The sequence below is a fragment of the Pseudorca crassidens genome, chromosome 7, assembly GCF_039906515.1.
Source record: "Pseudorca crassidens isolate mPseCra1 chromosome 7, mPseCra1.hap1, whole genome shotgun sequence".
In the NCBI taxonomy this organism is placed as follows: domain Eukaryota; kingdom Metazoa; phylum Chordata; class Mammalia; order Artiodactyla; family Delphinidae; genus Pseudorca; species Pseudorca crassidens.
In genome coordinates this window covers 95,770,708-96,059,065 of record NC_090302.1, presented here as the reverse complement: position 1 = coordinate 96,059,065, position 288,358 = coordinate 95,770,708, and the positions used below count along the sequence as shown (strand labels likewise).

Below are 288,358 nucleotides of genomic sequence, written 5' to 3'. Positions count from 1 at the left end.
ATCTTTTTAACAATATCTAGGATATTCATGCACATTTATGGCTTCATATGAATTTTAAAATCAGATAGTTAATTTCCATGAAATGTATTAGTTAAGAACTTGATTGTTATTCATTGAATTTAGAAATGAAGTTTGGGAATATTTCCCTATTTATTAAATTTTCTTCTAATCATCCAGTAATATTTTACAGATTTCCCTGTATAGCTCTTCCACTTATTGCATTAGATTTATTCTTACAGATATTAAAATTCTGCTGTTGTTTATAATTTTTTCTGTTACAGTTCTGTAATCGGTTATGGTCATCTAAGAATGTTATTGCTTTTTGAGATTCATCTTGTGTCTGGCGGTCTGATTGAATTACCTTATTGGCACTGATAGCATGTTAGTTGACATTCCTAGATTTTTTAGATAGAAGTCACGTCATTTGAAAAAAATACCGTTATTTCTTCCTTCCTGATGTTTATACATCTTTTTGTTTGTTATTACTTTAACTAAAACCTTCAGCATAATGTTAAATAGGACTAGTAACAGGCCACCGTTTTGTTTCTGATTTTAACCAGAGTGTTCTGATATCTGCTGTAAACTTTTATTAGGTACCAGGTTTAGGCAGTTTTCTGCTATGACTAATTTTTCCAAACTATGCTTTTTTTTTTTATCATAGTGTTAATTGAAAATAATATGGAATCTGACTTTTAATATTATACTGTATTGAAAAATTTGACAGGTATTTTTTCTGTTTTTGAAACATTCTCCATTCCTTGCATACATATTTTATTTTAAAAACTTAAGAATTTTCCATCTATACTCATAGGTAAGCAATATTGACATATAAATTAATATTTCTGATGTTCTTTTCCTGTTTTGATAACATATTTATGCTGTTGGCATAAAATCAGATATTTAATTTTTATCTTTGTTCTGGACTGAATTGTATTCTCCCCTCAAATTCATACGTTGAATCTCTAACCCCCATGTGATTGTATTTGTAGATAAAGACGTTAAGGATCTAACTAGGGTTACAATTCATAAGAGTGGGGTCTAATATTATAGAACCAGTGTCTTTATAGGAAAAGAAAGAGATACCAGAGCTCTTTCTCTCTGTTTCTGTGTACATGCACAGAGAAAAGTCCACGTGAGGACACAGCAAGAAAGTGGACAACTGCAAGCCAGGAAGACATGTCTCACAGGAAACTGAATTTATTAAGACCTTGATCTTGGACTTCTAGCCTCCAGAATTGTGAGGCTATAAATGGCTGTTTTTAAGCCAGCCAACATGTGATATTTTGTTATGGCAGCTCAAGCAAACTAACACGATCTTTTTTCCTCACCCCCCACCCCCTCCTTCCCCTCCCACCCCCTCCTCCTCCTCCTTCTTCTTCTCCTTCTTCTTCTTCTTCTCCTTCTCCTTCTCCTTCTCCTTCTCCTTCTCCTTCTCCTTCTCCTTCTCCTTCTCCTTCTCCTTCTCCTTCTCCTTCTTCTTCTTCTTCTTCTTCTTCTTCTTCTTCTTCTTCTTCTTCTTCTTCTTCTTCTTCTTCTTCTCCTTCTTCTCCTTCTTCTCCTTCTTCTCCTTCTTCTCCTTCTTCTTCTTCTTCTTCTTCTCTCCTCTTTTAGAATATAGGATAATATTTTTCTATTCCTTGAAAGTTTGATAGCGTTCATCTATAAAACCATTTGAGTAATATCTATTTTAGAAGATATTTGACTTATTTCAAATTCTCTTTTGATTCATGATCTATTTGGTTATGCCTTTTGGAGCCAAGTTAAAAGCAAATTAGAGCATTTTAGAAAATTGTTAATTTTACTTGTTTTTAAATGTATTGTTATAAAGCTGTATGTTTCATTATCCTGCAATTTTAAATCTCCTCTGTTTCTGTTACCATGCTACCTATCATACCATTCCTTTGCTGTGTCTTCTCTTTTTTTCTTGATCAGAGTTATACAGGATGTGTCTATTTTATTACTTTTTTCAAAGAATTACTATACTGGGTTGAATGGTGACCCCCCCCCCCCAGAAAATATGTTCATATCTTAATCTCCAGAACATGAGTGTTACTTTATTTGGAAAAAGAGTCCTTGCAGATGTAATTAAGAATGTTGAGATGAGGAGATCATCCTGGATTATCTGAGTGGACCCTAAACCCAATGAAAAGTGTCTTTATAAGAGAAAGACAGAAAGATTTGAGGCGAAAGAGGAGAAGACTCCAACACAGAGGAGAAAGTGATATGAAGACAGAGGCAGACATTGGAGGGATGTGAACACAAGCCAAGGAAGCTGAGAATTGCCCATAGCCACCAGAAGCTGGAAGAGTCATGGAAGTATCCTCCCCTACAGCCTGCAGAGGGAGTGCAGCCCTGTCCACACCTTGATTTCAGACTCCTGGCCTCCAAAACTGTGAGAAAATAAATTTCTTACAATGTTCTAAGCCACCAGTTTAATTGTAATTTGTTACAGGAGCCCTAGTAAACTAACACAATTATCTTTTGATTTTTAATATCAACTCAATTTTTCTTCCAGTTTTATTACTTTCTGCCTTTTGTTTTACTTGTTTTGAATTTTTATCAGTATTTCGTTCTAAGTTTAAAAAGCTCAAAAGGTCAAACTTAACCTCATTTTCCTAAGGGTATGTATTTTTATTCTGTATATCAATTGGAAGATGTAAAACTGTGGAGCTGACAAAAGAATCGAATTCCTTTATTTCTCTAAACACAATGTAGCTTAACAAGTTCTCCATATTCATGGCTGAGTAAATCTTTCACAAATCAATGACCAGGGATAAGATTTCACCCAGGAAACATGAGAAACTACAAACATAACATAGATTACATACTTGGAGGGCACTGAATGTAGAAGTTCCCAGGCATGAAAATGATGAAAGCAGTTTATCATTGCTCTTAGAGTTACACAGAAGGAATTGGATTGCAATGTAATGTTTAATTTCTATTCTAAATCTTTCTATATTGCCCATATGCTTAAGATGGATGAGGCATTTTTGCAGCTTTCAGGATATAAGAAAAATAGTACTATTGGATTTATGACGCTTTTCAGAGGGTGCCCAATGCACTCACACCATATGCCATGCATAATGAGCCAGATGCTCATTTTTATTTCCTTGTTTAATAGCTACAGAGTCAAGTTCTGTTTGCTGGGCTCTGGCACATACATAGTTCAGAATATTGAGTAATTTCTCCAGGGAAAACCCTTGAACATGAGGAAATAAGATCTAGTGAGTAGGTATTCCCACGTCCTGTCCTTCAAGTGGACAATTCTGGTTTCATGAGATGTCTGTTAATAAACAAGCCCCATTCCCCAAGGCAGTAACCTCAAAAAAGCACCTTAAGTTGAAGTTACTTTCTTCCCTGTATCACTCACCTCTTTCCCTCATTTTTGTTCCTGGGATTACTTCTCAAACTACCTACATATAAATCCATGCCTCAGACTCCACTCAGAGTCCTCCTGGCTCAGATGTGGTTTCTCAAAAATGTTTCATGAATGGAGTATACAAAATCCCAGTCTCTCTACCCTTCTCCCCTACCCTTCCCAAGATCTTCCAGTTCACACAAAAACCTATATAATAAGAATGTTCATATCAGCTTGTCTGTAATAAGCAAAAACAGGAAACAACAAACGTTCATCAACAGAGAAATGGAATAGAAGTAACACTGTGATATATCCATGCAGTAGAATACTACTTATCAATAAAAGGAAATGAACTATTGATATACACAACATGGAAGATCTCAAAATAATTATACTGATAAAAGAAGCCAGAAAGAAATTTGTGTGATTTCCTTTATATAGATTTTATAAAATATGAAGAATCTACAGTGACATATTTTTTTACCTCAAAAAATCTTTTTTTAAAAGCAATAAATCAGTTTTTTAAAGGCCAAAAAATTGCTGTGCAAAATAAAGCCATAAAGCCGCCCCTGGTAGATGATAGGTTCAGAATGAATCTTGAAAAAGATTTATAAGAAAAAGTGATGAGACTTATCAAAATGACACAGGAACCACCCTGAAGGATCTCCTAAGGGCCCCAGTTAGAGCAATTTAAGCCACAAAATAAATAATAGTATTGAATAGAATAAAATAAATATCCATACATTCATACTGATTTCATTAATTAAATAAATAAAATCAGGAGAAGAAACAGCACTTCCTTATAGAAACTTAAATGCCATGTTTGCCTCTGAATCTCCTAGCAATTAGCATGATGCTTTGTACATCGAGGACGTTTAATCAATATGTGTTGAATGACCAAATGGAGTAGAAGAAAGAGTTCCACTTACTGAGAATTATGATGCTTTTTTTTCTTTTTTTTCTTGAATTATAATTAACATGCAATATTGTATTAGTTTCAGGTATACAACCTACAACACTTTTATGCATTATGAAAAGATCACCACAATAAGACCAGTTCCATCCACCACCATACAAAGTGTTACAATATTATTGATGCTATTCCTTAGGTGTACATTCACATGACATTTATTTTATCTGGAAGTTTATACCTCTTCAACCCCTTCACCTATTTCATCTATCCCTCCACTCCTCTCCTCTGGCACCCACCATTTTGTACTCTGTATTTATGAGTCTTTTTCAGTTTTTGTTTTGTTTCCTTATTAGTTTTATTTTTTAGATCACACATATAAGTGAAATCATATGGTATTTGCTTTTCTCTGTTTGACTTATTTTGCTTAACATAATACTTTCCAGGTCCATCCATGTTCCTATAAACGACAAGATTCCATATTTTTTATGGCTGAGGAATATTCCATTTTATATATATTATATATATATATATACACATATATATTATATATATAATATATATATACACACACACCACATCTTCTTTATCCATTCATCTATCGATGGACACATAGATTGTTTCCATGTTTAGGCTATTGTAAATAATGCTGCTATGAATATTGTGGTACCTGTATCTTTTTCAATCAGTGTTTTCATTTCTTCAGATACATATCCAGGAGTGGAATTGCTGGATCATAAGGTAGTTCTACTTGTAATTTTTTGAGGAATCTCCATACTGTCTTCCATAGTGACTGCACCAATTTCCATTTCCAATAACAGTGCACCAGGTTTCCCTATTTTGCACATCCTCACCTACAGTTATTGTTTCTTGTCTTTTTGATAATAGCCATTTTGACAGGTATGAGGTTATACCTCATTGTGGTTTTGACTTGCATTTCCCTGATGGTTAATAATTTCAAGTGTCTGTTGTTCATCTGTATGTCTTCTTTAGAAAAATGTCTATTCAGGTCCTCTGTCCATTTTTAAATCAGGTTGTTTCTTTGATATTGAGTTGTATGAGTTCTTTGCATATTTTGGATATCAATATCTTATCAGATATATCATTTGCAAATCTCCTTTCCCATGCAGTAGGTTGTGTTTTCATTTTGTTGGTGGTTTCCTTTGCTGTCCAAAAGATTTTTAGTTTGATGTAGTCACATTTGTTTATTTTTGCTTTTGTTTCTTTTGCCTTAGGAGACATATACAAAAAAGTATTGCTAAGATTGATGTGAAAGAGGTTACTGCCTATGTTTTCTTCTAGAGGTTTTATGGTCTCAGGTCTTATATTTAATCCATTTTGAGTTTATTTTTGTATGTGGTGTAAGAAAGTGGTCCAGTTTGATTCTTTTGCCTGTAGCTATTTAGTTTCCCCAACACCATTTATTGAAGAGACTGTATTTTCCCCATTGTATACTCTTACCTCCTTTGTCATAGATTAATTAAAAGTATGAGAGTGGCTTTACTTCTGGGCTCTCTATTCTGTCCCATTGATCTATATATCTGTTTTTGTACCAGTCCCATACTGTTTTAATTACTATAGGTTTCTAGTATAGTTTCAAGTCTGAGAGCAAGACAGCTCTAGCTTTGTTCTTCTTTCTCAAGATTGCTTTGGCAATTTGGGATCTTTTGTGGTTCCATACAAATTTTAGAATTGTTTGTACTATTTCTGTGAAAAATGCCATTGGTATTTTGATAGGAATTGCATTGAATCTGTAGATTTCTTGGGATAACATAGACATTTTAAAATAATAATTTTTCCAATCTGTGAACATAGTTCATCTTCCCATTTATTTGTGCTGTTCTTCAATTTCCTTCCTCAATATCTTATACTTTTCAGAGTACAGGTCTTTCACTTCCTTAGTTAAATTTACAGTAAGTCCCCTACATACGAACAAGTTTCATTCCAAGAGAATGTTCATGAGTCCAAATTGTCGTGAGTCCAGCAAATTTAGCCTAGGTCTCCAATCAACACAGTTGACCATATAGTACTGTACTGTGATAGGTTTATAATACTTTTCATACAAATAATACATAAAAAAGAAAACACAAAACTAAAGAAAAGATTTTTAATCTTACAGTACAGTACCTTGAAAAGTACAGTAGTACAGTACAACAGCTGGCATACAGGGGCTGACACTGAGTGAAGAGGCAAGAAGAGTTACTGACTGGAGGAGGGAGAGGAGGTGGGAGATGGTAGAGCTGAACAACGAGCAGCAGTAGGAGATAGAGGGCAAACTGCTATTTCACTCACACCTAACATCAATGCCCAGATTCTGGTTCCTTGCTGGATTCAATTCTATCTACCATCTTGAAAAAACGATCCAGTGATGTCTGGGTAGTAGTTCTTCTTTTCTCATCATAGATGACATGGTAACACTGGATTGCATTCTGAACAGCTGCTGTAACTTTCATGTACCATTCTACATTCAGGTCTTGCCCCTCAAAAACTAACAGTGCTTCCTCAAATAAAGAAAATCCCTTTGCCATTTCCAGCATTGTGAATCTCTTTGGTTTTTCAGTTATTTCTTTTTCCTCTTGTCTCTCTTCGTCCTTTCTCTGGGCACATACACATCTTTGAAATTTGCTACTTGAAGGTTCCTCTGTAGGGGACCTACTGTATTCCTAGGTATTTTACTATTTTATGATGTGATTGTAAACAGGATTATTTCCTTAATTTCTCTTTCTGATAGTTCATTGTTAGTGTATAGAAGTGCAACAGATTTCTGTATATTAATTTTGTATCCTTCCACAACTTTATTGAATTCATTTATTAGTTCTAATAGTTTTGGGGTAAAATCTTTGGTTTTTTTGTTTGTTTTTTGTTTTTTTTACATATAGGATCATGTCATCCACAAATAGTGACAGTTTTACCATTTCATTTCCAATTTGGATGGCTTTTATTTCTTTTTCTTGCCTAATTGTTATGGCTAGGACTTCCAATACTATGTTGAATAAAAATGGCAAGAATGGGCATCCTTGTCTTGCTCCTTACCTTAGAGGAAAAGCTTTTAGCTTTTAACCATTAGGTAAGTTGTTAGCTGTGGGTTTGTCATACATGGCCTTTATTATGTTGAGTTATGTTCCTTCTATACTCACTTTGTTGAGAATTTTTATCATAAGTGGATGTTGAATTTTGTCAAATGTTTTCTCTACATTTATTGAGAAGATCACATGATTTTATTCTTCATTTTATTACTGTGGTGTATCACATTTATTGACTTATGGCTGTTAAACCATTCTTGCATCCCTGGAATTAATTCCACTTGATCATGGTGTATTTTTTTTAATGTATGGTTGAATTCTGTTTGCTAATATTTTGTTGAGGATCCTTCATATATTTGCATCAGGAATTTTGGACCATAATTTTCTTTTTTTTTTTTTTCCTTTGGAGTTTTGTTTTATATAACGGTAATACTAGCCTCATAAAATGTGTTTGGATGTGTTCCTTCCACTTCAGTTTTTGGGAATAATTTTACAATGATAGGTATTAACTCTTCTTGAAATGTTTTGTAGAATTCACCTGTAAAGCCATCCAGACCTGAACTTTTATTTTGGGGAAGTTTTTTGATTACTGATTCAATTTCATTTCAAGTCATTGGTCTATTCAGATTTTCTATTTCTTCATGATTCTGTCTTGAAAGATTGCTTATTTCTAGTTTATCTATTTCTTCTAGGTTGTCTAATTTGTTGACATATATTTGTTCATAGTATATTTTTATGATTCTTTGTGTTTCTGTGGTGTTGGTTGTAATTTCTCCTCTTTCATTTCTGATTTTGTTTATTTGGACTCTCATTTTTTTCTTGATGATTCTGATTAAAGGCTTGTTGATTTGTTTGTTTATTTTTTTCAAAGAACCAACATAGTTTCATTGATTTTTCTTTGTTTTTTTGCTTATATCTTTATTTCATTTATTTCCTCTCTGATCCTTATCATTTTCTTCCTTCTACTAACTTTGGACTTTGCTTGTTCTTCTTTCTCTAGCTCCTTTAAATATAAATTTAGATTGTTTATTTGAGGTTTTTCTTGTTTCTTGAAGTAAGCTCATATCACTATGAATTTCCCTCTTAGAACTGTCTTTGCTTCACCTCGTAGATTTTGGACAGTTGTTTTCCATTTTCACTTGTCTCAAGGTATTTTTTGATTTCTTCTTTGATTTCTTTGTTGGCTCATTGATTGGTTAGTAGCACGTTTTTTAGTCTTCATGTGTTTGTAGTTTTTCCCATTTTCTTCTTATAGTTTATTTTAGTTTCATACCATTGTGGTAGTAAAGATGATTAATATGATTTTAATCTTCTTAAATTTATTGAGTCTTGTTTTGTGTCCTAACATGTATTTTACCCTCAAGAATGTTCCATGTACACTTGAAAAGAACATACAGGGCCATGTTAAGGTGTGTGTTTTGAGGTAGCTGGGAGCTCAGAATGACTTTAGGCAGCCTGTCTTCTGATGGGTGAGGCTGTGTTCCTATCATGTTGGTTGTTTGGCCTGAGACTTTCCATCACTGGAGCCTGTAGGTTGATGGGTGGAGCTGGGTTTTTGTGCTGAAGTGTGGACCTCAAGGAGAGCTCACTCCAATCAGTAGTCCCTGGGGCTTCTGCTACCAGTGTCCTTGTCCCCACAATGAGCTATAGTCAAGCTTCACATCCCCAGGAGGCCCTCCAAGACCCCTAGGTAGGTGTAGTCCAGGTTCATATGGAGGTACTATTTTGTGCTTGGTCCCAGTGCACATGAAACCTTGTGTGTGCCCTTCAAGACTGGAGTCTCTGTTCCCCCAACACTGTGGAGCTCCTGAACTGAAGCCCCACTCTCCTTCAAGGCTAAATTCTCTGGGGGTTCTTCCTCCTGATGCCAGACCCTCAGACTGTCTTGAAGGGTTATTTTTATGTGAGAACATCCCTGTGTAGCCTGCGTGGGTTTAATATTTTTTGATGTGAGGGCTATTTTTAGTATACATGTCTGCCACCTCTTTCCTCAGTGTACGCTGCCCCTTATCCCCTTGATAGGTGGTGTGACTGACGTTGTGGTGACCAGAGCCTGCACTGGGTGTTGAGCAGGGCCTCCCCTTGGCACTGTAGTTGTCACTGCCCTGTCAGAGGTGGGGTCTGCTCCCTAGTTGTTGGAGTAGAGGCTCTCAGATCTGTTTCTTAGCTGTGTTTCTGATCTGTGGTACAAGGAAGGCAGGACTGGCACACTCCCACTGGGAGGGAAGCTACGGAATAATCCTCCTCTGGAGCTGTTCACCTGTGGGTGTGCTCTGTTGTGTCATCTTTCACCCATTGTGTGAGTTCTCAGATTACACTGTTGTTGGCATTGCTCTCAGCCCCACCTTAACCTTGGGTATGCTGACAATTTGCCTTGGTGTCTCTCAGACATTTCTTTCACCAGGTCACCAGCATAGACCCACTGAAGTCAGGTCCCAGAATTGCAGTAATCATGGATCTGGATCCACTGTGGGTGCTATAGGGGACAACTTAGACTATGACATGGTCCAACCCCCACATGCATGTACCCACAAAGTCTACAGCTGCTAAAGCTAGACCTATCTCAGCTGTAGGAGCACTCATTGTTCATTCAGATGTTCTGTAGGTGCTGAGTTTACAAAGCTAGTCACAGGGGTGTAGATTTGCAGTTTGCACAGGTGCTAGAAGAGATTTCATCTTTTCTTCCTTAGTTGCACAGTCCCTGGAGCTCAGCTGTGTTTTCAGCTCCACCTCTGTGTGTGGGCCACCCACAGGGCAAAAGACCTGAACTCAGATACTCAGAAAACTATAAGATACTGATGAAAGAAATCAAAGATGGCACAAACAGATGGAGAGATATACCATGTTCTTGGATTGGAAGAATCAATACTGTCAAAATGACTATACTACCCAAAGTGATCTATACATTCAATGGAATCCCTATCAAATTACCAATAGCATTTTTCACAGAATAAGAACAAAAAAATTTACAATCAGTATGGAAACACTAAAGACCCCAGTAGTCAAAGCAATCTTGAGAAAGAAAAACAGAGCTGGAACAATCAGGCTCCCTGACTTCAGACTATAATACCAAGCTACAGTAATCAAGACAATATGGTACTGGCACAAAAAAAGATATATAGATAAATGGAACAGGATAGAAAGCCCAGAAATAAACCCATGCACATATGAGCACCTTATTTTTGATAAAGGAGGCAAGAATATACAATGAAGAAAAGACAGACTCTTCAATAAGTGATGCTGGGAAAAATGGACAGCTACATGTAAAAGAATGAAATTAGAACACTCCCTAACACCATACACAAAAATAAACTCAAAATGGATGAAAGACCTACATGTAAGGCAGACACCATCAAACTCTTAGACAAAAACCTAGATAAAACACTCCATGACATAAATCACAGCAAGATCCTTTTTGACCCACCTCCTAGAGAAATGGAAATAAAAACAAAAATAGACAAATGGGACCTAATGAAACTTCAAAGCTTTTGCACAGCAAAGGAACCATAAACAAGACAAAAAGACAACCCCCAGAATGGGAGAAAATATTTGCAAATGAAGCAACTGACAAAGGATTAATCTCCAAAATATACAAGCAACTCATGCAACTGAATATCAAAAAAACAAACAACCCAAACCAAAAATGGGCAGAAGACCTAAACAGACATTTCTCCAAAGAAGGCATACAGATGGCCAAAAAGCACAGGAGAAGATGTTGAACATCACTAATTATTAGAGAAATGCAAATCAAAACTGCAATGAGGTATCACCTCACACCAGCCAGAATGGCCAGCATCAAAAAAAATCTACAAACACTAAATGCTGGAGAGGGTGTGGAGAAAAGGGAACCCTCCCATGTTGGTGGGAATGTAAATTGGTACAGCCACTATGGAGAACAGTATGGAGATTCCTTAAAAAACTAAAAATAGAGATACCATGTGATCCAACAATCCCAATCTTTGGCCTATATCCAGAGAAAACCATAATTAGAAAAGATATATGCACCCCAATGTTCATTGCTACACTATTTACAATAGCCAGGACATGGAAGCAACTTAAATGTCCATAGACAGATGAATTGATAAAGTAGGTGTGGTACATATATACACTGGAATATTACTCAGCCATAAAAAAGAATGAAATAAAGTGTATATTGGCTCTGGTCCACTAACTAACAAGAAATTCCTGAAAGCCAATCTTCTCAATTTGCATCGATGAACACTCTCTTTCAGTTGTGGGAAACAAAGGTAGCAAATTAAAAAAAAAAAAAAGAATGAAATAATGCCATTTGCAGCAACATGAATGGACCTAGGGATTGTCATACTGAGTGAAGTAAGTCAGACAGAGAAAAACAAATATCATATGATATTGCTTACATGTGGAACCTTAAAAAATGGTACAAATGAACCTATTTATAAAACAGAAATAGAGTCACAGATGTAGAAAACAAACTTATAGTTACGAGGGGGTAAGGGTGGGGGAAGAATAAATTGGAAGATTGGGATTAACATATACACACTAGTATATATAAGATAGATAGCTATAAGAACCTACTGTATAGCACAGGGAACTCTACTCAATACTCTGTAATGACCTATATGGGAAAAGAATCTAAAAAAGAGTGGATATATGTATATGTATAACTGATTCACTTTGCTGTACTGCAGAAACTAACACAACACTGTAAATCAACTATACTCCAATAAAAATTAATTTTAAAAAGTTAAAGAAAAATGAAAGAATGTGTATTCTACTGCTTTTGGATGGAATGCTCTATATATACTTATTAAGTTCATATGCTGTAATGTGTCATTTAAGTCCAGTGTTTCCTTATTGATCATCTGTCTGGATGATCTATCCATTGATGTAAAAGAGGTATTACCATCCCCTACTATTACTGTACTGCTGTCTATTTCTTCTGTTAGTTCTATTAATATTTGCTTTATATTAGGTGTTCCTCTGTTGTTCCTCTGTTGGGTGCATAACTGTTAAAAATGTTATATCCTCTTGTTGGATTGACCCCTTTATCATTATGTAATGCTCTTCTTTGTCTTTTGTTACAGTCTGTGTTTACAAGTCTATTGTGGTTGATATGAGAATTGTTACCCCAGGTTTCTTTCCTTTTCCATCCCTTCACCCTCAGTCTATGTGTGTCTTTAGATCTGAGCTGAGTTTCTTATAAACAGCATATATATGGGTCTTGATTTTTTTAATCCATTCAGCTGTGTTACATCTTTTGATTGCAGCATTTAGTACACTTACATTTAAAGTAATTATTGGGGCGCCTTCAAGATGGCAGAGGAGTAAGACATGGAGATCACCTTCCTCCCCACAAATACATCAAAACTACATGTACAAGTGGAACAACTCCTACAGAACACCTACTGAATGATGGCAGAAGACCACAGACTTCCCAAAAGGCAAGAAACTCCCCACGTACCTGGGTAGGGAAAAAGGAAAAAGGAAAAACAGAGACAAAAGAATAGGGACGAGACCTGCACCTGGGGGAGGGAACTGTGAAAGAGGAAAAGTTTCCACACACTAGGAAGCCCCTTCACTGGTGCAGACGGGAGGTGGGCAGGGGGAAGCTTCGGAGCCATGAAGGAGAGCGCAGCAGCAGGGGCGCAGAGGGCAAAGCAGAGAGATTCCTGCACAGAGGATCGGTGCCTACCAGCACTCAAGAGCCTGAGAGGCTTGTCTGCTCACCCGCTAGGGTGGGTGGGGGCTGGGAGCTGAGGCTACGGTTTTGAACGTCAGATCCCAGGGAGAGGACTGAGGTTGGCTGCATGAACACAGCCTGAAGGGGGCTAGTGCACCACAGCTAGCCGGGAGGGAGTCCAGGAAAAACTCTGGACCTGCCTAACAGGAAAGAGACCATTGCTTCAGGGTGTGCAAGGAGAGGGGATTCAGAGCACCGCCTAAATTAGCTCCAGAGATGGGCGTGAGCCGCAGCTACCAGTGCGGACCTCATAGACAAGCATGAAATGCTAAGGCTGCTGCTACAGCCACCAAGAAGCCTGTGTGCAAGCACAGGTCACCATCCACACCTCCCCTCCCGGGAGCCTGTGCAGCCCACCACTGCCAGGGTCCTGGGATCCAGGGACAACTTCTCCGGGAGAACACACAGCATGCCTCAGGCTGTTGCAATGTCATGCCAGCCTCTGCCGCCTGCAGGCTCACCCTGCAATCCGTACCCCTCCGACCCCTGGCCTGAGTGAGCGAGAGTCCCCTGATCAGGTGCTACTTTAACCCTGTCTTGTCTGAGCAAAGAACAGATTCCCTCAGGCAACCTTCACACAGAGGTAGGGCCAAATCCAAAGCTGAACCCCAGGAGTTATGTGAACAAAGAAGAGAAAGGGAAATTTCTCCGAACAGCCTCAGGAGCAGCAGATTAAATCTCCACAATCAACTGGATTTACCCTGCATCTGTGGAATACCTGAATAGTCAATGAATCATCCCAAACATGAGGCAGTGGACTTTAAGAGCAACTGTAGACTTGGGGTTTGCTCTCTGCATCTAAATTGTTTCTGGTTTTATTTTTATCTTGGTTTAGTATTTAGATCTTATTATCATTGGTAGATTTGTTTATTGATTTGGTTGCTCTCTTCCTATTTTAATTTTATATATATATATATATATATTCCTTTTTTTCCTTTTTCTCTTTTTGTGAGTGTGTATGTGTATGCCTGTTTGTGTGATTTTGTCTCTATAGCTTTGGCTTTGCTATTTATCCTAGGGTATGACTGTCCGGTTTTTTTTGTTTTGTTTTGTTCTTAAGTATAGTTTTTAGCACTTGTTATCACTAGAGGATTTGGTTTTTGTTTTATTGCTTTCTTCTTTATTTGTCTCTTTCATGTGTTTTTTTTTTACTTTTTTTATTTTTAAAAATATTTTTCTGTATTAATAACTTTATTTGATTTTATTTATTATTATTTTTTCTTTCTCTCCCTTTTCTTTTTTTTTTTGATTTTAAACATTCATTCATTCATTTATTTTCAGATTTGAGATATAGTTGATTATATAATACTGCATACATTTAAGATGTACAGTGTGATAATTTGATTCACAGATACATTGCAAATGATTACCATAATAGGGTTAGTTAACACCTCCACCACCTCACATAATTACCTATTTTTTTGTTTTTGTGGTGAGAATATTTAAGATTTACTATCTTAGTAACTTTTGAGTATACAGTACAGTATTTTTTTTTAAGATTTATTATTTATTTTTGGCTTCATTGGATCTTAGTTGCGGCATGCGGGATCTTTGTTGAGGCATGCGGAATTTTTCATTGCAGTGCGTGGGCTTCTCTCTAGTTGTGGCTTGTGGGTTTTCTCTTCTCTAGTTGTGGCATGCAGGCTCCAGGGCACGTGGACTCTGTAGTTTTGGCATGTGGGCTCTGTACTTGGCGGCATTCAGGCTCTCTAGTTGAGGTGCATGAGCTCAGTAGTTGTGGCGTGTGGGCTTAGTTGTCCTGTGGCATGTGGCATCTTAGTTCTCTGACCAAGGATCAGACCCGTGTCCCCTTCATTGGAAGGCAGATTCTTTACCAGTGGACCACCAGGAAGTCCATCAGTGTTGTGCTTCCATGTTGCTTCCATGTTGCTTGGGAGGTGAGCAACTTGATTCTTTCCCTGTAGAGCTGGGCGGTGCCTGCTGTAGATTTGTGAGTCCTCCTCCCATGGATGGCAGTTGCAACCGTGGGTATGGATGGAGTCACCTGTGTAGAGCAGTGCTGTCCAATAGAAATAAACTTACATATGTGGCTGGTATTCTACATTTTCTAGTGGCTTTTCCAGCTTCTGCATTCCTCGGCTTGTGGCCCTTTAGTCCATCTTCAAAGCTAGCAAAGGCAAACCGCACACTTCTCACACGACATCACTCTGAACTTCTATCCCTTTTCTTCTGAGGCGTGTGGCTGACAAGGTCTTGGTCCTCTGGCCAGGTGTCAGGCCTCAGCCTCTGAAGTGGGAGAGCCGAGTTCAGGACATTGCTCCACCAGAAACCTCCCAGCCCCTCATAATATCAAAAAGCAAAAGTTCTCCCAGACATCTCCATCTCAATGCTAACACTCAGTTCCACTCAATGACCAGCAAGATACAGTGCTGTGCTGGACATCCTATGCTAAACAACTAGCAAGACAGGAAGACCAACCCACCTATTAGCAGAGAGGCTTCCTAAAAACATAATAAGTTCACAGACACCTCAAAACACACCACCAGACGTGGTCCTGCCCACCAGAAATAGAAGATACAGCCTCATCCAGCAGAACACAGGCACCAGTCCCCTCCACCAGGAAGCCTACAAAGCCCACTGAACCAACTTTACCCACTGGGAGCAGACACCAAAAACAACAGGAACTATGAACCTGCAGTCTAAAAAGGGAGACCCCAAACACAGTAAGTTAAGCAAAATGAGAAGACAGAGAAATACACAGTTGATGAAGGGGCAAGGTAAAAACCCACCAGATCAAACAAATGAAGAGGAAACATGCAGTCTACCTGAAAAAGAATTCAGAGTAATGATAGTAAAGATGATCCAAAAATCTTGGAAATAGAATGGAGAAAATGCAAGAAATGTTGAACAAGGACCTAGAAGAACTAAAGAGGAAACAAACAGTGATGAACAATGCAATAAATGAAGCTTAAAATTCTCTAGAAAGAATCAGTAGCAGAATAACTGAGGCAGAAGAATGGATAAGTGACCTGGAAGATAAACTAGTGGAAATAACTACAACAGAGCAGAATAAAGAAAAAAGAATGAAAAGAATTGAGGACAGTCTCAGAGACCTCTGGGACAACATTAAATGCACCAACATTCAAATTATGGGGTCGCAGAAGAAGAGAAAAAGAAAGGGGCTGAGAGAATATTTGAAGAGACTGTAGTTGAAAACTTCACTAATATGGGTAAGGAAATAGTCAATAATGTCCAGGAAGTACAGAGAGTCCCATAGAGCATAAATCCAAGGAGAAACATGTCAAGACATATGTTAATCAAACTATCAAATATTAAATACAAAGGAAAAAAATTAAAAGCAGCAAGAGAAAAACAACAAATAACATACAAAGGAATCCCCATAAGGTTACAGCTGATTGTTCAGCAGAAACTCTGAAAGCCAGAAGGGAGTGGTAACACATATTTAAAGTGATGAAAGAGAAAAACCTACAACCAAGATTACTCTACCCAGCAAGGATCTCGTTCAGATTCAACAGATAAATTAAAACCTTTACAGACAAGCAAAAGTTAAGAGAATTCAGCACCATCAAACCAGCTCTACAACAAATGTTAAAGGAACTTATCTAGGCAGGAAACACAAGACAAGGGAAACACCTCCAAAAACAAACCCAAAACAATTAAGAATATGGTAATAAGAATTTACATATTGGGCTTCCCTGGTGGCACAGCGGTTGAGAGTCCGCCTGCCAATGCAGGGGACACGGGTTCGTGCCCCAGTCTGGGAAGATCCCACATGCCGCCGAACGGCTGGGCCCGCGAGCCATGGCCATTGAGCCTGCGTGTCTGGAGCCTGTGCTCCACAACGGGAGAGGCCACAACAGTGAGAGGCCTGCGTATAGCAAAAAAAAAAAAAAAAAAAAAAAAAGTTATACATATTGATAATAACCTTAAATTTAAATGGATTAAATGCTCCAACCAAAAGACATAGACTGGCTGAATGGGTACAAAAACAAGACCTGTATATATTCTGCCTACAAGAGACCCATTTCAGACCTAGGGGCACATACAGACTGAAAGTGAGGGAATGGAAAAAGATATTCCATTCAAATGGAAATCAAAAGAAAGCTGGAGCAACAATTCTCATATCAGACAAAATAGACTTTAAAATAAATACTATTACAAGAGACAAAGAAGGACACTACATAATGATCAAGGGATCAATCCAAGAAGAAGATATAACAATTGTAAATATTTATGCACCCAACGTAGGAGCATCTCAATACATAAGAGAATTGGTAACAGCCATAAAAGGGGAAATTCGACAGTAACACAATAATATTATGGGACTTTAACACTCCACTTTCACCACTGGACAGATCATCCAAAATGAAAATAAATAAGAAACACAAGCTTTAAATGATACATTAAACAAGATGGACTTAATTGATATTTATAGGACATTCCATCCAAAACAACAGAATACACTTTCACCTCAGGTGCTCATGGAACATTATCCAGGATAGATTATATCTTGGGTCACAAATCAAGCCTTGGTAAATTTAAGAAAATTGAAATCATATCAAGTGTGCATTCTGACCACAACGCTTTGGGACTAGATATCAATTACAGGAAAAAATCTGTAAAAAGTACAAACACATGGAGGGTAAACAATACACTACTGAATAACCAAGAGATCACTGAGAAAATCAAAGAGGAAGTCAAAAATTACCTAGAAACAAAAGACAATGAGAACATGATGACCCAAAACCTATGGGATGCAGCAAAAGCAGTTCTAAGAGGGAAATATATAGAAATACAATCCTACCTCAAGAAACAAGAAACATCTCTAAAAAACAACCTAACCTTACACCTAAAGCAATTAGAGAAAGAAGAAGAACAAACAACAACAACAACAACAAAAAACCCAAACATACAAAATAACAAAGAGAAGGAAAGAAATGATAAAGATCAGATCAGAAATAAATGAAAAAGAAATGAAGGAAATGATAGCAAAGATCAATAAAACTAAAGGCTGATTCTCTGAGAAAATAAAATTGATAAACCATTACCTGGACTCATCAAGAAAAAAAGGGAGAAGACTAAATCAATAGAATTAGAAATGAAAAAGAAGTAACAACTGACACTGTAGAAATACAAAGGACCATAAGAGGTTACTACAAGCAACTATATGCCAATAAAATGGGCAACCTGTAAGAAATGGACAAATTTTTAGAAAAGCACAACATTCAATTCTAAACCAAGAAGAAATAGTAAATATAAACAGACCAATCACTAGCACTGAAATTGAGACTGTGATTAAAAATCTTCCAACAGAGGGCTTCCATGGTGGCGCAGTGGTTGAGAGTCTGCCTGCCAATGCAGGGGATGCAGGTTCGTGCCTCGGTCCAGGAAGATCCCACATGTCGCGGAGCGGCTGGGCCCGTGAGCCATGGCCACTGAGCCTGCGCATCCAGAGCCTGTGCTCCGCAGTGGGAGAGGCCACAATAATGAGAGGTCTGCATACCGCAAAAAAAAAATCTTCCAACAAGCAAAGCCCAGGACCAGATGGCTTCACAGGAGAATTCTATTAAACATTTAGAGAAGAACTAACACCTATCTTTCTCAAACTCTTCCAAAACATAGCAGAGGGAGGAGCACTCCCAAACACATTCTACGAGGCCACCATCACCTGGACACCAAAACCAGACAAAGATGTCACAAAGAAAGAAAACTACAGGCCAGTATCACTGATGAACATAGATACAAAAATTCTCAACAAAATACTAGCAAACAGGATCCAAAAGCACATTAAAAGGATCATACACCATGATCAAGTGGGGTTTATCCCAGGAATGCAAGGATTCTTCAATAAATGCAAATCAATCAATGTGATAAACCATATTAAAAACTGAAGGAGAAAAACCAAATGATCATCTCAATAGTTGCAGAAAAAGCTTTTGATAAAGTTCAACACCCATTTATGATAAAAATCCTCCAGAAAGTAGGCATAGAGGGAACTTACCTGAACATAATAAAGGCATTTATGACAAAACCACAGCCAACATCATTCTCAATGCTAAAAGATTGAAACCATTTCCACTAATATCAGGAACAAGACAAGGTTGCCCACTCTCACCAATATTCAACATACTTTTGGAAGTTTTAGCCACAGAAATCAGAGAAGAAAAAGAAATAAAGGAATCCAAATCAGAAAAGAATAAGTAAAGCTGTCACTGTTTGCAGATTACATGATACTATACATAGAGAATCCCAAGATGCTACCAGAAAACTACTAGAGCTAATCAATGAACTTGGTAAAGTAGCAGGATACAAAATTAATGCACAGGAAAATCTTGCATTCCTATATACTAATGATGAAACATCTGCAAGTGAAATTAAGAAAACACTCCCATTTACCATTGCAACATAAAGAATAAAATATCTAGGAATAAACCTACCCAAAGAGAAAAAACACCTGTATGCAGAAAACTATAAGACACTGATGAAAGAAATTAAAGATGATACAAACAGATGGAGAGATATACCATGTTCTTGGATTGCAAGAAGCAACATTGTGAAAATGACTATACTACACAAAGCAATCTACAGCTTCAATGCAATCCCTACCAAACTACCAATGGCATTTTTTACAGAACTAGAACACAAAACTTCACAATTTGTATGGAAACACAAAACATCTCGAACAGCAAAAGCAACCTTGAGAAAGAAAAATGGAGCTGGAGGAATCAGACATCCTGACTTCAGACTATACTATAACACTACAGTTATCTAGTCAGTATGGTACTGGCACAAAAAAAGATATATAGATCAATGGAACACAATAGAAAGCCCAGAAATAAACCCATGCACATATGGGCACCTTACTTTTGATAAAGGAGGCAAGAATGTACAAAGAAGAAAAGACAGCCTCTTCAATAAGTGGTGCTGGGAAAACTGGACAGCTACATGTAAAAGAATGAAATTAGATCACTCCCTAACACCATACACAAAAATAAGCTCAAAATGTTTGAAAGACCTAAATGTAAGGCCAGACACTATCAAACTCTTAGAGGAAAACCTAGATAAAACACTCTATGACATAAATCACAGCAAGATCCTTTTTGACCCACCTCCTAGATAAATGGAAATAAAAACAAAAATAAGCCAGTGTGACCTAATGAAACTTAAAAGCTTTTGCACAGCAAAGGAAACCATAAACAAAACGAAAAGAAAACCCTCAGAATGGGAGAAAATATCTGCAAATGAAGCAACAGACAAAAGATTAATCTCCAAAATTTACAAGCAGCTCATGCAGCTTAATATCCAAAAAATAAACAACTCAAACCAAAAATAGGCAGAAGACCTAAATAGACATTTCTCCAAAGAAGATATACAGATTGCCAACAAACACATGAAAGGATGCTCAACATCGCGACTCATTAGAGAAATGCAAGTCAAAACTACAGTGAGGTATCACTTCACACCAGTCAGAATGGCCATCATTAAAAATTCTACGGACAATAAATGCTGGAGAGAGTGTGGAGAAAAGCGAACCCTCTTGCACTGTTGGTGGGAATGTAGATTGATACAGCCACTATGGAGAACAGTATGGAGGTTCCTTAAAAAACTAAACATAGAACTACCATACGACCCAGCAATCCCACTACTGGGCATATACCCTGAGAAAACCATAATTCAAAAAGAGTCATGTACCACAATATTCATTGCAGCACTATTTAGAATAGCCAGGACATGGAAGCAACATAAATGTCCATCGACTGATGAATGGATAAAGAAGATGTGGCGCATATATACAATGGAATATTACTCAGCCTTAAAATGAAATGAAATTGAGTTAGTTGTAGCGAGGTGGATGGACCTAGAGACTGTCATACAGAGTGAAGTAATTCAGAAAGAGAAAAATAAATACTGTATGCTAACACATATATGTGAAATCTAAAAAAAAAAAAAAGTTCTATAGAACCTAGGGGCAGGACAGGAATAAAGGCGCAGATGTAGAGAATGGACTTGAGGACTTGGGGAGGGGGAAGGGTAATCTGGGACGAAGTGAGAGAGTGGCATGTGCATATATACACTACCAAATGTAAAATAGATAGCTAGTGGGATGCAGCCGCATAGCACAGGGAGGTCAGCTCCGTGCTTTGTGACCACCTAGAGGGGTGGGATAGGGAGGATGGGAGGGAGACGCAAGACGGAGGAGATATGGAGATGTATGTATATGTATAGCTGATTCACTTTGTTATACAGCAGAAAGTAACACACCATTGTAAAGCAATTATACTCCAATAAAGAAGTTAAAAATAAATAAATAAGTAAATAAAGTAATTATTGATAGGTATATACTTATTGCAATTTTGTTAATTGTTTGTTGGTTGTTTTTATAGTTCTCTGTTTCTTTGTTTTTCTCTTGGACCCTTCCTTTGTGGTTTCATGGATTCCTTTAGTGTTATGTTAAGATTCCTCTTTATTTTTTGTGTGTCCATTATAGGTGTTTGATTTGTGGTTGTCATGAGTTTTATGTACATATTGACCCATATATATATCCATCTATTTTTAAAAATTTATTTATTCATTTAATTTTGTCTGCATTGGGTCTTCACTGCTACCCACAGGCTTTTGTCTAACTGTAGTGAGCGGGGCTACTGTTCATTACAGTGCTCGGGCTTATCATTGCAGTGGCTTCTCTTTTTGTGGAGCATGGGCTCTATGATGCACAGGCTTCAGTAGTTGTGGCTCATGGGCTCTAGAGCTCAGGCTCCGTAGTTGTGGTGCATGGGCTTTGTTGCTCCGCAGCATGTGGGATCTTCCCGGACCAGTGCTTGAACCAATGTCCCCTGCATTGTCAGGAGGATTCTCAACCACTGTGCCACCAAGGAAGCCCTAGCCATCTTTATTAAGTTGATAGTCACTTAAGTTCAAAGGCATTCTAAGAGCACTACATTTTTACTCCACCCCCCACATTTTATGTTTTTGATGCCATATTTTTATTCTGTGTATACAAAGTTACAGTTGATTGTACCCTTTTACATTTTAACCTTCATACTAGCTTTTTAAATGACTGATCCACTGCCATTACCATATATTTGCCTTTACCAGCAAGATTTTTCTTTTATATATTTCCTTATTTCTAAGTGTGGACTTTTTTGCTTAAAGAAGACATTTTAATATTTCTTGTAAGGCCAGTTTAGTGGTGATGATCTCCTTTAGTTCCTGCTTGGCTAGAAGACTCATCTCTCCCTCAATTCTGAATGATAACATTTCCAGGTAGAATATTCCAGTTTGTAAGTTTTTTTCCTTTAGCACTTTAAATATATTCTGCCACTTCCTTCTGGCCTGTAAAATTTCTGCTGAAAAATCAGCTGATAATCTTATAGGGTTTCCCTTGTATGCGATTAGTTGTCTTTCTCTTGCTGCCTTTACGATTCTCTCTTTATTTTTAACTTTCCCCATTTTAATTACAATATATCTTGGTGTGGCTCTTTTTAGGCTCATCTTGTTTAGGACTCTCTGTGCTTCCTGTTCCTGATGTCTATTTCCTTTCATGGGTTAGGGAAGCTTTCAGTCATTAATTCTTCAAATAAGTTTTCTGTCTCTCTATTCTCTTTCTGGGACCCTTATAATATGAATGTTAGTATGCTTGATGTTGTCCCAGAGACTCCTTAAATTCTCAGTTTAAAAATGTCGTTCTTTCTATCCTTCTGATAGAATGATTTTTACTACTCTATCTTCCAGATCACATATCTCTTCTTCTCTATCATCTTATCTGCTGCTTATCCCCTCTAGTATATTTTTTATTTCAGTGATTGTATACTTCAGTTCTGGTTGATTCTTTCTTATTTTCTCAATCTTCGTTGACGTTCTCACTTGGCTGCCAGCAGAAGGCATTCTTCTCCTGAGTTTAGTGAGCATTCTTATGACCATTTCTTTGAATTCTTCATCAGGTAAATAAATTCCGTTATCACTAGGGATTTTTTCTTGATTTTTTTTTTTTGTTGTTCTTTCATTTGAAACATATTCCCCCATTTTTCTTGACTTTCCATTTTTGTTTCTATGAATTAGGTGAAACAGCTACATCTCCTGATCTTGAAGGAGTGGACTTGTGTGGAACATCCCCTGTGTAGACTACCTGCACCTGGCAACTCTGTCAGACTGGCTGGGCTGGCATTGGCATGGGCCAGGAGCAATCCCTGAGGAGCACTGCACCAAAGGCCACCTTGGCAGGGTGGCTGGAGCTGGAGTGGGTCCTAGCCAGGGGCAGTCCCTGCATAGTGCCACACTGAGGCTGCCTTGGAGGGGTAGCTGGAGTTAGAGTGGACTCAGTCTGGGGGAACTCAAACAATGGCACTCACCAGTGCCTCCAACTCCAAAGAAGGCTCTAGCAATTTCCTGCCTGTTTGGCAGAAGTTCTAAGGTTAGTAAATGGATTTCCTTCCTGTAGAGTCAAGATGCCCTATAAACTGCTGGGGTTTTTTTTTTTTTTGCTGTGACCCCAGGCAGGCAAGTGTGTGCTAGGACCTCTGAGCTATAACCCTCTCTCCTGCAGGTTGCTGCATCAGGGGTTGTGTTCCTGTGGAAACTGTGTTTCTCTTTTTCCTACCCATTTCTATGTGGACCTTCTGAGTACAGTAGGTCCTTCAGTTAGCCCTCAGGTCTTCTTCAGGGAAAATTGCTTATATATAGGTATAGATTTATTGTGACTATGGGAGGAGATGAGCTCAGGTTCTTCCTACTTGCCAATTATCTTGGACCCCTCTTGAATTCTGATGTTTCTTATGGAAGTTTTTAGAAAGTAACATTTGATTATTATTTTGGAGGTAACTGAATTATGGTCCTCTGTAGAAAATGTATGGATCTTCTATAAAACCAAGACACCATGGTTCTATCATAGTATTTCTTCAGAGAAAAAGACCCTGTGCTTTGTAAACAAACAAACAAAACAAAACAAAACAAAACAAAAAACAGAAAATGCTGTTGGGATAAAAAGACTTCCTAAAATATATTGCTCATTGAATAGAAATAATGTTTCTTTTCCAACTGTCTTGTTTGCTTGTACTTAAAAAGCATAAGTTATGAGTTATTTTAATTATTCTACTCTTTAATTGTATTCCTCAAGGCTCATTTACTTGAGATCTCTTTTCCACAGCTAAAGCTAATGTTTAATTCTACTGAATAAACAAAACAAGCGATGAGATACTACAATCTATAAAGATAAATCTCAAGTCAATATAGACTGTCCTCATTTTATAACTACTTATAATGGTTTAATTCTATCAGTTTTCTTAATTAGACATCTACCAATGCAAAATTCACTCTATTCCTATGTTTTAATTTCATAGAAAAATTTAGATTAATATGTGTAATTGATTGCTTTAGTGTACTGTCAGAAATGTCCCTGCTTTAAAACATAGTTTCAAATAGTCAAAAAGATTTATTTGTATGACCACATGAGAAAAATGCCAAGTTGCAAGGATTTAAGAACAATTTTTGAAGTATCTAGGCAAAAATCAAGTTTGTATCTCTCCAAAATTATTTTTTGTTAATAATTCATTATATATAAAAAGGGGTGCTAGGCTATAAAACCTGATGAATGCATTATGATTTGTTTATGGTGCTGTTATGGGAAGAATTGTATTATTCTCTAAATTCATATGTTGCAATCCAGCACCTCAGAATGTGACCATATTTGGAGATAAGGGCTTTACAGAGGTGATTAAGTTGTATGCAGTCATTAGGGTGAGCCCTAATCCAATATGACTGATGTCCTACTAAGGGGAAGTTTGGACACAGACATGTACAGAGAGAACACAATGTGAAAACACAAGAAGATAGCCATCTACAAGCTAAGGAGGGAGGCTTGGAGCAGATCCTCCTTCACAGCCCTCAGAAGAAATTAAAATTTCCAACTCTTTGATCACAGATGTCTAGCCTCATAGAACTGTGAGAAAATAAATTTCTGTTGTGTATGCCATCTAGTATCTACTTCTTTGTTAAGGCAGCCCTAGTAAACTAATACAGGTGTTAATTCCAGTTCTTGTTCTTATAACTAATAAATATCTCTTGAGCTTGTCAAAGACTGTGAATAGTCTAGGATTTACTCTACTTGCAAGCTAACAAGCTAGCCTTTTAGTGTTTCTTGGCTGCCAGCAGAAGGCATGAGATTCCTGGGTCAGAGACAAGGACTTCATTACCAATGGCAAAATCAGTGGGTGTACATGGGTTCCTTATTCCCTCCACATCACACAGGGCCAACACAAAGGGTCCATGATGAATGCCTGTAAGTACAATGAGTTGTGTTATAGGACAGGAGCACACAGAGCTTAGGTGAGTCATCACTCTTACAGTAAGTGGAAAGAGACCTCCTCTTTGTCTGGGAAGAGATACTACCTCACATCTCAGGATTACTCACTGCAAACAACTCAGAAGTGGCCCACATAAAGAGTGGTCAAGGCCTTATATCCTTGGCATACTCGGAAAGAACATGCAAAGATACTCAGGGTCAATTGTGGCTTGCCTCTCCAACAGAGTTATTATGTGTCAGGCACAATGCTGGAGGCTCTAGTTGTGGAGACAAACAAGGTAAAAGATAAGTCCAATATGGAATATTAGGTGCTATGATAAGTGTCAAAGTACGTGGAAATGTGGAATTCTTTAAAAGTTGGGTGGGAGATTACCTGGTTTTATATAAGGTAGTCAGAGTGTGTTTCCTAGAGAATTTGATAGCTTAACTGACTCTTAGAGGATCAATAAGAATTCTGTATTTGAAGAGATAGAGAAGAAGAATGAGAGGCAGTTCTAAGCAGCATAAAAAATTAAAGTCCAGGAGGTGAGAAAAGGATTGGTGCAATTGGAAATATGAAACATTTAATATATCTGGAAGGTAATAAGTGAGGGGCTGTGCCATTAGATGCAAGGACTGATCTAAATTATCAAGGGAAAAGAAGGACAGTGTTAAATATGGGAGGAAGGTAGAGAGTATGGATGGACTCGAGGGATTTTCTGGGGATGCCTGATAACTCCTGATTTTTCTTTTCCAATGGTATAGAAAAGAAAGTCTAAAAGTCTGTAAAAGCAGGATCACCAAAGGCTCAGATCTTTCAGAGATGACTGTTTGCATCCACCCACAGGATTAACTGAGAGATGACAAGAGAAAGGGTATAAGAATTTTAGGAATCGCTTACTAGATTTGCTTATTAGAACTTTAGAATGGTTGCAAAAACAATGACCATAAAAGTTTCCTGTATTTTCTTCCTTATGTTTCAAGCATAAATAAAATTGTTTTAGATAATTTTTCTATTTTTTTCTTTTAAACCATTAAGAAGAGGCTTTTTTTCTTTTATTGAGATATAATTGACAATGTATAAGTTTAAGGTATAATGACTTGACTTACATATATTGTGGTATTGTTTTCTTTTTCAATCTTCTTTCTCCAACTTAAAAATGACATATTGGTGCTCCATTTAGTCCTTAGATTACAGAAAACAGAGACGTGGTCGTTTTAGAAATAGGGCAGAAATGGTCATTACCTAGAGATCCTGTATTTGGAGCTGCATGCAGAAAAAGATTAGACTTTGGAGAGACAACAGGTGTGTGTGTGTGTGTGTGTGTGTGTGTGTGTGTGTGTGTATTTAATGAGGGAGAACTGCACTATATTAGGAAGAAGCATTTTTTAAGAAGCATTTTGTAAAAATGTAAGGAGGGCATATTGAGAAGTCAAGGGATGGACCATGGATATATAGATAATTTGTCCATTCTTTTTGGCCACCTGGTATCTGAAAGTTTCTTATGTTTGGGGAATCTACCATCTTTTGATACAGACCATTACTTTCACTCCTAAAGCCAAAAGTGCCAGACAGTTACTTCCCAACTCTCCTTGTGGTATAGGTCACTTGCATGTGATCTATACTCTGTTAGTCAAATGTACTGTTTTCTCCCCACCCCACCCAAATTTCTCGGTTGTAAACTAGCAGTAAAAATTATTGGGTACTACGCAGACTCTGTTCTCGTGAAGGTGTTAACAGTGGCATAGGTTGTGATTTTATCAGTGGCATCCATGTTCGAGGATCAGAAATGTTAGTGATGCAAACAGAGGTATCTGTGCCCAGATTCAATGACAATTCTAGTCGTTGACTGGGTTGATTGATTCTGGCTCTGTGGCTGCTAAAATGCACTGTTGTTTTCCAATCTTGCTGTAGAACCTGTGAGATACTGAAAGTCTTTTCACTAAAATCCTTCCGACCCAGATTAACCAGAGTTGGTTTCCCTGGCCAGCAGCTCAGAACCCTCATTGACATAGTAGGTGAGGGAAGAGTCAGGGCTGAGAGTTAGATACCCAGTGGCTCATGCAAGCTGGTAGATGGTGGGCCCGTATTTGAGATGGGTACATAGGAATTGCTGCAGATTTAAGTAGGGGTGCGATGAGATTAATTTTGGACAAGTTGAGTATGAGTTGTCTTAGAGACATCCAAATGGATATGTCCAGTAGGCATTGGATATGCCAATCTCATCCATGGGAGAGAGATTTGAACTGGCCAAAGATTTGGATTCACCATCATATAAAGGGCAAAGTGGAGCCTGGAAAGTGTATGAGCTCTCCAGGGTAAGTGTATAGAATGAGGAGAGGGCCTAGGAATTCTATGATTAGATAATGGACCCTGCAAGAAAGGTGCAAAGGTCAATGAACACTAAGATTGTGTGAGGGCACAAAAGCCAAGGCTCACCTGTGTTGAGCATCACCGACTGGACATCCAGCGGGAAGATGATGAGATGTGTGCCTGGATATGTATTGCTAACCCTGCCAGGAACAGTCTCAGAGAAATGGTGAGGCTGAAGGTAGCAGTCAGTGGAATGGGGAGAAAGGAATTCCACCCCTAGCACTGCAGGACATCAGGGCAACCTACAGCAAGGATGGCAGGTAGATTCCTGAAGCTGCTTTTTCAGTCACGTGATTCTGTTCCTTTTTTATTGAAGTGAGTAGGAGGTGAGAAACCTACCCAGATTATAATCACCTGTTTCAAGAAGCTTGCGTGAAGGTAGGAGAGATATAGGAAAGGGTATGAAGAGAGAGTGTACGGTTGAGGGAGGATTTGTTCAAAACATGGGAGAAAATAGGGTGACAAATTCATTCTGGTTTTCACACGGAGAGTCCCATGAGCCCAGGAAACCCTCCATTCTGCAGTAAACAGGATGGTTGGCCATTCTAAATTCAGATGCTAGTGACATCTGGTTAATATTGAATGCTGGAGACAGGAGCACCCAGTTACCAAGCAAGGTCCTGGGGGGATGAGGGGGATTGAGACAGAGCTCAAGAGGACAGCTTAGACAGGAGAAGCACCTCTTCCTTGGTGATGGAGAAACAGAAAGGAGTGTGTGTATTTGGGTAACCCAGCAGCGCTGGAAAGTGGTAGAAAATGGAGGGAGTTTATTCATCTTTTCTCTGTGAAATTGCAAGACATGAGGTCATTTCCTGGATCTGAGCAGGGAGGTGATGAGGAAGGAGGTCTGAGGAAAGCAGAAAAGGTTTGCAGTCATCTCCTGACAGGAGAGAATAAGAACTTTTAGGGACCCACCTGAAGTTGGATTTGATGATATATGGTCATTCTCCTTAAGTTTTCTTTTCTCCTTCCCCAGACTCCAGGAAAATGGTGAGAGGTGGATAAGTTTCTAAAGGTGTTAACCCTCCAAGACAAAGGAGATGGGAGCAGAATCATCCAAGGATGAAATATTTCAGCAAACTTAGTGGCAAGAGGAAATGTGCTTGCAGAGTGGAGTTGGCTACCCCACAGGTGTCCAGAGAAGGGAGTTCAGTGAAAAGGGACTCAGTTTCCCTTTGCAGATGCCAGGAGACTCGGGATCAACAATAGGCATGTGGGGGTGAAGTAGGGAGCTATTGGCTGACAGTATTGGTTGCAAGTCTGGATATAAAGTCATTTTTATTCTTCAGGCTTCTCCCTGCCCCATCACCAGGATGCCTGCAGGATTCTTCTCTGGAGAAACTAAAAGAAAGACTTTCATATCTTCATATTTGCTGTACCTTGTATGTCTCACCAGGTTAAGCCCCATGGAGCGTCTAGGAGGGACATTTCTACAAAGGAAATTTGGTGTGCTACTACACAAAAAAGTAGAAATAGGAATGGGATCTGGGCAGAAAACACCCATCTGTCACTGGGCGGGGTGGGGGGGGTGATATTTAAGCTAAACCTAAAGAAAGAGAAGGAGAAAGCCATACAAAGCATTGGGTAGAATGTTCCAGGCAGAGGGAACAGCATATGCAAAGGCCCTAGGGTGGGAAAGATATTAAAATATTTTAAAAACTGAAGGAAGACAAGTGCTACTGGTGCCTGAGGACCAAGAAGAAAAGTGTGAGATGAATTTGAGAGACAGAGGGACCAGGGTTTTGTTTTTGTTTTTTTGGCGAGCCTCTCACTATTGTGGCCTCTCCTGTTATGGAGCACAGGCTCCGGACGCGCAGGCTCAGCGGCCATGGCTCACGGGCCTAGCCGCTCCGCGGCATGTGGGATCTTCCCGGACTGGGGCACGAACCCATGTCCCCTGCGTCGGCAGGCGGACTCTCAACCACTGCATCACCAGGGAAGCCTGGGACCAGGGTTTTGTAGACCCTTGTGGGTCATAGTTAGAGTGTGGTTTCTTTCCTGAATATGAAGAGAAGCCACTGAAGCAGGACTGACCAGAGCCTATTTTTATTCTGTATGGAGTTAGGTTGTTGTGAAGATGAAGGTGGCTTGGACCAAGGTGATGGCAGTGAGGACAGAAGGACATGGCTAGATACAAGATGCGTTTTGGAGGTCCTCCTGCTATACTTTGGTTCCTCTAGAATCTGTCATTACCCAATAGCCACGAGGATCTCCTTAAACTGTTAATCAGGTAATGTTTGTTGAATGAATGACGGTCTGATTTACAGGTGCCTTACTGATCAGAAAATTAAGCAAAAATACCATAATACGTTTTATTTAATGTCATAAGCACTCAATACAGAACTTATATATGAGGTAACTGAAGCCCAGAGAGGTCAAGTGATTTGTCTGAGGCCACACAGCTGGTAAGTGACACAGCGTTTCCAGATGCATGCTCTTAATCAATACTCTGCTGCCTCTCTTCAGATACTGGGTTCAGCCATTTTGACAAATTTAAAATAAATGATTTATTTATATAAACAGCTCATACAACTCAATAACAAAAACCAAACAACCCAACTGAAAAATGGGCAGAAGACCTAAATAAACATTTCTCCAAAGAAGACATACAGATGGCCAACAGGCACATGAAAAGATGCAAAACATTGATTATTATTAGAGAAATGCAAATCAAAACTACAGTGAGGTACCACCCCTCACTGGTCAGAATGTCCATCATTAAAATGTCTACAAATAACAAATGCTGGAGAGAGTGTGGAGAAAAGGGAACCCCCTTGCCCTGTTGGTGGGAATGTAAGTTGGCACAGCCACTATGGAGAACAGTATGGAGGGTCCTCAAAATACTAAAACTAGAGTTGCCATATGATCCAGCAATCCCACTCCTGGGCATATCCAGACAAAATCATAATTCAAAAAGATACATGCAGTCCAATGTAAATACCAGCACTATTTACAATAGCCAAGACATAGAAAAAAACTAAATGTACATTGATAAATGGATGAATGGATAAAGAAGATGTGGTACATATATACAATGGAATACTACTCAGCCATAAAAAGAATGAAATAATGCCGTTTGCAGCAACATGGATGGACCTAGAGATTATTACACTAAGTGAAATAAGTCAGAAAGAGAAAGACAAATACCATATGATATCTCTTATAGGTGGAATCTAAAATATGACACAAATGAACTTATCTATGAAACAGAAACAGACTCACAGACATAGAGAATGGACTTGTGGTTGCCAAGAGGGAGAGGGATGAGCGAGGGATGGATTGGGAGTTTAGGATTAGCAGATGAAAACTGTTACATAGAGAATGGATAAACAGCAAGGTCCTATTGTATAGCACAGGGAACTATATTCAATATCCTGTGATAAACCAAATTGGAAAAGAATATGAAAAAGAATGTATATATATATATGTATAACTTAATCACTTTGTTGTACAGCAGAAATTAACACGTTGTAAATCAGCTATACTTCAATAAAATAAATTTAAAAATAAAATAAAACGATTTTTTATAAAACAGAAACATATTGGATATTGAATCATTTGTAAGAAAGAACCAAAGAATAGGTTTATAGAAGAGGCTGGGTTGAGAACAAAGGTTCAAGTACAAAATTTCAAAGGAAATTATTTTTTTTTTTGGCTTCAAACAATACAAATTTATTCTCTGACAGTTCTGGAGGTCAGAAATCTCACTGGGCTAAAACCCAAGTATCAGCAGAGTAGGGTCCTTCTAGAAGCTCTAAGGGAGAATTTGTTTCCTTGCTTTATCCAGTTTCTAGAAGCCTCCTGTATCCCTTGGCTCATGGCCTTTTCCTCCACCTTCAAAATCAGCCACATAGCATTTTCAAATCTGTATGACTTTGACCATCCGGCCTAACTCTTATAAGGACCATAGTGATTAGGTTGGGCCCACCCAGATACTCCAGAAGAATCTTTCCATCTCAAGATGATTAACTTAATCACACGTGTACATGCAAAGTCCCTTTGGCCATGTAACTTCACATATTCACAGGTTTGGGGAAATAGGTCATGAAAATTTTAAGGAGGGGGACCTTTATTTTGCCTATCACGTGTCATTTCTTGTTCATTTTTTTAACACAAATAATCCATGTTCATTATAGAAAAGTTAGAAAATACAGAAAATTTTTAAATTAGAATATAAACTTTTAAAATATCTCCATTTTGTTCTTTAAAAAAAGCAAACAAACCTGACTAAGTATTCTCTAACACACTTTCTCATTTTACCATATAATGTAATTATCCTCCCATAACGACAGATGTAACTCTATATACCAGCATTTTATTGACTGTACAATGTTCTATTATGATATTGATATAGTACTATAATTTTTGAACATGTACGTTGTTTCCAGGTCTCTGTACATACTAATAATGATGTTATAATGTCCTCGTCAGTGCATATCTGTATATTTGCCTGATATTTTCTGAGGGTGAGTTCCAAGCAACATAATTGCTAGGCCCACGGCTGCAGCTGCTTTGTTTTGTTTTTTTAACATTTTTATTGGAGTATAATTTCTTAACAATGGTGTGTTAGTTTCTGCTTTATAACAAAGTGAATCAGTTATACATATACATATGTTCCCATATCTCTTCCCTCTTGTGTCTCCCTCCCTCCCACCCTCCCTATCCCACGTCTCTAGGTGGTCACAAACCACCGAGCTGATCTCCCTGTGCTATGCAGCTGCTTTCCACTAGCTAGCTATTTTACGTTTGGTAGTGTATATATGTCCATGCCACTCTCTCACTTTGTCACAGCTTACCCTTCCCCCTCCCCATATCCTCAAGTCCATTCTCTACTAGGTCTGTGTGTTTATTCCTGTTTTACCCCTAGGTTCTTCATAAACATTTTTTTTCCCTTAGATTCCATATCTATTATATAATCTATATAATCTATATATAGATTCCATATATATGTGTTATATATATAATCTATATATAGATTCCATATATATGTGTTAGCATACTGTATTTGTATTTTTATCTTTCTGACTTACTTCACGCTGTATGACAGACTCTAGGTCCATCCACCTCACTACAAATAACTCAATTTCTTTTCCTTTTATGGCTGAGTAATATTCCATTGTATATATATGCCACATCTTCTTTATCCATTCATCTGTTGATGGACACTTAGGTTGCTTCCATCTCCTGGCTATTGTAAATAGAGCTGCAATGAACATTTTGGTACATGACTCTTTGAATTATGGTTTTCTCAGGGTATATGCCCAGTAGTGGGATTGCTGGGTCGTATGGTAGTTCTGTTTTTAATTTTTTAAGGAACTTCCATACTATTCTCCATAGTGGCTGTATCAATTTACATTCCCACCAACAGTGCAAGAGTGTTACCTTTTCTCCACATCCTCTCCAGCATTTATTGTTTCTATATTTTTTGATGATGGCCATTCTGACTGGTGTGAGATGATATCTCATTGTAGTTTTGATTTGCATTTCTCTAATGATTAATGATGTTGAGCATTCTTTCATGTGTTTGCTGGCAATCTGTGTATCTTCTTTGGAGAAATGTCTATTTAAGTCTTCTGCCCATTTTTGGATTGGGTTCTTTGTTTTTTTGTTATTGAGCTGCATGAGCTGCTTGTAATTTTGGGGATTAATCCTTTGTCAGTTGCTTCATTTGCAAATATTTTCTCCCATTCTGAGGGTGGTCCTTTTGTCTTGTTTATGGTTTCCTTTGCTGTGCAAAAGATTTTAAGTTTCACTAGGTTCTACTTTTCGTTTTTATTTCCATTTCTCTAGGAGGTGGGTCAAAAAGGATCTTGCTGTGATTTATGTCATAGAGTATTCTGCCTATGTTTTCCTCTAAGAGATTGATAGTGTCTGGTCTTACATTTAGGTCTTTAATCCATTTTGGGGTTATTTTTCTGTATGGTGTTAGGGAGTGTTCTAAATTCATACTTTTAAATGTACCTGTCTGGTTTCCCCAGCACCACTTATTGAAGAGGCTGTCTTTTCTCCACTGTATATTCTTGCCTCCTTTATCAAAGATAAGGTGACCATATGTGCATGGGTTTATCTCTGGGCTTTCTATCCTGTTCCATTGATCTATATTTTGTTTTTTGTGCCAGTACCATACTGTCTTGGTTACTGTAGCTTTGTATTATAGCCTGAAGTCAGGAAGCCTGATTCCTCCAGCTCCGTTTTTCGTTCTCAAGATTGCTTTGGCTAGTCGGAGTCTTTTGTGTTTCCATACAAATTGTGAATTTTTTTGTTCTAGTTCTGTGAAAAATGCCAGTGGTAGTTTGATAGGGATTGCATTGAATCTGTAGATTGCTTTGGGTAGTAGAGTCATTTTCACAATGTTGATTCTTCCAATCCAAGAACATGGCATATCTCTCCATCTATTTGTATCATCTTTAATTTCTTTCATCAGTGTCTTATAATTTTCTGCATACAGGTCATTTGTCTCTTTGGGTAGGTTTATTCCTAGATATTATATTCTTTTTGTTTCAGTGGTAAATGGGAGTGTTTTCTCAATTTCACTTGCAGATTTTTCATCATTAGTGTATAGGAATGCAAGAGATTTCTGGGCATTAATTTTGTATCCTGCTACTTTACCAAATTCATTGATTAGCTCTAGTAGTTTTCTGGTAGCATCTTTAGGATTCTCTATGTATAGTATCATGTCATCTACAAACAGTGACAGCTTTACTTCTTCTTTTCTGATTTGGATTCCTTTTATTTCCTTTTCTTCTCTGATTGCTGTGGCTAAAACTTCCAGAACTATGTTGAATAATAGTGGTGAGAGTGGGCAACCTTGTCTTGTTCCTGATCTTAGTGGAAATGCTTTCAGTTTTTCACCATTGAGAATGATGTTGGCTGTGGGTTTGTCATATGTGGCCTTTATTATGTTGAGGAAAGTTCCCTCTATGCCTACTTTCTGCAGGGTTTTTATCATAAATGGGTGTTGAATTTTGTAAACAGCTTTCTCTGCATCTATTGAGATGCCCATATGGTTTTTCTCCTTCAGTTTGTTAATATGGTGTATGATGTTGATCGATTTGCATATATTGAAGAATCCTTGCATTCCTGGAATAAACCCCACTTGATCATGGTGTATGATCCTTTTAATGTGCTGTTGGATTCTGTTTGCTAGTATTTTGTTGAGGATTTTTGCATCTACGTTCATCAGTTATATTGGCCTGTAGTTTTCTTTCTTTGTGACATCCTTGTCTGGTTTTGGTATCAGGTGATGGTGGCCTCGTAGAATGAGTTTGGGAGTGCTACTCCCTCTGTTATATTTTGGAAGAGTTTGAGAAGGATAGGTGTTAGATCTTCTCTAACTGTTTGATATAACTCGCCTGTGAAGCCATCTGGTCCTGGGCTTTTGTTTGTTGGAAGATTTTTAATCACAGTTTCAATTTCAGTGCTTGTGGTTGGTCTGTTCATATTTTCTATTTCTTCCTGGTTCAGTCTCACAAGGGTGTTCATTTCTACAAATTTGTCCATTTCTTCCAGGTTGTCCATTTTATTGGCATAGAGTTGCTTGTAGTAATCTCTCATGATCTTTTGTATTTCTGCAGTGTCAGTTGTTACTTCTCGTTTTTCATTTCTACTTCTATTGATTTGAGTCTTCTTTTTTTCTTGATGAGTCTGGCTAATGGTTTATCAATTTTGTTTATCTTCTCAAAGAAACAGCTTTTAGTTTTATTGATGTTTGGTATCATTTCCTTCATTTCTTTTTCATTTATTTCTGATTTGATCTTCATGATTTCTTTCCTTCTGCTAACTTTGGGGTTTTTTTGTTCTTCTTTCTCTAATTGCTTTAGCTGCAAGGTTACATTGTTTATTTGAGATGTTTCCTCTTTCTTAAGGTAGGATTCTATAAACTTCCCTCTTAGAACTGCTTTTGCTGCATCCCATAGGTTTTGCATCATCGTGTCTCCATTGCCATTTGTTTCTAGGTATTTTGTTGATTTCCCCTTTGATTACTTTAGTGATCACTTGGTTATTAAGTACTGTATTGTTTAGCCTCCATGTGTTTATATATTTTACAGATCTTTTCCTATAATTGATATCTAGTCTCATAGCATTGTGGTCAGAAAGGATACTTGATAGGATTTCAATTTTCTTAAATTTACCAAGGCTTGATTTGTGACCCAAGGTATGATGTATCCTGGAGAATGTTCCATGAGCACTTGAGAAAAATGTGTATTTTGTTGTTTTGGGGTGGAATGTCCTATAAAGATCAATTAAGTCCATCTTGTTTAATGTATCATTTAAAGCTTGTGTTTCCTTATTTATTTTCAGTTTGGATGATCTGTCCATTGGTGAAAGTGGGGTGTTAAAGTCCCCTACTCTGATTGTGTTACTTTTGATTTCCTCTTTTATGGCTGTTAGTATTTGCCTTATGTATTGAGGTGCTCCTATGCTGGGTGCATAAATATTTACAATTGTTATATCTTCTTCTTGGATTGATCCCTTGATCATTATGTGGTGTCCTTCTTTGTCTCTTTAATAGTCTTTATTTTAAAGTCTAGTCTGATATGAGAATTGTACTCCAGCTTTCTTTTGGCTTCCATTTGCATGGAATATCTTTTTCCATCCCCTCACTTTCAGTCTGTATGTGTCCCTAGGTCTGAAGTGGGTCTCTTGTAGACAGCATATATATGGGTCTTGTTTTTGTATCCATTCAGCCAGTCTGTATCTTTTGGTGGGAGCATTTAATCCATTTACATTTAAGGTAATTATTGATATGTATGTTCCCATTCCCATTTTCTTAATTGTTTTGGGTTTGTTATTTTAGGTGTTTTCCTTCTCTTGTGTTTCTTGCCTAGAGAATTTCCTTTAGCAGTTGTTGTAAAGCTGGTTTGGTGGTGCTGAATTCTCTTAGCTTTTGCTTGTCTGTTAAGGTTTTAATTTCTCCATCATATCTGAATGAGATCCTTGCTGAGTAGAGTAATCTTGGTTGTAGATTTTTCTCCTTCATCAATGTAAATATGTCCTGCCACTCCTTTCTGGCTTGCAGAGTTTCTGCTGAAAGATCAGCTGTTAACCTTATGGGGATTACCTTGTGTGTTATTTGTTGTTTTTCCTTTGCTGCTTTTAATATGTTTTCTTTATATTTAATTTTTGATAGTTTGATTAATATGTATCTTGGTGTGTTTCTCCTTGGATTTATCCTGTATGGGATCCTCTGTCCTTCCAGGACTTGATTAACTATTTTCTTTCCCATATTATGGAAGTTTTCAACTATAATGTCTTCAAATATTTTCTCAGTCCCTTTCTTTTTTTCTTCTTCTTCTGGGACCCCTATAATTCAAATGTTTGTGCATTTAATGTTGTCCCAGAGGTCTCTGAGACTGTCCTCAGTTCTTTACATTCTTTTTTCTTTATTCTGCTCTGTAGTAGTTATTTCCACTATTTTATCTTCCAGGTCACTTATCCGTTCTTCTGCCTCAGTTATTCTGCTATTGATCCCTTCTAGAGTATTTTTAACTTCATTTATTGTGTTGTTCATCATTGCTTGTTTCCTCTTTAGTTCTTCTAGGTCCTTGTTAAACGTTTTTTCCATTTTCTTCATTCTATTTCTAAGATTTGGGATCATCTTTACTATCATTATTCTGAATTCTTTTTCAGGTAGACTGCCTATTTCCTCTTCATTTGTTAGGTTTGGTGGGTTTTTACCTTGCTCCTTCATCTGCTGTGTGTTTTTCTGTCTTCTCATTTTGCTTATCTTATTGTGTTTGGGGTCTCCTTTTCATAGGCTGTAGGTTCATAGTTCCCGTTGTATTTGGTGTGTGTCCCCAGTGGCTAAGGTTGGTTCAGTGGGTTTTGTAGGCTTCCTGGTGGAGGGGACTGGTGCCTGTGTTCTGGTGGATGAGGCTGGATCTTGTCTTTCTGGTGGGCAGGTCCACGTCTGGTGGTGTGTTTTGGGGTGTCTGTGGCCTTATTATGATTTTAGGCAGCCTCTCTGCTAATGGATGGGGCTGTGTTCTTGTCTTAGCAGTTGTTTGGCATAGGGTGTCCAGCACTGTAGCTTGCTGGTTGTTGAGTGAAGCTGGGTCTTGGCATTGAGATGGAGATCTCTGGGAGATTTTTGCCATTTGATATTATGTGGAGCTGGGAGGTCTCTTGTGGACCAGTGTCCTGAATTTGGCTCTCCCACCTCAGAGGCTCAGCCCTGATGTCTGGCTGGAGCACCAAGAGCCTTTCATCCACACGGCTCAGAATAAAAGGGAGAGAAAAAAAGAAAGAAAGAAAGAAAGAAAGAAAGAAAGAAAGAAAGAAAGAAAGAAAGAAAGAAAGAAAGAAAGAAAGAAAGAAAGAAAGAAAGAAAGAAGAAACAAAGAGAGAAGAAAGAAGATAAAATAAAGATAAAATAAAGTTATTAAAATAAAAAATAATTATTAAGAAAAAAAATTTTAAGTTAAAAAAAAAGAAAAAAAGAACAGATGGACAGAATCCTTGGACAGATGGTGAAAGCAAAGCTCTACAGACAAAATCTCACACAGAAGCATACACATACACACTCACAAAAAGAGGAAAAGGGGAAAAATAATATATCTTGCTCCCAAAGTCCACCTCCTCAATTTGGGATGATTCGTTGTCTATTCATGTATTCCACAGATGCAGGGTACATCAAGCTGATTGTGGAGCTTTAATCCACTGCTCCTGAGGCTGCTGGAAGAAATTTGTCTTTCTCTTCTTTGTTTGCACAGCTTCCAGGGTTCAGCTTTGGATTTGGACCTGCCTCTCCGTGTAGGTCGCTGGAGGGTGTCTGTTCTTCGCTCAGATAGGACGGGGTTAAAGGAGCAGCTGATTCGGGGGCTCTGGCTCACTCAGGCCGGGGGGAGGGAGGGGCACAGAGTGCGGGGTGAGCCTGCGGCGGCAGAGGCCGGCGTGACGTTGCACCAACCTGAGGCACGCTGTGCGTTCTCCCAGGGAAGTTGTCCCTGGATCACGGGACCCTGGCAGTGGCGGGCTGCACAGCCTCCTGGAAGGGGAGGTGGGGATAGTGACCTGTGCTCGCACACAGGCTTCTTGGTGGCTGCAGCAGCAGCCTTAGCGTCTCATGCCTGTTTCTGGGGTCCGCGCTTTTAGCCGCAGCTCGCGCCCGTCTCTGGAGCTCCTTTAAGCAGCGCTCTTAATCCCCTCTCCTCGCGCACCAGGACACAAAGAGGGAAGAAAAAGCCTCTTGCCTCTTCAGCAGGTCCAGACGTTTCCCCGGACTCCCTCTCGGCTAGCCGTGGCTCACTAACCCCCTGCAGGCTGTGTTCACGCAGCCAACCCCAGTCCTCTCCCTGTGCTCCGACTGAAGCCCGAGCCTCAGCTCCCTGCCCCTGCCCGCCCCGGCGGGTGAGCATAGAAGCCTCTCCTGCTGGTGAGTTCCAGTCGGCCCTGATCCTCTGTGCAGGAATCTCCCCGCTTTGCTCTCCGCACCCCTGTTGCTGTGCTCTCCTCCGCGGTCCCGAATCTTACCCCCTCCGCCACCCACAGTCTCCACCCACGAAGGGCCTTCCTAGTGTGTGGAAACCTTTCCTCCTTCACAGCTCCCTCCCACTGGTGCAGGTCCCGTCCCTATTCTTTTGTCTCTGTTTTTGTTTTTTCTTTTTTCTTTTGCCCTACCCAGGTACGTGGGGAGTTTCTTGCCTTTTGGGAGGTCTGAGGTCTTCTGCCAGCGTTCAGTAGGTGTTCTGTAGCAGTTGTTCCACGTGTAGATGTATTTCTGGTGTATCTGTGGGGAGGAAGGTGATCTCCGCTCTTACTCTTCTGTCATCTCAGTATCTCTGTCAAAGGAAACTTTTAAGCAATGTAACATCTATGATTATATTCAGGAAATTACAGCAATAGGCCAATTGCAACAGCTTGCAGGGGCAAGCAACAAGCCAAGATAAGGCGACTAAGTTTAAGCCAAAAAAAATATATATATATATATATATATATATATCAAGCAAGAGGCAGACAGTAAGTGCCAGAGGCAGTAACTACAGGTGTTAATCAGGAGAGAAATCCTGCACACAGCCTGCCTCAAGGTTGCCTGGCAGATGCTGGTCTTACAGACAAGACAACCTTGGCAAGGAAAGTTAATCACCCTAAGCCAGGAGCAGCAGCTTCTCTGGGGGAAGGTGCAAAGGTGTAATGCAACTTTAAAATGCCAAAGCAGTCTTTCATTCTAGTTTTAGAATTCAGAAATATGGCCTTAGGAAATAATGCTACTCCTTCCATTCAGACTCAGGACCAATGAGGCATGAGCCCCAGTTTCCACATCTGTCAACAAGTGGGCTCTAAGCTCCTTTTGGCTTTAATGGGGATAAGTCACCTTGCTGCCCTGCTTATATGTCAAATGACTGAATTGGGAGTTTGCTTGTTTACAGATCTTCACTTTTAAAAAACACAGGTCTTTTTGTGATATATATCTTTTGTCAAATGATGTTAAATCTTGAAGTACATATAATAAAAAGTGAAAGTTTTGCCCACATTTGTAGCCCAGAAATGACCACCATAAACAACTCCCTCAAGGTTTCTGCATACATAATACACGTGTTTTATCTTTAGAAACAAGTGGGATCATGTTACCTATACAGATCTATTTGACTTACTACAGTATTGCCATCTTTCAATATCAATATAAATAGAGCTACTTCTTTTTAATAGCTGCTAGTAGCCCGTTGTATGAATGTATCATCATTTGTTTAACTAATGACCTGCTTTTGGGCATTAAAAATTGTTTCCAATTTTTCCTTGTATGAAAATCGCTACAGTCAATATCCTTGCATCGTGTGTCTTTGCTCACGATGTGATTATGTGATTATTTCTGTGGGACAGATTCTGAGAAGTGTGTTGCTAGTTCTGTGAGACAAATTCTAGGAAGTGTATTGTAGGTTAAAAGGTGGGGACCTTCTAATAGCTGATACATACTGCCAAAATTCCCTTTTACAGTTTATATCCATTTGTGCTAGATTCTCCTAACACTCCTCCCAACAATGGATATTATTGCACTCCATCGTTGCCAGTAGATAAGTATAAAATTTTCATTTTAATGTTATTTTCTTCATTATTAATGAAGTTACTCATGTTTCCACATGCTTCAAAGTTATTTGCCTTTGATGTTTTCAAAAATGAGTTATTCATATCTTTTGCCTGTTTTGCTGTTGGATGTTGATCTTATCTTTGACTGTATAAGAACTCAACATATTAAAAATATTAACCCTTTAAATAGAATAAGAGCTATAAATATTTCCCCAATTTTTTACTTTTAACTTTGTTTAGGGTGTCCTTTATCAAACAAAACTGCTTGATTTTCACTTAATTAAATATGTGTATCTTTTGGGTTTCATGTGTGCCCTACCATAAGATTATAAACCTTTTCTCCTATATTTTGTTTTAGTAATCTTATGTGTAATTCTAACACTTAAATCTTCAATCACATGACAATATTTTTATGTTTGGAACAAGGTGAGGGAATGACCAGTTGATCCCAATATGATGCATTTTCCCATTATGAGTAGATACTTTGAATCAATTCTCTCAACCACCATTTATCTGGCTTCTATTTGGGGAGATTGGAATGCTAAAGAAAACAGTTCCTAGACTCCCTTGAAACTGAGGTTCTGGAAGCAAACTCTTTTCCATCATTTAGATGAACTCATAAGAGATTTTGGAAGGCAGAAGAGAGTCATCTTCCTACCGCTCTTGAATGTTTCCATTATCAAGGGAGCTCAGGAAATGTGAGGCTTTCTTGCATCAGTGCTCCAGGGTCTATCTACCAGCTTCCTGGGAATCAAAAAGCAATGTGATAAGGACAGCTTCTTAATGTGACTTCTTATTCCCAAACCAAGCTTTGGACACCATGGTCCAGTTTCCTGAATGTGAGAGGCAGTTGCAAAGGTAAGGCTTCCTGTCTCTGGCACAGCTTCAGTGGCAATGTCTATGTTAGCTCCAATGGCTCCCATTGAGTCAGTCCTGTTTCTGCTGAGTCATTCCAGCCTTAAAAATACTCCTGTAGCCCTCCCAACAGTGTTGTAAATATCTAATGTCGTATATTAAGTCACCTTCTGTCCAAAATACCAAGAGCAACTTCTATTTCCTGAACTCAACCCTGACTGGTATGGTCTTTGATTTAAATGATCTTATTTATCATATATGGTTTTACATTTAGATGTGAATCTATTTCTTAAATTTCAGTTGCATTTCATTGATCAATTTGTCTTCCAATTATGCCACATTGTTTTAATTAGTACAGCTCTAATATCTGGTTTAATAAATCAAATAAGTTCACCGTATTTCTTCTTCTTTTTCCAAGTCTATTCAGTTATTTTGGAATATTTATCCATCCAATGGAAAATGAGAATAAACTTTTCAAGTTTCTCAAAATATCCACTGGAATTTTGATTAAGTGGGGTTAGTTTAACTGGCTAATTTGGAGATAATTGTCATCATTATAATACTGACTCTTTTAATCCAGAAATGTGTTCAGTCTCTTCACTTATATGTCTTCTATCACACCATTATTCAGTACTTAGTTTTCTTTATATAGATCAATGATCCCAATATGATGCACTTTCCCATTATGAGTAGATACTTTGTACCTTTTTGTTAGATGTAGTATTAATTATTTAATTGCTTTTTATTATGAATAAGACACTTTTCCCAATTATATTTTTAATATATTTAAATATAATATTTTAAAATATAATAAAAAGAGTAACATTTATTAAATACTTTCTAGGCACCAGAAATGTTACTTGTTACGCTTTACATGTCATTCAGATACAAAGGAAAAAATCTGTAGTTCACAAAATAGTCACCCATTAGCTTAAACAAATCCAGATTTGTTTTTCTCATGCTCAGGAAGCCCAGATGTGGGTAAACAGTTGCTGACATTGACCTTTTCCCTCGTGGTCAAATGAGTGCCACAGTTCCAGCGTTTCATCCATTTTTAAAAAGGCAGGAGGGAAGGAAAATAGGAGGCACCTGTGGCTTCTTCCATCTCTTTGACCAGAATGGTGTCAAATAGCCACCCTACCTCCAAGGAAGTCTGTGAAAGTATGTGACACTTGCAAATCCCAAGGTAGACAAGGACTAGATGGATGAGCTTGGAATTGCGTGTTGAGTGAGGAAAAAAAACTCCCACTCACGATATCCTCACCAAAACCTCTGAGAGCAGCAGGATCATTATCCCATGTTTACCGCTGAGGAAACCAAAGCAAAAAGAGTCTTAGCAATTTGCCCGGAATCATGCAGCAGTGAGTGGCAGAGTGCATGCTTTTAGCCACTCTATTATAAATGTCCCCTAATATAGGAAAGCCATTGTTTTTAAATACTAATATTTTGTCCAGCTACCTTGCTGAACTCTCCTTTTATTTCTCCAAAGTTTAGTTTTCCTACCTACTTTAGGTAAACGGACATATTGAATCATAGCTTTCTCGTAATTGTGAGAATACTTTTTCTTCCTGTTTCATTGCTCATTGTTGTTGTCAAATAATAATGGTTATTCTTGTTTATTATTCTATTTAAAGGGAAGGTTTTATTGTTTCACTGTTAAGTAAGTGATTAAAGTTGTCCTGAAAAAGAATACTCTTCAAATAATCAATAGTAAAAATAGATATTTTTTCAGTGACAAGAAATCTTTTCTAGTCGATGCTTTAAAATGTTTTCCTTTTATTACAAACATCCATATTTCTGACTAGTCTCCAGTAAACAAATGCATATCATACCCACAAAGAGTGCTGGAGAGGACTTGTCGGACACTTTCCAGGCAAATCTCATGCTTTTTTTTTTTTTTTTTAGCTCTGCTTACTTACAGCAGCATTACCTCCTGACAAGAAACGAAACAACATTGCTGGGGTATATAGGAGAGGACACTTCTAGTCCTGTAAGAGGTAGGAAAACTGGTTACCAATTTCTCTGCAAGACTTAAATCATTGTTTTTCTCTGTTACTTTCAGTGAGGTATATATTATCAGGAAACCTATCTTTGAGAATATTACTGCATTTTATATCTTCTACCGTCTCTGGAAGAGAGAAAAAACGGGCTGTCTGGGTCTGGGTTTCTGAGAAATTGGAGCCTGAAGACTTTCTTGGGAGGTACAACCCTAGTACTGCAAGACTGGGAGAAGGGGAGGAAAGGGACGCAGAGAAGCAGGGAAAGTAATAGGCGGTGATGTGTTACCAAGCTGGCTAGAGTCTCCCCAAGGTGCCGCTAAGCGTTGTGGGTTCCATGCCACCTCCTGCCTCTCACCGCTCAGAATTCACCATACGGTGCACCAACTCCCCTGCACTTTGGGGCTGTGTTATCTGCCCCACAGGCAGCCTCTGGGAAGAGCAGGTTTCGGCTTCTATGTTTGTCTGAGTTCCTAAGTGATGGAGCCCAAGCGCCTTTAGGATCTGCGGACCTGGTGCATGGAAGAAGCCAGGATGAAGCCAGCCACGCCCCCACGGGGGGCGGAGACAGCTAGTGGGTGGGAGAGGGGAAGGTCCCCCAGACAGGGCTTCTCCACGTGGCAAGCAGCCAAGGCTGGGGTAGCTGAGGCGGAGGTAATCCAGAAGGAGCCCACACGGGGACTTGTATGGCGGCTGTTTTTCTAAGGGGAGTGAATATCTTCTTGCACTTTAGGTGAAAAGTCCTATGTGGCTCAAGTCATGGGGCAGCATGAGTCCTTTGGGAACCACCCACAGATGGCCAGAAGCAAACAGGTCAAGGTACAGCACATCCCAAGTAAGAACACTGCCTGGAGGCAGAAGCCAGGTGGGCCTCGGCTTTGGTTAACACTTTCAAGTCCAGTTCCGCACCGTACAGTCTCAGGCTCGGCTGTGTCCCCACGTGGGGTGAAATCATATATTGTGTAACTGCACAGGATGGCAGGTTTCCCACATGACACTGAGCTCTTGGGCAGTCCAGCAGGGGCAGCCTGAGTCAGACTCCTGGTCCCAACACCTCTCACCTCTGCACAGGTGAAATACCTTAAAACGGGTGACACCTGCCAAGCAGTGTGGGCACACTGTGTTGCCTTAGGGGAATCTGTTATTATTGTGGCCTTGAGAGGGACAGAAGAACTTGTATGACATTCACAAAGCATGGCACTGGGTGGCTGGCATCTTGTAATGCACCATACACGTTAGTTCCTGCCTAGGTTTGGGACCTCTCTGAAGAATTTTCAGCTCTGGGACAGTAAACCAACTCATGCACCAAGATTTCACCCTCACAAGGACAAACCTCTTGATGAATTCAGGAAGCTCTGGGGAGGCGTAAATCCCCAGGGGGACCTCCTCCCTGCCCGAATGGTGGTGTCTGCACTTGCCCTCCAGAAACCACACAGCTTCCTTCCCTGGAGCAAAACAGGAGCATCTCAGGGGAGACCCCATGTAGGAGGGAAGCCCACAGCTCAAAACCCCAGGGTTTCTGACATCTGGCACTCCCTGGTTGTCGGGGATGAGCACGCTCACCTGGCCCCAATCCATGGGTCTCTGCTCCCCTGCCCCCTTCCTGATGCAGGCAATGACTTGGGGAGGCCTGTCTTCACCAGGTCCACTATGTCATCTTCCTTGTCCTCATTTTTCCATGCCTTGCCACCTCAGCTCTCTATACCTGAATGAAGAACCCGTTTCTAGATTTCTCCCATCCGAGTTGACCCTGCTTGCCACTCCCAGCTGGTCCCGCCTAGTGCACAGCTCCAGCTCTAAGCAAACACCCATCCCTTTGTTTCCTTCAGAACTGCAGGTCTGGATGTCTGAGAGCTGAGAGGGGCTATCCAGGGAGCAGTGAGGCCTGAGCGTTCTCTGCCACATTTGGGTAAGAAAGCCAGGGTGTAAACCAGAGCCCTGTGGCTTGGCATCCTAAGACACAACTTTACATATGTGCGCGTGTCTGAAGTTACTTCTATCCTGACCAATGCTAGTGGCCTGTATGCCAGGCGCTGCACTCAGGGTTTTCCATCAATCCCCTCACTTTCTCCTGTCAACAACGTTACGATCAAGTACAATGTCACTATCGTACTACTTTCTAGATGAGAAAACTGAGGCACTGGGGTTTCACATGACTTATTCAGGATTGCTCAGCATGAGGCAGAGCCTTGTGGAACCCAGGGCTGTCGAGCTCTGGAAACTAGGCTTTCAACCACTTCCCCACACTGATTCTTCATGTGTGACATTTTGCACAAAAATGTGTGTAAAACATTGTGCCACTTTTGTATAGACCTTGTTTCCCGAGCCGTCTATGCTCCTGCCTGCCTGAATAATGCAGAAACCTTGTTGGTGTGACCACTTGGGGTTCCCTGGGCCCGGGACTGGTCTGCCTTCCTCTCCTGCTCTCCTGCTGCCAGACTTCACACAACCCATGCTCCCATCACGTTCTTCCTTGGCCTCGCAGCTCCCCTGGCCTCCCTGGATCACCAACCTCTGGTCCTTTGATAGACAGGTCCTTCCATTCAGTAATCTGACCTTTCTGTCAAACGCCCACCCATCTTTACAAACTTTGGTCATATTCCTCCTCTCTCAGGAAGCATTACCATCTCCCTTCAGTGGGATGTGGGCTTCTCTCCTTGCAACTGCCTTGGCACGTGGTCTGGACTTTCAAATGACAGTTATATGTTGTGATGCTTTTGCTATGATGCTTCTAACCTTCCCACTGACCTCTAAGCCTCAGTTCCTGGCCCCTGGTCAGGTAATATGCATTAAGTAGAGGAGTGCATTGTTGATAGTAGTGAGAATTTATCGTTCTTGAGAAGTGTATAATCAGTCGAGATAAAACCTAAAGATTTGAGGGCACTGTGTTATTAACTATGGCTACAGTAAAGTTGTGTTACAACCCCTCCGCCAAAAAATAAAATAAGTGGAAGAATGAGTGAATGAGCTCATAGTCTAAGACAGGCACGGGACCTCACTCACCTTTTCCAGGAATGCCTCAATAAATGATGTTTAATTAATGGAAGAACTAATGAACTTCTGTCCCTATCCACCTCTGGTGTGCTCTCTTCAAGAGGTAGGCAATCACTTGTTCAATTGAATGAAATGAAGGACTGACTGTCCCTCAGAATTCATTGTCCACATTCAATTAATAGGAACCCACACTCTGCACACACACACTCAACAGTCACGGAGTCCCACATGTACATACACATCTTTGGTTGATGATGCCGTTTCCCTGATGCAGGCTGATTTTGACTGGGTTAATAATAATCATACCTAATATGTATCACTACCTCATATTGGACACTTTCCTAAGCAGTTAGCAGATCTTAGCTCAGTTTATCTTCAGAACAACTTGTTGAGATCGATACTATTATTATCAATGGTTACCAGAAGGAGAAACTGAGGCAGAATGCAGTTAAGGAAAGTATCTTGCCCCAGCCATACAGCTTGTGAGTGGTGGAGCTGGGACTCAGACACACCCCTGTCTGCTCCTTACCACTGGGCTGGCTCGTCTGGGTGACTGTGTGACTGGCTGAGAGCCTGCTTTCCTGTCGTCCTGACAGGTCACTGACACAGCAAAACCCTCCACAAATGTGTGTGCACTGCTTGAGAAGATTATCACACTGCAGGCGCTGAGCTATCATCTGAAGCACTTCTTCTCGGAGTCTATTAAACTGGAACTTTCTCAGAAGACCAGAAATGTGGTCAAGCACCCAATTTCCAGGCTTCTAGTGCATTTACCACAATGATAACATTCATTTTAACCTCTTGCTGAAAGAAACCTCACCTGCAGAAGACAATTTTTGCCTCAAAATCCATCACTGTGTACATTTCACAGTGTAATTTCCTCTGGTGCATGTTACAGTTAGGCAAAGTGAAGGTTATGGTTGGGCCAGCATTAACCTGGGACTGCTTCTCTGTAAATGCCAAATTTGCAGGTAAATGCCAAATTTGCAGGTTTCCCTTTCTGCACCGCATGTCTGTGGCCTGTGCTGAAGAATCACCCCATTGCAATGCCAGAAGGAATGCTATAGAGAATCTGTTTCAACTCCCTTGGGTCTCAGATGAAGGAACAAGGTTCATAGAGATGGAATGATTCCCTTAGTGAGTCTGGGGTAAGGAATTCACTAGAACCCCATCCTCCTGAATTGCAGCCTTGGTTCTTCCCAGTGAACTACCCTGTGCATGACTTTGCAGAAATGTTTAGATAAGGTTTGCCTCCGTAGCTGAAGCTGCATTGCAATGTGGACGTGTCATCTCTTATTCTTAGTAAAATGACTTTTGTTAGAACACATTTCACAATTTTATATTTCACACTCTTGTAACTCTGCTAACTGTGTCCCAGTCGCCAGCTAACTGCTGCCACATGCTTGCTCCATCACTGGAGGTTTTGCAATGAACACAATTAGCTGCTTCCCAAGTCTTGACCACTTTTAGTATACTCCCCTGCCTATCATCCACTTTTTTGTTAGTTTCCTTTATTTTGACACCTTTACTCACATATACCATTTAATCTGAATGAACAAAAATGTTAATTGAAATGTGTGCCATCTGTGGTGGCTGAATTTAAAGACATGTTTCAATTTTTGTAATGGTGTACTTGCAACATTCTCTCTTCATTTGCAAAATCACTTCTTTCTGGTCTTTTTCCTGAGTCTTTTTGGAAATGCTTTGAAATGTATTCAGACCATCCGCTGCTTTTGTCTGGGGAAATCACATAGTCGGTGTAGAGATCTAATTTCTTTCTTAGCTTGAGCAAGCGCCATTTAATAGGACACATTTCAACTTGCCATACGATAAAGTCTGTACTTTTGGGGGAGTGTTATTTCACCATTTTCTGTTACCCAACTTCCCACAAAAACTAGTTTTTGAAAAATAAGGCCAAGCATACTAATGGAACCATGTGGCAGAAGCTGGGGGACTCTTGCTGAGACTGGAAGACAGAGTGGAAATTTTGATCACTCACAATATCTGGGTTGTGGCTGGGCCAGGTAGGGGGTGAGAGAAAACAGGGGGTGGAAATTTGGTAGAGGAAAGAATCCAAAGGAGTAATGAGGATTTGATGATTGAGGAAAGGTCAAAGGGAAAAAATAAGAATGAATCAAATAAATCAAAAGAGAAAATGCAAAAAGAAAAAAATGCAGAAAGAATAAAGTTCAACAACAGTGGGCAGATTAAAAGGGAAGGAGTAGACAAGGCTAAGGACTAGAAATAACATGAAGTGTAGAAATAAAACAAACTACATGAGGGAAAGAAAGAAATACCATTCCAGGAAGTTTCTGCCCAAACACTCAATGACTCATTAGGTCAAAGCCAAAACACCAGCATAAATCACATACTGATGGGTGGGGGCAGGCCTCCCATGGGTGACCAGCCCTGACAATTGCTGCCACACTCACATTTTAAAGCTTTAGTGCAAAAAGAAAACAGAGAGACCTTCAAGATGGTGGAGAAGTAAGATATGGAGATCATCCTCCTCCCCACAAATACATCAGAAATGCATCTACATGTGGAACAACTCCTACAGAACACCTACTGAACGCTGGCAGAAGACCTCGGACTTCCCAAAAGGCAAGAAACTCCCCATGTACCTGGGTAGCCCAAAAGAGAAAAGAAAAAAACAGAGACAAAAGAATAGGGATGGGGCCTGCACTTATGGGAGGGAGCTGTGAAGGAGGAAATGTTTCCACACACTAGGAAGCCCCTTCTCAGGCGGAGACTGCGGGTGGCGGAGGGGGGAAGCTTCGGAGCTGCGGAGGAGAGCGCAGCAACAGGGGTGCGGAGGGCAAAGCGGAGAGATTCCCGCACAGAGGATCAGTGCCGACCAGCAGTCACCAGCCTGAGATGCTTGTCTGCTCATCTGCCGAGGTGGGCGGGAGCTGGGAGCTGAGGCTCGGGCTTCGGAGTTTAGATCGCAGGGAGAGGACAGGGGTTGACTGCATGAACACAGCCTGCAGGGAGCTAGTGTGCCACGACTAGCCAGGAAGGAGTCCGGGAAAAAGTCTGGAACTGCTGAAGAGGCAAGAGACCATTGTTTTCAGGTGTGCGAGGAGAGGGGCTTCAGGGCACCACCTAAACAAGCTTCAAGAGGGGCGTGAGCTGCGGCTATCAGCACAGACACCAGAGATGGGCATGAAATGCTAAGGCTGCTACTGCAGCCACCAAGAAGCCTGTGTGCAAGCACAGGTCACTATCCACACCTCCCCTCCTGGGAGCCTGTGCAGCCCGCCACTGCCAGGGTCCCGTGATCCAGGGACAACTTCCCCGGATGAACGCATGGGGCGCCTCAGGCTGTTGCAATGTCACACCGGCCTCTGCCTCCCCAGGCTTGCCCTGCATTCCGTACCCCTCCCTACCCCCAGCCTGAGTGAACCAGAGCCCCCAATCAGCTGCTACTTTAACGCCATCCTGTCTGAGAGAAAAACAGACGCCCTCTGGTGACCGACACTCAGAGGCGGGGCCAAATCCAAAGCTGAACCCCAGGAGCTGTACGAACAAAGAGAAAGGGAAATTTCTTCCAGCAGCCTCAGGAGCAGTGGATTAAATCTACACAATCAACTTGATGTACCCTGCATATCTGGAATATCTGAATAGAAAATGAATCATCCCAAAATTGAGGCAGTGGACTTTGGGAACAATTGTAGACTTAGAGTTTGATTTCTGAATCTAATTTGCTTCTGGTTTTATGTTTATTTTAGTTTAGTACTTAGAGTTTATTATCACTGGTAGATTTGTTTCTTGATTTGGTTTCTCTCTTCCTTTTTTTTTTTTTGTTATATATATATATATATTTTCCTTTTTCTCTTTTTCTGAGTGTGTATGTGTATGCTTCTTTGTGTGATTTTGTCTGTATATCTTTGCTTTTACCATTTGTCCTAGAGTTCTGTCTGTCCATTTATTTATTTTCTTTGTATAGTTTTTAGCTCTTGTTATCACTGGTGGATTTGATTTTTGGTTTGGTTGCTCTTGTCTCTTTCTTTCTTTCATTCTTTTTTATTACTTTAAAATTTTCTTATTTTTAATAATTTAAAATTTTAATAACTTTTAAATTTTATTTTACTTTATGTTCTTCTTTCTTTCTTTCTTTCTCTTTTTCTTTCTTTTTCTCTCCCTTTTCTTCAGCCATATGGCTGACTGGGTCTTGGTGCTCCGGCTGGGTGTCAAGCCTCTGCCTCTGAGGTGGGAGAGCTGAGTTCAGGACATAGGTCCACCAGTGACCTCCCGGCTCCACATAATATCAAACGGTGAACACTCTCCCAGAGAGCTCCATCGCAACACTAAGACCCAGCTCCACTCCATGACCAACAAGCTACAGTGCTGGACACCCTATGCCAAACAATTAGCAAGACAGGAACACAACCCCACCCATTAGCAGAGAGGCTGCCTAAAATCATAATAAGGTCAAGGGCACTCCAAAACACACCACCGGATGCAGTCCTGCTGACCAGAGAGACAAGATCCAGACTCATCCACCACAACACAGGCATTAGTCCCCTCCACCAGGAAGCCTACAAAACCCACTGAACCAACCCTAGCCACTGGGGACACACACCAAATACAACGGGAACTATGAACCTGCAGTCTGTGACAAGGAGACCCCAAACAGAGTAAGGTAAACAAAATGAAAAGACAGAGAAACACACAGCAGATGAAGGAGCAAGATAAAAACCCACCAGACCAAACAAATGAAGAGGAAATAGGCAGTCTACCTGAAAAATAATTCAGAGTAATGATAGTAAAGATGATCCAAAATCTTGGAAATAGAATGAAGAAAATGGAAAAAACGTTTAACAAGGACCTAGAAGAACTAAAGAGCAAACAAACAGTGATGAACAACACAATAAATGAAATTAAAAATTCTCTAGAAGGAATCAATAGCAGAATAACTGAGGCAGAAGAATGGATAAGTGACCTTGAATATAAAATAGTGGAAATAACTACCGTAGAGCAGAATAAAGAAAAAAGAATGAAAAGAATTGAGGACAGTCTCAGAGACCTCTGGGACAACATTAAATGCACCAACATTCAAATTATAGGAGTCCCAGAAGAAGAAGAGAAAAAAAGAGAGACTAAGAAAATATTTGAAAAGATTATAGTTGAAAGCATCCCTAATATGGGAAAGGAAATAGTCAATCAAGTCCAGGAAGCGCAGAGAATCCCATACAGGATAAATCCAAGGAGAAACACACAATGACACATATTAATTAAACTATCAAAAAATAAATACAAGGAAAATATATTAAAAGCAGCAAGGGAAAAACAACAAATAACATACATAAGGTTACAGCTGATCTTTCAGCAGAAACTCTGAAAGAGAGAAGGGAGTGGCAGGACATATTTAAAGTGATGAAAGGGTAAAAACCAACAACGAATATTACTCTACCAGCAAGGATCTGATTCAGATTTGATGGAGAAATTACAAGCTTTATAGACAAGCAAAAGCTAAGAGAATTGAGCATCACCAAACCAGTTTTACAACAAATGCTAAAGGAATTTGTCTAGGCAGGAAACACAAGAGAAGGTAAAGACCTACAATAACAAACCCAAAACAATTAAGAAAATGGTAATAGGAACATACATATTGATAACTACCTTAAATGTAAATGGATTAAATGCTCTAACCAAAAGACATAGACTGGCTGAATGGAAACAAAAAAAGACCCGTACATATGCTGTCTATAAGAGACCCACTTCTGACCTAGGGACACATACAGACTGAAAGTGAAGGGATGGAAAAAGATACTCCATGCAAATGGAAATCAAAAGAAAGCTGGAGTAGAAATTCTCATATCAAACAAAATAGACTTTAAAATAAAGACTCTTACAAGAGACAAAGAAGGACACTACATAATGATCAAGGGATCAATCCAAGAAGAAGATATAACAATTGTAAATATTTATGCACCCAACATAGGAGCACCTCAATACATGAGGCAAATACTAACAGCCATAAAAGGGGAAATTGACAGTAACACATTCATAGTAGGGGACTTTAACATCACACTTTCACCAATGGACAGATCATCCAAACTGAAAATAAATAAGGAAACACAAGCTTTAAATGATACATGAAACAAGATGGACTTAATTGATATTTATAGGACACTTCATCCAAAAATAACAGAATACACATTTTTCTCAAGTGCTCATGGAACATTCTCCAGGATAGATCATATCTTGGGTCACAAATCAAGCCTTGGCAAAATTAAGAAAATTGAAATTGTATCAAGTATCTTTTCCGACCACAACGCCATAAGACTAGATATCAATTACAGGAAAAGACCTGTAAAAAATACAAAACACATGGAAGCTAAACAATACACTACCAAATAACCAAGAGATCACTGAATAAATCAAAGATGAAGTAAAAAATACGTAGAAACAAATGACAGTGAAAACATGACAAGCCAAAACCTATGGGATGCAGCAAAAGCAGTTCAAAGAGGGAAGTTTATAGCAATACAATCCTACCTCAAGAAACAAGAAACATTTCAAATAAACAAACTAACCTTAAACCTAAAGCAATTAGAGAAAGAACAAAAACCCCCCAAAGTTAGCAGAAGGAAGGAAATCATAAAGATCAGAGCAGAAATAAATGGAAAAGAAATGTTGGAAACAATAACAAAGATTGATAAGACTAAAAACTGGATCTTTGAGAAGACAAACAAAATTAATAAACCATTAGCCACTCATCAAGAAAAAAAGGGAGAAGACTCAGATCAATAGACTCAGAAATTTCAAAAGGAGGAGTAACAACTGACACTACAGAAATACAAAGGATTATGAGAGATTAGTACAAGGAACTCTATGCCAATAAAATGGACAACCTGGAAGAAATGGAAAAATTCTTAGAAAAGCACAACCTTCTGACACCGAACCAGGAAGAAATAGAAAATATAAACAGGCCAATCAAAAGCACTGTAGGACTTCCCTGGTGGCGCAGTGGTTGAGAGTCCACCTGCCGATGCAGGGGACGCGGGTTCGTGCCCCGGTCTGGGAAGATCCCACATGCCGCGGAGCGGCTGGGCCCGTGAGCCATGGCCGCTGAGCCTGATGTCCGGAGCCTGTGCTCCGCAATGGGAGAGGCCGCAACAGTGAGAGGCCCACATACCACAAAAACAAACAAACAAAACAAAAGAAAGCAAAACAAAAAAACCCAAAAGCACTGTAAATGAGACTGTGATTAAAAATCTTTCAACAAACCAAAGCCTAAGACCAGATGGGTTCACAGGTGAATTCTTTCAAACAGGGAAGAGCTAACACCTATCCTTCTCAAACTCTTCCAAAATATAGCAGAGGGAGGAACACTCCCAAACTCATTCTATGAGGCCACCATCACCCTGATACCAAAATCAGACAAAGATGTCACCAAAGAAGAAAACTACAGGCCAATATCACTGATGAACATAGATGCAAAAATCCTCAACAAAATACTAGCAAACAGAATCCAACAGCACATTAGAAGGATCATACACCATGACCAAGTGGGATTTATCCCAGGAATGCAAGGATTCTTCCATATACGTAAATCAATCAATGTGATAACCCATATTAACAAACTGAAGGAGAAAAACCATATGAGCATCTCAATAGATGCAGAAAAAGGTTTTGACAAAATTCAACCCCATTTTTGATTTAAAAAAAAACTCCCGAAAGTAGGCATAGAGGGAACTTTCATCAACATAATAAAGGCCATATATGACAAACCCACAGCCAACATCATTCTCAGTGGTGGAAAACTGAAACCATTCCTTTAAGATCAGGAACAAGACAAAATTTTCCACTCTCACCACTATTATTCAACATAGTTTTGGAAGTTTTAGCCACAGCAATCAGAGAAGAAAAAGAAATAAAAGGAATCCAAATCAGAAAAGAAGAAGTAAAACAGTCACTCTTTGCAGATGATATGGTACTATACATACAGAATCCTAAAGACGCTACCAGAAAACTACTAGAGCAAATCAATGAATTTTGTAAAGTAGCAGGATACAATATTAATGCACAGAAATCTCTTGCATACCTATACACTGATGATGAAAAATTTGAAAGAGAAATTAAGGAAACACTCCCATTTACCATTGCAACAGAAAGAATAAAATACCTAGGAATAAACCTACCTAAGGAAACAAAAGATCTGTATGAAGAAAACTATAAGACACTCATGACAGAAATTAAAGATGATACAAACAGTTGGAGAGATATGCCATGTTTTTGGATTGGAAGAATCAACATTGTGAAAAGGTCTATACTACCGAAAGTAATCTATAGATTCAGTGCAATCCCTTTCAAACTACCAATGGCAATTTTCACAGAAGCAGAACAAAAAATTTCACAATTTGTATGGAAACACAAAAGACCCCGAATAGCCAAAGCAATCTTGAGAACAAAAAACGGAGCTGGAGGAATCAGGCTCCCTGACTTCAGACTATACTACAAAGCTACAGTAATCAAGACAGTATGGTACTGGCACAAAAACAGAAATATAGATCAATGGAACAGGATAGAAATCCCAGAGATAAACCCACACACATATGGTCACCTTATCTTTTATAAAGGAGGCAAGAATATACAATGGAAAAAAGACAGCCTCTTCAGTAAGTGGTGCTGGGAAAACTGGACAGCTACATGTAAAAGAATGAAATTAGAACACTCCCTAACACCACACACAAAATATAGACTCAAAATGGATTAAAGACCTAAATGTAAGGCCAGGCACTATATAACTCTTAGAGGAACACATAGGCAGAACACTCTATGACATAAATCACAGCAATATCATTTTTGACCCACCTCCTAGAGAAATGGAAATAAAAACAAAAATAAACAAATGGAACCTAATGAAACTTAAAACATTTAGCACAGCAAAGGAAAACATAAACAAGACAAAAATACAGCCCTCAGAATGGGAGAAAATATTTGCAAATGAATCAACTGACAAAGGATTAATCTCCAAAATTCATAAGCATCTCATGCAGCTCAATATCCAAAAAAACAAACAACCCCATCCAAAAATGGGCAGAAGACCTAAATAGACATTTCTCCAAAGAAGATATACAGACTGCCAACAAATACATGAATGGATGTTCAACAGCACTAATCATTAGAGAAATGTATATCAAAAATACAATGAGGAATCACCTCACACCAGTCAGAACAGCCATCATCAAAAAATCTATAAACAATAAACGCTGGAGAGGGTGTGGAGAAAAGGGGACCCTCTTGCACTGTTGGTGGGAAAGTAAATTGATACAGCCACTATGGAGAACAGAATGGAGGTTCCTTAAAAAACTAAAAATAGAATTACCATAGGACCCAGCAATCCCACTACTGGGCATATACCCTGAGGAAACCATAATTCAAAAAGAGTCATGTACCACAATGTTCATTGCAGCTCTGTTTACAATAGCCAAGACATGGAAGCAACCTATGTGTCCATCAACAGATGAATGGATAAAGAAGATGTGGCACATATATACAATGGAATATTACTCAGCCATAAAAAGAAACCAAATTGAGTTACGTGTAGTGAGGTGGATGGACCTACAGACTCATACAGAGTGAAGTAAGTCAGAAAGAGAAAAACAAATACCGTATGCTGAGACATATATGGAATCTAAAAAAATGGTTCTGAAGAACCTAGGGGCAGGACAGGAATAAAGACATAGATGTAGAGCATAGATTGGAGGCGATGCGGTTGGGGAAGGGTAAGCTGGGACGAAGTGAGAGAGTGGCATGGACATATATACACTACCAAGTGTAAAATAGATAGCTAGTGGGATGCAGCCGCATAGCACAGGGAGGTCAGCTCCGTGCTTTGTGACCACCTAGAGGGGTGGGATAGGAAGGCTGGGAGGGAGACGCAAGAGGGAGGAGATATGAGGATATATGTATATGTATAACTGATTCACTTTGTTATAAAGCAGAAACTAACACACCATTGTGAAGCAATTATACTCCAATAAAGATGTAAAAATAAATAAATAAATAAATGAAACCTATGGGTTCCTAGAATTTTTTCACCTTCTGTCCATGAAATTTAATAAAAGGACAGAAGAGCTTCAAAAACCACAGTGCAGTGGAAAGACAAGGGTCATAGACATAGGGGCCCCGATGCTGCCCCTGGTGCCCCAGGGGTCACCAAAGGACTTTCAGTTGTGGAAAGTGTTCTGCAAAGAAATCCAGAAGCCACTATCTAGAACCCATGAGGTGGAGTTGTCCAATCTGGATCACTAGGTAGGGAGCCTGACTTTCAGCCTCCAATGCCTCTCTTCCCAGGGGCATTGCTGCCGAACTCGTCCATCAGAGGGCAGACTGAGGGCAGACTCCATTTCCCTTAGATGGGGCATTTTCTCTCTCTCTCTGCCACAGTTCACATTCAGCGAACCTGAATTCTCATTAGATATCCCAGTTTGCAGCTACCCCTGCCTGAAGAGGCCCAGGGTAAAAACTTCTGAATACATATGTCCTCTTAGGTATTTTCTCCCTTGAAACATCTGCAGTCGTAGGGTGCTTCCCATCTCAAGAAGGAGAGGCCACATTCTTAGTCATTCCTCTCTCAAGTTATTGGTGTTATATTCGCTTAATCAGAAAGTGTGTTCGTAGTGTAGTCAGATAAGGCTGAATGTGGTTGACTGTCTTCTGCCAGAAGTTCTCATCACGGTCCTGATCTTCTCTTCCCTCATCCCTCCCCCACAGCACTGAAAGGAGCTGAGGGTAAGGAAGTTTTGACTTCATCACTTCAACCAGAACCCTCTTCCTCCTCCTCCCAGGGACGTGGTGGCAACCCTGCTCTACGCTCAGGCCCATGCTGCTGTCTTACTGGAAGCCTCCCCAACCTGAATAATTTGTTTCCTATGTTTCAGGTTTTATGCTCCATTTACTCGTATTAATCTGCAAGTGCTTGCCTAGTCTGTGAATGTTCTAGGATATAACATTGGACACATCACCTCGAGTCATGCAGACAGATCCATCGTCATATTGTTTGGTGGTTTCCTAATCACCAGGAGGAGCTAAAGAGTTATTTTCTAAGTTGGTATCACAGATGTCTTTTACACCTCACCTGATTTCCAAGTAAGATGGCAGTTTAAAATGATGCACAAATATGATACAGGCACAATCTAGAATATCCTCAAGTAATTAGAGGAGCATCAGGTTTCAAAATTCAGCATAAAGAACCAGTTTCCAGATTCAGAGAATTCCTCCACTATCACCAACTGGGGTGACTCCAAGCATGTTACCTACCTTTCTTGAATTTCTAAGTTGTTTTCTGTAAAGCCATTTACTACTCATTCTACAACAGCTCTGGAATTCTATGAAATTATTTAAAAAGCAGAACAATGTGGAGAATATCTTTTGGGGGGGTATGCTCTGGGTGGCTCTGGATTTCTAGGAACTAGCTGCATTTCTAACCCTGAAAAGGTAACGGACATGCATATGGTTTTAATTTCATCTAAGAGAGATTTTCAAAGCTATAATGGGCATTGTGAGGATTTGGAAAAAAGGAAATGTATTAGTAAAAGTGAGAAAAGTGGAAAATATAAACCAAAATCAGGATTCATTTTCATCAAAGGAGTCAACTCTTTGGAATAAATGTCTAACAGAGGTGACTGACTCAAAAGCCATACAGAGATGTGCTTCTTGAATTGGCAAGCATCTGGAAAGGTGGATTTGGGAAAGACGCTAAAACTCATATTGCATGTCTACGTTTTCAGAGCCCTGTTGATAAACCTACACTTTATCAGATGAATTGTGAACATGGGTGTGTTCTGAACCACAACATTGTCCTTGGAGAACAGTTTGAAATGTGAAGGCTTCCAGAAACCTGATACGTGATAAGCATGTTTAAGCATCAGTCTTTGGATACTTATAATTCTGTAATATGAGAATGGGGAAGATAGAAAAGAGACAAATTAGCAAGCATATTTTCTATTGATGATGGACGTCGGTGATGGTAACTGGGGGAGGGGGGTGTTCACTCTACTTTGGTGTTTAGTTCAAATTTTTCTTTTTTAAAAAAGTGTATTTTTATCATAGGAGAAAGAAGTGGAAAGTCATGGAAGGCATTCAGACCAGCTCCCGCATAGTCCAAGCAGACAGGAGGTCCTTCTGCACCTGCCACATTCTCTCTTTGGGCAAGTCGGTGCGTCACTGTCAGGAATATGGCTCCCTTAGCAAAGGCAGGCACTGCCGCTTTATTTGTAAATGCGCCATGTGTGTGCCACGTGCCTTTACAGTCTTTAGCTCTATGACTTAAGTCGCCGCGAGGTGCCCTTTCTCCCATTTCTTTAGGTCTCTTACGTAGCCCGGGAATTTGGGGGAGAAGACAACCACATCCAGTTAGAGGCAGAAATGACAGACTTGCTCCTAGCTTCGAGATTAAGAAAAGAGATCCTGAGCGGCCGTCTCAAACCCCAGCAGCAAACGCCAGCGGGCGTACCAGCTGGTTGAACCCCGCGGACCCGCACCCCGGGCAGCCACACTCGGCACGGCCGAGGGACGAGGCGGGTGGGTGCCGATGGGCCTCGGCCAGCTTGGTTTGCCAGTCGTCTTACGCAACAACTTTGCAGCCAACATCTTCGTCCTAATAGTAGAGGGGGCGGTGTTCATGCGTTGCGCTTTCTCCCCTCCATCCGCCCCCTCTCTCCGGGCAGTCGCGCTCTCAGGGGAGACGCGCCGGGCTTTGTAATCTCTGCTTACGCAGCACCGCGGGGCTCGGAACGGCCGCCCGGCCCCCTCTCCTCTGCTGCTCGTCCCGGCTTCTGGCCGTTCGCCAGCCCCCCGCCTCCCCTCTCGCCCACCCCAAGGAGGAGGGGTCCTCCCAGAGTGTGAGGGGAGGGGGAAGGCGGAGGTCCCTGCCACGCCCGGGCCGCGGCAGCCTGCGGCCCTCGGCCCGGCACTCGGTCGGCAACAGGTAGCTTGGCCGGCTGCGCGCTCGGGGAGACGAAACGCGCGCCTCTGCGAGTGAGCGAGGGTCTCTGGGCTCAGAGACGCACCTCGGTGACCGAGAGGGCGAAGGAGGCGGTGAGGGGAGCGGGACGGTGAGGCAGGGGTCTCGGGCCCCTCCCCATGCTCGCTCCGGTCGAGACGGCCGCGCCGGCCGTTGCGCAACCCTGGAGCGTGGCGCGGGGCCCCAGGCGCTGGGCGTCCCGGCAGTCGGGCGGCGGCGGTGGCCGCGGCCGGGAAGGGACGCGGGCTGCCGGTGGCGCTGCCGGGAGGGGGAGGGGGCGGGGGCGTGGCGAGGGCGGGGCACCGGAGAGCCTGCCTCCGCTGGCCGCGGCCATTGGAGGCGGGCTGGGGGCGGGTGCGGACTCGGCGATTGGGGCCGGGGCCGCCCGTCACGGCGGGCTGGCGGTCGGCGACGTAGCGCCGCGCTCGGAACTGACCTACTAACACACATCTCCCGGCGCGGCCACGGCGCCCGCGGATCCGGCGCGCCGCCCGTCTCCCGCGCCGCGCCCTCGCCTCCGCCTGCCGACCCGGAGGCCCAGCCGGACCCCGATCCCCGAACGCCACCGGCTTCGCTCACGGCCCCCGTTCTTTCTCCCCGCCACCCCAGCTCGCCGCCCTGAGAGCAGGAACACGGTAAGCGCTCCGCCCACCGCCGGCCCGGGCCCGGTGCCCCGCTCCCCGCCCGCTCCCGGGGCGCGCGGCCGGCTGGCGCGGGGCGCGGGCCAGGCTGTGCGCGGGGTTCGGCTGTGCGCGGAGCTGGCCGGCGGCTGCGAGTGTGCGCGGGGCATTCATTACATAAACTTTTGCTGCCTTGTCAGGAGGGGGACTCGCCACCTTAAGGTGGCTGCTTTGATTGCAGCGCCGTCGCTCCGGCACGTAGTCCGGGCTGGCTTGCGCTCCCCCTGCTGCTGTTGCATAATGTCTCCTGATTTCAGGAAAATTGATGTTTTGATAGAGAAGAGCGCCGCCGGGGAGGCTGAGCCGAGGCTGAGCCTTCTCGTGGGGAAGGGCAGCGCTCTTTTCTTTCTCGTCCCTTCTGCGGGGCTGGCGGCGGTGGAGAGGAGGGGAGCTGAGTAATGGGGAAGAGTCTTGATTTTCTCGTTGAGAAAGAGCGTTGGTAGCGTGAATGGTGACGGCATTCGGAGAATGCCTGCGCTGCGTTTGTTTGTGTCCGGGGCTGAGTCTGCACAGACGTTTTCCACCCTGTTTGTCGTCAGCGTGTTTTACCAGCGCTCGGGGAGGTTGTGGGATTTGTACTTGCATACATTGCATAATCTGCCCACAGTGAAATATTGGCAAGGATTACGGGCTGATGTGGGAATGTGCGCGTACGTGTGCAATGATTTGGTAATTTTAGCACCGCGTTGGATACTGGATCATTACCTGTATACTACGTCCCAAATAAAAAAGATGTATTTTTAAACACTCCTACAAAACATGAAAGGAAGAATTCCTCGGTTTGTATTCTGATCTTGGATACTACCCGAGCTCGTCCCTTAGGTGTTCTGAGCTATTATTTTTAAACCTGGGACGAACCATTGTGACGTTCACCTCCCCACCTTCCTAATTTTAATGCATTCCATTCGATCAGCCCTTTTTCTCACCTTATTGTCATTGCTTTTTCAGACACAAGACAGATCACATAATAGTTTCCTGGAAATGTTGTATTATGTAACAGACGAATTTGCTGGCAGTGAGCACAGGAAGAGGGAGCTAATTACGTGATTTTATAATCTTGCTACAAAGAAAGTAGGACGATCTCAGCCTTTAAAATGTCACTGTAACAGTTTTTTTTTTTTTAAGGATATTTTAAACAGGAAAGTAGACAACTGGGTAAGCATTGAGTTTGCTCATGCAGCCGAATGTGTGTCTTTTGCCCTAAATGAAATGTGCGTTCTTCTAAATTTAGCCCTATCACATTTTAACAATTGTGGCCTCACAGCGCTATTTCTGGCGTTTTCTCCAGGGCTGTGTGCAAATACAAGTTCAAGGCCATTTGCTGTAGTTTTAACTCCACGCCTTCGGAGACCTTTGATAAGATTGTATTTTTAGGAAGGCATTTCGCAGAGCCCGTTGACTTGCTGAATGCTGACTCCCATTTATCTTTTTAAAGGACACTTTAGGAAAGTGCTGTTCCCTGAGAACAGCAGGGGATGGCCGAGTGTCATCTTCTGGTCTTGGCTTTTGTAAATAACAACAGCGAATGGGGTCACAGTATTTGTTTCACATCGTATTTTTATTTTCTCCAGACCAGATATGATTTATGGGAAACAGATATAGGTTAGTAGATTGTATTTTTTTGGTGGATGTCCTAGTTTTATTCGTGTGAGGATTATATGAATATATAATATACCCAGATTTTAAATTTGTCCCTGGACTCTTACGTAGTGTGTATGTGAATATATGTATATGGTGGCGTGTGTATGTCAGATTTGTTTTCCCCTAATGTACTATTAAAATAACTAAAAAGCAGGGTTGTGGACAGTTTTTAGGTGGGAGGGGGGCGGAGGAGGGGACGTATTACAGAGATTCACCTCTGGAACAAATTTATTACCCCAAGTAATTGAAGCCGCTTTCCAAGAAGCTAATATTGCTCCAGGCCCCGAATGTCAGACCCCGACCTACTTTGGAGCGCAGGCCGGGAGCCCCGGGCCTGCAGGGGGCCGCGTAGCGCCACCTTCCGATCGCGACCTCAGGGGTGCTCCCTTGCCTCCCGGCCCACCCCTCCCTCCTGCGGGCCCTTGGGGTCTGGGGGCGATGTGGGGGTGGCGGGCGCGGACCTCGGTTAGCAGCAGGGAGCGCCCTTGGGCGGCGCTTGGATGGGGGCTGCAGGGCGGCCTGTGCTGCTCCTCCTCGCCCCCTCCTCACATTCCTTTGTTCTGGCGCGGGGGTCCTGGCGGCGCCAAGGCCCCGCTGCGCCGCCCACCCGGCGGGGGCGGGTCCTGGGGAGGCGCGTGGGGGGGCGCCGAGGGACCGCCCGGGACCCGAGAGTGCGATGCGCTCTGGGTTGGCTTGGGCAGGAGGAGGGAGGGGGAGGATGCAAGGGCAGCCGGAGCGGCGGGAGGGGAGCCAGGAGAGCGGGAGGGACAGGAGGGACCCAGGGCGAGGCCGCTCCGCAGTTCCAGGGGCCTGCCGTATTGCTTTTTGCGCGCTGAGCTTCTGAGCACCGCAGGAACCTTTGTTCGGGGAGGCTTCATTGTATGTCGGAGCCGAGGGCTTCTGATTTTCGTGAAGTGAAAAAGACCTAAGGAAACCTCCAAATGTCAACAGACCACAAAAATTGCGGGGAGGGGAGGTCCACTATTGGTGGTGGTGACGAGGAGAGCCCCATCTTGACTGTAGCCAGTCGAGTCGATGTATTTTTTTTTTTTGAACCTTTAGTCTATGTGGTCAAAGGCTAGAGTAGAGAGAACTCAAATCCCCCGAGTTCAGAATTTTAAAAAATCAAAACACTTGTGTGGATGCCGCTGTCCTGCTATATAAGAGTATATAGTAGTACTTTCATCCTGGCAATAAGTCTTCTGAGGCTGTGCTCCTGCAATAAATCGCAGTGAATTCAGGGCAGCGTCACAGATGTTCTCTGAAAGGGCATCAGCGCAGTGCTTTGTTGAAAAGTTGGCTTCTGTGGGATCAAATCCTACACCCCATCCCTAATGGTTTCTCTCTTGAGTTTCAGGCCAGTCAGTAGTTAGGAAACAGTGAAGTGCTAAAAAAGAACACAGGCTGTGGGCTCACAAGAGCTGGGTCCCAGGCCCCAGCCTGTGATCTTGGGCACTGCCCTGATTTCCATAGGCCTCCAGGGTAAACTGAGGGAATAAAACCTGTTTAGCTGGGCAGTTGTGGGGAGCTCAGTAAATGTTTCCTGTAAAAGTGACCAGGAACTATATATATATATATATATTTTAATAAAGGTATTCACCTTCATTTTTCACTGCCTAAGTCTCTGTGCAATAAGGAATAAAGTTTGCACTAAGCCTATAGTTAATGATTCTTCTTGGGACTTCCGTGGTAGTCCAGTGGTTAAGACTTCACCTTCTAATGCAGGGGGTGCAGGTTCCATCCCTGGCCAGGGAGCTAAGATCCCACGTGCCTGGGGCCAAAAAACCAAAACATAAAACAGAAGCAATATTGTAACAAATTCAATAAAGACTTTAAAAATGGTCCATGTCAAAAAAATCTTTAAAAAAAAAGATTCTTCTTGGAATACTGTACTTTTCTGTTCTAATAATGATTAATTTCTTTCTCAAAACTATTTGCTATTACGTTTGATGGTAATTTTAGTTTGAAGGGAATTCTTGACAGGATTGCAGAACCTCAGACTACCCAAGTCATTGGGTTAATGTTTGGGGGAACTGTTTAAAGGAACAGGGAGAGGTGAGTTGATGGTTGCAGGAATGGTGTAAAAAGTGCCAAACAGCTGCCCTTTTTCAGTTCCCTTTACCTCTCTGTGATGGTTTTCCTGGTCCTGGATAATCTCTCTATCTAAAATTCTAGTCTGAGATCAGAGGCTGGTTAGACCTCACAGATGAGCTCTGTTGGGAGGGAGTGTGTGCAGCCTGTATGGTTAAAACGGTAGGACATGCCCCAACTGCTGATGGTTGGCCCTTTTGACTAACACAGAAGTAAATTTTGTTTGGTTTACCCTTACACTTGCAACATAGGGCAGTGCTTCACTACGAATTACGAGAGGCAAAAATTAGGCCTAGAACTAATCATCATCATCGTTTCCTTGATGCTGCTCATTCTTCAGAAATGAGGTGAAGAGCTAATATTTGCTAAACATGTACCCTTCCTGTGCCAGGCACTGTGTTGACTGTTCTATTATCGTCCCCATTTTAGACATGAGGAAGTGGAGGCTAAGAGAAATTGATTAGCAGCCCAGGCCAGGAGCCTGAAAAGGGGATTGGGGGGGTGGGGTGACCCTCTGTCTCTGTCCCTTCCCTGAGTGTGAGTGCAAGCTCACTGGAGTTTTTGAAACAATTTCCTTTTCTGTGTTAAAGACTTATCTTTGCGCAGTGCAATTATAACATCACTATGATGCAACAAGCTGAAAATTAAAACCCTTTGTTCAGGCCCTTTCCCATGTTGAGCAATGGGCCTGACTCACCAGCTGAGTGGATATTTCTAGTTGACCTTGCTTTGGTCCATAGAGTCAGTTCTGAGACGTGAATGTGATTGCAGCATGGAATGGAAAAGGTGCAGTCATATTGCCGAGGCTTTATTTTTACCCTAGTAAAATCACACATACTTCATTATTTCCATTGTAATCCAGATGGCATTGATGCTGTTCAAAGTTGTTTATTTTTAATTTGTATTAAGGAATGAGAGCACACTTGGGATTCAGTTCAAAATATGACAGAAACAATGTAATTGAAGTTTCCTTTAATATTCATTTCTTGTTTTTGTAAGGTATGCCTGTATTTCACAGGGTTAACACATTGTTTGATATCCTGTTATTTTTCTAAATTATATTTGAGTTGATTTTTATCCAGATTGGACTTGTATAAGAATGTCGAAAGACATTGACCTTTGATCACAGACATTACATAAGAGTTTTCCAGTTTCAAAATGAGCTTGTATTGCCACCACCCCCAATTATCTCTCAAATTTCATTACAAATACCTTTCTTGTAGTTAAAAAATTACTGTTTCTCATCTGGTTTTAATTAGAGTATGCTAGCTTGTTTTTATGGTAAGAAAGTTTAGTAGGGATTTACTAGATGCCTTTCGTAATAATCTGTGCTTTGAGGACTCATTTTCATTGGAAGCAGAATGATGTTTATAAGCCTTTTAGTTATCAGAACACGGTGTCTTTTATTAATTAACTTTCTAGGGATCTAAAGCTGGAGTTAAGTAGCCTTCAAATAAACACTAAAAATAAACATTTAAAATAATTTCTTCTATTCATGAGGCACATAATAAATGACATTTGTAATCGTTTGCTCACTGGGAAGGAAACTGAACAAGAAATTAAAAAGTCAAGCTGAGGAAAATTGGAATGATCCTTCAGTATAATTAGGGACATTCAAAACCTTGCCCTACCATACCATTTCCTCAGCCAACTCTGCATGCACCCCATTTTCCCCATCATTATCCCATGTTGCATGTAGTCTGGTATTACTTACCTGTTGCAGAATTTCTTATAACTGGGTAACTTCATAATTACCCATGTCCCTTAAGATTTCAAATTAGTTGCTAGACTGATAAATTATCTTTTTGAAACTTTCAAGAAAACAAATGGTCCCCATTTTGAAGTGAATGCAGAATTTTTCATAAGGCATTAGTATTTCATCACCCCCATCCTCCCAGTTCCCCTCCCTCAAGCCTTGAAGTTGTTTGGATGTGTTAGCATCTACGCATTTGCCCTGAGCAGTCTTCAGAATATTTTCATTGAGAGTTAGATTACAAACAGTAGCCTCTTTTTGTAAAAGAACGTCAGGTCATACTATTTCATATTTCAATCCCTTAAATTATATCAATGCTATAATAAAATGCAGTGTTGTCATCATATTTATTAAGTTTAAATCTAATTTTCAAGTGGTCCTTTGTTGAGGATGAAAGGGCAAGAAACTTGAAATATTTTCATTTATCATAAACTTGCTCTGGTTTTGACACATTCATTTACAGAAGTACCCGAATAGAAAAAGTAGGCCAGTTTGTTGCTATGATAGGATAAATTTTGGAAAAGTGTGAAAGTCTGTTTATGTGTGTGTTCATAGCTTGATCAAGTATACATTTCTCTCTGACTTCAGAGTCTGTGTTACTAGATACAGAATTATATTATTAATGGGAGGCACTTCACTGGTACTTAAAGAGGTTTAACATAGTTTTCTTAATTTAAAAAGCATTTTTTCAGCCTGATTAGAAAATCCTCATGCAACTTCAGTGTTTCCTTAGTTTTTTCATCCCCCACTCCCCCCTAGATTTTATTTTCATCCATGAAAAGAAGTAAAGCATTTTATTGAAACAATCATGTCATGGATTTTACCCACAGGAAGAAAATGTAGGTTAACATTTGCTAGTATTACTAGTTTAAAGAGCTGTGAATTGATTCATTAACTTTATTTTTTCACTAAAATGGCACTTATCTCAAAAATAAGCCACTGCCTCTTAGTAGAGAGATGGTTTGTAGTTTAACATAAAAGAATTTTTTTCTTTAATGGTATCTATACTATACCTCTGAGGGTGTAAACAGTACATTCAGAGAGTAGAGGTAAAATGAGGTAGTTCTATCAAAATATTTCCAAATCATTGGGCACATCAAATAGTATTTCATCTTGTATTGACAGAACGTTAAAATCAAAGTATCAAATAGAAGCAATTTGCAATCTCTTTAAAGAAATAATAATGATTTTTTCTCATAGTAGATTTTAACATCTAAGCTATTAGTAAGGTTTTAGATGCTTGAAACAAAACGTTTCTTCTCTTCTTGTTTTGTAACAAGTTTGAATTGTCCACCAATATTTCTCTGAGAGATGTGTTGGCGGCCAGAGAAGATACAGGTCTGTCATTGTAAACATAAGTCATAAGGTCCCTCCTCAAAAAGAAATTTGGGCTAGAATTTGTGCTTTATTCTTTTAGAGAATTTTCTAAACCAAATTTATCTTAATTAAAAACAATATTTAGGTCATCTGACTTAAATAGACTTTAAAATCTGGGTTTATGAAACATAACTCCTGCCTGTAGAAATAGTGTGATGTACTACAAAAAAGCATTAATTAGCAATGGTACATCCGAGTTAGGTGTGGGAAAATACGTCATTAGAATGTGATGACTCCTGCTCTTAAATTTCTCCTTTTATTTGTGTTTTTAAGAAGCACCCGTATTATCTAATGCGTGTAATGAAGCTGATCGTGCCGAATACCCCAGCATCATAGAATTGTCATTTAGTGTCAATTATTCACCAGAAAGGAAACCAGTGGTGACTGATGTAACACAGCATTAGTGGTGATCTGAAAACATGAGGCAGAGGTGAAATGACTGTTCAATTAATCATAAGGGAAAACACTGGAACTGAAATCAAGTCATTAGTTAGTTGAGCATAAAAACTGATGTCTTTAGAAGGCGTTGTAAACCACCTTTCCATTCACTTTAATTTAAATTTATTGTTGAAGGGCACAAATAGATTCTTTGCCCTCAACACCTCTGCCCTCTAGTGCTGCATGGCCTTGGGAAAGTCATTCAGTCTTTCTGTGTTTTAACTGCCCTCTCCCACCATGTTGAAAATGGATACATTTTGATTGTGTACCAAAAAATCACAGGTGACAATGCTAATAGCTTTAATTTTTTCCTTCTATTTATTTTAGCATGTAGGTTTGCCCGGAGATTAAAATTTTAGCAGAGATATGAAAATTTAGAATGTTTTCTCAATTCATTAAATACTTGCAGGCTATACAACTCTGTGGAAGCTGGAGAAAAGTTCCAGATGGTACCTTTGTTGTCTTAAAGAAGTTCTGGCAGCATCTAATAGTGCTTTACTGCCCCCAAAGTCACTTAGTAAGTGGGCATATATTACCCAGAAATGAGAGTAACACAGAAAGGAACTGTATGTAAATGAGATGCATTGCAGGGATATACACCAGAACAACCCTCTGGGAGTACAGGAATGGGTACTGTTAGAGGAATTGGATTGGAGTCAGGGCTGTCCTGGAATCTTAGCTGTGCCCCTTAACTAGCTGTGTGACACTGGGCAAGTTGCTTAACTTCTCTGAGCCTTAGTTTTCTCATCTGAAAGTGGTTATTATGAGGGCAGTGAAATAATGACAGGCCAGGCTCACAGTGTCTGTTGCATAGTCAGTGTTGAGTAAATGGCACCTGTTATAATTGTTTTTATTATCACCATACAAAGAAAAAGGCAGTGCAGCTAGAAACAATGTGATATGTGCACCAACACCCCTTGTTGGCGGTGCTCCTAGCACACCCCTGGATGAGCGCTGTATTCACAAGCCTGTCTCCCACCAAAGACTAAGGGGTTCCTTGACTCTTGGGAGTTTGATTCTTCCTTCACTCTTTATGTGCCCCCAGTCTGGCTCAGTGCCAGGTATACAGTAGGTGGTCCATATGTGTTGAATAAGTCAAGGAATGAATAAGAGAAGCTCTCTGTTACTAAGCTAAATATCTTTTTTAGAATTTATGTAATAATCAGATTTAAAAGAATGTATCAACAAAGTGTTTTTGGCACAAAGCTCTCTTATATAAGGCAAGTGAGTGACTGTCAATCAGATGTTGAGCACCTAATAGGTTCAGTTTGTTGCTAGGATACAAATATATTAATTTGAGCCCTGAACTAATTTGCAGTCTAGCTGGACATACAAAACAAACATGTAGGAAGATACACATTGTACAAAATCAGCACCTCTCTCTACAGTATCTCACACTGCTGATAAACTCTTTTCAACACTGCAAGGTTATTTGATAAATAATATTACAGAAAATATCCTAATGTCGTTATGGCCTGATTTGCTGGTGGAATCATAGAGGCAGTTAATATGTGTGGATGAAGGAAGAACCAGATTCTAGTACACATAGTGAAATTCAAATAGGAAGAATATTAACTGAAAAGAAATGAGATTTTTCTGCAGGTTTTGAATGTACCAACAAAGTTGTAGAGACGACAAAGTGGACATAAAGTACTTAGACACCCAGAAGAACTGGGTTAAGAGATTTTAGGACAAGTGGGATATTTTTGTTAAATGGAAGTAGTGTTATTTTCTCTATGCAGTGTGGCAAGGGCTGCCTGCCCGCCCTCACTCACACTGGACTCAGCGCGATTCTTTGGACCAGGAGATTGCAGAGAGTCCCAACTCACTCAATGTAGGTTTGAAATGATGAAACAATATGAAATGATGAAAGAATGAAAAGTTTAGGAAGAGTAACTAACACAGAATTGTGGGGCATTTCAAAAGCATAACTGTAAAAACTCATAGGTGAGGTGAAATGTAAAAGGAATGTAATTTTTTTTCCCCAAGGAAGGGACAAATTAAAAAATGCATGGAAGAGAAAGAGTCTCAAGTGGAGAAAATACTCAGAATAATAGTGTGCAAGGAACTGCATAATGTTTTAAAAAACAGTAGTATCTGGGGATACAGTGGAGATTTAAAAAGCATCTTGGAAAAGTTCAATGTAATTATCTTCCTGGAACTGGAATTTTTACTCTTTGCTTCAACATTCATTTGATTTCAGGGGGGAAGACTTAACTGAATTAGGGAATACAAATTCTTGACAGGAGGGAAGAATCCATTCAGTATATTGAAGGAAAAGGGGTTTTCATGTCAGAACAAGAAACCTAACTGGAAATATAGGAAGCAGGGTTGTTTACTAAGTGATAACTAGGAAGCTCCCCTTTCTACACCATCACGGCCTGCTGTGGCAGACTCATTGCCTTCATTTCCCATTAAAGCTATATTTTCAAAAACAAACGGAAGCTTGGTATTTGTAATCACAAGTTTTGCTAAGTTGCAACTCACTGTTTCCATTGGCTCAATTTGATGGACAGAAACATGGCATTAAACCTTATTCTTGATGATCCTGAAATTATTACATCATTCCTTCTGTTCCTTCTGGAAAAGACACAGGAAGCTGGCAGTCTTTTCCGCTGATAAAATTAAACGTCATTAGTCATTATAAAACTATGCACAAGAAAGAAAGAGAGACCTAAAACAAAAACATTAAATCTTTTTAATAGGGCAGGAAGAGTGCCATATACAGATAGTGCCGAATGAACAGTTGTCTTACCATATCTCCTTTATGAAAGTATTACCTACTGGAAAATTAGAGAAGCCCTGTCCAGGAAGACAGATCCAAAATGACCACGAGAAGATTGTTATTGGAACTTAATATGGATTTATTATCTCCTGTCAGGCCAAGTTCAGATTATAAATATGTCATCAGTGGAAAAGGAAGCTAGTTGATGGTTCTATTTTTGAGTTCTTATATTTTGTTTGAAACTAATTAGTAAAATGGAAAGAAATTCTTTCCATAATTACATTCTCTTGGTTTAAAATAATTTTAAGTTTCAAGAAGGCACTGTACTTAAAAAAAAAAAATCCCTTTGAATAATAAGCGTTTATTTTAGTCTGAAGCTACTTTATCAATGAAATCTATTATGACAGAATTGTCAGGACCAAAAAAAGCACTGTGGATGCTTCAATCTTAAGTGAATGTTTGATAAATCAATTTGAAGGAACCGGAAAAAAAAAAAAAAAAGAACATTTCTAACCTCATAGCACAAATGTGTCAAAAGAGATGGCTTTATTGAAAAGAGTCCTTTTCAGGTATGCTGAGTCACTTGGCAGAATGACCATGACATCAGCCACATAAGAGATTAAACAACTACAACTCAGTTGTTTGTGTGGCTTTTATTTTTGTGGCAATAAAAATTTAGCTCCCTTTATATTTGATTCCATGTAATTACAGAATTTGTTTACTGATATTAAAGGGGTTTACTTGGAAAAGTTCCTTTTATGAGGTGAGCTTGTTTGCTTGGCAGTGATATAAGTGCTATCTAAAAGTATTCAGAAGCCCCACAAGATGCAAGTACTATTTAAAAACTTACCAACCAGAGGCGATCTGTCATTTCCTTCCTGTAATGTCCTATCCCCACATGCCCCACCCCACCATTTTTTCTCCTGAAACACAGTCTTCCTCTGTTTTTCCCTGGGGCAGATGTGTTTTTTTCTCTCACTGTCCTGGACCACAGGTCTCACTGTGGACTTGTCCTTTACAACTTTACCGTATAGGTATTTGGGTACTTATTTTCCTTACAAGATTGTAAACTCTTTGAAGGGCAGAAATATTGACCCTCAATGCTTCGTGTACTTTCTTGTACATAATTGGTAATAAATATTTACCAAATGGATAACTGTTTCTCTTCATGTATTGCAGGTGACCTAGAAGACCCCTACTCCGTTTGGTGAGAGAAGCCGAAGAGATTTATCCTGGACGGTGGAACAAAAAGAAGAATATTGATGGATTTTAAACCGCAGTTTTTAAAGCATTTGAGATTACTGAGGAAATAACTTCTTCTCCTGCACCGCATATATAGGTTAAGGTTGTTTCTGATGCAGCTGAGAAAAATGCAGAGCATCAAGAAGGAGCAGGCATCTCTTGATGCTGGTAGCAGCGTGGACAAGATGATGGTGCTTAATTCTGCCTTATCCGAAGTCTCCGAAGACTTGACGACAGGGGAAGAGCTCCTTCTCAATGAAGGAAGTGTGGGGAAAAACAAATCTTCAGCATGTCGGAGGAAACGGGAATTCATTCCCGATGAGAAGAAAGATGCCATGTATTGGGAAAAGAGGCGGAAAAATAACGAAGCTGCCAAGAGGTCTCGGGAGAAGCGTCGACTGAATGACCTGGTTTTGGAGAACAAACTCATTGCACTGGGAGAAGAAAACGCCACTTTAAAAGCTGAACTGCTTTCCCTAAAATTAAAGTTTGGTTTAATTAGCTCGACAGCCTATGCCCAGGAGATTCAGAAACTCAATAATTCTACAGCTGTGTATTTTCAAGACTACCAGACTTCCAAATCCACCGTGAGCGCCTTTGTGGATGAGCACGAGCCCTCGATGGTGGCCAGCAGTTGCATTTCTGTCATCAAGCACTCTCCACAGAGCTCTCTGTCTGATGTTTCGGAAGTGTCCTCGCTAGAACATTCGCAGGAGGGCCCTGGGCAGAGTGGCTGCAGAAGCCCAGAAAGCAAGTTCCAGGTCATCAAGCAAGAGCCGATGGAACTGGAGAGCTATGCCAGGGAGCCCAGAGATGACCCGGGCACCTACCGAGCGGCCGTGTACCAGAACTATATGGGGAATTCTTTTCCTGGCTACTCACACTCTCCCCCTCTGCTGCAGGTCAACCGATCCTCCAGTAACTCTCCAAGGACATCAGAAACCGATGAAGGTGCAGTAGGAAAGTCATCCGATGGAGAAGACGAGCAGCAGGTTCCCAAGGGCCCAATCCACTCTCCCGTCGAACTTCAGCGTGTCCACGCCACAGTGGTTAAAGTTCCAGAAGTGAACTCCTCTGCCTTGCCGCACAAGCTTCGGATTAAAGCCAAAGCCATGCAGATAAAAGTGGAAGCCTTCGATCATGAATTTGATGGCACACAAAAACTTTCTTCGCCTGTTGACATGACGTCTAAGAGACATTTCGAACTTGAGAAGCATAATGCCCCCAATCTGGTACATTCTTCTCTCACTCCCTTTTCAGTGCAAGTGACTAACATTCAAGATTGGTCTCTCAAATCTGAACACTGGCCTCAAAAAGAACTTAATGGCAAAACTCAGAGTAGTTACAAAACTGGAGTGGTCGAAGTGAAAGACAATGGTTACAAAGTCTCTGACCCAGAGAATTTGTTTTTGAAGCAGGGGATAGCCAACTTGTCTGCAGAGGTGGTCTCACTTAAAAGACTTATAGCCACACACCAAATCTCTGCTTCGGACTCTGGGTAAAATTACTACTGAACAAGCTCTGGGCATTTAGAGATGTCATTTGCAATAGATAGTACATTTTGTATTAGGCTGAATTTTCACTGGACTTGTGATGTCATTTCACTGTAATGTTCACATGTTGACTGTTGGGTGTCTTTCTGTGCACAAATTATTATGAAGATTAGACTGTGTTATCACTCTGCCTTGTGTATAGTCAAATAGACCATTGCAAAGGCTGTATATATTGAACATTATTTTTGTTGTTCTATTATAAAGTGTGTAAGTTACCAGTTTCAATAAAGGATTGGTGACAAACACAGAACTTCTGCTCCATTGCACTTAATTTTATGGGAAAGAAAGAGCAATTTAAGTTACAAAAGTAGATACTGTATTAAGATATTCTGCATTTTACTTATTTGGGGGAGTTTTCTCCCATCTGTAAGGGAAAACCAAAACATAAGTTCAACACATAATATTTCCTTTTCTAATTTGGCCCAGGCTATGATAAGTTTGAAAACCTTCCAAAGAGGGAGAGTAGGGAAGAGGGGGTGGGGAATGCATTTTCTTGCATTTGAGACTAGTAATTTACTAAATTACTCCCCATTATCTATTTTTCTTTAAGGTTACGTTTTCTCTATCCTTTTTTTTTTTAAGTAGAAAAATCCAACTTGTTTAGCATCATTGTCTCTTTAGTCATCTCTCTTTAAAGTATGACACATGGATGTGGATAGTTGAATCACTGACCCAGTTTATTATTTAGAGGTTCATTAAAAGAGTGGATAAAAGACTAAGGATGAAGTCATTTTTATGTTATTGTAAATCTTAACAGTTCTCGAATATAAGTCTAGGGAATTAAGCTAGTGAAATATTGTTTTATTTAGTTTCCAAAATTTCAAGGAACACATCAATGATCCCATTCCACCACATTCAGTCTATGTAATGACTTTTTTTTTTTTTACTATTTGTTAAAGATGAATATAAATAATAGCTCCAGTTTGGAAACTCTTTATAATATAGAAGTCCAGAAGAAAGCATCATTCTAAGTAAACCGATGATATGATCATGACTGATCATTTGTCCAGGATCCTCAGTTGCCCCATAGAAGTAAGTGTCCTCAAATACAGACCAAATGTGTCTTCTGTTGCAAGGCGGGACTGGCTTCTGAGTGGGGTGGAAGGAATGGGTAGATGTTGATCAAGCACAGCTTTCCCCATAGCTCTTCTCCTCACCAAAGCCCTCTCCAGAACTGTTTCTTCTCACACTGACCTCTTCTGTATTCTAGAAGTAAGGGGGAGGACTTGGAGGCTTCATAAAACATGTGCAGGGGCTTCCCTGGTGGCACATTTGTTAAGAATCCACCTGCCAATGCAGGGGATATGGGTTCATGCCCTGGTCTGGGAAGATCCCACATGCCGTGGCAACTAAGCCCGTGCGCCACAACTACTGAGCCTGCGCTCTAGAGCCTGCGTGCCACAACTACTCTAGCCTGCGTGCCACAACTACTGAAGCCCGCACACCTAGAGCCCGTGCTCCGCAACAAGAGAAACCACCACAATGAGAAGCCCGCGCACCGCAACTAGAGAAAGCCTGCGCGCAGCAGCAAAGACCCAACACAGCCAAAAATAAATAAATAAATAAAATTTAAAACATGTGCAGGATGACTTAACACTCACTCTGTCACCCGTATCTCATGGTGGCACCTAAGAAGGGCCCAGTTATAACATCCCAGTTTGGGGGTCTCCAGCGTTTTTGACTGCCTGGTTTGAATAAAAGCCTGATTTTTGATATCTTAAACTTCCTGCACTTTTATATTTTAAAAAACGATCCTTGGAGTTAAAGGGAATGCTAGAACACGCACACATGCCATCCACTTTGTCCTTTTGGACACAGTGACCAGTTTTCTCTCTGAAGTCTCCTGACTCAGAGGAATGTGTTACCAGTCTTGGCCCTTGCCCTTTTTTCTTTTTTATTAATGACTGGGTGAGGCCCCGAGGGAAACCCATCTCATTTGCAAATGTTATAAAGCAGAAGAGGGCTAAGATATGGGAGACAGTTGAGATCCAAAAGCATTTCACAGCCTAGAATGGATGGAATGAATCTAACACAATGAATTATAATAGGGATAGAGGGTAAAGTCAGGTTCCTATGCGAAGTGGCAAAACAAGGGGCTGTCCAAGTTCACAACTGGCAAAAAACAATAACTACTTATGGAGGGGAAAAAGCTTTAGTTCCCTCCAGCTTAATGTGAATCAGTGCCCAGTGGAATGCTGGATTGTGTCAACACAGTGTCCAAACACGTGGACAACTGTCCTGCTCTCCTGGGCACACGTGTGCCAAGAGATGCAGTCATAAACATTCCAAAGGAGCCCATCAGAGATGGAAGATTTTGCAACCATGAAATAGGAGCAAATATGAACAAAACTGTTGATAAACTGCCTCGAAAATGGACAAACCTTACACTGTGTGGTACTTACTGTAAGGGTCCAAGTGGATAATAGCAAAAAAGGTAAATCTTGCGTTGTTTCAGGAAGAATTATGCATCCGTCAGAGCAGTGCAGGAGCAAAGCACCCTGCCTATGAGGCCATAGTACCCCCCCTATTAATTGCTAATATTAGCTATTGTGGTGAGTATATTACATTTGGATGCCCTCTTCCTTAGTCATTTTGTCTTATAATTTCAAGGATCTAAGATGTAGCTTGGATGATGTTTAAGATGTTACTCCTTAAAAATAAAGAATGACATAAGCAATTCCAAACTCACTAGGAACCAAAGAAAAAGTCCAGCTATACTGTGACACTTCTGTTTCACGATGTCAACTGAGGAAATGCTATCACCTCACCCTCCCACTCACATCATTCCCCAGAATGATAGAAAATGTGTTTGAAGCCAAATAAATCTATGACTGTACTAAAAAAGTAAGAGGTGGAAGCCTTGGAGCACCATGATTTCGTAGGAATTCCCAGAAAGATGGCTGTCAGGTAGGCTTGGATAGGGAGGAAGCTGCAGCCAGGAAAACACAGAGGCCCACGTGAGTCACTGGACACAAGCAGAGGGAGGGGAGTCTGAATGGTTAGCAGTTGGGCTGGTGGGGAGGCTGCAGCAGAAACAGCTGAATCTCCCCTCTACCAGCCCAGGACAAGGTGAGCCAGAGCAGGGACTGTGGTGGGGCAGATTCAGAGAGGCAGGCTATGTCCCAGGGCCAACACGTAGAATGCAGACAGCACATCCCTCCTGTGTCCAGCAGTATCTCGTTATTCTTCTTATTTTATTATTGTGCCGACTTTAGAAAGGAGAATACTGAGACTCTGAGAGGTTAACTTGCCGAAAACTCTCACAGTGGCCAGAACCCAGGCCCCGTGGGACCAGCACGAGGCAGGCCAGCTAAGTATTGTCTGACACTTTAGCTTTTCCCCTGATATAATCAAGGGAGATGAGACTAGAGAGTTTCTCTAGCCTGCTGGAAAGAAGGGAGCAATCTAAGGAGGTGTCCAAGCTGTAAGTGCCTTTTCTCTGCAAATTAGTGAAAGTGCTATGTAAGCATCTACTCTTGTCTGGCATCATAGCTGTGTAATAACTCTTTTCCATCTTCAAGGGGCAAATATTCCCAAATAAAAACAGCTAACATCTGGGTAGGGCTAAAAAGTTATGCTCGATTTTTTTTTTAAAATGGTAGCTATTGAACTCACTTTTGAAAACTAGAAATTATCTCTCAAAAATGAGAATCATTGGCAGCACCCATTTGATTTTGTGTGTGTGTGTGTGTGCGCGTGTGCACGCTTTGAGGGGCAGGAACTGGGGCTTGTTTAGGAAGTAGTACAAGCATTGGAGTGACATTGTATGGTGTCCACGAACTACTCGCACCAGAAAAATTTAAGAAAAACTTACCAAGGCTGTGAAATTATGCGATACTCAAGATTCCAGTGAAGACAGAAATAAGAAACAATTTAGAATTATGAGCTATAGTTGAATTAGGAACGTGAACTAGGATGTCTTATGGGAAGGTAAGATAGTTTAAAGACTTTGGTGGCATTTTCTGCAGAGCTAGCTCACACTGATTCTAATGGATGTAAGGAAAAAACAGATTCAAGAACTAATGGAGATAAGTGGTAGCAGTCTTGGCAAAGGAGAACAGGTGACATTAGAAGGTGACAAAGAGCATTGCTTAAAAAGTCAGGAGGGCGTGCAGCTATCTCCACTGAGTCATCATGTTGGAGATTGCCAAGGCATCATTGCTGTTGTTGAGTATTGATAATGTTACTGGCAGACGAATAGAAGTACTTCATAAAGTAAACTAAATAAGCGAAGTAACCCAGACAGGTATCACTGCCATTTTTGATATCTCCATTTTGTCAGCCTTATCCACTTGAGAAGGAAAAGATTACTTTGGGGAAAGTGCTTGAATGAAGTCCGAGGTTCTGGAGGTCAAGAATAAGGCCCTTTTGAAAGTGCACAGGAACGAAATCCTGAAGATAGGAAAGTGGGGGGAGAGAGGAGGTCATTCAGTAACAATACGCGGCAATTTAACAAACGGGAAAGGAGGAACAGCAGAAGCCTCAGAATGAATTACTCTTGAAGTGAGCAGATATTTCAATGTAACAAGTTTTTTTAAAAAGTTATTCTAACAGCTGTACCAGATTTCCCAGGAGAGATAGAACTTTCTTCTTGAGAAAATAGCTTTGATGCACTACTGGGGTCACAAGGGAAGCCCTAAAAGCAATGGTGTCAGTAGGTACTGGGCACCAAGAGAAAGAGGTAGGTTGCTTTACAGAGAAAGTGAAAGGAGATGGGGTGGGGAGTGGTTTGCGCTTCTCAGGGAGCTACTTTTGAAAGGATGGAGGTAGAGAGAAAAGAGGAGGGAGGGAGGAGAGAGGAGGCCCAGGTAGGCCAATGATGAATATGTGTGTTAGAAAAAATATTTCTAACATTTCCTTCTCAAATTGTCAGTAAGTCCTACTAGGCTCTCAGATGCTTTTGTGAATGGATTTTTGTTTGTTTGCTGGACTTTGTATCTGGATCAGCATTCTGCAGAGCAAGGCAGCTCACCTGTGAGTAGGGGGATGGGGAAGGTTGATGCCCCCAGGAACCTGCAGAATCTAGAAGGGGACTTGGACCTTGACCACCCACGTAACTGAGGCTGGGAGACCACCTTACTGGGATCTCGGGGGTTATGGAGGCCCTGCTAATTATCAATAAATACGATTTGCCTCTAGACACCCAGTTTTCTGCTGCGTACTATGGAGGAAACATAGCAAAAAGAGACAGTATCTCCTCTTGAAGAGTTTTGAATTTGCTTGTAACAGAAAAACCAAGACACTAAAAGTGGAAACAACTGGTAGACATTACCAAGAGGTAGAATGTGTGGGAAAGAGTATGCCTGTGAGAGAAGGTGGATGGTGGACTGCAGCCACCACGAGGGCCTGAGGGACATCCCAGCAAGAAAAGAACAGGCTGAAGGGGGAATTAGAACTTGGACCACCAGGAAAAGCTGAGAGCAGGGATCATCATCACCGCCATTGGGGGGTGTGTGTGTGTGTGTGTGCAGGTATTCTGCATCCCTGGAGAAGTGGATTCATTTAGAAGATTGGTAAGAAATAAAAGTCTAAGTGTAGAGGGCTTCCCTGGTGGCGCAGTGGTTGAGAGTCCGCCTGCCGATGCAGGGGACACGGGTTCGTGCCCCGGTCCGGGAAGATCCCACATGCCACAGAGCGGCTGGGCCCGTGAGCAATGGCCGCTGAGCCTGCACGTCCGGAGCCTGTGCTCCACAGCGGGAGAGGCCACAACAGTGAGAGGCCCGTGTACCGCAAAAAAAAAAAAAAAGGTAAGTGTAGAACCAGTTGCCTAAGGACTTTGAGTTCCAGTCCTGGAATTACCCCTGATTCACTTAGGAATGGCTGGAGGAAAACGTAATCTCCTAACTGCCCACTGAAAGACAAATTCAAGTGTGAGGTCAGGAGAGCAGGTGGGCGGCGGTGAAGGGAAAGATTTGAGGAAGGCCAGGATGAATCTGGGAGAGGGATTCACGGTTGGTGTGTAAAGGGTGAGCAGGAAAGGATGCTGTGGATAGGCACGAGCAGAGGTCTCCGAAGCTCCCAGGTTGGGGCCTGGGCTGAAGTCCTGCAGAGCTGGGATGTGGGCTCCCAGAGGTCCACTGGGCAGGTGAGAGTGGACAGTGTGAGCCCTCCCCGCTCCTGAGCAGTTGCCGAGGTCACTGACCTCACCTGCCGCTCTGAGCCGCCCTTGTGCCCAGCCTGGGCAGGGATTGAAAGTGACAGAGCATTTTCACGCATCTGTGTCGCCAGGTTGGAAATGTCCTAAGGGCGCTGCGGAGCCTCCAACTTCCACTCACTCTTGAAGTATGGACTCATAGCTTCTCCCCGCAGATCCCCTAGTCCTGCCCAGGTGTGCACTGAATTCTCTGGAGAAAAAGGATGGGAGAAAGTTTAGAAAACCTGACAGTGCTGGGAGGAAAAGTAGTGCAGGACAGACAGAGACCCGAGAAAAGCAGGAGGTTCTCTGTGAGGCAATTGGTCCGGACCTGCCAAGAAGAAATGGACCAGGCAGCTCCTGGTAGGAGAAGGGGGCTATGGTCCTGCACTCCAGGAGGTAGTGGCAGTTGCGTGCGACACCAGGCAGCTCAGCAGGGATGGAGTCGGTGAGGTCAGTGACAGCAGATTTCCTCCTTAGAACTTATCCAGAACAGCTACATGTAAAAGAATGAAGTTAGACCACTCCCTAACACCATACACAAAAATAAACTCAAAATGGATTAAAGACCTAAATGTAAGACTGGACACTATAAAACTCCAGAGGAAAACATAGAAAGAACACTCCTTGATATAAATCACAGCAAGATCCTTTTTGACCCATCTCCTAGAGAAACGAAAATAAAAACAAACAAATGGGACCTAATGAAACTCAAAAGCTTTTGCACAGCAAAGGAAACCATAAACAAGACGAAAAGACAACCCTCAGAATGGGAGAAAATATTTGCAAACGAAGTAACTGACAAAGGAGTAATCTCCAAAATATACAAGCAGCTTATGCAGCTCAATATCAAAAAAACAAACAACGCAATCAAAAAATGGGCAGAAAACCTAAATAGACATTTCTCCAAAGAAGACATACAGATTGGCAACAAACACAGGAAAGGATGCTCAACATTGCTAATGATTAGAGAAATGCAAATCAAAACTACAATGAGGTATCACCTCACACTGGTCAGAATGGCCATCATCAAAAAAATTTACAAACAATAAATACTGGAGAGGGTTTGGAGAAAGGGGAACACTCTTGCACTGTTGGTGGGAATGTAAATTGATACAGCCACTATGGAGAACAATATGGAGGTTCCTTAAAAAACTAAAAATGGAATTATCATATGACCCAGCAATCCCACTACTGGGCATACACCCAGAGAAAAGCATAATTCAAAAATCACATGCACCCCAATGTTCATTGCAGCATTATTTACAATAGCCAGGTCATGGAAGCAACCTAAACACCCAGGGATAGACGAATGGATAAAGAAGATATGGTACAGATATACAATGGAATATTACTCAGCCATATAAAGGAACGAAATTGGGTCATTTGTAGAGATGTGGATGGACCTAGAGACTGTCATACAGAGAGGTAAGTCAGAAAGAGAAAAACAAATATCGTATATTAACACATATATGTGGAATCTAGAAAAATGGTACAGATGAACCAGTTTGCAAGGCAGAAATAGAGACACAGATGTAGAGAACAAACGTATGGACACCAAGGAGAGAAAGTGGGGGAGGGGTGGGATAAATTGGGAGACTGGGATTGACATTTATACACTAATATGTATAAAATAGATAACTAATATTTTTTTTTTAAAAAAAGAACTTACCCAGAACTCCTAAGCTGCCACACCACCAGCCTTTTCCAGCAGGCAGTCATTAAATCGCTTCTTTTTTCTCCTACAATCTTAAAATCACATCACCAAACAATAGGACACATACAAGTCAGAAATTTAGCTGAAAAGCTCTGACATGACCACATATATCATCAGCATTTTCTGGATGCCTCACCAGTAATGAATTGACCCAACCAGGGTTACTGAGAAGGTGGATTGCAATGAATCTAGTCTTGGTCTTCTATAAAGTAGGATAAATGTCACAATAAATTATGTTTTGCTTCTTTGATTTGTAGTTGCTTTTGTATTGTAGGCCAAGTGGCATCTGGGATCACATCTACATCACTGCTGAGAGAAATTGTGATAATTATTTAGATAATTCAAGTGAAAGGATTCTGAATTTTTTGTTATTGTAAATGAATGTCTTCTTCAAAAATCAAGATAATTGCCTTGCCATGAATATGCAAATTAGGCCTAAAGCTTGCAAAACACACAGAAAATTCATTTTCCTCAGGGAGGAGGAATCATTTTAGCACCTCCTTAGAGTCATGCAATAAAGCAGAAAGGAGGACAGTGTCACTCTTGTGTTCACTGAGTTTGAAAGTAAATTAACCTCAGGCCAGAATGTTCTGTGATGGAGAAAAATGTAATATAATAACCGATGAAAGAAATAAACAATGGCTAAGTAGAAGGAAATACAAGCAATTACTAGAACCTACTACTTTTTGTTTGTCACTGCCTACCATTTTTGCCAAGTTCTCTGATGCCTAAGTAACATGAATAGGGTGCCAAAATTGAACTCTGCCTTAAAAATACAGTAATATGTATTTATTATGAAAGCATAATAGAGAACTAATAATAGGTCATTTTCCTGAGTATGCCTTTATAAGAACTCAGGGTGTACTTTAAACATATAAAATTATGGTGTGTGCCAAGCTAAGAGCACAAGCAGAATTTCCTCTGCACCCTCCTTTCTCATCCCTACCTCATCCTTCCTCACTCCCAGCAAGACTGGAGAACAAGGTGATGCGGAAACCAGGGTTCAGTGACAGCAGATGCCAAAGCTCCATTCAGAGGCATTTTCTGCCTGTACTGACAGGAGTTGTTTTGCCTCAGGAAATGTGGCTGGCCAGAGTAAGGATATGGGTGCGCTGGGCTTCCACACAACGCCATTAGTATTATGTATCTATCTATCTATCCAGAGAGATTGATTGAGATTTATTATGAGGAATTGGCTCATGAAATTATGGGGCCTGAGAAGTCCCACAGGTGCCCTGTGAATTTCAAACTGTAGGTTGCAACCATAATAGATTGTACCATTAATTTAATAGAAACTAGTCAACGTTTCAAAGGAAGGAATAGACAACATAACATCAATACATCATATGTATAAGAGTAGCCCTGGTTTTGTGAAACAGATATCCTTATATGTTTCCATTCATGCTGTAAAACAGATCTCATTATAGGTCAGCACTATTCAAAATAAATTCTGATACAAGGAAATCAGAATTAAGTTTTCAAGACAATCACTTTGTAAATTAGATAATATCTATGATGTACTATCACTGCTGTTACTGATTTTTCCATCTAAAAATTAGGTCTCATGTTGTACACTTAAAACTAATATAATATGTCAATTATATCAATATCGCAATAAAAAATAAATTTTATTTTAAAAAAGATAAAAATTAATTATTTGATATTGTACCCCTTAAGGAAAACTTGAGTAAATTAAGTAAACCGATCAGGCTCTGAAAATGCAAAACAAAACTGTTCTAGTATTGGGCTGGCCAAAAGGTTCATTCAGGTTTTTCCAGACTAAGGAAAACCCTGAACGAACTTTTTGGCCAATCCAATATTTTAGACCAGAGATTTCTGTTTATCTCACAGTCCTAGCTTTAAAAAAATGTACATCCATCCATCCATTTATCTATCAGTCTATCCATCCGTCCATCGATCCAATTCCGAGACATACACAAGCACACACACACACACACACACACACACACACTCAGAATGCATGTACTAGAGTCAGTTAAAACATTAAATGATAGTGAAGCTTAATGTAACTCATTTTGGACAAATAAAAGTAAAAAGAAATTCCAATATTTTCCCTGCATCACAGAGGATAATCTTGTAACATCCTGAGCATTATGATCCCACTTAAAGACCAGTGCTCTGCGTGAGGGGGCACAGAGGTAGAGGGATAATAATAGCCCTTCATTTACTTGGTGAACCAATTGGGAGTTTCTTTTTAATTTTGTTTAATGTATATGTTAGGACCTCAGTTCAAACTCTTCGATGTTCTGAATTTTAAAGATATACACACATCCCTATTTATTCTTCCCTCTATTTCTTCTCACTAGCTGGGATTTTAGGAGGTAATATAGCCTTATAAATATTTTAAAAGTTTGAACTCTTTTGGTTGCCTATACTATATCTTGGAATTGAGGCTGAGTTTCATAAGGTGCCTAAGACTGGTCTGTTACTAAAGTGAGCAGGAGAGTCATGGGCCTGCCTGAGTCTCTCCCAGGGGTCAGGGAAAGGCTGAATCACTGAGAGAAATTTAATGAGGCAGTGGGAACTACATAAAGTTGGGCTTTGAATTCATCAGGAGTCGTGTTTATTCAAGGTACTGGACACCCAATTATGGAATAAAAGGCCAAAGAATATAAGAACCCCTTTAAAAGCTGTAAGTCCTCTGAGGGCTGGTGCTCAAATAGGCTTTGGGAAAATAATCACCTATTAAAGATTTTTGTGGGGAGCATCTCTGAATTAATCTCTTAAAGAATACCATCTGGTCTCTGAACTTAGAGCTTCTGTAAAATGACAACTGACCCCAAAGTCATTCTCCTTTGCTATTTTCTGCCTTGGATTCCAGCAGCCTTCCCAATAATTATAAGATATTTGTAAGATTCACCATCTGTTACTGTTCACTATACGTTAGGCTTCTGATGTCATAAAAATACTAGTTACTTTAAATAGTACATTTTTAAACTTCCTATCCCCATTTGTGACTGTTTACTAAGGAAGCCTTATTAAGCCATTAAGGTAAGTATGATAATTTATTATTACATATTTGTTTTTCTATAAAATGAGAGCAGCTTGTCTATAATGGTAACAGAATCTTCAGGAACATCTGCTTTGGAGTTAACTTCTAATAGGCCTCACATGTAACAATCTGTTCTTCATGTACGGGACTCAATCACTGCTTGAGTCTCTGAGAAAAGATGGCACCAAATCAACTACTGCTGCTTCAATTTATACAATTTTTAAGTCACTTTATTTTTGGCTACAGATATTCTCTTCTTGAAACATACAGCTTATAAGAATCCCACAAAATTTCATTTCTATAGTAAGGCTAAGCTATTAAATTAGGGTAGACATATATAGTAAATTCAAAGGATGCATTTTTTGTGACTATTTGAGGTAATCTTGCCTCCTTGAGGAATTCCCACAATGAATCAGCGGACCAGAAATCTAAGTTAAAGTTATCTTTTATAACATACAGGACAAATATCTGCAGAACTTTTGTTGTGTGATTAACTGAAGTAGCAATTCATTTGCAACCAATTTTACACACGGTTTAACTTCTGGTTTAACTTCTTAAAATACAAGTGCGATCAAGCCAATATTCTGGTTTCTTGCTGTGTAGACTAAGCTTTGCTACTCAAAGTGTGGTTGAGGCTCCAGCAGCAAGGACCTGACATAGAAGCTTCTAGAGCCAGAGACTCTCAGGCCCCACCCAGGATTAGAATCTGCATTCTAACAAGATCCTCAGGTGATTCATGTATCCCCATTAAAGTTTGAGAAGTGTGATCTGTAGGGTGCCCCCCCAAATTCTGTCTTAGTGAAATTAGTGAAAAATGGAGAATACAGTTTTTCATAAAGCTAAATGTATTCAACATTTTTTTTTAGTAGAAATATGACTCGCCTACATTCTTGGTGTTGCTCCTTGTATAAAATGATGTTGAATTTCAGATGATAGAAGCTTGGTTTTTACTTAGTAAAATAAAAATTCAACAATCTTATGACAGATTTCCATTAATTCTTTACCTCATAAGAGACGTGCAACAATCTTGAGAACCTCTGCTATATGGGTTGAAGGCCAAACTCCCTCACATGCATAGAAGGCTCTTAGAATTGTCACCCCTCCCCGACCACCCCCCAACCCCTCACCACTGTCCTTCAGTCTATTCTCCAGCCACCATGTTCTGGGCTCCACATCACACAACTCTCAACTCCCCAAGTGAAGTTTCTTCTGGAAACCTGACCTCCATCTAACAAGCTCCTTCACTTTCTTTAAGCACAGAACAAATTCCACCACACCTGTGAAGTCCTCCTCAATGGTGTTGCTACAATGCTTTACTCACACTGTTACTGTAGTACTTTTCACACTGTGTAAAATATTGCTCATTTAGGGCTTCCCTGGTGGCGCAGTGGTTGAGAGTCCGCTGGCTGATGTACGAGACACGGGTTCGTGCCCCGGTCTGGGAAGATCCCACATGCCGCGGAGCGGCTGAGCCCGTGAGCCATGGCCGCTGAGCCTGCGCGTCCGGAGCCTGTGCTCCGCAACGGGAGAGGCCACAACAGTGAGAGGCCCGCGTACCGCAAAAACAAAAACAAAAAGAATATTGCTCATTTAGGGGTCTGTCAACACATCTAGACTGCGTGCTTCTCAAAAGCAGACACCATGTTCTCTCCATCACTGTCCCCTCAGCTCCTAAGAAAGACTGACACACACACGTGCTCAATATGCATTTGCTGGGTGGCTTTGACGTACTTGGAAATAAGCCCCATTTGAGACAGTTATCATTAAATATTCCATTCGATAAGAAGAAAATGTTTAATGGAAAGGCTACTGGTCCAGGAGAACAAGCCTCCAAATCTGGTCTCTGTTTGACCCTCACTTGTTACGTGACTTTGGTTGAATCATTTAATCCCTTTGTGCCTCAGTTTTCTTATTTGTAAGGCAAGAATACCTGCTTTAACTCGCTTCACTGAATTATTCTGACAGGGAAAAGCAAAGAATTATGAAAGAGTTTTTAAAAGTTAAAAGCTAATTCATCCCAATTCATCTTGGGATTGACATATATACACTATTGATACTATGTATAAAATAGATAACTAATGAGAACCTACTGTATAGCACAGGGAACTCTACTCACTGTTCTGTGGTGACCATTAAATGGGAAGGAAATCCAAAAAAGAGGGGATATATGTATACATATTGATGATTCCCTTTGCTATACAGTAGAAACTAACACAATATTGTAAAGCAACTATACACCAATAAATTTTTTTTTTAAGTTAAAACCTAAAACATTAGGGGGCTTCCCTGGTGGCGCAGTGGTTGAGCATCCGCCTGCCAATGCAGGGGACACAGGTTTGTGCCCTGGACCGGGAAGATCCCACATGCCGTAGAGTGGCTGGGCCCATGAGCCATGGTCGCTGAGCCTGTGCGTCCAGAGCCTGTGCTCCCCAACGGGAGAGGCCACAGCGGTGAGAGGCCCGCGTACCGCAAAAAAAAAAAAAAAAAAAAAAAGCTAAAACATTAAACACATAGTTAGATGTAAGTATTAAGCAGTACTCTTTCTTTTATCATCCCACTAGGATGAAGACGTACCAAAGTTGAACTCACAGAAACAGAGAGTAGAAAAGTGGTTGCCTGGGCTGGAGGTTTGGGGGAAATAGAGAAAGGCTGGGAAAAGGGAACATACTTTCAGTTATAAGATGAATAAGTTCTGAGGATCTAATGAGTAATGTGGCAACTATAGTTAACAATACTGTATTGTATAATTTTTTAATTTGCTAAGAGAGTAGAACTTAAGTGTTCTCACCAAAAAGAAAAAAAATAAAAAGGTACATATGAAAGGTGATGGATGTGTTAATTAACTCAATGGTGGGAGTCCTTTCACAATGTATATGAATATCAAATTATCATATTGTATACTTTAAATATATTACTATTTTATTTATCAATTATACCTCAATAAAGCTGGGAAAAAAAGAATAGAAATATACTACATACGCATATTAAGTAACTGTACTAGTTTGCTAGGGCAGGCTGCACAACAAACACCACAGACTGAGTGGCCTAAACAACAGAAATTTATTCTCTCACAGTTTTGGGGGCTGGAAGTCTGAGTCAAGGTGCAGACAAGGTTGGTTTCTTCTGAGGCCCTTCTCCTGGGCTTGTGGATGGCGTCTTCTCCCTGTGTCTTTACATGATCCTTTCTGTACATGTCTGTGTCCTAATTTCCTTTTCAGGTAAGGAAACCAGTCATATTGTATTAGGACCCACCCTAATAACCTCATTTTTACTTTATTACCTCTGTAAAGGCCCTATCTCCAAGCACAGTCACATTCTCAGGTACTGGGAGTTAGAACTTCAACATATGCATTTTGAGACCATTCAGCCCATAAATGACATATTTAACTTTGCATAGTAAGAACTTGGTGGAGTTTTAATAAAGCTAAGGTATCTCCTATGTGGTTTATCCACTCCACAAATCCAGCCAATTGTTGAAGCTTCTAATTTTTTTCCAACAGTAGGTCATTTCAGAAATACAGGCAATGTTAAATTAACAATGGTGAGCCAAGGCAGTTCATCCTTGGTAAACGGGATTTGATTTTAACATGACTCAAATGTATGGGTTTTCACAATGTTTTTAAAGTTATAAAAATATAAATTAGGGCTTCCCTGGTGGCGCAGTGCTTGAGAGTCTGCCTGCCAATGCAGGGGACACAGGTTCGTGCCCCGGTCCGGGAGGATCCCACATGCCGCGGAGCGGCTGGGCCCGTGAGCCATGGCCGCTGAGCCTGCGCATCCGGAGCCTGTGCTCCGTGACGGAAGAGGCCACAGCAGTGAGAGGTCCGCGTACGGCAAAAAAAAAAAAAATATATATATATATAAATTAAATATAGTATAGAAGTATAGAAAGAAAATGTTAAGGCTTCCCTCCACTAATATGATCCTCCTAAGATGACCAATGTTAAGTTTGTATTTTTTCATATTAAAAATGCTTCTATATGAAAATTTACACTAAAAGAGATGCATATATGGAGATTCCATATGGAGGTATTTTCACACCCATTTCACTTTCATCAGTAACCCATCATAGTATCCCAGTTTCATGATGTAATTTCAGTGGAATTCATTGAATGGCTCAACATTACAGACAATCAACATTTTTCAGTGTGGGGGGGAGGGGCAAATAATGTGCCTTCCACTTGCCAGTAACAGCAGGAAGTCCCAGCACTCAATTCCTTTCTTGTGTAGACTTTGCCCATTGGCCTCCCAATGCCTATTTCCAGTCCCTTCCCTCTTGCCATCCTCAGAATATAGAGTCAGTAACATAAGAGATTCTCACTTTTCTAGACTCCCTTGCAGCTAGGGGTGGAGATGTGACCTGATTTGTCAGTGAAATGTAAGGGAAGTCACTTATACTGCTGAGAGTGATCTGTTTCTCCTCCTGATAAAAGGGAAGGTGTCCACAAATGCTCTTCCCTGTCATTAGATAAAGTCTTGTGAGGCTATCAGGCCCAGAGAGAGGGCCAGGAAAACCACAGTCATGCTCTGACATCCAAAAGAAGAGTTCCCCAGCAATTGCACTATGTTGAAATTAGGAATGTCTGTTCATTAAAATACATCAAGTGAATGTACTGTCAATCCACGGGGGGGGGGGGGGGGAAGATTTCTTTCAGCACATACAACCAACAAGACTGTCATAGAATATATTAAAAACTTCTACAAATCTGTAAGAAAAAGGACAGGCTTCACAAAAGAGGATATCCAATTGGCTCAAGTTCTTAGTTATCTGATAAATGCAAATTAAAACCACAATGAGACACACTATACACCCACCAGAGTGGCTAAAATTTTAAAGCTGAAAATACCAAGTATGGACAAAGATATGGAGCGAGCGAAACGTTCATATATTGTTGGTAGGACTGTAAATTGGTACAATCACTTTGAAAATGACTTGTCAGTAGCTGCTAAAGATGGGCATATACATACCTTATGACCAGCAATTGTGCTCCTAGATACATCCCCAATAGAAATGAAGACATCACCCACAGAAAAAAACCTGTACATGAATGTTGATAGCAACACAACTCACATCACCTAAAAACTGAAAATAACCCAAATATCCCTCAACAGTGGAACAGATCAATTAATCCTAACATATTCATACAATGAAGACACATGAATGACCTGGGTGAAACTTACAAACATACTATTGCACAAAAGAAGCCAGACTTAAAAAAATACATCCTGTGTATTTCCATTTACATACAGTTTCTTTTGAAAGGGGCAAAACTACTCTATGGTGTTAGAAGTCAGGAGAGTGGTGGTGGACTTTGGGGAGGAAGGAGAGGTAGCACCTGGGAGAAGAAATGAGGAGGGCTTCTGGGATGTTGGCAAAGCTCTGTTTCCTGACCTGGGTAGGTTCACTTTGTGAAGACTGATAGACTGTGCACTTATTACTCTGCACTTTCCTATACACTTGTTATACTTCAACTAACAAAGTTTACTGATAAAGACACTACACTGAAAAACAGAGGTGGGAAAGTTTGTGCCCCAAGAAAATATTTGAACTTGCCCTGTAAGAAATGAGGAGCTGGTAAAGATTTTTCAGCAGAAGAGTGATGTGATTAGGCTGTAAGAGCCCATAGGATAAACCAGAGTGGTGGTGAAGGGGAAGAGATTGGTAGGGAGATCCGTGAGAAGCACTATTGTAGGAAAGAGAAAAAGGATGCTGTGCCTGGCAGGAGGTGTCAAGCACAGTCTCCTCTGGGTGAAGCTGGATTTGCTGTCTTTGCTTCTTGATGTTACCACTCTCTTGTTCTCTTTACATCCCAGCTTTTTAACAACCAGAAATGTTTACGCTTCTATCAAAGGAATGCCAATCTAGCAACACAACAAAAAGCAAATATAAACCTCCCATAGTCAAGTGGTCAAACAGCAGCAGCAGAGTGAGGCAGGGTGAAATTATGAGCCTCCTAATGCGACCCAAAAGCAAGTACCCAGATGACAGCACTGCCGTAGGATGCTTGCCTAAATACGCAGCCTGAACTTCACCCTCAGAAAATAACCAGTGAAAACTGAAATCCAGACATTCTACAGGACAACTGGCCTGCTGGACTCCTTAAAAAAAGTCAACGTTCTAAATTAAAAGAGACTAAAGAGGTGTCACCAAGTGCAATGTGTGAATTTTAAATAGGAAAAAGCTATGGATGACATGCTCAGAAATTCTAAGTATATATGATCTTTTGGAATAGTTATTAGGTTTGACATGTGATATTGGATACATATATGGAGACAGAAGAATTTCCTCATTCTTAAGGAATGCATGTTTAAACATTTAGCAGTGAAGTGTCATAATGTCTATAATTTACTTTGAAAAACAAATTCGAACAACTGGTGAATATACCTTTTCCCAGTTAACAAACTGGGAAAAGGTATATTCAGGTGTTTGTTGTACTTTTCTTTCAACTTTATTCAGGTGTTTGTTGTACTCTTCTTTCAACTTTTCTGTAGATTTTAAATTTTTCAAAACAGAATTAGAAGAATCTCAAAGCACCATATGATTAAAAATAAAACTTAGTTTAAAAAATAAATATGGTTTAGAAACAATATGGGCCATAACACCCTATTTGAGAAATATTTCACAGGGCCAAATATATGACTGAGTTCCATGTTCTGATCAAATGAAGCAAAATGTAGAGAAATGGGGTATAAAACCAGAGAAGGAACAAGATGGCAAGTAAATGGATAAAGGCAGAGGAGAGAAGGTGAGAACAGATCCCAAATGCATGTACAGAGGCACAGGGCTCTCACGCTAAGCGAGAAGGAGACAGTACCGTACTCTGGAAAACTACCACTGAAAATGTTTAGTGATCAGAAGCAGCACAGTTCAGGAGCTCAGGCACCAGCTCTGGGATTCACTGGCCATAGAACTGTGGGCACGTTTCTTCCCTTTAATTTTTCCAGTTTCCTTTTCTCTATCAAAAAAGAGGATTAAAATACAAATATCCATAGGTTGCTGAGAGAGGTACATCAAACACTTAACAAAGTACCCTGAATCATAAGTGTGTAACAGTCACTGCTGTTATGATCACAGATACATTTTACAAAGTTAGGCAGAAATGGGTTCTCTGGAGTTACAGCTCCATGCAAGCTATATCAAATGAAGGTAATAACCTGCCTGGTGGGAGAGACAGCCTGGAGAAATCGTAATCGAAAGGTGGGTATTCGAGGAAAGTACAACCTTGGTAATCAAACAGGTCTGGGATACAATTCTAGCTCCATCACTTTTTACTTATGTGTCTTTGGGTAACTTATTTCATCTTTCCAAGTCTCGGTTTTCTTGTGGGGTGCCTAAGAAGTTAAAATAATGAATGCCCTGAATAAATGGTAGCAACTTTTATTAAAATCTGAACAAATACGTATAAAACATTCTTCATGATGTTATATCGTTTTAAAAAAGATTGATTGAATTAAGTAAGAATGTTTACCTTCATATATAAACAGCAAAGATGTTTTATTTGTGGGGGAAAAGACACAGATAAGATAGATGACCTCTGTCTCAAAATTTTTTATTTAAAACAAAAACTGACCAGCTCTCCATTAAATTTTAGATAGGAAAGATGCTGAGAAGATAAAAAAATGCATCTGCAAGTTACCATACCCCTTTGACATGCTGATCACCTTTCTCTTCAGTTTGGGGTTTTTTTTAGCCTTCTCTTCAGTTTGTTATATTTTAGATGAAGTGAGGTAACACGTAGTCATCCAGGTATGGCTGCTCCATGGCATGATTACGTTCTATCTTGTGCCTGATACCTTCTTTTTTTCCAAGAAGGAACTTAGGAGGTCAACAAGGGCACCCACATAAAGCACCATAGAGAAGGCCAGCCAGTTTCTGGAAGAGAACACCACTCCAAACACCAGGAGGGACTGAGGACTACCAAGGCCAACCTCAGCGCTTTCCTCTGCCATGACTTCTGGAGATCTCTCCCCACACTGGATGCCATGTTGGCAGAAAGGAGGAGATGGTAATCCAAGAGGCTAAGAAGGGCTGTTCAAATTATTGGGTTGGGCTAATTTTTTTTCTAGTTTTTAAAAATAGACTATTTTTTAGAGCAGATTTTTAGAGCAGCTACATCACAGCAAAATTTAGCAGAAAGTACAGAGAGTTTTCCCATATACCCTCTGACCACACACAGCACAGGTTCCCATACTAGCAACATTCCCAATCAGAGTGGTACATTTGTTACAATGAGTGAACCTATATGAACACATCATAATCACCCAAAGTCCATAGTTTACCTTAGGGCTCATTCTTGGTTTTGTACATTCTATGGGTTTGAACTAATGTCTAATGACATGTATCCGCCATTATAGTACCGTACAAAATAGTTTCAATGCCCTAAAAATCCTCTGTGCTCTACCTATTCATTGCTCCCTATCCCCTAACCCCTGAAAACCACTGATCTTTTTACTGATTGCCCTCCCCAATGCAGGTGGGCCTCAGCCAATCCATTGAGGGCCTGAATAGAGAACAAAAAGGAGGAGGAAGGGAGAATCTGCTCTCTGCCTGACTACCTGAGCTGGGGTTGTTCTACTGTCTTCAGAATGGGAATTATACCATCAGCTTCTCTGATTCTCAGGCCTTTGGACTCAGACTGGAATTTATACCACTAGCTTTCCTGGGTCTCCAACTTGCAGACAGCCTATCTTGGGACTTCTCAGCCTCCATAATTTTGTGGGTCAATTCTTATAATATATCCCTATCTCCCTCCATATGTGTGTGTATATTTGTGTGTATATATATACATACATATACTTCCTATTGGTTCTGTTTCTGTTTCTCCAGAGAATCCTGACTAATACACTGAAATGTGTGACTTAGCAGTGCAAAGGCTGCAGTTAAAGCCATGGATGTGGATAATATCTTCCCAAGAGGGTATGTCAGGAACAAAGAGACAGCACCTAGGGCAGCACCCTGAGGTGCCCACTCAGCATCAGCAGGAAGTCTGTAAATAATACTAGAAGGAGAGGCCAGAGAGGGAGGAGCAAAGCCAAGAGGCCCGGGTGTCACAAAAGCCAGGGCACAACCACATGAGAACACTGGACAGAGAGGCATTTTAAACAGAATTTAGATCTTTCCCCTTGCTGACTTGAGACTTTCAAACAGCAAGTTCTCTACTTTGACTTGCCTAATTTTCAGCAAATAAATAAATACAGCTTCTCTGTATTTCTTTGAAATGTCACTCCCTGGGAGAGTTGGAAATGGAAATGAATATTGCATCTTAAAATGTTTTCCTGTGAGGCTTAGTGGGGAACGGACATGGTGCCAAAACATCGCTGTGCAGATTTCTTTTTGGAAAGGGCGCAATGCAACACTCAATGGAAGGACCTGGCTGTGATCTGTGTTAGCATCGCTGAGAGTGAGCAGCCAGACAGTGGCTCCTCCTTTGGTGGAACAATATGAACTTTATGCTATTACTTGGGAGGTGTCCTTGTCCAAAATGGTTAACCTGAGTTTAATGAAGCCTTTCTACTTACCATCTGGTTTATGGATAAATACAGGTAAAGGAGAAAGGGAAGTGACTCCACAGGAAACAAACAGATGAAATCAGGAGGTGGGACCTTCTACAGTACAACTGTATTCAGTACACAGAACACAGTATAACTGTCCCTTCAAAAAGTTAAAGTTGTATGAAAAGGGGTTGGGGTGGGCACAGGAGGGGTCTATGTTTTATTAAGAGGGATTATTCTAGACATAATAATGTAATGTACAGTCCTTAATTGTATCCTAGTGTGTACCCAAAAAGGCAGGTTTTGAGATAATTGGAAAACTTAACTATGAATTGATATTGGAGATACTGGGGAGTTATTAATTTTGTTAGGTATGATAATAATTATGTGATTATAAAGTGAAAGCTTAATTTAAAAAAAATGCATACTGAAGTATTTAGAGGTGACTTGCCATAATGACTATAATTCACATTGTAATACTGTAAAAAAAATGGGGAGATGTCCTTATTCTGTAGAATATTTAGGGGTAAATTCTATGTCTATAGCTTACATTAAAATATTCCAACCTGCTCCCAACAAATTAGTAAAGCAAATAGAGCATAATCAGACAGCACTAATGTTCACCAATATCTGGTTGCCCCTACTTTCTAATGCCTGGAGAATTACACTCCCCCACGTTCTTGAAGCTAATATATTAGTGGCCAAGTTATTAGATCTGGCAGATGGAAAGTGTGCAGAAGTAATGAGGTACTTCAGGGACAAACATTTAATCACCTGTATCGACTCTCAGACTGCTCTTAGCCTGTGTCAGAGCAAACCCAGAAGCCTCTTATTTTAATGCTGGTATCACAACATTATGGAGCCTCTGTCAACCTGGACCCCCAAGTGATGCCTAAATGAAGTACAAAGCCCTGATCTTCCCACCAACCTATGTTAAACATATAGCAAAATGTGCTTTAAAGGCCACTGTAAACCCACTGTGGTTGTTTGTTACTAAAGTATAAGGTAGCCTTTTCTGACTGTTACAGTTAACAAGTATTAAAACTAAGTGATGGGTGTATTATATTACTCTCTCTACTTTTCTGAAATTTTTTACAATAAAAAGTCTAAATAATAACTTTCTTTGAAAATGAGTGTCTATATCACTAGCATTAATTCTTTTGAGATTTTTGCTTATTCACGCCTTGTTTTGTGATGCTGGAGCCAACTCCATATTGTCAGAGTAAATATTTTGGTAAATTAGAAAGAGTCAGGACCACATACTGCTTCTCAAATTTATTCTGATTGACAAGAATCAGATTCTTTAGATTTCAGTTTCCTTCCTTATAAACTGAAGGACTTAGGCAATTCCTTGATGGTCCAGCAGTTAGGACTCCGTGCTTCCACTTCAGGTGGCACAGGTTCGATCCCTCGTCAGGGGAACTGAAATCCTGCAAGCAGCGAGGTACAGCAAAAAAAAAAAAAAAAAAAAAAGAATGAAGAGTTTAGACAAGACAGCCCCTAAGGTACTTTCCATTTACAAAATGGTATGACTAAACAATTTATGTACTTAATACCAATTATTTTTAAGTGAATATACACATATACACATGTATTATTCACAGTTGATTTTAAATGTTTCCTTCTCCTTGAACTTAAATTTCATTCTTGATTGTATTAACTTTATTTCTTGCGTAGATGCACTGCTTAAGGAACAAATTTTTAAGAAACTTAGGGGGAGAAGAGCAAGTAAATTCTGTTTTACCATCTCAAGACATTAGCCAGAAATAATATGCCATAGGAAGAACCAGTGCCTACAAACACTCGAAGAGGCACAGAGCCAGAGGGGAGAACTCAGTACATGGTACACTTAGAAAGATAAGGCTATTTAAAGCTCTTATTCTTTTTTATTTTTTAAACATCTTTATTGGAGTATAGTTGCTTAACAATGGTGTGTTAGTTTCTGCTTTATATCACAGTGAATCAGCTATACATATATACACATCCCCATATGTCCTCCCTCTTGCATCTCCCTCCCACCCTCCCTATCCCACCCCTCTAGGTGGTCACAAAGTACCGAGCTGATCTCCTTGTGCTATGCGGCTGCTTCCCACTAGCTATCTATTTTACATTTGGTAGTGTATATATGTCCATGCCACTCTCTCACTTTGGCCCAGCTTACCCTTCCCCCTCCCCGGGTCCTCAAGTCCTTTCTCTACATCAGCATCTTTATTGCTGTCCTGCCCCTAGGTTCTTCAGAATCTTTTTTTTTTTTTTAGATTCCATATATATGTGTTAGCATACGGTATTTGTTTTTCTCTTTCTGACTTACTTCACTCTGTATGACAGACTCTAGGTCCATCCACCTCACTACAAATAGCTCAATTTTGTTTCTTTTTATGGTGGAGTAATATTCCCTTGTATGTATGTGACACACCTTCTTTATCCATTCATCTGTCGATGGACACTTAGGTTGCTTCCATGTCCTGGCTATTGTAAATAGAACTGCAATGAAAAATGTGGTACATGACTCTTTTTGAATTATGGTTTTCTCAGGGTATATGCCCAGTAGTGGGATTGCTGTGTCGTATGGTAGTTCTATTTTTAGTTTTTTGAGGAAACTCCATGCTGTTCTCCATAGTGCCTGTATCAATTTACATTCCCACCAACAGTGCAAGAGGGTTCCCTTTTCTCCACACCCTCTCCAGGATTTATTGTTTGTAGATTTTTTTTTCTTTTTTTTTTTTTTTGCGGTACGCGGGCCTCTCACTGTTGTGGCCTCTCCTGTTGTGGAGCACAGGCTCCGGACGCGCAGGCTCAGCGGCCATGGCTCACGGGCCCAGCCGCTCTGCAGCATGTGGGATCTTCCCGGACCAGGGCACGAGCCCGTGTCCCCTGCATCGGCAGGCGGACTCTCAACAACTGCGCCACCAGGGAAGCTCTGTTTGTAGATTTTTTAATGATGGCCATTCTGACTGGTGTGAGGTGATACCTCATTGTAGTTTTGATTTGCATTTCTCTAATGATTAGTGATGTTGAAAGCTCTTATTCTTAAGAAGAAAGCTGGAGCTATTTTAAATGTCAAAATAGGACTTGAATGCTATTTTAAGGCAATAAATGAAATACTTGAACATAAATAGCAATCAATAAAATACCTCAGTGGAATAATATGATTTGATAAGACTCTGTGGTGACTAAGGGCCAGAAGTTGGAAGCAAACACTTCCCATCATCATTCCTCTGGTCTCTGTGGAGGGAGCTCACTGGGATGACACACCCGGCCTCTCTCACCTCCCCACTCTTTCCTTTGCCCCAGGGAAGAGGAGGAAAGTCATCTGATGGTCATTTGGGGAGAAGAAACTAAGGGTTTGTGGCTTAGCCCCTTCCTTTTCTGTCTCTCTTTAGGACCTACCTATCTGAGAAGTGTGCTTTCTCTGCTTCTCAGTTCCTTGAGTGTTAGGGGACCAGGTCCCCCCAAAGATGGGGAGGCAAATAGTTATAACAGCCAACCAGTTGTCCAGTACTGACAGGTAAGTAGGTCTCATTCTGGAGCCCAGCACTGGCAAGCCTATTGGGCTGCAGATGGAAAGCCATATTTGTACAGAATACTGTAACAGAGGAAAACCCGAGATAACACGAACATGGACGTTGACTCCCTAACCCCTGCCCCATGTCTCAACATGTGGGGCTGGAGGTAATGTAGTGCAATGTGCACTTTTGTATTGTTTGTTAATATTCAATGATGCTATAGAAGACAAGAAAGTAAATGGAGAGGAGGAAAGCTGTAAGATAGACAAGTAGGTATAGATGTAAGACATAAGTATAGTTAAGTAGGTAGTAAGCAAGTAGAGTGGAAGATATTGGCAAACGTCCTAGGATATGTAGATAACGAGAAGAAGTTCCCAAGCAGAGTCTGTGTGTGCTAAACACAGATAGAGAAGGAATGGAAAAACTCAGAGAAACCTAAAATTCATGACTATAAATATCCATGAGGCCCTGAGGCATGAAAGATTCATGAGGTTTTACAGCTTTATAGCTCTATGTGTCCTCAGTCTAAGAAATGCAGCTAAAACCTGTAGCTGCTCAGCAAACTAACTGGCAAACAGTAATGGGGCCAAACATCCTTGTCCCACTGGCCACAGCCACCCTCTCTGATTGCACCTCCTTGCTCAACTCTCGATTCCAGTCCTCTAGCATCACAACAGGGACACTGACACCACAGAGACAGGCAACATGAACACTGTGTCAGCAGGATTCAGAGTGTGGCCTTCCCAACTTGTTTGCTCCTTACCCCGAGTCCGTTAACTAACCCTCTATCTTCCCCCTTGCTTCTCCCTGTGTGTTTTAAACTGACTCAATAAATGAAGTGCTTGGAGTAGTTACATTTGGCACCGCCTGTGCTGGAACCTCTGGGACAACTTGGCTGGTAGTATCCAGTTGGCAATGAATATGGGATGACTCTCCATGAAGTTAACCAGCTCACACTGGAGAAATGTTCTCTGAAATTAAAGCAATACTTAAGAGGAAAACCTCCAACCTAAGGGGACTATGAAAAACTGACTCATGGTCTAGTGTAGAAAAGGCATTACACAAGAGATTAGAAATAAATCCAGGTCAAAACTCAATGGAGGCCTGGTCAAATCTGTAAGGAAAAATACAAAAAACAAAAAAACTCAAATCCCAAATCAAAGGACATGGTTTCGGTGTTAGTGGGAGCTGTGACTAATGTGGATAAGCAGAGGTGCGTGGCAGAAATCAAGCTGAGGCTGCAACTGCCCACCCCTGGGAGCCGACCCTGGAGGACTCTTACACCCAACCTCCCAGCTCCCCAGAACACACAAGGAGGAACATTATGATCGAGCAAAATAGCTTCTGCAAAACCTGAAAATACTGCTCATGACCCGTCACTCATCAGAAAAATGAGGAACTTATACCAGATCAGAATTAAATGCATAAAGAATTTAGTCAAATCTTAAGCAACATGCTGAGTTAGCAGAGTGAAAGAAACAAATTCTACTCCAAGTCAAGCCATCACTATAGTTTTTGTCTTTTCAAGGATGTCTTACAAGTGGAATCACACCATAGTTAACCTCTTGAGACAGGCTACCTTCACTCAGCGTAATGCCTTTGAGATTGATCCCAGTCCTGTGTGTATCAGTCATGTGTTTCTTCTCATCGCTGAGCACAATTCCATGGTATGTTTGTACCACAGTCTGTTTATCCATTCACTTACTGAAAGACACTTGGGTTGTTTCCAGTTTTTGACTATTACAGGTAAAGCTCTGTGAAAGTTCTGGTGTGAAAAGAAGTGTTTATTTTTCTAGGGTAAAAAACCAGGATTGAGGTTGCCAGCCAGGAGTGGGAAGTATGTGTTTAACTATACGAGAAACTGTCAAACCCTTTTCCATAGCAGCTGCACCATTCTGCATCCCTAGCAATGTCTGAGGGTTCCAGTTGCTCTGTATACTCACCAGCACTTAGTGGTGTCAGTATTTTTTATTTCAATCATTCTAATAGGTATATAGTAGTTCCTTCTTATTCATTTTCTCTCTTTCTTGGGAAACTCTGGAGATCCACTGGTCATCAAAAAAAAAACAAAAACAAAAAAACTCTTTCACTTATTACATACCTGGAAGAAAAAGAATGGAAAGGGACTGAAGGAAAAAAATCCAAACAAGTGGGACTTACCTGGTGGTCCAGTGGTAAAGAATCTGCTTTCCAATGCAGGGGACACAGGTTCAATCTCTGATCAGGGAACTAAGATCCCACATGCTGCGGGGCAATAAGTTTGCACGCCGCAATTACTGAGCCTGTGGGCCTCAACTAGAGAGAGGCCCTCGAGCTGGAACAAAGAGGGCCTGCACTGCAACGAAAGATCCTGCATGCTGCAATGAAGATCCCGAGTGCCGCAACTAAGATCTGACACACCCCTAAAAAAAACTTCAAACAACCAAAACAGAAATAAAAATTTCAGACATCATCAGAAGAAGGGGTTTGTTACCAGATGTTATACAATAAAAATAAAAATGAGGGCTCTTCCGCTCTGACAAGAAGAAAGCCAACAGTACATTCAGATGTTGGAGATATATATCTAACCTCTGGCCACCCCTCTGTTATGGGAAGATCCAGGAAACTTGAACCTCACAACGGCAAGATGGCCTTTGAATGATCTAAGCAAGCCCTTCACCCCCACCAGTCCCTTCCCTTGAGCTGGAAGACACTATGCTTGATAACCATGTTTTCTTGTCTCGGTTTCACATCAACAAATAGGCTTTAGGACTAAAAATCTGTCCTGCTCTGAATCTAAATAGACACCAATTTCTTACATGTGCGCACATTTGCTCTGACAACATATTGGGTGTTAGAACAACCTGAGACGATAACTTGAAACTATCCAAAACACTGACAAATGCTAGTGCAATGGGCTAGATATACCCCAGTCCAGACTTGGTGGGAGCCAGGCTCTTTACTCATACAAAATTAAGAGGTACCTCATAGAGCAGGCCAAACCAGAACCTGGGCCACTGCATTCCTGTGTGAAGCCACATCCTCCCTGAAAGGGGCCTTGCTGCTGTCTCACAGAGCTCACAGAGGGAGAGGGGAGGGCCCACTGGGCACCTGGGCCCTTTCTGGCCTGGCTTATTGATGGAAGTGCTGGGCTGATACCCCACGGGGTTGTCTGGAAGGCGCCTGCTCTCCACCCACCATTGAGACCACAGTCAGCCAAAGGTTGGGGAAATGTATCAAGTTTGCTCAATTACAAGCTATAATTGAAGATGTGATTGGCAACATATTTACACTTATTCCTAAACAATACCAAACTCTGTCACTATTTGGTCTGCAACTGGCGGACTATAAACTGAGAAGCTGATGGCAATAGGGTAGAGAAGTATAACTAAAAATCGCAACAGTTCCAAGTAATGGTAGGGTAGTCCAATTAACACCTTAAAGGAAATATCTGGAGCCATATAACAGGAAGTAATGGTCAAAGTAACTCAGAAAGTAAGTACACTAATCAGATAAAAACACATTATCTCCAAGAAAATAACAAATTGAATTCCCAAAGCCTTAGGAAACTCAGGAACAAATTCTTTGATAACAAGAGCAGAACACAGACACATTCCTTTAAATAAAGAAGCTGGTCTAGGGCTGCACCATCCTGAACACACCCCATCTTGTCTAAACACAGAAGCTGTATTAACAGCTCTCTAAGGAAGTAAGCCCTTCATCCATCAAGGGAGAAATGAAATTATCAGAGGAGGTAAACTGAGCCAGAAACAGCAGACAGATTACAGACAGATACCATACAGAGTGAAGGAATACCGTCTCACCATGGTGGTTATAAACTCAGGGTTAGCAATTGCTGTCCCACTAGGTCTGCAATGTCAAGGCCACTTCTGCAGGTGTCCAGCCATCTCTCTCCAGTAATGGGACCCACTGACACACAGAAAATGACAGAGACACACTGGACAGTTAAGCTGTCAAGTGCAGGAAGGGACAGAGAACCTGGCTCATGCACTCAGATGAGGCGTCTCCCTCCCCTCCTTTCCAGGCAAGAGGTACATGAAGTTCCTTTGACTCATTTGTCTATGGAGATTTCTTTTTCTTAGAAATTGCTGGTTTTAAATTGAAGTATAGTTGATATACAATATTATATAAGGTACAGGTATATAATGTAGTGATTCACAATTTTTAAGGTTATACTCCATTAATCGTTATAAAATATTGGGTATATCCCCTGTATTGTACAATATATCTTGTAGCTTATTTTATACATAATAGTTTGTACTTCTTATTCTGCTCCCCCTATGTTGCCCCTCCCCCTTTCCCTTTCCGAACCCAACCTCTAATTTGTTCTCCATGTCTGTATGTTTCCTTTTTTTGTTTTGTTTTTGTTTTTTGTTTTTTTGCGGTACGTGGGCCTCTCACTGTTGTGGCCTCTCCCGTTGTGGAGCACAGGCTCCGGACGTGCAGACTCAGTGGCCATGGCTCACAGGCCCAGCCGCTCCGCGGCATGTGGCACCTTCCTGGACTGGGGCACGAACGCGTGTCCCCTGCATGGGCAGGTGGACTCTCAACCACTGCGCCACCAGGGAAGCCCTGTTTACTTTTTTTTATATTCACTAGTTTGTTGTATTTTGGGCCAATATAAATTTAAGAAGCACCAATTAAAAATAGGTCAGAGTACAAAAATGAAAAACAAAAATAAAAAGTAAGGTGTGTAACAAAATAAACTTCCAAGGTTTGAAGAGTGCTGGTGTTTCAAGATAAGCCTTTCTCTAACAAAAGTGGCCAAGAGAGAGCCCATAACAATGACAAATTCATTCCATAACTAGATAAATCAAAAAGCAGAGAAAAAACTTTTAAAAGTTAGTACTGTTAAACATAGGTTAAATCGGCTCTAAAATTTGGTCTGTAAATGCAGAAGTTCATAAATTGTACTGAAAATTGCATGAATAATACTCCTATTTTACATGAATCCTTGGACAAATTTATTAGTTTGGCAAATTTGGGTTCAAAATTGCTGCATATCATATCTCTAATCTTATTATTTTAAACTTTCTAAATTTCCTCTGTTGGTCTTATGGGTCAGATAAATTATTGTTTACAAAAAATATTTTACGACATGAAAATATAAACATACATATTTAACTAAATTAAAGAATAATTGTTGTTTTATAAAAGAATTCGTTCTTATAAACTTCAAATAATAGTGCCAATCATTTTAACTTGGCTATTTCACTTCCACTATCTGTATATGATTTTTAAACGTCATCCTTTTGATTTTTAAAATCAACAATGATTATATTTATACTTTAGATGTAATTTTTAAGATCTTTTTAAAATTGAAGTATAATTGATTTATAATATTATATCAGTTTCAGGTGTACCACATAGTGATTCAAAATTTTATAGATTATACTCCATTTATAGTTATTATAAAATATTGACTATATTCACTGTACTGTGAATATATTATATATCCTTGTATCTTATTTATTTTATATGTAGTAGTTTGTACCTCTTGAACTCCTATCCCTTCCTTGTCCCTCCCCACTTCCCTCTCATGACTGGTAACCACTAGTTTGTTCTCTATATCTGTAAGCTAGATTCTTTTTTGTCATACTCCCTATTTTGTTTAATTTTTTTTGGTACCGTATATAAGTGATAACATACAGTATTTGTCTTTCTCTGTCTGACATATTTTATGAAGTATAAAATAAGTCTATCCATGTTGTTGCAAATGGTAAAATTTCATTCATTTTTATGGCCGAGTAGTATTCCATTGTATATATATACCACACCTTCTATATCCATTCATCTGTTGATGGACACTAGGGTTGCTTCCATATCTTTGCTATTGTAAATAATGCTGCTATGAACATTGGGGTTCATGTATCTTTTCAAAATAGTGTGTTCATTTTCTTCAAATATGTACCCAGGAGTGGAATTGCTGAATCATATGATAGTTCTATGTTTAGTTTCTTTGAGGAAACTTTATATTGTTTTCCACAGTGGCTGCACAAATTTACATTTCCATCAGCAGTGTATAGGGACTCCCTCTTCTCCACATTCTTGCAAGCATTAGTTATTTGTGTTTTGTTTTGTTTTGTTTTTTGATGACAACCATTTTGACAGGTGTGAGGTGATATCTCATTGTGGTTTTGATTTGCATTGCTCTGATGATTTGCAATGTCGAGCACCTTTTCATGTGCCTGTTGGCCATCTATATGTCTTCTTTGGATAAATGTTATTCAGGTCTTCTGCTCATTTTTTAATTAGATTGTTTGCTTGTTTGATATTGAGTTGTATGAGCTGTTAATATATTTATGTATGTTAATATAGTTTGGATAATAATCTCTTATCGGTCATATCATTTGCAAATATTTTCCCTCATTCAGTAGGTTATCTTTTCATGTTATCAATGGTTGCCTTTGCTGTGCATAACTTTTAAGTTTAATTAGGTCCAATTTGTTTACTTTTGCTTTTGTTTCCTTTGCCTTAGGAGACAGATCAAAAAAAAAAATGCTACAGTTTATGTCAAAGAGGGTTCTGCCTTTGTTTCCCTCTAGGAGTTTTATGGTTTCAGGTTTTACATATAGGTCATTAATCCATTTTGAGTTTATTTTTGTATATGGTGTGACTAATTTCATTCTTTTACATTATCTGTCCAATTTCCCCAGCACCACTTATTGAAAAGACTGCCTTTTCTCCATTGTATATTCTTTCCTCCTTTATCATAGATTAATTGACCATAAGTACATGGGTTTATTTCTGGGCTCTCTATTCTGCTTCATTGATCTATATATCTCTTTTTGTGCCAGTACCATGCTGTTTTGATTACTATAGCTTTGTAGTGTAGCCTGAAGTCAGAGAACATGATACTCCAACTTTGTTCTTTTTTCTCAAGATTACTTTGGAAAGTTGGGGTCTTTTGTGGTTCCATATAAATTTTAGGATTATTTGTTCTAGTTCTATGAAAAATGACACTGGTATTTTGATCTAAAATCTGTAGATTGCCTTGGGGAGTAAGTTCATTTAAATAATATTAATTCTTCAAATTCATGAACTGGTATATCTTTTCATCTGTTTGTGTCATCTTCAATCTCTTTCATCAGTATTTTATGGTTTTCCCAGTACAGGTATTTTGATGTGATTGTATATGGGATTGTTTCCTTAATTTCTCTTTCTTACAGTTCATTGTTAGTGTACAGAAATACAACAGATTTCTGTATATTAATTTTGTATCCTACAACTTCACTGAATTCATTGATAAACTCCAGTAGTTTTTGGTAGCATCTTTAGGATTTACTATATGTAGTATCATGTCATCTGCAAACAGTGAGAGTTTTACTTCTTCCTTTCCAATTTGGATTCCTTTTATTTCTTTTTCTTGTCTGACTGCTGTGGCTAGGACTTTTAATACTATGTTGAATAAATGTGGTGAGAGTGGGCATCCTTGTCTTGTTCCTGATCTTAGAAGAAATGCTTTCAGCTTTTTCACCATTGAGTATGATGTTAGCTGGGTTTATTATATATGGCCTGTATTATATTGAGGTATGTTCCTTCTATGGCCACTTACTGAAGAGTTTTTATCATAAATGGATGTTGAATTTTATCAAAAGCTTTTTCTGCCTTTATTGAGATGATCATATGGTTTTTATTCTTCAGTGTGTTTATGTGGTGTATTACATTGATTGATTTGCAGATATTGAATCATTCTTGCATCCCTGGGAAAAATCCCAGTTGATCGTGGTGCATGATCCTTTTTCTTTTTTTCTTTAAATTATTTTGCATCCCTCATGACTTTTAAAGAGGGCTCTTTTTTAAAAAAATTTATTTATTTTTGGCTGCGTTTGGTCTTCATTGCGGTGCGCAGGCTTCTCATTGTGGTGGCTTCTCTTGTTGCGGAGCATGGCCTCTAGGCACATGGGCTTCAGTAGTTGTGGCTCACAGGCTCTAGAGCACAGGCTCTGTAGTTGTGGCGCACGGGCTTAGTTGCTCCATGACATGTGGGATCTTCCTGGACCAGGGCTCGAACCAGTGTCCCCTGTATCGGCAGGCGGATTCTTAACTACTGTGCCACCGGGGAAGCCTGCATGATCCTTTTAATGTGTTGTTGGATTCTATTTGCTAATATTTTGTTGAGGATTTTGGCATCTGTGTTCATCAGTGATGTTGGCCTGAAATTTCCTTTTTCATGTGATATTTTTGTCTGATTTTGGTATTAGGGTGATGCCGGCTTCATAGAATGAGTTCAGAAGTGTTCCTTCCTCTGCAATTTTTTAGAATAGTATGAGGACAGGTGTTAACTCTTCTCTAAATATTTGGTAAAATTCACCTGTAAAGCCATCTGGTCTTGGACTTTTGTTTACTGGGGGGTTTTTTGTTTGTTTTTGTTTTATTGCTGATACAATTTCATTACTGGTAATTGGTCTATTTATATTTTCTGCTTCTTCCTGGTTTAGTCTTGGGCAAGTGCACATTTCTAGGAATTTGTCCATTTCTTGTAGGCTGTCCATTTTACTGACATATAGTTGTTTGTAGTAATCACTCATGATCCTTTGTATTTCTGTGGTGTTAGTTGTAACTTCTACTTTTTCATTTCTGATTTGGGCCCTCTCTCTTCTTTTCTTGATGAGTCTGGCTAAAGTTTTATAAATTTTGTTTATCTTTTTAAAGAATTTAGCTCTTAATTTCATTGATCTTTTCTATTTTTGTTTTGTACTTATTTCATTTATTTCTGCTCGGATCTTTATAATTTTTTCCTCCTATTAACTTTGGGTTTTGTTTGTTCTTTTTCTAATTCATGTAGGGTAAGCTTAGGTTGTTTGAGATTTTTCTTGTTTCCCCAGGTAAGCTTGTATAGCTATAAACTTCCTTCTTAGCACTGCTTTTGCTGCATCCCACAGATTTTGGATCATTGTGTTTTTGTTTTCATTTGTCTCCAGATATTTTTTTTTTTATTTCTTCTTTGATTTCTTCAGTGACCCATTGGTTGTTTAGTAGCATAATTTTTAGTGTCCACATATTTGTGGTTTTAAATATAGCAATCTTTACATGTGTGTGTATATATATATATATATATATATATATATGATTAGATTAAGTTGCTAATCTCTTAATTCAAACACATTTTAACAACCCTGTTTTAGTACTCTCCTGCCTTCATGATTACTGTTTTTGACATCACATTTTATATCTATTTGTTTTGTGAATCCTTAACTGCTTATTGTGGATATAGATGATTTTACTACTTTTGTCTTTTAACCTTCCTACTAGCTTTGTATGTGGTTGATTTATTACCATTACTGTATATATGCCTTTACTGATGAGCTTTTTTCCTTTCCTAATTTCCATGTTTCTGGTTGTGGCCTTTTCTTTTTTGTTTAGAGAAGTCCCTTCAACATTTCTTGTAAAGCTGGTTTGGTGGTGCTGAACTCTCTTAACTTCTGTTCACCTGTAAAACTTTTGATCTCTCCATCAAATCTGAATAAGAGCCTTGTTGGGTAAAGTAGTCTTGGTTAGGCTTTTCCCTTTCAATATTTTAAATATATCATGCTACTCCCTTCTGGCCTGCAGAGTTTCTGCTGAGAAGTCAGCGATAGCATTATGGGAGTTCCTTAGCTTGTAACTTGTTGCTTTCCATTGCTGCCTTTAATATTCTCTTTTTTATCTTTAATTTTTTGCCATTTTCATTACAATATGTCTTGGTGTGGTCCTTTTTGCATTGATCCTGTTTGGAACTCTCTGTGCTTCCTGAACTTGGATGTCTGTTCCCTTTCCCAGGTTAGGGAAGTTTTCAGCTATTATGTCATCAAATATGTTCTCTACCTCTTTCTCTCTTCTCCTTCTTGGATCCCTATAATGTGAATGTTAGTACAGTTGATGTTGTCCCAGTGATCTCTGAAATTGTCCTCACTTCTTTTTAGTCTCTGGCCCTCTCACCTGTCTCGCTATGGTTCCTTCTTTATATCTTTAGTTGTAGATTTTTCAGGTAGGTTACAGTCTTTTTCATCAATAGCTGTTCTGTAAATAGTTGTAATTTTGGTGTGCCAGTGAGTAGAGATGAGCTCAGGGTCTTTCTACTCTGCCATCTGAGGAACTCTCCCAATTTTTGAGATCTTTAACTGACTTTAAGATGTCTGAGTAATATTAAATTAAGTTAATGAATAACATTGTCACCCAAAATCTTTGGTGATTAGAGTGTATAAATATAGATGGATTATAAAAGTGATCAATCACTCTATAATGCATATTTGCTTTCTGCAAAGCTCCAATTAAGATGGTAAATTTATGTGTAATATATTACCTTTTATACTACATTCATAAAGTTAATTTATCTTAAAAAACTGAAGTTAAAATTTAAAATTTTTAACTAACTACATATATGTATTTGTGTGTATTTCAACAAGAATGCATACAAAATGTTTTAAACTGAAAAAGTTTATGAATAATAAAGAGAAGAGCAAATAGTTCAGATTAAAAATTATTTTGATCTTTGAATATACAGTCTACTCTTTAAGGAAAAAGGAAACAATTTTGTTCTTTGTGTTCTGTGGAGGACACAAACCCACAGCTAACTCTTATCTTCCAAAAAGTCAACCTTCCAAGAAAGTGTTCTCTATTGGTAGCTTTGCACTAAATTTCTTGAATCTTTTTAAACAAAAATCTCTCATTTCTAAAACCTTGGTTTTCTGGCTTAATAATTTCCTGTCTTTAAAAAATATGACATGTATTCATATCCTACTGTAATTAAATATTTGACAACTTTCTTTTGATATTTCCTTTCCTTAATCTAAGTCCACAGTTAAAACAAAACTCTCAGATCCAAAGAGAGAAGTCTGATTAATTATGTGGTGATAAAATGTTATCAATATGTTTTAGTAATTGTTTACTTTTCAGGTTGAATAGAACATACTTGGATTCATGTATAATGATTGAGGCAAAATTGTTCAAAAATTGATGCTTTTATTTAGACACAAAATCGTTGTAATTTGGTAACAACTATAATACGTACTTCATGAAAAAATTAAAGGTCCTGGACATTTGTCAGTATCCTCATTGATTGCAAGTTTCTTCTCTCTGGATCATTATTGGCTAGATATACCCCAATAGAGGCTTCCACTCTTCTACATTCTGATTTAAATACCATCAACTAATCAGAGCTATTCAGTATTATCACCCACAGGTGGTTTCATAAACTATAGATCAAAAAATGAGTTTTCTAGAACTGGCAAAAAGAAAAAAAAACTCAATAGAAAATGGTACCAGGTAACAAACAGACTTCCTAAGGGACAGTTAGGATTTCTAGGACTCTTTCTATCTAGAAAGAGATGTCATGTGTCTTATGCTTTTTTTTTTCTTTTAAAGCTTCCTAGGTAATTATTATGTTCAACTATGGCTGAGAATTACTGACATAAGGTGTGAATTGCCCATCAGTTTTGCAAAGTCACCCAATTTTGAGAGTAGAAAGACATTCTTAATATTAATAAGTGGTGTTTTGATCTGCTTTGAGCTCTTGAATGTGGGGCCCATCTGTACCTGGGTACTGGAGCCCCGTGTTCTGCTTGCATACATAATGTTGAGATGGTTAGTTGTTGCATTTTCTAGCAACAAAGTTTTAGCAGAACTTTCTGAGCAATTCAATTTTATTATGAGAGATCACATTATTAAATTACTTTTAGAAGAATATACTGACCATAGAATTTAGGTTGTCAGACATACTTATAGGTAAACAAATCTGTGATATTAAAACTAAATTATTTTTTTAACTTAAAAATACCTTAAAATGAGAAGTTTGCCCATGCTTGCCTGCTTGAAATGGTGGTTTTCAGTTTATTTAAATGAGACCCAGAGACGTTCTTTAACTTGAAATATTGTCATTTAATTCATGGATCCCATTGAAGAATGAAGTATTTAAAATATATAACTAAAGAAATGATGACATAATTATTTATTCTATAAGGATTAGTACAGCAGTAACAGATTAATATTATCTGCTCTACAATTCTAATTGAAAAATCAAATGCTGAATCTTGAGATACTTCTAAAATTAATTAGTAATTTTGGGGGGTTTGATCCTAGTTCTAAGTAACTTCATGGAAAGCTATAGACCTTATTTTTATTTGTTCAACAAGAAGAACAAATATTATCAAGAATCTAATTTGTATTAGGCATTGTAGTGGACCTTTGGATACCACGGCCAATAAAATGTACAAGGCGCTGTTCTCCTGGATCTTACAATGTAGCAGTAATTTGGTGTTGATCCTGGGAGAATACATAAAGGCCACAGACAGTCTTCAAAGTAATTGAGAATTCAGTCCTGGCCTACACACTTGAAAAAGAAGAGCGCTCAGCCCCAACTATCGAAATTTGACATGTGGCTCTGGATTACATTTTCTGTAATTAAACATCTGCACCAGTAGCATAACCTCAGTGGTGTGCTTGTTAAAAACACATGTTCTTACTCTCATACTTACTATGAAACAAGTCAGCTTTCTCTTTGGAGCTGAAAATGCCTTTTGACTCCAAGGGCCAGAAGATTCCAGGGTATTTGCTGGGTTCTGGTAGATTGACTATCACAGAACTGATGTCAGTCACAAGGGATTCCAGACTCTCCACCCCCTTCCTTAGGATCCACACCCCAAAGCACCTAATACTTGAAGGGAACATCTCTATTGTCTCAAAAAATAATGTGTGTAATATGTATGATATTCTTGGGTTTTGCTCCTTCTCTTTCCCTTTCAATGTGATTAATTTATTATTTCCAGCAAAACTTTGATGATATCTTCCTTTTCTCCTAAACAACAGGCAGTGCCATTTTCTTAGAAAAAAGTCAGAGGCTCCACCACGGTGGGTACTCTGGGGCAGCCTCTTGAGTGGTAGCCTTTCACAAATGTAACACATGACAAACTTGTGGACAAACACAGAAAGTCCCGCACTGTTGCTGCTTATCAGGGATTGAAAGTCAAGAGTTCTTTTTTTCATGTCTCCCAAGGCCCAATTTAATTTAACTGGGTTTTCTATATTGGAGGTACATAATTATCAAATGACTTCAGATGAGATGACATGTACGGTTTTTCTACAGGACACATTTAGAGTAAAATTGCTGATCAAAACAAAGTCTGTCTCATTTTCTGATAAATTGATAAATTCAGTTGCTTAACATAAACTAAGCATCCCAGGCAACACACTGCCCTTGGTGTGGTGGTTAGAAACAGGAACTTGCATTGAGTGTTGGGGTTGCAGATAAATGTAGCATGCTGACTTCTGTGGCCTTGGTCCAAAATGGGAATATTCTCATCTCACCCACTACAGGGTGACAAACTTTATATAATTAACAAATGATTTGAAAATGTTTTGTGGTCTGCATGAAAGAAACTTTGTTTTGAAAATGAAAATGCTGTAAATATATGCTTCTGTGTTTTGGTTAAATCTCTGAGCCAATAGTTTCCAATTTTTAAAAGATCACACATACCATTAGGAATAGGGTAAAAATTTTAAACATGTAATTTTTGTGTGTATGTACATACATACATATATATATATACATGTGTGTATGCATACATGTAAACATACACAAATAAAAGTTATAGGAAGAGGTAAAAATATAAGCAGAGGTCCTAATGTTTTTTTTCCTACCACAATATATATTCTCTTAGACATCATTGTTCAATGCTAAAGTTATTGTATCTTAAAAGTGATAATAACAGCTAAGGTTTATAGAATTTTTATAATATGCTCTTTCATAATGTGCTTTAAGTGCTTTACATATATTATCTCATTTAATCTTCAAACAACTGTAGAGAGCAAATAATATTATTTCCTCCCATTTTACATATGAAACACCATTTCTCAAGGACACACTGCTAAGAGGCATCACTGAGACTGAAATGTATTTAGTTTGAGTCCAGAGACCATACTTTTAATCAATGACCATGCTGCTACCTGCAAACGTGACCTTAGTTTCTGCAACATCTTTTAAATTTCACTTTATTTTTTTCTTCCCTTACATCTAAAAATTATCAAATAATAAATTAATATGATTTTTTAAAACCCTAAGGGTAGAGTATATACAAAAGGAACAGAAAAAGTTTTCCCTCCCTCCTAACTCTATTTTCTAAGTGACTTGCTAAAAGATCTTAGGTGTTCTGATATGAAACATAGGAAGCATTTTTTTTCTCAGAAGTACAATTGAGTCTTTTTTGCCTCTTGTTTGGAATTCTGTTTCTGTTAATGGCAGAATAGCTCATATTGGACCAAATTTCTTGCAGATAATAATTGTAACCTCTGGACAAAAACAAACAAACAACTACAACAACAATGACAAAACCCACAGAAAAAAACTAACTGAAAGCACTGGAGAGGTAAGAACAGAAAGAAACTGGAGGGGAATTGACACTTAGAAGAAAGGTACAGTACTGGGTTATTCTTCTGCTTTTATGGGTTTCTGCCTAGGGCAAGCCTCAGTTTGTATGGTGGATAAGACTCAGAAACCTGCACCTGTACTGGCTGAGGAAGCAGAGGAGAAAGTTTGGGCCAAACACAAAAGCTAAAAGTTAAGGGGAGAAATCTCAGAAAGGAGAGAATTACAGAGCAGATGCCCCAAATTACCTGTGTAAACACTGCCCAAATCTCTGGCTGGCCTCTGAATGGTGCATGAGCTTGGCAGACTCCAAGCAACACAGATCGGGCTAAAAGAGCTAACGGGAGATCTCAGCTACCGCCCACGGCAGGAGAGGCAGAGTTTGTGTTCAGACAAGTTAATCGCCTGCTATAACAAAATAATCAGTGCTATTCAGAGAAACAGTAGAATCCAGAGTCTCTATAATATATCACCACATTGTCCAGAATACAATCCAGAATTATTAGATGTGTGAAGAAACAGAGATACATGACCCATACTAAAAGCAGTGCTTCTCAAACATTTTGGTCTGAGGATCTCTTTGTACTTTTTAAAATTATTGAGGACCTCAACAGGGTTTTACTATGCATATTATACCTATTGATATTACCTTATTAAAAATCAAAGCTGACATTTTATAAAATTTATTAATTATTTTAAAATTGGATGTGTTAGTTAATAAATCCAATACATGTCAACATAAGTAACATATTTTCATGAAAAATAACTATGTTTTCCAAAATAAAAGCAATTAATGAAAAGAGTGGCATTGTTTATAGTTTTTCAAATCTCTTTAATGTCTGATGATAGAAAAATAGCAAGATTCTCATGTTTGCTTCTGTATCCAACCTATTGCAATATTATAGTTTGGTTTACATTATGAAGATAATCTGGCCTCACATAGTTGGAGAGATAGAAATATTTTAATAGCCTTCACAGATAATTGTGGATATTCTTCACTACTATTCTAAAATTTGATAAATGATAGTTTCTCAAAGGTTTGTTGCACTGTGGAATCTGAAACTATACCATAGTCTGTTAAATTTCATGTTCTATTATATTAAAATCCATTGTTCTATATTGTATTTTTATTGGATCTTTAATCCATGCATGATTTTACAACATTAGCTTTGGTCATTTATAAAATCCTGGTTCATTAAGTTATGCAGACCTTTCAAATGTTGACTCATTTCATTGTTCAATACTAAAAATCACAGTCATTAATGTCATTACTGATCTCATTAGGCAAGTCTTTAGATATCAGGAAACTCTTACGCTCATAATGGTAGACACAAGTTTTTTAAAATTCCAATTTTCACTTGAAATTTCAAATTTTACTGTGGGCAATAAATATTGTCAATTTTCTTGAAGTGACAAACTCTCATTCATTTTTTAGAAAATACTGAATTCTGAATAACCAGTGTGTCTACTCATTGTGCTTTCCATTAAAAATGGTGTTTCATGAAAGAATCAGCTAGTTCTGCTCACAACTCAACCAACCACACAAGTACTTTTTCGATCTGCTTCATTATGCAGCAAAAGTGATTTATGCATGATTCACATCTTGTTAAAGAGAATATTAAAAAGACATGTATTTGGGCTTCCCTGGTGGTGCAGTGGTTGAGAGTCCGCCTGCCGATGCAGGGGACACGGGTTCGTGCCCCGGTCTGGGAAGATCCCACATGCCATGTAGCAGCTGGGCCTGTGAGCCATGGCCGCTGAGCCTGCGCGTCCGGAGCCTGTGCTCCGCAACGGGAGAGGCCACAGCAGTGAGAGGCCCGCGTACCGCAAAAAAAAAAAAAAGACATGTATTTAAAGGTTGAGATTTGAAGAAAGTCATAGTTTATCTGGCTTCATCAAGGCAATTCTTAAATAACTAGCCACTAGTACAGCTTGGGGCCACTACCTGGATTCATTCTAAAATGTTAGGAGTTTTACTGACAACTGCTTTTGTACCATTTGCTTTTGCAAATGTTGACATATTGAAGAAGGCAAATAACATGTTAGTATCATTAGGAAAATAGTTTTGACCTTTCAAACCCCTGGAAAGCATCTTAGGAACCTTAGGAGTCTGCTAACTATACTTTGAGTACTGCCACAGAAGAGAAAATATAAACAATGAAGACTGACCTCAAGACCACCCAGATGTTCTGATTAGCAGACCATGAGTTTAAAGCAGCTATCAAAAGAATGCTCAAATTTTAAAATGGAAATATGTTCAAAATGAATGATCAAATAAGAAATCTCAGCAATAGAAACTACTCAAAAGAACCAAATGGAAAATTATGGAACTGAAAAATACAATTCTGAAATTTAAAAAAATCACTGGATGGGCTTAATAGCAGATTGGAAAGGAAAGAAGAAAAAGTCTGTAATTGGAAGGTAAATCCATAGAAACTATCAAATCTAAAACACAGAGAAAAAAAGATTAAAGAAAAAGAACAGAGGCACAAGACTTTAAAACTAGGAGACAACATCAAAATGTTTAACAAACTTGTAGCTAGAATCCAAGAAAAAGAGAATGAGGCAGAGAGAAGTATATAAGTAAATATGGCCCAATATTCAAAGATTATGGAAAGACATAAATTTATAGATTCAAGTTGCTCAGAGAACCCCAAGTATAAATACAAAGAAAGCCATACCTAGGTGCATGATAGTCAAACTGCTAAAAGCAAAAGATAAAGAGAAAATCTTAAAAGCAGTCAGAGAAATAACACACTATGTACAGGGAACAATAACAAAAGAAAATGGGTTTCTCATCAGAAACATGAAAACCAGAAGATAGAAGAACTACATTTTTAAAATGCTGAAGGAAAAAGAAAATTCTCAACCCAGAATTTTATATCCAGTGAAAATGTCCTTGAAAAATGAAGCTGAAATAAAGACATTTTCAGATAAAGGAAAGCTGAACGTATTCATGACTAGCAAATGTACAGTTTAAGAATTGCCAAATAAGTTCTTTAGGTCAAAGGGAAATGATACTAGGTAGAAATTCTGATTTGCAGGATGGAATGAAGAGTACCAGAAATAATAAATATGGGGGAAAATATAAAAAACTATTTTCCTCTTGATTTCTTTAAAATACATATTGCTGTATAAAGCAAAAATTGAAACAAGTATTGTGTGTTTGTTATGGATGTAATATGTATGACAACTATAGCATAAAAGATAAGTAAAGATATAAAGAGACCTACATAGTTGCAATTTTTTTAAACATTTTATTTGAAACAGTACAAAATTAATTCTAAATAGACTATATGAAGAAAGTATATTGTAATCCGTAGGTAACTGTTTAGGGGGAAAAAGAAGTACAGTTAAAAAGCCAATAGGGAAATTTAAATGGAATTCTAAAAAATTCAATTAGCCAAAAGAAGGCAGGAAAACAAGACCAGAGGAGTAAAATCAGATGCAACAAACAGAAAACAAGTAGCAATATGGGAGGCCTAAATCAAACCATATCAATAGTTACAATAAATATAAATGGAGCGGCTTCCCTGGTGACGCAGTGGTTAAGAATCCACCTGCCAATGCAGGCGACATGGTTTCGAGCCCTGGTACGGGAAGATCCCATATGCCGAGGAGCAACTAAGTCCATGTGCCACAACTACTGAGCCTGCGCTCTAGGGCCCATGAGCCACAACTACTGAGCCCACGTGCTGCAACTACTGAAGCCCGTGCGTCTAGAGCCCACGCTCTGCAATAAGAGAAGTCACCTCAATGAGAAGCCCATGCATCGCAACTAAGAGTAGCCCCCACTCGCCACAACTAGAGAAAGACCACACGCAGCAACAAAGCCCCAACACAGTCAAAAATAAATAAATAAAATAAATTAATTTAAAAAATATATAAATGGAGCAAACATTCTACTTGATGTCAGAGATTGTTACAGTAGATTTTAAGAAAGCAAAACTCAACTATTTGCTGTCTACAAGAGACACATCTTAAGTATCTCTCTTTTGTTTACAACATTTGAAGGTATAATTTACCTTCTTACATGGGCAGGAGAATAATAAACCCTATAGATTCCTTGCTCTGCAGCAAAATCCTGACAACCAGCAGAACTGGCTATAGTTAAAAATTAAGACAAAAGTGTGCTTTGCTTGTGGCATCTGTCCACCCCTGTTTGAGTGCTCCCCCAATCCCCACCCAACCAAAAGCCCACTTCCTGTGTTTTGCCTTCTAACTTAAATCAGGCTATGCTCTGTGCTTCTGCTGGGTGTAGCTTTGTTCCATTTCAGTATCTCCAAGTCCAGGTGTCTGTGAATTACTTAATTTCATAAAATAATTCAAGCTAATGTGTTATTCACTAATAATATATTACTGTTCCATGGCACAGCTGTAACAAGGGCAGCCAGTGTCTTAATCATAATAACTAATATTTATTTAGTAATTAGAGAAGGACCATGCTCAGTGCTAAGCACCTCACGGGTGCCATCCCATTTAGTCCTCCCCAAGAACTTTATGAGGCAGACGTTGTAACTGTTAACATTTCCCAATCAGGAAAAATAAGGTGTGTCCCCCCTGCCACATATGCACTGAGTTACATGTTTACAGTTAAAGTGTTAAAAACAGGATTTAAACTCAGTGTATCCAATTCTAATATCCAGTCCCTTAAATCTAAGGAATAGTGCTGGCATAATGACAGGCATGAGAAAAGAGACATGGGAGCAAAGTAGCCTTTTCATCCTTCAAAACTGCTTAACTAGCCCCCGCCCCTATTTACATATTGACCATGTAACCAGCATCTTTGTGGGGGAAGTGAAAAGGCACTTTGAATGCCGATGATGCAGGTCTTTTATGTAAGTTATCTCATTTATTCTTTGTCACCTGGAAAGGCGGGCTCTTCTTACCCCAATATGGCAGATGAAAAAATATAAATGTTTTAAAAGTTATAAAATAAGGTGTAGTGATCCTTGGTTTCAGTCAAGAGAGTAACAGATTAAAAAAAAAAAAAACATATATCAGTTGTGAGTTCATTACTACAAACCTCTGTTTGCTTTGATCACTTCTTACAGAAAGCTTGTATTCAGATATCATTAGCATAATGAAAATAACAAGAACAAAGGTGATTCAAAAACACTTTCTGAGGGTAGAAAAATCTTCTTCTAACATACTGGAGACTTGGCCTCTGAAAAGCTTGATGGCTATCCTCACAAATGTTGGGACACTCAGAGGCACTACACAGTGCTCTGAATATATATTACTTGCCTTACGGCCTCTCTGTCCACGAAGAAACCCTTATGACCCTGATACGACAGTGCAAAAAGAGCAGCACCACAAAGTCTTGAGAAGTAGTATCTGTTTGGTTGCTTTTAAATTTTTTTTTTGTTTCTGGATAGCCACTAATCAAAAAGATAGATGAACTGCACTGTCATCCGTTGTTTTCCTCTGAAGCTGTTGAAAGCCCTAATAGCCAGGGCTTAGCTAATACCTATTCTTTGAAAGTATTAAGCTATCAGCGCCTCCACTATCACTGCCACCTGCCTAAATATAACAAGGACATTAATGAGGATAGCTAGGTGTCCTGGGGAAAGAAGAGAACTTGAAGAGAGAGGTAGGACATTATGACAAAATTCCTTGTGCTGATTTGCACAGGACTCTGCAGCTTACTAGTTTTTTGACCTTCGACAAATTGGTTTACAAGCCAGAGTCCTCCTCTGAGAGTGTCAGTGTCCTCCTCTTGCGCTTGCTCTGAGAACAAGAAGGGAGAGCTGGTGGCACTGTTTGAGAAGAAAAACTTGCCCCCTATCCTCTTACTTTAGTGCCTGGGGCCCTGAAAATTAAACTGGCAAAAGACATATCAATAGGAGAAAAAAGGTTTATTTCTATGTGTGTGCATACGGGAACTAACAAAAGAAGTAGCTAGCTCCCTAAATGGTTAAAGTTAGAGGCTTTAGACCTAACTTAGAAGGGGAAAGGGAGGGGACTTCTATGAGAAGAACAAAAAAATTTCACTAAGAAGCACAAATGGGTTTTAAGGAGAACAAACCAAAGATAAGAACATTTTTGATAATGTTTGTTTAAGCAGGTGTGAGTGGTTTTTTCTTCTTCATGGCTGTGAAACTTCCCAAGGAAGGGATTTACAGTATGTTTATCTTGGTCTCTCTCCTGGGAGTAGACCCGCCTCCAAAAGGGGATTTATGACAGCCTCATTTCTCAGCAGCTCCTGCTTAGTCAGATAAAGGAAGTTCTTAGAAGGCTTCTTTCTGCATCTGTTGAATCTCAAATTATCTTCAGCTTAAAATCAGGAGGCTGGTGAGGAGCTGGGTTAAGGGGACGTAGGTCAGCAGAGCTGGTTACAGGGAACTGAGGAAGAAGAGTCTCTGTTATAGACCCTATTGTGCCTCCCCAAATTCATATGTTGAAGCCATAACCTCTAATGAAACTGTACTTGGATATATGGCCTTTAAAGGGGTAATTAAGATTAATAACATAATAAAAGTGGGGCCCTAATTCAATAGGACTGCTGTTCTTAGGAGAAGAGACAGAGACGCCAAGGAAGCATACACACAAAGGTGAGGCTGTATGAGGACATAGCTAGAAAATGATCATCTGTAAGCCAAGGAGTGAGGCCTCAGGAGAGACCAAACCTGCTGACACCTTGATCTCGGACTTCGAGCCCAGTTTGTGGTATTTGCTATGTCAGCCCAAGCTGACTTATAAAACTTCTTTAGACTCCTTTACTGATGTAGAGGACAGAATAAACTCCTACCTACTTAAAAAGTGTGTAAGGAACAAGGCACAAGAACCCCAAGACCTGAAGAGGATGGGCTAAATCACAGCTTTCCAGTTACACTCTGACAGAGTGGGGACCCTTTTTACCTGGCTGAGAGACACTATAACTTTAAGGGCTAAAAGAGGTAAAGAGCAATGGTGTTGGCCTTCAAATCTTAGAATTTTATGGCCAATTCTCATCCTAGACATGCTCATAGCCAAGCAGAGATTTAGGGCTCAGTGGGGAAGGCACCATTATTCAAACGTTCCCTGGGTTTGTCTGGGGGAACTTGATAGAGGAAGGGAACTTCAAAGGATCTGAGGGGCAGGGTAAGGCAAACGGGTGGCTTAGAAGAGAAGGCTGGCTGAGAGGCATGGAGTTCTTCCAGAAGCATCAATGCCCAGTTGACCAAGGCAGGTTTCCAGCTCAGTCCAGGGCAGCACAGGCTCATTGGCTTTGAATTAGGGTCCAGGTGGACTGTGGCATCTATCTTTTATTTTGTTTTAATAATTTTTTTAAAATTCTGTAACTGTTCTAGACTTACAGAAAAATTGAGAACATAGGACAGAAAGTTCCCATATACTCTACCCCCAGTTTCTCCTATTATTCACATCCTACATTAGTATGGTACATTTGTTACAACCAATGAACCTGCATTGACATGTTATTGTTAATTAAAGTCTATACTTTATTTGGATTCCCTTAATTTTAAACTCATGTTCATTTTCTGTTGCAGGATCCAGCCAGGATCCCACACTACATTTAGCTGTCATGTCTCCTTAGGTTCCTCTTGGCTGTGACAGTTTCTCAGACTTATTTTTGATGATCTTGACAGTTTTAAGAAATATTGGTTAGGTATTTACTAGAATGTCCCTCAATTGGGATTTGTCTGATATTTTTTTACCATGATTAGAATGTGGTTATGGATTTTGGGAGGAAGACCATGGAGGGAAGATGCCATTTTCATCATATCATATCAAGAATGCGTACTATCGGGCTTCCCTGGTGACGCAGTGGTTGAGAGTCCACCTGCCGATACAGGGGACGCACGTTTGTGCCCCGGTCCGGGAAGATCCCACATGCCGCGGAGCGGCTGGGCCCGTGAGCCATGGATGCTGAGCCTGCGCTCCGCGATGGGAGAGGCCACAACAGTGAGAGGCCCGCGTACCGCAAAAAAAAAAAAAAAAAAAAAAAAAAAAAAGAAAGAAAGAAAAAAATAAAAGAATGCATACTATCAACATGGCTTATCGCTGTTGACGTTAATCTTGATCACTTGGCTGTGGTGGTGTTTGTCAGGTTTCTCCACTGCAAGGTTAGTCTTTCTATTCCCCTTTCCGTACTGTACTTTTTGGAAGGAAGTTACTACATGCAGCCAACACTTAAGTAGTGGAGAGTAATGTTCTCCCTCCTCGAGGGCAGAGTATGTACATAAATTATTTGAAATTCTTTTGTTTGGGTGATATGTCTCTTCTCTCCTTATTTATTTATTTATATCAGTGAGTATTCATGGATATTGAGTTATAGTCCTATACCCCTTTCTTCCTTCCTTCCCTCCCTCCTTCCTTCCTTCCTTCCTTCCTTTCTCTCTCTCTCTCTCTTTCTCGCTCGCTCTCTTTCTTTCTATCCAGATTTGGCTATTGGCAACATCCTTCAGGCTTATCTTGTATATTTCCTATGCTATCCCAGTCCTAGAATCAGCCATTTCAACAGGGACCACTTTTACTGAAGAATGGTATTAGAAACCAAGATCTGGGCACTAAGTGTGCTCATTGCTACTGGGATGTCATTGCTTCTAAGTCACTCAGCTGAGAGAGCAAGGAAATATATGTGTGTATACTAACCCATGTACATAAACTTTTCTAAATATTTCTATATGTAACCATCTGTATCTATACTAAGCTAAATATGAGTTTATACTGATGTCTCCAACTCTATTTCCTTATCACATACATCTTTCTAGCACCTCCCCTGGCTTATCTGTATTCTCCCATTCCAAGAGTGAGAAACTGGCAGCCACCATCTGCCATCCATTTACTTAGATTTTCATTGGCTTAAAAAAAATTTGAAATGTTAGTATCGTTACTGGCATTATTCCCTTTGATGCTGTAGTTGTCTCAGATTTGGCCAGTGGGATTCCTTTCAAGCCGTGTCCTTTCACTGATGGAGATCCACCAATCTTTGAGCAACTCATTGTTGGCACAAGAAGATATTCTGGACTCTCCTTGTATTTTCTCTGTCTCAGATATAGAACCAGCCATGTCTTCAAGGAGTCCTAATCTACCCAGGCTTTTACTGAGATATAATTCACATACAATTCACCCATTCAAAATGTACAATTCAATGGTTTTTAGTATATTCTCAGAGTTGTGCTACCATCACCACTATTTTAGAACATATTCATCACCCCCAAAAGGAGCCACATATTCTTTATCTATCATCCCCCAATGTCCCCATCTCTCCCATCCCTAGACAACAATGGCATGTATCCTCAGAGTCTGGTGTGTATGTCTGTTTGTGTGTATGAGTGCATATGCCATTGATTATGGGGTTGGCAGGGGAAAGAGGCAATATCTGGGAAATCATGATCACACAGGATCTAATGCAGAGGGTGAAGTTTCCAAATGACAGGATCAGAAGGGATTGGCTAAATTCCTCACAGATGGGAGTAGGGGTAGGTATGGGTAGAGTAAGGCCCTGATGATTATTTGGGAAAAGTAGATAATACAAGGTAATAATTAAGAACTCAGTTTCTGGAGTCAGGTGTTTGAGTCTCAGCTGTGTAACATATAGCTATGTAACTCTCAGTGATTTAAACCCTCAGTTTCCATGTCTATGCAACACCCACTCTCTGTCTCATAGGTCTCAGGAACTCACAGGCACACATGGTTGTAGTTGGCACCTATAAATGTGACCTACATAATCTTGGTGGGGGATAGAGTGTGGTGTCTGGTCAAGGAGACCTCTTCAGGGCAGAATGAAAGAGGCTGTCCTCTGCCATACTTTTTCTCTGGGGACAATGTCCTTGGGAGAGGTTCACTAAAAACCTCCAAGAGTCTGGGGATTAAAAAGTGACCCAAAGAAATTCAGGGGGCTGTTGTTTTAATTTTTATTTTGGGACTAACCATGAGTAAAACTTTGCATCCTTCTTGAAATGTACCCTGTCCATTCTCTGTACCTTAAAGTTACAAGTATTTAAAATGCCTATTTAATACTTAAAAAGCTTTATAGAAAATTACACAGACAACTGTCTTACCATGAATATAATTATATGTATATATTTCTATCATTTTCTGATCATTGTCAATGTGCACAGTTTCTCATAGTTTTATATCATAGAACACATAGATTACAATTGTTCCCATGTGTCACTGTATACGTAGATCCTCATAGATTTAACATGACTGTAATTGTATACACAATTTCATACACTTGTCTTTTATATTATCATTCAATTCTGAAACATATAATTAGCAATTGCTCCTAGATAGCTTATGTGGAAAGACAGTCTTCAGTTTGTAGTTCCAGCTTTCTTGTGAAACCTATCATACTTTAGGGCTTTGAATCTTAGGATTCATGAAAGTTTTGGTTTAAAAGTGAAAAATGAAAAGACTCTGTAGCAGGGACTTCCCTGGTGGCGCAGGGTTTGATCCCCGCCTGCCGGGGTTCGATCCCTGGTCCGGGAAGATCCCACATGCTGTGGAACAACTAAGCCTGTGTGTCACAACTATTGAGCCTGCTCTCTAGAGCCTGCAAGCCACGATTGCTGAGCCTATGCACCACAACTACTGAAGTCCGCACGCCTAGAGCCTGTGCTCCGCAACAAGAGAAGCCACTGCAATGAGAAGCCCACGCACCACAATGAAGAGTAGCCCTCGCTTGCCACAACTAGAGGAAGCCCACACACAGCAACAATGACACAATGCAGCCAAAAAAAAAAAAAAAAAAGAAAAGAAAAGAAAAAAGACTCTGTAGCAGATTGTGCTCCCGAATATCTGTAATCCCCCTTTTATATAGTAATAGAATTGTAGTTGGGTATATGGCTGCCTAGCATAAGGTTATATTTTTGGGCCCCCTTTGCTGTGGAGACTGTGTGGTTGCAGGAAGTGTGTAGAAGGAACAGATGCCTTGATAGAATTGGGTGCTCCCTTCATATTTTCTGTCTTGCTGGTGGCAGGGAGCAGCTACTCTAGACCCAGAGCCAGAAGTGAAGTCCCATGTCGAAGATGGCAGAGCCATCTTACCATGTCTGGACGGTTAACATTCTCTCTTATTTAAGCCATTTTATTCATGGGTGGTCCAGCCTTTATTCTGATATACCACTTTCCCATTGATTGTTTCAGGTAAGACAGTTTTAAAATATACCCTCATTCTGAAAATGCCCAAAAGTTTTGCTTTGTTCCTCACATAGTGTTTGCTAAGCTATTTTTGTCTCTCCACTTGTGGTTGGTCACATGTTGGTAAGTGTTTCATTTTACTGGTGACACCTATGCCCTCCTATGTGTTCTGTGCACAGGGCTGTATTCCAGGAGGAATGGCTCCTGCCACTGGGGGTTGGCTGTATTCCAGGAGCTCAGTGTTGGTCATCCTGTATTGCACACGTTTAATATTACATAGAAGTAAGCATTAGAAAAATGTCAGGATGTGGCAGAATAAAAAGACTGTTAGCTGAGAGCTAGCTGGAGGCAAGATCCCAAATCCTGTAAACCAATGGTAGTAATTGTAGTAGTAACAGAATTCTGCAAACACCAGCCCTACCTTCCTCTCCCAACTGATACTCATTGTTCCCAGATCACATCTTTTACTGAAAAGTAGAAGGAACCAAAGGAAAGTAAATTTTATTGGACACCTTAAGATTTATTGAGAGGTTGTGCAAAACAGTGATTAAGAACTTGAGGACTGAGGTCAGATATATCAGGGTTCAAATTCCAGCTTCATGACTTATTAGCTGTAGGGTTCGGTAAGTAACTTAATCTCAGTGTCCTCATCTGCAAAACTGAGATAATAAACCAACTTTGAAGTTTTCTGGACATTAAATAACATATCTAAAGTCTGGAATGGATTAAAAAGGAAGTTGATAAATGGTCATTAACATTATCTGTTCTGTTCCCATTTCTTGATGTCAAGTGCTTTACATACTTATGCCATCAACCCTATAAAATGGGCATAACGTATTAAAAAACAAAATTTAACTGAGTAAATTTGAAGATCTAATTGGCTTTATGAAATCTAGCAAACCAAGAGCTACTTGGAGAGGTTACACAACAAAGAAGGCTTTTATAGTAAGGAGGGTGGGACAAGGAAAAGAAGTTATTAGCAAAGAAAAAATAAAATTTCATTGCAGTAAAGTAAAAGGTCAGGTGACACTGGCTCCTCATTGGCTGAGCTATGGTGTTTTCTATTGGCTGGGCTTGTTGCTGGGCAAGAAGGAAGTTTTCCTTCCTCCCCTGTGGTAGTAAGTAGTAGTACTTCCTGTTTGGGAGTGCATGTTACTTCCTGGGGTAAATAACTGACCAGCTTCCTGTTGGGGTAATTGTCCTCTTCCTGCTTGGGGTAATTGACAATGAATGGTAGGATGTGAGAGTTCCCTCCATAGGCCTTCCAGACTCCTGTTTTAGTTGCGGTTTCCTTTTATTAATTTTCACGCATACTTATGCTGTCAACCCTATAAAATGGGCATAATCCTTCCCATTCTAAAGATGAAGAAATTGAAGTTAAAGAATTTCTGAGGTGAAATAGATATCATATTAGTTATTTTGCAGATGAAGACATGGAAGCATGGAGTGTTTAAATAACTCATGGATGTCTCAAAGCAAAGCAATTGCGGAGAGACGATCCAAAGCCATGTCCGACCTGATATTTGGCAATTCTCTATTAGTTGTCACCCCTGACAGGTTGTCACAGTCATGGTGATATTTGTTATTTGCACTAACTTTCAAGAATCAATTTTCTTCACAGATGGGCATATCCACATGACTCCTTTCAATAAAGACCAGAGTCACAACTCTTAGGGAAGAAGCAAGTGTCCCTAAGTGGTGTTTTCTCAGCTGGCTCTGTGCTCGTCAAAACCATTGGCCATCCTTCTTACTCCGATTTCTAATATAACATAAACAATCTATGATTAGCCTTCTGCAGTTGTCCTAATCAATCACAAGTATTTTCTGAGGTTATATTATTTCAAACAGTACTGTGTCAAGTGTTCTGTAACTCCTTTATTTGAATTTACAATCTATTGATGAGCCAACATAAAGATATCAAAACAATTAGCAACTAATACAAGGGAACAATAATTAAATATTTAATTAAATAGCTATTGATTAAATAATAAAATATTAAATTAATATTTAAATATTTAAACAGTAAATAAATATTGCAATTATTGCAGTAGTTGAACTGTAAATAGAATTCTGAGTTTCTTAGGAGAAAAAGTGAACATGATTATAAGAAAAGGGGAAAGATACAAGAGGAAGCAAAGTTTTTCCTTGTCTTCAACTTCAAGAGATTTCACAAGTGGCACTTTACAGAAGATAGAATAAAAGATGCCCTCAACAACGTTCTCACAGGAGACACAGAAATGGAACCCAATTGCCTTTTTCTTTTCATTTTGGATAAAGCTGAGGGTCTAACATTGGAGGAAGTTTTGCTTAATACTCAAAAATGTAATCAGTGCACAACAGCAGAAATTTGTGTGGCAGTGGGAATATTCTCATAGCAGCATGCTTTTCAAACAATATTCCCAAACACGCCTTTTCTCCGTTGAGATTTGATAAAAGCTAGGTAGGACAGTGTGCTTTGATGGCCACCTACACTCTGAGTTGATATTCTGCGTTTCTGGTTGAGGGAAGGACCTCTGTGCTCTAAATCCCACCTCAGCATAAGGTTTGGCTGAGCCTCTTTGTTAAGATGCTGGTTCCTGATTAGGATTAGACTCCGGGACGGGCCGTGCCACCTGCTTGAGTTGGTGGGCTGAGGACCCTTGTTTTTATTGGCTGTTCTCACTACTTTCCTGTACTCTGTATGGTAAGCCTCATGTATGTTTATAGGCATGTTTAACCGATAACCCTTGGCCCTTATATATATGAGTAAACCGGAGTCCCACGCAGAGCTGCTACCCTGTCAGCCAAACCTGAGACCAAACATTTTAGTTCACCTTTGCCGCTAACTTATGACCCCAGGGCATGGCCCAGGGAGTGTAGGGAGGCGACCCTCTCCGGGGAGTTCTTATAGAATATGTTCCCCCTAAAATATTCCACAGCCTTGGAGAATTACTTTCTCCCTTCCTTTGCTGTACAAGCCATTACACCTCCTGTCAGGCAAGGGAGGCCTGAGAAAGTGGAACCTGGAACGCTCTGTCATCGGTGTTGGGCGGGGCGAGGGTTCGGGGGCGGAGCCTGGCGCGAGAGGGAGGCTTTAGGGGCGTGGCCGGGCGGGGCGAGCTGGGGGCGGGGCCTGGGCATGCCCTGCGGCGTGCGGGGGGCTGGCCTGCGCGCGGCGGGGGCGGGGCAGCAGCCGCAGGCTCACGCCGTAAACAGTCAACATGGCGGCGGCGGCGGCAACGGCACCCGGGGCCTTGGGTATCTTGCAGGCCGGCCGCGCTCGCTTGGTGGCCGCTTGCTGTGCGCGGCTTGGCCCTGGGTGGAGGCTGTCCGGCTCCTGGACGGTCCCGCGGGCCGACCCGGCGACCTGGGCTCGGGGCTGGACACCCGCGGCCGGGGGGGCGGCCTGGCGGAGGGGCTACAGCTCTGAGGTGAAGACGGAGGACGAACTGCGGGTGCGGTATCTGGAGGAGGAGAACCGAGGTGAGGGGCGCGACGCGGGCGGCCGCCGGTCCTAGGAAGGGGTTGCAAGGTCGAGTGTCCGGGCTGACGTCAGTGTCCGCCGAGAGGCTTGGGGGCCCTTCCCCTCCCCCTCCCAAGCGTTGCAGCTGTATAGTGCTCTCCTTGCCTAAAGGTGTCCTTCGGAGCAGCTTACCTGTAAAAGTGGCCCTACTCGGCGCCGAAGACAGAAATGCGGCTTACGTCCTCATCTCTAGACGAGGCAAGGTCAATAAACCGGGTGTGTGATATTTGCTTCCAGATTTTGTTCTTGCTCTGTGATTCCTTTCTGTCAACTCAGCTATCAGGCGGAGAGTTTTGGAAGCTGCCTTGACAATGCACCTTATTATTCTGAGTCTTCTTCAATTTAAAGCGGTGCATCTGGAACAATTTTTCCCCTTGCCCATTTTATCTTAGAAGGTTAGTTTTGTGGACTATTTCAGTTCAGTTAGACAATTTTGAGCATTTTCTTGGTCTTCCAATTCCCTTGCTGAGCTCTGGGGGACACAGTTGTGGATGATGTTGATCTTGCCCTTGAGCTACCTCCTTGGGTGGATGGAGATAGATGCATTAGCAGTACAATGCAGTGGGAGGAAGGGTTGTGATAGAGGATGTGTGCCAGTCGGTGGGATTGCTGTTAAAGCTTAATTCCTTTCACTTGCCTTGTTGGGAGAAGTTAAATGGATCAAGAAAGGTGGAAATAGCAGTTTGCCAGAAGAGTAGTCATTGAATTTTGACACGCAGTTATTGAGCACCTATAATCGGTTAAGCAGAAGTGCGAAACGAGTTAAGTCATGATTGCTATCTTTAAGCAGCACCCAGTATAGCGAGGAAGATAGTGGTGATTAAAAGGTTATGCTAACTTTAAAGGCTTGGCGACAGCAAAGGGCTGTAGTACCCCCAAGGTTCATATGATAGCTATATCTGGGGAGATTGGAAGACTCCAGAAGGGGATTCTGAGGGTTAAGTTAGGGTTTTGCCAGATGAAAAGGGATCCAAGGCATTCTTTGCAATGGAATGTGACATTAGTGAGGGTTCCTAGGCAAACTTCTCTGTGCTTCAATTTTCTTCCGTGCAAAAATAGGAAAAATAATACCAACTTTGTATGCCTACTGTGGAGATTAGACGAGAGGGTAATATAAATTGCTCTCTGAGTATCGATCTAGCTCATAGGGGGTCTTCTGTAGTATGATGAGTTATTTCTTTTATTTGTTTATTATTTCATACAGACAAGAGCATGGTGAAAGGCATGGCATGGGAACATGTGTGGTGTTTTGGGGAAATGGCATAAGGCAAGTGTGGTTGTAGTGGCATGACAGGCAGAATTTTGAGAAATTCAGCTGGAAAGTAGATTGGCACTGGAGTGATTAGAGCCATGAACGCTACCATCTTTTGGGTAAGCTTAGTCTTGCCAGCATTTCAGTTACATTAGGTGAACCAGCAGTACATTAGATTCAAATGCATTGCAGGTACAGCTAGTAATGTGCACCATATTCTGTATTTTTTTGACCTAAATGAATGCATATTGAACGTAACTTTTTATAAAATGTATGGAAAGTCCTTCAGTTAGGTTTCAAATGGGTCAAGGAGAAGAAATCAGAATATAAGTCAATTTGATAAATTCAGAATGTTTTGTCACTTGAAATGTAAAAATCAGCTATTGGGGAGTACGGGTTCTAAAGAAAATTGACCTGCTTCCTTTCAGGATTGGAAAGGTGACAACTCAGTTTTGTTTAACATTATATATGCTTTACTTTGCTTTGCTTTACTGTCAAACCAGCAATAAGCAGTGCAAAGAAAAACATGAGTTCAAGGCTGGTGCAGGTGAAGGAATCTCCCTGGTGCCTTTGCTTATCAGAGGCGAGTCCAAAATTTGGTGCTCTTAGCAGCCTGCAGGGAATATGACAACTCTACTGGGTCAGAGGAGCCCCAGACTGCTCTCTGCCCTGTAGGCCTCTTTAGGCTGGTGGAGGTGGGTAAATGCAGAATACATCCGTACTCATAGGTTGCTTGGGTTCCATATTTGTAATTTGTTGTGGAAGCACAGTTAGACAACCAACTTTCTTTAGTCGTTATTTCTTGCATTGTTGTCCAGCCTCCTCAGGGTTTTAGAGCAGCAGTCCTGGTCATGGTTTACAGAGGTCTCTCCTGGTTTCCTGCAGTGGCTGCCTTTATAGGTCAACTGGTCTCCAGTCATTCTCCTTCCCAGTTTGTTCTTTGCACTGGTGCTGGGGTTATTTTTTCAAGGCCAAGCAAGAATCACATCTCTGTTCAGTTAAAAACCTCTAGTGGTCTCTAATGCCTACAAGCCCTCACAGCTGCAGGCCTTTCCAGACCATCCATCTCCCTTCTGCTGCACCTAAGCTTTACCTTTTCTTGCTCTTATGTGTCTGTGCTTTTGCACACATCTTCTGGAATGACCTCTCCCTTCTCCATACCAACCTTCTCCCAGTCTTGCAGGCTTCTACTCATAATTGTGACCCATTTTAAAGACCATTTTTGTGAACCTTATACCAACTTCTGGTAGAAGTAGAGCAAACAAGCAAATGAATAATTCAAGTTATTCTTAATGCCCGCTCCTACCTCATCATTCACATCTGGCTTATCATCAGGTCTTCCCAAGTGCCTTTGTAGTCTTTCCATTTTTATCCATGTTCTTCTTTACCAACACTGCTCTTGTCCAAGCCTGTATCATGTCTCAGGTGGCCTGTTGAAGAGGTCAGCTAGCTCATCTTCCTACTACATCCTTTTTTTTTAAAAAAAAACAGGTTGATTCCTTTCACATTTTTCTCATGTTTTAAAGAATACATTCTTTAATTCCATATATTTTATGGCATGTGAATTCTATCTCAATAAAGCTATATATTTAGATAGATGTATATATTTTAAAATTTTATTGAGATTAATTCACATATAAAATTAAAAATGTACAATTATTTTTAGCATATTTACAGAGTTGTGCAACCATCACCACAATCCAATTTTAGAACATTTTTATCAATCTAGAAAGAAACCCTGTTCTTTTTGGCAGTGTCTCCCCATTCTCAATACTCCCTCTCCCCCCAGACTAAGACCCATTTATCATCTACTTTCTGTCTCAATAGATTTTTCTACTTTGGACATTTCACATAAAGAAATCATATGTGGTTATTTATGGCTTCTTTCACTTAGCATTTGGTTTTTAAGATTCTGTTATGTTGTGGCATGTATCAGTACTTCATTTGTTTTTATGACTGAGTAGTATTCCATTGTTTGGATTTTTTTGTCTGTTCATTATTGATGTACATTTGGATCATTTCCACTTTCTGGATCTTGTGAACAATGCTGCTTAGAACATTCATGTATAAATTTTTATGGGCATCCTTTTTTATTTCCACTTAGGAGTGCAATTGCTGGATCATATGGTAATTGTACTTCTATGATTAACATTTTGAGGAACTGCCAAAGTTTTCCAAAGTGGCTGCAGCATTTTACATTCCCACCAGCAAAGTATAAGGGCTCTAATTTCTTCACATCATGAACAGTAATTGTTTGGTTTTTGATTATAGCCATCGGGTGTGTTGGGAAGTGATATCTCATTGTGGCTTTGATTTGGACTTCCCTAATATTTAAGGATGTTGAGTATCTTTTCATGTGCTTATTGGCCGTGTGTATTTCTTCTTAAGAGAAATGTCTTCTCAAATCCTTTTTAATTGGGTTGTTTGTCTTTTTGTTGTTGAATTGTAAGAGTTCTTTATATATTCTGGATGCAAGTCTCTAATCAGATACATGACTTGAATATATTTTCTCCTGTGGGTTCTTTTTATTCTTGTTAATTTTGAAGACCCTAGGTTTTTAATTGTGATGTAGTACAATTTATTTGTTTCTTTTGTTGCTGAGCTTTTGGATCATATCTAAGAAACTGTTGCCTAACCCAGGATCACAAAGATTTATAACTGTTTCCTTCCAACAGTTTTATGGTTTTAGCTCTTCACGTTTGTGTCTGTGATCGATTGTGAGTTAGTTTTTGTGTATGGTGTGAGGTAAGAGGTCACCTTCATTCTTTTGCTTTGGATATCCAGTGTACCAGTGCTATTGATGAGACTTATTGTTCACCACAGAATTGTGTTGGCACGCTTGTTGAAAATTAATTGACTGTAAACATAGAGTTTGTTTCTGTACTTTCAGTTGTATTCCATTTATCTACATGTCTATCTTTATGTCAGTACCATTTCTGAAGAATTTATACCAGAATCTCTAAAGAATTCTCAGTTTATTCAAGGAAGTCAAGTCAACTGGTATTTTGATAGGAATTGCATTGAATAGGTAGATCAATTTGGGGAATATTGCCTTTTTAACAATGTAAAACTTAACATTCCATGAACATGGAATATCTTTTCATTCAGCAGTATTTTGTAGTTTTCATTGTATAAGTCTTACACTATTTTTGTTAAATTTATTTCTAGCTAGTTCATTCTTTTTGGATACTATTGTAAATGGAATTGTTTTCTTAGTTTTGTTTTCAGATTGTTCATTGCTAGCGTACAGTAATACAATTGTTTTTGTATGTTGATCTTGTATCATGAAACTTTCCTGAACTTGATGATTTTTTCTCATAGGTTTTTAGTGGGTTTCTTAATATTTTCTATATACAGGATCCATGTCATCTGCACACAGAAGAAATTTTACTTATTCTTTTCCAATCTGGATGCCTTTTATTTCTTTCTCTTCTGTAATCTCCCCCTTTGGACCCTCTGTTACAGTGTAGACTAAAAGTATCAACAGACATCCTAGTCTTTTTCCTGATCTGAGGGGAAGGCATTCAGTCTTTCACCATTAAGTATGATGTTAGCTATGGGTTTTTTGGTAGATGTCCTTTATCAGGTTGAAGAAGCCTCTGTTTATTCATAGTTCAAGTGTTTTTATCTGGTTGAATTTTGTCAGATTCTTTTTCTGCATCTATTGAGATGATTGTATGCCTTTTCGTGTTGAGCCTATTGATATGATGTATTACATTAATTGATTTTCAAATATTGAACCAGTCTTTCACACCTGAAATAAATCCCACTTGATTTTGGGGTGTAATTATTTTTATACATTGCTGGATTTAATTTGCTAACATTTTGTTGAGGATTTTTGCATTTATGTTTATGAGAAATAGTGACCTTTAGTTTTCCGTTCCTGTGATGTCTTTGTCTGGTTTTGGTATACGGGTAATGCTGACTTCATAAAATGAGCTAGGAAGTGCCCCGTCTGCTTCTGTTTTCTGGAAGAGATTGTAGAGAAATTGCATCATTTTTTTTCTTTGAATGTTTTAGTAGAATTCACTGGTGAAACCATCTGCATCTGATGCTTTCTGATTTAGAAGCTTATTAATTACTGATTCAGTTTCTTTAATATCAATAGATTTAGCCTATTCAGCTTATCTATTTCTTGTCCTGTTAGCTTGTGCCTTTCAAGGAATTGGTTTATTTCATGTAAGTTAGCAAATTTGTTGGCATATAGTTGTTCATAATATTTCTTTATTATGCTTGTGGTATCAGTGGGATTCAGTAGTGATGAATTTCTGATGTTAGTAATTGATACTCTCTTTCATTTCTGATATTAGTAATTTGTTTTCTCTCTTTTTTTTCACGGCTAGCCTGGCTAGAGGCTTATCAATTTACTGATATTTTTAATAAAGAACTAACTTTTGATTTGATTGATTTTTCTTTACTGATTTTCTACTTTCAATTTCATAGATTTCTGCTGATTTTTACTTTTCTTCCCACTTATTTTAATTTAATTTGTTGTTTGTTTTCTAGTTTCTTAAGGTGGAAGCTTAGATTACCAATTGTAGACGTTTCTTAATATGTGCATTCAGTGCTGTAAGTTTTCCCCAAGCATTGCTTTTGCTGCATCACATGTATTTTGATAAGTTGTATTTTCAATTTCATATAGTTAGAAGTATTTTAAATTTCTCTTGAGATTTCTTCATTTACTTATATTTTACTTAAGTACCTTATTTAATCTCTAAGTATTTTGAGGTTTTCCAGCTGTTTTTCTGTTATTGATTTCTAGGTTTATTTCCATTGTCATCTAGGAGGATACTTCAGTATGATTTCTTTTTTTTTTTTTTTAATTTATTTATTTTATTTACTTTTGGCGGTGTTGGGTCTTCCTTGCTGCGTGCGTGCTTTCTCTGGTTGCGGAGAGCAAGGGCTACTCTTCATTGCGATGCATGGGCTTCTCATTGCGTTGGCTTCTCTTGTTGCGGAGCACAGGCTCTAGGCACACGGGCGTCCGTAGTTGTGGCTCGCGGGCTCTAGAGCACAGGCTCAGTAGTTGTGGCGCACGGGCTTCGTTGCTCCGCGGCATGTGGGAACTTCCCAGCCCAGGGCTTGAACCCTTGTCCTCTGCGTTGGCAGGCGGATTCTTAACCACTGCGCCACCAGGGAAGCCCTGATTTCTATTTTAAATTTGTTAAGGTGTGTTTTTGGCCCAGAATGTGGTCTGTCATGGTGAATATCAGTATGACCTTGAGAAGAATGAGTAGTCTGCTATTGTTGGATGCAGTGTTCTATATTCAAGTAGATCTAGTATTCAGTTAGATTTAGTTGATTTTTTGGTTTGTGTTCAGTTCAGCTATACCCTTAATTGATTTTCTGTCTGATGGATCTATAAGTGATAGAGGTGAGTTGAAATTTGCAACTATGCTAGGGGATTTGTTTATTTCTCCTTGTAATTCTATCAGTTTTTAAATCATGCAATTTGATGCTCTATTGTTAGGTGGATATGCATGGGTTATTATGTTGCAGAAATGACCCCTCCAGCATTATGTAATGCCCCTTTTTCTCCCTGAGACTGTTCTTTGTTCTGAGATCTGTTGTCTCTGAAATTAATGTAGCTACTCCAGGTTTTATTAGTGTTAGCATGGTTTATCTTTCTTCATCTCTTCATTTTTAATCAGTCTGTGTCTTTATGTTTAAAGTGGATTTTTTGTACACAACATATAGTTGGGTCTTGTTTTTTTTTTTTTTTTTGTGGTACGCGGGCCTCTCACTGTTGTGGCCTCTGCTGTTGCGGAGCAAAGGCTCTGGACGCACAGGATCAGGGGCCATGGCTCATGGGCCTAGCCGCTACGCGGCCTGTGGGATCCTCCCGGACCGGGGGGACCAGGGCACGAACCCGCGTCCCCTGCATCGGCAGGCAGACTCTCAAGCACTGCGCCACCAGGGAAGCCCTGGGTCTTGTTTTTAATCCACTCTGACAGTATCTGTCTTTTAATGTATTTTAGACCATTCATACTTAAAGTGATTATTTAAATAGTTGGATTATTACGTATTTGTAACTGTTATCAGTTACCCTGTTGTTTGCAATATATATTTACAACTAATCCACGCCTGCTTTTTAATAACACTATACTGTTTCATGGTGGTAATGGTATAAATGCATATTCCTATTTCTTTCCTCCCATTCCTTATAACATTACTGTCATTTATTACCCTTTTCTGTAAGTTACAGTCACCCCATACATGGTTGGCATTATTGTTTTGAATAAGTTGTTATCATTGACATCAATTAGTTTTGAGTCAAAAAGAATCTTGAAATTTACTTAGTAGTCTGTTGTTAGCAGTAGTTGGTCTTAATAATTCTGAATATGTTTTCTTTTTATTATAGGATAGAGTAAATGAAAAAAATGTTGTTCTTGGGAAACAGACTTTTCACTGTGGTAGGAGAGAGAAAGTACAAATATGGGATGGGGGAAGGTGAGGAAGAAACCTGTTACCTTGGATTTGAATTAGAGTTATCAGGACAAACTTACAAAAACCATAAGTATATTGTATACAAACATGTTTATATTTATTTCCTATTCTGACCATTGAAACAGTCTAAAAGGAATGATACCACAGTAGCAGTGAACATATCTAATGTCCAGATTTTGGTTTCTAAAGACCGTTCCCCCACTGAAAGAAGCCAGAGCTCTTTGGAGAAATGTCTGATTTCAGGTCTGGAGCAGGGAAAGTGAAAGGTGAGCCTGGAATATCTTTGTGAGTCAAAAAGCAAGGAAATGTTCAAATACTAAAAGGAACATGTCAGAAGGACATAGAAACATGTTAAATACTAAAAGGAACATGTCAGGATATAAGCTTACAAGGGCTTTGAACATTAAAAAATACGGTGATAATGGATTATAGCACCTTGAGTAAAGAATCCGTGAAGCCATGGTGATTATTCAAGATGGTGGGGTAGGGAAGAAGATGTTTTTATAGAAGAATGGTAGGAATGATAGAAAATAACCACTTTTGAAACCACCAATGTAAAAATAAAGGAATTATCATGGCAGTGTGAGATACAGACCCTTTATCTTTTTCCAAATGGGTATCCAGTTGTCCCAACACCACTTATTCATCTTTACCCCACTGATTTGAAGGGCCATTTTTATCACGAGCTAAATTTGGTCTTTCTGTTCTGTTTTATGGTCTCTGTAGATGTTGCACTTCTACATTATTTTATGATTAAAGCTGTGTTGTGTTTCAGTGTATGGTAGGGCTAGGTATTCCCTCCTTCACCTTTGCTGTTTCTTTCTTTTTTTTTCTTGGCTCTTCCTGCCTGGTTATTTTTCCACATGAGTTTTGGAATATCCATGTATAGTTTCAGAAAAAGGCTTGTTGGTATTTTTATTGACATTGTGTTGGATTTAAAATTAGGGAAATATTTATGATACTGCTTTCTTTTCTACCTAAAAACACAGAATGTGTTTCCATTTTTGCAATTCTATTTTGTTTTTTTTTAAGGGGAGTTTTAGAAGTGCCCACCAGTAGGGTTTGCACATTTATGTTAAGTGTACCCCAGGTCATCCTGCCTCCTGTCTGGTTGTTCATAAAAATGAGATGATTTCTTTCAGTATATCTTCTGTGTGTTTGCCTTTCTTCCTCCCTCCCCCCGCCTCCTCCCTCCCTCCCTCTCTCTCCTTCCTTCCTTCTATATGAAGGCTATTTTATCTGGATATTTAATTTCATGTCTTTTAAATAATGCTCTTTTGTTGCAGTAGTTTTTCATTTGATTGTTTTGGGTTTTCTAGGTTTACAGTCATCATCTGTTAATGATTTTCCACATTGTTTCTAAAATTTGGGTATTATAAAAATTGCATATCTCCTTTTGTTCATGTGAAGGAGTTCTGGGTTCATTATGTTTTTATTGTAGGTTCTTATTACTTCTGTAGTATTTTAAGGAGACTGAATTATATATGGTTTATCAAAAGTATTCTGTCAGTGCTTTTCAGTTCTTTGTGTATTACAAGTGACTTGTTAGTAAAAATAGTTAAATTATTGAGGTCTACAAAATTCTAAAGTAACAATATATGCTCATGGTAAAATAAACAAACAAACAAACAAAAACACTATGGAAGGATGTCATCTCTTCACTTTCAAACTGTTTCATCAAAAGTAAAGACCTTAAACTTATATTTTGAGTCTTTGCTGTGAATCATAATTTTATTCACTTTCTGGTTTGTGTTACCTTTATAATTATTTTTATAGACAGTATCTGGACTTTTTTGGTGTAAGTTCAGAAAATGTTTGCTGTTCTATATCCTTATCTTCTAACCATACAATTTCTGTCATTTGTAACTTTATATCATCAAAGTTTATGATAGTTACATTTTGTTCTCTTACAGTTGTCCATTGCTGTATCTATAGATTGAATATAAACAGGGTTTAGAATATTATTGGTAATAGTTACGTTGGTACTGCTTTCAGTATATCTCTAGAAGCAGTCTGCTTTCCATCTCCACTCCACAGCCTGAAGCCTGTGTGCTGTCATCTCTCATCTGGATCTCTGCAGTAGCCTCTTGTTTGGTATCCTCCAGTATACTTTTGTTTTTCTTTTTTGTAACTGTAGGTGAAATTCACATAATACAAAGTTTACCATTTTAATTTTTCAAAGTGTACATTCAGTAGTTTTTGGGTTATTCACCATGTTGTACAGCCATCATCACTGTCTTAGTTCCAGAACACTTTTATTACTTTCAAAACAAGTCCATGCTCTTTAGTCAGTTTCTCCATATTCCCCCTCCCCCCAGTTTCCAGAAACCACTAATTTCCTTTCTGTCTTTACAGGTTTGCCTATACTAGGTATTTCACAGAAGTAGAATCATACGATATGTGGCTTTTTGTGTCTGGGTTCTTTCAGCCTAATGTTTTCAGAGTTCGTCTGTGTTATAGCATGCATCAGCACTTCATTCCTTTTTATGGCTGAATAATATTCCATTGACTGGATATAGGACATGTTGTATTTTTACTTTTTAGATATTATGAGTAATGCTGCTAAATACTTGTGTACGATTATTTGTTTGAACATAGGTTTTCATTCTTTTGGATGGGTATCTAGGAGTAGAATCATTGGGTCATGTGGTAATTTTATGTTTAGTGTTTGGAGGAACCACCAAACTGTATGAGAATATGAGAGTATGGTTGAGAGTTCCTAAGTCTCCACATCGTTGTCAATGCTTATTTGTTTCCTCTTTTAAATTACAGCCATCTTATTGGATATGAAGTGATAGCTCATTGTGGTTTGATTTGCATTTCTCTAATAACATATTATGTTGAGCCTCATTTCATTTATATATCTTCTTTGGAGAAATATCTATTCAACTCCTTCGCCTGTTTTTCAGTTGGGTTGTCTTTTTGTTGTAAATAGTAAGAATTCTGTATATAATCTAAATATAAACCCCATATCAGATGTATGATTTGCAGATATTTTCTGTGGCTTGTTTTTTTTACTTCCTTAGTAATTTTGATGAAGTCTGGTTTATCTGTTTTTTCTTTTGTTGCTTGTGCTTTTGTTGTCATATTTAGGACACTGTTGCCTAATCCAGGATCATGAAGATTTATACCTTTGCTTCCTTCTAAGAGTGTTACAGTTTTAGCTCTTAGATCCATTTTGAGATAATTTTTGTATGTTGTGTGAGGAAAGGGTCCAACTCCATTCCTTTGTGGGTGAGTATCTAGTTGTCCCACCACTATATGTTGAAAAGTCTTGCACCATTGAATGGTCTTGGTATTCTTGTCAAAAACCAATTGATCATAAATTTTTATTTACTTAGGTCTTTTTAAATTTCTTTCAGTGGTGTTTTATAGTTTTCAGTGTACAGTCTTGAACTTTCTTCAGTTTATTCCTAAGTATTGTATTTTTTTGATGTTATTACAAATTGAATTGTTTTCCTAATCTCATTTTTGGAGTGTTTATTCATAGTGTATAGAAATTTAACTGATTTTTATATATTGATGTTGTATCATGCAACTTTATTGAGTTCATTTATTAGCTCTAATAGTTTTTGGTGGATTCATTGGGATTTTCTGTGTATAAGATCATGTTATTTGTGAATGGAAATTGTTTTACTTCTTTTTTTTTTCCTATTTGGATGCCTTTTATTTCTTTTTTTATGCCTAATTACCCTGGCTAGAATTTCCAGTACAACACTGAATAGAAGTGGTGAAAACAGACATCATTATCTAGTTATTTATCCTAAGGAGAAGACTTTCAGTCTTTTAACATTAAGTATGATGTTAGTTGTGGGTTTTCTATAAATGCCCTTTATTAGGTTGAGGAAGTTTCCTTCTGTTACTAGTTTGTTGAGGTTTTTAAATTATCATTAAAAAAAAATCATTTAAAGCATGTTGGATTTTGTCCAGTGTTTCTTCTGCATCAGTTGAGATGATCATGTAGCTTTCAAATGTTTTCTTTTATTCTGTTCGTGTGGTGTGTAACTTTGATTGATTTTTGTGCTGAACCACCCTTGCATTCCTGGGATAAGTCCCTCTTGGTCATGGCTGCTAGATTTGGCTTGCTAGTATTTTGTTGAGGATTTTTACATTTGTATTCATAAGGGAAATTGGTCTAGTATATTCTAGTATATTCTTGCTTTATTCTAATCTGTTTTCTGCACTGTGGCCTGAGTGATCTTTTTAAAATGCAAGTTTGAGTGTAGAAATAAATTTCCCCAACTTGGAAAAAAGCTATTAGAAATGCATAGCAAACATTATACTAAATGGTGAAATACTTAGAAACATTTTCATTAAAGGCATTGATAAAAAAAGGGAACTTATTATTTTTGCTAATATTATGTTGGACTTGAAGTCCTAGCTAAAGTAAAACAGCAAGAGAAGGAAATGAGAAATTAACATTGGAGCAGAACATGTAACTGCCAATATTTCCAGATAATGATTGATTGTTGTCTTAGAAAATTGAAGAGAACCACTTATTAAGTCTATTAATATTTAATAAATTTGCCAGAAAAAGTTCATATAAAATAACACTAAACTTACCACGTACTCTCAATATGTGATTAGAAAATATAAATGATATAGAAATAAAAGCATTCACAAGGGGCAACAGATAGCCTTTGAAGATGTGCAAGATGAAGTCTCTTAAGTCTTTATTGAGGAAAAAACCAAGACCTGAAAATTTGCAGCATTGTACCATGTTATAAAGGGAAAGAGTTAATACTTTAAATATGTCAGTTTCCTAAATATTAAACAACAAATATCCTAACAGTGTATTTTAAATTTCATTGAAAAGAGTTGTGTTTAAGAATATTTAAGACATTTTGAAAAATAATAGCTGGTAGACGTGGTGCTTACTGTACATTAGATAACAAAACATACAATATTGTTATAATAATTAAAGTAGGAAGAACATTAGAATAGGAGTGGCCCAGGAAATTGACAGTAAAACAGAGTCCAGAGAGTGATTTTTATAGTTATTTAGTATACAGTTGTTTGATTTTTGAAATCAGAAAGAAAATAGGGTACTATTTTATAAATGGTGCTAGCCAAAAATGTTTATGCATTTCAGAGAAAATAAGATACCTGCGGAGTTGAGAACAGCAGAAATGAAAGTAATCAATGTTAGGAGAAAGTATTAGAGAATTGTTTCAAAACATTAGGGTAGAGAGATCCTTTATTTTGTTTTAATTGGTTTAGTTTTACTTTTTCTTAATTATCTATACAGTTAGTATTGTGAGCAATATTTAACATGGTTTGTTTTGAGAACTAGCAGTGCCTTCCTCCACCCCATTTCCTATACTCCAGAAGCAGTTATTTAAAACCCTTTGGCTGATTCTTTGGGGTATATGTTATTTCATATGTTATTTCATTTGAAATAACATACATGTGTTTCTACTGGAATTTTCAAATTTAGGTATTACCTATCTATTGACTTTTTGCAATGGAGGATAAGGGTTTGGCTCCCTTTCACACTCCACCACAAATGTGTACCTTCTCTTTTGCCCTCATCCTCATTCCATGGTTCTCTGGTAATTTCGCTCTATTTCTAGGTCTAAGAGAATGTTGCCATGTTTTTTAAAAAATTTAAAAAAATAGCTTTATTGACATATAATTCATATACCTTAAAATTCTCCTATTAAAATGTAGTTTAATGGCTTTTAGTATTTTTACAGAGTTGTGCATCTATCACCGCAATCAATTATTGAACATTTTCATTGCCCCAAAAAGAAACTTCACACTTTTTAGCTGTCACTGCTCAATCCCTCCATCTCTACTAGTCCTAGGCAACCACCAGTTGACCTTCTTTGTCCCTTCTGATTTGTCTCCTCTCAGCATTTCATATAAATGGAATTATAAGGTATGTGCTCCCTTGTGACTGGCTTCTTTCACTCAGCATGTTTTCAGGGTTCATCCGTGTTGTACGTGTATTGATACTTCGTTGTTTTTTTTAGGCCAAATATACACTGCGTGGATATACTACATTTTGTTTATCCATTCATCAGCTGAGGGATATTTGGGTTGTATCCACGTTTTGAATATTTTGGGTAATGCTGCTGTGATCATTTTGGTGCATTTGTGTGGATGTGTGTTTTCATTGTAAACCCTTTTTAAGGAAGATACTAAGCCCGAAAGTTGCAAAGGCAATAATATTACTATATAAAAAGTTAAAACTATGGTGCCAAAAATTACCATAAACAAGTTGAACTTTAAAAGTGAATGATAGGGAAAAGGTTTGTTTTATAAATAATGAATTAATGTCTGTAATCTAAAAATTTATTAATTGAAATGCAAAAGACAACTCTGATAAGATAGGCAAACAATGAGAACAGTTAATTCAGAAAACAAATGACAAATGATTATTAAACTTAGTTAACTCAACTTTGGTTCATAAGATTAGGTGAAACTTGATACATAATGATGTTATTTTCCCATATATTGTCAGAGATTTATAATATTCAGTGTTGGGTGGTAGACCAGTGATTCACAATGACATGTTTAATGAGGTCCCCTTAGTGACCTGAGATGAAATGTATAGATAATGTAAGCAGCTCACACACATAATTAAAAAAATCTTTAATAAAACAAAAGGAAGGTAATTTATGGCAAAATAACTTATTTCAATATATGATTTTTCTGCTGTGATCATTAAAATATAAATAAGTTAGGATTTAAGAGAAGTAAGACGACTAGAAGCCATTCTACAAAGTAAGTAGCGGAAAATAAAAAACAGGTGGTATAAGGGGATATTAGAATAAAACCTAGTATTGGGTTAGTAATAACAGACCAAACTTATTTGTATATGATAAGAGACTGAGACAATAGCTTTAATTGAAAAAAGGATAATATGCGAAGGTAAATTTTCTACTGAGCGGAAGTGGTATTCTCACAAATGAGCCATGCCTTATTTATTTATTTATTTTGGGTCAAAATAATTCTCTACTGGGATGTGGGAGAGGGTGGTGACAGAGTAAATTGTAAGATTCAGTTCTCATTGACACCAAGTCAAACGGAAGTTCTCTCTTACCAGTAATATACTTGAAAATGAAGTGAATGTAATTAGACTTAACATAACTTTTTTTTTCTCTGTTTGATGGGTACCATGTAAAACAGAATATATTAAAATTCCTCTAATTTTAGGTCAAAAACCTTGTACTCGAAAAGAGTGTATGTACCTTTGTGTAAAGTTATGAATTTTGTGTATTCCAGTGTAATAGATCCTATGCTAGTGTATCTCATGCATCTTGTCTAACAAAGTCTGGTGGTTCCATACAAAGTGGTACACAGAATTGCCACAGAAAGTTCTAAATGGCCTGAAGGAGCTGAGTTCCAGTGTCCTAACTTCTTTATTTCTTTATAAATAAGTTAACGTGTATAATGTAAGACTAATTTGGTGGTACAGTTGTGTCTTAGTACAATGTAGAGGTAGTTTTAAAATATATTAGAAGTGATCTTAATTTCAGATTGATTTTATATATTTTTTGAGAATTAGTGATAATATGAATATTAAAATATGTGGGCAAGGAAGTGTCCTTGTGCAGGTAATACACATAATTGGAGCTCTATTAAGATGTGCTACTGTGAATAAATAGGTACTAGTGATTTGGCTGGACAGTATCTGTATTTTTGAGAGTTATCTGTTAAAATTTAAGAATACACATTCTGTTGGACCTAGAAATTCCACTTATTGATACCTGTCAGAGAGATATTTATTGTACAGAAAAGAAATCTTCAAGAATGTTGATTGCAGCATTGCAGTATTTTAGGAAAATGCTAATGAAAAGGAAACTAAATAATGGAAATTCATTTCAGATAATATTATGAATTAAAAGGAATGTCTTGATATAGAAAGATCTTTAAGGCCAAATTAAGTAAATAAAGGAAATATGTATGAACCTATTTACGTAGAACAGCGCCAACAGAAAATACTCTGTGGTCCCATTTATGTAAAATAGCAACAATAAGCAAAACTATAGTCACAACTCTATTTCTGTATGTAAATATATTTTGTGGAAGGTTACATATCAGCAGATAACTATGGCTACCTCTGGGGAGGAGAATGGAATGGGTCCAGGGAAGGAGGACTTTCACTTGGGGTGTATCACTTCAATTTTGTATGAGTAAAATGTATTCATATATATATATATATTTTAAGTCCCAGCTGAGTCACTTTGTTCATCTTTCAGTTTTGTGAGCTCTGTAGGGCAGGGTTGATGCTGTGATATGAACTTGTTGAAGATTCACCAAGAATTTTATGATATTTTGTCAAAAGACAGGAAAAGTCTGAAACAGGAATTTAATAACCTTAATAACCTAGCAAACTTTTCCTGGCTAGGTTATGTGATGAGGATGCATGATAATTGAGTTATTGAGAAGCTATTAAATGTGAAATAAAGTGGGGCAGTTACAAAATGAAAACAATAGGCCCTGCAGAATAAAGTAAGGTTTTATTCCATTTTAGGGTATCAATAGCTTACTGATACATTTGGTGGGACAGTTGTTAGGCACAGGATGATTCGTTTTAAATTACAGAGCTGATTTCCAACTGTCTGAGGTAGAAGTGCTCAAAACATCAGGCCTCAAACATGGGACCAAAACCACTGGAATCAACTATGGTAGAAGCATTTTGATGGCACTTTACAGTTTAGTAATATTGTCAACAGTATCCTATCTAGCATCTATTCATTATGGTAACACTTTAATTATTGCATCAAAGTGTTTGCAGAAGGGACAATAATAATTAAATGCTTATATTGAAAGCTTTACATATGTCTTGCCATATGATCCTCACAACCGTCCCACGGAGTTTGGACCTATTAGTATCTTCACTTAACAGGGTAAGAAACCGAGGGTCAGAGAGGTTAAGTGACTGTCCAGTGTCACATAGCTAGTGGCAGACTGGGGTTTCAGTTCCAGCAGTCCGACCTCAGAGTCTGCATTCTTAGCCTGTACCCTTAGAGTTGATAACCAGCTTGGGTGTCTCAAAGGCACTTCAGATTCACTTTAATTCAAAACTGAACTCATGAACCTTATCCCCCGGCACCCTCACCTTGGTGTTTTTTATGGTTCTCTGTCTCATTGAATGTCATCTTCTTTTCATCCAATTGCTGAAGCCAAAACTTTATTAGACACTCCTTAATACCTCCTTGCAATGCATTCAGTCCTCAATCCAGTCAATCATTAACTCATTTTACATTTACCTCTTGAATAGCTCTTGAGTCCTTTCACTTCCTTCTACTTTTAACTCAGCTAACCTCAGCCAAACCTATTATCTGTTGACTGGACTGCAGCTTGTGCCTGGAAGTGTCTAGCCCTGTACACTTTGGCATGGTCTCCAAATATAGAAACGAATCCTCCCCACTGGTTGTATATGTGTGTTTATACAATACTTAAAACTCTCTCAATGGTTACTCCTTATTTTTTAACAGGGCCTGTAATGACACTGTCTGGCTGGTGCTGACCTCTCCTCTCATTGGGTACTCTTCTCCTCCTTCTGGCATGACTATTTTATGATTTCTCCTATGTTGTTCCTGTCTGTAATCCAGCACCCCCCTCTCCCCCAATACTCATCTTCCCAATCTCAACTCAGATAGCACTGTCTTGGATAAGCTTTCCCTGACTATCCCTGTTTGCCCCCAGACCATATCAGTTCTGGTTACAAATTACTGTAGCACCGTTCAGAGCATGTAAAGCATTTTGAATTGTATATTTCTATGATTTTTTTAATTGATGTTTGTCTTTCCTTTTTAGACTATAGTTCCTTGAGGGCTGAGCGCCATAATGTGTACTCAGTACAGTTGAATGAATTAATATCTAGTCTTAACCACTTGGTTTTCTTCTGAGGAAACTAAAGCATGAACAGTGTAGCAAGTCTCATTTTTCCTTCAGGTGTGGAGTTAGATTGCTATTTACTAGCTGAAGGTAGTTATTTAACCTCCTCAAGTCCCAATTATTTTATCTGTTCCACAAGGATAAAAACAGTACCTACCTCTTAGGTTGCTTTGGGGATTACGTAAGTCAATAAATGTAAAGCGCTGGGAACAGTGTTCAACACATAATAAAGGACTCAGTTAGTGGTAGCTGTTGTCATTAGTATTGGGACCTACCCAAGGTCATTCAGCTGTTTAATGCAGAGCCTGCCCTAGAAACCAGTTCTCCTTCATGATTTTCTCCTTGCTGAGATCACTGGGAATTCTTGTATATTTATTCTGCTATGAGCCTAAGTTCGTTGAAAAATGGGTTTGAGCAGTTTCTTGCATAGAGAAGGCATGCGCACATTTTGTTGTCTTTCGTTTAACCCAATTACAAATAAGGATTACCCCTTTCCCTCAACCCCCGCCCCTCCCCCACCTCGCCCCACCTGGTGGAAGGCATTTTTGTTATACAAGGAAAATTTGAGTTTCCTTGGGGAACAAGAAGGTCGGGTACAGATTTTAGAGGACTTCGAACATCAAATTAAGGTCTTTGAACTCGGGTATTTTGGAAATAAGAAATAAAGGATTTTAAACGGGGTGAATTCTGCGCATGGAATTGGTTTTAGAAAATTGATCCGACTACAGCAATTGGAATGGGAGGCTGGATTTAGATGATGCTCTCTGATAAGATTAGGGAAGTTAGGAGGGAGAGCTTGGCTTTGTAGGAGAAAGAATGAACTTCCTGTAGATTCAGGTTGAATTGCTTTTTGGAGTTCTAAGTGGAGGTGGCTTCAGGTTAAGTACATGGGACAGAGCCAGGAGAGAAACCTAGGATGAAAATACTGAAAGCTATGTAGTAGGACAAAAAGAGTATTAACACCTGGTGTACTAGCAAAAAAGCTGATCCCACAATGCTTGCCTGTGAGAAGGAGTTGTTAGCTATTGTGTACTTCTGTATATATTGAAGATAAAAAACCATATTTTAAACAGTATTCTGTAACTTAGAATTTTCACCAGTAAGCGTGGCCTTCAACTAGCTAGTCTGATTTAATGATGTAAAATTTAGTAAAATGTGGCAGATTACCTTGGTGGTGTTTAAGGAGAGAGGAGTTGAAGGGAACATGCTGTTATAAAGTTCTTCTTTAAAAGGCTGTAGAAAAGTGGTGAATATTAGGCATCAGATTGATTTTATAAATATATATACCACTTCTTCAAAATTATGCTTGAAAAGGAAGGTAAACATGAAAATTAGGGTAAAGCTCTTGAAGTGAACCTCAAGGTGGTAGTAGATTCCTAAGTCCCAAGTCAACTAGCTGTGTATACGGGAGTCTGTATCCTGAATACGTCACTAACTCAAATGACTTTTTTTTCCCCCTTAACCAGGAATTGTGGTGCTTGGAATAAACAGAGCTTACGCCAAAAATTCATTGAGTACAAATCTTATAAAAATGGTGAGTGTAAAGATTAAACTATTTGCTTCTAATATTAAGATACAGTGTTGATATCAATCTGAAAATGATTTTCCCCCCTTTTCCTTCTTACCCTCCTGTTTCTGTTTAGCTTTCAAAAGCTGTGGATGCTTTAAAATCTGATAAGAAAGTACGGACCATAATAGTCAGAAGTGAAGTCCCAGGGATATTCTGTGCTGGTATGTAAATAGATTAAAATTTTAAAACGAGTCTAATTTTTCCTTAGTAGTAGCCTATTTTCCATTATAAAGTGTTCTGTGGTTTGAATTCCATTACCAACAATTCCTTTTTGGTTTTTTTTTTACTGTTTTACAAGAAAAAAAAATGCTTTGTCAGTATTAGAAAGAAACCTTTGCTGCGTGTGGAAAAAGTTGTTTTGGAAGTTGAAAAATAATTTGAGCCATTAAAATATATGTTTGTAGTACATGAATAATATTTATGAAAGATGAGCTGTGCAGGAAAAATCACATCTCCTACTCACAAGTGTGCTCTGTATTAAAAAATGCTTTAATTGACTAGCAGTAGCTACCCCAGTATGGAATGTTAAATATAGACATATGCTTTCGTGTTTGTAGTAGTGCGCACTGAAGTATGTGTCCACGAATTGTACTTTTAAATTGGTATCTACAGCGGCGAAATGTTTCTTCTGCTTGTACTGTGTTACCAAAAGCCAAAGATTAAGTTGTCTTGCATTTTCCATATTTGTAAATATTTCTAAGTCATGAGATTGAATGAATCTGTTTCAATTTAGTGAAAAATGTAGATGATTAAATGATAAAAGATTAAAAAATGCTGACAATATACCGGATCATTATAATTTACTAATAAGTAAATGAAGGCAGACGTTGACTGAGGCGTAAAAAAATTTTTTTCAGTAAAAATATAAATGGGATAATCCATTTGAGATAATCAGACATTTGAGGGAACAACATACAGTATTTTATTCATTCAACAAGTATTTTTTGAGCATTTAGAGTATACCCAGAGCAATGCTGGGACTTGGAGGAGCATTTCTAGACAGAATGTTTTTCGAGGTGTCTTAGTTGAGGCTGATGTTCTTCAGTTTCATTGTTAAAGGTCCTCAGATTTTCCAAGCTTCGAACTCCATAGCTTCCACCTTAAAATATTGCAAAATTTTATGGTATTTAGGAACATTCAGTGTAAATGAGTTATATTTTAGCTTTTGATATAATGTACCATACGTAAAAGGATTAGTTTTAACTTGTTTGGCAGTCAAAGAGAGTAGGATTATTATGCTCAACTGCCTGGGTGATGACAATTTGCAGTACAGTCTTCTGCTTTTACATCTGTCCAACTCGAGTAACACTATCCTCCTGGTAGGATTGTTGGAGGCTTGATGTGACAATGTACATAAAACACAGTGCAGTAGTCAATAAATTATAGCTGTTAATAGTTTTTATAAGGGCTTTACATATATTTAAACATTTTTTCTTAAACAGTATGAAAAACTTACACTGAGAGAATTAGAATTCTTGTATCTGTGACCTTAGGATCAGGTGACTGGGTGACTGAGTCTAACTTCGTGACCAATGGCTCTGAGGTCACTGTACTCAGGTCCTCTGAGGGCTGGTGAGGGGCTTATTGGGAAGACGATGAGCAGTTTGGGGGCTTTTAAGGAAGGCCCAATTATGTGAATGTTTGAGGAGTGATAGTGATAGTGGCAGAATAACGCTTAAGAAAGAAAGAGTTGATTATAACTAGCATTACTGTCTTTCTGTTGGTAATGGGTTTTGTAATTATAACACTATAATGACTGGTAGAATTCTTCTTGTTTTACCTATTCCTTTGCTGCCCATTGGTTTTGTGTCTCCACATTACCGATGTTCTTTGGAAAAGGCTTTAATGCTTTAGCACAGGTTACAACTATCTTTTATAGGTTGCCTTTTTGGGGACATACTAGGTAATATACCAAATGCTTTATCAGATTAACAAATTAGCATTGAATACTTTTTTCCAAGGGCTTATCAAATCTATTTTCTTTGTTCTGTGTGCTTTTGCATGATCAGGATAATTTTTTCCTATGTTTTAACATAAGATTTTTTGCCGTATTTTGTCCAAAAAAAAGTGTGAATTATAGAAAAATTGGGGCAAATCATTTTAGTAACTTAGAGTATATAAATAAAACCATTCTTTCAAATTTCTCTGAAAGGTTTTCTTACGTATATTTGAAACAGGCAGTTTAGTATGTCTGTCTTTATTAATATTTTATTAATATTATATTTAATATTAATATTTATTAATATGTACACATTAAGTGTATTGTATGTTTAGATACACAGAATCTCTTTACATACTTAAAACAAATATTTAAACTTATTATAGCCTATAAAAATAGTAGTATAAAAATTCTAATTTTTTTCTTTTGACATTTGTTTTCTTTTATCAACACAGACGTCAGTTTCTTTTTTTTTATACAGCAGGTTCTTATTAGTCATCAATTTTATACACATCAGTATATACATGTCAATCCCAATCACCCAATTCGTCACCCGCCCCCTGCCCCCACCGCTTTCTCCCCTTGGTGTCCATACGTTTGTTCTCTACATCTGTGTCTCAATTTCTGCCCTGCAAACTGGTTCATCTGTACCATTTTTCTAGGTTCCATATATATGCGTTAATATACGATATTTGTTTCTCTCTTTCTGAGTTACTTCACTCTGTATGAGAGTCTCTAGATCCATCCACGTCTCTACAGATGACCCAATTTCGTTCCTTTTTATGGCTGAGTAATATTCCATTGTATATATATACCACATCTTCTTTATCCATTCGTCTGTTGATGGGCATTTAGGTTGCTTCCATGACCTGGCTATTGTTAATAGTGCTGCAGTGAACATTGGGGTGCGTGTGTCTTTTTGAATTGTGATTTTCTCTGGGTATATGCACAATAGTGGGATTGCTGGGTCATGAATACCAGTGATTTTTAATCTTTCGGGGTATGAGGTCTCCTTTTTAAGTTCTTAAAATTTCATGCACTTACACATTGTAGTGGTCCTATGTTGATTGAGAAGATGTGTAATGTCAGAATGCCACTTTGGTTACAGTAATGTATTTAAATGAATTTTCTTTTACTAACCACAATGATAATCTAGATACAGAAAAATTTGTATCATAGTTATCATGGCTGTAGACGAAGTTTTCTATACATATATGCTTTCAGATACCATTCCATACCCTAGGCATGACTGCAGGTTGGGAATCGATGTTACGTTTTCTTTCTTGTGGGTTCGAACATTGCTTTTGGGTTTTATAGCTTACCTATACTTCTCTTAGAATGCTGAGAAATATCATTTTGATAGTCAAAGCTCATTGTGAAGCATTGGCTACATAGGTTGTATTAGAGATTGGCCTGAATGTGTGCTGTCTCCCCTGCATACTCTAGAAATTATTCTTTTATTCATTTAAAAATTTTATCTTGTTTTTTACATACACACAAACACATACACACACAAAGAAAAACTGAAATAATTTTGCTATTTCAAAATATTTTGGAGTCAAAATTTTAATATATTACCTATAATGAAATTATGAAAAAGACCTTTTGACTAGGCTATTGCATTGTAAGTAAACATTTAATCCTAGTCATCTGTTTATTTTTGTTCTTTCAGTGTTCTAACACTAAGTAGCAAAGTAGATATGCATTGCTTTTATCATGAAAATTTTATGAGAAATTTCTGAGACGGAGGATTTTTTCTCTTGAAATTCCTGAAATAGAGTATAAACAATTCTTGGTAATTGATTCCTGTGTGTAGAACTCTAAATTGAGTGTTTCACTGAATTATACTAGTGTGGGTTTTTTTAAAAAGTAAAGGTACTTTTGCTTCTGCTTTTGAGTTCTAGTAAATTATGTTCTGACTAAAAACTTCTCACTAAAATGTCAGTGTGCTTTATTGAATGTTGTATTGTTCAAATGGTTGTAGATGTCATGACATGGTTGGATTTATGGAGGCCTCTGACTAACAAAGTTATCTAGTCAGTATTGTTTCAGAATCTTAGGTTAAGTTACATTTGTATATTTGAATGTTAGTCCCTTAGAGAGTTTGATAAGTAAACAGAAAGGATAGATAATCCACAAATTTGTATTAGTTTAACATAGGGTTCTTTTCTTGGAAATTAAAAAAAAATGTGTGTTATAGAGGTCTGAATTACTTGCAGTAAAATGTACCAGTTTTAGTACATATGTAATTGATTAGTTTTGACATGTTTAAACCATGATGACAGTTGTGATATAGAACATGTTCATCCCTTAAAAAGCTTTCTTTTTTCTTTTTTAATTGAAGTATAATTGACCTATAATACTATGTTAGGTCCAGGTGCACAACATAGTGATTCATTCTTTCTATATACAAAATGATCACCATGATAAGTCTAGTTACCATCTGTCACCATATAGTTATTAAATATTATTGACTGTATTCTCCATGGTATACATTTCATCCCTGTGACTCATTTATTTTGTAACTGGAAGTTTATACCTCTTAATCTCCCTCACCTATTTCATTCATCTCCCTACCCTCAGCCCCTTTGGCAACCACTTGTTTGTTCTCTATCTATGACTCTGTTTTTGTTTGGTTATGCTTATTTGCTTTATAGATTCTACATATAAGTGAAATCATGCAGTATTTTTCTTTATCTAACTTATTTCACTTAGCATAATGCCCTCTAGGTCTATCCATGTTCTTGCAAATGGCAAGATTTCATTCTTTTTCATGTCTGAGTAATACTCTGCTGAACATATAGGTATATGTATCACATTTTCTTTATCCATTCATTTATCAGTGGACACTTAGGTTGCTTCCATATCTTGGCTGTTGTAAATAATACTGCAATGAACATATGGGTGCATATATGTTTTTGAATTAGTGTTTTTGTTTTCTTTGGAAGGATACCAAGGAGTGAAATTGCTGGATGGTATGATAGTTCTGTTTTTAGTTTTTTGAGGAACATCCATACTGTTTTTCATAGTGGTTGCATGAATTTATATTCTCACCAACAGCACACAAGGGTTCCCTTTTCTCCACATTCTCACCAACACTTGTTATTTGTTTTCTTTTTTTTTTAAAATAATAGCCATTCTGACAGGTGTGAGGTAATATCTCACTGTGGTTTTGATTTATGTTTCCTTAATCATTAATAATTTCATGGATCTGTTGGCCATCTGTATATCTTTTAGGAAAAATGTCTATTCAGGTTCTCTGCCCATTTTTAATCAGGGTGTTTGTGTTTTTGATGTGAGTTGTATGAATTCTTTGTATATTTTGGATATTAACCCATTATCAGATATATCCTTTGCAAATATATTTTCCCATTCAGTAGGTGCTCTTTTCGTTTTGTTGATATTTCCTTCACTGTGCAAAAGCTTTTTAGTTTGATGTAGTATCATTTGTTTATATTTGCTTTTGTTTCCTTTACCTGAGGAGACATATCCAAAAAAATATTGCTAAGACCAATGTCAAAGAGCATATGTTTTCTTCTAGTTTTATGGTTTCAGGTCTTATATTTAAGTCTTTAATTCATTTTGTGTTTATTTTTATATATTGTGTGAGAATGTAGTCCAGTTTGATACTTTTGCATTAGCTGTCCAGTTTTCCTAACACCATTTATTCCTAAATCTTGTATTCTTTCCTCCTTTGTTGTAGATTAATTGCTAATAAAAGTGTGGGTTCATTTCTGGGCTCTCTGTTCTGTTCCATTAACCTGTGTATGTGTTTTTGTGCAGGTACCATATTGTTTTACTGTAGCTTTGTAATATAGTTTGAAATCAGAGTGTATGATACCTCTAGCTCTGTTCTTCTTTCTCAAGATTGTTTTGGCTATTTGGGGTCTTTTGTATCTCCATACAAATTTTAGAATTATTTGTTCTAGTTCAAATGCCATGAGGATTTTGATAGGGGTTGCACTGTATCTGTAGATTGCCTTCAGTAGTATGGTCATTTTAACAGTATTCTTCAAATCCACTAGCACAGTATATCTTTCCATTTGTTGGTGTTGTCTTCAGCTTCTTACAATTTTCCGAGTATAGGTCTTTTACCTCCTTGTTTAGATTTATTCCTAGATTTTTTTTTTTTTTTTTTTTTTTGCGGTACGCGGGCCTCTCACTGCTGTGGCCTCTCCCATTGCAGAGCACAGGCTCCGGACGTGCAGGCTCAGCGGCCATGGCTCACGGGCCCAGCCGCTCCGCGGCATGTGGGATCCTCCCGGACCAGGGCATGAACCCGTGTCCCCTGCATCGGCAGGCGGACTCTCAACCGCTGCGCCACCAGGGAAGCCCTATTCCTAGATATTTTTCATGCAATTGTACATGGGATTGTTTTCTTAACTTCTCTTTCTGATAGTTTGTTGTCAGTTTATAGAAAGGTAACAGATTTCAGTATATTCATTTTGTACCCTGCAACTTTATTGAATTCACTGATGAGTTCTAATAGTTTTTTGGTGGTGTCTTTAGGACTTTCTATATATAGTATCATGTCATCTGCAAACAGTGACAGTACATTTCTTTACATCTGTTCTCCTTAGTTCACTGAACAGCTTTATGTTCTATCTTGAACTCTATCAGATAGTTTGCTTATCTCCACTTTTCTTAATTCTTCTGGCATTTTAATTTGTTTCTTTGAAACATATTCCTTTGTTGCCTCATTTTTCTCAGTTCTCTATTTTTATTTCTGTGTATTAGGTAGGTTGATTACATTTCCTGATCTTGGATAAGTAGCCTTATGTAGGCAATGTCCTACGGGGTCCAGCAGCACACTCCCCTCTGGTCACCAGAGCTATATGTTCAAGGGATGCTCCCTATGTGGCAGGGCTAACTACTGTGCTGGTAGGTGGTGCTGGCCTCTGGCCTGGTTGGCTGCCAGGCTCTGCCTCATGGGTGGGGTTGGGTTCTGAGGCAGCTGGTTTCAGGGCCAGGTTGTCCTAGGGCTCGCACTAGCCTGCTGGTAGGTAGTGCTGTAAAAATCTTTCTTCTGCCCATTTGTAGTCAGTCTTTTCTGACCCCCTTAAAACACTGATCTCGTTGCTCTTACCATAGTTTTCCCTCTTCTAGAATGTCCCACATATGGAATCATTCTGTAGGTGGCCTTTTGTATCTTGCTTCCTTCACTTAGCATAATGCTTTGAGATTCACCCATGATATATGTTTCAGTAGTTTCACTTTATTGCTGAGTATGATTTTCATTATATTGCTGAGTATTCATTTTATATGCTGAGTAGTCCATTGCATAGATATACCACAATTTGTTTATCTGTTTAGCAGTTAATGGTCATCTGGGTTTTTCCAATATTTTGGCTTTTATAACTACTGCTTCCATGAACAGTGACATATAAGCCACTTTGTGAACATGTTTTCATTTCTCTTGGATAAATACTTAACAGTGGAATTATTGGGTTTTATAATAACTGTACATTTTGTTTTGTAAGAAACTCCTACTGTTTTCTAGCCATTTTGCATTCCTACCAGCAATGTATGAGCCTTCCAGGTGTTCCACATCCTTGTCAACACTTGATATTGTCAGTTTTTAATTTTAAACAACCTAATGGGTACGTAGTTATATTCAATATATAATTATGGTTTTAGATATCATTTCTCTAATGAGTAATGATTTTGAACATCTTTTCTGGTGCTTTTTTGTCACCTGTATATCTTTTTTGGAGAGTGTTTATTCAGATTTTTGCCCATGTTTTAATAGAAATAAAAGTTGTGTTGGTTATAGAGTTTCTAATATATTCTTAATACAAGACCTTTTGCTGATACATGTTTTTAAAGTATTTTTTTCTACTCTTTGGCTTGTCTTTTTCTTAACAGTTTGTTTTGAAGAACAAAAGTTTTTCTTTGAAGTCCAATTTACTCAATTTGTTTTCTTTTATGGTTTGTTCCTCTTTGGTACCTAAGAAATCTTGTCCTACTCCAAAGTCACAAAGACTTTCTCACACTATATTTTCTTTCAGAACGTTTTTAGTTTTTACGTTTTATATTTAAATCTATGATGCATTCTTAGTTAATTTTTGTTGCAAGGTGTGGATTTAGGTAATGTGGTATAATAAAATATGTATTTGATTTTTGCCTTGGGTGTCTGGCACAGAGCTCCTAAAATCCTGGGAATTTCTCTGGCGTAATAGGAGTATCTTTTGCAAGTGAATGAGATGGTTCAAAGCAGGAGCCTTAGATAACTTTCAGATGGGGCTGGTTGACAGAAAAATCAATCATGGGATTAGAGGGTTAGAACTTTCAGCCCCAGTCCTCCAACTTCAAGAAAGTAGAGGGGCCAAAGATTGAGTTCAGTCACCACTGTCCAATGATTTAATCGATTGTGCCTATAGAGTGAAAACTCCATAGAAACCTATAAACAATGGGGTTTGGGGGAATTACCAAGTTGGCGAACGCATGGAAGTGTTGGGAGGGTGAAACCTTTGTGTCCCTCCTGCCCCATACCTTGCACCATGTATCTCTTCCATTTGGCTGTTCCTGAGTTGTATTTTAATAATAAACTGGAAAATGTAAGTAAAGTGATTTCTTAAGTTTTGTGAGTTATTCTAATGAATTATTGAATCTGATGAGGGGTGTGTGGGGAACTCTTGAATTTATAGCTGGTTGGTCAGAAGTATGGGTGATCTCTGGGACTTATAACTGGCATCTAAAGTGAAAGAAGTCTCATGGGACTGAGGCTTTAACCTGTAGGGTCTATGCTAATTTAGGGCATTAGCATTAGAATTGAATTGAATTGTTGGACATCCAGTTGGTGTCAGAGAATTGGTGAATTGGTGTAGGGGACTACCCCCCCCCCCCACACCGCATTTAGTGTCAGGAATAGGATTTGCTAGACTGACTCATAGACCTCAGGGAAGTGCTTTATTTACTATTACTGGTTTATTATAAAGGCTACACCTCAGGAACACCCAAAATGGTAGAATGCATAGGGCAAGATTGGGCTGGAGGGGGTTAAGGAGCTTCCATGCCCTCTTGGACATGACACCCTCCCAAACATGTGTTCAACAGTCTGGAAGCTTCTTGAACCCAATTGTTAATGGGTTTTATGTAGGTTTCATTACATAGCCACAGTTGATTAAGTCATTGGCCATTAGTGATTGAACTCAATCTCTGGTTCCTCTACCCTCCCCAGAGACTGAGGGGTAGGGATAAAAGTTCCAACCTCTAATCATGGCTTGGTCCTTCTGGTGACCAGCCTCCATGGTAAAACTATTAAGGGGCCCTCTAGCAGTTAGCTCATTAACATAAGCTCAGGTGTGGTTGAGAGGGGCTCAGTATGAATAAAAATAGAAAATACTTCTATAACTCAGGAAATTCCAAGGGTTTTAAGAGCTCTGTGCCAGGATCCCATGACAAAGACCAAATATATTTTTATTATATATTATAAAGTATATCCAATTCTTTAAGCACCATTTATTGAAGACTAGCTTTTCATCCACTGAATTATCTTAGGACCTTTCTAAAACAATCAGTTGACCATATATGTTTGAGTTATACCCAGGCTCTCTATGCTCTTCACTATCTCAATTACTGTGTACAGTCTTGAACATGCTTGGCTAAATTTATTCCTAAATATTGTATATTTTTGATGATACTGTAAAATGACCTTTCTTAATTTAGACTCCTGATTTTTATTGCTAGGCTATGGAAATACAATTGATTTTTATATGTTGACTGTATCCTGCAACCATGTTAAACTCACTTTTTAGTTCTAGGAATTTTTTTTGTAGATTCCTTGGGATTTTCTATGTAGATATTCAAGTCATCTGCAAATAAAAAGACAGTTTTACTTCTTCCTTTCCATTATGTTGGCCTTTTGTTTTATTCTTATTACATCAGTTAGGACCTTTATTACAGTGTTGAATAAAAGTGGTGAGACTGGTAGGGGGAGGGCATTTAGTCTTTCACCACTAAGTATAATTTAGCTGTAGTTTTTTCACTTATGTACTTTACTAGGGTGAAAAAGTTTCTGTTCCCAATTTTGTGAGGGTTTTTTGTTTGTTTGTTTTTTAAATCATGAATTGGTGTTGAATTTTATCAAATCTTTTTTTGTTTTGCTTTTATTAAGATGATCATATAGTTTTTCAGTCTTTTAATATGGTGAATTGATTGATCTTCAAATATGAAACAACCTTGTATTCCTGGAATGCACCCTTTTTGATCATGATATATTATTGTTTTTATATATTGCCAGATTTGATTTGCCAAAATTTTGTTGAGGAATTTTTCAACTTTGCTCATGAGGGAAATTTGTTTGTAGCTTTCTTTTCTTGCAATGTTTGTGTCTGTTTTTGGTGTCAAGGTATTGCTGGTCTCATAAAATGAATTGGAAAATGTTGCAATTTTGTTTCTTCTATTTTGCTGGAAGAACTTGTGTAGAATTGATATTATTTCTTTATTTGGTAAAAAGCACCAACAAAACCATCTGGTCTAGGAGTTTTCTTTGTGGGAAGATTTTTAACTATGAATTTAATTTCTTTAGTAGATATAGGACTATTCAAGTGATCCATTTCTTTTTAAGTTTTGATAAATTATGTCTTTTAAGGAAATCATCTATTTTATCTGAGTTTCCAAATTCATTGGCATGAAGTTATTCATAATATTCACTTATTATCCTTTTAATGTCTGTTGAATCTAAATATAATGATGGTTCCTTTTTCATTTTTGATATTGATAATTCGTGTCTTTTTTCTTAAAAGTCTGTCAGAACATTTATTATTTTTCTTGATCCTTTCAAAGAACTGGCTTTGGTTTCATTGATTTTTTTTTTTTTTCTGTTTCCTGTGTCATTAATTTCTTTATTATTTTCTTTCCTCTATTTGCTTTGGGTTAAATTTACTTCTCATTTTATAGTTTTTTAAGGTGGAAGCTTAGATCATTGATTTTAGTTCTTCTTTCCTAATACAAACTTTTAGTATTATTATTTTAATTTCTTCATTTCAGCGTGCCAGAGATGCCATTAAAAATGACTCAGAGTACTCATGGCCTTTTTGTGGAACTAATAATTATTGGTTGTTGCTAATTCATTTCTGACCTTATTTCCATTTTAAAAAATACTACCGAAATAATATTTTATGTTCTGTAGATATTATTTTCTTTTTAAGAAACAGGAAGTATATGTTAGTAATAACCTGCTGACTCATCTCTCTGCTTCCATTCTTGCCCCACTATATATAGTACATTCCCCACAGTGCAGCCCAAGTAATCTAAAAAATAATCACTTCATTCCCCTACTTCAAATAATTCTCAGAAATAAAGTGTGAATCACTTCATTCCCCTACTTCAAATAATTCTCAGAAATAAAGTGTGGATCACTTCATTCCCCTACTTCAAATAATTCTCAGAAATAAAGTATGATGGGCTGAATAGTGACTCCCAAAGATGTCCATGTCCTAATCCCTGAAACCTGTGTATGTGTGATCTTACAATGCAAAAGGGACATCACAGATATGAATAAATAAAAGATCTTGAAATGAAGAGGTTATCCTGGATTATGTAGTGGGGCCAATATAAAGACAAGGTTCTGTTTAAGAGAGAGGCAGGAGGATTAGAATTTGAGAAGAGAAATGAGGATAGGAAGAAGTTTGCAGGGAAGAGGCCCTGAGCCAAGGAATGTGGACAGCTTCTGGAAGCAGGGAAAGGCAAGGAAACTCATTATCTAGAGCCTCAGGAATACAGCCCTGCCAACCCATTTTAGACTTCTGACCTAGAACTGTAGGATAATTCCACTAAGGTTGTAGTTATTTGTAGGGAAACTGATACCAAATGTATAAGGTCTTGCTGCTCTGGCTGCCTCACCTTCTCCTGTTCCATCTCTCACCTTTCTTGCCCTTGTCCATCCCACTTGATCCTGCAGCCCTTGTTCTCTGTTAGACAGTGCTCATTCTCCTCTCAGACTACTCAGTGTTCCCTTTGCTTGGTCTCTGCTCAAATGTCATCTCCTTAGAGAGTTGTTACCTTGTCATTTTAACCAAAACAGGCCTCCTTACTTCTCACCCTCTGTTACTATTTCGTATTTTAGCCTCATCTTTGTACTTCTTAGTTCCTGAATTTATTTTTTACTTGTTTGTCATCAATCTGCTTCTTCTGCAGATAAGCTCATTCCCTGGAATTGGGGCAGGTGCCCATTATCAGAAGAGTGCCTAGTCCATTGACAAATAGTTCATGGGATGAAGAATTGAAAAATTTTGGTTGTTGAGAAAGTAATGTTGGCAAAGATTAAATAAAACAAGCTTATTTTTGGATTCAGTACATATACAGGTGGCTTATAGGATGAAGAGACAGTTGGCCTTGGCTGTTCTCCCTTAGCCCCCCTCTCCAGGCCTGCCCAGTTAGGTCGTGCAGCCTTTGGTGGGGAGGGGGCATTGGAAGGCACTGAAGGCCACAAGAGGTCCTCAGTGTAGAAGGCCCCTCTTCTACAGGGGAGGGGCCAGGGGAGTATAAAATTCGCCCGTGACCCTGGGTCAGGTTCGGTAGAGCACCAGCAGCTAGAAAGGCAGAGCTGGAAATATTAGAAAGAAAACTGAATTTTTATCAGTCTGCTTCTGGCAATTGATATTTAGCAGCACAGTTTGCTTTCTGAGAGGGTCCCTTGGGAGCCAGAGTTAGTCTAGATTAGGGTTAGGGAAACTTTTTCAGTAAAGGGCCAGATATTTTAGGCTTTGTGGACCTCTTACAGTCTTTGTCATACTTTATTTAAAAGAATTAAAAAAAATTTTTTATAGTGCTTTAGAAAAAAGTAGACTGTTTTTAGCTTGAGAGCCAAGCAACAACTGGGTGCAGAGTGGTCTGCAGGCTGTACTATTCTTACCCCTGGTCCAGACTTGATTCCTTTTTCTCCTCTGCTTGGCTGAGTCCATTTCCTGAGACCTGGCCCCTCACCTGTAGCTGGAGAAGCCAGGCTGAGTTCCGTTGAGCTCCACAGGAAGATGTTAAGATGCCTGACCTGTGGAAGCTGTGTTGTGTCTCTTAACGTACTTTAAAAGTACCTTTTTCTCTTGCGCGATTGATGAATGATCCTGCAGACAACTCTGCAACTCACAGTTGTACAAATATTTTGTTCACTGATATCATCATTTAGATGAATGCTAGATTTGAAGGCCACTACCAGTTAGGATTATTTTGAGGTTTAGGGTTCCTGGAAACCTCCTGATTAGAATTTCCATTTGAATAACTTAGGACTTTGGAGGGCAAAATAAGATTTGAGAGATGGAGGTAGTATTTTCGTATTCTCTAAAATAAAAATAAAGCCAACATGATTAACACATTAAGTAACAATATGATTTATTCATTTTAATATCTGTAGTACTATTATAGACTTGTTATCTCTTCCTAACTGTAAACCTCTGGTCATTCTCTTCTTTTGAATTCTATGAAATACTTCTGTAAATTGGTTTTGTTTTTCCACAGATAGGACAGCCTTCACTGGGTGTCTTTCTTAAAGTGTTGTTTTGTTCTAGCAGGCAGTTATTCTCCTGGAGGATCTGCTTGACCCTTTTGAGGCTTGTTTTTAAAGTTTCTGATGTCTTTACTAAATGCCTGGGGTGCTCTGTACATTTTCTTGCTTCTTGCTGGTCATACGTGAACATCAGGAGTTGTTCAGACCACAGCTCCCTGTTGATGTTCTTTCTTTGATAATTACCTATGAAATGATAATTGCCTTAGTTTAAAGCTTAAGGGAACCCCATGCAGATTATTAGCACTCTCTCTGTGAGAGGCTCTCTCCTCTCTGGTTCCCTGTCCTGCAAATTCCAGCCAACCAGCCTCCCCTGCCCTCTCATGTCCGTGTGATACAAGCAAGACCAGTGTTGTTCTGTTTAGATCTCCCTACCTTGCACCGCAGCCTGTAAAGTGCCTTCAGAAAGAAAGCTGGAACAGTCAGTGGGCTCCCAGATCAGTCTGTCACTACCTGTTGATCAACATCTGAAAGATATTTCATATATATTGAATGAAGAAGGGCTAGTAGTCCAGTGCCACTCACTCCCCATAGTCAGAAATGGAAGTATCCAGTTCCTTTAATGGGGAATGGTATTTAAGAACCAACATCTGGGTGCTAAACATGCTCATTGTTCCTTGGGTGTCTGCTTCTTGGCCCTTTTGCTGGGCAGAACTAAGAAATATGTAGATAAATAAATTAGATTTTTTATGTATATACACACATACTTATGTCAAGGTCTGTATTTATATATTGAAAGCCATGAATTCATACTGATAACTCCATTTCCAGTTCACCACAGGATTCATTCTCATTCTTTCCTATTCTCTATATGTATCATATACAGTATATTTACTCAATTGCTCAGTCCTATTGTAATGCAGAAAATAGTTTCAAAATTGCTGATCCATACCACTGTGATAAACACACTTGCTAACTAGAGTTTGTTAGAGTATTTATGTCTTTAGACTGAGGGTATAGAGTAAAAATACTGTGTTGAAAAGTTATTTACGTTATTTCCCCTTCAGTTAATTATGTTTGATTCATATGAAGTAAAATTAGATTTCCTCACTCTTGTTTGAGTATTTGAAGTATCAATACAATTTCAAAAGTCAAAACTATTCATGGAAGTATCACTACTCACTTCCTCCCTCTAATCCCTTCCAATTCCCACCCTTGAGGGTGTTAATGAATCTCATTAGTTTCTAGTTTATCCATTATGTTTCTTTTTGCAAAATTAAGGATGTACTTGTTTACCTGTTTCCATTCTTGTACAAGTAGGATTCTATATGTACTCTTTTGCACTTACTTTTTTTCAGTTAACAGTATATCCTAGAAATCATTCCATATTAGTTCGTAGAAGTGTCATGATAGCTAGAAGTGGGTTAATGAGACTTTCTCAAGATGGAGATACTCTCCCAGTTTGCTTGCTGATGAAACTGATCCTGATCCTGTTGAGAGGGAGAAATGACATGACTTTAGAAGAGAAGCCTTCAAGGACTTCCCTGGTGGTCCAGTGGTTAAGACTCTGTGCTTCCACTGTAGGGGGCGCGGGTTCCATCCCTGGTGGGGGAGGTAAGATCCCACATGCCATGCGGCGCAGCTTTAAAAAAAAAAAAAAGAAGTCTTTAAGCAAGCCAGGGGTCCTGGGATGCCGGGCAGAATGGAGGTTTGGGGTTTTGGTTGATGAAAACCAACCAAATGCTTCACTGTGAGGAAGAATGAAGCCCTGTTTATTAGAGCCTTGAATTCTGATAAAATCCTTTTCTTTAAATGGGGAGTTGCTATAAATGACTTTGAGGAAAGTTTGCTATATAGATTTTAAAAAACTAAATTTTTTTTAGAGCAGTTTTGGGTTCACAGCAAAATTGAGGGGAAAGTACAGAGATTTCCAATATACCCGCTGCCTCCACTTATGAATAGCCTCTCTCATTAGCAACATCCTCCACCTGAGTGGTACATTTGTTACAATTGATTAACCTACATGGTTATAAGTGAGTAACTTTACACAAGGGTTCACTCTTGGTGTTGTGCATTCTATGGGCTTAGACAGATGTAAAATGAAATGTATCCACCATTATATTATTATACTTAGTATTTTCACTGCCCTAAAAGTCCTCTGTGCTCTGCCTATTCATCCCTTTCACCCTCACAACCGCTGATCTCTTTACTGTCTTCATGCTTTTACCTTTTCCAGAGTGTCCTATAGCTGTTATCATACAGTATGCAGCTTTTTCAGATTGTCTTCTTTCACTTAGTACTATTCATTGACATTTTCTTCATGTCGTTTCATGCCTTGATAGCTCATTTCTTTTTATTGCTGAATAATATTCCACTGTATAGACGTATCACAATTTGTTTATCCATTTACCTACTGAAGGACACCTGGTTTGCTTCCAAGTGTTGGTGATTGTGAATAAAGCTACTGTACACAACTGTGTGCAGATTTTTAACTGGACATAGTTTTCAACTCCTTTGGGTAACTGCCAAGGAGCATGATTGCTGGATTGTATGGTAAGAGTCTGTTTAGTTTTATAAGAATTTTCCAAACTGTCTTCCAAAGTGGCTGTACCATTTTGCCTTCCTACTGTCAATGAAAGAATTTCTGTTGCTCTACATCCTCGCCAACATTTGGTGTTGTCAGTATTCCAGATTTTGGCTCTTCTAATGAGTGTGTAGTGGTATCTCTGTTGTTTTAATTTGCATTTCTATGATGACATATATGTGGAGCATCTTGTCATAGGCTTATTTACCATGTACATATCTTCTTTGGTGAGGTGTCAGGTTTTTGGCTCAGTTTTTAAATGAATTTTTTTTTCTTATTGTTGAGTTTTAAGAGTTCTTTGTATATTTTAGATAATATTCCTTTATCAGATGTGTCTTTTGCAAATAGTTTGTCACAGTCTGTTGCTTGTCTTCTCATTCTCTTGACTTTGTTTTTTGCATAGCATAAATTTTTCGTTTTAATGAAGTCCAGCTTATCCATTATTTCTTTCAAGGATTGTGCCTTTGATGTCACATCTGTACATTGAATTTATAGATCAAATTGGGGAGAACTGACATTTTAACCATACTGAGTCATCCTATCCATGAACATGGAATATCTCTCTGCTTATTTAGTTCTTCTTTGATTTTTTTTCATAAGTGTTGTAGTTTTCCTTGTGTGGATCTTGTACATATTTTGTTAGATTTATATCTAAGTGTTTCATTTTTTGAGATGCTGATGTAAGCATTTTTAATTTCAAATTTCACCTGTTTATTGTTGATATATAGAAAAGCAGTTGATTTTTATATATTAACTCTGAATTCTGCAGCCTTGGTATAATTGCTTATTAGTTCCAGGAATTTTTTTGTTGATTATTTTGGATTTTCTATGTAGTAGACAATCGTATCATCTGAACAATGACAGTTTTATGTCTTCCTTCCCAGTCTGTATTACCTTTTACTTCCTTTTCCTGCCTTATTGCATTAATAAGGACTTCCAGTATGACATTGAAAAGGAGTGCCTTTTACCTGATCGTAGTGCAGAAATTTCTAGTGTCTCATCTTTAATTATGATGTTAGCTGTAGGTGTTTAATAAATATTCTTTATCAAGTTGAGGAAGTTCCCTTGTATTCCTAGTTTATTGAGATTGGGTATCATGAATGGGTACTAAATTTTGTCAGATGCTTTTCTTGCATTTATTAATATGATCATGTAATTTTCTTTTAAGCCTGCTGATGTAATGGATTCTTTTAATTGATTTTTGAGTGCTGAGCAGCTTAGTATATCTGGGGTAAATCCCACTTAGTTGTGTTGTTTAATTCTTTTTATACACTGTTGGTTTCAATTTGCTAATGCTTTGTTGAGGATGTTTGCATCTGTGTTCATGAGAGATATGGGTTTGTAGTTTTCTTGTAATGTCCTTCTGGTTTTGGTATTAAGGTGTTGCTGGTCTCATAGAATGAGTTAGGAAGTATTCCTTATGCTTCTGTACTCTGAAAGAGATGTAGAAAATTGGAATACAGTTAACCCTTGAACAACACGGGTTTGAACTGTACAGATCCACTTATACACAGATATTTTTCAGTAGTAAATAGTAAAGCCCTATGTGGTCCGTGGTTGGTTGAATCCATGGATGCATAGGAACTGTGGGTCCAGAGGGCTGACTATAAATTATACACAGATTAACCTCTGTGTTGTTCAAGGGTCAACTGTATTTCTTCCTAAAATTTTTGGTAGAAATTTACCACTGAACCCTTCTGGACCTGGTGCTTTCTGTTTTGGAAGGTTATTTATTGATTCAATTTTTGAAATAGACATAGTCACATTCAGATTATCTGTTTCTTCTTGTGTGAGTTTGGGCAGTTTGCATCTTTAAAGGAATTGGTTCATTTCATATAGGTTATCAAATTTGTGGGCATAGAATTGTTCATAGTATTCTTTTTTTTTCTTTTTTTCTTTTTTTTTTTTGCGGTATGCGGGCCTCTCACTGTTGTGGCCTCTCCCATTGCAGAGCACAGGCTCCGGACACACAGGCTCAGCGGCTATGCGTCACGGGCCTAGCCGCTCCGTGGCATGTGGGAAGAGCATGTGGGATCTTCCCGGACCGGGGCACAAACCCGTGTCCCCTGAATCGGCAGGCGGACTCTCAACCACTGCACCACCAGGGAAGCCCCATAGTATTCTTTTTCGTTATTCTTTTAACATCTGTGGGATCTGTAGCAGTGTCACCTCTTTCATTTCTGATACTAAAAATCATTTGTGTCCTCTTTCCTTTTTCCTTCATAAGTATGGCTAGAAGCTTATTTATTATATTGATCTTAAGGAACCAGCCTTTTTTGTTGTTGATTTTCTCTGTTTTTGTTTTCAATTTCATAATTTCTGTTTTATTATTATTTCTTTCTTCTGCTTACTTTGGATTTGATTTGCACTTTTTCTAGTGTATTGATTTTAGATATTCTTTCATAACATATGCATTCAGTGGTGTATAAATTTTCCTTTAAGCACTGCTTTTTCTGTATACCACAGATTTCGATAAATTGTGTTTTCATTTTCTTCAAAATATTTTAAAATTTCTCTTGAGATTTCTTTTATTTATTCATTTATTTTTATTGAATGAAATGTTTTTTAAAATTCTATAGTGCTTGAGATTTCTTCTTTGACTCGTATTATTTAGAAGTGTGTTGTTTAATCTCTGAGTGTTTTGGGATTTTCCAGTTATTTTTCTGTTCTTGATTCCTTGTTGAATTCTCTTGTGGACTGAGAGTAGACATTGTATGATTTCTTTTCTTTAAAATTTGTTAAGGTGTGCTTTATGGCCCCAAATGGGGCCTATCTTGGTGAATGTTCCATGTGAGCTTCAGAAGAATGTGTATCCTGCTGTTGTTGGATGAAGTAGGCTATAAATGTCAGTTATATCCAGTTGATTGATGGTGTTGTTGAGTTCAGTTACGTCTGTACTGGTTTTCTGCTTACTGGATCTGTCCATTTCTGATAGAGATATATTGAAATTTTAATTATGGTAATGGATTCTTCTGTTTTTCCTTTCAGTTCTATCAGTTTTTGCCTCACGTAGTTTGATGCTTGGCTGTTATATGTGTTAAGGATTGGTATGTGTTCTGGGAGATTTGACCCCTTTATCATTATGTAATGTCCTTCTTTATTGCTGATAGCTTTCTTGGCTTTGAAGTATGTGTATCTGAAATTAATATAGCTATTCTTGCTTTCTTTTGATTAGTGTTAGCATGGTATGTTTTTCTCTATCCATTTACTTTTAATTTATATGTGTGTTTATATTTAAAGTGGATTTCTTGTAGTCATATGTAGTTCAGTGGTTTTTTTTTTTTATCAGCTCTGACAATCTCTGTCTTTTTATTGCTGCATTTAGACATTGATATTCAGAGTGATCATTGATATAGTTGAATTAATATCTACCATATTAGTTACTGTTTTCTATTTGTTGCCCTTGTTCTTTGTTCCTTTTTATTTCTTCTCTTTTTTGCCTTTTGTGGTTTTCAAAAGGCATTGGAGCATTTTATGTAATTCCATTTTCTCTCATTTCTTAGCATGTCAGTTATATTTCCTTTTTTTTTATTGTTGCTCTAGAGTTTGCAATATACATTTATGGTTAATCTAAGTCCACTTTAGAATAATACTGCTTTATGGGTAGTGTGATACATTATAATAACAAAATAATCCTAATTCTTCCCCTCCATCCTTTACAATAGCTATTAATTGTTTCTTTTATATATGTTTATATACATATAGGCACACATACTCATATATATGTAAGATATATCCATAGGTAAACATAATCAAATACTATTATTATTTTGAACACATTGTTACCTGTTAGGTCAATTAAGGATAAGAAAAGTAAAAGTTTTTATTTTACCTTCACTTATTCTTCTTTGATGCACTTTCTTTATGTAGATTCAAGTTTCTGACTATATAATTTTCCTTCCCTCTAAATATTTTTTAAAATATTTCTTGCAAGGCAGGTCTGTTGGCAACACATTTCCTCAGTTTTTGTTTATCTGATAAAGTTGTTTTTTTATAAATGTATTTTTTTATTTTATGTATTATTTTATTAAATGTATTATTTTATTTTATTTTTGGCTGCGTTGGGTCTTTGTTGCTGTGCGTGGGCTTTCTCTAGTTGCAGCAAGTGGGGGCTACTCTTTGTTGTGGTGCGTGGGCTTCTTATTGCAGTGGCTTCTTTTGTTGCGGAGCACTGGCTCTAGGCACGCGAGCTCAGTCGTTGTGGCTCATGGGCTCTAGACAGGCACAGGCTTAGTAGTTGTGGCACATGGGCTTAGTTGCTCCGTGGCATGTGGGATCTTCCTGGACCAGGGCTCGAACCTGTGTCCCCTGCATTGGCAGGCAGATTCTTAACCAGTGCGCCACCAGGGAAGCACCTCTGATAAAGTTTTTATTTCTCCTTCACTTTTGAAGGATAATTTCACAGGTACAGAATTCTAGGTTTGGTATTCTTTTTCTCTCAACACTTGAAATATTTCACTCCACTCCTTGCTTGCATGGTTTCTGAGGAGATTCCAGATGTAATTCTTACCTTTGTTCTTTTATAGGTAAGATGTATTTTTCCTCTGGCTTCTTTCAGAATTTATGTTTGACTTTTGGTAGTTTGAAAATATGCCTAGGTAGTTTCTTTTTTATTTGTTGGTTGCTTGGTTTTTGCATTGGTGTTCTTGGTGTTCTCTGCCTGGTTTTCACTGAGCTTTCTGGATCTGTGGTTTGGCGTCTGACATAAATATGGGGAAATTCTCAGTCATTATTGTTCCAGATGTTTCTTTTGTTTCTTTTTCCCTTTTTTCTCCTTTTGGTATTCCCATTACGCACATATTATACCTTTTGTAGTTGTCTCTCAGTCCTTTGATGTTGGTGTTTTTGTTTTTGTTTTTTGTTTTTCAGTCTTTGTTCCCTTTTTCATCTTTGGAATCTATTGTGACATCCTCAAGCTCAGAGATTGGTTGCTCAGCTCTGTCCTGTCTACTGAGAAGATCATCAAAGCCAGTGTTCATTTCTTTTGCAAAGTTTTTGATCTCTAGCATCTCTTTTCTTTCTTAGGGTTTCCATCTCTGCTTGCATTGCCCATCTGTTCTTGCATGCTGTCTGCTTTATTCATTGGAGCCCTTGCATGCTGTCTGCTTTATTCATTATAGCCCTTAACAATTTGTTTCAGATTCCTGGTTTATAATTCCAACATGTCTGCTACGTCTGGTTCTGGTGCTTGGTCTGTCTCTTTAAATTGTGTTTTTGTGATTTGGTATGCCTTTTAATATTTTCTTGATAGCCTGACATGATGTACTGGGTAAAGGCTGTGAATAGGCCTGTAGTAATGCAGTAAGGTGCTGGGGGGAGGGGAAGTGTTCTATTGTGCTATGATTAGTTTCAGGCTTTTAGTGAGCCTATGCCTCTGTGAACTTCACAAGTGTTTCTCAGGGTTTTTTTTGCCCCCTTAGGTGGGACTGGATGACTAGAGTGGGCTGGAGTTTGGTGTTTCCCTTCCTCCAGGTCAGTTAGGCTTTGGTTTATCAGTTTTCCCTGAAGGCAGGCCTTGTTAAGAATAGAGTGCTCTGGTATTTCAAAATGGTTCATTTGCCCCTTCCTCTGTTAGAAGGAGGAGGGGATTTTTCTCCAGTATTTATTTTGAGAAGCTGGTTAGGCTCTTGGAGGTAAACCTCAGAAAACTGTGGGGTACCCCTAGAGTTTTTAACCCTCAGAGTTGTTCCTACTGAGCCTCCAGCAGTTCATCAATTGCAGTTCAGGTTTTCTGACCCTGGCACTGGTTTCCACTCATCCTGAGTCTCTGCTCTGGTATGTTGTGATTCTCTGTATCTGTCTGTTTGTTTCTTCAGTCTTGGGAGCAGTGGTTTGCCCTGTGTCCTCCTCACCTCTCTTTCAGATCCTAGAAGAGTTGTTGATTCAGTCTATTCAGCTTTTTACTTGTTGTTAGGACAGAGTGACAACTTCTAAGCTCCTTGTATGTGGAACCAGAAACTGTTAAGTCCCTGTAACTTTTTATAGATTGAAATTTTATGTTTAATTGGATAAAAGGTGGTTTCAGATCCAGGATGAAGAAATCTAAGCTAAAAGTACTTGAGAATTTAGTGTTGCTATTAAAGTTTTAGAAGCTATGAAGGTAGTCATAACAAGAAGATTATGTTCCTGAACCTGATTTGGTTCTCTCCCACGCTAAACCTTGGCTAGAAATTCCATGTAATAATTAGGGCTAACCAGTGCCCTCATCAATCAGTCCCATTCCTTGAGAACAGATGTAGAGTGAATCTGACCCATTTGTTATCATTTGTAATATATCATCTAGTAGATAATAAGCATCAGATGGGAATCTCTCAGCTTCAGGTTACAGAAAAATTGATTCAAGTTGACTTAAACTACAAGGTAGTTAGGATTGCTCTAATTCAGTGATTCTGGGCTGTTACGAAATTCCTTTGGCTTCACTGTCTTCTATATGCCACCTTCATCCAGCTTGGTAGCCTGAAGCTTCAGTAGTTCAGGGCCTCCTATCCATGTATGACGATGTTGAAATGAAGAGAAGAGAACACTTTTGCCCAAATCCAAGCTGGAACCCTCAGATTGATCTTGATTTGACCTCTCAGAGGAAGAAACTATGCTGATGTGCTATGGGAATGGATTTAACTTCTTTCAAAGTACATGGAATGTGGGGGGTGGGGACGGTAGAGGCAGACAACAAAAATAAGGCCACCTTTAGGAGGTGGGAGGAGGGCGGTAGATGCTAAGTAGACAGCCAATATTCATGAGTTTTAAAATTCCTACTATAAATTGTCTTCATTAGGGCCAGCTATAAAGAAAACACATGGATTTCTTTCATTTATTCATTTATTTATTCATCATATTTCTTGGAGGAGAGCCTGTCATGGGCTAGGGACTATTCTAGGATCTGGGAATACAGCAGTAAGTAAGACAGCAATCACCTGCTCTTGTGAAGCCTCCATAGGCATGGGGGTAGGGGAGGCAGTGAAAAAAAAATTAACGTAAATGTGTACTGTGTCAGATGAATGCTCTGAATACAAATAAAACTGGGCAAGAAGAATGAGTTCTTGTGGCTGGCATAGAGGGTTGCTGTTTCATATATGGTGAAGAGGGAAAACCTCTCTGAGAAGGAGATAAATAAGTAGAGTCCTGGAAGAAGTGAACTAGTCCTGAAGAAGTTCACTGGAAGAAGTAAACTTTCCTTGTGGATACCTGGGGAAGAGTGTTTTAGGCAGAGAGGTAAGCAAGAACGGAGCCTGCTCTAGTAGGTCTGTGTCTTTATTCCCATCTTACCGCTAGGTTCTTCATGACATTTTTTTTTTCTTAGATTCCATATATATGTATTAGCATACGGTATTCGTTTTTCTCCTGACTTACTTCACTCTATATGACAGACTCTAGGACTATCCACCTCACTACAATAGATAGCTAGTGGGAAGCAGCCGCATAGCACAGGGAGATCAGCTAGGTGGTTTGTGACCACCTAGAGGGGTGGGATAGGGAGGGAGACGCAAGAGGGAAGGGATATGGGAACATATGTATATGTATAACTGATTCACTTTGTTATAAAGCAGAAACTAACACACCATTGTAAAGCAATTATACTCCAATAAAGATGTTAAAAAATAAAAAATAAAATAAAAAAAGAATGGAGCCTGGAGGGAACATCACACTTTGCAAGATAATGGGAGAGCAAGAATGTTAGTATCTCTGGAGCCCAGTGGACAAGATGAGTTCTAGGAGGTGATGTCACAGAAGTAGTAGGAGTCCAAGTGACATAGAATTTTCACTTCTACTTTGAGTGAAAAGAGAATCTGGGGTGTTTTAAGCTGAAAAGACTTAAATTTTAAAAGGCTTGCTCTGGCTGTGTGTCAAGAATAGACTGTTCCAGAACTTCTGTCTTTGATCCCCTGCAGGTAAGATCATACTTGGACCAGTGTAGTAGTGGAGGTGGTGAAAAATTATTGGATTCTACATGTATTTTGAAGGTGGAGACATGGATTTACTGATGAAAAGGAAGGGGTATGAGGGAGAAGAATAAAGGTTGATTCTGTTTTGATCAGAACATTGAAAGGATGGGGTTAGCATTAACTGAGGCGTGGAAGAATGCAAGAGGAGCATATTCTGGGGAGGAAATTTAATGGTTGGGGGAGGGGAGGGTTTATTGTGTTTATAAGATGCATATTAGACGTTCAACTGGATATGTCTAATAGACAGCTGAATTTAGGAGTCTGTAGTTAGTTCAGGGTAGAGGTCTGGGCGTGAGGTAAAAATTTTGACATTGGTATACAGGTGGTATTTAAACTTCTGAGTAAATGAAATAAGAACAAGTAAAACAGTCAATCCAGAAGATGGTTAAAAAATAGGGAGGGAGATGGAGGGAGAAAAAAAAGAACTAATGGGCTAAATATCCTAAAATGTAATTGTAGAAATAAATTCAAATTTATTACCTATCATAGTGAATGTAAGTGTACTAAATTCTTGAATTAGAACACAAGCAACGGCTGGCTTAAGAAAAGTTATCACTAAGCTGCTTGTAAGAAACACCTAAAGCATAAGGACATTGAAAGTTGAAGAGTAGAAAAAGATATACCAGTCTAATACTGACTAAAAGAAAGCTGGTATAACTATATTGATATCAAATGAAATAGACTTTAAAACAAATTTTTATTAGAGATAGTAATTATTAGAGTTAAAGAAGGTCACTACGTAATCATAAAAGATTCAATTTCCCTTGTAGATATGATGATTCTCAACTTTTTTGCTGTTAGAAACAGCCTCAAAATATACAGTGCAAAAATTGGTATCACCCTAAGGAAAAATGGACAAATCCACCACCATAATGGGAATTTTTAGCACTTTTCTTAGTTGATGATAGATTAAACAAGGAAAAAGTAAGTCTATAGGAGATTTGAATATGTCAGTTAGTAAACTTAACCCTTATATCGTCAGAGTCCCCTGGATCCAGATTTAATTTACTAGTTTCTTTTTTGAACAATTTTGCTTGTATGGATTGATGTTTTATGGCTTTCATTCTTTCTTAGAGGTCTTCTGAAGAACAGAAAATTTAAAAAAGAAAATTAAAACTCCTTTTCTCTTGCAGTTACTGTATGGGTTCATTGGAGCTTTTTATGAATCTAAGATGCTGTGGGTTCTTATCTCATATCACTGTATCTTTATATTGGTAATTTCATCATCCTAAGAATGATTTTTATCATTACTCTTTAATTATTCCCAACTATGCTATGAAAAACTAAAATAAGAACATGGAAGAAAGATGGAATTGTCTAGAAAGATGTTGTAGAGGTCAAATCATTGCTATTGCATTATCTTTTTTTTTTTTATTGCATTGCCTCAAGAGTTGCACATATTTTAAGAAAATATAACTGAAGTCTGGAGGTACCATCTTTGTAGTCATTCTTTTAGTTATCACTGAACACAGCTGAGAATTTAGAATTTTTCATTTTCTACACATAATGGTACAAGAGTAGAAAAGTTGACAGAGGAAGACATTTCACAGTTATTAGGTGGGTAAAATAATGGTCAAAAGAGACAGCAGACTGTAGGCCCTAATCATGATGGTGAACTTGATCTTATGAGTGAAATCTTAGACTGTGAGTCATCAGATGACAATATCCTAGATTAATTTTCTTGAACTCAAGAATTGATGAGTGAGCAGTATATTTCTGTGGTTTCTATAAAGGAAGTATGGAATCTGCATCCAGTTAGTCATTAGGTAGGAAGGACTTCACCATGCAGTATTTTGTGACAAGAAGTTGGACTATTCAGTTTTTCCAAAAGGATATGTGACATATTCTTGCATTTCATATGATGATGTACATGAGCATTTACTTGATACAGCTTGTAATTGAAGAGTGTTGAAGGCAGGTGTGTATACAGAGGTGACAGGAGGGGACTCTATGGTTTAGAAAAGAAAACAAATCATTGATCATTCTGATGGATATTTATAAATCTAAAAATGAATATTTACAATCAGGGAACAATGAATATGGCTGTCCTCAACAAGTTTATGGGCCATCCAAATTTTCAAAAGCACAGCATGTCTACAATGCAAGTTCAAGAAGAAGCAGAAGTAATGATCATTTAGTAGAGCTATATTTGAAATCTGGAATCAGATTTTATAAAACTGTGTGTCCCAGGTTCATGTGTGTCAGTTGATGACCAGTTTCATTCAAATGATATAACCCTTTTCATATGTGTTCGTGTGTGTATGTGATATATGTAAGTATGTGAGTGCATATATGCATACACTATGCATTTGTAGGTATGTATATGTGTAATACACATATATGCACATACCAGGAAAATATAAAAATATATGGATTTTATGTATTTAAATTTTGACTGAAATTTCCAACTAATTTGATTTTTTATTATCCTTTTATTTTTCTGTAAATTATTTATAAAATGACCTAAATTTTAAATAAAATATTAATACAAAGAGTCTATCAGCCCAGCTGATAAAGGGTGTTGATTATTTTTCCTGGCCTACTGAGGGTTAATGTAATGTACCTGTGTGGATCATTGCCCTCAGCAGTTGATGACTGTGCATCTCTTTTAAGCACATGTGGAATATTCATGAAAATTAACCATCTGCTTGGCTGTAAAACCTGCACAGATTTCAAAGGCTGAATTCTGTGACTACAGGCAGATAAGATACAAGTCATTTACAAAAGGTAATTAGAAAAAGTCCCCTACGTGGGGAATTTAAAATAACTTCTAAATAACTTACAGCTCAACAAAGGAATCTTAATGGAAATTAGAACATATTCAGAACTAAATTCTAACAAAATACTTTAAAAGTTGTATAATATAGTTTAGATTGTACTTTAAGAAAGAATAAATGCTCAAGATGAATAAACTAAGAATCCAATTTTTAAAAATGATAGAAGTGACTACAGAATAAACCCAGATAGGGTAGAAGGAAAGAACTGAAGATGAACATAAACTTATGACTTGGAAAAATACACAGTAAGTAATAGGATAATAAAGTCCAAAGTTGGTTCCTCAAAAGTCAAATAGCCAAATTTCTGACAAGATTTATCAAGGGTGAGGGAATAACTAAACAATATTCAAATTGAAAAAGGATCTCATAGGTATAAACTTTACAGAGATTAATCTGGTAAGATAATATTAAGAATAACTGATAACAGTGAATTTGAAATTTTAAGTGGAATAGGTAAATTATTAGAAAATAAAACTTAACCAAAACTGACTTAAATAGAAAACCTGACTCGTCCCATAACAATGAAAACACTTGGTCTCCATGACTGCAGAGGAACATTCTATCCAGACATTTCATGGAACAGGTAATTCCAGCACCTGTACTCCGAGGGAAATGACTTAAAGCAATTATCCCCCAGACTGAGGTTGGGTTCTCCTCTAGGCATTCAGGAGATACAGATTGTTTAAAAGGGACCTAGCTGATAACTTATATGTACTTTTTTGTAGAACTTTTCAGGCTGATCTGCAGGTTAAGTTACTCTTTACCATCTTCTCTTTCATAGTTGCTCTTCTTGCACTTTACAGTAGTCAATCCTGATTTTGCCTTTTTTTGCTTCCTTGACCCAGGGATGAAGAAAGGTCTGAATTGCTATAAAAGGGGTATTTTAAAATGCTAATGTTGAGAATTTTAACTAGGATCCTATTCTTATTCTGGCAGTTTCCAATTCATTGCTTTCAGCTTAATTTAAGGACAGTAAAGTTTTTATGGAATTTTTAAATGCTTCTTGATTACTATGTGATTTTTCAAGAGCTGGCTTTAAAGGAGTTGAAAGAATTGGGTGACATTGCTGAAGTATTCTAGCAATAAATGATTTTCATGCATAGATATATGAAATAATGGAAGAAGGGGAGGTCGTCTTATCTATCTCATTGAGATACTTTTCCCAAAAAAGTTTACTTTTAATGTCTAGTTGTTATCAGATTTATAATATATTTAATCAATTTTATGCTAATAATGCTTGTAATTAAAAGTTAGTCCAGAGGAAAACTTCTAAACTTAGTGCTTCATGGTTACAGGGAATTTAGTAAAAATTAATTCAGTTTATACAATATATATGTTTTGTTGCAAAGAAATGTGACAGTGGTCAAAAGAAGAATTTTAAGCATAAAAGCTGATTGCATCAGAAAAAAATTGCAGCAAAGTGTTGTAGAAATACAACACTTCATAAAGTTGTTCATAAAGAAAATAAATGCCATAGTATTTCTTATCGTTAAGCAAGGATTTGTTTCTTGTTTTAGACATGAATGATTTTGAGAGTCAAGTCGCTGGTATGTAGATTCCACTGGATGCATTGACAATGATATATATCAGTTGTATTTTAAGGTGCCAGTGTTTATAGTGCACGGCAATCCTTGCAACTATTTAAGTTATGAAAAATTTTAGATGTCAATATAAAACTGTTCAAGGGAATGCATCATTTTTCAAAATTCTTTTCAGCTGTAATGGGAACAAAAAATGTTGAAGACCACTGACTTGGAGCATTAGCTCTCAAGAGGGATGGTAACACTCATTGGGGAAGATATTAGAATTTAGGGGGACATTTTTGCTTGTCACAATGACTGAGAGGCTTTACTATCATTTGGTTACTGGGGGCCAAGAAAGCTAGGTATCCTGCAGTGTACAACAAAGAATATTATCATTGTTTTACATAACTTTTCTACTCACTGGACTAGTCCGCGACAAACGTAAGTAGGTAGAAATTTACTACATAGTAATCCTAAAGCATATTCAAAAGAAGGAATTTATAAAAAAAGGTCCAAGTATTTTAGGAGAGGACCATTTTAGTGGGCAATATTTAAATGAACTATATTCTCAGAATTGTTAAATGGTATATTAACTCCATGCATTGTCTACTTGGGGTGTTATGTTTCTGATTACTACATATTTAGTTGAAAAGAGTTTGCGGTAGATACTGCAAAAGCAATACAAATAATTAAAAATATGTAACTTAGAACCAAATATTAAATTATCAGGAATATATGGACTACAGAGATCTTACTGAATTTTATTATACTTTCTCAGTAAGACCAGTGTGATCATACTATTTAATATTGTAACGTGGTTCACAACTTTACTTCCCTCTGCACTCTAGAGTCACACTTTCCTGTTATTTTTACTCCCAAACATTTATCACTTTTTATCTTGGTTATTTATTATATTTATTTTTTAGTATCTTTTTGTCCCCCTTGTTTAGAGACATAGTGTAAGAGGAGAGGGTGGGAGACAGAAAGACAGCCCTTTTGAGGAGTTTGGCTTTAAAAAAAGAGGAGAGAAATTGGTGGTAGCTGGAGCAGGTAATGTGTATGAAGTCAGGAATTTTTTTTGTCATTTTTTTCCATTTGTTTTTTGGGCAGGAAAGTTGGATTTATTGGTGGGCATGAGTAAGGAAGGGAAAGCACCACGGCTTTCATGAGTGCAGGGTCTGCCTTTTGTCCAAGGGGCCCACGATTAGGGATGTGTTTGACCCGTAGTCATCCAGGATGATCCACTTTTCTGCCACCATGTCTTCAGATTCATCCACTTGGAGATGTGGATCTTCTGGGGCCCAGAAACTTGAACTTGGCCCTGTGTGGGCCTTAATCACTTGCTCCTTGTTCTGCAGTTCGGTGCGGGTGGACGTGATGACTTGGCCAGTGTGGACCCTGGCCACTGCGTGCTGGGGCTTTCCAAAGGCACCCTGTATACCTGTCTGGAGCCTAGATTGGGCAGAGCATGATGTCAGACATGAATGTCCACTGGTAAGGGCTGTCTCGAAGGTCCTTTAGGGCAACCCATATAAGCAACAGGCTGCATGCACTACCAAGGAAGCAGCTTTTTTTTTTTTTGTTAGTGCCTTAGTTATCTGTTTTTTTTTTTTTAACGTCTTTATTGGAGTATAATTGCTTTACAATGGTGTGTGTGTGGCTGCTTTTTGCAGCCATTGCGCACCAGGCCTCCACAGAGAAAAGAGGCCTGATTAGCTGCAGAAGGAATTTTTTTTAACGTAAATTTTTAAATTGAATTATAATATACATAGGGAAAATTGCACAAACTGTAAGTTAAATTTCTGCAAAATGAACTCACCTGTGCAATCACCACCCAAATTAAGAAATGAACACTACCATTACCAGCACACCATAATTCATCCGTTATGCTTCTTCCTATCATTAACCATCTCTCACCCGAAAGATAGTGGAGGTTTTTCTGATTTTTATTACCAAATACTAATTTTGCCTGTTTTCAAACTTTATGTAACTGGAATTATCCAGCATGTATCTTTTAAGGTTGACTTCTTCTCAACACGTTTGTGGGGTTCAGTATGTACTGTTCGTCTAGGAATAGTTATATTCATATTTGTCGGAATATTTCACAATTTATTCATTTTGCTGTTGATGAATGTTTGGGGTGTTGCTGGTTTCAACTATTCTGAATAATGCTTCTGCGAATATGCTTATACGTGTCCTTTAGTGTACATATCATGTGTTTCTGTTGGATGTGTATACTTGGGATGGTGATTTTTTTTTTTACCAGTTTTACTCCCAGCAGCATTAAATCAAAGTTCTCATTGCTCTATACCTTCACCAACACTTTAGCACTGTACTGCTTATAAAACTATCTGTGGTGTTTTTTTTTTTGTTTTTATTTGCGGTACGCGGGCCTCTCACTGTTGTGGCCTCTCCCGTTGCGGAGCACAGGCTCCGGACACGCAGGCCCAGCGACCATGGCTCACGGGACCAGCCGCTCCGCGGCATGTGGGATCTTCCCAGACCGGGGCACGAACCCGTGTCCCCTGCATCGGCAGGCGGACTCTCAACCACTGCGCCACCAGGGAAGCCCCAACTATCTGTGTTTGTAATCGGTGTTTCCTTGATGATTAGTCATGTTGTATTCCTTTTCATCTCTTTATTAGCCAGTGTTATATTCTCTTTCGTGAATTATCTGTATGAATCTTTTGCCTATATTTTATAGTTGGGTTATTTATATTTTTCTTCCTGATTTATAGTTCTTTACATGCACAGGACACATGTATTTAAGATACCATTTCCCACTCTTTTACTTGCATATTCACTCGCTTAATGATGTCCTTTGATGAACAGAAGTTTTTAATTTTAAAGAACTCTAGTGTTTTCCTTTTAAAAGTGTTGGAAAAACCTTTTAAAAATCTTTGTCTATACCAAAATCTTAAAGATATCTTTGGATATTTTCATTTAGAAGTTATTTGTTTTACCTTTCAGATTTAGGCTGTAATGCACTGATTTGTGTGTGTATATGATATGAAGGGTCAAGAATTGTTTTTCCCCATATGAACCTTCAGTGGTCCCAGCTCCATTTATTGGAATGTTCCAGCAGTGCCATCTTTGTCATAAATCAAGCAGGTCTTTTCTGGACTTGCTATTCTGTTCCATTGCTCTGTTTCTCTATCTTTGAGCCAGTGTCCCATTTTCTTAATTACTGTAGCTTTATAATACATCTTATTTTAATATAAATTCTCCAGCTTTTTCTTCTTCAAGATTATCTTGACTATTATTGGGCTTTTGCATATCCACTTTGTCAATTGCTAAAAAGCATTGGGATTTTGATTGGAACCACACCGAATCTATTAATTTGGAGAGAATTTACATCTTTTAGTATGGAATCTTCTAGCACATGAAATGATATATTCCTCCATTTATTTAGGACTTTAATTTAGATTTTGTAGGTTTTTAGTGTCAAGATTTTGTACATCTTTTATTAGATTTATTCCTTGGCTCTTTGATCTTTGAATGTTAATATAAATGGTATCTTTTTAAAATTTCACAAATTTCTTTTGCTAGTACATAGAAAGTTGATTTTTTAAATATTGAACCTGTATCCAGCAACCTTACTAAATTCACTTATTTTTATGGTTTGTAAATTCTTTTGGATATTCCTCATGTATAATTAAGTCATCTGCTAATTATGCAGTTTTATTTTTTCCTTCTGTTCCTTGTAATTAAAAAAAATTTCTTATTACACAGACTAGTACATCTGTTCCCATCTGTAGAAGTGATAAATAATACCTTTTCTCATTCTTGGTCTCTGAGAGGAAGTAATTGACCATTAAAGGTGGTGTTAGCTATAGGTATTTTGTAATTACTCTTTATAAAATCAAAAAGATTCTTTTCTTTGCTATGAATTTTTAATTAATGAGTGTTAATTAGAGAGGACACCAAAAGTACAAGTAATAAAATACAAAAAATTGATAAATTGGACTTCATTAAAATTAAACTTTGAAAAACCATCAAGAATCATCAAAAGGTAAGCCACAGGGAGAAAATATTGAATCATATTTCTGAAAAAGGACTTGCATGCAAGATATAACTCTTACAACCCAGTAAGAATAAAATAAATTATCCATCAAAAAAATGAGCAAAAGATTTGAATAGACATTTCACTCAAGAAACTGTATGAATGGCTAATAAGCACCTTGAAAAGATGCTAACCTCATTAGTCATTAGGGAAATGCAAATTTAAAACCATAATAAATACCACTTCATGTCCACTAAAATGGCTATGATAAAAGGGCAGACTAGTGTTGGTGACCTTGTAGGACAATAGAGACCCTTAGGCATTACTGATAGGAATGTAAAGTGGTGCAGCCACTACGGAAAACAGTGGCAGGTTTTTTTCCTTCTTTTCTTTTTTAAGTTAAATAGAAATTTACAATATAGCCCAGCAATTTCACTCTATCCAAGACAAGTGAAAAAATTTCTCTACACAAAGACTTGTATGCAGACGTTCATGGTAGTATTTTTCATAATAGCCAAAAAAGTAGAAACAACCCAAATGTCCATCAACCAATGAATGGATAAACAAAATGTCTGTCCCTACAATGAAATACTATTTGGTAATAAAAAGATAAAAAATACTGATTCATCTTTATATCATGGATGAACCTGAAAAACACTACACTGTGTGAAAGAAAGAAACAGAAGACCATATATTATATGAGTTTATTTGTATGAAATGTTCAGAAAAGGCAAAGTTATAGGAAAATATCAGTAGATTAGTTTGGGGCTAGAAGTGAGAACAGGGAGTGACTGCATATGGGTGTGAGGGACCTTTTCTGTGATAATGGAAATGTTCTAAAACTGGGTTGTGGTGATGGTTGTACAACTCTGTAAATTTACTTAAAAAATATTGAATTGTGTATTTTAAATGACTGAATTTTATTTTATGTAAATTATACCTCAGTGAAGATGTTAAAGAATGAGTGTTGAATTTTATCAACTACTTTTCTGACCCTACTGAAAATTTATGTTTTTCACCTTTCTCAATTACATAAATTTAAAAATTTCATAAATTAAAAAAATTAATATTAAAAATGTAAGTCCAGTCATAAATCTTGACTGAGTATAAATTGGTCTTGATATATTTTATTTATGTTACTACTAGGTATGATACACTGATACTTTGTTTAGGATTTTTTGAGACTTTATTTATGAGAAAAATTGGCCCGTCATGTTTTTTTCTTACAATGTTCTGTTCAAGTTTTTGTTTTGCTGTTCTCCATGTCAGCATTTTTAAGATTGATGGTAAATGTTTTTCATTATATGTTTGGAAGAATTTACTATTGGAGCCATATGGGCATGCAGTTTTCTTTGTAGGAAAGTTTTTAATTACATATTCAATTTCTTTAATATGTATTTGTGTTTTCAGATTTTCTATTTCTTTGTCAGTTTTAATAAGTTGTGTTTTCCTAGGAATTTGTTCATTTCCTGTCGTTTTTCAAATCCTTTGGGCCAAAGTTTTTAATAATATTGTTTTATTGTCTGTAAAATCCTTAGTATTACCCTCCTTTTCATTCTCGATTGGGACTTGTGCCTTCTCTGATTATCTATGATGAGTCTTGCTAAAAGGTCTATTATTTATTTTAGTTTGTTTTTCAAAGAACCAACTATTTTGATTTTCTCTCGCACATTTGTTTTCTATTTAAAAGTTTTTTTTTTGCTCCAGTTTCTACTTTGGGATTAATTTTTTCTGATTTTTTATTTCTTGATAGGAATATTTGAAAGGATATTTGACTGCTTGCTTTATCAGTTACTGTGAAAAGTCTGTTAAAATCCACTGTGGTTGTAGACTTGGCAGTTTTTCATTTTAGTTCTGTTAGTTTTTGCTTTATGTATTTTGGGGCTGTCTTTTTTATGTATGCCAATTTAGAATTCTTATGGCTTTTTTAATGGATCATCATATTTATTATTATAAAATAACCCTCTAGTTTGAGTGATGTTTCTTGCCTTACTTCTCTTTTGTCAGAGATGAAGATAACTTTACAAGTTTTCTTTTGCTTAATGTTTGCAAGTTTTTTACCCTTTTAGCCAGTCTGTGCCCTTATATTTTAAGACGTATCACTTGTAAGGAGTATAAAATAAGCTTTAAAACTCTACTCTCATAATCTGCTTGAAGAATTCCCTGTAGCGTTTATTTTCACGTGGGTCTGCTGGTGACAAATTGTTGTTTGTGGGTGTGTGTGTCTGTGAGTGGGTGTGTAAAATGTCTTTATTTCACCATCATTTTGAAGGATAGGTTTGATTTGTTTGGAATTCTAGATTGGCAGTTATTTTCTTTCTTCACTTTAAAGATACTCATTTTCTGTCTCATACCATTGTGTGGATAAAGCTGCATTCCATAAGGAGACACATCTTCTACACTTCTCTGCTGGGACTAGTGTGCAGTTAATGGGCCACACGTGTTAAGAGCAAACCTTGATTCCCTTTAGGTTCTGGCATGGCTTCCAGCAGCCTAGTCTCTTTAACCTGAGTGTGGTTTTCAAAGCCTGCTGTGTGGTCACAGGGGCAGAATGTTGGTGAAAGCCCCCTATTGGAGCTCTAGTTAGAGCTGTGTTAGAGGGTACCCTAATGGTGCCCTGAGGCCAGAGGACGTGATGGATCCCATGATAGAGTTACAGGGGCTCCTTCAGGACCACCTCATCCAGAGTCCCTATGTGTCCCATCAGCTTTCAGTTCCTCATTGCTTTGGCTCCTCTTTCGTCTATTGCCTTCCCCCATACCACACTACATTTAGCTACTTTTATTAACCTATATGTGTTAGCTAACATGCACTAGGCAACATTTTATATTCTCAATTTAAAATTATATTCTTAATGTTAAATGACAGTGAGTTGAAACATTATTTCTTTAACAAATACATCCTACTAGTTTAGAATTCTTTTGACACTACTAACATTTTTCTTCCATGCTAAATTTTAATTCTCCATGGAAAAAATTATGAAGACATGTATCAGACATCCAAAAATCATGACTACCTACCATATTGAGTACCCACCACTTAACTTAAGCAACACAGTATTACAAATAAGATTGAAGTTCTCTGTGTCTATTGCCAATCACATCTCTCTCCCTCCCCCACAGAGGTCACCACCAATTGAATTTGGAATTTATCATTTCCATGTATGTTTTATATCCCTACATAGCATTCTTCTTTTAAAAACTTATTTAAATGGTTATTATCCTGTGTATCTTTCAGTAATTATATATAATGATAAATATATATTGTATTTATTTATATAATTGTAAATCCTGCAACATCATTAGATTTATCCATATTTATACTCTAATTCCTTCATTTTCATGCTGCACATATAACATTTTGTTGTATAAATATGTCCCAGTTTTATTATTAATCCTTTTAGTGGATATTTAGGTTTTTTCCACTTTTCTGCTATTTTTATACATGTTGTATTGAATGTTGTATGTATTTCCTTGGGCATATATTTGAGAGATTTTCTAGGGTATATATACCTAAGAACTGATGGGTTGTAGGATATGTGTTTTGTCAACTGCAGTTGTCACTTCCACAGGAAGTATATGGGCTCAGAATCAGCTGCTACTTGATGTTACATCTAGTCATGATCAATTTATAATGGGCTAATAAGAAAATAAGTAGCTGAGTATATACTATCTATGCTGTAATTTTACTTTGTTTTTTGTTTATTTATTTTAATGGGGATACCTTTTCTCAGTGAGTTTAATTTTATTAAAAAGAACGTCTTTGTTGAGCCACAGAGTAAACAGTTTAATCCCTTAAGGAATTCCTTATGTTTATTTTTATCTGTTCCAAAGTTATGATTCTGTGATAAAGTCATAATTATGAAATTGTCTATTTGCATATACTTTCAAGCCAGTGATTCTCAAATGTGATCTGCAGTCACCAGGGTGGGCATCCATGAAGTCACAATGATTTTCATAGCAGGAAGGTGTGATTTGCCCTTTTCATTGGGTTGGCATTTGCACTGATGGGACAGCAGCAGTGGTGGATAGAACAGCCAGCATCTTTTCAAGAACCAAGAAAGTGGCATCAGTCTGTAATCATTTATGTTAACAGGAATGGGTTTATTTGTATTATTCAATGAAAAAATAAATATTTTAAAAATTTTGTTTCATTTTCTAATAGAATAACTATTGGTAGATATATATAATGTTAACAATGCCTCCTTCTCTAAGAGTATAAAGGGGTTCTGAGACCATGAAGTTTGAGAAGCATTACTTTAAGCACATGGTAGATACATGAACAAACAAATATTATATTCAATCTGGTGCTGGTCTTTGGGAAGGAAAACTTAGATACTGTAATTCCTTTGATAGATAAATCTAGTCTGTCTTCAAGTTATATATAAATCTTAAGTAAATGTTCAGTTTGTTGCCTTAAAGTTTTGTTTATAACTAGATTATATTTGTAAATAAAATACTTTGTAGGTGCTGACCTTAAGGAAAGAGTCAAAATGAATTCCAGTGAAGTTGGTCCTTTTGTCTCCAAAATAAGAGCAGTGATTAATGAAATCGGTAAGCACAATTAAATTCTCCTTTTAGCATGCTGAAGGTGACCTTAAATGTCAGATTTTAAAAGTTGCACATTGTCTTTATGTATAAGCTTTGGCTAAAATATTTATATGGTTAGATAGTCATGACCTATAGCTGGTTGTAAAACAGCATGTAATATATTTAATTTGAAAAGTTGTGAAAATTTTTTTTATAATTAAAGATGCCTCCTATTTATGATGACATGGCATATAGAGGTAATTATTAGAAAACAAAGAATAATTTGGCATAAGCCTTTGACATAAGTATTTATATTTCTTAAATAGTTGCATACACAGACATATTTATAGATTGGGATTTTTTTTGTTTTTTACATAAACGGGATCATACTATCTCCTTAGAATTATAAATTTCTGTGTAGTGTTTATATTTCAGTATATATCAATTTATTATTAATACTCTTTAATACATTACTACATAGTAATCCATAGCATAGTTTATCCAAAATTTGAAACTATTTCTTCATTAATGAACACTTAGGATGTTTTTGTTGTTTTGTTTTTGTGGGGTTTTGCCATTTTTGTTATTTATAATAAAGCAGTGATTATCTTTGTACAAAGTCTTTTAGAACATTAGTATGTATATTTGTAAGATTGCTAAACATGGTATTGCAGTTCTAAGTATCATGTGTTCATTTTACATTTTAATAAATCCTACCAGATTATGTTGCAAAAAGATGGTAATAATTTATATTCCCATCAATCACATGACAGTACCTGTTTCCTTATAGTCTTGTAGCATTTAATGTTGTTATTTTTTAAGTTTGCCAGAGTTGAAGAAAAAAATAATCTTAGCATTTTAATTTTCACTTTCTCAGATGCTAGTATATCTTTTCAGATTAGACTTGCTTTTCCCCTCCTGTAAATTGCCTTTTCACATTCTTTATCCTCTTTTCTATAGCATTATTTAATAACTATTTACCTAAAGCCAATTTTGTATTAATCTTTTGTTGTTAAATTTATTACAGGTATTGCCTCTTAATGTTCCACCCTAATTCACTTCTAGGAGCTTTAATATCTAGAGGGTACAAAGTTCCCGTCATTATTATTTTTCTTTTTTCCTTGAAGATTTTCTTTGCTAATTCTCACACATCAACTCTTCCAAATGAGTTTAGAATTATTAATTTTAAAGTGAAGAAGAAAAATACTCTTATGAGACTTCGATTGGAATTTCTATAAATCTTGTTTATAAAGAATTGACATTTTTATGATACTAAATCTTTCCATCCATGATATGCATGGCTCTTATTTTGAGGGGGTGGTCATTCATGTTTTAATGTTCGTCAAAGAAGTTTTCTTCACATTGGCTTTGTCTTGTATCTTTTTTCCCCCTCAGATTTATCCCTAGCTATTTTATAGCATTTATTCCTTTGAATGGGATCTTTTCACCATACTTCTGATGAAGTCTGGTTATTGTTGTAGGTCCGTAGGAAATTTGGTAAATTTTATGTGCTTGTACTTGTATAAGCCATTGTTTTTTCTCAATTAATTTTCTTGTGTTTTCCAGAAAGCAAAAAAAGTTCATTATATATAAAAAATGCAATTTTAATCTCTTCTGTTTCCAGCATTTTAATCTTAACATATTTTTCATATATTCTCACATTGGCTAAGGTTCTTGGTACAATATTCAGCTGTTGAAGGGATCATGTTCATCCTTACCTTTATTTGAGTTTAATGAATGCTTTTAATATTTTGCCGATAAATATCAAGTTCAGAGAGTTTTCTACTATTTCAACTTCTTTAGGAGTTTGCTACTCTTTTCTAATCGAGAATAAGGGTTAAAGTTTGTCAGCTGCCTTTTTGTTATGTGTCAGGATGGTATATATTAAAATTTGTCTCAGATTTTATTATACTGAATTGTATTAATAGTCTTACTGATGCTGCACTGGCCTTGTATTAGTAGAATAAACACTACCTGGTCATTGTGGTTCGTGGTTATGGTGGTTTTTAATATATACTGCTGGATTTAATTTTATATATTTTGATATAAACATAAACGAGATGGGAATCTTCTAATTTTGTTTTTTGTGTTACCCTTTCTGGTTTGGTATCATGTTTATACAACCTTCATAGAATGAAGTGAAAAGTTTTTCACCTTTTTCTGTACTATACAGGGAAATCATCTGTTATTTGAAAGATTAGAATTTGACCATGTGGCATCTTTTGGGGTCTTGTGTGGTTTTGTTATTGTTGTTTCCTTTTTTTTTAGAGCTAAGTTTTTAAAAAATATATGTGTTTTGGTTTCTAGAATGTTTCTTGTCACCTTCATGACTTTTGTTTATCCTCTGCCAGTGTTATTGAAGACTCTCCTCTGCTTCTCTCTCCAGCTTCAACCATATGGTGAGATAGATGTCTTCTGAGGCAGAGCATGGATTTGGTTTCCATGTTGGTCAGAGAACTTGATCTTGGAAGTAGAAGTTGATGCTATCTGTAACTCTCTATATATGCTGGGATGAATGGCTAAGACTGGTTCAGTTATAAACATTACGTTGATGTTTGTTCCCAGCCTCTTTCTATTTTATTGAATCTGAAATTGGAATTTTTCTGATGCTTTTTAAATGAAGAACTACTTTTTTTGTAGTAGATTTTTCTTTTCACTGGTTGAAGCTGTACTATTTCTGTTCTGGATCCTGATCCAGTACTCTTTTTCCTATTCCATGAGTTCCCTAATATTAGGTAATGATACTTTTCACTACAGCATTACAATGGACATAAAATTTTTAAGATGTCTTTGGTGGTGACTTAGTGAGACTTTGAAGGGCAGGTAAAAACTGTCTTGATCAAATTTGTTCGTTTAGTACATTAAACCAGGGGCTAGGAAACTTTTTCTTAAAGGGACAGATAGCAGATATTTTCGGCTTTGCAGGGGTATTATGGTCTCTATTGCAGTAACTCAACTTTTCTTTTTTTTAAAGACTTTATTTTTCAGGAGTAGTTTTAGGTTCACATCAAAATTTAGGGGTGGGTAAAGAGATTTCTCATATATCCCCTGCCACCACAATATGCATAGTCTCCCCCCCCCTCATTATTAATATCTCACACCAGAGAGGCACATTGGTTACAGCTGATGAACTTATGTTGACACATTATAATTACCCAAGTCCACAGTTTATGTTAGGGTTCACTCTTGGTGTTTTACATTCCATGGGTTTGAACAAATGTAAAATGACATGTACCCATCATTATAGTGTTGTCCAGAGTGTTTTCACTGCCCTAAAAATCCTCTGTGCTTGACTTATCCGTCCCTTCTGCCCTCTCTGGCAACCATGTTTTACTTTCTCCATATTTTTCCATCATATAGTTGGAATCATGTAATATGTAGCTTTTTCAGATTGGCTTCTTTCACTTAGTAACATGCATTAAAGTTTTCTCCATGTCGTTTCATGCCTTGATAGCTCATTTCTTTTTATTGCTGAACAATATTCCACTGTATAGATGTATCACAGTTTCTCCATTTACCTACTGAAGGACACCTTGGTTGCTTCCAGGTGTTTGCGACTATGAATAAAGCTGCTATATACATCTGTGTGCAGATTTTTGAGTGGACGTGTTTTCAACTCCTTTGGGTAACTACCAAGGAGCACGATTGCTGGATCATGTGGTAAGAGTCTGTTTAATTTTATAGGAATTTGCCAAACTGTCTTCCTAAGTGGCTGTACCATTTTGCCTTCCTACCAGCAGTAAATGAGTTTCTGTTCTGTTGCTCTACATCCTTGCCAGCATTTGGCGTTGTCAGTGTTCCAGATTTTGGCTATTCTAATAGGTGTGTAGTGGTAGATCGTAGTTGATTTAATTTGCATTTCCGTGATGACATATGACGTGGAGTGTCTTTTCATAGGCTTATTTACCATCTGTATATATTCTTTGGTGAGGTGTTTATTAAGGTCTTTGGCTCAGTTTTTAATTGGATTGTTTTCTTATTGTTGAGTTTTAAGAGTTCTTTGTATATTTTAGATAATATTCCTTTATCAGGTATGTCTTTTGCAAATACTTTGTCCTAATCTGTTGCTTGTCTTCTCATTCTCTTGACGTTATCTTTCGTAGTGCAGAAGTTTTTTATTTTATTAGGGTCAAACTTATCCATTATTTCTTTCATGGATTGTGCCTTTGGTGTTGTATTTAAAGAGTCATTGTCATACCCAAGGTTTCTAGGTTTTCTCCTATGTTATCTTATAGGGGTTTGATGGTTTTGTGCTTTACAGTTAGATCTGTGATCCATTTTAAGTTAATTGTTGTGGGGTGTAGGTCTGTGTCTAGATTCATGTTTTTGCCTCTGGATGTCCAGTTGTTTCAGCACTATTTGTTGAAAGGACTATCAGTGTTCCATTATATTACCTTTATTCCTTTGTCAAAGATCAGTTGACTGTGTTTATGCAATCTGTTTCTGTGTTCTGTTCCTTTATTTATTTGTCTATTCTTTTGCCAGTAACCGCACTGTCTTCAATTACTGTAGCTTTATAGTGACTCTTGACATTGGTTGCTGTCAGTCCTCCAATTTTGTTCTCTTTCAATATTGTGTTGGTTATTCTGGCTCTTTTGCCTCTCCATATAAATTTTAGAATCAGTTTGTGAATATCCACAAAATAACTTGCTGTGCTTTTGATTGAGAATTGAATTGCATAGATTAAATTGGGAAGAATCTACATCTTGACAATATCGAGTTTTCCTATCCATGAACACAGAATTTCTTCTCTCTGTTTAGTTCTTCCTTGATTTCAAGCATTAGTTTAATTTCCTCATATAGATCTTGTACATATTTTGTTAGATTTATATCTTAAGTATTTCATTATTTGGGGTCTTAGTGTAAGTGATATTGTGTCTTTAATTTCAAATTCCACTTGTTCGTTGTTGGTATATAAAAGAATGATTGACTTATTGTATATTTACCCTGTGTCCTGCAACCTTGGTATAATTGCTTATTTGTTCCAGGAATGTTTTTGTTAATTCTTTCAGGTTTCTGCACATCATGCATGAAAATATATTTTGCAAACAAAGCCAGTTTAATGTCTTCCTTCCCAGTCTGTATTACCTTTTATTTCCTTTTCTTGTCTAATTGCATTAGTAAGGACTTCTACCATGATGTTGAAAAGGACTAGTGACAGGAGACATCCTTGTCTTGTACCAGCTACTCAACTTTGACATACAGTGCTCAAGCAGCCACAATGTGTAAAAAAATGTGTGTTTTTCTGTTACAGTAAAATTTCATGCACAGTGAAATTTGAATTCCATATAATTTTTATAGATTATGAAATAGTATTTTAAATAGATTTTTTTCTACCTATTTAAAGATAGAAAAACCATATTAGCTCACAGGTTGTGCTGAAGCAGACACATGGCCTGATTTCTTTCCTTTCTCCCTCTCACCTGCCCTTTCTCTCTCTCTCTCCCTCCCTCACTGCCATCCATCTATCCATCCATCTCAGATGTCTTCTAGCTTTTTTATTTTTTCTGTTTTTTAGAATTAATTCTAGTCTTCCACTTTTTAAATTTATATATTTAAAAAAATCTACTGACTTTCAGTTCTAATTTGGATACATTGCTTCACGCTTGGCTCAGGGCTTTTCATTGGTTTTTGCTTTTCACAGATGAAAGGTTTTAAGGCCTGTGTATCCTTTGATAGGGGTCCTAAGATATTCTTCATGGAAACAGAGCATAAAGCTTACAGATGAGTTGGAGGGTGAAGGGAGTAGTAAGAAAAACAAAACAAAACAAAAACCAAAAGAAAGTTCATCAGATCCATAAAAAATATAAAAAGAAGCATAATCTTAGGACAAATTAAATAGTAAGATGTTGAAATAAGTAAAGTAATTACCATTAATGTCAGTTGATTAAACTTGCTGTTGACAGAGATGTTTAGATCTAATTAAAAAATGTAAATAGGCTGTGTATTGTTAATAATAGCCACATCTGGTATAGTTCTTTTTATGCCAGGAGATGACTAACCAAAGGAAAGAGGTATATAGATACATACTTTGAGATAAAAAGGATTATTAGTAAGATAGTCACTGCATATGATAAAAGTTTAAATTTCTTAGGAAATGTCATACTGAACTTGTATGCACCTGAAAACAAAGATCTGAAAATGTACAAATAAAGCTATATTGGATGTATATAGGAGAAACTGTCAAATCCTCTGTCATTGTGGATAATTGCAACCCATCTCTCCCAACTTATCAATGAGGTCAAAAGACAAAGCTTAAAAATAAAGATTTGAACAACCTGAGTACCAAGTTTGGTTTAATATACTCTTAACCCCAGATTAGAGTGTATGTATACTTCTCATGAACATGTGAAATATTTATAAAAAGGTATCATGTGCTGGATCCTAAAATCTTCATTAAATTTCATAATGCAGTCTACAGCAACATGGATGGACCTAGGTATTATCATATTAAGTGAAGTAAGTCAGAAAGAGAAAGACAAATATCATATGATATCACTTATATGTGGAATCTAAAATATGATACAAATGAACTTACTTACAAAACAGACTCACAGACATGGAAGAGAAACTTATGGTTATCAAATGGGAAGGGAGTGGGAGGTATAAATTAGGAGGTTGGGATTAGCAGATACAAACTATTGTTTGTAAAATAGATAAACAACAAGGCCCTACTATATAGCACAGGGAGCTATATTCAATACCCTGTAATAAACCATAATGGATAAGAATGTAAAAAAGAATATATATATATATATATATATATATTTACAATGTTGTGTTAGTTTCTGGTGTACAGCCATCCTACACTGGGAAGACAAGACCCCAGAATGTTTGGCTTTGAAGGCCAGCAGTGCTTACTTTTGGGAGAGCCAGAGGGCTGTGGGAAATAGAGACTCCACTCTTAAAGGGTACACACACAATCTTGCATCCTCCAGGACCTAAGGCAGAAGCAGTAGTTTGAGAAGAGTGTGATTCAGATGCAACTGCTGATCTTGGAGATCCTTCTGGAGAGGCAGGAGGCAACTGCAGCTCACTCTGAAGACATAGACACTGGTGGCAGACATTTCTGGGAAGTCATTCTACCATTAGGACACTGATGCTGGCAAGCACCAATTTGGAATTCTCCCTTTAGCTTATTAGCTCCAGGACCTGGCCCCACCCACCAGCCTTTCACAACCAGTACTGGGATGCCTCAGGCAAAGCAACTAGCTGGGCTGGACACAGCCCCACCCACCAGCCTGCCAGCTGCCTTAAGACTCCCTGAGCCCACAGCCATCCTGGGACCTGGCCCTGTCCACCAGAGGGCCCAGGACCAAGCCCTGCACAGTCCCGGCACTAGTCCCTCCACCTGAGGGCCCTGCAGCTAGAGACCCTAGGACTTGGCTGTACACACCAGTTGGCCAGCACTAACCCTAGACCAACATTACCAGCCAGTAGACAGGCACCAGCCCCAGGTCACCTTGGGCCCCATCCCTGCCCACCAGCAGGTTGATACACCAACTCCAGGACCTCCAGGACCCTGCAGCCAGAGACTCTGGGACCTGGCTTTGCCCACTAGTGGGCCGGCACTAGCCCCAGACCGACTTTACCAACTCGTTTGCAGGACCTGCCCTGGTGCACCCCACCCCCCATCCCACCCTAGGCCCTGGTACTGGTCCTGCCCACTAGCAAGCCAACACCAGCTCCAAGACACCTTGGACCCCTCAGCAGGCCTCTCTAGGATCCAGCCCCACTCACCAACAGGACGACACCATCTTTGGGACACCCTGGGCCCTGTAGCCAGGTGTGTCAAGATCTGGCGCCACTCACCAGCAGATCAACATTAGATCCAAGGACCCAAGTCCTGTAACCACCCACCCTGAAACCTGGCTCTGCCCACCAGTGAGCCAACATTAGCCTCGGGACCCCTTGGGGATCCACAGCCAGCTGCCTTGTGACCCAGCCCTACCCAGCAGCAGCTGACAGCCTCTACATAAGGCAGGACCTGGCAACCAACTGAACTGGGGGTCAGCCATGCCTGCCAGACCATTCAAAGTGGTCAGCTTGCTATAACAGAAGGGCCTGTGCAGTCTCCATAACGGGCACCCCTGGAGCATACAGCTCTGGTGACCAGATAGGAAGGAGTGTGCTGCTGGAACAGATAGGCCATCTCCTACTAAAGGGCAGTTCTCCAAGGTCAGGAAATGTAACCGAACTACCAAATATTGATACATAGCAAAGAAATCAGGAGAAGATTGGATGAACAGAGTGAAAACATAGAAGTTTTTAACCAAGAGTATAAAATATAAAATGACTAAACAGAGGTTAAGAATGTAATAACTGAAAGAAAAAATACACTAGAAGGAATCAACAGTAGATTAGATGATACAGAGGAACAAATTAGCTAGAAGATGGAGTAGTGGAAATCAATGAAGCTGAAGAAAAAGAAAAAAAGAATAAAAAGAAATGAGGACAGTTTAAGAGACTTGTAGGACAGCATCAAGCATACTAACATTTGCATTATAGGGGTCCCAGAAGGAGAAGAGAGAAAGGGGAAGAGAACGTATTTGAAGACATAATAGCTGAAAACCTCCCTAACCTGGGATGGGAAACAGACATCCCCAGGCCCAGGAAGCACAGAGAGCCCCAAACAGCATCAACCCAAGAAGGACCACACCAAGATACAATTCATTGTATTATTAAAACGGTAAAAACCAAAACTAAAGAGAGAATACAGAATATTAAAAGCAGCAAGGAAGAGTAACAAGTTACCTAAAAGGGAACTTCCATAAGATTATCAGCTGACTTCAGCAGAAACCCTGCAGAGCAGAAAGTAGTGGCATGATATACTTAAAGTGATGCAAGGGAAAAACCTACAACCTAAAATACCCACAAGGCTTTCATTCAGATTTGATGTAGAGGTCAAAACTTTTACAGACAAGAAAAGCTTTTAGCACTACCAAACCAACTTCACAAGAAACGTTAAAGGGATTTCTGTAAGTGAAAAAGAAAAGGCCATTTTTTTTTAAACATCTTTATTGGAGTATAATTGATTACAAGGATGTGTTAGTTTCTGCTGTATAACAAAGTGAATCAGCTATACATATACATATATCCCCATATCTCCTCCGTCTTGCGTCTCCCTCCCACCCTCCCTATCCCACCCCTCTAGGTGGACACAAAGCACCGAGCTGATCTCCCGGTGCTATGTGGCTGCTTCCCACTAGCTATCTAGTTTTTATCATGATGGATGATGGAATAAAAACAACCATCTAGAGAAATAGCAGTATTTTTGAGAAGGGGAAAAATTGTAACCTGGAGTGATTTTCACTGCAAGAATAAACATTTCAGGCATGATAAAATTTTAATATGATAATGTCAACAGGTAAAAGAATGTTAGAGAATTCAAGATAATTAAGTTATAAGAACGTCATCTGATCTGTATTTCAGAATTCCAAGACCCTTTGCTCAGCTCTCTGCAGCCACCGTCCAAAGGGCAGTTGTTCAACTATCTGTCAGGGCTCATCCTGAAAAGACACTGGGAAAAATGAAAACATGAGGAGAGGGTTTTGGGCAGTACTTTTTTTTTTTTGTCTTTAGATAGATTAGTAAGGGAAAGGGGTTGCTAATTTAGCATTGTCTGGGATTCTAATAATATCCCCGCGATCCTGGAGACCACATTAGCTGGTTTTGGAATTTACCTACAAGAAAGCAAATTTACTTTTCTAAAATAGACCCGACCAGCAGGCCCATATATTCATTGATCCATGAACATTGTCACTCCAGGGAGCCTCCTTAGATCCTTGTTAAATTTCCATATATGACTCGCAGTCTTCCTCTAAAGCCAGCTCTGACCATCCCTCCTTGAATCTTGGTCAGTTGGACGTTCTGCTTACTTGTCCAAAGGGTAATAAACACACCTCAAAATAAATTAAAAAAAAAAGGTCACAACTAGAAATGTGAAAATTATGAAAGAAAAAAATATCATTGGTAAAGGCAACTATATAGTAAAGGTAGTAAATCAACCAAATACAAAACTAGTAGGAAAGTTAACAGATGAAAGTAGTAAAATTACCTATATCCACAATAAGTAGTAAAGGGATACATAAAACAAAAAGATGTAAAATATGATGTCAAAACAGTAAATATTGGGGTGGATGGAAATGCAGGGTTGTTAAAATGCATTTGAACTTAAGAGGGGCGCAGCTTAAAATAAATTACTTAATACATATATAATGGTATACATTAACCTCATGGTAACCACAAACCAAAAATTTATAATAGTTACACACACACAAAACAAGAAAGGAATCCAAGCATAACACTAAAGGTAATCATCAAATCACAAGGGAAGAGAGCAAAAAAAAAGAACAAAAAACAACTACAAAAACAACCCAAACACAATTTAAAAAATGGCAGCAATTACTTACCCATCAATAATCACTTTACATGTAAGTCAAAAGATATAGATAAACAAAATTGATAAACCTTTAGCCAGACTCATCAAGAGAAAAAGAGAGGGGCCAAATCAATAAAGTCAGAAATGAAAAAGGTGAATTTATAACTGACACCACAGAGATGCAAAGGATCATAAGAGATTACTGTGAACAATTTTTCACCAATAAAATGGACAACCTAGAAGAAATGGAAAAATTCCTGTAGATGTACAATCTCCCAACATTGAACCAGGAAGAAATAGAAAATATCAACAGACTAGTTACCAGTAATGATATTGAATCCATAATAAAAAGACTCCCAACAAACTATAGTCTAGGACTAGACAACTTCACAGGTGAATTCTACCAAACATTTAGAAAAGCGCTAGCACCTACTCTTTGTGAACTATTACAAAATATTTGCAAAGGAAGGAATGTTTCTGAACTCATTCTACGAAGCCAGCATCACCTTGATACCAAAACCAGACAAAGATACCACATTAAAGTCATGTGTTTTTCTCAGTAGATTGATAAAAAGAATGAGAGATGTCAAATCTATCATAGATAAAACTAAAGGTAAACTAGGAATAGAAGGGAGCTTTCTTAGCCTGGTGTTTCTTAGTAAAATGTAAAAGTGGTCTCCTAAAATCAGGAAAAAGACAGGAGGCCTGCAATCACCACCTCTATTCAACATTGTTCTGAAAATCCTGGCATTTGTGGAAAGGCAGGAAATAGAAATAAAATAATGACTGAAAAAGAAGAAATGTAACACTATCTTTCTCAAGTGATTGTCTCTATTAAAAATCTAAAAGGATCCACAAATTATTAGAAATAACGAGTATTGCAAGATGGCTGAATATAAGATCCATATTAAAAAATAATCAATTGCCTTTTTTCCAATAGCAACAGACAAAAGATATCAGTCAGAAAAAGATATTATTGACAGTAGGAAGAAAAATGTATCTAGAAACATATGCAGGCTGTATGGAAAAATTATGAAACATTATTGTAAGACATTAAAAAATTAAATAGAGACATTATCTTCTTGAATAGGAAGATTCAGTATCTAAAAGATGATTCTCACAAATGATTCAATGTACAGATTTAACTTAAAAGTACATTAATTTTGTGAGAAACTTGATGAGCATAAAGAGGCCCCAGGGCTTCCCTGGTGGCGCAGTGGTTGAGAGTCCGCCTGCCGATGCAGGGGACACGAGTTCGTGCCCCGGTCCAGGAGGATCCCACGTGCTGTGAAGCGGCTGGGCCCGTGAGCCGTGGCTGCTGAGCCTGCACGTCCGGAGCCTGTACTCCGCAGTGGGAGAGGCCACAACAGTGAGAGGCCCGCGTACCGCAAAAAAAAAATAAAAAGAGGCCCCCAAATAGCCGAACATTTCTAAAGAAGAAGAAAATGAGAGTCCTTGCCTTATTAGTACTCAAGACTTATTTTAAAGATATGGAAGTTAAGATGGTATATTACTGACTTTGGGATAGACAAATTGACCGATGGAGTGGAATATAGAACCCAAAACAGACCCACAGAAGTAGGGGAACTGATAAGGAGAGAGAAGGCATTGAGGACACTGGGGACGGCAAAGATTTGACTACATTTATGAGGTAAAACAAACTTATATGATCTTGATGGAGTGAAAAATTTCTTAAACACAAAATACAAAACAAAAGGAAAGGTTGATAAGTTCTATGAAATTAAGAACATCCGTTCATTAAAAGACACTGTGAAGAAAGGAGAAAGAAAAGCCACAAACTGGGAGAAAAGACTTGAAACACATAGCTGTCAAAGGATTCGTGTATATATACATGCAGACATGGATCAACACGTGCATACATACATGCAGCCAGGAAGTCAATAAGACAGAAAAATGTTTCACACAAGAGGAAAGGGAAATCGGAAGTAAACATATGGAAAGATGATCAACCTCATATGCAATCACAGAAATGCAGATTAATACCACAGTGGGATGCTATTTTGTATTTACCAGATTAACCGAAAATTCTTATGCCTGACATTACCAAAGTTAGCGGGGTAGTGGATCACCAGGAAGTTTTTATACATTTTCCATGGGAGTATAAATTGGTGTAACTGGTTAGGAAAAGTTTGTTGGTGCTATCTTACAAAGTTGGGCATCCACATCCCAAAAGAGTCAATAGTTCACATTTTTATGGGGTATTTACCTAGAAGGGTGACTTTAAGACTGTTTTTACTAGACAGTAACAAATATACTTACAATTTGGTCCAGTAAACACATAGGGGTGGGTGGGTATCAAAGATTCATGAAATAATCACCTTTCTTTGTGCATTGCAGTTTGATACTATCCTATTTTATTTTTAAAACTTCCTGATTTTGGTCTTCTAATGAGTGGTTTGCTACTTAGAGTTTGAAACAGCACTATGCTATAGGCATTTTGCACGTGTCCAGGGAAACTACTTATATTAGGATATAAGAAAAATACTGTTTATAGTAGCAATATTGTTCATAGTAAAAAGCTAAAAACAAACAAATATCAATGACGGGAATGGATAGATGTTTTGGTATATTTGTACAGTTGGACATGGGCAGCCTTGCAAATAAATAACTTACACATGTAGCAGCAAAGATAAATCTTTGAAAAATGTTGAATTAAAACAACATATAATATTTTGTAAAACTAAAAGCAATACAAAACAGTATATAGTTTAGAGATGTGTAAATGCAATGAAATCACATACATATACACGCACACACAGAGGAAAAATATGAGAATGATAAACACAGACTTCGGTGATTAACTTTGGGTTTGAGAAGGCAGGTGGAAGAATAGGTGAAGAACACCTGGGCAGATAGGGTATTAGTTCTGACCTGTTTCTTACTTTGGTGATTTTAAGGGAGTTTGTTATTATTATGCTTCATTATATATACATGCTACATATATTCTTTATATTTGTCAAATTAGATCAGTGTTTTTAGTAGCTTCATATATCTTGAGTTCTGCAAACCTTTCTTACTTTATTTCTTGAATAATTTTCTGCATTTTTTCTTATGTTCTTTTTTTCTTATTTTCAAGAGAAGCCAGAATTCTAGATTTTTAGAAAATATCTCCTAGTTTTAAGGTTTTTCTTGAGAAGAAACCCTTTGAATGTCAAACAAAATTGGTTTATGGACCAGATTTGCACATAGGCCTCCAGCTTTCTTTTTGGTCCTTATGCTATAGTTCTCCTAGAGAAGGGCTTCCTGGGGCTATTTTTCCCATGGGAGGAAATGGTTTGTCTGGTGGATGTTAATGGATGCTGGTGGAGGAGGATCCTGCATTGTACTCTTGGGACTGTTCTATATGTACATGTGCTGGCGCCTGTTCATATGGACTCGAGGATTGTTAAATTTTCAGGAATTTTGTGAGCTGGTTTTCAACAACCATACATATCTTGAAATTGGTCATTGTAGCAGTATCAGTAATAGTACAAATCAGAATATATCCTACCTGTTTGATACCACTTTCCCCTTTTGTTTCATTATATTGTCATTTTCCACATTTAGAGTATCTTTCTCTGTGGTCTGAAGGGTGAATGAACTTTATTCTCGGCCATAGTGACTATTATGCTGTGCTTGTTTTTAATAAAAGAGAGTCTATAAGGAACTTAGAGGTACTAGACTCATTTGAAAGCTATTTTATTAAAATAGAGGTCAGAAAGAAGTTCTGTGTTTTGAGTCACTAAATTCCTTACTTTACCTTTCCTAGCTTCTTGGAAAGCGTCTTCTTAAAAAGTAACTCCAAAATCCTAGAACAAAATTTAGGTCTTTTGCTCTTTTCAAAGGAAAAAAAACCCCAAAAACCTCTTATGGCTCTTTTTTGAGATGTTTTATTCTAAACAAATTCTCATTGTTAGAAGTCCTCACTGCCCCCCTTCAGGTAGGGGATGTGTAGGTTGAAAGCAGTTAACTGACTATTTTGAAATATTAGGCATGAACAAGTCAGCATGGTTGCACAAACATGAGATGATCCCAATCTAATAACGGCTGTTGTTCCTGAACTTACCATCCCTCCTCCGGGTGCATGATGTGGGTACCTCACTACTGGGACCTCCATTGTGCAAATTAGCAGTATAGAATATGCTGTTCTAGAGCAGAGGTGTTTATCTACTTTTGACTAGTCTTTCTGTAATTAGATGGTATTTCATGAAGAGCTGGAAAACATTTTTAGAATTCTTTGTGAAGTAGAAACTCTGAGGGGGCAGACCCAGTTCTCTCAAGTTGAGGCCTCAAGGAGTTGCTATCTAATAAAAAATAAATATTTAAAATAGGTTTTCACCAGAATTTTAAGTTGTAGAGTCTAGTGTGATGTGGATGATATTTTTGTAAATAATCTTCCACAGTAATTCTTTAAAATGTTAGGCATTTCTGGCTTCCTTTTCCTTTTTTTTCTGATGAAATAAAATTGCAAAAGCTTTTATTTAGCTATGTAAATACAGAGCTGAATTTGCATTGAAATACAGGTAATTATGTTAAAAGGCTGGATCACAAAATTCATCTATCTAACAAACATCTTTTTTTCTTAAGATTTTGTTATACTGTAATGTTTTATAAAAGGAAATAATTTAATTTTGAAAGTTTTCAAATTCTCTGATTAGCTTTTCTTCATGTGATTGAAAAATCTCCTGTTCTTATGCATTTTTCTATCAGAAAAAACTGTCTCTCTGTGTCAAATACATAGAAAATATTTTTGTACAACAGAAGAGAAAAATTTTGTATGAAAAATCTTATGTAAATTTTATGGGATAAACCTCATCTCAAGTAGTGCTTCTCATTTATTTTACTTTTGTTGGCATGATTTTGAATTTTAGAATTGAGACACACTTCACTTGAATTTTAGAATTGAAAGCCTCGAAGCAATACAAAACAAGTCACTCATAATTAAAAAATAAAGAAAAACCCACCACAATATAGTGGAAACACTCTTCTGTCAGACTTTTATCTTTGCTGCCTTTCTGCAGGGGTTTGTTATTGGAATCAAACTCTTTGCCTGTCCCAGCCTAGCTAGCTTTGTACAAGAGAGTATTCTTTAATATTTTGGTAACTACATGATCTATCTTTGTTTCTGTCATCTTTATCATAAGCTAGAAGTTACATTCTATTTCATAATATAAAGTTTTTCTTCTGTAAGAATATCAGATCAGCATAACATTTCTCAGAGACATTGCCATAGATGCTTATTTTGTTGTAGAAAAGTTAAATTTTGTACGTTCCTAAAATCTAGTGAGTTTCTATGAATTGTTTTGATATATGTTTATTAAGGCATTCCATTTGTAAATCTCTTGATGTAGAGGCAGAAGATGTGGATTCTAGTCCTCTCTCTACTGTATGGTACTTTTCCTAACTCCTCTCTGTTGTGAGAACATAGTGGGTTTTTTCCTCCACCTGTACCTAGTATCTAGCATAATAACTGGCATGGTAGATCCCCAGTTGAAAGAGTAAATTGACTGGGATCCCATTGGTGTAGACAGGTGACCCAAGCTGTACTGCTTTCCTCTCATCTTCAGATTGGATTCTCTCATGGAATACCTTTCTGTCTGCCTGTACCTAAAATTCAAAGAATTATGCCTGTACTGGCCTGAGTTTGATTCTGCCTCTTCCATCCCAGTTCATGTTGTTTCCAGGATGTGACTGAGGATGATAGAAGGAACATGGATGGAGCAGTTTGATTAGTTATTGTGATTCGTAAATTAGGATAGTGCCAATTTGCTGGTTTAGAGTTGGAGGTGTAGCTTAGGAGTTCAAGTTTGAAATGTGAAGTTAGTTGATGCTTACCAAGTGCAGATGTCAAGGAGGCAACAAGATAGGAGTTTGGAGTTCAGGAAAGTAGTCCAGGCTTGAGTTGTGAATTTTGGAGTCATCAGAATGTCGGTGCTATGTGAAGACTTGATAATGGGTGAGGCACCTAGAAAGTTACTGTAGAGAGGAAAGAAGTCTGCCAAACCTGAGACATTATAATGTGTCAAGTCTGGGATGAAAAAGAAGAACCATGAAGGAGACTGAGAAGGATCAGCCAGGGTAGGGAGGTAGGAAGAAAACAGTATTCTGAAAACCCAACCGAAGAAGGTCTTTCATGAAGACTGATTGATCAAAAGCTGCTGATAGGTCAGGTAAGGTGAATGCTAAAGAGTTGACTTGGATTTTGCAACATGGTCGTTACTGGTGACTTTCACCATGTACCCTTTTGGAAACAAGTGTTGAGGCTACTATGGGCAGCTGCTTATTTGCTGGCAAACGATGAAAAAGCTCCATCGCCTTAGCAAAGCTCCCAAAGCAATTTTGGGAGGCATCCTAATTTGACTTGCTGGACTTTTTGGTTGTAAATCCGTTTAGAAAAAACTAGTTATCTGAAACTTATCCTGGTTATGGACAATACTTCCCATAATTTGATTTCTTGTAAGTAAACTACAAATGAGAGTATTTGGAAAAGTTTTCCTCAAAAAAACCCACAAAAAAACATATATATATATAAATTTATATATATATATATATATATATACACCTTTCTGTGAAACATAATGTCTGATTTATCGTGGCTTAATGTTAGTCTCTGATGCTAATTTATCATGGTTTAATAATAATCTCTGGTGTAAATTCAGAGTTTTTGAATATGAATTAAGTATGAATAATTTTTTGCCAAAGTTTAAAGTGTTGTATTTGTCACTTCATACATTTAGTCATTATATTCTTTTTAATTACATAAAACATTAAGCTAAGAAATGTGCTTGTAAAGCTATAAATCCACCTAAAACTCTTTCTAGTATCCCATTTTAGGATTTAGAGATTCTTTTTTAAAGCAAATGGATCTTTTTAAAAAAATATTTATTTATTTAGTTGTGTCAGGTCTTAGTTGCGGCAGGCGGGCTCCTCAGCTGCGGCATGTGAACTCTTAGTTGCAGCATGCATGTGGGATGCAGCTCCCTGGCCAGGAATCGAACCCTGGCCCCATGCATTGGGAGTGCAGAGTCTTAGCTACTGCACCACCAGGGAATTCCCAGGATTTAGAGATTCTTGAGTAATGAATACAAAAGAGCTTTCATAAATTCTAGGTATATCCGTTTTAAGCTTTCCATTTGATTTAGAGGCATCTGATACTTGTTCACGAAAAATCCAGAGGGTTTCTTTTATTTTTCTTTTTCCTGCAGTTTAAGTTTTCACAATTATAGAATTCAAAGCTTTTTCAGATTTCTTTTTTGTTTTACTTTATCTGAAATAAAGCTGATTCTGAAAATACTTAATTGTTACCACAGTGACTGTTATAATACAGTTTGAGAGATTATGCACTTGTTATATTTTCTTTGCTATTGCCTAAATGATTATTTGATTTTTATTTTATATGTAGTGTGTTAAGAATTGATTAGTAAAGAACATTTTCAAAGTTTGCAGAATTGTTTGTTGGTCAGCGGGTTGAGCTGTTTAAAAATCAGTAATTAATTTAGTTAGATTGGATGCAATCCAGTTTATATTTTACTCTCCCCCCCCATTTGATGTTATTACAAATTAGAAATTGGAAGTACTGAATTATAGTATGTGAAAGATTGATTAATGAAACACTCTAGTTAGCTACCTTTATTAGTTTTCCAAGTAGTAACTTACAGATCTCAATTTTAGTTTCCTTTATCCTCTTGCCAAGAATGACGGAAAACTGACACAGGTATCTAGGAATCAGTTGTTTTCCCTTATGAGTTGTTAACATCCCCTATTTATTGATTTGTAATCTAGAATAGAGTAGTTACACATCACAGTTTGCAACTGATGGTTTTTCTTCTCTTTTTGGAATTTTATTGCCTTTGCTGACTTTCATTGGGTGTTAATTACATTATAACTGTAATTTTGTGAAAATTACAATGTTTTCCTAACTATAGCAGGAGTAATGGGCTTCTCAACCAAGCTCTGTCACTTACTCTAAAATGTTACCTAGAATATTCTAGAATTTGACAAGCTCCCCCGAAAAAATCATTAAAAAATTTTTTTATGTCTTTTTCATGGTTGTTAGCTTTTAATTCCACAGGCAATATCTAAGTATGTGTTTAATGTAAAAATTTAAAACCCTTTTCAGCAGCTTTCCCTCATTCCCTTTCTCTCCACATAAGTAATTACTGCTAATATGCTGATTTAATATGTATATTTTGGGGCCTTTTCCTGGCTTTACTTGAATATATATTTATATACATTGATAATGTATATTTATATACATTGATAATGTACATTGATTATGTACAAACATATATGTATATATGAAAAGAACCACATAAACAGGTTTTTTAATTTTATTTCTGGAAATTTTTAGTTTTCTAGGAATTTATCCATTTCATTTAGATTGCCAAATGCATTGGTTTAAAGTCATCCATAATATTCTTTTATCTGTTAAATATCAGAAGAACCAACAATGATGTCCCCTTTTCATTCCTGATATTGGTAATTCATGTCTTCTCTTTTTCTTTGATCAGTCTCTCCAGACGCTTTTCAGTTTCATTATACATTAAAAAAAATCTGTATTGGGCTTTGTTCTCTATTGTTTCTGTTTTATTAATCCCTATTCTGGTTTTTATTAATTCCTTTCTTTTTTATTCAGGTTTAATTTGCTACTTTATTTTAGTTTATTTATTTTTTTAATTGAAGTATAGTTGATTTACAATGTGTTAGTTTTTGGTGTACAGCAAAGTGATTCAGTTATATATTAATATATACACATATGTGTGTGTGTGTGTGTGTGTGTGTGTGTGTGTGTGTGTGTGTGTGTGTGTGTATTCTTATTCTTACGGACATAGAAAACAAACTTATGGTTACCAAAGGGGAAAGGGGGTGGGGGAGGGATAAATTGGGAGTTTGGGATTAGTAGATATAAACCACTGCTTTATTTTAAACTCATTCAGGTGGATCTTTATTTCACTTATCTTCTTCCAATTAGACATATATTAGACCTTCTTACTTTATCCTTTATCTCTGTCTTTTCCATATTTGTTTTTCCTTACCTGTCTGTGAATAGTTTCTTGTCACCCATCTACCAGCTCACTAGTTTTCTTGTAAGCTGCACCTGATTTGTTATAAACATTGAGTTATTTTATTTCATTTTGTTTTCGTTCTTTAAAAAATCTGTTTTGTCACTTTTTATAGTTTACAGTTTCCTGCTTGGCTTTATGTCTTTGACAATCAGTGTTTGATGACTTTGGATCTCAATTTTACATGGATATTTTTCTTCTTAATTGTTTTTTTCTACTGGTTCTTACTGTATCTTGTTTCCTTGGTTATTCTTTGGCTGTGTGATAGACACTGTATTTGAAAAATTATTTCTGGGAATAGTTTAGAATCTAGTTTTCGCCAATGTGGATTTTTATCACTGCAATTTAAAAAATGACTTCCTAGTATTGTTTGCTATGGATATACCATAATGTATATAATTATTCCTTTATTGATGGGCTTATAGGTAGTTTTTAGTTTTTTACTATTATAAACAACAATGCAGAAAATATCATTATACATATTACTAGGGTATCTGAGGGAGCCTTAATAAATAGAAATCATCCTTCTCTCTGAGGTTTGGAATAAATTGAAAAATAAAATAAAAAGTAGCAAAAAAGGCAAAATGTTATCTTTATTACTGATATGATCTTTATTACTTTATTACCGTTCAGTTGAAGGTTGTGGCTTTAGATCTGTTGATGAGATTTGCTCATTTGGATCGCCAGCGTTGGACCGGCTTACCCCAGTCAGAGCTACACTGAAGCTCTGGCCACCTCCTACAGCAGTTGGCCCAGATGCAGCGTCGCATAACTCACAGGGCACTTTTCACGTAGGCATCAAGAAGAACCTGTGTTCTTGGAGGCCAGGTGCATTTCCAAAAGAAGGAAGAAGGAGGGAATAGTTGAGCCAAGAATATGCCCATTTATTCATTTTTGAATTAGCCAATTAGATAAAAAATAATTTGTTAGGGTAGAAGAAATTTTGGGGCAAAAGTTATAGGAGAGTAGAACCCACCTCTCTAATGCTGTATATATTTAGTATGTCAGGGGAGAGGAGAACATCTGTATGACCATGTACACTGGACACTTTCCAGTTGGGAAAGTGAGTGGCTTTGTTAGAAAGTACCTCTGGAGACAGGTGGCTGGAGCCTGCACTCCTGCTAAACTGATCCTCACACATTGAGCCAACTGTCTGCTAGGTTACTAAAATGGGGAAGAAAATGTGCCTCCAGGCCACCCATATGTGTTTGTCTATAATTAGCTAGTAGTTTTGTTGTTATTTTCTAGTTTACTTATTGCATATTGGTCAGAGAATGGCTGTGACATTTGTACTGTTTTGAATTTATTGTGTTTTTGCTTTGTGCATCCTGTGTTATTTGGTGTATAGGTATTTTATCACTGCTAGATCCTTATTGTGGATTTTTGCTTTATTAAGCCTTAATAAGTACCTTTTTTGTTTGTTTATTTAATTTTTACCCCAGTGTTGCCCTTATTTATTAAGGTTATGAGATGTTTTCTTTGTATTTGACTGTGTATTTGACATCTTTCATATTTTTAAAATATTATTTTCTGTTTTGTTTTAGATGTTTCTCTGTTGTTCTGCTTGTTAGCTGGGTTTCGTTTTGTGATCCAGTTGGAGTCGTTTTCTTACTTGATGGTTATAGCTTCTTAACTGTATTGATATGTTTGGTGTTAGGTCTGTCATTACGATTTCCATGCCTTCTGATTTTGGTGATTTTACATTTAAAAAAATAATCTTAAATATGCTGTGTGTTTTCATGGTTCTGTGTATAGGTTTATTCTAGTAATGGGAAAGGGTTGTATTTTTGTGTCACCTGGTTATCTTTATTATTAGAACTTTATGTAGTGTACTTGGTCCTCTGTTCCTTTAGAAAGTTCTGTTGACTTCTTACTATGAGCAGTGATGGAATTGGCATATTTCCAGTTTTAAATTCTTTCCTCCAACCTTTCTCTTATCCCATCATATTTTCTTACTGTTTTTTTTATAATTCTAAATTGAATCATACCTGTATTACTTGATTTATCAATTTTAAATTATATCTCTATTGTTTATAAAAGATCAGGGAACTAGTGTACTTTCTTTTGTTTATCATTTTTATATTAATCAAGTCATATGCTTTTTAAAAACAGGTTTATTGAAGTATAATTGACATATAATAAATTGCAACTTTGAAGTGTACAGTGTGGTAACTGCGACCTGTGAAAACATAACCATAATCAAGATGGTAAACATATCCATCACCCCCAGAAGTTTCCTTATGGCCCTTGGTAATCCTTTTCTTCTTCACCTCCCTGCCCTGCACCTGTCCCCAGAAAACTACTGAACTGCTTCGTAACACTAGAGACTAGTTTTCACTTTTGAGAATTTTTTATAAATGGAACACAGTATGCATTAATTTTTATGTTGTCTTTTAGTCAGCATACGCTTTTTTGAGATTCATCCATGTTTATCATGGATCAGTAGTTGGTTCATTTTTATTGCTGAGTATTGTTCCCTTGTATGGATGTAACACATGCTGACATTTGGGTTGTGTCCAGTTTGGGGCAGTTACACATAAAGCTGCTACACATATTTGTATGTAAATCTTGACCATCTTTACCTTTACTACTGTTCCCCAAAGAATTAAGGCCCTTACTGCTTCTTTCTGTCAGTTTTGTGGATTGATGAGATTGTCAGGTTCTCTGGGGATTAGAGGAGGTGTCCAGAGCTTTGCCTGGGAATCTTCTTTGAAATGCAAATCCTTGTTTTAGTAGGTCTGGGTGAGACCTGGAATTCTACATTTTTAACAAGCTTCCATGAGATGCTAATGCTGCTGGTCCACAAGCCCACTTTGAAGGGCAAGGATATAGACCCTGAGAGTTAATGAAGCAAGGCAGTAAAGCTGTTTTTTTCCTACAGGTCAAAAAGTAAACTACTTCCAGTGTTATACTTTTATTAGCAACAAAATAACTACATTTGCCCTGTCAAGCAGCATTTGAAGTGCCAGGGGCTCTATTCTATCTGAAGTAGCAGTTGACAGTGGAAGTCATTACTCAGTTACACTTATTATAATCTCCCAGACAAGGCTGTTGAGTGGGAGCATGTGGGGATTTAACCTCAGCAGCATCCCCTCTCTGCATTTCCCCTAGGGAGGCTTTATTTGGTTTGGAATTTTGGTAGGAAGGGGATGCTCAGGTGTTGGCTCTTCCTACTTTAATAACCTATATAGTCATATACTAGGGACAGTCTGGGTTGGGGGTTCCCAGGGAAAACTCGAGTCAGAACTCTGTTACAGTCAACTGACTGGTGCCTTGCATCTGGCTCCTGAGGTTTCCCCAATTGGATCCACTGAACTGTGGTGTTGCTCTAGGTTTCCAAGAGTTAGAAGAGCATAGAACCAGTGTGCTTGTCGGAGTTTCTTAGGAGTCTCAGCATTTCCCTTTCCTCAGGTACATGGCTGCACATCCTTTGGAAAGGATGGCTAACAATGCTGAGTCCTTCCTCAGGGACTCTGGGTCTGGGCTGTAAGAACTGGTGATAGACAATAATGGGTACAGGGGAGAGCCTGGAGCCAGACCACCTGTGCTCTAGTTGTGGCTATCCTGGGCAACTAACAGCAACTCCTCAACCCAGTAATAGTTCTGATGTCATAAGGCTGGTAGGAGGTTTAAATATTTCTGAGGTGCTTAGGAGAGTGGCCAGACATAGTAAGCACTTTCTACTATTTTGCTAGATCCATAGGTAGCTACGTAGAAAGACAGGAAGGCATGTGCGTAAGTGGTAGCTTAGAAAATTCAAGCAGCTTTACTCAGATTGCACAGTGGTCACTTTTTTGAGTCCTGGGAAGGGTGGCTCCCATTTGTGGGCCTCCAGCCCCCGGTGTGGTGAGGAGAGTGTGTTTGTTGGCGTCTAGTCAGGCCTGTTCCTTTCTCAGTGGCCCAGACTGGACCTCCGGAGAGCCAACATGCAGCCAGCATGCAGGCTTTGGGCAGGAGTGGTTTTATTTTGTTTTTTTGTGGTTCCTTTGAAACTTGATGATGGCAGCTTAACCTGAAGGTAAAGTTTTAGCTGAAATTAGGGATAATTTGGAATTTATTATAACTTTCAGTTAACCTTGATTTTATTTCTATTCTCCTTCAATGATTTCAATAAAGTCAGACTTTTGGTATTACTAAATGGGCATTTGTTTTGAAATATTTAATTCTTGTGTTTTCTATAAGAACACTATTCTTCAAGCAAAACCAAATTTAAAACTCATGAGTGACACTAGCAGTCCCTTAATAATCGCACTGTTTATGTTTTTCTAGAAACATCTGAAAACCTACATTATGTACTGTATTTATCTCAGAGCTGAAAGGAGCCCCTCACTTGCCTTTCCCCCACGTTCGTGGCCTCTGACTCGTTATGCTCGCAGAGGGTGTCCTGCAGACTCTGGAGTAGACAGGGCCTGCCTTGTAGCTCATTTATTTTCTCTTAAAATAGCAACACTTTAATTGTTTGCTTTAATTATATTTTTAGGAGAATTCAAAGGATGATTATCTTCTTTGTCATACCTGGCTCATTTCCTGGTGCTAAACTCAAAATAGTATCTAATCCTGTTGGTTGCATAACACATTGAGTCATCATTTCTTCCTATTGCTGTTGGGAATAGCCACTGCTCGTGGCGGTTCCCGTTTCATTCAGTCTCACTCTGATACAACTGCCAATTTGATATTTCTTGGTTCTTTGAAACTGATAATCTGCCTTTCAGATGTTTGTTTTATTGAGTTTTCTCTAAGATTATTAACTGCTCCCAAGTAGAAGAAACACTATGTATAAAAACAAGCATATTAGGTAACTGTGAAACTAGCATGTACTTTGAGGTCACTTACATTTTCCTGAAAAATGTTTACAAGAAAAACATCTTTCAGGGAAAAATTAGGATGATATAGAACTTCAGGACTTATAATATTATAAAATGATTGAAATTTAATTACTCATTGAATGCTAATTCAGTTCTATTTAAATAATTCTTTTAGTAGGAAAAATTTTATAGTCAGCTTTACAGAATGCTAATTTATGTTAATATTCAAAAGTACCAAGTAGTTTACCTATTTAATGATTTGAGAGTATTAATACCCTATTTTCTGTGTTCTTTGTAATATAAGGACCCCACATTTCTTGTCATTTTTATTATATATTTTTATATAAGTTGCAATGTTAAAAACTTTTATCTCCTTGAGAAAATACCTTAAGTTCTTAACTGTCACATTTAAAAATAATTTTCTTTACTTCCAGAAAGTAAAGCATATAGCAGAAAAGTATTGTTTTCTAACTTCAGAATTAAGAAAAACTTTAGCACGAGATGATTCATTTTAGCCCCTTCCCACCAGTGCCCTCATCTCCCAGGTCAGCATGTTTGCATTTGTTTATTTCTTCTCCGTTCCTACCACTGCATTATATAAACTCCATCCTCATACTTCAAGTCATGTAGAACCTGAAACCTGTCTGTTGAACATGCCCCTTCCCCCATCATTTTATTTTGTCAAAGTAATGTTTGTTATAGACTTCTCACAATGAAGGGAAAGGGTATATATACATTAATTTCATTTGTGTTTTTACTTTTTTTCTTTTAGTGACATTTTATACTTCTGAAAAATGGTGCTTTTTAACTTTCTATTGGCTAAGTGTGATTTTTAAGTGTAATATTTATTTGAGAATATTAACTAATAAAAATGTAGAGCAAAGCTTTATGTCTTTTTTTTTTTTTTTTTTTTTTTTTTTTGCGGTATGTGGGCCTCTCACTGTTGTGGCCTTTCCCGTTGCGGAGCACAGGCTCCGGACACGCAAGCTCAGTGGCCTTGGCTCACGGGCCCAGCCGCTCCGCGGCATGTGGGATCTTCCCGGACTGGGGCACGAACCCGTGTCCCCTGCATTGGCAGGCGGACTCTCAACCACTGCTCCACCAGGGAAGCCCAGCTTTATGTCTTTTTGAGGCAATCGTTGTGTTGCAGTATTAAGAACATTACAGTTGACCAGGAATTTTTCCTGTGTTCTTTCCATTATGCTTTAGAAATTATGAAGTGATAGAGTATTTCTTTTGTAATTTACATTCATTTTATTCCTTTTACCCTTCTATTTAGTCTACATTTTCAATGCACAGTTTGATGTGAAGAAAAATTCTTTTCCATATATATCACATCAATTTGTTGCTATTTTTAGGGGAAAAAAATCTAAGGAATATGAAATAACTCCTATTTACCATGAGTTGAAATTTTCAGAAATTGGAACTTGGTGGTACACATATTTCAGGCTTGGGTTTGATTTTGGAAGCCTTTAAACTCATTTTTGTTAATTTGTTTTCTGATACGTCAGCTTCCAGCAGATATTTAGTGAGTGCTGAAGACACTCACTGTTGACCAGCATTTTCACACAGCAAGGAGAGAATACCCCACTCTTCCTGTTGCTCTCTCCATCTTAGGAACTCTGCAGTTTTTCTTTTCTGTAGCTCCATAGGGCTGCATATATTCATGTTGTTCCATTAAAGTATTAAATGAAAGAAGTTAATAACAAGAAGAAGAGTAGAGAGAATACCAGAATTAATGGAGTTAGAAGAGGCAATGAAAAATCTTGCGGTTTGTTCCAGAGTGGTAGGAAGGATGTTATTGACCAGCATTGATGTGATGTTAATCTTTACTTCTGAATGGAACTGTCCATTCAGAAGGTGAATGTGAATGCTCTCCTGGAAAAGTGTGTACAGAGTGCCATGGAAGCGTAAAGCAAGGGGCTTTTGAGCATTGCCTTGAAAGATAATTAGGGACTAGCTAGGCGTTCCAGGCAGAGGGCAGCTTGTACACAGGTTTGGATGCAAATGACTTCTGAAGGTGCTTTAAGTAATTTGGGGCTGGAACACAGAGTAGGTGTGTGAGGTTGGAGAAGGGGTTGGGCAGGTGGGCAGACTTAGTTCATCAGGTGCCTCCTGTGCCATGCTAAAATTTTCACAAATTTTACCCTGAATGTGGAATAAATCATTGTACTGTTTTAAGTAGGGGAAGAGCATGACCCTGTTTGCACTTTAGAAAGATTATCCTGCAAGAAATATGGAAGTTGCATTGGAAGGGGCACATTGCAGGTGAAGGAGGTCAATTAGAGATCTCCTGCTGGTGCAAAATGAGGGGGCCCAGAACTTTGGCTGTATGAAAGGGAGGGAGATTTGCCAAATTGTGACCTGTTAGACAGGACTTAGAAAACAATTAGATGTAAGATCATTGGAAAAGAGGACATCTGGAATGACTTCTGGGTTTCTGTCTTGAGTAACTTGGTGAATGGAGATGCTTGGTGAATGTGAGATAGAATCTAGAAGAAGGATTGACAGGAAGTTGATTTGAACATGATAAAGTATTTAAGTGGAGATGTCCAACAGACAGGTAACTGTAGAGATACAGTTTAGAGAGAAGTTTGGGTTTGAAGTGGTGATTTGTATATCATTGGTATTACAGATGGGAAAAGTTAAGGATAGGAAAGAGACCTACTGGGCAGAGCTTCTATTTAGAGAGGAAGAAGGCTGAGATATAACCAGAGGCAGAAAGAAAGGCAGGAAAAATGAGCGGGAGGAATCCAGAAGGCAAATGAAGAGAGGAATTCAAGGAGGAGGAGTGTTCAGGATTTATGTCTCTGATATTCAGAGGCAACGAGTTTAATAGGGACTGGTGCCCATTGGTTATGGGACAATATCATAGTGTCACTGGTAAGCGGAGCAAGAACGGTCTCGGTGAGATGAGTGGGACTAGAGCTGTGAGGTGGAGATGAGTGGGAGTGATGAAATGCGTTTACTCTGTTCCCTCTAGATGCTTGTCTTAGATGGAGGTGAGCCAAGGCCATAGTGAGGCCTAGGGAAAAATTTTGATGGGAGAGACTTGAGAATGGGGAGGTAGCAGATTGAAGGAGTCTAGAAATATGATAATTTCTATAGCTAGCTTTGTAGAAAGGAAGGAGAATTGGGAGCTGTGTAACAGTAATTCCATTGTACTTGTAGTGGCTTGAGGTGACCTTGGGAGCCAGTTGGATTAATTTGCCATTATATTACTTTATTAATTTTTCTTTTTTGTCAGATAAAATAACTAGATTTTATTTTTTCATTAAACTCATTTCCTGACTGTAAACACTGACATAGCTGTCTGTTCATTTTTTTACCAAGTGTGCTGTAAAGCATATTGTGTGGAGCACCTTTGAATTTGTCCTGTCCTTTCAAGCTTCCACCTCCCCGCAAAATGCTCAGACAGGTGCAAATAGTGAAATATGCCCTGTTCCCAAGCCCCGTTCATCCCTGCTCTATCAGTAGTGCTTTTGCCTCAGGTGGCAGCATCTATATGTGCTCTATCTCAGCCATTTCAGCTTTGCTCTTAGAATAAATTTAATAAATTTCTTCATGTATGAAGAAAACTCAGTGTACTTCAACAAATTTGAATAAAGCTCTCTATCTGAGGAATTTCACATATCAGAATACCTATGGAAGAGAGACTTCTAGAGATGGTATTTTTAAATTTTATTTTTATTTATTCATTTTTATTTTATATATTTATTTATTTTAAATTGATATATAATTGGCATATAACTTGTGTAAGTTTAAGGTGAATGTGTTGATTTGATGTATTTACATATTGTAATATGATTACCACTGTAGCATTAGCTAACACCTCCATCATGTCACACAATTATTATTTCTTTTTTGTGGTGAGAACAAATTAGGAGATGGTACCTTTTTAATATCCACATTTTATTCATATGTTAAGCTTGTTCAGCCTACTTCACATTCCCATAGTCAAAATAAAATTTATAGAAAGGATTCTGCTTCACGGAATAATTAACGTTAGTTTTGGAACTACTTGTAAAAAATGAAATCTGTATATTTACAGAAGTTTCATTAAAATAATAGTGTTTCTGGACTAAAGAAAATCTGGCTTTGAGTTCTGTGATTGGCTGACCCCTTCCCAGTCATGCCTTTGGGCAGGTTCTCAGTATCTCTTCCATCTGAAGTGTGTGGTATTTGATAGAGCCTGATCACTTTCTAGCTACTGTTCATCATACTCATTGCCAAATGGTAGAACTAGTGGGTTGACGCCCAGCAGCCACTTGGACTGCTTCTGTCTTGTTTGAGTAGATGTATTACTTCTTTAAATGAGGCTCTATCATTCTGAGTACCAGGGTAACCTATAAAGGGTCATGAATTTTGCATTATACCTAAGTCATTTGAACTTGAAATTTGTGTGAACCAGACATCTCATAAAAGGCTTCAGGCTTGAAGAATACAGAATCAGAACTATGATTCTTTTAATTCAACAGAAAATGTTTATGAATGTATTTCAATAATATGGTAAGATTTAAAGATATTACTGCATATTTATGTGATGAAACCCTATACAATCATTACATTTTCTAGAATAACGAAGAATGAAATGCTTATTTAGTTAAAAGTAAAAGGGATATAAAAGTCTATAGACGATATTTCGTTTAAAATTATATTCACAGAAAAAAATGTAAAATAAATTGCATAGTAAGGTAACACTCTTACTGAAGGAGCATAAAATCTTTCTTTTTATTTCAGCTAATCTTCCAGTGCCAACCATTGCAGCAATAGATGGACTCGCTTTAGGTGGTGGACTTGAACTGGCTTTAGCATGTGATATAAGAGTAGCAGGTGAGAATTAATCCTATATAAAAACATAACTTTTTAAAAATGAGGTTTGTGCCTACTCTTCAGATTGTTCCAAATATTTTATTTTTTTCCTGTTGTTGAATAGAACATGTAGAAAAAATCACCTCCTGGGCTTTAATGAAGTATTTAAAATTCCCAGTTAAGAAAACAGTCTTTTGTAGTATCTTGTTCAGTCTTAGCAGGAGGAAAGGAGAACAGGAATTGGGTCAGACAGACTGAATTTGGATCTTAGGTCCTGCCCTTTTTAGATCAGTTTCCTCCTCTGAAATGGGAGAAATGACGGTTACTGTTGTGAAGATTAAATGAGTTTGTGTGCAGCATGTGACTAGTCTAAGCACATAATTATTGTTAGCTATAGTAGTAATAACTTAATCTCTTTGAGGCACACTTTCTTCCTGCATGGTTTTCTGAAGACTGGATGAAGTGTTTATGAAAATAATGAAGGAAACAATTAGTGCTAACCATGTGCTGAGTATTGACTTGGTGTTCAGCTAATACTTGACACATATTAGCTCACTTAATCTGCCTAACATCCCTGTGAGATAGGTACATACTGTGGTGCTTGAGGAAGCTAGTGCAGAGACAGGTGAAGAAACAAGACCCAGATCAGTGATGAGCTGGATTTGAACCCAGGCAGTCTGGCGTCACGGCTCTCACTTCTGTTATCCTGCCAGCGTACTGCATGCTGCCAGTGCTGTCCTCAACACTATCTTCTGTATGGTCACAGTGCTGTCTGTATCCTTGTCCCTCATAGGGGTGACATACAGGGGCTCTGGGATCAAGGACTGGGCGAGGTAGGCAGCAAGTATTTGTCATGGTTCTTCCCCTGGTTCCCACTGTCTCTTCTGATGGAGCTGCCTGTTAAATGTAGAGTCAATATAATTATGTTTTTACTAATTTTATGGTAACTGGCTCTTGGAATTTGCATTTGCTAATCCATGTGTACTTTTCCCCCATTTCACTTTATTTTAGATCTCTGTTTTCTTGACTGAGATTTTTGGGTTTTAAACTGAAAAGCCAAGTTACACGCAATCCATTTTTGAAAGAATGCAAGTTCTGGGAATCAGGATATGGGAAGTAGTCCAAGAACATTTGGATATGCAAATAAAGAAATAATTAATATGTTTTAAAGTAGCCGTGAAAACAAACATGGAAAGAGGAACCCTGTCCAGCTGTCAGAACAGCAAAGCCATTTGTCAAAAGTAACTAGAGATTTGGTCTTGAAAAGTTGCCATATCTGATATGATATATTAAGCTGTTTGATCTGGAGGGCTGTTCAGGCAGCTAAAGAATTCATACTTGTCAGACACAGCCTCTCTCCTCATCCTGAATAATTAATGAGATCTAAGCCTTCAAACATGACTTGGCAGTATCAGGTCAAATTATGTAGTCACAACCCTGGTCTTTCTGCATCAAAAATTAATTCTCTGCCAAGCAGTTTTTAACAGAAAATGTTGTGTGAATCTCTTAATATATGTCATTTAGAATGTTTACTTATTTCCATAACTAAATGCCTTCTGAAGTGATTTTTAAAAAGATTTATGACACAAATTTAATTAGTAAACAATATTTGTAGCTTATTTTCCTAACTTTTTCAGGTCATCATATTTGAATTTGATGATGTGGATGTTACTTAATTTTCTTCTTTCCTTTTTAGCTTCTTCTGCAAAAATGGGCCTGGTTGAAACAAAGTTGGCAATTATTCCTGGTGGAGGTATGGATTGTTCACGCCCATCTTGATTTGTTCCTCAAAACAGAGCATAAGGCAAAAAGGTGTTAGCTGAAAAGGCAACATTTTGGGTAAAGAGACTAATGCTGTGTCGTTTGCTTCTGTAGCAGAGTCCTTATTCAGAATGCATTCTTTAGCTTCCGTAGGTGTGAAGATTGCAGACCTGTTGCCTGTTGCTCTCTTTTTGTGCTGTGTCCTGTGCTTTTCTGTTAGATTTCTGAACTTTAAAATTATTGCATCAGTCACATTATTCTTGAAGGATAACACCGATATTTTGAAACTTTTATGTCAGTATGTAAATGTGTGCGTCCTCAGAGAGCTTTATACACACAGTCAGACCCCAGTGGAGGAGGGGGCAGGGCTTCCCAGGCTTCGTGCCAGCTTACTGTGTTTCTCTGCAGCTGGACAAAGGTTAGGGTTGGTGGGTAGCCTGAATTTTGAGCTGAGGAAGTGTTGTTTCTTCTGTTACTACAAAAAAGGTGAGCAGCTTCTGTTGGAAGACTCATTTAAGAAAGTACTTTTCCACCATTGATAATGAAATCTGCATCACCAGATAAATCTGACATTTTTGTTCTTTCATCTGATGCAGAGAATTTGGAGACATTCTCATTCTGTGAAGTCATTCTTTCAAAAAGTTGACTTCACCTAAGGATGTGCACGTTGATAACATTAGTTTATGAATGAAATAACAGTAATAATGTAAAAATTAAAGGCAGTGTTTGAATACTTCCTAAGTTAAAAGTATATGTTTAACCTTATCATTATAAGAATATTTATCCTGGTTAAGGTGTATAGGTAGAGATAAAAACATAATTCAGTGAAACTGAAGACTACCCAGATCAATATATAAGACTCACTGAGTTTTCTACTTTGGTAATCTGCAAAAATAATATTCTTGTAGGTAAAAGCATTTACTATCTACCTGTTTTACCATGCCAATCTTTTTCACAGTGACTCATGAAAACCCTAAAAGGATTTATAAGAAAATAGACCCAATTGAAAAGAATTATCAGATAAAAATATGTGAAATAATACAAGGTTTAGAAAAAGGATGATATGACATGTTTCTGAAATTCTTTTAAAGAAGTAAGCATTTATTCATAATTAGGATATGACTGAGCCTAGAAAGATAGTGACTGTAGTTGAATGGTGGGCCCCCTGAGAGATATGTCAATCTGGAACTTACGAATGTGACCTTATTTGGAAAAGGGGTCTTTGCAGATGTAATTAACTTAAGGATCTTGAGATGATTTCATCCTGGATTGTCTGAATGAACCTCAGATTCAATGACAAGTATCTTTATAAGAAGAGGAGAAGATTCAAAAAAGAGAAAAAACGAAGAGAAGAAGGTCTTGTGAAGACAAAGACAGCAGAGATTGGAGAGATGCATTTGCAAGTCAAGGAAGAAAAAGGATTGCTGGCAGCCATCAGAAGCTAGGGGATTCTTCCTCAGAGCCTCCAGGAGGAACCAACCCTGCCATCATCTTAATTTTGGACTTCTGGCCTCCAGAACTATGAGAGAATAAATTTCGGTTGTTGTAAGCCACCAAGTTTGGTAATTTTGTTACAGCAGCCCTAGGAAACTAATACAGTGGTTTTTAATGTTTAAGTAAGTTTTTTGGAAAGGGAATTAGTAGGTGGCAGAGATAGGGGATAGAAGGAAAATGAACTTGATAATTTGAATATTTACCAAGTCCCAGATATGAAATGTTTTGTGTTAAAACCACCAGAAGATAATACTGTTGTGTGAGAGTATAGTTGGGTTTGATTAGATGCAAAAAGCTTAATTGATTATACTAAGAAATGAGGGTGGTAGCTTTAGCTCCTTCCATCTTCCCTTGGGAGCTGCCTGTGTCATATTAGGTCTAGAAGTTAGCATTTTCTTCACAGTGTACTTAAGTGCTCTGGGGTCCTTAACAAATTTATTTGTTATAAAACTCAGAATGTTTTAACATTTTCCATTTGTTTATAAAAGATAGTTTTCTGTCTTTTTGTTTTCTTTCCTTTTTTTCTAAGTGAGTCTGAAGGAATATTAGTTGCTCCTTTAATATAATGAAGTTTTCAAGTTTATAGCTCATAGTGCATGTAATTATGTAGTACTGAATTTTTTATTGAAAATGAATCTAATTTTGTATAAGGCCACATACTCACATTTAGATAATAAGAGGTGCATGCACAATTTTTGCTTCAGTTTTATATTAGCATTATGGCTATTAAAGTACCCCAAGTAAAGCCTGTTTTGTTTTTTTTTTAAATAATAGCAGAACAGTTTGTTTTAAGTAAGGATTTTTTTTTAAGTGTATCTAAAGGAGCTATTTCTGAAAATTTTATGGAGAAAATCCTCTTCTGTCCTATGCATAGAAGAATTTTTTTAATCCACAGATATTTTCTCCAATTTCATTTCTCTCCTCCCCTTTCTCTTAGATCAGGGGTCCCCAACCCCCAGGCCATGAACCGTCACTGGTCCATGGCCTGTTAGGAACCAGTCCATACAGCAGGAGGTGAACAGTGGGCAACCGAGCGAAGCTTCATCTGTATTTACAGCCACTCCCCATTGCTCGCATACTGCCTCAGCGACGGCATTAGATTCCATAGGAGCGCAAACCCTTCTGTGAACTGCACATGTGAGGGATCTAGGCTGCGCGCTCCTTATGAGAATCTAATGCCTGATGATCTGAGGTGGAGCTGAGGCGGTGATGCTAGTACTGGGGAGCGGCTGCAAATACAGATTATCATTAACAGAGAGGTTTGACTGCACAGAGACCATAATAAATCAGTTGCTTGCAGACTTACATCAAAACCCTATCAGTGAGTGGCAAGTGACAATTAAGCTGCATCTGGTAGCAGGCTTTATAGTGGCAAGTGAGTTGATGTACTTCAGCTGTATCTGGTGGCAGGCTTGAAGTTGAATCTGATACTTATTTTAGTCTGTGTGTGGCCTGCCCATTATTTTATTTACCACTTCCATCTGCGCCTCTTTGCCACATTGCGCACTTGTCTCAGTCACACGTAAGCCCACAAGCTAACCCTAGCCAAAATGAGTAAAAAACAAACGTCACTGGAGAGCTTCTTTGAAAAGGGGGAGAGACCTAATGAGGAGACAGCAGAAGAGCCTAAGACTGCCAACAAAAAGAAAGCTGCATTTAAAAGAAAATAACCAAGAGTCCTTAAATTATGGGTTCATTGCAACAGGTGATTCACATTCTCCAAGCCCGCTTTGTATAATATGTGGTGACTGGCTATCCAGCAAAGCCATGAAACCTTCAAAACTGCTTCGCCACATGGAGACCAAGCACCCTGCATCAAAAGACAAGCCTTTGGAATTTTTCAAAGGAAAAAAAAAAATGTGAACACGAAGAACAGAAGCAATTATTGAAGGCCACCACTTCAACAAATGTGTCTGCTCTGAGAGCACCATTCTTAGTGGCTAACTGCATTGGTAAAGCTAAGAAGCCCTTTGCTATTGGTGAAGAGTTGATCCTGCCTGCTGCTGAGGACATTTGTCGTGAACTTTCAGGAGAGGCTGCATTTCAAAAGGTGACACATGTTCCTCTTTTGGCTAGCACCATAACTAGATGAATTGATGAAATAGCAGAGGATATTGAAGCACAATAGTTAGAGAGGATTAATGAGTCACCATGGTATGCAGTCCAGGTTGACAAGTCTACTAATGTTGACAACAAGGCAACAATGCTTGTTTTTATGTGACATATTTTTCAGGAGGATGTGCATGAAGATATGTTTTGTGCACTTTTGTTGCCAACCAACACCACAGCTGCAGAACTATGTCTTTGAATGATTACATATCAGGAAAACTGAATTGGTCATTTTGTGTTGGTATATGCACGGACGGAGTGGCTGCCATGACTGGACAGCTTTCTGGTTTTACTGCTCGGGTCAAAGAGGTCACTTCTGAATGTGAGTCTACGCACAGTGTCATCCACAGAGAAATGCTGGCTAGCCAAAAAATGTCACCTGAAGTTAACAATGTTTTGCAGAATGTGATTAAAATTATCAACCACATTAAAGTACGTGCCCTTAACTCACGTCTGTTCATGCAGCTCTGTGAGGAGATGGACGCAGAGCACACACATCTTCTCTTATACACAGAAGTGAGATGGCTTTCTGAAGGTAGATCGCTGGCCAGAGTTTCTGAGTTACGAGAGCCGCTCCAGAGATTTCTTTTAGAAAAACAGTCACCACTGGCGGCACATTTCAGTGACACAGAATGCATCGCAAAACTTGCTTACCTGTGTGACATATTCAACCTCCTCAACAAACTCAATCTGTCACTTCAGGGGAGAATGACAACTGTGTTCAAGTCAGCAGATAAAGTGGCTGCACTCAAAGCCTAACTGGAATTATGGGGGCAACGAGTGCACTTTGGGATTTTTGACATGTTTCATACATTAGCAGAGATTTTGAAAGAGACTGAGCCAGGGCCTTCTTTCTCCCAGCTAGTGCATGATCACCTATCTCACCTTTCACAAGAGTTTGAGCATTACTTCCCAACCACAGAAGACCCCCGAACTGGGAAGGAATAGATCCGCGAACCATTTGTGAATAAGCCAGGTGAATTGACTTTGTGCGTGCTAGGAGAGGATCAGCTGCTTGAGGTCACAAATGAGGGTGGCCTCAAAAGTATTTTTGAGACAACTTCAGATCTCCATACATTCTGGATTGAAGTCAAGGCGGAATATCCTGAGATTGCCACAAAAACACTGAAAACCCTGCTTCCATTTCCAACAACCTATCTTTGTGAAGCAGGGTTTTCTGCAGTGACAGCAACCAAAAAGAGATTACGGAGTAGATTGGGCATAAGCAACACACTTTGGGTGTCCCTGTCTCCCATCACCTCCAGATGGGACCATCTAGTGTCAGGAAAACAGGCTCAGGGCTCCCACTGATTCTGCATTATGGTGAGTTGTATAATTACTTCATTGTATATTACAATGTAATAATAATAGAAATAAAGCTGCACAATAGATGTAATGTGCTTGAATCATCCTGAAATCATCCCCCCCATCCCCGGTCCGTGGAAAAATTGTCTTCCACGAAACCAGTCCCTGGTGCCAGAAAGGTTGGGAACTGCTGTCTTAGATGATCCTCATATGAAAATACTGCTTATTTTTTTCTTAAAACTGTTTTTAAATTGGTGAATTTGCTATGTCTAAAATGATCTCTGAGATGTCCTCTTCTTTTTTTTTTTGACTGTAAACATTGCTGTTGAGTGTTATAAAGAGCTTACTATAATAGACGTAGTAGACTACACTGAATTTTTTTTCTCCCTTCTTGGTGGTGCCTAACTTGCTTCCTGTTGTAGATGCTCATTGAGCAGCCAGGTGCTCATAACCCCCATCAGTGAGCCTTTCTTCACTGTCAGTGGTCCCAGCCTTTCATCTATTTCAGACAAGGGTGGTTGCGAATAGAAGATGGGTAGAATGTAAGTGGGGAGAATTCAAATACAGGGAGAGTATTGTGGAAAAAATAATGCTTTGCTTTCCTTTTTAATACTATGGATGAAATAAATATTTTTGGGGAAAATGTGTGAATTCCATCCAGTCTAGAAGACATATGTCTGTAAGTCTAACAAAGAATGCTCTTCTAAGTTATTACAGACTCATGGTTCCGTATGTTAATCCAAGTGAAACTATCTCCCCATTTGGATTTACTGTATGTTTGATCAGCCACAAAAGAGTTAACCTGATGCTCTTAGTTGTCATATTATTATCACTTCTGCACTTTTGTGATAACAGTTTACTGGGAAACTGTAATCAAAACCTGGCATTTAGTTTTCTTTCTTTCTTTTTTTTAACTTGAACTTGAGTCTGAATAACAATGTGATTATTTTTAAGGTATATTTTGTAAATTTTCTTAAAATCAAAAAGTTAAATTATAAAGCGATTATTTTGCAGATATAGTAATAGTCCTAATGAGCGTATTAATGGACCATTACTATAATGCAAGTTTTAGATTAGTGTTCTAAATTTCAGTTTTTACTTGATCATTAAAGTTACATAGTTAATGAAAAGTAAGATGTGAAGGAAGGTGGAAACATACTAGAGCCAAATTGAACTTCTTTAAGTTGTATTATATCAGGTAAAATAAAAATAGAATGTAATTGACTGTCATATACTTAAACCAGTACTTTTATTTGTAATATATATATATTTAAGTATAGACAGATATTATAAAATATAAAATACCATGTTAATGGTTTAAAGCCAGTTTAAAAATCCTTAATATTGTTACCCTAGGACCTTCCTGTAATATTCTTAAATTATATTAAGGATTTTTATACACTAAATAGCCCTACTCTGTTCTTTATTATTTTCACCTTTAAGAAAGCAGCTAAACTTCCTGTCTTCTTCCCAACTGAGAGAATGCTCCAGTACTAGAAAATAAAATTCTCGTTTGGAAATAGCTCCCCAAACAATACCACCCTTTAACACATTTATAAGAATGCAATAAAAACAAGTTCAGAGGATTAGAATTCTGTTATTTGACAGTTTAGGAAATTTCTGTAAGTTTGCACAGAAAATGGTGGCAGATTCTTTTATTCCTGGCCTCTGTTTCTTACATCTTCTACTAGAAGATTTGGGGTACATGTCAAGAAACCTTATTATATCTAAGAAAACTGTTAAGGCTTCTTGCTTGGGTATACATCACTGTGGACAAGATGTCTAGTATTTCCATTGCTCTGTGGTTCTCTTTCATTCTCTCTAGCTTTTTATTTAGGAAATATTCAAACTTTAGGAAATGTGAAAGGCAGTAAAAGGAAACTTTTTATACCCTTTGCCAAGATCTGTCCCCGCCCATTTCCCTCTCCTTCCACTCTCCACCTCCCTCTCTCATATGTACATCCATTGTGTTCTTGCCGAACCATTTCAAAATAACAAGGTGAACCTTTAAATATTTCAGTATGCTTTTCCTAAGAATAAGAAAGGACTCATATAACCACAACACTGTTATAACACCTAACATATTAACATTATTATTAATATTCAGATTACCTCAGGTTCAAAATGTTTGTAGTGGTCTTTTTGGTTTGCTTTTCCAATTCAGGATTCCTTTAAATGTCACACATTGCAATTTTGTTTGTTTGTTCTTTTAATCTTAGTAAGTTTTCCATCTCTCTTTTTTTTTTTTAACACTAATCTTTTTTAAAAGAAGTCAAGCAAATTATTGAAGTTTGCGCATTCTGGATTTGACTGAGGTATTTCCTCACGTTTAAGTTTATGATAAAAAATTTTTGCCAAGAATACTAAATGGGCCACACTCTATATTTTCTTTTCATTTGATGGCACTTAAAGTTAGGTTGTCCCATTTTGGGTGACAATAACTTTGATCATTTGGTTAAAGTGGTGACTAACTGTGGGTATACTTTTAGTATTCTCTTCTTGGAAAGTTTTCAGGAAAAGAATCTTTAATAATTATCATTGGTATTGACTATTTCCCAAATTAAAAAGGAAAGGAAGAAAGAAAAATGAGTTTTTTATGAAAAGAAAAAAGGAAGGAAGGAAATGAGAGCACTCAGTTTTCACAGGACCAGAATGAGAGTCCCCAGTCTTGTCTTTTTCTCCTCCCCAGGGTGAGGGGTTTGGGACATCACTGCATGTCTCACTGTAGGCTGTGTTTAGCAATAAGGCAATATCTTGGCATGGTGTCCAGGAACTCTATTTTAAGGTGCGTCTGTGAAGTAATGACAGATTTTAAAATCCAGTGTGTGTGTTGTCCTGAACACAGTAGTCATTTTGGAAAGTTTTGTTTATAACTTTTGTTGAAATCTTCTTAGAACATACATCAGAATCTGAGCTTATTCTTTTGACTATCATCAGCAGTGACTCATCTTGATCCTGTGAGGGTGAATTTGATTTTCATAAATAGCAAGAGACCTTTCGGTGCCAAATCTGATTAATAAGGTCATACTATTTCCGGAAGAAGAAAAGTATAACAATAAAAATAAGACTGCTTTTCTTAAGAGGCTTATATAATGTCAAACATTTACCAGTGTTGTGAGCAATGGATAGCACTGCTGGATTTAATGGACTGATTCCTAAGTGACCTCTAAAGGCCAGCACTCGTTCTGCTCTGTGAAGTCTAGTACATTTACAAACACACCTCATACAGTCTCATGCAGTCTCATTTCTTTGTACTTTTAAAATGTACTCAGTGACCACTTTACTTTTTTCTAATTAGGGGATTTTGGAAGTTATTTGTCGACAGAACATATTGTTAGTTGTTGTAGAGGAAACAGATATATCAATAGATGTAGATACAGGTACAGATATAGATGACTCAGCAGTGTTCCTTTAAAATGCCCATCTGAAATCTGGTAGGAGATATTAAACATGTGTACAAGTATCATAACTGCTCTATTATAAAGTTGTTGGAATCAAACATGAATAAAGCAGTTGAAACTGGGAATTGTGAGTTTGAGAAAATAGTGTGGATTCTGTCAGCTATAAGCCTCAGTTTATAAGACATGCAACGTGGGTCCCCAGCACTTCTCTAAGCTTCTCTCCTATTGCTGCCCCCTTTGCTCACACGCTGGGTTCCAGATATATTTATTCAGTTAATTTGCAAATACTTGTTGACCCATGCACTGGTGTAGACACTGGGTATGTAGTCATAAACAAACATGGAAAGATCACTGGAGACTCTGGGGATGGCCAAACACATGACATGATGCCTGACACTAGACAGATGTGATTGATAGCAGTTTGTTAGTCACATGTACTCACAGCTCAGGGGAAGCCACCACATGGCACACAGGACCACATGGAGGTTGTGCTTGGGAACAGTGAAAAAACAGAGTGTGGGAGGCAGGCTTTGTAGTGATGAGAGGGTGGTGTGCCCCCTGGTTCCTTAGGGAGGATGTGATTGGTTTTGTTTGAATAATTTCACAATCTGGCAGGAACCTGGAACCCTCTCCCCAGGAATAAGTAGGAACCATGTCTAGTTTTCCTGATGAGAGGTAGGTTGTTTGTCTAGGGGACTTAATTTATTGGAGCAGAGTTGAGAGGAGAACTTGTAGTCCGGCCATTTGTGGTTCACCTGATATCCCTAGGTGTTAGGCAGCACGTGATATTGGGACTTCAAAATTTTAGGCCTTACCCACATGAACAAATGGAAATATAGAAAGTTTCAGAATAGAGACGACAGAACAAAGAGTGAGTGAACTTTGTGATTAATGAATAGGAGTTACTCAATCTAAGTAACAGAGAAACAAACAAAAAACCTGAATAAATGAACTGAACCTCAGGGACCTATAGGACAGTACTGAAATGTTTAACATTTGTGTCACAAGAGTCTCAGAAGGAAAGGAGAAAGTGTGGTTCAGAAAAAAAATATTTGAAGAAATAATGGCTGAAGATTTCATAAATTTGGTGAAAGACATAAACTAAGGATTTAAGAAACTGAGTGAACCCAAACAAGATAAGTCCAGAGAAATCCAGGACCAGACACGTCATAATCAAAATGCTTAAAACTAAAGACCAAATACTACTACTACTAATAATGATACTTAAAGTCAAAGGAAAATAACATTATTTATAGGAAAACAATGATTTGAGTGTTTAGATTCCTTATCAGAAACAATGGATTCCAGAAATAAGTGGAATGGTATTTCTAAATTGCTAAAAGGAAAGAACTGTCAACCCATAATTCTGTATCAAGATAAAGTGTCTTTTAGGAATGAAGGTGAAATAAGGATATTCTCAGATTAAGGAAAACTAAGAGAATTTATGGCCTGCAGACCCAGTGTGGTATTGGGGAAAAGATAGACACTTTGATCTGTGGAACACAACAGAATCCAGAAATAGACCTGTGCAAATATGGCTGGTTGATAATTGATAATTCACACAAGCAATTCAGTGGAGAAAGTATGGTGGTGGAAAAGTTGTATATCCATATGCAAAAGAAAAGAGAAAACCACTTCAACCTAAATCTCACAATTTGTACAAAATGAACTCAAAATCATAAATTTAAATGTAAAATATAAAACGGTACAAATCTTTGAAGCTTCGTGAAGCCAGAGACTGTCTCTCTCATTTCCACAGTTTGAAACCACAGGTCCGGTAGTCATCCGTCGAGTATTACTAAATGTGTAAATTATAGTTGTCCCTTGGTATCAAGGGGGATTGGTTCCAGAACCCCCTGTGGATACCAAAATCCATGGATGCTCAAAATGGCATGGTACACCTTATAAAATGGTGTAGTATTTGCATATAACCTCTGCACATCCTTCCATATATTTTAGATCGTCTCTAGATTACTTATAATACCTAATACAATGTAAATGCTAAGTAAATAGTTATAAATACAATGTAAGGGCTATGTAAAGACAGTTGGCCCTTGAATAACATGGATTTGAACTGCACGGGTCCACTTATATGCAGATATTTTTCAATAAATATACAGTTGGCCCTCTGTATTCGTGGGTTTTGCATCCATGGATTCAACAACTATGTATGGACATTTCTGCCCGAAGTAGGTTGAATCTGAGGATGTGAAACCCACGGATACAGAGGGCCAACTGTATTCATTGTACTATGCCATTTTATATAAGGAACTTGAGCATCTGCAGATTCTGGTGTACGTGAGAGCTCCTGGAACCAATACCTCCTGCATACCAAGGGATGACTAGTTGGCGGCATGAGGCAAATTCAAGTCTTGCTCTTTGGAACTTTCTGGAATTTGTTTTTTCTGAATACTTTTGGTTGGAGAAGGTTGGATGAATCCGTGGATTTGGAGGGCCCATTGTACTGCTCCTGGAGGAGATAGAATGAAATTAACTTCAAAGATGGGTTACACAAAGTAAATTAGAGATTAACTATTACAGGAATATTTTGTTTACTTGTACTGCATGCTTTTCTTCATTAAAATTCACCTTATTGCTTTATATATCCAAATTGTATAAGTAATGGGATTGAATTAATCAGTGATTTTGACTGACCTCAGATTGATGTCTGTCGTTCTCATTTTTGTTTTCTTTTTTCTTTTTTTTTTTTTTAATAACTAGTAACTTGGTATTTTGTGAGCAGCATGTTACTTTCCTGTTGTCCAGCTGTACTCAAGGTAGCCTTATTTGCATGCTACAAAATCTGCTCAGCGTCTTGATGGGGGTTCCCTTGTATGCAGCAAGTTGTTTGTCTTTTGCTGCTTTTGAGATTCTCTGAAGAGACTCCTAAAAAGATCTTTTTAACTTTTGCCACTTTAATTATAATGTGTCTTAGTGTGAGTCTTTCTTGGTTTATCTTTATCAGAATTCTCTGGGCTTCCTGGATCTTGATGTCTTTTTCTCCTCTAGGTTAGGAACATTTTTAGCCATTATTTTTTCAAACAAGTTTTCTGCCCTTTTTTCATTCTCTTCTTCTTCTGGGACCCCTATAATGAGAATATCGGTACACTTAATGTTGTCCCATAAGTCTCTTAAGCTTCACTCTTTTCCATTCTTTTTTTTTTTTTTTTTTTTTTGCAGTACGCGGGCCTCTCACTGTTGTGGCCTGTCCCGTTGAGGAGCACAGGCTCCGGACGCGCAGGCTTAGCGGCCATGGCTCACGGGCCCAGCCGCTCCGCGGCATGTGGGATCTTCCCGGACCGGGGCATGAACCCATGTCCCCTGCATCTCGGCAGGCGGACTCTCAACCACTGCGCCACCAGGGAAGCCCTTTTTTGTTGCTTTGATTGGTTGAGTTCCACTGTCTTGTCTCTGAGTTCCCTGATTCTTTTTTCTACTTCATCTAGCATGTTGTTGAACCCCTCTATTGTATTTTTCAGTCCAGTTATTGTATTCTTTAACTTTGTCACTTTTGTTTGCACTGTCTTAAATGTCTCTTTGTGGAAATTCCTTTTTGTTCAAGCATTCTTTTCCTGTCCTCAGTGAGCATTTTTATGACTGTTATTTTGAACTTCTTTTCATATAAATCATTTGTTTTTGTTTTGTTAAGGTCTTTTTCTGAGGTTTTATCTTGGCCTTTTTTGGGGAATATATTCCTATGTTTCTTTATTTTCCTGATTCTCTGTGTTAGTTTTTATGCATTAGATAAAACAGCTAACTCTCCCAGTCTTGGAGATAAACCTTATTGTTCAGCCCTGCCCTAGCTCTTTATTGTCCGTCAAACCTTTGGTTTTGTGCGAGTATCCTGTTTTATTCTAAGTGGCTGTCAGTAGTTGAGGGTGTGCCAGGACCTGTCTGTGTCTCAGAGGGGAGGACCTCAGCATCTGGATTCAGGCTGATTGGAAGCCAGACCCTTAGGCAGCAGCTTTTAAGGTATGCAAACATATTTCTTTCAGGGGAAGACTGGAAGATGGGCATTTCTGTTTGTTCCCTCTACACTGACCCTTCGGTGATAGCCAGTTAAGAAATGTTTCTTTGTTTGCTGTTGTCCTTTTCAACCATTAACACAAGACCAGCTGGTCAGCACATCCAGGCTATCAAGGGATGTGTCCTCTAGGCAGCAGCTACAAAAGCTGGAGTGACGGATGTGCGCACAAGGTTCTTTCTCAGGGACGACAGCTACTTGGGGCAGGGCAGATGGAGGGTGGGAAGGTATGCAGCTTTCTTATCTCTAGAGAAGATTGTAGTAGGTCCTTTGATGTGTGTTTAATTAGAAGCTGCCCCTCGGGGCCCAGCTATGAAGGTAAGCTAATTGGCTTCTTTCACAGAAATACTAGGCCTTTTATTCAGCTACCTCTCCATTGTGCCATGGGGTGTATAGCTGGTTAAAAACTCTTTCTCCATTTGTTATAGTCTCGTGGGACCTGTGAATATAAGCTTCATTGGCCTCCAGAGCCTAGTGATCAAGGGGTATCTCCTGGGCAGCAAAAATTAGGGGGCCAGATTTGTGTCTACAAACTCATTTTTAGGAGATTCTGGTGACTTGGAGTGAGGCAGAGGGAGAGTGCAAAGATGGCGCCCAGTGGTCTCAGCTGTCTTTGGATAGTATTTCAGTAGGCCTCTAGATGTGTATTGAATTAGATGCTTGTTCCTTAAATCGGCCTCCTTCACAGAAAGACTGGGCACTTTTCAGGCAGCTGCTTCTGTGCTGGCTTTGGTAGGGGGTAGCCAGGTGAGTCTGTGTGAGCTCAGAACTGCTTCTCAGTTTGCTGTAGCTGTCACTCTCGTTGATATGAGCCTGTTGACTTTCAAAGCTAGATATTTTGTGTTTCATTTCTCAGGTGCAGGTCTTAAAAGTTGGTGTGCCTGATGTGGGATTCTAACGCTTTGCTCCTCAGGGAGAAGCTTGGATTTTTGAGCTCTCTCCGGATTGTGTATCACCGCACTGGGGGTGGGGTTAATGGTGAGATTGTGCTGCAGCCTCTTCTACCTGTCTCAATGTGGGTTTTTTCCTAATTTGCCAAATGTGGAGGAATTAATTGCTCAGGTAGTTTTGGGGTTTCTGTTAAGAGGACATTGTTCCTTATTTAGCTGTAGATTTGGTGTGTCTATGGGAAGGGGTGGTTTCAGGATCCTCCTATGTTGTCATCTTGAACTAGAACTCAGTTGCATTATTTTGGTTGAACGACTGAAAGCATAATCAGAAAAGTTCTATACACCCAGAATCATTGTTGTTATGGTGAAAATGGTGAAACAGATTCACCAATGTTTATAGTTATTTGTTACTCGGAGATGTGCACCATCTGTCATGATTGTGGTTGAACTGAAAAACGTCCTGTTAACATTCAGATGTCTTATCTTTGTAAAATTGGCTGTTATTAAATAAGCTTTTTGCATGTAGGATTACACTGCTAAACTAGGATGTGTTTTCACAATCACATGTCTCACTTTGTGCTTTTTCTTTTTCATTTTACCGTGGCACTTTGTGAATATACCCTTTTGACCCTTTTGATCACTATTTATGGCAACCTTTAGTGGCATCTCTTTTGTTGATCCTATTACGTGTAGCCAATTGCCAGCAGCCAGGTTTGTTCTTTTCCTACTCTTTTTTCCCCTTCTACCTTCTGCTGTCTCTTTCCTGATATCTCACCATTAGAAAATCACCTACTCCTTCCACCATGCCTCCTCCAGTTGAGAAATCTTGAACTACCCCATCCTCAGAGCCCATGTCCCTTTGGGGAAGTCTTCTGTGAGAGGTGGTATAACCTCAGTCAATAAGAAAGTAATGGTATTACTTTAAAATTTAACTCCTAGAGCATTTGAACACAAAAGTAATATTGCTATTTTTTTTAAAGGAAAACATATAATCACTAATAATGTATGATTAGAAATAAAAATAATAATGGGAAGCAGTTTGGGGCAGTTTCAAAGTTGAATTAATCTTTTTGCAGTTGACAGATTTCTTAAAAGCAATTGCTTATGTTGTTTCATGTCACATAATTTTGATGAAAACAATAGGGAAATATTGGTCCCAATAAGTAATTATTATTAATGGTTTGTTGCCTGTCATTTCAGACTTTTAAAAGTGCATCTACCAATGTATTAATACAGATCTGCGTAGATTTTTTTCCCCTAAAAGTATGATCATATTATACATTTTGTTCTGTGACTTGCTATTTTTGATTTAATGGTATATTTTAGATAATCGCTCCTTCCTGTCTTATTTATAACTAGTACAGAGAAACTTCTGATGTTTCACTATAAAGCATTCTCCTGGCTTTAACTGAGATATGTATCCATAATCCTATGAAGGAAATATTGATAGTGTTGAATTTTTTGATACTTGAATTATTTAGATAGATTTTCTATTATAGAGAGATTCTGGTTTTCTTAGAATGAACTACTCTGGTAATGGTATATTATTCTTTCATGCTTAATGATTCTTCTGGATTCTGTATACCTATATTGAAATGGTACTTTTTGCATCCATTTTTATAGAAGAGATTAGTTTGAAGTTTTGTTTCATATGTTATCTTGTGAGACTTTGGTAGCAGTTAAATATTAGCATCTTAAAAATGATTTGGAAGCCTTATTAATTTTCTGCTTTCTGGGATACTTGAAATAATACTGGAATTAAATAATACCCTTGAAATTTTATATTAATTTTACTTTTGTGTCCTGATATATTTTGAGATTTTAAAATTCCCTTTTAATAATTCACAATTCTTGGGAAATATAGTTACCCAGATTTTCAGATACACTGACATAGACTTGTATATCATGTGTTCCTATAATTCTTTTAATTTTCTTTCATATTTGGGTGTTTGCCCTTATTAATTCTTTAATTTGTATTTTTGTTCTCTTCTCTTTTTCATGATTTGTTTTTCCACAGAAAGAACCAGCTTTTAGGTTTATGGGGTTTTTTCCCCCCTTTTACTGTTTTTTTCCCCCCCCTTTTACTGTTTTTTTCTTTTCTGATGTATGACTTCCTGCTTTTGTGATAATTCTACCTTTTCTTTGTCTCAGTGCTTTCATTGCTCTTTTTTAACTTAAAAATTTAGTTTGTTTATCTTCATTTTTAGTGATGAAAAAGTTTGTATTTTAAAGCTAATTTTAGATGTTTAACATTCATTTTCATATAGCACATATTATTTTCTAGATTTGTATTTTATTCTTATTAAATATTAACCTAAGAGTAGGGTTTTTGTTTGCTTGTGTGTGTGTCTTTTGTTTTTTTTTTTTAGTTTCCAAGTTATTTTTGGTGTTTTCTATTAACACTTTCTAGTTTCATTATAACATATTCAGATAATGTTTTCTGTAGTACTACTTTTAGGAAGTGCTTGCAGTTTCATTTTGTATATAACAATTACATTGGCCAGTATTTGTAAATATATTGCATGGCCTTTGAAAAGAAAGTATCCTTTTTGATTGTAGGGTTTAGACATAGTTTTATGTAATATATTTATTAATTACATTATTTTCTAGTTTTTCTGTATTTTGTCTGTCAGATTGGAGAGAGGTATGTTAATGTATCCACTGCTATTGTATTTCTGTCAGTTTCTTGTTTTTTTCTCAGATTTTCTTGAACACTTGACCCTTGAACTGCTCAGGGATTAGGGGTGCCAACACCCCATGCAGTCAGAAATCTGCGTATAACTTTATAGTTGGCCTGCCATATCCACAGTTCCGTATCCAGAGATTCAACCAACCACGGATCGTGTAATACTGTATTACACATTTATTGAAAAAATATCCTCATGTAAGTGGACCCATACAATTCAAGGGTCAACTGTATTATTCAAGGGTCAACTGTATTATATATATTTCAGTTCCATTTTTGGTGCCTAAAGAGGTCATGTGTATCTTCATTATGGTTTATACCACTTCTTCAGTATGACATACCCCTATTTTCCCATTAAATGTTTTTACATTGAATTCTGTTTTACCTGGTTGTGATACTGTGAACCCCTAACTCATTCTTTATTTCAGGAAGAAAATCCCATAGTAAATAGGTTTCATAGGCCCAGCGTCTTTCAGACTTGTTTCGTGCCCAGCCCTTCTTAAAGTAATTGTTCTTCATTTTTGCCAGTGTATATTGTGCCAGATTTTGTTTCTATGGTACTGTGCATAAGTTCAGTATTTCTTTATATTTTTAAATACATATAATACAAAGATACTTCTTTTAAAAAAAGTTTTGTGTTTTATTACTTGCATTTTTCTTTGGGTGTGGCACTGGCAGAGTCAGCCAATTATCTTTATGGAGTTTCTCAAAAATAATCTTACTCTACTGGTGTGGTATGATTGCCTCTATTAGGCAATTATTAGATGTTGAAACAACTTCTTACTTAATTTTTCTGATCCTTAATTTTTTCCAAGCTTTGAAAATATTGATAACATTATGAGAGCTAGCATTAACTTATGGGGGTACGTAAAGGAAATTCATATTTGATATTGGCTCTGTCTGTTATTTTTGCCCTTGTATGAAAAGATTATTTAAAACTTTTAAAAAGCATGAAGCTGTGCTTTAAGGAAGCTATTTTGGTACTAGTCTCAAAGGACAGATTGCTATTCCTTTCCCACCCTAATGAAACTAGGTCACTGGCTTTTGGCACATCTCCATGATGTGATATTTATTTGATGTTGAAGTGCACTGTCTAGAAATAGTGATGCAATGTCAGCAAGGCCACTTTTCATTTCATGAACATAATTTCCAGTGCCCTGGAATTAATTTATTTCTTGACCTGTTTATAGTTACACTTGGTCATGAGCATTTCAGAGGCAGAGGAAGTATCTGGAAATGGTCATAGTCACCCTGTTAGGTGATAAATTATGGGGTTTCTGTTCAACTTGAAGGTTTGGCTTGTTGAAGTAGTTGTTATCTTATGAAAAACAAGGAGCTATTTATTAAACAAACTTTTCCCTGATGCCATGGTAGGATTTGCTGGCTCCAGGGGTTGAGAAAACTCATCTAATGTATGTATTTTTGAACTCTGTTTTACCTTGACCAACTTTAAACACAATTGGGGAAGTTCCCTGTTCCATTCACTGGACAGGAGCAAGTACTTGAAAAATAAGGGGTAACCATAGGACTCCTCTAAAATTAATTATCTGTAGGTTCTGAAATTTAAAATGAGCTACTTTGAAGTCAGTTATGTATCAGTTCAGTGTTTGAGAAAGAGATTGAGGAAAACCTCACTGAGTGTGGACTCTGGAGTGGGTTTATGGCTTGCTTCTCTGTGCTTTCATCTCCTAATGCATAAAGTGTGATAATAGTCATGAGTATTTTATAACGGCATTATGGGGATGAAAACAGTAAATGGACATGCATTAAAAGTGTTCTGGTAGATAATGAGCATGCAATACATTCATTTTCATCAGTATCCTTTTAATGTGTTTGTGTTTATAAATGTCCTTTTTTCTCTTGCTACCCCTGCCCCTTCCTTGCCAGATATATTGTCACTCTGTTCCGTGTGGTTAGGGAGGGGTACCTGCTTCACTTTAATTCTGCCAAGAGGGCAAGTCTCGGGAGTAGCGTCATTTGACCTGCTCAGGAAATGTATTCCAGTAGGATTTTCTATATAGCCTAGCTTAATTGAGCAGGAGCTTTTCCAAACTGTAGAATTAAAGGGTAAAGCTTGGTAAGGAAGTTTGCAGATTTAGGATATTTTCTGTGCTTCAGTTTCATTATTTGTTTAGTAGATGTTTTTCTTCTCTGCATTATTTAAAATCCACTTTCATCTTATTGTTAATTTACGTAGATTTATTTAATATGAGTTTAAGTTCTTTATTTTTCAGAAACATGAAGAGTTGCCAATCTGATATTTACTTCATTCTCCCTTCGTTTTCATACACTTTGCAATTATAAAAGTTTTGTTAATTTTTTATTCATAAATTTCACAACTGTGAGAATTCAGTGAAAAATAAGTTATAAAATCTGAAAGGATTTGAATGTTTTTATATAACCTGTATACAATCACATCATTAGGTATTGAAATAAGAACTTTATAATATCCTGTCTTCTTCCAGTTTATAATTTTTAAAAGATAAACTGAGGCATATTAAAATTTTAAGAGTCTATTTGAGCAGAAATCAATTTGAATTGGGCAGCACCAAGCCAGAAGTGGTTAGGAGTGCTCCACCAACAGGAGGTTAGGGAGAGACTTTTATAGAGAAAAGGTGGAAGGAAATTATTGATTGGCTATATAGCTGAAAGCCTAGTTGGCTTTTTGTGATTAGTTGTTCTTAGCCTTTTGATTTTGTAACTTTGAGGCACTTACGGCTTAGATTTTGGTTTGCTTACATAGGCTACCAAGGCATTTACAGCCACCTAGTCTAATGGGCTCCTTGTTTACTTAATTTAACAAGTTATATCTCTTTGCTGGTTTGATTATGTACTCCGTGCATCTTCAGCACCAACTGCTACCAGGGAAGGAACTGTTCGATTTTGTTGCTAGATAGCAACAGCTATCTAGCTCAGTGTTTGTGGAATGATAGGTGCTTAGTAAATATTCCTTGAATGAAATAAATTGGTTTTCTTTGAATGTTTTATTTCTAGGCAGTATACCCAGAAATTATGTTTATATGTTTTTTGGATGTGTTTCTGCTGGTTAACAGTGTGTTTAGTACATTTGTTTTTGGCTTCTGTTGCTTTCCTTATTGTAGTTTGTTTTTAACTAGGCGTGTTTCAGTGCACTTTGGGGACAAATTCTTCAGATTCCAGGGAGCTTGTAAAAACTGTTTCCCTGCTCTGAATAGCAGACCGTGAGAGGGGCTTCAAATGCCTATCATTTGAGCCTAAGGAAGCTGAAGAAGAAAGGAACAGATTGTCTTTCTAAAACTCAAGCATACCTGGCCAGCACTTTCACACCTTTGAGAAGAGAGAAAAGAAAGTAGATTAAGATTCAGGAGTTTTTAAAAATGTTGTGGCTGCACAAAATAAAGCTGCAGAAAAAAACCAGAGTGTTAGTCAAAGAGCTAAGACCCTTTTAAAATGCAAACAACTGAATTTTCATGAGTCAGTGGTTGCTCTGTAACTAGAGCAGTCAGCCCCTCCCAATCCCTGTTATTTGGGTCACTGTGCAATTATTTTTTGCTAATTTGCCTCATGAACGTACACACATGCATGTTATTTTTGATGCCTTAAAAAACATTTCAGTTGAGTTATAGGGATGTAGAGGATTTAAAATACTTGAGTTTGGTGCCTTTATTTTGTGCACTTTTAAGTGAGTGTAACATTTCTAATGCCAGTTGATATTGCAGAAATCTAAATTGTTCAAATATGTGAAGTTTAGCATATTCGTTTTAAACTATTGCCACACACAGTGTTAATGAACAGCCACCTCACATGTTCACACCAGTATAGTAGAGTCCTTTTTAACGCAGATATTAGGAGATACATGCGTTCCAGAGAAGAACTTTCTCCTTTGGTATTTATACCAAGTGAAGTTTGTTTTACACCACTATTTTAATGTACCTTTTTATCTGTTTTTTTTGGCCTTCCCAGCGTACGAACCCTTCTTTCGAAGTCTGTGGGTCCCTGCTAGCAGAGGTTTCTGCCGAGGAGTTTGAAGTTGAAATTTGACCTTCAGAGGTAGGGACAGTGAAGGTTTCCTTTTGGCAATGGTGGGGGCTTTGTCCAAGTCCTGGGAGACAGTGTCCTTACTAGTTGCAAGCCTCTCTGGTGTGGGCTGGGGCTGCCATCCTGGCTAACGGTGACTCTTGGTTCTGTTTATTAAACATAGTTCTTTAGCGTTCTTAGTAATTCTTGGAGTGGTCCAGAAAGCTTTCTGTAAATTTCTATTGTGTGCAAATCAGCCAAAGTTCATTTGCATTGCCAACAGCTAAGAAGTCTGACTGATACAGTTTACCCTTATTCTATCCATCTACCTCCACATCAGTGAGGTATAGTTGATGGTCAAGTGCAAGTGTTAATGTACTCAGAATTTTGTTCTCTTTTTTCTTCAGAATATATTCTATGGCTAGTATGTCTGACCTGATTTTTCCAGTAAGTATTCTTTCTGGTTTATAGGTCTGTGAGACGTATTCATTTATTTATCTTTTTAGTATTTTATTGAGTGCTTATTATGTCCCAGGTGTTTGTAGTGACTGAAAAAATATAGCAGTAAGTAAAAGAGACCAAACCCCTGCCTTCATGGAGTTTACATTTGAGGAGACTGTTGAATAAATAAAATATGTAGTTATGTAGATGGTGATAAATGTGATGATAAAATTAAGCAAGAGAGGAGAGAAGGAGCTCTGAACCAAAAGGCCATTACAATGAGATGTCCTGGTTGGTCTTACCAACTGAGGTAGGGAGAGTGCTGGCACCCCAGCTCCATTTCTGGTGGAACAATTTGGAGGCCCAGGAAAGAGCAAGACTCAACTAAGAGCACTCATAGCTTCTGGACCACTTTGATTCTTGAGATGTGCTGGTTGGTCCAGGACAGTTATGGCAGATGCACAGACTTTGATTCTTGAGATGTGCTGGTTGGTCCAGGACAGTTATGGCAGATGCACAGATAGCAGATAGGCAGAATTTTTAAAGAGCAGTCTAAATTCATTTCAGCAAGTATATGCGTAATGAGATTATATATATATGCAGTTTTTTGTAGAATATTGTTTTAAAAGTACATTCAGATATGAGTTAGCATTTGAAATACTTTACTATAAAAATTTAAGCACCTGTTCTATTAAATCTAGACCATATGCTCATCATCCTAGTGTCTTTTTAGCTGTCCTACCACACACAAAGAATGTGTAAGAGCATGGGGTTTTAGAATAGCATAACCTCCGGAGGAGCTGCTATAGTTTTTCCTTAGTGAACATACAAAAGTATTTCACACTGATTCTTATATGCTAGTACAATATATGTTGAAAAGTCTGGGCATTGTAGAAAATGAGAAGCATAGTGAAGATATATTTTATTTTGAAAGGACTAATATATTTTATTATGCAGAAAAGCTATAAATATATCATTTGTTGAAGTGATTATCATAGGAAAAATTCTACTGAATGTCAGGTCTTTTTCCCCACCTATACTTTCACTAAATGCCTTATGATTGAATATTTATTTTTGTCAGTGTGAAGATTAAAGAAAAGCTAAGCAGAAGCAATCTTAATATCTTGTTGATTACATTCCGGAAAGAAGAAGAAATGGCAGAACATTAAGCCTAAATGCCATTTGCTATAATTACCCTGTGTGAAATATAACTGGTAGCTGTCAAGCTTTGATTGAAACTTACTGAAGGTTAGCACCAGCTGCATGCATTAATTGTCTCTGAGCAAATGCACATAACACAGCCACCATTTGGGAGCATCCTTTTTGGTATTTAATTTGTTGTAAAGTATTTCATGATTGAGTTTGGATGAATGCTGCTGTAACTTCTGATTTATTTTTTGCATCATTTCCAACAAACAAACAAACAGAAGTCCTTTCAGTTAAATTCTAAGTACTCTATGAAGTGGTGTTTCCAAATTTCATAATGCTGGGTATTTAGAGAAGGGGAACTTATAAATATTATTATTTTAAAGAAGTGTTTTGAAACATTTTTCTGATAAAGATTTATGTATCTACCCTTTTTGAACTATTAATATTTAACTTTTTCTAGATATATGAAATCCAATTTATACATTTTTTTTTTTTTTTTTTTTTGCGGTACACGGGCCTCTCACTGTTGTGGCCTCTCCCGTTGCGGGGCACAGGCTCCGGACGCGCAGGCTCAGCGGCCATGGCTCACGGGCCTAGCCGCTCCGCGGCATGTGGGATCTTCGCAGACCGGGGCACGAACCCGTGTCCCCTGCATCGGCAGGCGGACTCTCAACCACTGTGCCACCAGGGAAGCCCAATACATTAATATGTTTTCACTAAGGTAGTTTACTTTAGAATGTTAGAATGTTTACTTTTACTTTCTTTTTTATACTTTTTAGTTGGAAGGTAGCAACCTTCAATTGAGTTTTCTATAAATACTAACATTTAATCTTCATAAAGTTTAGGTCTTTTGAAAAGTGTTGAGGCACACCTATTTTCTATATCAAAGTGATGAATAGTTTGCGTATTTATTTGGAAATTACAAGTATATTTTCCTGCTGAATAGCTACAGTGTTTGATTTGACAGGTACCATATATGGCACCAGATAGGCCTCACTAGGGTCTGTCACAGGTTGATTCTTTATTTACATTGATCATAATCTGAATTGAACAAAAATTCTATGTAGAGCCCAAACAGAAGGTGTTTATTCCTTTATTGCCCTATAGGGAACATTGAGTGTGAATCCTCCGAGAGCCATAACCATGTGAATATGGCTTAAATTCATCAAATATCACTGAGAAATATTTCAGTATTGCTAGACTGTTGATGATCTGCAGTAGACTGTTGTTGCTTTTTGGCTGCCTAGCATCCATTCTCCTTTCTGAAAACACTCCAGTTTCCATGAGGAGATCACTGGGCCTGTTCCCACTAGGGAGGGAGCCAGAGTCCCCCCTCCTCTCCCTTGGGCAGGGAACCTTGAGCTCCTGCAGCATGGGTTCCCTCCCACAGGACTCTCCAGGGGGAGGTGGAGCTCCCGCAGCATGACCCTGACTGTGGCATTGCCAGTTGGTCTTGACTGGTGTCTGCCTGTTATCTTTCAGAGCCTCCCTTGAGAGCCTTCCGGAAATCCCCTTTTCCTTATGCTAATCGGAGTCAATTTTAGTTCCTTATCACCTTCACCAGAATTTTAATTGGCTAAAGAAGCATATCCTTTTCAAGTCTAAAGTGATATTTTAATTTTAGTAAATGTGTCCCATTCTCTCGTATTATACAGTTGGTGGCAGTTTCAGACTCCATTGCTCAGAGACAGTCCTAACACTTGCCCTGTAGACCCTGCCAGGCGATCACTTTTTGTCTCTTTTTAGTTAGTGTTTGAAGGCATGGTTTGCACAGGTCTGGATAGCAGGCTATAAAGGTATTTGGCAGTATTTTTCTGTTTGCTGAATTGTATTTAAAATCGTAGGAATGCTACCCAGTGCCCTAGTGTTTAAAGCCAGTTAGTTACTGGATGGTGTATGTTGTAAAAGGGCAGCCGGAAAAAAATGTTTCCTCAACTGATTTTTATATAATGTAGGTTTTTAAAAAAGATAAGCAAAATAAGTACTTCATTTTCTCTCGTAATTTTAAAGTGACAGTTTTAGGGTTAGAAGATGGCTAAACTTGAAGCATTACATTTTCAAATTCACTCATACAGAATAAAATATACTTTTATCATTGAAGACATTTGTTTTCTATAAAAATTAAAATATTGCTGGGTGAATTATGTATTGAAAAGAAATTGAACTTTTTTCAGTCACTGTGAACTAGTGAAATGGAAGATTTGAGCATTTATATTTAGATCTGTCACTACATGGTTTTTGTATTAGATCACTCTCTGACTCTGTCACATCCTTTCACATTAGGCCTTCTGGATATTCAAGCATTTCTGTAGCTAATCCATCTCTTAGGAGGGAAGTTTCTCAGCATTTGGAAAGGGTTAATTATCTGAATCATATCACCTTAATAGGATAAACCTGGTGAAAGGGTAGTCAGACCAGCATCTTGTTTTGTACTCTTGTTTATTAAATATATGCTTCTCTTCTCTTCTCTATGCTTAGATGTATTATGCACAATAGCTTTGAATATAGACTCATCACAACTGAATATGTATGGGTTTACCTCAAAAGACCTAGATTTAGCAATGCATATGCTAGAAAGGTATCCCAGCTTTCAAAAGAAAACCGAAATAGTTGCAACTGGTATATTAGCATAAAAATAGAAGCTTGGGGTTTTAAAAAATATGTATATGGAGTGTCATTTTTTTCTCAGTGTAAGTGCACTGTTCTTTGCATATTCATAGGTTTTGCACACACTTTACATTTTGTCCCCTTCCTGATACAAGAGTGAGTTATGTTGGAATGACTTTAACCCAGAGGATGTTCTTTTTGTAGAAATGTTACATGGGATGAGGAGGCCCATGGTATAGTGTTAAAGCCTAATTTAATCCAAAGTTTGGATGAAGTACTTTGTGCTTTCAAGTATAAAAGAAAACAGTGTTCTGTGAGTAAACTTTCAATGGTAATGTTGTCAAGAGGAGGTTGACTCCATGGACTTAGTCTTCATTTTACCTTCCTGGAGGGCATCCTCAGAGTCATCTGGAGTTGATGTTTGGTGACCAGAACTTTCGTAGCTAAAGCTGGCAGTTAGTGGGCAGACTTGTGAGTCCAGGAATAGGGGTTCGGGCAGGAATGTGATATTTGTGGGTGGAGGGTCAGAACCAGCCAAACTACCCTATTGTCTGTCTTCTGAGAACTAGTATGGAAAAGGTGGTAGTAACCTTAGGGGAGGAAAGCATTTATAGAGTAGGGAAAAGAGACTAGGAAGGGGGATGTGATTTCTTTTATCATTCCTCTATCTTGCCTGCCTGGAGTACCCATTGCACCAGAGAAGGGGTGACCAAATATCACCCATGTGAGACTCGGGCTCCCTTGAACCACTGAGAGCAGGAATGGGACATGGCAGTTGAAGGTGCTGATCACTTCAGTTGAAGCCACGACCAAGGGAGGAGGGTGTGTGCTCCTAGCATTAGCTTCACATACGCTTTCCACTTGTGGAGGACTGTGTGGGGCAAGTAGACGAGGGCCAAAGGAATAAAAAATGCAGACAACTGAAAATATACATCTGAAAACCTCGGATTATTCTACTTGGCTATTACAGCCATTAAACAACAACCAGACACCACGAAAAGGGAGCAGGTGAACAGTCAAGGGAAAGAGAGGCTATGTTCTACATTGTGAAGGTTTGGAGTTAAAGGAGACTGGGTTAAGTCATTTACTAATTGTGTGGCAGGTTATTAATTATGGCAGGTTACTTAGATCTCTGAGCTTTTCTTCTTTTGTGAATGAGAGTGATGATAAATCTCTATTACAAAGCTGTTGTAAGGTTTATTACATTTGTTACCTTTTTACCTTTGCTTTGTACACTGCGAAGTGCCATGCAAATGCTAGTTGTTCCATGGAGTTTTACATTTGGAAGCTGGGTACCTTTGTAGCACATGCATTGCTAACTCTGAGTCTTAGTGATACAGCAGTGGGTTAGGGGGGCACTTCCTTTTCTGCTATCTGGACTGATACTAAAGAGACCTGCGTCGTGATGCTGGAGAGCTGGTTTTACTCCTGACTAGCTTTGTGCTTCTAAAACTTCCCACCAAAGTGGACCTGAAAGGGAACACATGCACTCAGGGCTCCCAAACAGTCTGTCACATGCTCATAGTTTCTCTAAAATCTCATTTTATTTTACAGTTTTATGTAAAGTTTGCAGTTTAGCCTATACAATATATGAAACTAGATATACCTTTTAAGTTACCTATGAATAAGATGTTAAGAAGAGGGAGGGGGTCCTTCCTGTTCTATTAATTGTGGGCAAGATGGGGTTGCCCCAGCCTGTGACTTGCGTGTCCCCAGACATAGCACACATACCCAACTCTTGGGTTCCTCTTACTTGTTAAAGAAAAGGGTTGGGACTTCCCTGGTGGTGCAATGGTTAAGAATACTCCTGCCAGTGCAGGGGACACGGGTTCAAGCCCTGGTCCGGGAAGATCCCACGTGCTGCGGAGCAACTAAGCCTGTGCACCACAACTACTGAGCCTGCACTCTAGAGCCCACATGCCACAACTACTGAAGCCCGCGCGCCTAGAGCCCGTGCTCTGCAACAAGAGAAGCCACCGCAATGAGAAGCCCGCGCACCGCAACAAAGAGTAGCCCCCACTCGCCGCAACTAGAGAAAGCCCGCGTGCAGCAATGAAGACCCAACACAGCCAAAAATAAATAAGTAAATAAATTTATTTAAAAAAAGAAAAAGAAGAGGATTGACTCTGTGGGGCCTATGTCCCCTTCTGGGCAATTATTCTGTGAAATCCTGTGTAGCAGATATTGTAAGGAACTCTTGCCCTGGTTACAAAATCAAATTATATGACAAACTCATTCTTCAAAATGGTTTTTAGATATTGTGTAATTCTTATCCATATAGGCCAGTCACAGAGGACTTTGCTCAACAGAAATTTATTATTATAGAAGCTGCAAATGATCAAATTTTACTTGCTTAAAATATCCTTGAAAGTTAGTCATCAGTGCATGGCATTTCATTATGCTGATCTCTCTACTTTTGTATGTGAGTATAACTTTCCACATAAGCTTAAAAATGTTTAAGCCTTCTGGTCAAGAAGGTAGACTAGGCACTGAGCACTATCATTTGCCATCTGCCCGTTTTAAGGCCTCATCAAAATGAAAGCACAGACTGTAAAAGAGAAAAAAACGTTTAATCATTAACCAATAAATAGCAAAGCAAAGAGAGAGGGGTCATCAACAAACAAGAGATTTTAACAACTTTTTTGTAATGTAGGAGATGAGGCAGATTGAAAAACTCTAACCTAGATGTACTACAGGGGTGCCTCCAAAGAAGTGGAAGGCAGTCTTTCTAAGGGAATCCCAGAGGGGCTGAGAGTCAGCAGCTGTTTCAGAGGTTGTAACTTAGATATGAGACTTCCACAAACAGCATACAATTGAAGGGCTGTTTGTTAAATTGTAGTACAGATCAGTCCCCTGCCCCACTCTCCCAATGCACAGTGCACACGCTCACGTGCACACGTTCACACGCACGTGCACACACACACTTAAAACAGCTGGCATGTACTATTAGGCAAAAGAGGCAAAAACTGATTCTGCTTCAGATATGAAACTAAATTCAGAAAACTAAGACTTCTGATAAGGATTTTACCACAGTAAAGCTCTCCGTATTTTGGGGGGTTTTCTGCTCAGCAGTCAGGTTCTTTTCTGTTCACATCAAGTAAAGCCTACCTATCCTGGTTAAGCATAGAGTTAGAATTTCCAATTAGCGAAGAAGCCTTTCCAAAAGAAAAAAAATAGACCAACTGACAGAGAAGAGGAGAGCAGTTCCCATCTTCCTGTATTTCCATCTTAAGTGAACAGACAACCAAAGGGTCATTGGGTTTATGAGGAAAATTTGAGAGGAAAAAAAATGGAGCCTTAGGGAAGCAGCTAATACACAAGCAATGATATTACAAGAAAGGGCTATTAGATTTATGTATTTATTTTTAAAAAGGATTGCTGAAATGAAAATCTAAGAAAATAAAGTTGAAGTAATCTTCCAAAATGTAGAGCAAAGACCAAAAAAATGTAAGAAGAGATGCATGGGAAATTAATCTTTGAGGTTTGACATTTGGCTTAATAGAAGTGAGAAAAAAGGAAAAAGAGGGGAGGAAATTATCAAAAAAGGAAGGGAAGATAATCCCAGAGGCAGAAAAGACACGTCTTTAAATTAAAGGGACCCATTGAGAGCCAGCACAAATAATGAAAACAAGTCACCCATAGGTATATGTTTGTAAAGTTTCAGTGCTTCAAGGATTAAGAGAGGATTGTAAAAATTTTCAGAGAGGAAGAAAAACAGATTGTCCAAGTATGAAGAAGTGTCAAACTCACATCAACGTTTTATCAGTCTCAACACTGGATGCTGTAAGTATTGCCGACAAAATCCAAAGGCAAACACACTTTTAACCCCAAATTCTGTACCTGACAAACTACCATTCAGTTGTAACAGCAGAATAAAGACATTTTCAGATGTACAAGGACTAGAAAAATTAGCTTCCCAAGTACCATTATTAAGAAATAACTTGGCCTTCAGGAAATAGAGGAATCAACCTAATTGGGCATCAAAGCAAATCCACAAATAATGGCAATAAAATAGGTCCAGACAACAACCATTACAAATTAGAGGAATATAAGACACATGAGGGAAAGCAAGGATTGATAGCTTGGGGATAACCTCTGTCACTGCCCCCCTTCTCCTGCCCCCACCAAATCAACCCTCCCAGAAAGAAAACAATTAGAAACCCCGGGTAAAACTCCTCTTGTGGCCTAAATATGGGAGGGAAGGCCATGCTTTTAAGCAATCAGTGAGAAAAATGGGTCTATTTAATTTTAAAACTAGAATTTTTTAAATTTCTTGGCGTGGTCAGGAGATCATGACATTGGATTTATAAAGAATGAAGTGTAATTTTAGCTGACCTCTTGGCTTGACATTAAATAATATTTATACATCATAATGTAGATGCTGGTTGTTGATTTCAACTTTTAGAACCAGTCTGTGGTAAAGAAGGTTTGGTTACTGTTTACTTCAAGATATGAATGTACAGTCTTTATTTCGTTAAAGAAAAAGTATAGCTGACCCAAGGTGAGTTGTGGAAGGGCAGAGAAAAGTGTATTGTACATAATGAATTAACCTCTATTCTCTGCATCTAAGAGCAGTGTACTGTCATTGGGACATTTAAAAACACTCATTCATGTCACTTCCTGTTAGCTTTGTTCTCTCACAAAACTCTACCTGAGAAAGGCTACCACCCACTTAAAAAAAAATTAAATGTTAATAAACTAGTACTGAAGATAGAATGGAATACTAAAATGCTCAGTCTTGAAGATAAGAATAGGTAATAAAGGTCAGATGAGAAAAATAGAAAGCAAATATCAAGGTGGTAAATTTAAACCTAACCATATTGATACTTATATTAAATGTAAAATTTTCTTTATATTGTCATTAAAAACAGATTGGTTAAAAAAGTAAGATTCAATTATATGCTGTTTATAAGAACCATGCTTTAACTATAAAGATACAGATAGGTTAAAACTAAAAGAATGGAAGAAGATATATGCTAACAATAGATAAGAAAGCTGGAATAGCTATATTAATAGTTTGCAGAGTGAAAAATCTTACTAGTGACAAAGAGGGACATTTTATAATAACAGAACTTCAAAATAATTGAAGCGGAAATCCTCAAAACAGAAAGGAGAGTAAAGAAACCCACTATTTTTAGCTGGAGATTCCATAATTAATGAAGCAAATGGAAAGAAAATCAGTCAGTATATAGAAAACTTGAACTATGCTATGAAACAGCTAGGCCTAATTGTTCTTTTCGGAGTACTCCCCCCAACAATTCTAAAATTCACATCCTTTTTTAAACTTGTACATGGAATATTCATCAAAATAGACAGAAACTTGGACCATAAAATAAATTTTAAAGGATTGAAATAATACAGGCTATATTTTCTGACCTCAACAGAGTTAAATTAGAAATCAGTAACTGAAAAATATGATAAAAGCCTCTAGATGCTTGGAAATTAAAAGAATACGAATTAAATCCATGGGTCAAAGAAGAAATCACAAGAGAAAATCAGAAAATAGTTTGAACTTAAAGAAAATGAAAACAACATTAAATTTTGTGAGATGTAGCTAAAGCAATGCTTAGAGAGAAAATACAGTTTTAAAAGCTTATATTAGAAAGCAAAAAGAAAGATCTAGAATCAGTGAACTGAACTTCTACTTCTAATAAAGAGAGGAAATTAGTGAAAAAGACTTTGTGCAAACAACAGAGAAAAATCAGTAAAACCAAAAGCCAGTAACACTGCTAGCTAATCTGATAATCAAGAAACAAAGAAACAAAAAAAGGAAGACACAAATTACCAATATCAGGATTAAAAGATAGGTCATCCCTACAAATCCTACAGATATTAAAAGATTATAAGAGAATATTATAAACAAGTTTATACCAGGAAACACACCAAAACTATCACTAGAAGAAATAGAAAATCTGAATACCTCTACTTTTTTTTTTTTTTAAAGAAATTAAATTTGTAATGAAAATTTTTTCCAGGAAGAAAACTCTGGGCATGATGGCTTATCGACCATTTGTTGAAGAATGATTACCAATCCTACCTAAGTTCTTTCAGAAAATAGAGAAGGAGAGAACAGGTCCCAACTCATTTTATGAGGCCCTCATTACTTTCCTGCCAGACCAAACAAAGGTATTGAAAGGGATCTATATACGAGTATCCCTCATGAAAACAGACATAAAATTCTTTTTTTTTCTTAATTAATTTTTATTGGAGTATAGTTGCTTTACAATGTTGTGTTAGTTTCTGCTGTATGGCAGAGTGAAACAGCTATACGTATATATATATATCCCCTCTTTTTTAGATTTCCTTCCCATTTAGGTCACCACAGAGCACTGAGTAGAGTTCCCTGTGCTATACAGTAGGTTCTCATTAGTTATCTATTTTATACAGAGTAGTGTATATATGTCAATCCCAGTCTCCCAATTCATTCTACCCCCCCTTCCCCTTGGTATCCCTACATTTGTTCTCTATGTGTCTCTATTTCTGTTTTGCAAATACATTCATCTGTATCATTTTTCTAGATTCCACATATAAGCGATATTACACGATACTTGTTTTTCTGACTTAACTTCACTCTGTATGACAGTCTCTAGATCCATCCACGTCTCTACAAATGACCCAGTTTCGTTCCTTTTTATGATTGAGTAATATTCCATTGTATATATGTACCATATCTTCTTCATCCATTCCTCTGTTGATGGACATCTAGGTTGCTTCCATGTCCTGGCTATGATAAATAGTGTTGCAGTGAACATTGGGGTGCATGTATCTTTAGGAATTATGGTTTTCTCTAGGTATATGCCCAGGAGTGGGATTGCTGGGTCATACGGTAGTTCTATTTTTAGTTTTTTAAGGAAGCTCCATACTGTTCTCCATAGTGGCTGTATCAGTTTACATTCCTACCAACAGTGTAGGAGGGTTCCCTTTTCTCCGCACCCTCTCCAGCATTTATTGTTTGTAGATTTTTTGATGATAGCCATTCTGACTGATGTGAGGTGACACATTTGTATTTGATTTGTATTTCTCTAATAATTAGTGATATTGAGCAGCTTTTCATGTGCTTGTTGTCCATCTATATGTCTTCTTTGGAGAAATGTCTATTTAGGTCTTCTGCCCATTTTTTGATTGGGTTTTTTTTTTTTTGATATTGAGCTGCATGAGCTGTTTGTATATTTTGGAGATTAATCCCTTGTCAGTTGCTTCATTTGCAAATATTTTCTCCTATTCTGAGGGTTGTCTTTTCATTTTGTTTATGGTTTCCTTTGCTGTGTAAAAGCTTTTAAGTTTCATTAGGTCCCATTTGTTTATTTTTGTTTTTATTTTTATTACTCTAGGAGGTGGGTCAAAAAAGATCTTGCGTGATTTCTGCCAAAGAATCTTCTGCCTATGTTTTCCTCTAAGAGTTTTATAGTGTCCGGCCTTACATTTAGGTCTTTAATCCATTTTGAGTTTATTTTTGTGTATGGTGTTAGGGAATGTTCTAATTTCATTCTTCTACATGTAGCTGTCCGGTTTTCCCAGCACCACTTATTTAAGAGACTGTCGTTTCTCCATTGTATATTCATGCCTTCTTTGTCATAAATTAGCTGACCTTAGGTGCATGGGTTTATCTCTGGGCTTTCTGTACTGTTCCATTGATCTATATTTCTGTTTTTGTTCCAGTAACATACTATCTTGGTTACTGTAGCTTTGTAGTGTAGTCTGAAGTCAGGGAGCCTGATTCCTCCAGCTCCGTTTTTCTTTCTTGAGATTGCTTTGGTTATTCGGGGTCTTTTGTTTTTCCATACAAATAGTAAAATTTTTTGTTCTAATTCTGTGAAAAATGCCATTGGTAATTTGATAGGGATTGCATTGAATCTGTAGATTGCTTTAGGTAGTATAGTCATTTTCACAATATTGATGCTTCCAATCCAAGAACATGGTATATCTCTCCATGTGTTTGTGTCATCTTTGATTTCTTCCATCAGTGTCTTATATTTTTCTGCATACAGGTCTTTTGCCTCCTTAGGTAGGTTTATTCTGTTCTTTTTGTTGCAGTGGTGAATGGGATTGTTTCCCTGATTTCTCTTTCTGATCTTTCATTGTTAGTGTATAAGAATGCAAGAGATTTCTGTGTATTAATTTTGTATCCTGCAACTTTACCAAATTCATTGATTAGCTCTAGTAGTTTTCTGATGGCATCTTTTTCTATGTATAGTAACACAGACTTAGAAATTCTTAACAAATTTTTAGCACATTAAACCCAATAATATATAAAAAGGTAAGTTGGGTATAGGAGGTAAACTGCCTGTTACAGAAGCCCCTGATGGATGTTCCATTCAGGAATGTTACTGCGAATGCTGGGAAGGAGGACTTCTGCTTCTCGGAGTCAGGAATCTATGGTTGTGTTTGTTCTATCTTTTGCTTTCCTGTGTCTGAAATGCCAAGAGGCTGGGGGAAATGTGCGGGAGTAGGGGGATATGACTCTGACTTGAGCAACTCTGATGTAATGCTACAGGAGCTTGAAGACCTCCTATCCGCCCTGCTCTGCCACTTTTTTGTTGTATGAACTGTAGCTTCATCACTTACCCACCCTGATTAAATTGCATAACATTATATTGAACTAAGTGACATGGACTGTTCTACATGGATCCAGTCCTCAGTCAGTAGTCAATAAACATTAATTAAAATTTTTTTTAATTTAGAAAAGATAATGTAACTAAGTGGAATTTAATCCGATTTATAAAACAATACAATTCCTCATATTAACAGAATAAAAGAAAAATTCTGTGATCATCTCAATATTTGCAGAAAAAGCATTTGATAGAATTCAATATTGATTCATTATTTAAAAAAAAAACTCTTAGTAAATTAGAATAGCAGGGTACTTCCTCATTCTGAAAAAAGGCCTTTGTAAAATACCTATAGCTAACATATTCAATGATGAGAAGCTGAACCCCTTCCCACAAATAATGAAAACAAGGCAAGAATGTCCAGTCTCATCACTTCTATTCAACATTGTACTTATAGGTGCTAGCCAGTACAGTAAGAAAAGAAGAAGAAATAAAAGGCATACAGATTGGAAAGAAGAACTCTCTATTCAGAGGTGCCGTATGATCGTGTTCAGAGAGAATCCTAAGAAGTTTACCAAAAACATTATTAGAACTAGTAATCGAATTGAGCAGAGTTGCTGAATATAAGATCAACATATAAACATCAGTTGTGCTATATACTAGCAATGAACAATTGGGAAATGAAATTTAACAATCACTCCCGTTTATAGTAGCATCAAAAAACATGAAGTATTTAGGAATAAATTTAACAAAGTATATGTAAGATCTGTACACTCAAAACTATATGGTAGAGAGAAATGAAAGAAGACTGGAGTAAATGGAGAGACATAACATGTTCATGTATCAGAAGATGCAGTATTGTTTTGATGTCGCTTCTCCCCAAATTGATCTATAGACTTAGGTCAATCTTAGCTAAAATCCTAGCAGCTTTTTTGTTTTTTTTTAATAAAATGGCAAGGTGATTCTAAAATTTATATGGAAAGGCAAAGAACAAAGTTGGCTGAATTACACTGCCTGATTTCAAGACTTACTATAAAGAAATCAAGACAGCATGATACTGGTATGAGAACAGACATACAGAATAGAAATTCCAGAAATAGACTCACACATACATGGTCAGGGAACAGAAGCGGGGAGGGGCAGCGATAGAAGTTCCACTTGTCATCTCATTATAAGAAGTGTAGAATTTCAGAATAATCTTGGTCATAGTTTTATTAGCAAATGTTATTTTAGGATGGATTTTATGAAGTGTTATTTTATTCCACTAAATAAATCATAAGCTTAATTGCTGCAGTCTGGGTAGATGTATATTTGTTTTACAGTTTAAGCCTCACTAACTGACTTAATAGACTAGCCAAAAGCAATTTCAAATACTTCCATATATTACAAATGATCAATCCTTATTGTTTCTAAAATAAGATGAAAGTGAAATAAAATGTATCTATGACATTACTTAAATTTAATTATATTTAGTTTCTGTAAAACAGCAGATAAAATGCCAGATCTTAGAACTTGTCTTTCATTTATTTTTTAAATAGAGCTGCATAATTTATAGTGCTTTAATTCATGAGCAGTTAACTTGTTTTGGGAAATTAAAAAAGGACATTTTCTAAGTTGTCACATTATACTTTTGGTTTTAAATAATAAAGGTTATTTCTAAATGATAACTTCAACATGTATCAAGTTAGCATTTGTTAGTTTAAAATAAGAAATTCTACTTTATGATTCTGTAAGGGAGCATTATAAATAGCTTTTAGGTACAAAATATGTACATATACATGCATAGGCATATTTAATCATTAAAAATTGCTTGTCAGGATAGTCATGGAAGTGTCCTCTGTAACAGTTTTTCTCAGATCTATTTCGGACTTATGCATGTGTTACTATATTTATCTTTATCTAATCAGCCCTTGCTGGGAGGTTTTGTTATTTTATTACAAGCAGCTGTGTAAAGCTTTTTCTTTTAAAAACTACATTCTTTTGTAGTGCTGCCATCACTCATATTACACATTTGGGCAGCAAATTAAAGGCAAGTAAACTGTAGAACTAGATGAAATACATGATGTCAGTATAATTCATACCTTCCTGGAAAAACTACTCTTTCGGGCCAGTTAAGTTGAAGATAATAATTTTTTTTTTCAATCATAACAAAAGATATACTCAGGATTTTGTATTATCACTCTTAGGTGCTTTCCACCATGAAACTTCTTATGCTGGGTTTAACTATGACTGTATTTACTATTCTGAGAGTTAATAGCATGCCAACATTTAATTAGTTTGCTCTGATACTGAGAAATGTATACATATTAGTTTATACATTTAGTGAATTTATAAGACTGTCAGAAGTCTAAAATTCCAAACCTTTGGCCCAAATGGGAACTTTTAGAATGTATAAACTCTTTATAAGCCTAAACTTAAAATCTCACGGCAACTTTTGTGTGACAGTTTGAAACATTACTGTTTGCATAAACATCAGATTTAGTTGACCTTTGAGTTTGTGCTAGATTCCAGGTCCATTTGTGGCATCTACAAATGGGATAGGCATTATCTCATTGTCTCGTATTTCTCCATCAAGCCTAAAAGGTAAATTACTCCTATATCATAGATGTGGAAACTGAATCTTAGAACCTTCTCCAGGGTCACATAGCTAATTAAGGATATTTGATCCTAGTAAATGTATTGATTACCTCACTCCATCATTTAGGATTGTTGTTAGTTAAGAGAAGTTCTCCGATATTCAGGAAATAATCTTCACAGTGGAAACATACTGCATTGACAGCACATAAATGGTCATCAATATAGACAGGTCTTTACTTTTTGTATTAACTGAAGAGATAACTTGAACAATTTGCTATTTTAGATTAACCATCTTTTAATTCATTTTTGTTTCTGCTGCTGCTCTGTTAATTCAGATTTCCATTACCTGCCACCTGAGCTAATCCAGCATTTTGTAATTAGTCTCTGGGTTTCTAGCCTCTCTTTGGTATGTTTATGTCCATATGACGTTTGGCAGATTAATTTTACTCCAAAACCTTCAGTACCTCACATTGCTTAATCAAAGGAAGGAGAAACTCATCCTGGCACTGAAGACTTGAATTTTGCTTCTCAGTTTTGCCCTTCCCATCCCATATCTGTGCCCCATGTGAGACCTCACCTGTTGTTGGGAGGGCCTTGAGTTGAGCTACAGGTGGATGACCTCCCTCCTTGCTCCCCATCTCAGCGCAGCCCCTTTGCCCCCTCCTCCCGGAAGATTTTCCCTGCTCCCTGACATAGCGCTTGATTTATACCTCTTAGAGTACCTAATAATTTTAGCTCCAAATCACAAAATCTAGGAAATTAAGGTAAACAGAATAAGTGTGTGCACACCATCCAGAGATTACCTTCTTCACACTTCTGCACTTTTTTCTTGTCTGGTTTCTACTATAGGCCTGTGCACTTAAGGCAAACCACATTTCTTTTGTTACCTCCTTTCCACTAATTTATTTGTGTATGGACCTTTAAGAATACCAAAAAGGACATTAGTTTTATTTCCATTTTAATTAGTTTGAAATGTAATTCTTTTCACTCTTTAGCTTCTTGACTTTCTTATGCTAATATTTTTACATCTTTATAGTTTGTTTCTCTGAATTATGCTTTATTTAATACTATTGAAATGTGATTTATATGCAGGAGAATTACTTGTCGTACTTAACTTTAAGGAACACAAAGATTATCCAGTGTATAGTGATGTATTTAGACAACCTTGATGGGCTGGTCAGAAAAGAGGTTCTGAGTGTTAATTCACACACAGCTCGGATGGGGATAAGGAAACTGCTTTAGTAAGCAGCTTACAAAGCTGCCTGCTGCCTGCAGTCCTCCTTGGCTCTCCAGCGCCAAGATTTAGGATCACAGAAGAGCCACAAAGTCCCGAAAGCCAACTCCTCACCATACTTGACAAGAATCTGGTTCAACTGAAGCAGAGAGATACCTGCTCTGGGTGAGGAGGCACTGTGATAAGGCATACAGGGCCATCTCCATCCCGTTAATAATAATTTCACGGATTTCCGTCTTACTGCATCTTTGATCATACCCCATAATTTATTTCTGCTTTGACAGATGTTCTGTGAAATGTGTTTATAAACTTAACATAATACAGAGGAAGATATTATTTACAGACTTAGTTTTTAGGAGGTATAAGTCATGATTTATTGATAAGTATGAATATCTGAAATCAAAATAGCTGATAAATTCTGAGAGTTGTAGTTTGCTCACTTCACATTATACCATGTGGAGAGCCCTAACGTGTGCATTCTGTGGAACATGAGAATGGTGCCTGCCAAATTCATTTTTCCAAATTTCTCTTGGAGAAGAAATCACTTACATGTAACCTGAGGTTGAAATGTTCATTCAGTACAGGCTTGCTTTTCATTCTGTATTTCTGAAGGTCTGTTGTAGTCTTTGTAAACTTAATAATTTCAAGCAATGAAAAGGACCTTGTTTAAGGAATTGTATGATGAATTATTTTCTGAAGAGTAATAGACCCTGGTATACTTTTAAAAATTATAAATCGTACAGTGGATTTAAAGGAAATAAATAAATAAATAACAAAAAAACGACTAGTAATAAAAACTGGTATAGAAACAAAAAGTTTGACTGTTCTCATTAAATATTCATCTGTACCATATGTGATTAAAGTATAGTCCTGTAGTAAAAATGTGAAAAGTAAAAGATTGTTTTGCTACCTCCATATTAAAAGGTCAATATTAATGGCTTTATTTCTTTGCCTTTAGGGTTTTATGATACCTTTGTTCCAATTTAGTCAAAACATGTATTATATCCATATCCAGTGGTATCTTATTCCTGATAATGTTGACTTCAAGTATTCTTTTGCTTTTTATTTCCAGTATGTGACCTCCTTGGTACCTCAGGTGTCCTCTATCCTTTGTGCTCCTGCAGCCCATCGGACCAGCGAGGACAGCTGCCCAGTCTTTGTGGCCATCATAGACACAGAAGAGATAGGGAAATAGCCCCTAGCCATCAGAGAACCATTTAAGTAAGAGCACAGAGGACTTTGAAGGAACTGGAATAGTGACAATATTTATATAACCCCTTACCAATTACAGTTGCATAATCATGGCACTTAGCGGGGCAGTGTGAAATATTCTTTGCTTGAGCAGTATAAGAATTTATCAAAAGATTTACTGAATGGAATGTATGCGGGGGTTGTAGGATTATCAGGGAAGAAGTCGAATGTTGAGGAGGAGCAGAAACACAGGGAAAGTTGACTCTATCCTGGCCTGCAGTCGACATTTGGCTCCCTTTTCCTTTTTCTTTTACAGGCTCATTGGGAGCTTATATCAGTGGAAACCACAGCTTCTGGCTTTTATAGTGAATACACGATCAGCCAGTGACTGACTTGTATTTCCCATTCTCCAGTGACTCCTCTCAGAAACCCAGCTACTTTGTAAGTAGTAAAGATCCAACATGAGTATATCTATGAGTATTCATACTCCAAAAAGCATGACACCTTGGCAGCCTCTGCATTATAGAAGGACCTATGAGAGGAGGAGAAAGTTCTGTACTGGAGATGGAATTAGAAGAACTCACTTTCATGTTTTGGCTGAGAGCCCAGCACTTACACGTGTGTTGGTGCACCCCAAACTTTGCGAGACCCTTCCTGTTGCTGTGGGGCCTTGGAACACCACTGCTACACTTAGGGTGACTGGCCAGGAGCCGATGTGTTTGATCTTGCAAAATATTTACAGCAGCAGGGTCATCCATCTTCTTCCCCTAAAGATGATGAAACTGAGATTCACTAAAGTAAAATGCCATCCCTTCGGGGACCCTGCAACCCCCTGTCCCCAGACCCCAGGACAGTGCCCTTTCACTTAGGTCATTGCAGACACGTTGATGAGCTCACAGCTTCTCCATATACTGAGGAAAATCATCATTTTGTTTACTAGTGATTTCTTCTTTTTATGAGACACAGCTTGGCCTTCACCCAGAGGAGCATGTTGATGTATCATATTAGGAGTCCTCTAGAACTGAAATCTGTATCCCTTTCTGAGTTGACGGAAACAAAGAGCTCTTGGGTGGCATGTTAGCACATCTCAGTCCACAGTCAGTCCACAGTCAGTCCACAGTCTGATAGGCTTGTCTTAGGGGGTGACTGTCAGTCTGCCATCGAGGAGAAAATCAGTGATTCATTAGATACTGGAAACTTGAAATTGTATCCTGTTTAATGCGATTAAAGTTACAGATACTGTTTTCCAGAGAGAAAAAAGCATAATGAATATGCTATCAACATTCTCTTTTAGATTTTTAGTGATTTAAAATCACATACTCTTTAAGCATGGGTCAGGCATCTGGCAGCTCGGGGGGGAAGAGAGGGGAGTGGGGGAGAGCGGGGGTTGGTTATCAGGAGATTCGACTGCATCTGTGTGTGGAAACAGTGAGGAGAAAGTTCTCCTGTTGTTTCTGATCCTTACACCAGACCTGGCAGAGAAAGAACTTTAAAAACTTAATAAATGTTCGCTAAGTGATACAGTAACCTTTATGTCCCTTTGTAGAATGCTTTGATATGATTGTGGTATTAAAACAATTTTACAGAGGAGTGAGAAAACCTGTACACCATGACAGGCTGAGCTAGGCCAGTCCTGAGGAGGGGGTGGGGCACATTGGGGAGGTTGAATTTTGAAGGGTGCCCTGGGTCACCGCGTGGTGGGGTGGCCATGTATTGCCTACCTTCTCAGGGAGACAATATTTTTATTTCCCCACTTTTTGAAAGAAGAGGTTAGTGGGGACTGCAACTCCCAAGGAACCCCTGATTTTTTTTTAAATTTAAATAACTTTCTTGTTTAAAATTAAGAAAAAGAGTGGTTGATAAACATATTTTGAACATGGTCATTAAGCATACTTTTATCTGTCACATTCATAATCATGAGCAAAGATATAAAAGATATTTGAGCATTAAGTATATATTAATATATTTGTTACATTGCTGATTTTATGTTACTGCTAGGGAAAAAAATCTACTGAACAAACAGCTTTTGTGTAGTCAGCTGAAAGAATAGCCTCAGGGGTAAGGTAACAGGAAGAGGGGGATTGACATGATGGTTTGTGAGATATTGTTTCCTTAGTTGTGTCACAGAGCCACTGTGGCTTTAGTCTTCCCAGAGCCACCAGAGCTCTTACAGAACTCTAGGCCTGTGTTCAGAAGTATTGCGTTCTTTACTTATTTCTATTTTTCTCTCTTTCATCAGTTACATGGAGCTCTCCACTACAGGCATAGAGCTTTGTTACACTATTGACCATGAGCAAAAAAATGCCATGCTAGCCTGCTAATTATAACACGTGTGTACAAGTGTATAGCTACATTTTAATGTGAAGCAATGAAGACAATAACTAGTATTGTGTGAGAGGCGGTCAAAACGTAAGGCTTACCTGGCAGCTCTTGAAATTCCTGTGTCCTAACCCATAGTCCTGACAGTGTCCTAGGCTACATATCTACTACCTCTGGAGCAGTTCCCAACTCCCACAGGTGTCCTTTTTATTATAGCTTTTAGGCTAGGGTGTCCTTTGTCAAAAATCCAACATTGTTAAGAAGTTATGCTTGTAGTTTTTCTTTCTTATATTACTATATTTCTATACATTTTTAGGAAGGAGATATGTATTTGAGACATTCTCAGTAGGCCCCTTAAAGACAAAAATAATAAATAATACAAATTTAAACCTTTAAAAATAAGGCTTGGTATAAAGGCAGTTCATCGAAGGAAAGAATGGTCTTTCAACTGTTGACTGTCCATATGCAAAAAATTAACTCCAATCCATATCTCTTGCCATATATAAAAATGAACTCAAAATGGATCATAGACCAAAATATGAAAACTAAACATATAAAACTTCAACAACAAATTTAGGAAAAGAAGGTTTATGCTCTTGGTTAAATATCTAAGATTTCTTAGGGAAGTTACCAAAAGCACAATCCATATGAGAAAAAAAAAGAAATATTAGACTTGATCAAAATTAAGAGTATTAGTTGTCAAAAGACACCATTAATAGCATAGATAGTCCAGTCCCAGACTGGGAGAAAATATGTGCAAATCATATATCTGATAAAGGACCTGTATCTAAAATATGTAAAAAAACTCTCAGAACTCAATAGTGAGAAAACAAAACACCCTAATTAAAAAATAGTCAAGTTATTTGAGAAGGCTCTTCACCAAAGATGTATGAATGGCAAATAAACACATGAAGAGATGTTCAGAGTCATAAGGGAAATGCAAATTAAAGCCATAATGGGACACCATTAAATACCTAGTAGAATGGCTAAAATTAAAAAGACTAACTATACCAAGTGTTGACAAGGTTGAGGAGCATCTGGAACTCTTATACACCACACATAGGAATGTAAAAAAATGATACAGTCAATTTAGAAAACAGTTTGGCATTTTCTTAAAAGGTTAAGTATACACCTACCATATGACCCATATGGTAAGACATGATAGCAGTTTATATATATATATATCTGTTATTTTTGCAGCTGCATTGATGTCTTCCTGTTTTCCCCACCATTGTGTATGTGTACTGTAATCCATTCAGCCTGTGCCTTATTGATAAACATTTAGCTTGTTTTTGTTCTTTTGTAATTACAAATAATGTCACAATGAAAAACCTCATGCATATGTCATGCCATTTCACATTTTTATTAGACTGTCTTTGAGTAAAATCCTAGAAGTGAGATAGTAGCTGGAGCTAAGGGTAGCTACTCATAGATATTGCCAAACCTTCCTGTCATAGGGGTTATAACAGTTTGCAGGATAGCAACCCCCCCTCACTAACGGAATTGTTGGTCTTTGGGATATTTGCCAGTCAGACAGGTGAGGTAGGGCATTTTGAGGCTGTGTAACTTGCATTTCTCTTTATAAGCAGGGTTGGTAGTTTTCACATGTTTAAGGGCCTGTGGGGGAGGAGAAACACTTTTCCTCTACCCTCTAGGTTCTCTGGCTAGGGTCCTGGAAATTAATAAAAGATTAATAAGAACAAACAGTTCTAATAATAATAAACAGTTTGTTAACATGTGCAGCACACATACATGTAGGAGAAACTCAGTGATGAGTAACTCAGGGAGGCAGTTAGAATTTGGGGACATATGTACCATCTTAGCCTAAAGATGGTACTTTTTTTTTTTTTGCCTAGTTGTTTTAACAATTTTTTTCTTCATGTCTGACTTCCTGGAGTTCCATTTTATTTCTTAAGGTGTGGATTTTCGTTTTATTTCCTAGAAAAAGGAAAAGGGGATTGGGGTTTCTGGTGGGGGCTGGGGTTAGGTTATGGAAAGTGATCAGGAAATGCGTGGTAAACAGGTTGTTTGGTCAGGTTCATAATGCATATTTAAGTCTGTGCCTTCTCCACTGGTAAGCGTTGTTAAAGGTGGTCCTCCTTTTCCTGGTACTGGAGAGGGAAACATCTTTACAAATGGAAATTTCCTTTATAACTATACATTTCCTTTGCAAAAGAAAAACGTGCGCTTTATTTTTAGATCTTTCTTACGTCTGCTGTTCCTCAGTTGCCTTCAGCTCAGAATAATCCTTATGTCAAAGAGACATATTTTGGAGTAGTATATTCTGGTTTCCTTCAGGCCATTTGAATTTTCAATTGTCTAACTTTTGCCTTTTTCCTTTATTAAATTATCAGTCTCGATTTTTATTAAGAATTAGCTCTTTAGCTGTGATTTTTTTTCCAATTGCAAATATTATTTTTCCCTTTTTGCCATTTGTCTCTTAACTTTCCTTAGGATTTTTCTCTTTTCTTTTTTTCCTTATGAAGTTCTTTTTCTTTAACGCAGTAATGTTTTTTATTACCTATAGATATTGAGATATAGCCTCAGGTTATTAATAATTCATCCTATTTTTTTAGCCCTTTGTTGGCTTCATGTTTTACTTCTAGATCTCAGTCTATTTGGAATTTAACCTGATACATGTTGAGAGAAATCAATGCAGTTTTATCTTTTCTTCTCATGTTTTTGCCTTCATTCTTGAAGAATGTGTTCATGGAGTATAGGCTTCTAGGTTGGCATTTATTTTCTTTCAGCACAGTGAAGATATCCCACTCTCCTTTGGCTCCTACCATACCAGAGAAGTTGGCTCTGGTCTAGCTTTTGTTCCTTTGAAGATAATCTACCTTTTTTTTTTTTTTTTTTTTTTTTTTTTGCCTAGCTGTTTTAACAATTTTTTTCTCCATGTCTGCCTTCCTGGAGTTCCATTTTATTTATTAAGGTGTGGATTTTCATTTTATTTATCTTGCTTCTAATTCACTGGCACTCTTGCTGCGAATTGGTATCCTTCAATGTTTTGGAAATAGCCAGCCATTATCTCTTGAATTATTATCTCTGCCTATTCCTTCTTTCATTTCTTCCTATACTCTGATCAAATTTATGTTAGACCTAATCACTGTTTTTCTTTCTTCTCTTTATGCTGCATTTTAGATAATTCTTCAGATCCATTTTCCAGTTTATTTATGCTTTGTTTTGCTTTGTTCTGTCTGCTGCCTAATACATCTGTCAAGTTTTTCATTTTGGTTCCTAAGTTTTCACTTTCTAGAAATTCTGTTTGGTTCATTTTTAAATCTGCCATGTCACTTTTTCTAGTTTTCTGTTCCCTAAGAATATGTTCAAGTTTGTCATTTATTTACATATGATAAATGTAGTTGCTTTAAAGTATGTATCTGATCATTGAGTTTCTGAAGTGTGTGTTAGTCTTTTTACTCCGTTTATTGTTTCTATTGGTTCTTATTCATATCTTTTTCTTTCTGTGTCTGAATATTTTATACTGCTTGCTGACCATTACCCTTGAAAAATTACTCATAGGCTCTCTGATGGAGAATGAATGTGTGTCTCCCTGTCCTCCCCTCCTCCCAGAGGTTTGCATCTGTTCTGCCATTTGCCCTAGGACAATGCCAGTTAGATCCCTCAGATCACATTCAGTTCTTCAGGGTACACAAGTATCCAAGTTCTGTGGCACTGGTATACAGAACTACACAGTGGCAGGGAGTTTTTTCTCTCTTTCTTTTTCCCCTCCCTCTCTTGCTCCGTTCAGCACCAAGGCAGCCTTTTATGCAGTCCTTGGTGGTTATAAGGATAGAGATCTGGTTTACCTTCCCCTTGGAACAGTACCCTCTGAAGTCCCACCTCTGTAGTGGGTGGGTCTCCTCTAGCCTCCTTGTTCAGGCTCTGAGCCCTGACTTCTCTTCTTCCCCATCCCTGTGGCCCTGGAACCTTGGGACCAGAGCCTGAACTGTAATAGCTGTAAGTTACCTGAGACAGACGTGACTTGGGGGCTCCTGTATTCTGCTCACTTCTGTGATTCCTGGTTTTCATCCCTAAAATGGCCTGAAAGTTCATTGCTGTTCTTTTGGCTCTCCAGTGCTTTTAACTTGATAATCTTTTTTTTTTTTTTTTAACCGGAAACCTAACATCTTTGTGTGTTTGTTTTTGTTGGGAAAATTGTCTGATCCAAATAACCTAGTTCCTACCTCAGAGCTATAGTCAACCTGTTATACTTTTTAAATTTGTTTTTTTATTAAATTTATAGATAAATTTTAGAAGGATTGAGATATCACCATATTAGGTACTTTCTCGTACGTAAGTCAGTTGTTTAGAAGTTTTATATGGCTTTTAACTGTCTTATTTATTATACTTAGCTGTCATTTAGTGTATCTGTATGCTTTGTAGATGACTTTGGAGGCTATTTTTGTTTGATATCTGATCTCTGAAAGAATACAGACTGTCTAGTATGAATTACTTTGTATTTTGTAAGATTTTCTCTGTGACCTAGCATACAGTTAGTTTTCATACATATTGCCTATACATTGGAAAGTAATAAATGGGGTGCAGTGTTCTTTGGATCAAACTTGTTATTTGTATTTTTTCCAATAATGTATATCACGGGTGGAGAGACTTTTTCTGTGAAGGACCAGGTGGTAAATTCGTCAAACCTTGCAGGCCATGCAGTCTCTGTCTCAGCTGCTAATGGTGACTGTGTCCCAGTAAGACTAAAGTGTTCAAAGCAGGTGGCAGTGAAGATCGGGACTCTGTCTATGTCCTTACCAGTGTTTTGTCTTCTTCATCTATTGGCTTCTGATAGGATGGATCAAAACTTCCCTTGCTTACTGTGGATTTACTCTCTATATTCTCAGTACGTTTCAGAAAAATTAAATACAGTTGTGCCTCTCTTTATATCTAGCGATTGTTCCTCCAAGAGATTTTATCTGTGTTCCAGCTGTCTTTTGCCACAATAATGCTGTGTAACAATCCACTTGGAAAGTAAGTGGCTCAGAACAATAACCATTTATTTAGCTCGTGTGCCCATGCGCATGAGTGATTTAGGTTGGGAGACTTGGGCACGTCTGATCCTGCAGGCCCTCCCACATGCCTGGTAGCTAGCCCACTTATTTGGTCCAGAATGGCCCCCCTGGGATGACTAGGGTGACTCAGTCTTTCCCCTCCATCCTTCGTCTTCCATCCTCGGCAGGCTGGCTGGTTCCAGCATGTTCTGAGTGTAGGCGGAGACCTGCAGGTGCTCGTGAATCCCCTGCTTTCTGCACCACTGGCCAATGTAGGTCACAGGACTGGCCCTGCCTGGGGTGGAGGGCAGAGGGGGTAGGTGGGGAAGGTGTGGCGCTTGGACTCAGACCCTCAGGATAGCAGCCGAAGTTCTTTTACTTTACTTCTTTTACTTGGACACTCCTTATTAAACATTTCTTTCACACCATTCTTGCTTTTAATCCAGAGTTAATTGTTGGTATACTTCTTTGTTTTGAGGGAAAACTTTTCAGAATTATTTGAGAAATCTAATTTAAAAAAACAAACAAACGGGGGCTTCCCTGGTGGCACAGTGGTTGAGAGTCTGCCTGCCGATGCAGGGGACACGGGTTCGTTCCCCGGTCCGGGAAGATCCCACATGCCGCGGAGTGGCTGGGCCCGTGAGCCGTGGCCACTGAGCCTGCGCATCCGGACCCTGTGCTCCACAGCGGGAGAGGCCACGACAGTGAGAGGCCCATGTACTGCAAGAAACAAACAAACAAAAAAACAAACTTTTTTTTTTTTTAGCCAACATTTTCCTGTCCCTGAAACAGGTGCTTTCTTTCAACCTGAGATATTTCATGTGTCTTGTTATCATGACAGATCATATATTAAAATCAGCATTTAAAACACGTGAATTTAGCGTTTAGTAAATTAGCTTACTTAAAGGAAAATGTGTGATATTGCTGTCAGGTAGACAAGCAAAAATCATTCTTGAAATGTTGATTTGTGCCATTATGTTTTAAGTATCAGGTTTCCTGTAACTGAAGGACAGTGCTTTAGCAAATCTTTCATCTGTGGAAATGAAGGGACCGTGCTTACCGTCAGAGAAGGATGACACAGTAAGCAGGAGGGGTCGATAATACAGAGAGAGTAATTCCAGTATGGTGACCCTAGGTCTCCGATCCTGGAGGAAATAGAGGGATTCCTTTTAGACTGGAGAAGGAGTACTTCCTCCTTCTGAGACCAGTGGTGTCGGTGGATGAGGAAAGGGGCAGGAGATGGAGAAGCCGGGAATTGAAGTATTGCCTGCATGTGTGTGTGTGTGTGACCAAGAGGGAGGGAGGAGATCCTTCGGGGTGTGTATGTGACCAGAGAGAAGAGATGAGAGATGCTTGCCTGTGCTGAGGCGGGGTAAGGGAGTGGTGCTATGTGGGTCCATCTGTAAAGGAACAAGAGAGTTAGCTGCCCACCAGGACTTCCCTTGACCAGGGTTGTTCTCTGGCAGTGGGGACTGAACTCTGAATACCATTCCATAGATCTCATGATTCCGTGCAGGGTGTTGTACTGTTCAGATGCAGAATCAGAGAAGGTAACAGGGTGGCTTAGAGCGCAGTTGAGAGTTGCCAGTTGGATACAATGAAAGATTAAGGGAATGGCAAGATTAAGGAGAATATTTACAGTAAGATTAAGGATCCTGGCAAGAATGTGTCTGAAGGGTTCTGGCAATGGGAAGAGTAGCCGCATGGAAAGGAAGAACAGTGTGAGGAGGCTGAAGGAGTGGGGAGGGCTGAGAGGAGGAGTCAGGTGATAGAGAACCTGGTTTAAATGAGGGCTTAGATGTTTTCATGTAAGAAGTTTGGGGGAGGCGGTTGGTGGCATCGTTCAGCTGATTATGGATGACTTTGAGGTTCCACACTTGTTCCAGCTTTCTATTTTGCCACCATCATGTGGCTTTTCATCCATAGCCTCGTTGTCTTATGTTGTGTTAGGAACAGCATTTTTCTTTGTTAAATACTGTCTATTTGTTTAGACACTATTATATTTGTCTACATTTATTTGTTTAGCTTCTAACTTCTTCTTGTGCATATACTACCTTTTTTGCAAGCATTTTGCCTTTAGCTATATGTCTTTAGCCTTAATTCTTTTATGATGCTATTTCTAATGCATTTGTTCTGTAATAATGTTAATTTTGTTCCTCAGTATTTTTCTTAGCTCTGCAATCTCACTTTTCATTTCCAGTCTCTTGATTTATCATCGCTCTTTGAGTCTCATCTGTTGATTTCATGTCTTCTCTAAATTATCTAAACTTTCCGTTAGTGCTTGCATTGGGCTTCCTTAAAGACTGTGTCTTTAAGCATGCTGTGTGCTTTTGCTGTCTTCCACAGGTGGCTTGTTTGGTTTCCTTTGGGCAGTGAGGATGCTGGTATGTTTTTGTATTGTTAGAATGCCATGTCTTTTTCGTCTCCACATGTTTTTTTATCATGAGTCTCTATCAGGATTGTTGTTCGGTTACACAGTGGGTTGAGGGCTGAGTATTGCTTGTTTTTTCCTTTCATCTCAGAGAATGAAAGGAGAAGATGAGGGGAGGCAGGAATCACCCACCAGGGGCTGGAGGCAGTCCATTATGCAGCTTTATAAAAGTCCTTTCCCAGGGCTCCCTCCACCTACTCAGGGCCATACTGTTTCCCATGAGATACACCCTTTGTTCCCCAGCTAGAGACAGGGGCCTTGGAATCTTAGGACAGCAGGTCCCCGGTGTACACCAGCTCTGCTCCTGTCCCCATTCTCCACCCCCAGACCCTGTGTGTACTCTCTTTCCAGCTTGAGATAGAGAGGATGGGTAAAAACCACACATGTGCACATGGAGTGAGATAACATGGAGTGAGAGGGTTGTAGGTGGAACAGCTGCCCAGGTTTACTTTCTGACTCCTGCCTTACTAGCCCTGACTTGGGGCCTCTGTTATCCTGTCTACATGGAGGATAATGATAGTCCTACTTCATAAGGAGGTTGGAAGGATTAAATGAGATAATACCTGTAAGTCACTAAACACCAGAGTTTGCTGCTCTGAGCAGGTGTCAACTCCAAGTACAGGTATACCCCACTTTTTGAAAGTTCCATTTATGCCACTTCACTTTTATGAAAGACCTACATTAGTACCTGTTTTCACTCACCAAAAAGAAATCTGAAGAGGTTTTCACTTTTGTGAAAAAAGGTGAAAAATGAAAATAGCGTTCAGGGTTTGTTTTGCAGCAGCCGTGACAGAGGTGGCATGTACCCCGAGCAGCGACAGTGGCCCCGCCAAGTTCCTTCCTCAGGAACCTCACTCAGCATCAAGCTGCCATAGCTTTCAGCTGTGTCTGTGAGCATCTGTGCTTTATCTTGATTGATTTTGTGCATCCGTTAGCATAATGTGTCCTAAGGTAACTGCTTCTTTGCTTTATGAAGCCATTTTGGCTTATGAGAGGTCTCATGGGAACACTCTACTTCTGGATAGCCGGTAAACCTGAAATTGGTATCTCATAGATTTCTCACTTCGGCACTTTTCCTACTCAGTTATCCTGATCTCTCTGATCTTATTTTCACTTTTGCCTTCCTTTTTACTAAATCCTTGCTAATTGTTGAAGGTGATTAATGGTTAGATGAGCATGATAATTCCTGCCTTCTTTCTCCAGCTTTCCTCTTATCAGATAAAAACCAAAATGGCTATCTCCCTATTCTGTAGGATAGCCTGATGAGAAGAGGGACCCTGTCCCTCAAAAAGTGCTTATTAGATTTTTAAAATTTTCTTGGGGTGCTTTTTCTTCTAATGGGAAAGGGGTTTGTGGTAGTATTGACACAAGGTTTTGTCCATTTGCCGTCATTGCCCCACATGGCTTCTATGTTGAGATTTGTTCAGAGTCCCACCATGCTGCGGCCATACTTGAAATCTGTAGTGTGCATTGCCTGGCCTCTGCTTTTCGGTGGCTGTGCCACTTCCTCTCTCTCATTGGTCTTTCCATTCCCACTTCTCATTCCCTCCCTCACTGGTTTTCAACTGTTTTTGTTGCTTTTTAAAGAGAGTTGAGGAATTAACTCTGAGCTAGCCAAATATCTACCCTAGAAAAATCTGCAATGTATATTAATTTGTAATCAATGCATATTGTATCTCCAGTGTGTATAGAATTTTTCATTTAAAATACTGACAGTATGGCTTAATTTTAATATTTGTATCCCAAACTTAGTTTTTCAGAACAACACCTGTGTCAATCCATTGTTGACATAAGCCACGTATTGTAGAGTGGTTGTGACAGAACTTTTATTGTTCTTGCTGGGATGGCAACAGTTAATACCTGTTTTGTCTGAAAGTTCCCTTCAAATGTTCTCCTGGAACAGGGAGAGGACAGAGGTTACCTCTGGAGCCTCCCATGTGTGGGCATGTAATCAGGACATGCCAGAGGGAGTAAAGGGCAGTGGCCAACCTGTCTCATCCTGGTCATTTGCCCACATACTCAGCAGTGCACATAAGAAGCTAGTTGTGAGATGCAGGTAAGAAGGAAAGGAGTGTCAGCCTTTAGACAAGTTAATTTCACATATATTTTACACCCAGCGGTGCCTTAGTGTAGTTTGAAATATGAAACTTAATATGTTTTTAATATGTAAAAAACATGTTTATTAAAACTGCAGCTGTGGTTTTTGTTCATTTATGAAAGAGCTGAGTAACTACGAGCAAGATGGGTAACCAAGAAGTCTACAGGTGGCCAGTGTTTGGGGGTTTCCCCAGTATTTTATTATGACAGATTTGTTATTTTAATTGACGTTCTATTGATCCTATATAGTGACCATTTAAAAAGTACATATCAGATAATTGTAAATTAGCCTACTGGACATGAAAAAGCAATAGATGTGAGTGAATACATATCTGTTATTATAATATGTTGTGGGTAGTTTCTGTCCCTCATTTAGGGAGGGATTTTAGTTGTTTTATAGCATATGTTTGTTTTATTTTGTTTCGGGTGTGGGGAGAAGGTTATTTATTTTTACAGGTTTTCTGTTTTTCTTGCGACATGACTTAGAATTATGAAAAACTGACTAGATGTTGGATATATTTTGTAAAAGTAATTTGTTTCCAGTAAGTTAGAGTTGCTTCATCTTGCTTGGATATGCTCTGAAGAATGGTTCATCCCACTTTCTTAATATGAAACAGTTGTTGACTAGTTCTCTAAATAATAAAATCTTATACTGTCATTTCACAAAATGTTTCGTGGTTCTCCCAGTGAGGAATAATGCTAGTTAGTTCATCTTTATAGTTTTAGCCACTATGAAATATCTTTTTTTTTTAAATTTATTTTGCTCATTATGCTTTTTTTCTGTTCAGTTTAACAAACAAACAAACAAAAAAAAAGTGGGCTGTTCCCTACAGGAGACCTCAGAAAGGGCCAGGGTGGAGGCATGGCCACACTGGCCGAGGCACCTTCATCTCAGGGTTTGTGCCTTGTGGTCAGTTCCACATCTTTTATGCCTCTGGCCTTTTCCTATGTACCACTAGCCCTAAAAAACACAGGATAAAGTAGAGACAGGCCAGTATCAGAGAGCAGAGAGTGAGGGGGAGGAAGATCTGCCACCAAAATGGAAGGATGGCAGAAGTGTGTGTGCCTTCCATCCTGTGGGCCTTGTGTTGTAATTAGTTTCTCTTCAGCCACATTTTCCCACTGGGAATTGACCACTGTGTGGTGCTTTTGATTTGAAGCTTTCTGCCATTGTTCATTGCCTCTGATACCAGACCCAGTGGGTTCATTTTTCCTTTTGTTCCAGTTATCCAGTTATATTGTTATGCTGACTAACTCCCACCAAGGCCTTGCGTTACCAAAGGATAACTATTTGAGGAGCTGTGCATCTGGTCTCTTCTAGGGGGAGGTAGCTTGCCATTAGGAAAAGCAGGTGGGCTGCAGAATCAGACATACCTAATTCACTCACACCCACTGGTTTTCTAGTGGGCATGAGCTGGTTACTTTACCTCTCTGATCCTCTGATTTCCTGATTTATCAAATAAGAATAGTAATAGTAGTAGCCTCTTAGGATTCTTGCAAAAATTATAAGAAACAATTTGTTAAATTACATAGTACGTAGTAAATTCTCAGTAAATAATGGTGCTGCTGTGCCAGAATCTTCAAATTTTTATCATGTGACCTGCTTTTGATAAGAAAAATCAGAAGTTTTCAGATCTTCATGTTCACTCCATTGTTTAGTCATTTAGTCAAATATTTATACATATTGTTTCTTTTATCAATAAGTTTCTACTTTACTTGTCCAGAAGTTTTCTGTTATCCAGAGAGAACACATCTGGATATTGAAGATCTTAAGCCATTTATTAGATCCCCCCCCCATTTAATGAAAATGTCAGGGTCCAATTTTTATGAAGTACAGAGTGTCCACTCTTTTTGCTGATCAGTTAATAAATCAGTGCATTTTAGAAAGTCTAGAAATACCTTTGATATGTGGGTGTCACTTTCTTTGCTGATCGTAGTTGGCAGAGACTCTTTTTAATGGAGTGAGCTTTACAGAACGAACATCTTCCATTTTATACTCTCCTTATTCCCCACCCCCCCCATTATTTTTTTCAAGATAATGGTTAACATGTTCTGTTCATCTCCTTGATTTTGAAATAATGAAAGATGATTTTAAAGTTTTGGGAAATGGTCTGAATGTGCTCTGGGAAAAAACTGCTTTTTGGTAAAGGAAAGATGGGCAGAAGAAAAGATGACCTTTTTACAGTGTGTGTTGCTCAATCAATCTTAGACCCTGTGGTAGGCAGCCTCTAAATGTTCATGCCGTGTGTGATTCCTCTCCTCGTGAAGGCTGGGCATTTCGACTCACTTCTGTCTAATAGAATATGGCAGAAGAGGTGGGAAATCACCTCTCAGGTAGGTTATTAGAAGTCTGTGGCTTCTATCTTGTGCATTCTCTCTCTTGAATTACTCACTTTGGGTGGAGCCACCTGCCTTGTCAAAAGGTAGCCCTGTGGAGTGGCTCATGTAGAGGGAACCAAGGGAGTCTGTCAACAACCACGTGAATGAGCCTGGAAACAGAGAACTGCGGCCTCACGAGGGACCCAGAGCCAGTCCTAACCCATAGAAAGAGTAAATGTTTGTCGTTTTAAGCCACTGAGTTTTGAGGTGACTTGCAATGCACGTGAAATAACTAATATAGTCTATATTTAATCATTAGAGATGATGAAACTCTGTCTTCTTAAATGCAGACTACCTGGTTTATGCTTTACCATAGTCACCATCCATTTGGGTTAGGGAACGTTACTGCGTAATTGGTTTGTTTTCAGTGTTTGAGAGATATCAAGCTGTTAAATTTGATTTTGTTTATACTTGATTTAATTTATATTACATGATTCATCCACTGAAGTAAATGTAAAACATTGTATTTTTAGTAAATATCACTGTATTAAGGAAAGTTAATCAAGAATTTTCTTTAAGGCTGTCACATATATACATATATATATATGTATTTATATTCATTTGATACCACGATTATATACATATATTTATAAGTAATCTCAAGAGGGAGGAGATATCCAGCCTAGTCATAATCCTTGTGATATACTTGTAAATAACTATTATGGCTAAACCAAATAGAATATATTTATCATATATAATATATAAAGCATACTTATACAAATAACTAGGGATAAAATAGAAAATATATTACATATAGAACAGTCATGCATAAGTGGCATATTATGGCACAAAATTTTTACTGTAGGTAGGAAATTTCTGTTACTGTGGCAACAGTAAATTGTCTAATAAATGTATGCCACGAGATGGAAATCAAAATACGGAAGAGTTCATTGGATCACTTCTTTCTTCTAGTTTTATTTTCTCTGAGCAATTACTATATTTAACTTTAATCAAGCCTAGGATAGGTTTATGTTGAAGGCTGTTAGCAATATATCTGTTTCAATCTCATTTGTGATACCCACTTTTCTTGCATACGGCTCAACAGCATTGTAAGAACAGATGAATCATTTGGTTTCTGGCTCATTTTGGCATGACAGAGGTTACCTAGACTGTAGAACACACGTCTTTCACTAGCCATATGCTGCCTCTTCTCTTCCTGTGGGAAAGGTGAGCTGTGGGGAAGTCTGCAGACCTTGCACCTTAGCTGCAGTCACTAAGACTCTGTACATGTTGCAATGAACCGTAGATTGTATCAAAGTTCCTTTGGTTTTGCAACAGAAACAAATATTGCAACCAAAAATGAGCTCAGGAGAAGCTAAAGGGCAGGAAACTCTATACTTGGGCTCTCCAGTACTGTGGCTGCTGACCACATGTGCTATTTAAATTTCAGTTGATTAAAATGAACTAAAATTAAAACTTAAAATTGAAGCTAGTCACGTTTCAGGTGCTCAGTAGCCATGTGTGGCTAGTGACTCCCATGTTGGACAGCCCAGAATCATCACAGAAAGTTATATCTGGCAGCACAACTTTAGATAAGCTTGCCTGGAAGCCTTTGCTTGAGTTGATGTATCCAACCATTTCCTCCATTCTTCCATTGCTCCATTTGTGATCCAAGTTGTGAGAGATAATTTGATTGGCCTGACTTAAGTCATTTGCCTACCCCTTGTCTATGCCGGGGTGGGAGACAGTTTCCTGTAAAGGAAGCCTCTGGCATCCCCCTTGGAGCCACCAGGGGACCTGAGTTCAGGACCTCCGCAGCTGCAGAGAGTGGCAGAGGAGCATGCAGCACTGTTGGTGGACACTGCGTGGCCCAAAATGGGCAAGTCATTTTAAAAAGTAAGGTACTTTGTTTCATGCAGTATATAACAATATATTCTTTGGAAGTTAAAAAATATATAATAATGCTTCAGATACTTGATGTAAGAAGTATACGTAGGGCTTCCCTGGTGGCGCAGTGGTTGAGAGTCTGCCTGCTGATGCAGGGGACACAGGTTCGTGCCCCGGTCCGGGAAGATCCCATATGCCGTGGAGCGGCTGGGACCGTGAACCATGGCCGCTGAGCCTGGGCGTCCGGAGCCTGTGCTCTCCAACGGGAGAGGCCACAACAGTGAGAGGCCCGCGTACCGCCAAAAAAAAAAAAAAAGTATATATAAACATTTAAAAATAAAGTTTTGTTCTTAATCTGTCTCTCTAACAGTGAATGGGATAATAGTCAAGAAAACTTTCTAGAATAAATATTAATGAAAGCTATATCGCAAAGGTTTTAATTTGTTGCTAGTCAGCTTAATTTGCTCTGGAAAAAAAAATGTTTGATGTACAATTTTTCTTTCTGTGCCCCAGTTCTTAAAAAGTCTTTAAGATTTTGCTAAGTGCTCCTTTAGCATAAGCCAAGCAGAGCTCAAGCCGATGTATTTTAGGTAGGTTCTGCTGGGGTTTAGCCAGTCAGGTTTTCCTTCTCATTTATTCCTGTCTTGTTTTGTTTCTGTGTGTGTGTGTGTGTGTGTGTGTGTGTGTGTGTGTGTGAGAGAGAGAGAGAGAGAGAGAGAGAGTGTGTGTGTGTGTGTGAGAGAGTGTGTGTGTGTGCGTGTGTGTGTGTGTTCTCTTATTGTTTTGCAACATGGTAAAAAGTAAAAAGCCTCAGGAAACAAAGTATTACAACACTTTAAACATTGGTCACAAATTGAAGAATAGATATTTTTATGCTTTTTTATGATTGTGACATGATCTATTATGAGACCAGTAATCATGCCATGTTTGTTCAATAGCACACTTCTCTTTCTTTGTAAAAGTGAGAGGAAGTCAGTTTTGTAAAGCATCTAGCCCAGATCTGTCAAGAAAGCTCTTGCCTAAAGCCCTCTGACAGAGTTCCACAGTAATCAGTTGAAACAGGCATTTTAATCCAAAGTTAACATTTTACTGTAATGTTTCCTCCACAATTCAAGGAAAATACAACCTTAAGTGGAACATCCTATTTATGAGAGGGGATTTAGAAATAAATCAAAAGCGATATTTACTTAAGAAGTAAGAGTCAGAGATCACTTCTAATTGTATCAACAAAATGCCCTGAATGCAGTATCTATATAACTTTTCAACTTAAAGTATTTGTTGTAAGCATCCCCCTTTATTAGCATGGCTTCTTTCTCCATGAAGTCATAAGAGGAGGGAAACACAAAGGCTAAAAGGAAACCCAGAAACAAAAACAAAAAAACTTGGAATTTTCTACCTTGTACATATTACTAAAACATAATTTATAATCCAAAACTATAAATTATGTTCAGTTATTTACATATTACATTGTAATTGATTGTGAAATGTCAAAGCTTGCTTTAAATTATTTAAATACATGTAAATATGCAGAAGGAAAATAGCATCTGTACTTGGCTTAATCAGGTTAGAACTTTGGTCTGGGAGGAAAAGGGTGGCAGTCCCAGATTGTTGCCAGCAGGGAATACAGAGGAGTGGGAGGAGACCAGATAGTTTTCCTTTCTTGTCTTCTCTGCAAAGACAGGCTTTCTGTGTTAAAGCCACTGCTGATATAGAGGTTGCTACTTTAAGCTTATTTTAATAAAAGTGCTATAATCCCAGGAGGGGATTACCTTGCCTGGGGCGGGGTTGGGGGGGAGCGATGGTTCTTGATGCCTTCTCAAAATGATAGATTAAAATGATGGAAATTTTTTTAAAAGGAATATGATATTTCAAATATATTTTCATTCTGTCTAAATAATACATAGAGATGAAAACATTTTGTTACATGATTAAAACAGTTTTACCACTTGAGTTAGCACCCATTTTCATTTTTTCATTATAATAGAGCCCCAGTTTTATTCCCTATGCGATGGCAAACACTCCGCAAGAAGTGCAGCCTTGAGAAAACTGGCCCCCAGGTTTTGTGGTTGACTTCTAATGGTATCAAGGAAGTGGTTAGATCAAAGTAATAAAATTAAAGCTCTTTTTAAAGAGGCTGGCTTTAATAAAGTGGACAGTGAAAATGTTAAAGATCTGTTAGCATTCATAGCGAATTCCTGACTACCAAAGAACTCACTCCCGTGTTCATTTGTTAATGCTCATCCTTGATGCTCATTTGTTTGAAGAAGCAGAATCTTGAAACTCAATGCAAAATCATTAAAAGAATATACAGAACATGCATATGAAATCATGGCTATTTTAGGTAAGCTTGGTCACGATATGAGTAGAAGTGTTAAATTTTTAAATGCAGCTCCACTGAAAGGAATCAGGGCTCTGGGAAAGTGACTGATTCAAGGTCTGGGGAGGAGATGTTCAAGTTGAGCTTAGAACATTTTTGTGATACCAAGTAACAAGTTATCAAAGACTATTAAGGTCATGTCAGTAGGACCCTAGAGCCAATCTAAGTAAGTTCCCACTGACCAAAGATGGGGTAGTTTGAGCATCAGTAAAGATTAAAAACTGCAGTGGAGTCTAATACTTCAACTGTGTTAAAAGTTGTCAGTTTTGTGGTGGTTTCAAAGATTAAAAATTTCTTGGTCACCTTTGGAGGATGCCAGGGAACCGCCTTTTGATCTTGAAAACTCATTTTTGTATTATTGATAGGTCACATGCAAAAGATATGACAGACACCATTTTGAGTGTTTTCATCCTGTTAGTTTGTCTGTGGCTTCAGACAGTGGTTCAGAGCTACCTGCTTCCCAAATCTGAGTGCCAAAAAGAGAATAGATTTGCACGTGAACAAACCCCAGGCATTTGCAGGTCTGCTTGCTCGTCATCAGCACGCTGTTGTTGACCTCCACGCTCATCAGGTGGCAGCAGTGACTCTCGCTCTTCCTCCTGTCACGACCCAACTTACCTCTTAACTCACCTCCTACCATCTATCTTATTAGCCCAGTACCCTCATGGTTGTACCCTAGATTCAGCATCATCAGTAATGGCTCCATTCTGAATCTAGATCCCTGCATGTCACTCTGCAACATCCTAACTTTCCAGTTCTTTTTGGATCTCATCGAATCATCACGTCCATGGACATTTTCACTCTCAGCCAAGTCCTTCCTCTCCTCATCCAGTTTAGATTTCATGGTCTTTTGTGGCATGACTTACTTACAAATGACCTTAACTACCTTTGCACCCACCTCATAGGGGAATTATAAGGATTAAATGAGCTAATTAAATACCTATGAAGTGCTTAGGACAGTTGACCTGGTATTATTACATAGTGTCTGCACAGTACATGTCAACTATTGCTATGACCTAGCTCGTCTTTTCTTGTACTTGTCTCGTGAAGCTCCAGCTTACATGCCTGCTCTGTGCCTGCCCCCAGTCGGCTAGGAGTTTCTAGAAAAAAACATGCTAGTCATCTCATGGCCACAAATCTCCAGTGTGTAATTGGTTTTGCCCAGCAGTCTTGCCATTACTTCCCTAGTGTGTTTGCTTTCTACTCTCCAAAATGTGTGTTCAGATCTCTTCGCTTAATCCATCTACACTTGCAGACATTTTTGGTACAGATAACAGGAAACCGTATTTCAGGAGGCCTAAACAATAAGAAAATACAGTGTAATATCACAGGAAGTCACAGCATAGGGCAGTCTCCGGATTGGTAAGTTCAGCAGCTTAGTGACGTCTTTCTGCTGTGCCATCTTTAGTTTGATGATTCTGCCCTTGCTGGCTTCCATTATGGTCACAAGGTGGCTGTCATTGCTCCAGGTGTCACATGTAGACATGGAAGCATACTGGGAGAAGGCCTGTTTATTCCTGGGAGTCTTTATTTCAGTGAGGAAAGTCTTTCCTAGAAGACCCCTACAGACTTGACTTCACTGGAAGAAGGCTGGGGGAGTAGTGGTGGGGGCAGGTGTCCAGCAGAGCACCACCTTCTCCTGCATTTCTGCTACCTCACTCACTTCAGTGGGCACTTCTCAGCGTCTTGCTGACTCCTCCTCTGCTCCTTTCTATCTAAACAGTCTCCCTAGGTGACATCCAGGCCCCTGGCTTTGAATGCCATCTGTATGATAGTGATTATTAATGAACATTAGACTGCATATCCAGTCACATGCTCGACTGCTCCATTTATATATGTAAAAGACACCCCACACTTAACATGGCCAGAGTACACCCCTGCTGCCTCCTTTTTCCCAGTGTCAGTAAACGGCACTGCTTACTAATTACACTCTAACCAGAAATGTAGGCATTAGATTGATTTCCTTTTCTCCCTACATCCATTTTACTGGCAGTTTTGGACACTCACGGCAAATCCCTCCCCCTCTCCCTGCCTATGCTACCCTAGTTCAGTCCAAGCTGCTATCATACCTCACTCGGAGGACAGCAGTAGTCTCCAACTGGGCACCCCACTTTGATCTTGCCCCTACAGTCTGTTCTCTGCCAGCCTTACAAAGGATCTTTTAAAACACAAATCGAATTATGTCACTTTCCACTCAAAATGCTCCGGTGTCTTTACATAACACATAGAGTAAGATGTAAAACTACACTGCGTCTGTGTGATCTGAACCCTGCTTGTCCAACTTCACTTCTGCCACTTCCCTCACAGCCTTCTTGCCATAGCAACAGTGGCCTCCTTCTCTTCCTCAGTGCTGAGCTTGGCTTCCCCTTAGGGCCCTTGCATGGCTGATCTCATCATTGGGTATTCTGTCTGATCATGTCGCTGCCCTGTTAGCGTTCAGACGTGAGCCTCCCCAACCACCCAATCTAAATTAGTCATCTTATGATTGTCTCAGAACCTTTTTCCCGGCCTTAAATTCTCTTCGTAACACTCACCACAACCTCAGTTCTTTCTTGTCCATGTGCTTGTTTATTGCTCTTGTTCTTCCCTTTCTTTATGTAAGATGTAAGCTTTGTAAGATCTAGGACGGCCTATCTGGTTCACTACTGTTTGTTCAGCACCTGAGACAGCGTCTGGCACATACTGGGTCACTTGACCAATAAATTAAGAGATTGAACGAATGGATTTTACCTGGGAAAAGCAGAACAAATAAACTCCCATCCAGCTTCATCTAACTATTTTTGAAAGAGAGAGAAAAACAAAACTCCTGGTATGTCACTGTATCATTCATGATATTGGAAAGCACACAGTAGAAATTGACTTTGGCTACCCTACATGAAGAGGAAATTTACTGCAAGGTTCCCAGAATCAATAGCTGGCTAGAGAATAAGGCTTAGAGCCCAAACTAGACCTTAGGAGCCCTGGAAACACACAGTCTGCACCATTGCAAGAACACAATACAAGAATCACCAGGTTGGCACATCGCTGCCCCTGCATTGCCTGTAAGCATAGAAAGTCTCCATGTTACAAGATCACCCATTCAGGACTCCTAGTCCTGAGAAATAACATCCAGTGGACCAAACGTGACTCGGATGCCTGCCCTGCTGTTCCAGGGCAGAGAGAAGGAGGATCTTGGTCTCCACTGGAGGGATTCTTTACTGTCCCAGGTTGAATACAGCAGGGTGTATGTGGGGGAGTGTTCTCCAAAAGCAAGACCAGGATTTTAATGGGGGCAGTGGGTGTTGGGCAGCCGAAACATGACAGACATCGAAAGCATGTGGGTAGTTGTTCTGAAATTTCTCTTTGAGCCTGTTGGAGCCCTGCCACAAGTAGTGAACATCTACCTACCTCCTCCATCTTCGTGGCTCATAATGACCATAGCTTGTCCTCAAACCCAAATCTTCACTAGTGATTGATGTTCCCACACCACTGTTTTCAGAAGGTGCTCTCAGATGCCCCGTGGCTTTCTGTCATCCTCACAGTAGTCCATAGGTCCTTCCAGGCCCAGGGGACCTATGGGATCTGGGCCTGCTCCAGCCATTCTGGTCTCCCTGTGCTGCTCTGTGAGTCAGACATGGTCCCCACAAGACCTGTGCAGTATCCACTCCTTGGTTCCTTTTGTTCTTGGCTCTAGTGTCACCTCCTCCGAGCCCCTCCTTGGCCATCCTGTCTAAACTGTATACACCCCACACCCTGATACACTCTACTCTCCAACTAACAGTATGTATTTATTTGCTTATTGTGGGCTTCCCCACAGGAGTGTCAGCTCCTGGGAGCCGGGGTTTGTTTAGTTCACAGCTGTATCCATCTGCCCAGAACAGGAAGCTGCAATAACTACTTGAATGAGTGAATAAATGTGTCATTTTGGAAATGAGTTCCAAAAGAGGAATTCCAAAATGGTCCTGAATAACAAGTATACAGCGTTTGGGGGTGACTATTCTGAAATGGTGCATATTCACTTGGTTATGTAAATTCTGTTGCCTCATTAAAAATGAATCATCTCCTACCTCATGTTTTATAGCAGTGGGTCAGCAGAACCCACGGAATCAGAATCTCCTTGATGACAGAGCCAAAGCAAAAAGCCTTAGAAAACAACTGGCATTTTCTGAGCATTCCCACATTAGCAAGGGAAGGGTCAGTGTCCAAGATGCTTCCTCTTCATAGTAATGTGGCTTTGGCACGCTGTTTCTGCTTATTACTCCGATGGATCTTCATGAGGATTCATGGGCCACCACAGAACGCCTTTTTCTGGTAGATGATGAAGTGACTCAACAGTAGTTGTTTTTTGTGGAAGCAAAACATGCTCTGAATTTACTGCCCCTGGAAAGGGTTAAATTACTTGTATTTTAGCAGGAGCCTTGTGAGTTATTGTGAAAACTGACAGAAATACAGCTGATTCAGCTACCGTTCATACTTCTCGTATTTGGTAGTACTGTGGGGTACCTGCCAAGAGTGTCACGGGAGTGTATGACCTCCTGATACCATGGTCCCTTAGTGTTAACATTGCAACCCAGGAGAGCTGAGGCTTCCCAGATCCTGGAGAACTTCTTGGGGACACAGGCAGGAAGTGGCTTGAGAGGCTTTTACCAGGTGGTTGGCTCTTTGTCTCCTTGTACTGTGCTCTTCAAAATTAGTGTAGCACTTTTATTCCTATTACAGTGTCATATTACTGTTGCAGAACAGTTTTGAAATACAACCAGGCAAAATGAATAAAAAATGATCATTATCTATCAGCTGATCCCACAGAGACAACTTTCTAGATACATTGATATATGTATATGCCTACTTATATTATGTACCTACTTATATATACCATACCTTTTATCAAGCAGCTTACAAACTTATTTCATAAGTTGCTCTTTACTGTCTTACCACATAGTAGATAAGAATCAGGCAGAGGTAGGTTTGGATCCTATTTCTACAACCTAACTTTGTGACTTTGGGCAAGTTACTAAAACTCTGTGAGTCTCAGAGCAGGGCCCAACTAGGAGTCAGGGCTCCATGCTGGAAGCTCTTGGGATGGACACTAGTGTAAGTTTGAATAGAGTCTCAGACCTGTGTGATTTTGAATACATTAGGGTGGCTGTCAGAGTGGAATGATTTTAATTCCACTGGGGACAACCCTATTTTTAGTTCTACTGTTTAATTTCTCCAATCATCAAGACTGTATCTAGAGATGGCACTTTAGTGATCCTGAACTCAAATCCCTATTGGAACTAAGCAGGTTGTGTGATCTATAGAAGCAGGCCTGGTGTAAGAAAATCAACCAACAGAAATACAGCACACTGTCTTCACTTCTACCTAACTCTAAGCTAATATTGGAATTTAGTATTCAGAATTAATAATAGATGAATTGAAATAAATTCTCTCTAGTACTTCTTTTTGTATTTGGAACTTAAAATATCTGATGCCTTTTCTTCCACACCAGGTCTCAGTGGCACATCTTGTCTCTCGAGTTGCAGGATGCAATGCTATAGTGAACCTTGCTTCCCTAATGAGCTAATTGCTCTATTTCATAATAGAAAATAGCTGTTCATAAGCAGAAGTACTTCCAAACTGGACTAGAATGTTGGCATAAAAATAATTTCTGTTTGGAGTAACTATTCCTGAGATGGTTGTAGAAGTCTGAGATTCCACATCAATCATATTCAGTTTTTTGTGTCGTATTGCACTGCAGTTCAGTAACTTCCATTTGTACGGCTCGTTGCTCACACTATCAGTATTAATTGACAAAGGCAAACTGAACAGGTCACATCATTTTTATAAAGGTTGAAATTATATACCTGGAGCCAGTGAAGGGTCAGTTACCTTTAATTCCATAAAGTAAAAATATAGTTCAAACTATCAGTCTTTGATTTCTGCAAACTGAATGCAGCATATGAAAGTGGGCCAGATAATTTCTTACCAAACAGGTTTCCTAAAGATAAAGTTTTGGTAAGAATGAGCAAATTAAATCACATATTTGTGTAACTGTTTAAGAATGTCCCTTTTGACAAGTAGGGTTAGGGAAACTGGATTTCTGCCCGCAAAAGAGTGAAGTTGGACCCTTACCTTATACTATATACAAAAATTACCTCGAAATGGATCAAATACCTTAATGTAAGAGTTGAAAGTACAAAACTTAGAAGAAAACAGTGGAAAAACTTATGACGTTGGATTTGGCAATTATTTCTTGGCCGTGACACCAAAAGCAAAGGCAACAAAAGAAAAAATAGATAAATTGGATTTCATCAAAATTAAAAACTTGCATGCCTCAAAGGATACTGTCAACAGTGAAAAAGCAACCCATGAATTGGGAGAAAATATTTGCAAGTCATGTATCTGATAAGGAATTGATATCCAGAATATATAAAGAACTCCTTCAACTCAACCACAGCAGAACAACCCAATTAAAAAGAAGATATACAAATGGCCAATAAGCACATGAAAAGATGCTCAGTATCACTAGTTGTTAGGGAAATGCAAATCAAAAACCACAATGAGATTCCACTTCACACCCATTAGGATGGCTACCATCAATAAACAAACACAAAGTAACAAGTGTTGGTAAGAATGTGGAGAAGTTAGAACACTTGTGCCCTATTGGTGGGAGTATAAAATGGTGAAGCTGCTATGGAAAACAGTGTGGCTGTTTCTCAAAAAAATTAAACATGCATTTACTGTATGTTCCAGCAATTCCACTTCTGGGTATCTACTCAAAAGAATTGAAAGCAGGGTCTTGAAGAGATGTTTGTGTACACGTATTCATAGCAGTATTATTCCTTATAGCCAAAGATGGAAGCAGCCCAAGTGTTCCTCAGTAGATGAAAGAATAAACAAAACATATTCATGTAATGGAGTACTGTTCAGCCTTACAAAGGAATGGAGTTCTGACACATACCTTCTGCCCATCATACAGAAGGACAGATACTGTATGATTGCACTTACATGAGGTTCCTAGAGTAGATAGCTTGTGATGTCAACCAAAAAAGCCAAATCTTGGATGCAGTGTTAGTTGATGAGCCAAGTTGAGGATTTTTTCTTGGATCCTGTGATGCAGTGTTTTCAACAGAACAGAAAGGTCTCTTCAGCACCAAGCCTCTCACACTCACATCATGCCCTGCAGCAGACAGTTAGGTTTGCATCCATTTCATCCATCAAAGCTTAGAGTTCAGTGCCATTCAGCTCTGTTTCATGGTGTTAGTTTCATGACTGTTCCTTTGTTAAATATTTATAAAATCTTTATTCCTGGAGAATTATTCCATAAACAAAATAATATGATGAATCGGCTTAAGTGGACTTGCAAAATATTGAGTTTCCTTTGAATAAAAAGTGCAGCACTAACAATGACTGTTGAGGGTCACATTTGTTGATTTCGACCAATCTACATTAAACTTTTCACAGAACACAACAGAGAATCATTTCCTAACATGTGCTTATCATGAATACTATATCCGTAAGTACTTTAGTCTCATGAAAATCCTCATCAGCTCCATGAGTAAATATAGCTATCTGGGTTGTATTATTTATATCTCTGTTCTAATCAGCTGCCATTGGAAACACTGTAAATAACTTGTCTGTCCCATATAGCTTGTTCCGTAAGTTTTCAGACCTATCTTTACTACACTGAGCAACATCATTGTTTACAGTTAGATTTAAATTTGTCAGTGCTTCATTTTTTCACACGTGTTTGTTGCCACATTGTGTAAAATACCTTTAAACTTACCATCTATAACTGCTTGGGCTGTGTGAGCAGTAAGTAACTGCAATTTACAGAAGCAGTACTCATTTAATGTTCAAAAACAATCCCTACTGAAAATGTCAATCCTTTTGAGGTTTATTTTTGTTTTTTTTTTCCTAATCACCTATATTTTCAAAACATGGTCATCGTTCTCAACATGGTTGCTTAATAATAGCATCATAAGCTATGTTCTTCCAATGCTGGCGTGCTTTGTTTGTTGAACATGTAGGAATGTACTTAATTATTGAAGGGAAATATGCTTTCTTGAAACTTGTCTCCCCCCCACTTTTGGTTGAGATGTGAATAAGAGTATATTTTGCCTGCCTTTTAATGTTGCTTAAAGAAAATCAAAACTTCTCAGTCTGTAGTACTGGAGTAGCAGGAAGTGGTGGAGGCTGTGGCAGACTCGAGTGCACTGCATCTAAAAGGTGCAGCTGCAGTTAACTTCCAGGTACAAGTTAGCTTTTATATGAAATTACCCATCCAGTTTATAAATGTTGGTAACTAGTGCAGAAAAAAAAAAAGTTTAAACTTTATGGGCCAGAGAAACACAGTGAGCTTGTTCCGATGTTTGGCCATCAGTTTGCTTTTTGTCTTCTGAACCTTCGCAGTCAGCTTTTCCTTGGCCTCCTGGGCAGTCCAGCCGCCACTTTAAGGATAAGAGTTATAAGATAAGATTTAGGATTTGCAGCTATTTTCATATTCTTATTGGTAGAAATTGAAGCTCCGAGTCAGAATATTACCTGCTTTTTGTCCAGCTTTCTATTTAATGAGATCCCCGTCTCTTCACTCAAAGATATTGGGGTGAGCAGATAGATGGATCTAATGGATTAATGCATCAGGGGATGATTAGTACTTGCACGGAAAAATAAAACCCCGGGACAAAGCCTATTTTCATGAGTAATTATCTGTTTTTATTTTCGTTAAATTAAAATTAGTTTATGGTTCATTTACTGTAAATTGTAAATGAGTCTTCAAAAGCACATGAGTTGAATTGCTCAGAATTTGATGTTTTATCTAAACTGAAAGCGAAATACCAAGCTTGATGGACCTGTCATTCCTCTGGTGAACCTTCTGAGGGAGAGAAAACTCCTTCCCCAGCCAGCCCCTGACCCCCTCAACTGCGGTGCACTCTGTGGTTCCTGACTTGGTAATGATTGTGGACTGGATTCAGGAACACACCAGCCATGGTGCAAGTAATGGTCAGTGTCAGGATCACTTAATAATGATATAAGGTTCTTAAGTACTTTTGGGAGATTAATAATTTTATAAACTAATTAAGAAATTAGGTTCTGTCTTGAAGTAGTTTTCCAGTTACTAATTTTGACATATAAACTTCTGGCCCTGGTTTGTTTTTATAAAAGAAGAAATGAAACATTGAAGTGTTAAAAGGAAAGGGTGACAAATCATTGCCTGCATTTTCTGTCTCATCCCCTGTGCAGGGGGCACGCAGCGACTGCCACGTGCCATTGGGATGTCCCTGGCCAAAGAGCTCATCTTCTCTGCACGTGTGCTCGATGGCCAAGCAGCCAAAGCAGTGGGCTTGATCAGCCATGTTCTGGAACAGAACCAGGAGGGTGATGCTGCCTATAGAAAGGCCTTGGACCTAGCAAGAGAGTTTTTACCTCAGGTACTTTAATTGCATTTCCTTCTTTTACTCTTTTTAGATAACTTTATAACAAATTGACTAGATTAATGTTAAGAGCCTTCAGAATTAAAATTAAGATTTGAAGATAATCTGAGGCCCCTGTTGTAGCCATACGTTGATAATATATCACATACGTGTTTATCACGTGGGACAGAACTTGCCAGCAACTTAAGTTAGCCCTTCTGACCTGAACTGTACACATGAAGAGAAACAGTGACGGATGGGCTGTCACACTGGATCGCCCCCAAACTGAAACACAAGTAAGGAGCCCAGAGTCGATTATGCCAAGTGAGCTTTCATTGAGATCCCATAACCTGAGATAACCTGCTTGAACAGCACCAGTTGTGTGTCTTATTGTGTTTGTTTTTATGGTGATGTAGGCATTGTTTTAACTCCTTTGTGCACAATATGCTTCCTCACAATTACACTTCAAATCTGGGACTCACTGCACATTTACTCACAGATCATAATCCTCATGAGTAATATTAACAACAGCGCATCTAGGGACCTGTATTAGGGGTTTCTTGGTTCTCTCACTCTTCTAGGAGTATTTTTCAAATATTCCTTTCTTCTGAAATCATGGATTAAAGGATTTTTGTTATGTAAACAATTAGTGACTTGTCTTTATTCCTAATGGCGTGTAAAGTTTTATAACTTCTGGAGTCAAAATTACTTCCTCTCTAACTCAAACAGTATTTGTAACTTCTCAGTATTTGTAACCAAAGGCCATGGGTCCTTTTGGGAAATCTCATGAAATCTGTCTCTAGAAAAATGCATGCACCCTCCACATTTGTCTGGAGTTTCGCATCCAGTTTCGGGAGGCATCCTTGGAGTTCTTTGTTGTAAGACAAGGCCCAGGTCTGCTGTGATGTACCTGTCCCCTGAGAGCTGTCAGACGGGTCCTCTCGTTTGAGTTGGTTTCTAAAACCACACTGCCTGCTGTTGATGCTACCTCAGTCCTTCTCAGTTAAGTTATGAGCTATAAGCTCTTTCAGGGCAGGGACCTTATATAGTTTATTCCCCATATGAGGTAACACAGAGTCTTATACTCTGAATTGATGGAGAGAGAGCAAGTAGAAAAGATTTTTACTAGTTTTTTTAAAAAAAAAAAAAACAGCTCCCGAGTTCTGAGATTCACAGCCTCTCCTGATCCTTGGATGGGAGCGTTCAGCTCCCTATTCCAGAGCTCTGCCCAGGTGGCTCATTAGCCCCTTGGCACCTCTGTGGTTCAGGTTCCTTATCTCACTCCTGGGAACTGGCTCTTTCTCCTGTGACTGCAGTGCTGTTAATGCCATCACTGCCCACAGCTCACCCCGCCCGAGAGCCCCCTTCTCCCCACCTCCAACCTGACATCTGGCTGCACCCTACCACGTGGTGAACCAGGCAGAACTCATCGTTTCTTTCATCTGAAGGACATGCCTCTGAGAACATTAATTGCTGAAATTAATTTTTCCCCAGGTGAAGGGAGATGTCAAATGACTTTGGAAAATGTGTAACTGTGAAACTGTATACAAAAGTTACAAAACAGAATTTGAGGTGGAATAATCTTCATTTTTGCAGACCTTGTTACTAAATGATTAGTCTTCTAAATAATTAGAAAGCGTCTATAAAATTAGTATTTCTAGGTGATTTCTGTATTATATGTTACTTCCATTTTTCTATCTTAGGAAAAAAGTTTGTATATAAAGAAGAGGCACTGGTTTTTTATTTTAAAAGAGAAACTAATTAAGCGTTATATCTAATAGCATTTTCATTTTCCTGTTTCTCCAGTTTTATAAACCTTGCTGCCCAAAGTGTGGTCTGTGGACTAGCAGTCCAGGCGTCCGCTGGGAACATGTTAGACTTGCAGAATCCCCGGCCCATGCCAGACCGCTGAATCTGCATCTCCATTTTAACCAGGGGCTTGGGGAGTTGTGTGCATATGGAAGTTTGACTAGCACTTGTCTGGGTCAACTGGTAATAAAAGTGAATGGATAAGTTTCTTGTTGAGAGGAGCACTCTGTTAAAAAAAAAAAAAAATGAATTGATGATCTTGAAAGAAATAAAAAAAACTAGTATGTGTAACATACATACAAATCACATCTGGAAAGATTCTAACTAAGAATCCGAGGCCTAAGCCTCGGAAAATTGCAGTCTCTGAAAAAGATTTTTCATCATGTGATTTAGGAAGAGAATTTAGATAGGTTAAAGTAGATAACCGAAAAATGGCATTTTTCATGCCATCATACATTTATCCATTCACTTATTGGAGTCCTTTGTTGTGCCTGTTATTTAGAGCCTCTTGCATTTTAATTCAAAAGATGCTTTAAAACATGCCATTGGGGCTCCCCTGGTGGCGCAGTGGTTGAGAGTCCGCCTGCCGATGCAGGGGACGCGGGTTCGTGCCCCGGTCCGGGAAGATCCCACATGCCGCGGAGCGGCTGGGCCCGTGAGCCATGGCCACTGAGCCTGCGCGGCCGGAGCCTGTGCTCCGCAACGGGAGAGGCCACAACAGTGAGAGGCCCGCGTACCACAAAAAAACAAAAAAAAACATGCCATTGAATTCTAATTCATCACCCAATAAACAATTTTCAGGGATTTAAAATGTGATCAAATAATCAAATTCCATCTGGAGGATTATGGTTTCTAAGACAAAGTTATGTGTCCCTTCTCGCAGAGGACTCCCAATTCTTTCCTCTGTGACCCTCACAGATCCTGAAGGACTTATTTGGACTTGAAGCTTCTGTGTGATGTGGGAGCACTGCCTGGAGGACGCATCTTTACTAACACATCATCATCGTGGTTAGTTATTGATGCTCAGGGAAGAAAGATACAGCTCCACTGCCTGAAACAGATGATATCTGAATCCCATGTTAATCAATAGTGTCAGCCTCATCTCAAGCCCAGGGTTCTGTCGAACCACTCATGGGTGTGTTATTGTGCCAAACACTTTATCTCCTTTTCTTTTTCCTACTTAACTTGTAGGGAAATTTGCTGAACAATTAAAAGCCCTCTACTGGACACATACCACCTGCTGACCTCCAAGCATATAGTTTGCTGTGCTACAGCATGCTGTGAAATCTGTGTAACGTGCTGGTGCAATAGATTATTACAATTGCTGTTTAATTAAGGCCTTGCAAGGCTCCTAAAATAAATTTTCCGTCAACTATCTTACAGCCGTTGTTGCCTCTATGCCATGGATCCAGCAAAGGGAATTTCTGAATTTGACTGAGATGTACAACATGATTTGCATAAATAATTAAAATATGTTTCTTTAATTTGAATTTTAGGGACCTGTTGCAATGAGAGTGGCAAAATTAGCAATTAATCAAGGGATGGAGGTGAGTGCCTTAAGTTTGAGTTTCTTGTTGGAATAGGTAGTGGAGATTTAACTTAAATGCACCATTATTTTTTAATATTCTAAAATATAGCTGTTTCACTGCTATGATTACTGAAAGCTACTGAGGTTCTTTTTAGCTACATCAGTGATTGCATTCTGCTTATATCTGTTGTTGCTTCAGTATCATAATCACAGAATTCAGTAATTTCACTGATGCGCTGCAGCATATGACATGCTTATTATTTATGCCATTGAGTTAATAGATTTATTGGCTAGTAGTTCATAGAAAACCAAAGGAAAAGGGCATTCTGTGTATTCTCAGCACCAGTATCATATTATAAAAAAATGTTCTAAGGAGAACTTCCTGGCTCAAAGCTCCTCCTAAAGATGGAGACCATCTTTAACTTCTTGATGTGCTTTCTGCAGTGAGACACACATAAACCCTGCAGGGGGCCCTGGGGTTACTCTGGAGAGATAGCTCCAAAGGAGTGGAGGCCCCAGGACAGGGGAGAAGTAAGCAGGTACCCATTTACATGCAGGTACCCATTTACATTGGGCTTTTCATTGCAGCAGTTGTATTTTGGATAAATTAACTACAGGAATTTTGAAGAAAGATATTTCTTCCTTGCAGACCCAGAGCCACTATATTTTCCTGGCCTTCACAGCAGTAAAAAGAGGTTAAATATGTTAGTAATAAATACATTTTTAAAAATTTACAAAGTATTTGGTTTTTAAAAATTCTTACATAGTAATAACAATGCTGGGACTTCCCTGGTGGTGCAGAGGTTAAGAATCCGCCTGCCAATGCAGGGAACACGGGTTCGAGCCCTGGTCCGGGAAGATCCCACATGCCGTGGAGCAACTAAGCCTGTGCACCACAACTACTGAGCCTGCGCTCTAGAGCCCGTGAGCCACGACAACTAAGCCTGCGTGCCACAACTACTGAAGCCCACGCGCCTAGAGCCCATGCTCCGCAGCAAGAGAAGCCATCGGCAATGAGAAGCCCGCGCACCACAACGAAGAGTAACCCCCGCTTGCCGCAGCTAGAGAAGGCCCACGCGCAGCAACGAAGACTCAACACAGCCAAAAATAAAATAAATAAAATGAATTAATTAAAAAAACTTCTCTAAAAAGAGAAAATAGTAACAATGCTAATAGCAAAAACCTTATATGACCCTAACTATGTGCCAACCCAATGTATAGCTTATGTAGTTTATAAAGACTTCACCTAGATTAACTCATGTGTTCCTCACAGTAACCCCATTTGATACATACTGTAATTAACTCCCTGTTCAGATACACTTCTCCGAGGCAAGAGAGGTTAAATAACCTGGGTAACCAAGGTTACACAGCTCCCATATGGTAGAGTCAGAATTTGAACCCAGACAACCTGGTTCCAGAGTTTCTTGTGCTGGTCATACTTCTGATTTGCTGTATTACATCAAAGAATTCTGTTCTTTTGGAATAAAGTTATTAAATTTGAATTTATATTTATGAGTATACCATATTTTTAAAAGTAATTCTTGCTGAAATGAATTATATTTTTTCCTCAGGTCGATTTAGTAACAGGATTAGCCATAGAAGAAGCTTGTTATGCTCAGGTATGTAATACAACCACAAATTCAATGCAGATACCCCTTACCTTCTGTATAAGTCAACTAAATTATATATCACTGAACCATGATATATATACACTATTAAAAAATCATACAGATGGGTTGAAATTATTTATTTCTGCTGTTTGACTGTTACCAGCTCTTATGACTGATTCTGTTCCACATACTAATGACTCCTGTCTATGTAATTTAGAAAATGCTTAGAATAGTTAAGTTAGTACCATTTGTGCTATAGCTGTCTCTCTGGCTCATGTTGTGTTTTCTGGGTGTGGTCTTGAACCCTCACTCCAGGGTAGAGAAGTGTGAAGACGGCAGCTGTGAGCACGTGCCTCCAGGAAACATCAGTATTTGAGACTCATTGGCTTTTCCTGATGTTCTGAGCCTTTCCTCCTACCCACTGAAAGTTCACTAGTTTGATTACATATACGTAGTTTTCTTTTTTCTTCACAAATTAATAGGAACAAATCTTCCTTCCTCCCTTCCTTTCTTCCATCCTTTTTTTTTTTTTTTTTTTTTAAGCTGTACACGGGCCCCTCACTGTTGTGGCCTCTCCCGTTGTGGAGCACAGGCTTCGGACGCGCAGGCTCAGCGGCCATGGCTCACGGGCCCAGCCGCTCCGCGGCATGTGGGATCTTCCCGGACCAGGGCAGGAACCCGTGTCCCCTGCATCGGCAGGCGGACTCTCAACCACTGCGCCACCAGGGAAGCCGCTTCCATCCTTTTTAGAATGAAAGATACTTTAGGTGCTTGTTTTAAGGCATCTAAAGTAGCAAAAGAGTTTTGTTCTACCTTTTCTGAGAATTGGAAACTGTCAGCTCCCATTTAAGCATGGCAGTATCATGAATTAGGAGCAACAGCTAGAGTGTTACTCTGCGCCTGGTCTGTATATATAAATTAACACCTGTCATTGATGAACACATACCATGAATGAACTAAATTAAAAACCTCTTACAAATGGACAACCTCAGAGTCTGAAGAAAATATTTAAAAGCATATTTGGCCACATCTTATCAAATGTAACAGGAATCATACAAAGTATTCCATCAGACCACAATGGAATTAAACTAGAAGTCAATCACAGAAAGATAGATGGAACCCCACCTATTAATGGTGAGATGTAATCTTTTTAATAAGGTTAAGCAGTATACTTCTAAATAACATTTGTCAAAGAGAAAGTCTCAAGAGGAATTAAAATATATTTTGAACTAAATCAAAATGAAAACACAACTTATCAAAATTTGTGGGAATATATGAAAAACAATGTTTAGAGAGAAATTTATAGCATTAAATATGTATATTAGAAAAGAAGAAGGATCTAAAATCAATAATAACTTTGCACTTTTCAAAAGTGGAAAAAGAAGATCAAATTAAATCCCAAATCAGAAGAATACAAATAATACTTTAGAGCAGAAATCAGTGAAATTGAAAAAGGGGAAACAATAGATAGAAAACAAAACCAAAAGTTGGTTCTTTGTAAAGATCTATAAAATTGACAGACTTCTAGTCAGGATGATCAATGAAAAAGGAAGATAAAAATTATATCAGAAATGCAAGAAAGATTATTACTGCTGATTCTATGGACATTGAAAGGATAAAGGAATACTGTGAACTATATATGCCCACAAATCTGATAACCTAGATGAAATGGACCAATTCCTTGAAAGACAAAATATACCAAAATTTATCCAAGGAGAAATATAATATGAATAGTCCTATGTTTGTTGTAGAGATTAAATCAATAATTAACAAACTTCCGAAATAGGAAGCACCGGGCGCAGATGGTTTCACTGGTGAATTCTGCCAACCATTTAAGGAAGAAATTACACCAATTATCTACAATCTTTTCCAGAAAATAGAAGCAGAAGGAATACTTCCTAACTCATTCCATGAGGGCGGTATTAGCCTGATAACAAAACTAAAGACATTACAAGAAAGGAAAACTACACACCATTATCTCTCATGAACATACATATAGAAATCCTCAACAAAATATTAGCAAGCTGCCTCCAACAATATATAAAAGGAATTATATGCCACAACCAAGTGAGATTTTTTCCCAGATATGCAAGGCTTGTTCAACACTCAAAAGTCAGTTAATATAATTCATCATATCAACAGGCTAAAGAGGGAACTCTGGTGAAAGAAATCACAATTTAAACAAATAGATATCCCAGGGGCTTCCCTGGTGGTGCAGTGGTTGAGAGTCCGCCTGCCAATGCCGGGGACACGGGTTCGTGCCCCAGTCCGGGAAGATCCCACATGCTGCGGAGCAGCTGGGCCCATGAGCCATGGCCGCTGAGCCTGCGCATCCGGAGCCTGTGCTCCACAACAGGAAAGGCCACAACAGTGAGAGGCCCACGTACCGCAAAAAAAAAAAAAAAAAAAAAGATATCCCATATTCATGAATAGTAAGACTCGATATTATTAAGATGTCACTTCTTCCCAACTTGATCATAGATTCAATGCAATCCCAATAAAAATTCCAGAAAGTTATTTTCTTAATATTGGCAAATCAGTTCTAAAGTTTATATGGAAAGTCCAAAGACCCAGATTGGCCAACACACTATTAAAGAACAAGGTTGGAGGAATGACACTACTTGACTGCAAGACTTACAGTAAAGCTACAATAATCAAAATAGTGTGGTACTAGCAAAAGAAAAGACACATAGATCAATGCAACAGAATAGGGAGCCCAGAAGTAGATTCATACAAATATAGTCAACTGATCTTTGACAAAAGAGGAAAGGCAATTCAATGAAGAAAAGATAGTCTTAAAAAGGAATAGTACTGAAGCATCTGGACATTCAACTACAAAAAAAAAAAAAAAAAAAAAAAATCTAGACACTGACCTTACACCCTTCACAAAAATTAACTCAAAATGGGCCATAGACCTACATGTAAAGTGAAAAACTATAAAACTTCTCGAAGATAATATAGTAGAAATTCTAGACCTTGAGTTTGGCCATGGCTTTTTAGATATAACACCAAAAGTGTAATTCATGAAAGAAAAAATTGATGTTTGACTTTATTAAGATTAACTTCTACTCTGCAAGAGACACTGTGAAGAGAATGAAAAGACAAGCCACAGACTGGGAAAAATATCTTTGCAAAACATATATCTGATAAAGGACATGTATCCAAGACATACAAAGAGTTTTTAAAACTCAACAGTAAGAAAATAACCCATTAAAAACTGGGTATAAGGTCTGAAGAGATACCTCACCAAATTAGATGTACAGATGGCAAATAAGCATAGGTAAATATGCTCCACATCATATGTCATTAAGAAATGCAAATAAAAACAAGATACCGCTGTTTGGCCATTTCTTACATAGTCTTACTACATGATCTAGCCATCATGTTGTTACATATTTATCCAAATGAGTTGAAAACGTGTGTCCACGCAAGATCCTACACACCGGTGTTCATAGCAGCTTTATTCCTAATGGCAAAACTTGGAAACAACCAAGATGTCCTTCAGTAGGTGAATGGATAAACTGTAGTACATGTATAAGTGGGGTGTTATTCAGCAATGAAAGGAAATGAGCTATCCTACCAGGAAGAGACAGGAAGGAACCTTAAATACATATTACTAAATGAAGGATTTCAGTCTTAAAAGCCTGCATACTATATGATTCCAACTATATGACATTCTGGAAAAGACAGTGGGGTGGGGGATAAGGTATGACTAGGCGGCACATTAGGGATGTTGAGGGTAATGAAACTATTCTTTGTGATAATGTAATGGTGGATACATGACATTATGCATTTGTCAAAACCCATGGAATATCCCTAATGTAAACTATGGACTAGTTAATAATATTGTGTTAATATTGGCTCATTAGTTGTAACAAATGTATCACATTAATGCAGGATGTTAATAATAGGGGAAGCAGTGGGGGGGCTTGAGGGAGTATATGGGAACTCTGAACTTTCTGCTCAGTTTTTTGGTAGACCTAAAATTGTCTAAAAAAAGTAAAGTCAATTTTATTCAAGTATATTTGAAATGGGAAAAAAAGCATCTTAGAGTTAGAATGATAAATTTGGTCACATAATTTAAATTGTTCAAATGATTTCAAAATTTTAGATTGTCTTCCAGGTAGTTTCCTTAGTTAAAGCTTATTAAACTTTTACAATTGTTTTTATTGTTTGGCATAGATAACAATGTTTTGCTTCTCTTAGACTATTCCAACAAAAGACAGACTTGAAGGTCTTCTTGCTTTTAAAGAGAAAAGGACCCCTCGTTATAAAGGAGAGTAGAAGAAAGAGAAATCTTCAAAATGCCAGTGTAATAAATATACTTCTGGAAGTATCTTTCAGATTCACGTATGCCTCAGCATCTGGAATCCCAGCGACCAAAGTGAAGAGCGAGTTATCCATATACTGAATTAAGTATCTGGAGTGGACCCCTGTGTGTACTTGTTCAAATGTATATCGTCATTTTCATTCAGATTTATAAAGCTAATAGTGTATACTGTCAAAAACGCCAATTCAAAATTAGGTATACATTTTTAAATACCTCCTGCATATGAAGCTTTCTGTTCTTAATTTTTCTTAATGTGAATAATTTATATATTGCACACGCTAGGAAAAAATATTGATTGTATGTCTCCTGTGCTACAGTATGAAAATAAAATCATTTCCATGTACCAAAAATGTGAAGTTATACCAAATAAAGTTTTTTCAAGGGATTGTACACATGCACCCACACACATACATCTCATACTGAAAAAGGAGCTGATAGAATTCTGAGTGAAAATTATCAAATATAAGTAAAATTAGTGAAAAGGAAACGTGGAAATTTTTCTCTTACCTCGTTCTTTTTGTATTGAGTAAATCATTGCATGTTGGATTTTAGAAGAAACCACCTTTCCATTGCTGATTCTGTCAGGTGACCTCTTTACGTAGTCAGTCTTAGAATACAGTATGGATGGTGGAGAATTAATCCAGTCAGAGACTGGGACCAAAGGCCTTGTGGAGGCCAGCTGGAGGCCTGGAACTGTTGTACCTGTAAGCCCTCCTAGCAAGTGGCCTGGCCCCGTGGCCTAACCCAGAAATAAAATGGTGCAGCTGGGCTTCCTTGGTGGTGCAGTGGTTGACAGTCCGCCTGCCGATGCAGGGGGCGGGGGTTCGTGCCCCAGTCCCGGAAGATCCCACACGCCGCGGAACGGCTGGGCCCGTGAGCCATGGCCGCTGAGCCTGCGCATCCGGAGCCTGTGCTCCGCAACGGGAGAGGCCACAACAGTGAGAGGCCCGCATACTGCAAAAAAAAAAAAAAAAAAAAAAAATGGTGCATCCAAGGTTGGCCCTTAGAAGTGGCTTCGTCCTGGATTAAGGGTGAAGTGAAGCCTGTTTTCTGCTTCCTTCTCCCAAGCTGTTTGCAGCTGATTTCAGTAAGGAAAGGAGGTGAACACATCACCCCTCTCTCCCCGTTCTAACAAACATCATGCCTTTCTACTCCTGGCCA

The 288,358-nt window shown here is 38.3% G+C and overlaps 2 protein-coding genes and 1 pseudogene across 12 annotated transcripts; 2 read left to right on the top strand and 1 right to left on the bottom strand.

The window, feature by feature from the left end:
• Positions 1-59,262: 59,262 nt before the first annotated feature.
• On the top strand, positions 59,263-73,241 carry NFIL3 (nuclear factor, interleukin 3 regulated). Of its 2 annotated transcripts, none has more exons than XM_067745045.1 (2): positions 59,263-59,455; positions 71,376-73,241. In XM_067745045.1, the coding sequence occupies exon 2, from the start codon at positions 71,552-71,554 to the stop codon at positions 72,938-72,940; it is 1,389 nt and encodes a 462-aa protein (XP_067601146.1). In that variant the 5' UTR covers positions 59,263-59,455; positions 71,376-71,551; the 3' UTR covers positions 72,941-73,241. The 2 variants fall into 2 exon arrangements, with proteins under 2 accessions (XP_067601146.1, XP_067601145.1); XM_067745044.1 differs by lacking the exon at positions 59,263-59,455 and adding an exon at positions 59,895-60,126.
• A 52,193-nt stretch (positions 73,242-125,434) lies between these two features.
• AUH (AU RNA binding methylglutaconyl-CoA hydratase) lies at positions 125,435-287,547 on the top strand. 10 transcript variants are annotated; one of them, XM_067745032.1, is made up of 10 exons: positions 125,439-125,743; positions 144,801-144,868; positions 144,978-145,065; positions 181,583-181,669; positions 210,634-210,726; positions 212,402-212,458; positions 277,751-277,938; positions 281,226-281,276; positions 282,829-282,876; positions 287,074-287,547. In XM_067745032.1, the coding sequence occupies exons 1-10, from the start codon at positions 125,482-125,484 to the stop codon at positions 287,149-287,151; spliced, it is 1,020 nt and encodes a 339-aa protein (XP_067601133.1). In that variant the 5' UTR covers positions 125,439-125,481; the 3' UTR covers positions 287,152-287,547. The 10 variants fall into 10 exon arrangements, with proteins under 10 accessions (XP_067601141.1, XP_067601140.1, XP_067601136.1 ...); XM_067745042.1 differs by lacking the exon at positions 125,439-125,743 and adding an exon at positions 125,773-125,999; XM_067745041.1 differs by lacking the exon at positions 125,439-125,743 and adding an exon at positions 131,068-131,214.
• On the bottom strand, positions 174,613-174,714 carry LOC137228447 (small nucleolar RNA SNORA70; annotated as a pseudogene).
• Positions 287,548-288,358: the final 811 nt, after the last annotated feature.

What these genes read in the sequence shown, in the direction of transcription:
- NFIL3 (XM_067745045.1), top strand. Translation starts at nt 71,552, where the DNA reads ATGCAGCTGAGAAAAATGCAGAGCATCAAGAAGGAGCAGGCATCTCTT.
- AUH (XM_067745032.1), top strand. Translation starts at nt 125,482, where the DNA reads ATGGCGGCGGCGGCGGCAACGGCACCCGGGGCCTTGGGTATCTTGCAG. An exon ending in CAATTAATCAAGGGATGGAG is followed by an intron (nt 281,277 to 282,828) that starts GTGAGTGCCTTA and finishes TTTTTTCCTCAG; the next exon opens with GTCGATTTAGTAACAGGATT. An exon ending in AAGAAGCTTGTTATGCTCAG is followed by an intron (nt 282,877 to 287,073) that starts GTATGTAATACA and finishes TGCTTCTCTTAG; the next exon opens with ACTATTCCAACAAAAGACAG.